The following is a 288,358-nucleotide window of genomic DNA, read 5'->3' as shown; positions in this document are numbered from 1 at the left end:
TTGCTTTTTTTAAATTGGAGTACAGTTGCTTTACGCTGCTGTGTCAGTTTCTGCCGTACAGCAAAGTGAAGCAGCCATGCTTGTCCATATATCCTCTCTTTTGGACTTACTTCCTATTTATGTCGCCACAGAGCACTGAGTGGGCTTCCCAGGTGGCCCTAGTGGTAAAGAACCCACCTGGCAATGCAGGAGACTAGAGAGACGTGGGTTCAACCCCTGGGTTGGGAAGATCCCATAGAAGAGAGCATGGCAACCCACTCCAGTATTTTGAGGAGCTCCTCTGGTGGTTCAGATGGTAAAGAATCCACCGTCAATGCAGGATACCTGGGATTAATCCCTGGGTCAGGAAGAGCCCCTGGAAAATGGAATGGCAACCCACTCCAGTATTCTTGCCTGAAGAATTCCATGGACAGAGGAGCCTGACAGGTAGAGTCCATGGGGTCGCAAAGAATCAGACGCAACTGAGAGACTAACCCACACACAGAGAGCATTGAGTAGAATTTCCTGTTGTGCTCTATAGTAGGTTCTCTTTCGGTGTCTATTTTGCAAAGGGATTTTGTGAGGTGATTACCTTAAAATTCTGGCGATGGGGAGACTATCCTGAATTATTTTGAATTGCTGAAGTCAACCCAATATAATCACAAAGGTTTCGTAAGGGGAAAAGGGAAACAGAAGAGTCAGATAGATTGGAAGATGCTCTGCTGTTAGCATCAAAGATGAAGGAAGGGGCCACAAGCCAAGGAACGCAGGTACCTCTAGAAGCTGGGAAAGGCAAGGAAATGGATTCTCCCCCTGAGGCCCCAGGAGAGCAGCCTTGCTAACACCTTGATTTTGACCTCCAGAACTATAATAAATGTATGTCATTTTAAGTCACTAAATTTGTATTAATCTGTAAAGCAGAAGTAGGAAAGCAATACAACTTTGACTAGTGTACTCTTCCTAAGCCCAGCCCCCAAACTTGTTTAAATTCTTGTTTCTTTTTCCCCTCAATTATTCGTATGGAAGATGAGTCAAAGAATGCACCTGGGTTCTGAATTCTAGTTGAATTCCAAACAAGAAGCAATTAATGGAAAAAACAGTTTCACATTTGTCAAAGTAGTTTAAAGCCTCACAACCACATGAATCTTCAAAAGCAAATTCCCCATCCTTCTTCTTGCTATCTCTCACACTCAGATGGTTTATTTGATGTAGGTTATGTTAGCAAAACATCAGGGCTTTTGGAGAAATGCAGTAGTTCTGCCTTGAGCTCCTAGTTCATGGCCATCCAGGGCCACCCATCCCAGCAGGAGCAGAAGATACCAAGAGGCGTCAGTTCTAATGTAGGTACAACAATGAATGCAATCAGCCAATGTTTCCAATTGCTAAGATTCTACCCTTGTTTTTACCCTAGTCTCCCATTAGGTCCCCACCCACACCTCAAGTGATATCGCAGGTTAGCAGAGTGCAGCTGCCCAGAGAGATGCTCTTTTGCCCACGTCTGTTCTACGGGGGCAGCCACAAACCCCTCAGACTAGAAAAAGCAGACAGCTGCGCCCGGCAGGCTCACATGTGCCGGCTCCATCTGCTAAATCATTAAAACTCAGCCTTGGCAGAGTCTGCAGAAAAACACATTTGTTTTCTCCATAAAGAGGAAGAGTAAACTTTCCTGTCTTCATAAGTTTTTGCAATTACTTTAATGTGCAAAGCGCCTTGTACAAAGGCACAAAGCTGTTCCACAGGCTAAGGTACCAAGAGGCAGGTTTTCATTAAATTATGTTATAGGTTAAATGATACATCCACCCGCTCTGTCAACTTAACCATCATTTCACAGTAATAAGGCATGTTCATGCCAAAGTTCATAGCGATGTCCAGAGGTCACAATGTGCCTCTCACACCAACACATGTCTAGGGGAAATATCCAATGTGGTGGTCCAGGAGGGGTCACTCAGAGAGAACGGACCACCTTGGGGATGGTGAGTGGTAGGATTCACACAGCCCTGGAGTCACCAGGGAAAGAGAAGTCCATGAAACCTGAAAAATAGGGTTGTCCCATCTCCTGAATCCAGAGATAAGCCTTTATGTTTATCCTTTTAATGTGTGATAGAGAATCTGTCACAAATATCAGATGTCATACACCAGTTAATCCCCAACTCACCCCACCCAACATGGAACTGACTAGAGCCACTAGGACAACCTGACTGTCCACTCTCTTGTTTGGTAAGTTTGCCACTCTGAGCTTCAACTTTCTCATCTGTTGTTGTTTAATTGCTGTGCTGTGTCCAACTTTTTTGCGACCCCATGGACTGCAGCCCGCCAGGCTCCTCTGTCCATGGGATTCCCCAGGCAAGAATACTGGGGTGGGTTGTCATTTCCTTCTTCAGGGGGTCTTCCTGACGCAGGGATTGACCCTGTGTCTCCTGCATTGGCAGGTGGATTTGGTGTCACTGAATCACCAGTGAAGTGCCTTCTCATCTGTGAAATGGGTATAAAAATAATGGCTCCATCTCAGGGCTAAGAGAGAATTGAGGGAGCAAGTGTATGTAAAGGACTTATCACTTGTGTGTCTCTTCAAAACCTATCAGCAGCAGCAGGTCTTTGTGGCCAGTGTAGAAGATACTTTTAAAGCTTACACTGTCCCTTCAAATGCAGTCCTCAGCCTCCATCCTAAACCTGGTACTGTCTGTGACACTAAAGGCAAGCTACAGCTTGTGGGCCAAATTCTCTGCTTGCCACCTGTTTTGTACACCTGTTGAACTATGTAACAGTTTTAACATTTTTTAATAGAGATAAATAGACTTTTCCCAAAGAAGACTATGATTGAGCGATATGTGGAAGCTAAAGAAAATTCAGATTTTAGGGTCCACAAATAAAGTTTTATTGAGACACTGGTGAAGGTCACAAACAAGATCCACAGGCCCACTAAAAGACAGTTTCAATCTAAAGATTATAGAGCACTCCCCTTTTCCCACTGCTGACCACTACACCAACAGGACTCCAGTATAATAGCAGGGGATTACAGTAGAAAGCGCATTACTTGATAACATGTCTGGCTTGCAACAAAAACTACAAAGCATACCAAAAGGGGAAAAAGGATTCTGAAGAGACAAAGCAAGCATCAGAACCAGACTCAGATACGACACAGATGTTGAAATCATCAGACAGGGAGTTTAAAGTAACTATGATTAATATATTAAGGATGTGCGTGGAAAAACATGCAATAGTGGTGGGTAATAAAACCAGAAAAATAAAAATTCTAAGAAATAGTCAAAAGGAAATCCTAGAGATCAAAAACATTCTAACAGAAAGGAAGAATGCCTTTGATGGGCTCATCAGCAGGTTGGATATGACTGAGGAAAGAATTAGTGAGCTTCAAGATACATCAATAGAAACATCCCAAATTGAAAAGCAAAGAGAAAAAAGAATGATGAAAACAGAACATCCAAGAAGTATGGGGTGTTCTGGCATTATTAGAATGCCAGAAGGAGGAGAAAGAGAATGGAGAAAAATATTTGAAGAAATGATGGCTGAAAACTCTCCCAAATTAATGACAGATATCAAACTACAGATCCAGAAGGCTCAGAATACCAAAAAGCTGCACTTGGGGGCATATCCCACTCAAACTACAGAAAACCAAAAATAAAGAGAAATTTTGAATGAAGCCAGAGGGGATGAAAGAACCTCACCTCTAAAGGAACAAAGATAAGAATTACAGCAGAATTCCCATCAGAAATTGTGCAACCAAGACGGGTGGAGTGAAATATTTTAAAATATTGAATCACAAAAACCATAGGACAAAAAAAAAAAAAAAAAAACAATAGGACCAACTTAGAATTCTATCTCCAGATAAATTATCCTTCAAAATAAAAGAGAAATAAAGACTTTCTCAGACAAGTAAAAACTAAGGGAAAATATTGTTTGTAGATGTGCTCTGCAAGAAATGTTGGGAAATTTTCTCAGGCAAAATGAAAAGAATAAAGGTCAAAAAAATTTTTTTTAATTTTTGATCCCTGAGGATCAAACCCAAGTCCCTCACAGTGAACGTGCAAAGTCTTAATCCCTGGACCACCATAAAAGTTCCCCCAAAATTTTAATGTATATTTTTTTAAAAGGAAAAAGCATCAGAGGAGATGTAAATGAAAATTAAATCTTCTGTTTTTCATATTTGTACTCAAACATAAAGGTAACTGTCTAAAGTAAAAACAGTTTCTTGGTTTGCTCAGACTGCCACAGCAAAATGCCACCACATGGGTACCTTAAATAACAGACATCTATTTTTGCACCACTCTGAAGTTTGGGAAGTCCAAGATCAAGGCTCTAACCAATTTGGTTTCGGGTGAGGGCCCTCTTCCTGGCTTGCAGATGGCCATTTTGTCCTCACACGGCCTTTCTTTGCTGTATTAGCACAGAGAGAGCATGAGAAGCCCTTCTGATGTCCTTTCTTACAAGAACACTAATCCTGGTGGACCTTACTATGACCTTATTTAACTTTTCTCATCTCCTTATAGGCCTCACCCCAAATACAGTCACGCCGAGTTTTAGGGCTTTAACACGTGAAGTTAGGAAGGGGAGATGCAATCCAGTACACAGAAAACAGTACCACTGTATTAGGGTATCAGAATTACAGCAACAGTGCCAACAAAGGGCCCCAGAGGTCCATGTTGGGGACCCCTCCTTATTTGAGGATAAGCTGTAGACCATCTGAGTTTAGGCAGTGGCTGCTATACTAAAAAGGTATGGGCATATGGGAGGTTGACCAGTACTGGAGATATAGTTCTGACCCTCACCATCATGAGAAGATCTTACTAACATCTCATTAACACACCTGGCTTCCAGCTGAGACATCTCACGATTCCCAAGAGTAAGAACTACACCACAGAGTAGGGCCTACTCTGGAACTTCCCTAAGGAAGCCTGTACCAAAGCCCTCACAAGGTCTACAAGGAATCTGCAGTGCTTAGAGGTTAAGTCTCAGAGGGAACTGGCAATCAGATAACCAGGGTGCAGCCAGAGATGGGTCCTTCTTGGTGTCCCCCTACTTGAGAGGGCTTCCTCTGCTTTAGCACATCCACAGTGGGCACACTCCAGAGGACCCATCTCTTCACGGTCACCCCATTTCATCATCCATACCCTGCCTGGCTGAACATACATGTCTTCAGCCTTCACATATTGCATTTCTGCATAGCCACCCCTCTCACGGGTACACCCGCCCCTTCAGTGAGTCCTCTCCTTCCCTGTGTACATGTGCACCTTGCCAGGTACACATCAGTCCAGGGCCAGTCAGTGATCAGACCTGCCCAACCTGGGTCCAATTCAAGGCCACCTCGTAAGTGTAATAATTTCCCTATGTACATGTGTACCTTGCCAGGTACACATCAGTCCAGGGCCAGTCAGTGATCACACCTGCCCAACCTGGGTCCAATTCAAGGCCACCTTGTAAGTGTAATAATTTCTAGAAGAGCTAGGGCAGATCCACCACCATGAAATGCACTCTTGGGCGTCCTTGGTGGCCCAGTGCTTAAGAATCCATCTTTCAGTGCAGGGGACACAGGTTTGATCCCTGGTCCAAGAAGATCCCACATGCCACAAAGCAGCTAAGCCCATGTGCCACAACCACTGAACCTCCATGCTGCAACTACTGAAGCACACGTGCCCCAGAGCCTGTGCTCCACAACATGAGAAGCCACCGAAATGAGAAGTCACAGCTAGAGACCACCCCACCGTGACTAGGGAAATTCCACGCAGCAACGAGACCCAAAGCAGCCAAAAGTTTTTAAAAAATTATTTTAAAGAGAAACCCATTCTTGTCTTTAAAAGCAGAAAAATCAAAGCAAGTGGGTACCCCCCAAATTCTACTCCCATGTTACAGCAGAATGGCCTCAATACTGAGTGTCTCCATCCATTGATGGAGCAGCTGCCTTGAGCCAAGGGTTGGAACCCTCTCAAAATTTTTCTTTTCCGTTTAATTGGCGGGAACAAAAAGTCATGGATTCCAATCAAAAAACACTCCACTCCACCAACCCTGTTGTCAAGACTGCTCCTCTCTCGAACTCCAGCTTCAATACTGGTGACATGTTTGGTTGACAGGCAAGCCTGTTTCCCTACAGTGTCAGGTCAAAATTACCCCAGTTGCCTCCACATTCCATCACTAGAAACACAGGGTAAGTGCAAGGGACTTTAAAAGAGACACAGATGTAGAAAATGGACATGGGACACAGTGAGGGAAGGGGAGGGTGAGATGAATTGGAGAGTAGCATTGACATATATACATGCACAGAGAGAGCATGAGAAGAGCTAGTGGGGAGCTAGTGGGAAGCTGCCGCAGAGCACAAGGAGCTCCGCTCTGTACTCTGTGATGATCTAGAGGAGTGGGGTCAGATGGTGGGAGGGAGGCAATATATGTATCCATATAGCTGATTCACTCTGTTGTACAGTAGAAACTAACACAACATTGTAAAGCAATTATACTCCAATAAAAAAATTTTTTTAACTTTTCAAAGAAAACAAAAGTGCATCTCTAAAAACAAAAAATAAAAGTACAGCTCTTCCCTTCAACCTCTCTCGAACTCAAGTTTTGACTTTCGAACTGTTAGTAAGGATTTCGGGGAGCCGAAAGTTCTGTGAGTTTTTCTGCTGCACTCGCGGGGGATCATGTGCAGACTTTAAGGTTGCCATGGAACTTCAGAAGCCGGCCAAACGTAAGTGGAGAGACTGCAGCCCACGCAGGCACGTCCACCTCTTCCCTCTCCACCCCCAGCCCCGCCCTCCCTCTCTAGCTTCATGTTGTCACGCTGCCCATTTCAGACCTGTGCCCCCAGCAGCAGAGAGCCTGTCCTCCTTGAGTTCACACTGGCACTTATCACCCAGCTGCATTCTCAAAGTGACCTATCTGTTGGCTCCTCACCTGGCACCGCCCTTGCCTCCATGACCACACCCTTCTCCTCCCCGCACCCACACACAGCTCCGTGGTGCAGACCCTGAGATCTTTGTCCTTTCACTCTGTACATCATCCATAAATGCTCCCTGGATATGTAAGCCAGTCATCTACAGGCTTGTGTATCAAATATAAATTGGCAGCCACAAATTCTGGGGCCCCAAAACTGTCAGTTTCCTTTTCTTTAAAGTAAATGAAATTCCCCTCTGAGCTCTCATCTTCAGGAAACTGGACCACCATCCTTGTAAGGAACAGCCTGAGGTCTGCAGGAGTTCATGCCAGGAAAGCTGGTCCAGGCTACTCTTTCTACAGCTCATGAGCTGTAGGGCCTCAGTCAAGAAACTTAACCTCTCTGAGCCTGAGAGCTGTGGTGTATAAAGTGCGAGTGAGTACACAAACTTGCCTGAGATCATGGGTGACAGCACTTCATAATATGAGGCAGAGAATAGATATGACCTATTAGTGGGATTCCCTGGTGGCTCAGAGGGTAAAGAATCTGCCTGCAATTCAGGAGACCTGGGTTCAACCCCTGGGTCAGGAAGATCCCCTGGAGAAGGGAATGGCTACCCACTGCAGTATTCTTGCCTGGGAAATCTCATGGACAGAGGAGCCCAGCGGGCTACAGTCCATGGTGTCACAAAGAGTTGGACACGACTGAGCAACTAGCATACACACATTAGTGCTATAATTGACAACAGAAAATCAGAGTATTTTTCACTTTCTGTTTCTCTGGAGCCCCCTCCTCAGTCACATCCTCTGAGAGGTCAATGTGTATCAATCACCAGAAGTTTCAGGCTGCTGCAGTCGTCCCAGCTCAGGAATGGCAGACCCCAGGCTCTGTTAAGGGCTATGTAGCATCACTCACTGAATCCTGCGGCCCAAATGGGAAGAGAACATAACCAGGATCCCTCCACTGATAAATAAAAGTTGAAACCCAGTGCAAGTGAGGTCTGGGGGGAGCCCCCAGGAAGCAGGAAGAATGGCTGGCATGGACTGAAACTATAAGATGCTGCATCTTATGAAAATTAAAAACAATATTTAAAATTCAGGCTTAGGGCAATTTCTGAACATTTTTGAAGGCTTTCTCAACTTTCTTCCTCTACAGCTTCATACCAGGAAGTCAAACCCTTCTGGGCTTGTCGAATAGAGTGGGTGGGTGGGTGAGTGGGCGCTGATGTCAATTCACTTTCCTCCATTTCCCTCGCCTCACCCCCAGTCTTCTCTGATCTGTCCAGTGAATGCTGAGGAATCATTTTGCTGATGGCTTTGAACTTGGCCTCTCAGGGGCAAGCCTGTACGAGCAAATGAGAACCTTGTTCAGATGGGTTTGCAGTTTTGTTCCTCTAGTGAATTCTTGCCTTATTTTCATCCTCCTTGATTCCTTCCCAACAAACTGAAGCCGTCTTATTCTCCTCCCTTCTTTGCTTTAGTTGAATTAACTTAATTAGGCCACTTGCTTTCGACAATGCTGGGAGATTTTCAGATACCGAACACTCCTCAGGAGACCAGAGGACGGTCTGATGATCAGAACATGCTCACTTGTTGTATCTATTTATATCTTGGGATGTAAACCTTCATTTCCATTTTCTTTAGTTCTGCCTTTTTATGCCCAGCAGTGAGCAAAATACCAGGGGCAGGAGATGAGGGCTGCATTTATAGAGAGCAGCTGGGAACACAGGCATTAACAAATAGTAACACAGAGAAACATGTAATTACAGGGTTGCAAAGAATGCCAGGAAGAAATAGTACTTTGGAATACTGCCTTCCCTCTGGAGTTCTTTGGAAGACAGAGCATGGGAACACACCTTTCAGACGAGAGTTAAATTCTGCCTTTTAAAAATATTCTGTTTGAAATCAACTGTTCTTCGCCATAGCCAGTGGTGGGCTCAAATATTCTTTTTATTCACAGACTGCATCCTCTGGTCCCCAGTGTCCAGCTCCGAGTCGGCCACAGGATACGCTCAGAAGTGGCATCTTTTAGGAGTTCACTTCTGAAATCCACATGAAAGCAGCAATATCTGAACTCTCTGTAATTAGGCATATTTTCCAGTTTCTCCTTGGGTCACAGATGTGCTGCTTTCTACATCAACTTGTCAAAAAGACAAACCTTTCGGTGTCAGGAAGAAAAGTACAGAGATGAAAAAGAAAAAAAAAAATCTCAAGATCAGTTTCTTCGTTCACTTCTGACTTGCCAGAACCAAATGATATCTTTTCCAGCAGTGACTGGCAACCACTTTGAAAACTTCACCAAATGATTATTCCTTCCTGTATTAAAAGCAAAAGAAAAAGAAAAGAAAGGCAAGGGTATTTAGTTGTCCTTGGCTACAACAAAATTTCTCTAAATATTTCACTGCAGCTCAGAATACCGCACAGACAAGTTCAAGTCATCAAAAGCTGCACTGGGAGATTTGAAAACGCACTGGTAAGACTATGCGAGTTTTCCTTCCATGTGAGGCCTCCTGTGAAGACACGTTCTTTGTAAGTATAAGTTGTTGTATTTGGAAAACAGAAGACTGAATTGCAGGCTGTGCTGATTTCAAGGAGCCCTGCCATCTCCTTCCACCTGGTGCCACCAAATTTGCAGTGCCTGGAGGGGACACACCCCAAAGGGAGGTCACAAGGTGACTTTGGAGGTAAAGTGGCTTCACAAAGCACAAAAACACACACTGACAAACTTATTCCTTTGGAATCCTCCTGACTGGACCAAGGACAGCCTCCACCGGGGGACCAGCCAATATTTAATACATCCCGAATGGTGCCACCACCCTTTTTAATAAAGAGTGAGCAGCTACAGCATCAAACTGGAATTTAATAACATCGGCTTATGTTACTTTTATGACTGCCTTCTACATGTGGCAAATAACACTGGCTTTCTGTGGATGGTAATGATTTAAAGTTTCCGTTTTGAATAAATGTATGTTCTCAAAAGTGTGTAAAAATTTTAAAGATTAAGTAAATAATAGCACAGATGTGGTAGGTGGGGTGCCAATGACAGGTCTGGGACAGAGTACAATCAATAAAAAGAAAATCCAACTTGAGTCTCCTGCTTTCCCATCGCTGCAGCTCCAACAAAAACTGAAATTAATTCCCTTTGCAGGGTGATGGAGGAGAAAGAGCGGCCAGAAGGAAAGTCACTACACTGTTAAAAGCGATTCCCCCTAGGGAAAGGGTATGGGGGCAGGGGAAAAACATTCATTTTTTTAAACACATGTGGGTTGTTTGGAACTTTTCTGTTGCCTAGAAATTAACCCTTTGATCTAACACCTCATTTGCAAACATTTTTTTTTTTCCAGAATGGTCATGTGGATAGTGTCTTTGTGATATCTTTGGCATGAAAAACTTGTTAATTTCATAGATTAAAAAAAATCAATCTCTTCTTTATAGCTCCTAGGTTTCCAGTCTTGGTTAAGAAGGTCTCCTCAGATCCTAGATTGTTGCATATAGTACCATAAATTTCCTGCAGTAGTATACTATTAATTTATTACTTGTATATTGTTAATCCTTCTAGAATTTATTTCTGTATGTGGTGGACAACCGGGTTCATTTTCCTTTCCTCCTACTTGTCAGTGGGTCAGTCCTGCCTCCTGACAACTGAACTATGCCATCGGCTCTCCCTGCAAACACCATCTGTGTCATAAAGGAACTTTCTGCTCCCTGCACAAAAACTGACTTGTTTGCAGGGCCTTTCAAGCACATGCTCATATCTGGAGGAGAATCATCACCTGCAAAGCAAAGAGATACAGCATTATTGATGCTGGAAGTCAGCATCTTCGAGTAGACCAAAAAAAAGAGAGACAGAATCACTCTAAGTGTTTTTGTCTCAAATCCACTATCTGTTCAACCCCTTGCCATTGCTTGCAGGGTGTGAAAACTTTCAAATGCACAGCTCAGTAATATCATCAATATTTCACCTTCATTTGTCAATGCTCAAAGTCCTCATGAGAGAACACAAATAACATAAATAAAATTTCTCAGCTGCTACTCCTTTCTTGACTTTTTAAAAGTTTGGTGTCCAAGTGACTTGACAAACCCAGACCCTAACAATGATATTTTGTGCAGAATTCTGGGATCAAAATACAACTTCAAAAATAATGTATTTTCTGACATCCCCCAAGGAAAAAAAAAATTACTGGTTTCTTTCCTCTAAAAGGATTTAGATGGAATAACATCTGTGTTGAGAATATTGTGAATATGTTAAACTGACAGGCAGTCTCTAAGGCACTCCGCTCATTAATGTTCTGTGCATAAAATTAAAACTTGAAATATATTTTTAAATCCATTTTGAATCATTTAAGCAATTCTCCCGCAAAGAAACTATTGTGCTGAAATAATATATTTGGAGCAAGGAATATGAAAGCTATTAAAATGTCTTAGACCCCCTGCCTTTCACGAGAAGAAGAGAGGAAAATGTTCTCTCTCTTTGATTTGAAACACACTCTCTATAAAATATACCCAAAAGGAAAAGAAAAAAGCAACCTACTTTAAAATTACACTAAGAGCTTGACTTAAACCCACAGGAGCCAAAGAATTCAGGTTGGGCCTTGGGACTTCTGCCCCAGTGTGCCTGGCAGAGCCAGGAGTGGCTCAGTGGGGGCATGGGGGAACCCAACAAGGTGTGCACCTTCTCTGGCCTGCAGTGCTCAGAGCTGGGCATGTGGAACCCCAAAGGAAGGAGGAAGACAGAAGGGCAAAGACAGTCTTGGTTTGCTCCTGCTTTTTCCTGATTTCTGCAAATACTCATCAACCCAGGTGGTCTTTGGAGCCAGTTGGTGTGAGTGTGTGCTAAGAACAGTGGACAGATATCCTCTTATCATCATCCCAATCATCTATTTAACAAATATTCAAAAGCCACCACCGTCCTAGAACCTGACAGTTCTGTGCTGCGTATGCTCAGTCATGTCTGACAGTTTTGCAACCCTATGGATCACCAGGCTCCTCTGTCCATGTGATTTTTCAGGCAAGAGTACTGGAGTGGGTTGCCATTTCCTACTCCAGGGGCTCTTCCCAACCCAGGGATAGAACCCACATCTCCTGCACTGCCAGGCAGATTCTTTACCACTGTGCCAGCTCAGTGTGGAGCAAAACTCAACTATAGAAACAATGAGGACAACACTATGAGAAAGGACATGAAGCTATGAAAGGGTGGGGAGGCCATCTGGCCTGGCTGAGGAGTCTTCCTGGAGTAAGTGACAGCAGAGATACGTTCTAAGGGAAGAGGAGGAGAGAGAAGGTGCTTGCCAGGCCCGGGAACAGCAAGTGCAAAGGCCCTAAAGTAGGAATTTGCCAGCAAGGGTTTCCTAGATGGAAACCAGGATGATGTGGCAGGAGCACAGGTTGTGGGGAGGAGTTGAGAGAGGGTGGAAGTGAAGGTCGAGGTAACGGGTCAGCCCAGGCAGGGCCAGTGCCCATCATGAGAAGCCTCAAACTGACCCTAAAAGCAGGGACTTTCATTGTCCTCTGCACATGCGAGGATTTTCAGGGTGGTGTTCATTCATTCCTTCCTCAGAACAGTGGTCTAGATGAGTGTTATCATGATCTCCATTCTACAAATGAAGAAAGGATCTGCTCAGTCAGTAAACAGAAGAGGATTTGAACCTGGGGAGCCTCACTCAGCAGTCCAGGCCTCACCACACTGCAGTATCACCACTGGGAATGAGGGAGCCACCAGGGTTTAACGTAGGGAGGGAAGGGGACCACAGCCAGTCTGTGAGAGTTCAGCCCACTGTGGCTGCCAGTGGAGAGGAGTGGGAGGGGCCTGCTGGGGGCTGATTAGGCGAGATCAGAGAGGGCCATGGCTGGGGGGGCCACGAACATGCCACTTCCCACCCCAGTGCTGAGTCAGTGGTTCCTCCTCCCGGTCCCCACCTGCTCGTTCCTCACATTCCTTGGTGACTCAGCCATGGTAGGATGTGCCATGACCATGCTGTGCCAGGTCCCCAGTGAAGCCCTGCACTCCTGCCCTCACTGTCCCAAGGACTGGACCCTCCCCTCTGCCATCCACCCTGCAGGCCAGGGGCTCCTGAACGCTCGGGGTTTGCTCACCACTGCCCGCCCTCGTCCACCACAGGCCTGCCCCCAAGCAGGGGTCACAGAAAGGTAGGGACCACTCAGCCTTGCCCTCCTCACCACACGCACATGGGACATTTGTAAACTTCTGTTGAGTGAATTTCCACACCAACTGAACTAAACTGGACAAACCACGTGGTCAGGAACTTTGAAGTCTTCCGAAATTGATGACAGCATGGATTTCTGTCACTTCTCTGATAAAAAGCTGAAATTCTAGGCAACTGCTTTGTCATCAGGCAACTGCTATGTCATCAGCCACCTGAGATTACCTGCCTCCCGACCCCCGCCCCAACCCCGCAACCAGGAACACATCCCCCTCTCATCTCATTGCCCAAGTCCCTGAGTGTCCAGAGTTTCAGCAAATCTTTGGCAGGGACATTTCATCTCTTGTCCCCATGCCTCTGCTGCTAACACCTTGGAAGTCCCTATCAGCACTAGCTCCGCATGAAGACAGAGATGAAATATACCCTGTGCATGACCTGGAAGGAAGCAGCAGTAGTGCCCTGTGCAAATGCAGAGTGTGGTCTGGAGGAAGGGCCAGGCACAGGGCTGAAGAGGGGCATTACCCATCTGGGCTCTTCATGCTGGATGCGTGCTCTGTTCTTACCAAACCTGGGCTCGAGGCCCTGTATTTTGCTGATTCTAAATGTACGTTATTTCACATGTTAACATCTTTGAAACTGAGTCACAACTTACATTTGATGGATGTCAGACTTAATGGGCAGAGGCAAGTGACACCCAGAGGGTGCTGGCGGTTTGATCTCTCCCTCTTTAGAGAGCTGAGCAAGAAGCTGGCCCTGCAGGTCTGAGTTTCCTTTGTGAAGAGCAGGACAATCCAGCTGCGAGGCTCTGGAGGCTGTCTGTTTCCAGCGAGGCCTCCAATAGCTGTCAGATGTTCCCTGGTCTCTACCCCTGTCCATGGGAAAAGCGTGACAAGGACAGAATCCTTCTGCCCAGGATTTAACTGAGCTATACCCCATCCATCCACGGCGAGCCAAACACACCTCCCAGGCGACACTTAGAGCTCAGGAACCGAGCACACTCAGCTACTTCTCGGCTCAGTCTCTCAGCAGCAAATTAGACTGTATGTGTGTTTATGGCACATGAAATAACAGGGCATCTAGCAATCAAAGGCATTTTAGATTTCATCACATACAGTAGTTATAAAATGTTCAGTCGCTCAGTTGTGTCCAACTCTTTGCAACCCCATGGACTGTAGCACTTCAGGCTTCCCTGTCCTTCGTTATCTCCTGGAGCTTGCTCAAACTTGCATCCATTGAGTTGGTGAGGCCATCCAACCATCTCATCCTCTGTCATGCCCATCTCCTCCTGCCCTCAATGTAACAGAGAAGAACAAATCTGACATCATATCCGGTATTCCTTTTACTTTAACCTTTACTGTGCTGTTGTTTTTGCTACAGGTTAAGACTGTTGCCTAGAGCCTGAAATATATGAGAGTCCATTCCCAAGACTCTGACCTTTAAGGGTACAGCACTTTCCCATTCATATAGAGATTAAAACTTGCAGAACAGAGAATAACGTTTGTCTGGGAGGCTTATGGGAATATTGTGACCTGACCTACATGGACAGCCACAATAACAAAGGATTCTGACGCCAAGTTTCAACAACCAATGACATCCCCTGTCCTTTTAGTATTAAAGAAGCCTGAATTCTAACTGGCTACGATGGTTCTTTGGGATATTAGCCTACCATCATCTCAGTCTGCTGGCTTTACTAATAAAGTTGCTATCCTTGTCCTGACAACTTGTCTCTTGGTTTACAGGCCTGTCATGCAGAGAACAATAGGAACTTGGACTTGGTAACAGTCAGCTGACCTGGGCTGGGAGTACAGCCACTCTGAGCCTTGGTTTTCTTATCTGCACAATGGGATAACAATATCTACCTTTCAGGATGAATGCAGAAGCTCAGTATAGTATTGTCTGTGCACAATACCAGCATATAGTAAAGTGTCTGATAAACACTGACAACCTCTTATGAAGATAATGTAGCTCTTTTATAACTTCGGAAGCGTTGATTAAAATTTGCAGTCACATCTAGAAAAAGTCAGGTTTTTTTTTTTTCCCCAGTCCTTCCCCCAAATTTTCCTGAAACCCCTGTTTCCTGGGAAAGTTCTAAAGAGGGCTAATATGTAGCCATGGTGATGATGGTGGTGCTAAGTCATGTCTGACTCTTTGCGACCCCATGGACTGTAGCCCGCCTGGTTCCTCTGTCCATGGGATTTCCCAGGCAGGAATACTGGAGTTGCCATTTCCTCCTCCAGGGGATCTTCCCGACCTAAGAATAGATTCAGAGTCTCTTGTGTCTTCTGTATTTGCAGGCAGATTCTTTACCACTAGCGCCACCTGGGAAGCCCAATGTGCAGCCATATTAAAAGTCAAATGAATTATATAACCAAGTCAGGAGAAATTTGAGATGTTTCCTGTACCCAGCTGGGCAGGTACGTGAAAACATAAACATTTCAGGCAGACATTTCAGGAAAGATCCTCAGAGCAGCCTGAAATCTCAGCATCCTGTGTGAGCTCCCCTCTCCAACAGTTCTGTGCAAGCAGCACAAGGATAGAAAAAGACCCTGCAGCCTCAGGAAAGGGCCAAAGGCACGTTGGAGCCACCCAAGCTGGGTGGGGAGTGAGCCTAACAGTTTAGCCACACAGCTGGAGCCCCCCAACTCACCTGAAGACACCCCTGAACCCAGGCTCCAACAGTCCTCCCCAACAGACCTGTTTGGAAAATGTTCTTTGTATTGGACCCAAATATATGCTTTTCCTATAACACTCATCCTGATTATCATTATTGTGATAAACCAATCATTCTTAGAGATAAAAAGCAAAATTGTATTGGTTCATCCTTTTTTCCTGAACAAAGGACAGTAAACACATTGTAGGGTGACAAGATCTTAACTGAGAGATAAAGTGGAAATGCCAGTTGAGTTACCAGCAAACAAAGTCACAGATTTATAAATCAGGGACACCTAAGTCGAGTTGAGGCAGAGGGTTGTTTTTAATAGCTTGCTTGTTTTGTTTAGTTACTAAGTCATATCTGACTCTTTTGCGACTCCATGGACCACAGCCTGCCAGGCTTCTCTATCCAGGGGATTTGCCAGGCAAGAATACTGGAGTGGGTTGCCATTTCCTTCTCCAGCGGATCTTCCTGACCCAGGGATCAGACCCGAGTCTCCTGCGTTGGCAGGTGCGTGGGTTCTTTACCACTGAGCCACCAGGGAAGTCCAGAGCCAGCGGGTTATTTTGCTTCAATTTGGTCCCAGTGTCACTGTTGTCTTTGTCACTCCCCTACCCCCTTGGTAGCGGGCTCAGTTCACGGGACCCAGCACCAGCCCCTGGTCAGCATGATGCTCAGAGTCAACTATGACGTCCACTTCCTCCCATCATCTACCGGGCCTCCACGCCCTGTGCAGGGACCATTGCCAGGATTACCTACCTGTACCTTGACCTTTTCTCCAGGAACCAACATGCCTCCCTGCCCATCCAGACGCTAAAGTAGACCTGTAGCTGCAGCCCGTTATTCATCTCATTCTGTCTGCTGGCCATGGTGATCCAGCCAGAGATGGGCAAATGCTGAGTCCAGTTAGAATGCTGAGTCTGGTGCAGGAGCCGCGGCGAAGGGAGCAGCCTCCATCTACTGGGAGCCTGGAGCTTCTGATGAACACTAGCACAAGAGCCTGCCTGAGATGAACCAGCGGGCAGATGTGCAGAGCCCAGAGGGGAGGAGACCAGGTCCTGAGGGCACCACTGTAACTCCTGGATACAGCCTTACCTGAAGCTTCTCAACTCTTCAAATACAGAAACTAAACAATCCCCCTTTTTCACTCATGCAAAAGTCCTGGCTAGTACATCCTCCTAATCTCCCCTCCTCCCACCATATCTAACTCTTTCTTCCCACCCCAAATGCCAACTCTCAGGGCTCAGGCCTCATCACCACTTGTCTAGGTATAATTATCAACCTCCCAACTGGCCCCCTGGCCTCCAAGGTTGCTATACAGTCCATTCTCCAGGCCAGGGCAACCTGAACAATATAGGGCACAGTATGCTCTTCCCTGGAGCAAAACCGAGGTCCAAGCTGATTACACGGCATGTGAGTGTCTTGTACTTGTCAGTTGGGCTTTAGGGGTCTCCAGAAGTCAGTTTCTATTTTTCCTTGGAAGCTCCAAGCTCTCTCATCCAAGGGGACCCTCAGGTTCCCCAGTGAGTCTGGGAGATTTCCGTATTTCAGAGCCTAGGATCTCCCCTCCACAATGTACAGCATCAGAAGGCCACAAAAAATTCATGAACTCCATCTTTTGTCTCCTCACCTTCTTTTGTCCTCTCTCTCTTCCTGTCCCCCAATCACAGAAAAAGAACTGAAGGATGGTGAGGCTGTCTGTAGACGGTGGCCTCCTCAGCTGTGTGCCACTGTAGATGGTGGTCTCCCTGGATCCCCATCCAAATGCTCCCTTTTAAGCCTCTTCAATGATCAGATAGATGGGCAGGAACTGGGAGCCACCGGAGCTGCTATTCTTATTAACCAGCTTTAAAAGCCCTGGCACGCACATAGCCCCTCAGTAGTCACAGTGGTAGCAAATCTCTGAAATGATAGATATTCCCAACTTAGCCTTCTGGATTTCATAGAGCCCCCAAGCCTTCATTTAAAATCCACTTTATATGAAGTTATCTGAACATGAACAATAGTCGCCTCCATGAGATGTCTCCCTAGACACCAGCGTGAAGGATGCAGAAAGAGATCAATGCACAAAATCAACTTGCCTTTTATATCAAATTTGCAAAATCCCAGTGGGTCCTGCCTCCATGTCCATGACAAGAAAGGCCTCTCCTTAACACATTTCTTAGCCTTTCGTGTTGCCGTTTCACGCCCTGGGTGAGACTTCTAACTGCGAACGGCTGGAACAGACTTCACACAACCAACAAGAGTCTGCTGAGGGCCTACTGTGTGCTGGGCCCCGCCAGTGGCTGGGTCTGGAGGGAGAAATGAGACTTAAGCCCTAACCACCCACACACGGAGCTTAGCACGTGCTGGGTTCTCCACAAATGCCCTGCAGGTGCTCATGGGGAGGGCCTCCACTCGAGCCTGGGTTGTAGAGGTAAGGGGTGTTGAGGCAGTCTGAGTGTGGGCTGGAAAAGAATTTCCAGACACAAAGCATTTCAGAAGGGAGGGAGTTTATGAAGAACAAAGAGCAGAGCTAATGTGGCACTGTGAGCACAGTGGGCCCACCTCCTGACAGACCAGGGAAAGCCGACAGTTTTCAAGAGTTAAAAGCCAATTTTTAGCCTCAAGACATAAAAAACTCCTGCTGGAAGGTTAGTGTTAGCTGGTTCGTTGGGGCGCTATAGGGTGTTCACTGGAGTGGGCCTCTTTGCTTAACTGGGAGTCAGGAAGCTTGTTAGTGACTATCAGTGGGCTTTTGGCAAGGTTACAAAGGGGCTCAGTCAGCTTCAGAGGTGGACTTGGTTTTCAGCTCCACTTCTGTGGCCTTCAGGCAGGGTCTTGCACTTGCCGCCTGGGGCAGACGCAGAAATGCGCAATGCTATTGGTTTCCTATATAGGCTTTAAGATTGTCCAGGCTATAACATGGGAAATGACATATTCCTGAAGATTATCCATCTAAGAGGCCTGAACAGGTGTTCCAGGTGATCTCTCTTCTTGCATTTGCCACACTGACGATGAAGGGCACCTAGATCTTGGCTTTCTGTCTTCACAGCTGTGTGACATGGACAAGTGACCTAACTTCTCTGATCCTTGTCTGCGTCTGCAAAATAACGAGCATCATTCCTACAGAAGGCCTGTGTGTTTAGCTGGACAGAGCTACCCAAAGGCACTCAGGACCTTTATTGGAATAAGGTCCAAACTCCCCACCCCAAGTCTGAGCCGCCACGGAAACCCCAAAGTGAAAATGTTAGTCACTCAGTCATGCCTGACTTTGCGACCCTATGGACTGTAGCCTGCCTGTAATCTGTCCATGGGATTCTCCAGGCAAGAATACTGGAGTGGGTAGCCATTCCCTTTTCCAGGGGATCTTCCTGACCCAGGGATCAAACCCAGGTCTCCTGCACCGCAGGCAGATTCTTTACCATCTGAGCCACCAGGGAAGCCTAGCACATAGAAAGGACTCTAGATATTTGTTGGTTGAATGATGAATGAGTGGTTATTCAAAGTCATCTGGCCTTAAGCTTCAACCAGTGGAGGAGGGGAGAAATTTGCCCGGAGCCACCTGGTGGGTAAATGCCTATGTTTGTAATCTTAGGGAATAGACCCTGGAAACCAGCTCCCTCCTCAGCTTCTTGCCCAGTGATCCATTTTCCCATTAAAAACCTCTGTCTGGGGACTTCCCTGGTGGTCTAGTGGCTAAGACTCCAAGCTACCAAGGGAGGGCCCCAGCTTCGATCCCTGGCCAGGGAACTAGATCCTGCATGCTGCAACTAAGACCTGGTGAAGCCAAATAACAATTTTTTTAAAAGAATGAAATTGTTAAGTAAAACAAACAAAGAAACCCCGTTTGACCCTCTGTCAACAGAACACAGGATAGCAGGTCCTCTGTGGGAGCTGAGCCTTCTGCGTGCCCAGTCCAGCTCCATAAAATACCTCTGGGACAATAGATAATTACTGTGCTTACAGTGCCATTCAAGTTCAGTTTCTGTGTCTTGAAGCTATGCCTAAACCCTTCAGAGGTGACACCCCTGTCCTCGGAGCATATGCGTCTTCAAGCTGTATTCTTGCCAAGCCCTTCATTGCAGGTGCACAGACACCTTCTCTTTCCAATCCTAAGAGCCACCAGAAGAAGGTGGGGGTCCAGGCACCTACCACCCTACATGACCCAGATCCTCCAGCCACGTTCACACCTGGAAATCAAAAGTTTCCTTTCTTTACATCCAAATTCACTTTCCTTTTCACACAGGGCTTGCGCTTTTCTCACATCATAAGAGCAGTGACAAGAGAGGCAGGGGAGAAAGAGCAGGACGCATGGAACCCTCGCCTGCTGTGGGGTCTCTAATTGGAGCAATAATTGATAATTAAGCTGGATGGCGAACAGGCTCCGGAGGGAGGCTTCTAGGGTGTTGCGGGGGTGGCAAGGGGGACTCAGCTTTTTTCTTCCACCACAAGGCACAGAGAATGACAATAATTGCTACCTTAGGTGTGTGGAGTGTAGACTATTTGTGAAGGAAGACAAGAGTTCTTTCTGCTGGGACTAAAGAGAGCATAATGGGTGTGTGAAGGCGAGAACTTTCAAGATCCTTAAGCTGAAGCTCCAGTAAGCCATCAAGTACATTCCGTGCAAATTGGCACCTTCAGTTCAAGCCTCCGCGTCTTTGTTGTACAGTCGAGATAATAATCAGCCGTGCTGAGAAAAACGGCACACTGGCTGGCAGGGACCGCTCCCTGCACAAAGCCTTTTTTGGTTTAAAAAAAAAAAAAATCATGCAATAAAAAAGAAAACTGTTTAAGCTTAAAACCCTAAAAGAAGCAGTTGGCTCCAGTTGTTGGGATGTTTTATAAAGCAACAGCAAGATGAAAAAAAATTAAAAATCAGAAATCAACCATCCTGAAATGCTGAGAGAGGGCCAAAATATTGATATACAGGAACGTGGCAAAGCCTCTGCAAGCTATAAACAGTCTCCCTTTCCCACATCTAATCAACAAATATGGCCTTTTTATCTCTCAGCTCTCCCTTCAAAATCTGTGCTGCAAAACACATTTTCCAATAAAATAAAAGCAATAGGTGAATAAATTATGTCTGTCAGAGGTCCATGAATCTTTTGTTTCAAATATCCTGAGGAGGAGATTTCAACCCCTTGAACCAGGAGAGAAGGTGGATGTGTATAAAACAAAGAAACGCAGGCCACCAGAAGTAAAAAATAAATAGAATTTCATATATGCACATGTATTTGTTTGAGTGTGGTAGGTACACTGGTGAAGAAACTCACCAAGGGTAGGGTGGTCATATAAGATATGGATGCCCAGCTATATTTAATAAATACATAATGTCTTAGTATATAGTATAGTATAGGTGTGCTCCATGAAATTATGCTGTGTTGTGTATTTCCACATGCAACCCTACCAATAGAAGGCTCTGGTGAGAATGGGCAAGACTGGCAAACTCTTATTCATCCTTCAAAACCCCACTCACTCATCACCTCCTCTGTACTTTCCTGCCTCATCTGGGGTGCTCTCCTCTTACTGGTATTTCATCTGTCAGGCTTCATTCTCACGTGGCTGCATTCACATTTGTGTGCTTACTTAGTAAAACTGGAAGACACTGTGCTTGTTTTCTCATTTCTGCACCTGGCCACATTTCCAGGGAGCCCACCAGCTGCACTGGCCTCCTCAGTGGTTTTCAAACACCCTGGGCTTGTTCTGCCTCAGGACCTTTGTCTTGCACCTCTGTCCTCCATGGAAAGGGTAAAGTGGTCTTCTGACCCCTTTGCATGGGGGCCCCCCTCCCCAGTTCTGTGCTCAGTCATCCTTTCCTCGGACAGGCCTTTCCTGACCACCCACTTAGAATAGGCCCTTCCCTGGACCTGTCACCTCAAGCCCCCTTCCCTGATTTAACTTTCTGGGCAACACACATCTCTGTCCGGGGTGACAGTACATTTGTTGATCCGTCTTCACTTGCTTCATTGTGTGTCTTCCCTCCAGACAAGTCAGCCCCAGGAGGGCAATGACTTTGGCAGCCTTGTTCCTTCCTGGATCTCTAGGCACGTGGATGCGCTCAGCAAACATTTGAAGAATGAATGAACCCTTGGTGTCTGGCATACAGACATTCAGCAAACAAATTTATTCTTAATTAATCATTGCAACAAAATCCTCTTAGAAACTTCCCAAGTGAGTAGCAGACTTTGCCCCCTATACAACAGATCCTCTTCTCTTCCTAGTATCCACCATTCACAGTTCTTCCCAGGACACCTTCTCTCCCATCGTAAGAATGGCGACCTCAGAGACAAGACCAGGCAGGAAACTCCAGGCCCACCTTCATCCCTGTCCACCTGCAGCAATCCAGCCTGTCGGGCCGGCTTGCTCAGCTGTGGCCATGGGGTGCTAACCATCAGGCTGATGAATACCCACAGCTCTGATTCCAGCCTCTGCCTGGCCCCCTCAGTACTTTAGTTGAAGCAGCAGTAGGGACCACCCAATTCTGGGCCTCCACCCAGCATTTCCAGCAGCGGAGAGGAGCATCACACAGCTGACTGTGGGGAACATCACCAAGAGGGGAAGATAGATCATCCAAACACTGTGATAAACGCTCAAATCTGTGAATACCCCAGGAGGTCAGGGTTAGGAAGGGAGGGAGACTTATCTGCCAGGGAGAATCCCCGATCTCCAGTGAGGAGATGAAAGCACTCACAGGCTCTCAGTCATCTGGAGATGATCTATAGGTCAGTGAAGCTTGCTGCCTCCTTCTCTCAGCACCGCTAGGCTCTGGACACCTGTGTACCCTGCAGCTGCTCAAGCAGAGGAACCTTCCCTTGCCCTAAGAAGTGGATGCATGTTCTGTTGTTTTAGACACATTTTCAGTCCCAGGCCAATGACAACATGGTGGGATGGAAGCTAGGGCAGGGAAGTCAATAGGTCAGTCAACAAACACCCCATGAGCATCCCAGTGATGAGGGATTAGTGTTGATGGGCATGAAAGAGAGGTTGGAGTGTGGGGTCGGAAGGCAGTATTATCTTTGAGCTGCATTTGGAGATAATTATAAAGAGTGGATGCCAAAGAAATGCATGTATAGCCACATGCATGTATAGCCAAAAGCCACGTGAGCTGAAATTCACAGAAGCATTTTCATGGAGGCCCCAAAGATTGGCCCCAGTGCCGTCCGCATGGAAGTGACCGCACCCTGGGTACCCGCGGCAATACAGATGAACCTCTCAAACGTAACACTGGAACAAGGAAGCCAGAGAAAAACGACACCAGGATGCTAAAAGAAGTCGACAAAAGAGGTGGGCTGGGGTGACCTATTTCGTAATCTAGGCGGTGGTTACAGGAGTCTCTATGACGGAATCCATTAAGCTCCGTACGCTTAGACTTGGTACACCTGGCGAGTATACTTGCGTGACAGGTCTAAAAGGAGGAGGGGGTGTAAGGTCGTGAGGTTTCCCCAAGGTTTTCCGCAGAGGAGGAGGGTTGTGACAGCCCCGGACAAAGCTGGTGGGCAGGGAGGCGCGCGAAGACCGTGACTGTGGACCGAGGAGAGGAGAGCCCGGCTGCCCCAATCCCTCCAGGTGCGGCCCTGGCTCCGCCTCCGCGTCCCTCGTTGCTCAGCAACCGGTCTCCCAGGAGACTTGAGACTCTGAGCCCGAGGCCTGAGCGCGGGGGCGTGCCAAGACCCCAGGCCGCATGGCGCAGAAACCGATCAGCACGGCTGCGGCCGAGCGCATGAACCTCGTGGCCCAGGATGAGATCTGGTAACGCCGGGGACTCAGTAACCCAGCGGGCTGGGCCGTTCCCACCCAAAGTGTGCACACCTGGCAGCCTCAGTTTTCCCACCAAGTCCTGGAAGTGGTCGACTTTTGGGCGCTAGGAGCGTGTGCTGGAGGTGGTGGTGATTCCTTGCGGAAAGGGGACATTGACGAAAGAGCCTTTCTCTTTCTCTTCTCTTTGGCGCACCGTAAAGGCGTGAAACATTTTGCATCTGGCTCTGCAGCCCTCTGCAAAGCTTTGCTTGTTGAGAGCCGACGGTTGAGTGCTTATTTTTAAGATTTACCCAATGTTTTTAAAAATCGTAATATTTGTTCTGGAACTCTCTTGCTTTTTCCATGATCCAGCGGATGTTGGCAATTTGATCTCTGGTTCCTCTGCCTTTTCTAAAACCAGCTTGAACGTCTGGAAGATCACCGTTCACATATTGCTGAAGCCTGGCTTGGAGAATTTTGAGCATTACTAGCGTGTGAAATGAGCGCAATTGTGCAGTAGTTTGAGCATTCTTTGGCATTGCCTTTCTTTGGGATTGGAATGAAAACTGACCTTTTCCAATCCTGTGGCCACTGCTGAGTTTTCCAAATTTGCTGGCATATTGAGTGGAGCACTTTCACAGCATCATCTTTCAGGATTTGAAATAGCTTGACTGGAATTCCATCACCTCCAATAGCTTTGTCCTGGTTTTAGAAAAGGCAGAGGAACCAGACATCAAATTGCCAACATCCGCTGGATCATGGGAAAAGCAAGAGAGTTCCAGAAAAACATCTATTTCTGCTTTATTGACTATGCCAAAGCCTTTGACTGTGTGGATCACAATAAACTGTGGAAAATTCTGAAAGAGATGGGCATACCAGACCACCTGACATGCCTCTTGAGAAACCTGTATGCAGGTCAGGAAACAACAGTTAGAACTGGACATGGAACAACAGACTGGTTCCAAATAGGAAAAGGAGTACATCAAGGCTGTATACTATCACCCTGCTTATTTAACTTATATGCAGAGTACATCATGAGAAACACTGGGCTAGAGGAAGCACAAGCTGGAATCAAGATTGCTGGGAGAAATATCAATAATCTCAGATATGCAGATGACACCATCCTTATGGCAGAAAGTGAAGAACAAAAGAGCCTTTTGATGAAAGTGAAAGAGGAGAGTGAAAAAGTTGGCTTAAAGCTCAACACTCAGAAAACTAAGATCATGGCATTCGGTCCCATCACTTCATGGCAGATAGATGGGGAAACAGGGGAAACAGTGGAAACAGTGACTGACTTTATTTTTCTGGGCTCCAAAATCACTGCAGATGGCTATTGCAGCATGAAATTAAAAGACGCTTACTCCTTGGAAGGAAAGTTATGACCAACCTAGACAGCATATTAAAAAGCAGAGACATTACTTTGCCAACAAATGTCCATCTAGTCAAGGCTATGGTTTTTCCAGTGGTCATGTATGGATGCGAGAGTTGGACTGTGAAGAAGGCTGAGCGCTGAAGAATTGATGCTTTTGAACTGTGGTGTTGGAGAAGACTCTTGAGAGTCCCTTGGACTGCAAGGAGATCCAACCAGTCCATCCTAAAGCAGACCAGTCCTGGGTGTTTATTGGGAGGACTGATCCTGAGGCTGAAACTCCAGTACTTTGGCCACCTCATGTGAAGAGTTGACTCATTGGAAAAGACCCTGATACTGGGAGGGATTGAGGGCAGGAGGAGAAGGAGATGACAGAGGATGAGATGGCTGGATGGCATCACCGACTCGATGCACATGAGTTTGAGTGAACTCCAGGAGTTGGTGATGGACAGGGAGGCCTGGGGTGCTGCGATTCATGGGGTTGCAGAGTCGGACACAACTGAGAGACTGAACTGAACTGAGTATTTGTTCAGTTCGAAAGAGAGCACTTTACATTTACTCTTGCTTATCCTGCTTTTTTAACAAGTAGTTTTAAAGAATTAAATCCATTTTCTAAAAGATTCATATTCAGTAAACATCTATAATGGATGTTTCTATTTGCCTTTCTGTCCCATTGCTAGGTAATATCCCATCTCTTTGAAGTTTTAACCAATATGGAAAGTTACTAATTTAGATACAAGTAAGTAAATGCAGTGTTAGTCACTCAGTAGTATCCGACTCTTTGCAACCCCATGAACTGTAATCTGCCAGGCTCCTCTGTCCACGGAATTCTCCAGGCAAGAATACTTGACTGGGTAGTCATTTCCCTTCACCAGGGGATATTTAGCAACAACAAACCATCATTGCTAACCTCTTAAACTTCAGTTATCTATTTTCATCTCTTAAGACTTTTACCATTTCCTTGAAAATTCTATAATAGTCACTTCATATTTTTCTTTAAATTAGCTTTGTTTGACCTAATGAACTTCTTTATATAGAAAACTTTTTTCTTCTTTTTTTAATACAAGTTTATTTATTTTAATTGGAGGCTAATTACTTTACAATATTATATTGGTTTTGCCATACATCAACATGAATCCACCACAGGTGTACACGTGTTCTCCATCCTGAACCTCCCTCCCACCTCCCTCCCCGTACCATCCCTCTGGGTCATCCCAGTGCACTAGCCCCAAGCATCCTGTATCATGCATTGAACCTGGACTGGCAATTCATTTCATATATATTATACATGTTTCAATGCCATTCTCCCAAATCATCCCACCCTCTCCCTCTCCCACAGAGTCCAAAAGACTGTTCTATACATCTATGTCTCTTTTGCTGTCTCACATACAGGGTCATCATTGCCATCTTTCTAAATTCCATATATATATGTGTTAGTATACTCTATTGGTGTTTTTCTTTCTGGCTTACTTCACTCTGTGTAATAGGCTCCAGTTTCATCCACCTCATTAGAACTGATTCAAATGTATTCTTTTTAATGGCTGAGTAATACTCCATTGTGTATATGTACCACAGCTTTCTTAGCCATTCATCTGCTGATGGACATCTAGGTTGCTTCCATGTCCTCGCTATTATAAACAGTGCTGCGATGAACATTGGGGTACACGTGTCTCTTTCAATTCTGGTGTCCTTGGTGTGTATGCCCAGTAGTGGGATTGCTGGGTCATAAGACAGTTCTATTTCCAGTTTTTTATAGAAAACTTTATATCACTCTTGAAAATGGAAAGCCAGTATTATTTGCAATAAATACATGCTATTATTATTTTTTTAATCTTTATTTTTATCCAAGTACCCACAGTAGGAATATTATACTACCATAGCAGGGTCTGTTTCCTCTGCTTAGAAAGCCTTTTCCTCTATTCCCCCACCAAACAAACTCTTACTATCCTTCAAGACCCAAATCAGAGGGCCCCTCCTTGGTGAACAGAGCCAGTTAAACCTTTAGACTGTTCTGTCCCATGTCACAGTGGCTATTGAGCACTGGATAGGTAACTATTCCAAATTGGAATGAGCTATAAACATAAAACACTAGATTTCAAAAACTTCATGCCCCTGAAAATTGACACCAGAATTAAATTTATCTGTTTGTTTCTGCTTTTTTTTTAAAAAAAATGTGGCTCTAGAACACTTTAAGTACATATATGGCTCATATTTTTGTCTCATGTTACACTTTCTTTGGAAATAAAGACTCAGCTTTAGGTGCTCACTGATTCCTAAAATGTCGATGTTCACTCTTGCCATCTCCTGTTTGACCACTTCTGATTTACCTTGATTCATAGACCTAACGTTCCAGGTTCCTATGCAATATTGTTCTTTATAGCATCGGACTTTACTTCCATCACCAGTCACATCCATAACTGGGCGTTGTTTTTGTTTTGGCTCCGTCTCTTCATTCTTTCTGGAGTTATTTCTCCACTCTTCTCCAGTAGCATATTGGGCACCTACTGACCTGGGGAGTTCATCTTTCAGTGTCCTATCTTTTTGCCTTTTCATACTGTTCATGGGGTTCTCAAGAATACTGAAGTGGTTTGCCATTCCTTTCTCCAGTGGACCACATTTTGTCAGAACTCCCCACTATGACCCATCCATCTTGGATGTCTCTACATGGCATGGCTCATAGTTTTATTGAGTTAGACAAAGCTGTGGTCCATGTGATCAGTTTGGTTAGTTTTCTGTGATTGTGGTTTTCATTCTGTCTTCCCTCTGAGGGATAAGGATTAGAGGCTTATGGAAGTTTCCTGATGGGAAAGACTGACTGTACGAAAAACTGGGTCTTGTTCTGATGGGCAGGGTCATGCTCCTCCAAAAAAGATGTCCTTTTCATTATAGGGGACTGAAATGCAGAAATAGGAAATCAAGAGATACCTGGAGTAACAGGCAAATTTAGCCTTGGAGTACAAAATGAAGCAGGGCAAAGGCTAACAGAGTTTTTGCCAAGAGAATTCACTGGTCATAGCAAACACCCTCTTCCAACAACATAAGAGCAGACTCTACACATGGACATCATCAGATGGTCAATACCAAAATCAGATAGATTATATTCTTTGCAGCCAAAGGAGAAGCTCTATACAGTCAGCAAAAACAAGATCCAGAACAGACTGTGGCTCAGATCATAAACTCCTTATTGCCAAATTCTGGCTTAAATTGAGAAAGTAGGGAAAACCACTAAACCATTCAGGTATGAAAAGAAAGTGAAAGTGAAGTCGCTCAGTCGTATCCACCTCTTTGTGACCCCATAGACACCAGGCTCCTCCATCCATGGGATTTTCTAGGCAAGAGTACTGGAGTGGGTTGCCATTTCCTTCTCCACAGAATCTTCCCAACCCAGGGATCGAACCAGGTGTCCCACATTGTAGACAGATGCTTTACCATGACCTAAATCAAATCCCTTATGATTATACAGTGGAAGTGACAACTAGATTCAAGGGATTGTATCTGATAGACAGAGTACCTGAAAAACTGTGGACAGAGGTTCGTGACATTGTACAGGAGGCAGTGATAAGACCATCTCCAAGAAAAAATGCAGAAAGGGAAAATGGTTGTCTGAGGAGGCCTTACAAACAGCTGAGGAAAGAAGAGAAGTGAAAGGCAAAGGAGAAAAGGAAAGATAAACCCATTTGAATGCAGAGTTCCAAAGAACAGCAGGAGAGATAAGAAAGCCTTCCTCAGTGATCTATGCAAAGAAATAAAGAAAAGCAATAGAATGGGAAAGACTAGAGATCTCTTGAAGATAATTAGAGATACCAAGGGAACATTTCACGCAAAGATGGGCACAATAAAGGATGGAAATGGTATGGACCTAACAGAAGCAGAAGATATTAAGAAGAGGTGGCAAGAATACACAGAAGAACTGTACGAAAAAGATCTTCATGACCCAGATAGCCATGATGCTGTGATCACTCACCTAGAGCCAGACATCCTAGAATGCAAAGTCAAGTGGGCCTTAGGAAGCATCACTACGAACAAAGCTAGTGGAGAGGATACAATTCCAGTTGAGCTATTTCCAATCCTGAAAGATGATGCTGTGAAAGTGTTGTACTCAATATGCCAGCAATTTTGGAAAACTCAGCTGTGGCCACAAGACTGGAAAAGGTCAGTTTTCATTCCAATATCAAAGAAAGGCAGTGCCAAAGAATGTTCAAACTACAGAACAATTGTACTCATCTCATACGTTAGCAAAGTAATGCTCAAAATTCTCCAAGCCAGGCTTCAACAGTACAAGAACCATGAACTTTCAGATTTTCAAGCTGGATTTAGAAAAGGCAGAGGATCCAGAGATCAAATTGCCAACATCCGTTGGATCATCGAAAAAGGAAGAGAGTTCCTGAAAAACATCTACTTCTGTTTCATTGACTATGCAAAAGCCTTTGACTGTGGGGATCACAACAAACTGTGGAAAATTCTGAAAGAGATGGGAATACCAGACCACCTGACCTGCCTCCTGAGAAATCTGTATGCAGGTCAAGAAGCAGCAATTAGAATTCGACATGGAACGACAGACTGGTTCCAAATTGGGAAAGGAGTATGCCAAGGCTATATATTGTCACCCTGCTTATTTAACTTATATGCAGAGTACATCATGCGAAATGCTGGGCCGGATGAAGCACAAGCTGGAAGCAAGATCGCTGGGAGAAATATCAATAACCTCCAATATGCAGATGACACCACCCTTATGGCGGAAAGCGAAGAAGAACTAAAGAGCCTCTTGATGAAAGTGAAAGAGGAGGGTGAAAAAGTTGGCTTAAAACTCAACATTCAGAAAACTAAGATCATGGCATCCAGTCCCATCACTTCATGGCAAATAGATGGGGAAACAATGGAAACAGTGAGATCAGACTTTATTTGGGGGGAGGCTCCAAAATCACTGCAGATGGTGACTGCAGCCATGAAATTAAAAGACACTTGCTCCTTGAAAGAAAAGCTATGGCCAACCTAGACAGCATATTGAAAAACAGAGACATTACTTTGCCAACAAATGTCCATCTAGTGAAAGCTATGGTTTTTCCAGTAGTCATGTATGATTGTGAGAGTCGGACCATAGAGAAAGCTGAGCACTGAAGAACTGATGCTTTTGAACTATGGTGTTGGAGAAGACTCTTGAGAATCCCTTGGACTGCAAGGAGATCAAACCAGTCAATCCTAAAGGAAATCAGTCCTGAATATTCCTTGGAAGGACTGATGCTGAAGCTGAAACTCCAATACTTTGGCCACTGATGGGAAGAACTGACTCATTAGGAAAGACCCTGATGCTGGGAAAGATTGAAGGTGGGGGGAGAAGGGGACGACAGAGGATGAGATGGTTGGACGGCATCACTAACTCGATGGACATGAGTTTGAGCAAGCTCTGGGTGTTGGTGATGGACAGGGAAGCCTGGCGTGCTGCAGTCCATGGGGTTGCAAAGAGTCAGACACGACTGAGTAGTTTAACTGATTTAGGTGCTCAGCCCCTGGGGAAATTGCTTGGGCCTCAGAAACTGTTGAGACATTAGAGGGGGCTTGGGGTGCAGACACGGGCTCCAAAATAGGAAAGAAAACTTGAAAATCAAAATGAATAAATGTCTAATCAGTTTTTTTTTTTGCAAAAGACACACCTGCACTTCAACTGAAACTCACCTCAGCTCGCGAATAGTTATGTATAAATTATATTACGTGTGCAGCAAAAGCAGGGCCAGGATTAGGGTGGAACAAATGAGGGACCTGGGGTGTAGTGTTTAAGGAGGGCTCCCTGTCAAGATCATGCAGGTTCTGGCTCTGCCCTTGCAGGAACTGGGAATGGATGCCTCCTTAAATTTTGCACCCTCGTGCCTCACGCTGCCCTGGTCCTTGGTCTGAAAACAAAGGAACTTTACTTGTACCTCCATCATGATTTAACACCCCCCCCATTACTGTAGGTCCAAGGGCCCCTAAAATAAGGGATCCAGTATCGAGATGACCCCTAGGGCAGAGGCAGCCCCAGTCTTGTCTGGTCCTTGATGTACCATCCATCCAGCATCTCTGGTTCTAAGACACGTGCCTCCCTTTCATGAGTGACAATCCCCCAGCGACAGGGCCTCCCACTCTCTCCCTGTCTTGGAATCATCACTCAGTCCAGGTGCATCAATGAAGGTCAAATTCTCCCCAGGGCACCTGTTAGGGTTTGCTATGTCAACCCTTTTCAAATGTTGTACATCACTGAAGAACTTTTTTTCCCCCCAGGAAATATCGCCTGAAGGCTGAAAATGAAGCACGGCAAAACTGGGCCCAGAACTGGGGATTCTTATCAACACCCTTCGAGGAGGTAAATGTAGAGTTGATGACCCTGGAAGTTATAGACTCAAGAATAAATGGTTATGAAGTATTTAATTCAAAGGAATCAATTTATACAGCATGTTATAGATGAAGATGGCTGACACCTGAAAGTTCCTTTGATTTACTAATTTATTGAGCTTTTACTACATGCCAGGCACGTTCTACGTGCTTCATCAGAACCAGCTCGTTGAGTTCATAAGACAACCCCTGTGCAGAGAAGGATGCTATTTGAGGCCCATTTTATACATGAGGAATTTGAGCTCAAAAAAGGACAAATTCACACAGCTAAGAAAGGCACCAAAGGGAGATGCTGGTCTGGTTGATTCCAGGGCAATTCAGCCTTGGACTTGCCATCTGTAAAATGGGGTGATAGTCTTCACTGCCTCGTTGAGTGACTGTGAGGTTCAGAGGGAAAGACAGGAGAGGCCAAGTGAGCATCTGCAGGATTATTAGGAAAATAACTCTTGGTATTTCCTACACAAGAAATGAGGGAAAGGACCAGAGATAATAAATAGGGAGTATTGGGGACATCAGCAGAGACCTCTGACCCCAGCCAGAGGCACCATCATCACCCTGCTGAGGGCTCCCAGGAAAGACAGACTCAGCTGTATTTTCTTATTGTTCAAGAGAGTCTGGAAATTCAGATGCTTTAATGAAAATGTCTGAGTCTAGAATAGTGGCTCCATTTATAAAACACCATATAAAGACCCACATATATGTGGGCTTATGTGGGCTTCACCAGGATGGTGGCCAGCGGTTTGCAACCTTCCATGAGATCCCTAGGACACAACATGAGGAAACCACATTTCTCTAGAGGGAGACAGAATCACTCAAGGGCAGCATAATTCAAAACGTACTTGATTCTAGACAGTATAAACCCCCTTTGTAATTCACCCTGTCCCACTGGCTCTGAAATTATGCCATTCTTAATGAGCTTTCTTAATACTTGGAGAGTTACACAATTTGAAATTTTATGCATAAAATGAGTCCTTATTAATATGATATGCATAAAAGAATCTGTATTAATAGTCTTCATGTGTAATTAAATCAGGATTTTGAAGAGTTCAAAATTGCTTTAAAAATTAAAAGTAGGGGGGTTGGGGGCTGTCCTCATAGTTTAAGAGGTTGGTCCTGAGCCTTGCTGGCAGGTTTTTAGTTTGAGTCCATAACCTGTAACATGTTCTCACATCAAGGGCGGGGCAGTAAATGGGCAGTCTGTGGGAGCCTGGGCCTGAGCTGGGCTGCCTGTACGTCCCCACTCTGCCCCTTTCTAACACTGACCTGAGTCCCGCCTTTGTCACACCTGTGAAGAGTCTTGTTCTGGGGGGACGGCGAAAGGAAGCTCCTGAGGTCTCAACCTGTGGGGCCCTGCCTCTGGGGATTGTGTTTCAGCTGATCAAGTGTGAAGAAGAACCAGCCACCCCAAAGCCCAAAATCGAGCTTCCTGAGCGGTTCCGCATCCGGCCAGTGACCCCAGTGGAGAACTACATCAAGGTTTGCAAAGTCTTTTTAAGTACTTGTTTTCCTAAGTAAGAAATCTCCACCCCACCGGAAAGGGTGTTGCTTCAGCTGGGCCAAGCCTTGGGCACAGCAGTGCCCAGGGCACAGGGACATGGGTTTCCAGTCCTTCCTAAGCCCACACATGGGAGACACAGCAGGTTATTGGTCCCTATATGTGCAGGACCTTGGAGTCCAGAGGAAGGAACTGGGATCTGAGCCTGATTTGCAGAGGGAAGCAGGGCCGCCGAATATTGAGAATTGCCTTCTTAAAATGTCACTCTTGTTCCTGAGTGAGTGACCAGGTCATCCAGAGGGGAGAAGACATAGACCGTATTCCCACCAAAGACCAGTCAGATGTGGACATGGGATAGATGCCTCTAGAAGTTGCTGAGCTCTGTATATCCCTGGTCGTCTCTCATGGGATAAGTGAAAGTGTTAGTGGCTTAATTGTGTCTGACTCTTTGTGACCCCATGAACTGTAGCCCACCAAGCTCCTCTGTGCATAAGATTCTCCAGTCAAGAATACTGGAGTGGGTACCCATTTTCTCCTTCAGGGGATCTTCCCAACCCAGGGATCGAACCCAGGTCTCCTGCCTTGCAGACAGATTCTTTATGGTCTGAGCCACCAGGAAAGCCCTTCTCATGCCTTCTCTGTCACTTTAATCCTGGGTTCTGCTCTCCATCCGGCTATGGAGCAGGCACTTCCGTGTCCCGATGTGGGGAAGGGGGATGAAAACTCAGGATGAAGGAGGCCAGGGATGGGTGAGTTCGATTCTAGGTTTTCTTTCTCTGACACCCTCAGGGTCAGATGGGATGGCCAGCATGTTTGAGTTAGGCGCTCAGTGGGTACGACCTATTAGCTGAATGAATGAAAGAATGCATTCCACTGAGATATTGAGAGGGTTCCTCTGCTGATTATACAGCAAAAGAGACTTGCTGATTTTTCTAGAAATGCAGCAAAATATAAATCATAAGTTAAACTATCCATATATATACACTGACCCATGGTTAACATTTTGGGGAGTTCTTCCATATGCCTTCTACACCTCCATGTACCACCAATAAATGCTAGCTCATATTCTTTTATTATTGCCCTTTAGTTGCTCCCCATACTGAGTGCTTTACATGGTTATCTTATTTCCACAACATCCCTGGAGAATGGATATAATTGCCATCAAACCCGTTTTGCAGATGAGGAAACCGAAGCTGACAAAGACTGAACAATTTTTCCAAGGTCAAGTGTGTCTGATTTCAGAGCCCTGCTCTTAAGTGCTATCCTCAGCTACTCCTTCAACACACACACACACACACACACACACACACACACACACACACACACACACTCATACGCACATGCATATATACATATTTTAAAATAAAATTCCACAGACTGCTTTGTAATCTTTTTTCATTCAACAATATATCCTATTTATCTTTCCATGCAGTTACCCATAGCATTCTGAATCATTAATATGTTAATGACTGCATTTTTCTTAATTGTACGGATCGACCATAATTTATATAACCCTTCCCTTAACCCTGGACAGGCTTCCCTGGTGGCTCAGCTGGTAACGAATCTGCCTGCAATGCAGGAGACCCAATTTCAATCCCTGGGTCAGGAAGATCCCCCGGAGAAGGAAATGGCTATCCACTCCAGTAATCTTGCCTGGGAAATCCCATTGACAGAAGAGCCTGGTGGCTCTAGTTCAAGGGGTCACAAAGAGTCGGACACAGCTGAGCAGCTAATACACACGATTTACACCATATTTTACACATTGTATACATCGTTTTTCTCTTAGCAGCTTATCTTCCAAGTCATCCCATCTCAGAACACACAGCTGCCTCCATCTTTTACACTGTTGCGTAGTTTTCCATGGTGTGGAGGGGCTGTGACTGAATGGGTCTTCAGGGGATGGACATGTGGGCTGTGTCCAGGCATCTGCTGTGACACACAGGGCTGCAGTCGGTCTCCCACAATAATCTTGGTACATGCACGTGCAGGTATTAGGATGTCTTAGGATAAATGCTGAGGGGTGGATTGTCAGGTTAAAGCATGTTTGCGTTTTCCTCTTTCATAGATAGTGGTAATGTTGCCCTTCACAGATTTTCCCTCTAGACCCACGTTGACGGTGGTGTCTTCATCTCTTTGCCAATCTGATGGGTGAAGTGTGAGCTCCCGGGGTGGATTCTGACTGCATTTCTCTTACAAGCTGGACTTGAAAGCCAGTCTGTGTGCCTGACAGCCCGTCTGGACTAGCATTGCGGAGAACTTGCTGGCTGGAGCAAACTGGCCCCACCAGCATCTGTTCATGGCCCTCCCTGCATGGGGCCTCTCAGGAGGTTAATGTTAATAGTTCATCAAGAACATATGTTAAGGGGCTTCATCCACCAGTGGCAGCTGGCCCACCAGGACTGTCCCCTCTTGCCACCACCTCATTCAAAGATCCTTTGAGCTAAGCATGAACTCATAACCCCAAGCATATTAAACCTCTTCATCTCAGTTCTTCTGCTTGAACGAATATTCCTTACTGCTGTCTTGGTTCAAATCCCCCCATAAGAGGAGAACAGAAGGTTGTTTCAAATAGAAAGGCAAACCTCGCATAAGCATTCACCCTCATTTTCCAAAAATTTTTCAAATTTCAAGGAATTGACAAATGAAATTGTGTTTTTTCATTTCAGATAGAATCCCATTTCCTTTTTGGTTTTTAATTAGAATCAGTTTTTTTCACTTCTGCGGTATCTATGGTTTGTTGTGTGTGTCAATGTTTGTGTGTGTGTCTACACACATATCATAGCCTTCTAATCATACCTGGAAGGTCTATATCTGCCAGGCTACCATCTGAAAATATTGCCATATATTTTATAAAGGGCACTGTAAACTGTAGCTTCCCTGGTGCCTCAGTGGTAGTGAACCTGCCTGCCGATGCAGGAGACACAGGAGATACAGGTTTGATCCCTGGGTCAGGAATCTCCCCTGGAGAAGGAAATGGCAACCCACTCCAGTATTCTTGCCTGGAGAATCCTATGGACAGAGGATGGCGGGTTATAGTCCCTGGGGTCACAAAGAGTCAGACACAACTTAGCAACTAAACACCACCTATGGACTATAGTATTCTATATATCTGCACCTTGCTTTTGTTTCTCTTTTTTGCTCTTTTAGTTATTTTACTGGAGGTCATGAATTAAATATGTTAAACATTATGAGATAAAAAGACATGTTTGATGATCAATCATTACTTTCAGGGAACATGTGATCTCTGAGTCCAGCGAGTTGGCGCGTACTTACATTCAGTGAAGCTTTCTTAGGGACACTGGCTCTTCTTCCTGTCTTTTCTGATTTTTTTTCTTCGTTTTATTGAGCTATAATTGACATACATTACTGAGTAAGTAGAAAATACACAGCATCAGAAGTTGACTTCCATACATCATGAAATGATTATCACACTAGGATTAGTGAAGATCCATCATCTCATACAGATACAAAATTTAAGAACTAGAAAAACATTCCTCCTTGTGATGAGAATTCTTAGGATTTATTCTCTTAATCGTAACTGTTTTTGCATATAACATAGAGCAGCATTCATTATATTTATCGTGTTGTACATTACATCCCTAGTATTTTTTATCTTATAACTCAAAGCTTGTACCTTTTGACCACCTTCATCCTGTCCCCCGCCTCTCCAGCCTTTCCTCTGGTAATCTCAAAACTGATCTCTTTTCCTATGAGTTTGTTTTAGAAGATGATTGACCTACAACACTGTTAGTTCCTGTTATACAGCAGAGTGATTCAGTGTTTCTAAACATTTCAAAATGATCACAAGTCTAGTTATGAGCTGTCACCATACAAAGATATTACATAATTACCGACTATATTCCCCACACTGTACGTTTCCTACCGTGACTCATTTATTTTGTAGCTGGAAGTCTGTACCTCTTAATCTCCACCTATTTCTCTCCTCCTCCACCTCCCCTCTGGCAACTACCTGTGTGTTCTCTGTTTCTGCGGTTCTGTTTCTGTTGTTCCTTTGTGTTTTAAGAATCCGTATGTAAGTGAAATCATGCAGTACTTGTCTTTCTCTGTCTGACTTATTTCACTGCTAAGAATTTTTCTAGGGCCACCTATGTTGTCACCAGTGGGAAGGTTTCATTCATTTTATTGCTGAGTAATATCCCGTTGTGTGTACAGACCACATCTTTATTCATTCATCTATTGATGGGCATTTAGACTGCTTCCTTATCTTGGCTATTGTAAATAATGGTTCAGTTAACATTTATTGTTGTTTAGTCGTTAAGGCGTGTCCAACTCTTTGTGACCCCATGAACTGCAGCACACCAGGCTCCTCTGTCCTCCGCTGTATCCTAGAGTTTACTCAAACTCATGTCCATTGAGTTAGTGATGCCATTCAACCATCTCATCCTCTGTCATCCCCTTCTCCTCCTGCCCTCAATCTTTCCCAGCATCAGGGTCTTTTCCAATGAATCGGCTCTTCGCATCAGGTGGCCAAAAGATTGGAGCTTTAGCTTTAGCATCAGTCCTTCCAATGAATATTCAGGACTGATCTCCTTTAGGATGGACTGGTTGGATCTCCTTGCAGTCCAAGGGACTCTCAAGAGTCTTCTCCAACATCACAGTTCAAAAGCATCAACACTTTGGCGCTCAGCCTTCTTTAACATGTTCAGTTAACATAGAATTGCATATATCTTTTTGAATTAGTGCTTTCCTTTACGTCAGATAAATATCCAGGAGTGGAATTGTTAGATCTATTTTTACTTTTCTAACAAACTGTTTTCCACAGTAACTGCACCAGTTTACATCCCACCATCATTGCCAACACGTTTCTTGTTGTCTTTTTATGATGGCCACTCTGACAGGTATGATGTTTAGTGACACTGAACATTTTTGTGTGACTATTAACTACCTGTATATCTTCCTTGGGAAAATGTCTACTCGGGTGCTCTGTCTACCTTTCAATCAAGTTGTTTGTTTCTGTGATGCTGAGTTATATGAGTTCTTTGTACATTTGGATATTAACCCTTAATTGAATACGTTTGCAAATATCTTCCCCCGTTCGGTAGGCAGTCTTTTTGTCCTATTGATAGTTTCCATTTAGTTTGATGTAGTACCCATGTGGTTATGTTTCCTTTGCCTTAGGAGACATATCCAAAAAATTATTGCTAAGACCAACATCAAAAAGTGTGCTGCCAAGGTTTTCTTCTAGAAGTTTTATGATTGCAGATCTTAGCTTAAAGCTTTAACCCATTTGAGTTAATTTCTGTGCATGATGTGAGAACGCAGATCTTAGCTTTAAGCTTTAATCCATTTGAGTTCATTTCTGTGCATGATGTGAGAATGCAGATCTTAGCTTTAAGCTTTAACCCATTTGAGTTCATTTCTGTACATGATGTGAGAAGTGGACCAGTTTGCTTCTTTCACATGTTGTTGTTTCGCCACCAAGTCACGACCGACTCCTGTGACCCCATGGGCTATAGCCCACCTGGCTCCTCTGTCCATGGGATTACCCAGGCAAGAATACTGAAGTGTGGGTTGCTGTTTCCTCCTCCAGGGGATCTTCCCCACCCAAGGATCAAACCTGTGTCTCCTGTGTCTTCTCCATTGCAGGCAGATTCTTTACCCATTGAGCCATCGAGTAGCTGTCCAGTTTTCCCAACACCATGTATCCCAGAGGATGTCTTCTCCCCATTATATATCCTGCCTCCTTTCAGGTGGATTAAGGGCCCATAGAAGTGCAAGTTCATTTCTGGGCTCTCTATTCTATTCCATTGACCGATGTGTCTGTTGGTGGCCTGTACCAGGGTTCTTTCTGTCTTTTCCACACCAGGTCTCGCACGCCGATCCTGATGCTTCTGGAGACACACCTCCTGTGGCTGTGGCCCAAGGCAACTCACCCTCTGTCTTTCTATTGCAGGTGCTGCCCTCCCCCCCAGTCCCAAAGACAACGCAGGGCTTCATCGGCTGGCGGTCCGGGGTGCCGGGCCTGAACAAGTGTCTGGAGCATGACGATGAGATCAGAAGCTGCAAAGGGGCGTATGCCAAGGAGCTAAACTGGCCGAAACAAGGCATACACTGAGTCCAGATGGAAACCCTGGCCCCTGGGGCAAGGAAGGGCAGACCGCCAGCCCCAGTGCCCGTGCCCAGGAAAGGACAAGCTCCAGGCCTCCCCCTGAGAATGGAGGCTCCCCCCAACACGTGTTCATGGGATGTTGTTGAAAAGAACACCAAACAGCCTTTAGACGTTTTCATCAGTTCTTCCTTTCTGGAACATTCTTGTAATGCATTCATTCCTGGCTAATGCAATGAATAAGGCAAAATAGACTCTGAATATTTTTTCAAACCTTGGAAATTTTAGAGGTAGCTTTAAAAGACACAATGTGATCTCGTTTTTAAATATTTGTCTAAACCCTTATTGTCGCTTTCCATCCCCTTTCTCACCATCCTTGTTAAGATGAGGTGGTTGGCCAGGTGTTTCTGTACCCCAGCACCCCTGGGCCTGCTTTGCAGGAGGAATAATGTGCTCTGAGGACCCCTCCACAGTCATTCCCCAGAATATCGGCAATATATGAACAGCTTTAAAGCAGAAACAAGCACAAAATTAGCAGCGAGCACAGATTTCCAGGAAGGATGGGTTTCCCAGTGCTCCCTAGAAACCTCATCCTGACTTGGTCCGCACCCCACCCAACCACCCACCCACCCACTACAGCAAAGACAGCAGCTGAGCTGGCCATTGTCCTTCCCCTGGGGGCCTTTGACATCCACTCTGTGGTCAGCATTTGAGTTCTCTGCCTGTCTCTGAGGCTTTGCTCCAGTTCCTACGAATGGGGGTGGACGTGGGGAGTGGGGCATCCAGTTGGTGCAAAAGGACCATGAGGAGCAACCAGCAGGCCCTTGGGCCCCACCAGCTGGACCCCAGGGAGCTGGAGAGGGGAGAGTTTGCACGTGGCCTGTGGAGGCGGGTTTGCGTTTCATTTCTGAGTAGCAAAGGATGGTGTCTCCTTCAGCCCTGAGGTGGGCAGGGGGCGGGCAGCAACGTCAGTTACCTGCCCTCCATGACGTCACGCTCCTTCCTCCTCCTGGTGGTCCCAGTGTCACTGTTCATGGGGTGGGTTCCTCCCCGTGTTTGCTTGACCGAGGTGGGCCACAGGCACTTGCACCTGGTGGAACCCACCTGCGAGGCCCACCCATCCACACCTCTCCTGCTCACCTTCCTGTCCAGGTGTGGTGGGTATGCTTTACCAGCCCAAGATTCCGTCATCCAGAACCTTTCCCTGACCCTAGCGTGCTAGGCCTCAACTAGCGCACTTCTAAAGGGGCTCTGTGGCTCTGGGGCACCCAGTGCTAAGGGGAGAGGATTCCTGCTGAGTCTGGGCCACCATCCCCTCCAAGTTCTGGGCTCAGTGTCGGAACCCCACAGGCCCTGGGGGAGAATTGCTCTTGTTTGGGGCGTGGTTCTCTATAAAGTCTGCAGGCTATTCCCTGAGGGATCGGTCTCCCTACTGTCCCGGGGGTGGGGGATGGGGCCTGGCTGCAGACAGCTGCAGAGCCAGCTGATCAGGCACTGAGAACAGAGGCACAGCACAGAGCTTCCTCCCAGGCTTCTCCTTGGTTCTCTGCCCCCTAAGGCTTGCCTCCAAACCAGAGAAGGAAACTCAGGCTCTCACGGGCTGCCTGGCCTGGAAGAGCCAGAACACAAAAGAGTCAGCCCTTCAAGACACCTCATCATTCCCTCTGAGCATGGTGCCTGCCACGTGGATCACATGGACCACGGCCACCAGGAAATCCCTCAGTCATCATGCTGCTATCCCAAGGACCACACATATAAAGGAGAGATATCACAGCTCTTCAGGTCCTGAGAAAAAGAGGACCAGGGCATCACGGGATGAACTGTGTACCCCTCAAGAAAGATCTGTCATAGTTCTAACCTCCAGCACCTGTGAATGTGGCCTGATTTAGAAACAGGGTCATTGCAGAGGGAATTAGTTAAATTAGGATGAAGTCATACTGGAGTTGGGGCGGGGAGACTTAATCCAATATGACTGGTGTCCTTGTAAGAAGAGGAGAGACACAGGGAGGAGACGGCCAGGTGGAGACACAGAGACATGGGGAAGAAGCCATGTGATAAGGCAGAAATCGGAGTGATGTGTATCCACAAGCTTCCCTGGTGGCCTGATGGTAAAGAATCTGCTTGCCAATGCAGGAGATGTAGGTTCAATCCCTAGGTCAGGAAGATTCCCTGGAGGAGGAAATGGCAACCCACTTGGGTATTCTTGCCTGGATAATCCCATGGACGGAGGAACCTGCTGGGTTAGAGTTCATGGGGTCGCAAAGAGTCAGACACGACTGAGTGATTAAACAGCAGCAATCTATAAGCCAAGGATGCTGAGAATCACCAGCAAATCACCAGAAGCCGGGAATAGACAAGGCAGAATTCCACCCTATAGGCTGCAGACGGACCACAGATTCCCCTGGGAGAGGACCAACTCCTGTTGCTTAAGTCACCTGACTTGTGGTCCTTGGTTACAGCCGTGCCAGAGCCAAGCAGAGTCTGGAGTAGATTTCACTGCCTCCTCTCCCTGCTCAGAAAACACTCTCTGCTGAGCGTTTCTCTTTCTCTGCTCTTGATCCAGGCTGTGTTCACATGAGACCAGATCACGTGGCTCATTCACCTCCAAAGATGTCTCCAATCACCCAGATGTTGAGCCTGATGTAGACTAAACACCAGGATGCTCGGCCAAGTCCTCCCCGCTTAAATCCTAATGTTTTGGCATCTCGGTCATTGCTGCAGGCAAGGCATCTACCCTTGAAGAAACCCACGTCCCTTGTTGTGATCAGATGCCGCCGCAGTCGAGCGGAGCAGCCAGACTCTTCTGTCTGCCAACTTCGTCTCAACCCCACCAGGACCACATTCCCGTCTGACTGCTGTGTGTGACACAGCACATCCCTGCAGCCCGGATGTGATTCTGATTTTTCTTTTTGTTCTAATTTCTGATCATAAAATGAATCTGAGAGCCATCTTCCATGACAGTGTGTCAACAAAAATATCTAGCAAAATGGAAGGGCTCCCTTTTGTCTGGACCCCAATTCAATATATCCTGTTTGACTCTTCTGAAACTTTTTTTTTTTTTTTTGGCTGTGCTGAGTCTTTGCTGCTTTACACAGGCTTCTCTAGCTGTGGGCTTCCCTGGTGGCTCAGACAGTAAAGAATCTACCCGCAGTGTGGGAGACCTGGGTTTGATCCCTGATTGGAAGGATCCCCTGGAGAAAGGAATGGCTACCCACTCCAGTATTCTTGCCTAGAGAATTCCATGGACAGAGGCACCTGGCAGGCAACAGTCCATAAGGTCACAGAGTCAGACGTGACTGAGCAGCTTTCACTCCTTCACTGCTCTCGAGTTGTGGCGAGCAGGGGCAGCTTTTCGTTGCAGTGTGTGGGGTTCTCATTGCAGTGGCTTCTCTTGTTTCAGTGCACAGGCTCTAAGGCACTTGGGCTTTAGTAGTTGTGGGATACGGGCTTAGCTGCCCTGCAGCATGTGAGATCCTCCCAGACCAGGGACTGAACCTGTGCCCCCTGTATTAGCAGACAGATTCTTATCCACTCTATCACCAGGGACATCCTTCTTCTAAAACTTTAATTCTCACTTTAATTCGTTGGTCTGTGTTAATCAGTAGCCAGGCTGTAGGGAGACCGGTCAGCGCTGTCAAAGGAAATGACCTGGAGGAGTAGAGCGGACCATGCCATGGCTGAACAGCTGAACCTTCAGAAAGACCAGAACTCTGGGTTCTAAAGGTTCTCAGGGCTCTCCTGGCCCCGGTGCCCACTGTGTACCAGCAGAGGAAATGGGCACATCCATACTTAGATCTGATGGACTTCAGTTCCTTGAGGGAATAAAAATTCAAGAGATTCAGATCAACCCTGTGTGCTGTTGGTGGGAATGTAAATTGACATGTTACTATAGGAAACAGTCATGAAGATTCCTCTAAAAGTTTAAAATAGAGCTGTCATATGATCCAGCAGTTCCACGTTTGGGCATTTATCTGAAGGATATGAAATCTCTATCTGGAAGAGATATCTGCGTCTCCGTGTTCACTGTAGCATTTTGCGCAGGGTCTAGGTTTGGAAACAAGCTAAGTGCCCATCAGTGGACGAACGGGTAAGAAAATGTGGTGTGTGTGTATACAATGAAATGTCATTCACCATCAACAGGGAGGAAATCCTGCATTTGCAACAACACAGATAGACAGAGAACATGATGCTAACTCAGAGAGAGAAAGACAAATGCTGTATGATTTCACTTCTATGTGCAATCTTAAAAAAAACGCAGTCTCTTAGAGACGGAGCGCAGACTGATGGTTGTCAGACGTGGGGGTGGTGAAAATGGGTGAACGAGGTCAAACATACAGACTCCAGTTATAAGGCAGATGAATCGTACGGCATGCACAGTTGTATGCAGCGTTCAGCATGGTGACCATAAACTCTAAGATTTCTTTAAAGAGAGGGAGAGACTCAAATCAAAATCTGAAGACACACATCCTCCAGACAACGAGAACACAAACACATTTAAATTTCCAGAAGACTATGTAATGCTTTTCGCTACTTAATTTAGATAATGCTTACTCCAAGTTTATGTCCATGTGTTTAACGCCCCATAAAACTACTTCTACTTAAAACATTGATGTACAGAGATTCTTTTTTACCCTTTTGTGCTGGTCAATACACAGGTAGTTAGGTTTTATAAACTAACATCTCAGAAACCTCAGTTGGTGGGATTTTTTTTTCCTGCCTCCAGTAATATATTCACCAACTAACCACATGTATGTTTTCTTTGAAAAATAAAAATGAGACAACATTTCTGCCCGTCTCACTTGACACTGCCCGGAGCCTCCCCACCCCAATCCCCTGGATTCAGACGACCTGAGTAATTTGGTTGGCACTTGTGGGCTTATAATGGAGCAGAAATGTCCAGTCAAAGGACATTTGAGAATGGGAGTGGACAGGATCGAGGAGTCCATCACCCTGGACCGTCTCAAACTTGACATTTAATCTATGGAAATCAACCTCCTCGTGGGTGTCCAAATGGCCTCATAAATGTCACCACATTTCCAAGGTCAAGACGAGGCTGGCGAACCTGGATACAAGATGCTGAAATACATCAGAGCAATGACCATCCAGACGGCCTCAGTCTAAATGAGAGACCTCGGAAATGAAGCAAAACATAATCGGGCCAAGGACTCGGAATGGATGCTGTCACAAGCACAGCTCATCCAAGACAAATTAGAAACTCTGATGCTTGAGTTTCAAGAAAATGACATGATCGAAGGAAGTAAAGCTAGTGGAAAACACATCTCTTGCTCTTACGTGTTCAAACACACCCGAGTACCCACCCAATGGACCCGGGGCTTTCAGCATCCACAGCATGGGACCAGATGTGTCTGAGAATTTAGAGCTTTGTAGATTTTAGATAGTGCATATATTATGTATTACATAACCCTTCTGCTAAGGTCTGGGGCTTCCCTGATGTCTCAGACAGTAAAGAATCCATCTGCAAAGTGGGAGACCCAAGTTTGATCCCTGGGTTGGGAAGATCCCCTGGAGAAGGAAATGACAGCCCACTCCAGTATTCTTGCCTGGAGAATAACATGGACGGAGGAGCCTGGTGGGCTATAGTCCATGGGGTCACAAAGAGTCAGACACGACTGAGCGACTAACTCTTTCACTTTCACTTTCTGGTACGATCTAGGGCAGCCCCACCAGGTCAAATCCATTCATGTTTTTGTTGTAAAATGTGTGAAGGCTCAAACTGAAAGGAATAAAGACTCTAAGGATTCTTGGTTCAGATTTTGCTACCAAATGAACTTTGCTGTCAAATGAGTATTTCTGGACCTGGAAGTGTTTTGGAGTTTGAAATTGGTAAGTCATCGTGTTGGACATAAAATATTGTCACCACTTCCCAGATGAGGTTACAACAGGCTGTGACTCCAGGCCCAGCTGCGTTCTCCTCCCCATCTCCCTCCTGTTTCTCTCTTTCTCTTTCTCTCTCTCTCTCCCCCTGATGAGCCCGGCTGCCATGTCATGAGATGCCTGGTGGAGATGCTCTCATGACAAGAAACTGAGGGAAACCACTGTCCAACAGCTCATGCGGCCTTGACCCTATGGCCCACAAGGAGCTGAGTCCTGCCAGCTATCCCATGAACAAGCCTGAACCCGATCCTTCCCTGCAGAGCCTTGCGATGGCCACAGCCTGTGAGAGACCCTGACCCAGAGGACCCAGACAGGCTGCACCCAGGCTCCTGGCCCCCAGAAGCTGGGAGGTCACAAATGGTGTTTTAAGCCACTCAGTTTGAGGGTAATTTGTTACACAGCAGCAGATAACGCCATTTGTGTGGTTTTGGGAAATAACTCATTAATAAAAACTGTTTCCTCTGCTTTAAAAAAAAAAAAAATGACTTGGTCATGTTTGTGTGTGGCAGAAACTGACACAATTATCCTTCAATTAAAAATACAGAAAAAAGTGACTTGGAGTAAAAGTGACGTAAAGCAAGAAGTTATTGAGACACACTACTACATGGAAGAACTTTAGAAACGTGATGCAAGTGAAAAGAGCCAAACACAGCTCACCTATTACGGGCTCCCATTTGTACAAAACGTCCAGATCAGGCAAATAAACAGAGACAGAAAGTAGGTCTGTGGCTACCCGGGTCTGGAGGAAGGGGGCTTGAGGATTGCCAGCTAATACGTACAGGGTTTCCTTTTGGGGCAATAAAGAAGCTTTGGAACTAGACAGAGGCAGTGATTGTACAACATTGTGAATATATGAAACAACACTGAGCTATGCTCTCTAAAAGGGTTCTTTTTATATAATGTGAATTCAGCTCAATTTTTCTTAAATGACTGAAAGTTATATTAAGTTGTCAATTCTGGGTAACGTGCATGAAATTACTCTTTCATATATATATTTTATATACCCAACATATATAACACAGAGACATATACTTCCCACTGCAGAGGGCAAGCTGAGTACAACCAGCCTTCCAGCCACCAGTTTGCCCCATCAGATCTCAGTCATTCCTGGTGGCCATGTGGTCACTGCCTCTGTTGGCCATCTCCGCCCCAGGGACCTGTTTAGTGGGATCTTTCCCAGCCTCAGGAAAACAGTTCTGGTGGGATCAGAGATAAAAATAAATCTGCAGGCTGCTGGGCCAGAGAAGCCAGATACAGACAAGAACGTGCTGTATGATTCCATTTATATAAAGTGCAAAAACAGACAAACCGGATGGATGCTGAGAGAAGCCAGCATGGGAGCATCTTTTCGGGGCTGGGACAGGCAATGGGGAGGGGGTGGTCACATTCCAGGTCTCAGTCTGGATGCCAGTGACACATCTGTTGGTGAAAACACATCAGGCTGAGCGCTTATGCATGCGTATTCCCGTCAGACTCCTCTGTCCATGGGATTCTCCAGGCAAGAATACTGGAGTGGGTATCCAATCCCTTCGCCAGGGGATCTTCCCAACCCAGGGATCAAACCCAGGTCTCCCACATTGCAGGCAGATTCTCTACCATCTGAGCCACTAGGGAAGAGTGTATTATGATAGACTTCAGTATTAAAACGTTTAAAAGTAAACAATAAGTGCATAAATCCATTGGATACATTTAATTTAATTTCCTGCCAAACTTTTGCAACACTGGCCAGGGGCTTGGCTTCAGGTGGCAAGCCCCAAGAGACGGGCAGGTTTGTGGCTCTAGTCCTCCAGGCCCTGGGATGTTGTTCAGATGCCATTTAAGGAAATCAACGCTCAGGAGGTGGATGGAAAATGCTTATTACAACTTCTCTCTTGCGCAAACAAGAGTGTGTCTTATCCCCTGCTCAGGGTCCTCTCTGCACTTGATCTTAGCCAGAAGGCCAAGAAGCTCAGGGTCCCCTCTGGAGATCAAGAGCTAAGTGCCTGCACTTTATCACTTCAGCCCCGCCCAGCACAGGAAGCAGAGGATCCAAAGCTTCTCTCACAGACCCTGAGATGTGGGCTATGAAGCGGGGAACTGGGACATTACTAGCCCAGACCAAACTATTCCTGGGCTTAGAGTTAGGAAAATAAACATGGACTCACAGAGGGCAAACACTTCTCTAATTTCCTCGGAAAGAATCCAAATGCATAGGACTGTTACTAAGTCCTTGGAGAAGCTGCTGCCCCGACCTCCCCTCCTTAGGCTTGCAGGCACACAAAAGGCTATGAAAGGCCAGTGACTGCCCCCTCTCAAAATGGCCTTTCAGATGCCCCCTGTCAACCCCAAGCGAGGCCCAGAATGCCTGACCCTGTGAGGAGATCTTACCGCTTCAGCCCAGGCCCTGTCAGCATGAGGGGTGACGTGCAGAGTGGGTGCCCTCAGGGTTGGGGGAGAGGCAGCTATCAGGTCACCCTTGGAGGCACCACGCACAAGCGCATGCACACACACACACCAGGTGGGCAGCCTCCCGCAGAGCAGGGCGGGGAGCCTGCCGATTCCTAGACTCTCCAGATGCTCGCAGCCCACGCTCTGCTCTCTTCCCCAAGGAGCACCTCAAATCCCCAACCCTGGGCTGGCAGAGTGGAGGGCACCCATTCACCCTGTTGGTGTCAGCCAGTCTGTCTCCTACTAACAGGCACTTCCTGCTTCCTGGTGACAGTGGGGGCCTGACATTTAACACTGAGGATGTCTCTGAACTGGGCCTCGACAAACAGCAGTCGCTTCTGAATCCACTCCTCTGAAAGGTCACCAGCCAGACACAGAGAAAAGCCAGCCACCACTGCTACCCATCTGGGGGCCCCCTGCCACCCATCGTCTTTCTCCACCTCCGTCTCCTCCCCCACCTGTCTGGCTTGTAGAGCCTGGCACAGGTGAGAGGGCAGCAGCCAGGGCCCCCGCCTGCCAGGATCATCACCCTCTCAACTTCTGCCCTCCCCCACAACAGCCTCTGGAGGTGGCAGCAAAAGGCGCTTGTGCCCTCTCCTGGGGGCCAGGAAGCCCTTGGGGTCAGACAGGGTGGGCTTTCCTATTAGGCTCTTTCCCTTCACCTGGAGATGCTGGGGCCCCTGAGCCAGGTGATGGTCCCACACCCTGAGGAGGAAACTGTTCATGAAAGCACAGCAACTGCAGATCCCTGCTACTTCCTCCCTTCGCCACCGAAATGGAGAACAGCTGTCACAAGCCCGGCTCCACTCAGGCAGTCTGTGAGCCTCAGTCACTTGGCCACACTGTTCAAAGCGCGGGGCCCAGGCCTGGGAGGCTGGATTGCGACCCCCACCATTCCCCTATCCGGCTTCCCCGGTGGCTCAGTCAGTAACAAATCTGCCTGCAAGAAGAATCGCATGGCCACAGGAGCCTGGCAGGCTATAGTCCATGGGGTCGTGAGAGTCAGACACAACATAGCCACTAAACCGCCGCCAACCCCTCCCCCGTGCTTCAGGGCGAGGGAGGGACAGAGGTCGTCCAAGACAAGGCGTCACAGCCAGCCCTGACCCACCAGGGGGAGGAAAGTTCTTCTCCCAGACAGACCTGTGGGCCAGGACAGCTGAATATAAGCGATCCACTGCTTTTCCTGGGGAGAGAAATCCAAAGGCCCCTTCCATGATCAGCACGCATTTTTTGTTTTCCTTCTATGAGAAAATGGAACCAAATCCTCGCTGCAGCTGGAGACTCTGCCTGCCTACACCTCAGCCACCCTGTGACACCTCCAGGCCGAGTGCTCACCGCATTTGTTTGCTCTTTCTTCACTCACCAGCACGTACTTGGCTGAGCACCTGCTCTGTGCCAGGGCTGCACTGAGCGAGGCCAGGCATCCTAGCCCCTTGGGGCTGATCGTCTCCTGAAGATGTCACCCCAACAGCCACGGATCCAGGGAGAGAACCAGCCAGTTGGGACCAGGGCCCTGAGGCACCTGAGAAGGTCACAGTGACGCTGGGAGTTTGGCCAGGAGAGAGGGACTGGGGCAGAGGGATGGGGTGGAAGTGGGGCTTGGATGGGTGCTCCAGAGAGACAGGGGCTTGCACGCCACCCCTGCCTGCACCCCTGCCAGCTCCCGTTCCCACAACTCAGAGGCTGGCAACGGAGCACTCACCTGTGGGCCCAGAGTCCACATCCAGCAGGTGCAGGAGGCCTGCCCCTTGGCAGCTGGCTCTAGGCAAGAGCTTGGCATCTCTGTGCCCCAGTTTCCTCATCCGAGGCTGCAGAGGCGGGGGTAGAGCTGCAGTGTCTCACACACCCGAGTCTGCTGACCCTGAACTCTTGCTTCGGAGGACATCATGCTCTCTCTGTGAAGCTCAAAGTCTCTGATTGGCCCACAGGGAATTTACCAACTCTGGAAATGTCTGCTTTTTGTGCTGACCATGCTGGAGAACCAATCGAGGGAGGTGTCAGGCAGCCAGAGGGGCACTTTCCCCAAGGGGTCAGGAGCTGCCTCTGGGGCCAAATTCTGGTGCTAGAATCCTGATCCACTCCTTTGTGCTGTGTGACCTTCAGCAAATTACTTAACTCCTCTGAGCCTCCATCTTGCTGAGAAATGGGAATAATAGTAATAGTAATACCTACCTTATGGGGTTACTGTGGAAAGTAAAAGGATTAATAACATGTGATCAGCACAGTATGTCAGTAACTATTGGGGGTGACTCTTGAGGGGGTGACTCTTCAGAGGGGAGCAATGCCCTCTGCCCTTTGGAGGGGACAGCGGGCAGGCACTGATCAACCAGATCCAACTCCCCAGCCATCCACTTGTCTTCATCCCAGAAACCACTTTTGACCAAGCATCCTGCTAAGAGCTCATTTTAGCTACATTTTCTCAGTTAATATATCTCTAAATGTGCTCTCATCTGAAAGTCTTGATTTTTTACGGTTTTCTTTTTAAATTATGAGAAGCAATGCCTACTCACCTATGGTTAAAAAAAAAAAAATAGTAAGTAAATGCAGAAAGATGAACAAAGGTCCCTCCACAACAGTTGGCATGGAGTAGGGATGGAATCCTCCCGCTCCAGGTGTGACTCTCAGAGCCTGGGATGCATCCCAGCTTCCCGCAGACACACCCAGTGCCTGAGACATCACGCTTCCTAGAGCCATCCAAAGTGACTGTCCTGGGAGCATCCATTCATTCTTCACACCCGGAAAAACTCCACCTGCTATCGCTTCACTCTATGGTTCATGCGGCTAGCTAAGGCCATCACACCTGGGTCTGAATCCTGTGACCCTGGGACCTGGGACCTTTCCTCATCCATAAAATGGGGCTGCTGAAGGAACAAATAAGTCAAACTCTGCAAGAGCCCTTGACACAGCTCCTGGCATACATTAAGTGCTCAGTTAACAGCACCAATAATGTTATTGCTGGTGGCCATATGATGGGACACGGGTGGTGTTATCAAGGCCAACAACCGCCAAGGGGGTCCCACTCAAGCCCCCCTAAAAACTAGGGGAAGGGCACCCAGCATCCACTGCTTATCTCACCTGCAGACAGAGAGCTTGGCGTTCATCCTCCGCTCCCACCGCCTTGGCTAGGGGCTGCTCAGGGGGGCCATGAGCTCCTCGGCACTTGGTGAGTGCTGAGAGAGAGTGGACAGGACACCCAGCTGGAGCCACAGGGAGGTATCCCAGGATACCCGGCCCCACTAAGCCCAGGCAGCCTGCACATCTCCGAAGAAGGGATTACAGTAGTGACCACCACCTGGGACTGCTGTGCAGTCAGGGAGAGAAGATCTGGCACGTAGTCAGCATTCATACTTATTTTGTCTGTCTGAACCTGTAGATTTCTTTTCAGTTCAAATCCATGGGGGAAAACGCTGTTCACCAAAACAGAACTCAAAAGAGGTTCCTCCCTTACACCATCCTTACCTGGGAGAGGGATTGTCAGCAAGGGATTAAAGAGCAGCCTTGTTGGGTGCTGTCACTGGGGACTGTTTGCACCAAGAAGGAAAAGCAGCAAAAGTGGGAAGGAAAAAAAAAAAACAAACCCAGATCTGAGGCTGGGAATGCACGTGCCCATGCCGCCCCCTTCTGGGCAGATGTGGAGTTGCAAGAGCAGAGAGCACAAAGCTGAAGGCTGCCGGGGTCCCTGAGGAATGAAGCTGCAGAGCTGGAGTCCCAAGCGCCTACCCTACGAAGCTCTGGGTCTTCTTTAGGGGCAACTAAGGCTTTAAAATCACTGCAGATGGTGATTGCAGCCATGAAATTAAAAGACGCTAACTCCTTGGAAGAAAAGTTATGACCAACCTAGATAGCATATTCAAAAGCAGAGACATTACTTTGCCAACAAAGGTCCGTCTAGTCAAGGCTATGGTTTTTCCAGTGGTCATGTATGGATGTGAGAGTTGGACTGCGAAGAAAGCTGAGTGCCGAAGAATTGATGCTTTTGAACTGTGGTGTTGGAGAAGACTCTTGAGAGTCCCTTGGACTGCAAGGAGATCCAACCAGTCCATTCTGAAGGAGATCAGCCCTGGGATTTCTTTGGAAGGAATGATGCTAAAGCTGAAACTCCAGTCCTTTGGCCACCTCATGCAAAGAGTTGACTCATTCTAAAAGACCCTGATGCTGGGAGGGATTGGGGGCAGGAGGAGAAGGGGACAACAGAGGATGAGATGGCTGGATGGCATCACGGACTTGATGAACGTGAGTCTGAGTGAACTCCGGGAGATGGTGATGGACAGGGAGGCCTGGCGTGCTGCAATTCATGGGGTCACAAAGAGTCAGACACGACTGAGCGACTGAACTGAACTGAACTGAATGCTTTAAAGAAGAGAGGGAGGGGCTGACCAGCTGGGGAGTACTGACGGAAGGGATCCTGGCAAAGGATTGCCCCAAATCAGAAACGAGTATAGGGGGTACCTGGGTTGAACAGGCCTGCCCAGTGGGTCCCTGGAAATGCCAATCTCCATCCTTTCATGGTAACTGGCCTCTGGGAGCTGCTCCCCAAAGGCCATGAGTGGGGCAAATGGGGTGCAAATTTTAATGAGATATCCCCAAAACACAGTGTTCAAGATAAACACTATTTTAAAAATTCAAAATTTCCATGATGAAAAAAAACATGGAAATTTTTAAGTGAAAACAGAATCAATATTTCTGATTTTTCCCTTTGCTTCAGGTGCCGATGTGGCTCAGCACAACCCTGTTACTTCTTCTTCTTAAAGCTTTGATATTTTGTTCATCATGGATTTTTGTATTAATTTTTGTTTTTTGCAAATTGCATGAAAATACCATATATCTTGTTTACTGTTACTGCATCTCCTTGAATTTTGCTGCAGAGGTGAATGAGGCACTTGGCTCACCCTATTCCCGGCCCTGCATGGCTCTCCCCCAACTCCTGGGCCCTGTAGCCCCTGTCCTTGGGCCTTGCAGGCAGGCAGACCTGGTGGAGTCCCATGTGGCTTCTTATCATCTGAGCCACTTGGGGTAAATGGCTCAACCTCTCTGATCCTCAGCTTTCTCATCTGCTACAGAGGATCACAGTTGTTGCTGCAACACAGGTTGTTGGGAGGATTCAATGAGCTACTCTCTGGCATGCAGCAGTGAACCTTGAGCCAGCATCTTCGCAAAGGCCTGTGACCACTTTTGTTTCTACAGTACATGATTCAGAACCCAGCGGTGATTCAGAGGGATGTATACGTACAGCCTATTAGCAGAAGGACTAACGTTCCTCTTACCAAGGATGCTTACGGAGAAGCAAAGCCCTGGGCAAAACACTGCTGCCTTTCCCAACAAGTCACTAACCATGCATCCTTTCTGAACACCTGTCCCTTCCAAATCCCCCAATACCTGGCCTCAGGGAAGCAAGAGTCCACAAACCACCCCCAGCTCCACCCTCCCTCACTGGGACTCCTGGGACAATGACATTCACCCTTGGACCCTCTGTTACCTCCTTTGTCCAATGGGAATGCTGGTCGTGTCCCCTAAGGTCCCAGGAACAAGCGTTTGAAGAGTCCTTGGCACCACAATATATACTAACTAATATTACCTTCAGTAGAAGAATCATAATTGATAGTGCTGGAAGAGAGCATGGGTCAGGGCAGACCTGTGCCCTTGGACACATGACCTCACATCTCCCAGCCTCAGTTACCTGGTCTGTGAAATGGAGTGATGACTATGACCACAAGACATGGTCATTGGTGAGATTAAGTGACGTGGTACGCGTAGAAAGTTGCACTCTCTGCCTGGCCCATAGAGGGGCTGCCCTACTGCCCCCACTGCCCACAGAAGGAGAATGACCCTAGGGGAACTGGTGGGAGAACTGAGTCCAGGCCTCTCTCCTCCTTAGTATCTCAGTCCCCTCACCACTCCCTGCACCACCAAGCACCACCGCATCGTTGAAACATGAGATTCATCCCACTATTTTTCCCATGGTCAGCTGTCATTTCATATAATTTCTAGCAACAGGAACCAACCTCATGGGACTCACATGCTCATGGTGGTTTATGATCCCTGCAGATGGAATGATAGCTTTATGATGTATAATTGGCCACATATAAGCCCACATTTTATTTTTATTTATCATTATTGCTAATTATATGAGCAAACTCTTGTCACTTAGGGGAGCATATAAATTATATCTCAATAATTTGTGCAGGGCTGATTTCCAAAGAAAAGAGAGTCAGTGGGCCCATCTAATATATAGATTTCATATATCTAAATTATACAGACACAGACACATATTTATATATACATACATGCTCACATAAATACATATACGTATGTGTGTTTGCATATATAGATACACATATTTATATTTTTCACACCACTTTCAATCTCCCAGAATTTAAGAGCACATTTTCAAAGAAAGACTGTCAAGGGCAGGCAGTTTGTTGTGTCAGCTTGGCTAGGCTACTATCCCCAGTGATTCAGTCAAGCAGTGATTTAGGTGTTGCTGATAAGGTACTTTGCAGATGTGGTATTGGCCCATAGTTAGTTGTCTTGAAGCAAGGGGGATTGTCCCAGATGACCTGGGTGGGCCTTGTCCCATAAGTTGAAAGGTCTTAAGAGCAGGACTGGGGTTCCCTGGGGAAGAGGAAATCCTGCCCGTGAACAGCAGCCTGAGTTGGTGCCTGGGAGTTCCAGCCCTTCCTGAAGACACGTCCCATGATTCCAGGCCAACCCAGCCAACCCCACAGGCACCTAAGCCAACTCCCCTCCCTGACATTCATCTGCAGCTGGTTCACTCTCTGGTTGAACCCTGACTGAGACAAGGACCTGGAGAATGACAACTCACATGGCAGGCCAGGTGCCCCTGCGCTGGCGTCGGATATAAACACGTCACATGGAAGTGTTTCTTGACACACCTGCTCAAAGAACCCAAGAGGGTATAACCTGTCACAGCCAGGCCCCAGACTGAGGCAGTGTCACGGTGATCACATCCTGCCGGTCAGAGCAGACCAGGGCCAGCCCCGGTTCAAGGAAGGGAAAGCACCTCCCCATGGATGGGAGGAGGGGTGTGTGCACAGAAGGGGTGGGCAGGAAGAGTTGTGGGCAGCTCTGGGGCTGCAGGATGGCCCCAAAGAGTGAAGCTCCTATTCCCAGAACCTGTGTCTCTGTACCCTTAGCGGACAAAAGGGATTTTGTGGGTGTGATTAAGTTAAGAATCTTAAAATGGGGAAATGATCCTGGATTATCAAGCTGGACCCTAAATGGGGAGGGGGAGGGGCCTAGGAAGGGGGAGGAGAGGGGAAGAGAGAGGAGGTAGGACTCAGAGCCCCTTGTCCAGTCCCCCTTCCCCATCTCAGCTCAGAGCTCCTGCCACCCAGATCCTCCTTGCACAACAGGGAAGCTTCCAGCCCTCCCTCTGGCTCACACTGGCCCCCAGTGACTCCACTGGGTTCCTAGGTGTTCCCAGGCAACAAGGCCACTCCCCCCTACCTGCCTCCCACAAATTTTCCACTTTGTATGCTAAACTGATGACTCTTCCCCAATTCTTGCCTGACACTCCCTCCCCTCCCAAACATAATGCCTTAGCTTTCAGTACAATTTCAGTCATGTTAATGGAAAAAAAATATCCTGAACAAATGCTTTTAATAACCAGCCATGCATTTCTGCTCACCAGCCCATAGGGGAATGAATCTTGCTCATTAGCTGTCCCCAGTGAGATCTGGGGTAATGTGTCCTGAACCTAATTCTCAGACTATAATGGTAGGGAGAACCCATTTGGGGGCCACATTTTGAGTTAATGATATATACTCATTTAGTGGATGGACAGCTAAAAGCAAAAATGCAGCAGCTAGAAGATTACTATCAAACTCTACTTTTTTTTTTTTTTTTGCTTTAGTTTTAAGTTCCATGTATCACAAGAGCTCTGAAAGTTCTCAAAGTTACATAAAATCCACACACAAAGTTTGATTTCCCAACTAGGTCAATCTAGGGAAAAAAGAGGATGTTGCCTTTGTTTAATTATCAAAGAATGTATTGAATAGAAAAATGTATTCTTTCTGCTCAACATTCTTTGTTTCAGCAAACTGCATCTCATACTCCTGCGATCTGGGAGTCCACAATCAAGTGTCAGTCATGGTACCCTACCTCCAACAGATGTACTGAGCCGTGAATCAGGCTGGCCAATGAGAAGGCTCCATTCTACTGGGCATGTGACCCAAACAGACCAATCAGGGTCTTCCCTGGGACTTTATGCTAAGGGAGGAAATTCTTACTCAAGCCATGAAGACCACATAAGCTGGAGCTTCCTGGTACCATTGTCCCCTGATGCACGGAGGAACCCAACTGCAAGAAAAGAGAGGAACATGTGAGAAAAAAAGCAGAGTTTAGTGGAGATGTGAGAGGAAGAGAGAGAACCTGGTGGGATCATTTGATCCCTGGAGCCCCTCAACCCAGTGGTTGAGCCCACTGGGTTTCATGAGCCCAACAATGTCCAACTTAGGCTATGCAGTTCAGGATGATTTTCTATCTTTTACACCCAAAAATGTCCTGAGTGATTCAGAGAATTTCTGCCATTCAGTCATTCATTCACTCACTCAACCAAACACCAAAGACACTGTCCCAGTCTTGAGAGCTGAGCAGAGACAGCAGCTGGTCCTTGAGAGAATTGTTCCCTGGCAGGGTGATGAGGGCCACCAAGGAGAAACTGGGGTTTTCAGGGCATGTGCCAAGGTGGGCCCCCCCAGTGGGGAACTTGGGTACCCTCCCCCAGAAATGACCCAGAAATGACCACAGCTCCTGAACTCTCTGCTATTGTTTCAGAGGGTTTCTTTTTTGAGTTCTAAAGTCATCACGGATACCAGATCCTCTGGGGGAAATAAACATTGTCACTCACGTCTCTGGAGGGAAGCCTCTGCTTCCTTCTGTGCAGAGATAAACACTTTCCTCGCTGCACAGAGGCCAGGGTGGAGGGGCTGCAGACAAGCCCCTGAAACAATGTGTGGAGGGAGCCACGTTCTCCTCACCCCACCCCACCCCTCAAGGCCTGACTGCTCAGCATCTCCCAGGAGGATGCATGGGAGGCTTGCAGACCGGAGGCCCAGGACCAGCGGGGTTTAAAATTCCCCCCACATTATGCAGGGTCACACACAGAAAACCTTCCTGGGAGGGTGTGTTGCCAGCCCCATTGCAGTCTCACCAGAGGTAACAAACACGGACATGTGCCCACAGACACTCACACACCCACAGGTAAACACATGTGCACATACTGACATGCACACACATGGAGACACAAATACACACACACACACGCACACAGGTGCGCACACACAGTACACTCAGACACACACAGACGCAGGCATGCACAGACACATGTGCAACCATACACATGTGCACACACAGAGACTCACAGATACACACACACACACACCCAGAGACACGTGCCTGCACATACATTCACACACAGACACACAGCAGAGGGGTGTGGAGGATGAGGAGGTATGAGGAGAAAGCAGGCTGGAGGTGAAGAGAGTGTCTGAGGGTCCCCTGGCCCAGCAAGTGCGTGAGGGGACTGGAGGCCCTGCCTGGATGGGACCAGGCTTCAGCCACTCTGGGTGTGCTAGACACACAGGGTCCAGACCCCAGCTCCTCCCCTAGCCCCTGAGCTTCCCTGTACCCATTGGAGATGGCAGTGCTGCCCTTGTCAGGGAGGAGGCATGAGCCCAGTGTGAAGTGTTGGACTAGGCGGTCATAGCCCAGCACGTGGTCCGGAGCGAGGAGGGGTCCCAAACTGCTGGAATAATGAGAAAGGAACACCATGTCTGAGTCAGAGAGAGGAGCCAGGGAGCTGTACAGTCATAGCAGAAATGGGGAGACGTGGGGCCCATCAGCACCGATGGGGACCCCCATCCCCGCCCCTGGCCCAACAGCATCCCAGGAGTCAGGGTCTTGTCCCTCCCCCGCAGCCCAGACCTGCTGGCGCCGTGGCAGCGCCCAGGGACACCAGCAGAGGGCAGTGATGAACCACAGACAGACCAGCTCAGGAGTACTTGGGTATCAACCTGGAGTCCCCTGGAAACTCGGAGGTGGAGGGCACAGGGGCTTTCCCAGGAAGATGCCTGAACGGCTGACAGTAGAATTCAATGCCCCGCAAGCAAGAGCGCTCCACAGCCGGGAAGAGTGACCCTTGCCACGCCATGGGGAAAGGCTTCAACACCCTACCCCCAGCTCCTCTCTCCGCCTCCCTCCCCAGCCTGCTTCTTCGAGTCTCTCCTTGGCCCTTTCCTCCTCACCCTCCAGGTTCCCTTCAGGATTTTCTAAGGTCCTCAAATCCCCAGGCCTTGGAGACCCCACGTGGGTGCTACCTCCCCCATGTCCTCTGGTCTGAGACTCAGCGGATCCACAAGGCCCTCGGCCCCTCACCCTCCCACACCACCCACCATGCCTGACATGCCCATCGCATCATCAGCACCCATTCACCCATCACCAGCGTCCTCCTCTTGCCTCCTCCTCCCTCCTGCCAGGTCAGCACATGAGTGAGGACAAAACCAGGCCTGGACCCCCTCTCCAGCCCATCAACTCGTTGTCCTAGATGCTCACAGATTAAGTCGACTGCTTTTCTGCAGAAGAGACTCTCTGCTTCTCTTGAACTTCACAAACTTGCATCTGTTAAATATCTGCTGGGTGCCTTAAAAATATACAGCTTCATTCAGCAGACACTAACAGTGCTGTAAAGCAACCACACTCCAAAAAAAATGTTTTTAAAAAATTTACAGCTTCATTGAGATAAATTCATATACCATGAAGCTCACCCATAGAAAGTACACAGTTTGATAATTTTGAGTCTTTGTACAGAATTACCCATCGCAACCATCATCTCATCCTAGAATATTTTCATCACCCCCAAAGGAAGCGCCATTTGGAGTCAGTCTTCATTCTTCATGGCCCTAAGCCTCCAGGACCTTGTCTTCTGTAGACTGGTCTAGGCTGGACATTTCGTGTCAGTGGACTCCTACAGAACGTGGCCCTTGGGGACCATGTTTCACTCAGCAACATATTTTTGAGCCTCTGCCTTTCAGACGGCCTACGAGGACTTGGTATTAAGCTAAATAAGCTCTGGTCTCTGCCCTCAGGCAGCTCCCCTCTGTGAAGGAGGCAGAGACAGAACGGAAATGATGGCCCAGATCATTCATTACCATGTTGATAAGGAGAGCTCAGAGGTGCTCCAAGGAATGTGAGCTCCGGGCCAGTGAGCAGGAATAGGCCAGGGACATAGCAAGGAGGCTGCCGAACAGCAGGGTGGGTGGGATTAGCCAGGCGAGCAGAGGCCAGAAAAGCACCCCGGGCCCAGGTGGCTCTAGTGGTGAAGAACCCTCCTGCCAATGCAGGAGACCTAAGAGATGCAGGTTCAATCCCTGAGTCGGGAAGATTCCCTGCAGGAGGACGTGACAACCCACTCCAGTATTCTCGCCTGGAGAATCCCCATGGATGGAGGAGCCTGGCGGACTACAGTCCATGGGGTCACAAAGAGTCGGACACGACTGAAGTGACTTAGCATGTGCAAAGGCCCTGCTCCAGGAAGGAAATAATAGAAAGCCACGTGCCTGGAGACCCACAGGAAAGAATATGGCCTACAATGAGATCCACATGAAGTCATAAGGAGTGGGGAGCCTCGAAACCTCCGGTCAGGGGCTTTAACTTTATCTGAAGGGCAATGGGGACCCATTGAAAGTTCCAAGCAGAGGAGAGACGTCATCACACTTTTGATTTGCGCGTTGGTTCTGAAGGCAGGGCTAGGTGAGGCTCTGCGGTAGAAGAGGGGGATGATTTGCCATAGACCTCAGAGGCAGGCTGGACACAGGGGTGGGAGAGAGGAAGGGGTCCCTGGGGCTCCATCCTGAGTTGGGGCAGGTGGAGCTGCAGCAACCGGTGGGGGATCCAGGGCTGGGCACCATTGGATCACTATCCCACATAATTCTTGGCCCAAGTAGCCAGTGACTTTCAGGCCCCAACCTCACTATCTAACACAGTTTGGCAATAAACTTTCATAGGCTGCTCACCAGCCCCTTTGCACTGCCAGGTAATTGAAAATGCATCCAGCCCACCCTTCCAGGCAGCAGCCACCTGGCCATTTCATGTCCTCAGCAAACGGGCACCACTGTGAAATGATGCTCTGCTCTCGGCCCATGTGTCAAACTTCCATGTTTTCCGTAGCCAGCACGTCTTGTGCCTGCTTTAATTCCCAAATGATCTTCTCCCCAAATGTATTGCCAGGGCTTGATTCAGTCAATACAGGTGGGGATCAGCCCTCAGGGGTGTTTGGTATATGCATGCAGCCACTCCTGCTCCTACACCACGATACCCCCAAACCCCAAACAGATGGGCCTGCCCCACCACAGGGCAAACCAGCATGAGCATCCAAATAACCAATGTGACATCCATCAGACCCCCAGATGCCATAGACACCCTCTCCCTGCCCAAAGGGCCCTGCAGTCCTGCTCCCTAACTGCCCTGGGCAGGCCCTGACCTCAGGACTCCCTGGGGGGGAAGTGTTTCACAAACTACGAAGGCTTTGCGTTAATCTGGGCAGAAACAGACTCTGGGAATGGGAGAGCATACGTGCTCTGCATGAATTGGGTCTTATTGAGATAGGATCAGGGTTTAAATTAGATCCTTATCTTTCGCTCTGGACATATAACAACAGGATGTTGGGGTTTCTAGTTCCCAAGGATTTAGCAAAACTTTTGCTCAAAAAAAAAATGGAAAAAGATGCCAGAAGGACTTTTTCCCTTCCGAAAGGAGGGTCATGGGGTCTGAAACCAAATATTTGAGGTCAAGTTCTCCCCTCTTGAACTTACTCTGGCAAAAGTTCAATAGAATCATATCCTCTGGTTCTAATTCTAAACTTCCTGGAGGGGGGCAACAGGAGGGCTCACTCAACCTATAGCCTTTCTCAGAATAAATCACTGGCAGGTCACGACAGCTGTACTTATTGAAATATGAAGTTATTTGACATGTTCACATTTTTCACTTCCCCTCTGTTTAAGCTGACTGGGAAAGAAACGGCTATAATCAGGGAGAAGCATTCATTTAGTACTAAATGCCTCCAGGGGCCTGGCAATCGTGTAAATGTGTGGCACTGCTAGGTGACAGAGGCAATAGGGAGTGATAGGCACCGGGGTAAAGTCAGGAAGGTGGCAGCTGCCATGCCAAGCCCATCAGTCACTGCCTGGGAATAGAAGCTGCAGACCCCAGGGTTCTTGGCCTTGCCCCACAAATAGGTATATACATCCTTCACGATTAGGCCATGGAAGGACCAAGTGTTCTAGGATCAATGACTACAATCCCACCCCTGAGAACGGCAGAACCCGTAAGACTGACCAAAGCTCAATTTACCACCAGCCCCAAAGGGACAAAGCCCTGGGTCCCAATTAAATTTGCCTAAAATCATATTTGTCCCTCTTCTTGCTCTCTCATGACCCTTTTCCCAGTGTGGGAAGCAAGCATTTGGTGCCACTTCCTTTGAGCAAGAAGGATGCTCCAGGAAACAGAGGAAAACGAAAAAAAAAAAAAAAAAAAAACTCTGCTTTTATTTCAAAAGTCTCATCCACAGAGCAGGGCAAGAACTCAGGGAGAATGAAGCTGGGAGCAGGACAAAGGAGAGAAAAGCTTCTTAGAAAACGTGCCCTCCCGCCTCATCCATCCCTGAGACAGGCAGAGTCTCTCTCCAAGGTGGTATGTGGGAGGGGGCATCTTTCCAGGAAGAGCCCCCTTGGAGTGGACAAGCTCCCCGTGAAGCTATGGCTACCTAGGGTACCCGGGTAGAGAGGACGTGCTGCTGGGGCAGAAGAAGGGACAGCAGAGGGGAGCTGGAACCCCAGGATGTCAGGGGAGTAGCAGGGTGGGCCCCCAAGTCGCCCCCAGTGCTGTGAGAGCAGCCCCCTACACCCTCTGTCCCTGGGAACAGAAGAAAGCGGCTGAGGGAGAGCAGGGGCAGGCACGACCCTGCAGACGTCACAAGGAAGGACTGGGCGGACACTGCACAGACCAGAGTCTGAGGGTCGGGCAGGACCAAGTGTCCCAGCAGGGGCCAGACGCCCAGCCCTGACACCCAGCCCTGACCCTCAGGCACGCCACAAACGCCCCAGGGCAGAAATGCGAAAGAAAGTTACTTCTCTGTCTCAGGGAGCTGGAGGGCTTGGACCAGACACCCACCCTTCTGTGCTGAGGCTTTCTGAGGGTGGGGCTACCTTGGTGCCAACATGATGGAGACCTCAAGAACATCCTGCAAACTCCCCAGGACCTCGTTAATAGGCATATGATGATCCGATAGGTGTGGAGTGGAGACCGAGTTCTGCATTCCTAGCAAACTCCAAGGCGAGGCCAATGAGGCTCGTCCAGGGACTGTGCTATCAAATAGAATAGGGAAGCTCTAGATGGTGCTACAGGGGACTTCCCTGGTGGTCCAGTGGTTAAGACTGTGCTTCCATTGCTGGGGCACCAGTTTAATCCCTGGTCCGGGAACTAAGATCACACATGCCAGGTAGTATAGCCAAAACAACAAAAAAGAAAAAGAAAAAAAAAAGTGCTTCCTAGAAGGTGCTGAAGACCCAGAATCCACTGGCCGGATCACAGGGATTTGCCCACAGGCCTGAGTGCTGGTCAGCGAGTCGAGGCCAATTCACGGGGCGCTTCCTATACATTCACCAGAATTGCACACCTTGGAATTGAAGGTACTGAAAATGCACAAAAATCGCCATGTTAAAATGTGAGTCTCCGGCCATTAAAAAGGAATGAAATAATGCTATCTGTAGCAACATGGATGGACCCAGACTAAGTGAAATAAGTCAGAAAGAGAAAGACAAATACCATATGATACCACTTACCTGTGGAGTCTAAAAGATGACTTAATGAACTTATTTAGAAGACAGAGACAGACTTAACGTAGACATCAGTTGCCAAGGGGGATGGATTAGGAGTTTGTGATCAGATGTAAACTATTACACACAGGCTGGATTCAGAACAAGGTCCTACTGTACAGCACAGAGAACTACAGGGATGAACCTTGACAACTAAGGTCACCCTAAGAAGCTAGACGCCAAGAGCCATGTACTGATTCCATGAATATGAAAGGTCCAGGACGGATAAATCCGTAGCAACAGGAAGATTAGCGGTTGTCAGGGCCTGGGGCGACCGGGGATGGGAAGTGAGTATTTCATGGACATGGAGTCTCCCTTGGGAGTGATGATGATGCTTTGGAACTACACAGAGAAGGTGGTTATATACTGAATAATAGCATACTAAAGATCGTTGAATGGTATCCTTCCTATACATGGGTGAAGTGTACAGGTTGCGAATTAAAACTCAACCTCAGTAAAGCTGCTTTTTGAAAAGGCAGCTGAGAGGACAAATTTGGGATGATTCCACTCACCTGAGAGACCTAGAGGAGTCAAGTTCATAGCAACAGGAAAAGAAATGGTGGTTGCTAGCAGCTGGGGGAGGGGAAAACGGGAGTTTCTTGGGGACAGAGTTCCAGTCTGGGAAGATGAAAAAGTTGTGGAGTTGGATGAGGCTGATGGTTACAGTGTGAATGTGCTTAATTCCACTGAACTACACATTTGAAAATAGTCCAAATGGTAACTTCCATGTTATGCTTGCTTTACCATAAAAAAAAAGGGGCGGGGGGGGGGGGGTTGGGGAGCCAGGGACTGGGTGTTCACAGGGTGAGAAGGGATCATCTCAAAATTACTTGCTAGTCCAAAGGAGGAAACGGAACTAACTTCCAGTGAGGGGCAGCCAGCAGGACCTCACCCAGGCTTCAGTCTCTCCTCCTGATGGTGGGACCAGCCTGAAGCTGACCCCTCTGGAGGTCACAGTACACAGGAAGGCAGGGGACAGGAGACAAGTGAAAAGACACCACTGAAACTGGTCTCTCCATCCCCAGACGGCTGACTGCTCAGCAGCTTCCAGCTCTCATAGCCAAGCCCTGCACCCCCTCAGCGTTCCCCTCCTCCCCCAACCCCCGAGCCCCTTCTCTCCTGATCTGCCAGACCCCCTTGACCTGAATTCTAACTACAGGCAAGCCTCAGGGCTCAGTCCCGGCGCCTCCTCTGTTCCACCCTCCCCTCCCCATACTGGCGCCCTCTCGATTCCACCTGCTTGCTGACAACTGCCAAACTCACCATGTGTCGGTTGAGTCCCTCTCCTGTGAACCCATTCCACTCAGGTGTGTGGACACCTCGAACATAACCACTGGAGAGGTGAAACGGTGCCCGCAAAAAGACGTGTCCACCTTACTGTGGGGCCTGTGAACATGACCTTACTTGGGGAAAGGGTCTCCACACCCCTTCTCCCATCCCCGCAGCTCACATCTACGCCACCATCCTGGCCATCAGCGTGGGGTCCGGCCACCAGCCAGGGCTCCGGTGATCGGATGGTCCCATTCCTGCCCCCACAGGACAAGGGCAAGGACCCTCTTCCCGCAGGCCAAGTGGACACACGGAAGGCAGGCCGGGAGGTGGGAGGGAGCGGGGTTCAGGTACAGTCTCCTCGTCCCCAAGAGCACAGAGGCCAGGGAGCAGGTTTGCCACTGCGAAAGGTCACGTGGGGGGTCCCCCAAACCCACAAGTGGCCTGGCTTCCCCCGATGGAGGGTCTTTGGGGGCCAGGGGCCATGCAGCCCTTCTCACTCCCCCGAGCATCCCGGGCCCACCCCGGAGACACAGGAACAGCTGGGCAAGTGCCAAGCCATGGGGGGCAGAATGTGGGGGCTGGAGCCCCAGGACCACCAGCCAGCCTGGGCCAGCCCTGAGCTAGGGGAGCAACAGCGGAGGAGATGGCATTTCTACTGGGGCCAGGCTGGACTTCCTAAGGTTTGCAAAAGACGGCTGAAGAATCTAGTAACTCCCTGAGGCAGGAAGAGGAAGCCAAAAGGGTGGGCGTGCAGGGCGACTGTGGGGCATCCATGAGACCGCTCCCAACAGCCCCCAGTCCGAGGAGCCGGGAGCCTGGCGGAGCTCTGTCACCTGTGAGGCCCAGTCCCAGCATCCGTGGGACGCAGGGTGGGTGGCAGCTCTGACGCCTCAGCCCATCGTCAGTACATCCGTCCATCTAAAAGTCCAGGGCTCCAAGCTTCAGGACACCCACTTATTTCTTTTCAAAGCAAGTGGCTTTGCTCCCCAAGCCTCTGTCACTGTGAGCCAGGAATAAGACATGAAGTCTTTACAAGACGCAAATAAGATACTTGATAGCGCTGGCAAATGCAGATCATATACATTTTTTTCATCATTTAAATAAAATTCCTAAACCATGCATGAGAAGAACCAGGTGTGAAATGTACTGCAGTCTGCTGAAAGGTGGAGATAAATCATGAAGTTCTTTGAAGGTGTAATTTGGTTTAAAAAAAAATAGCAATTCTGATGTGTGCTCATTTTTAATCTCAGCCCTTCTCTATGTGCTATATCAATACTTTGCTTGTGAAAAATATATAGGATCTACCTAATTTAGCAAAATTCTTTCCCTTTTTTGTTGCAGACCCTCCCAGGTGATAAGACATTAATTTAAACATTCATGAGAGTTGCAAGGAAGGTCCTAGACTTTTCCTCCCTTGGGGCGGGGGGTTTAAATAAAGTTTATTTCTAAAACTGGCTGGCTTTTATTCCTCACCCTAAGACCATTGGTGATCCCCTGGAGGAAGAATCTTTGGAAGGCCATATTTCAAGTCTTGTCCCATTAATTTTATGTGAAAAGATCCACATAAAGTTAGATAGTTTTTTAAAAAAAATAAGTATTCATCACATACTTTATTGACAATCCACAAAAACTGGCAATGTAATAATGATTATTAAGTAAATGTTGCTTATTTCTATTTTTTTATTTTACTTTACAATACTGTACTGGTTTTGCCATACATCAACATGAATCTGCCACGGGTGTACATGTGTTCCCCATCCTGAACCCCCTTCCACCTCCCCCCACCATACCATCTCTCTGGGTCATCCCTGTGCACCAACCCCAAGCATCCTGTATCCTGCATTGAACCTAGACTGGCGATTCGTTTCTTATATGATATTATACATGTTTCAATGCTATTCTCCCAAATCATCCCACCCTCTCCCTCTCCCACAGAGTCCAAAAGACTGTTCTATACATCTGTGTCTCTTTTGCTGTCTCGCAACAGGGTTATCGTTACCATCTTTCTAAATTCCATATATATGTATTATACTGTATTGGTGTTTTTCTTTTGGCTTACTTCACTCTGTATAATCGGCTCCAGTTTCATCCACCTCATTAGAACTGATTCAAATGTATTCTTTTTAATGGCTGAGTAATACTCCACTGTGTATATGTACCACAGCTTTCTTATCCATTCATCTGCTGATGGACATCTAGGTTGCTTCCATGTCCTGGCTGTTGTAAGCAGTGCTGCAATGAGCATTGGGGTACACGTGTCTCTTTCAGTTCTGGTTTCCTCGGTGTGTATGCCCAGCAGTGGGATTGCTGGGTCATAAGGCAATTCTATTTCCAGTTTTTTAAGGAATCAAAGTTAGATAGTTTAAAAGATATTCTATACTATGCAGTTCCCTCCTCCAGGGGATCTTCCTGATCAATGGATGGAACCTGGGTCTCTTACACTGCAGGCAGATTCTTTACCATCTGAGCCACCAGGGAAGCCCCTATTCTATGCAAAGATCAAAACAGCATGAAATAAAAGAATGGAAAGTCCCTGGGGGTATAACGTCTGAAGGGAGAGGAGAGGACAGCGGTGGAGACACAGACACAGGGAACAGGCTTGTGGACACAGGGTGGGGAAGGAGAGAGTGAGGCAAATTGAGAGAGTACACTGAAAATATATACCTTACCATATGCGAGACAGCCAGTGGGAATTCGCTGAACAACGCAGGGAGCTCAACCTAGTGCTCTGGGACAACCTAGACGGGTGGGATGGGGTGGGAGGTGGGAGGTGGAAGGAAGGTTCAAGAGAGAGGGGACATATACATTCATGTTGATGTATGGCAGAAACCAACACATACTGTAAATCAATTATCCACCAATTTTAAATAAATTTTAAAATAAAATGAATAAATAAAGGGAGAGGAAGAAATTAAACACAACAGGGTCTACAACCTGTACAGCTGGTTCCAGACGTCTGGAGGGACATTTTGGGTACCATTAGCCCATCTGCGGTCTCGCTGCGCCACCTGGTGGCCGCTGCGTCCACCCACCAGCGGCAACAGCGCTCAGCAGCGCCACCTGGCTGGCAACCTCGAGCTGACCCCGGGAGTCTTGGGAAGGGTCTTTTTCCTGAATTCAAGGCAGAGAGAGGAAGAAAATGCTCAGGAGCCCCGGGGGCTTGTCCTGCTATGGCTCTGATACAAGAAGGTGTCAGTGGGGTGTGATTACCTGCTCTCCATCCTGTGTTCTGCACTGCCTGGTGGTGCCCAGCCCAGGGGTCTGTCCTGTCAAGAAGGCTCTGGGTAGGCACCCCTTTGAGAGATGCTAGTATTTTATGTGTTTCACAAGCAGGGAAAGAAGCCCTCAGAGAGGTAACCGAGGTCTCACCCAGGAAGTCCTCCCAGACCGGCTGGCTCATGCCTGGAGAAGGATCATGGTCTGTGGTCAGACATAGTTGAGTACTGTCCTGTGCTTGCTAGAACCACGGTTTAGAGTCAGACATCCTCACTCTGCCATTTACATGCTGTGTGACTCTGGGCAACTTGCTGACTTCTCTGAGCTCCAGTTTCCTCAATGAAAACCAGGCCTGGATGGACTAGATCATGCTCAGTGCTGCTCAGCACCAGCATCCCTGGGAATCTGTTAGAAATCTCAATGGCACCCCACTCCAGTACTCTTGCCTGGAAAATCCCATGGACGGAGGAGCCTGGTAGGCTGTAGTCCACGGGGTCGCTGAGAGTTGGATGAGACTCAGTGACTTCACTTTCACTTTTCACTTTCATGCATTGGAGAAGGAAATGGCAACCCACTCCAGTGTTCTTGCTTGGAGAATCCCAGGGACGGCGGAGCCTGGTGGGCTGCCATCTCTGGGGTCACACAGAGTCGGACACAACTGAAGGAACTTAGCAGCAGTAGCAGCTCCTGGCATACTGAATCCAGATCTCAGGAGAGGAAGCCCAGCCATCTGTGTCTTAACAAGCCCTTCCTGGGACCAATTTGCACTCCAGGTTGAGAACCTGTGACTCTCAGCATCTCTGAAACTGCTAAATGAGACATTCAGAATGTCTGTTGGTCACTGAGTCATGTCTGACTCTTTGCAACACCGTGGACTGTAGCCTGCCAGGCTCCTCTGTTCGTGGGATTCTCCAGGCAAGCATACTGGAGTGGGTAGCCATTTCCTTCACCAGGGGATCTTCCCCACCCAGGAAGCGAACCCGGATCTCCTGCACTGAAGCCAGATTCTTTACCGTTGGCGCCACCAGGGAAGCCGTGTGGAATGTTTGGCCCAGGATAATTGCTCAATAAATGATTATTGTGATCCTCAAAGTTTGGAGAGTTCAGGTGGAAGGGGGTTCTCTTCTTTTCCTTTTTCATATTTTTTTAGTTGCAAATGTAACATATTGTGTTAAACATAGAATTACCTTATGACCCAGCAACTTCCCCTCCTGGGTATATATACTCAAAAGAAACAGATATTCAAACAAATCTTATACACCCATGTTCATAGCAGCATTATTCACAATGGTCAAAAGATGGAAACAACCCAAATGTTCATCAACTGACTAATGGCTTCATGATGGGATATTATTCAGCCACAAAAAGAATAGAGAGCACTGGTCCATGCTGCAACATGGATGAACCCTGAAAATATTTCAGAGAAGTGACTACCTAACGTCACACATTGTAGGATTCTGTTTGTGTGCAATATCCAAAAATGGGCAGATCCACAGAGCCAGAGAATGGATTAGTGTTTGTCGAGGGGTGGGGACTGTTACTGGGTCCAGGTTTTGTTGTTTTGTTTTGTTTTTTAGGGTTGATGAAAATGTTCTGGAACTGGATAGGAGTGATGGTTACGCCACACAGTGAATCCACTTATCATTAATGGCAAGTTTTATATTATGTGTCTTTCACCACCATAATAGAAGACAAGACAGGCCTGCTATGATCCTTCAGAGCTGTGCAGAGCAACCCTGCGACCCCGGAGTAAGCGATGCTAAGAGTTTAAGGACCTTTGACATCATCCTTTTTGCTCAAATAAACTTATGTCCACGTTTCTTGGCTTCACCTCCTTTTTAGCATTCTAAGTCCATGAGCTCATACACATTTCCTGGGCAACGTGCTGCTTTTCACGTAATGACACAACACAGACAACCCTCATGGCCACGCCTTGGCCTGGACATCAAATCATTTGTTGTTGTTTTGTTTTGTTTTAATAGCTGTAAAATGTGGCACCGTCCTTCCCCCATGGTGGGCACCTGGAGGGTTTCCAGGCACTCGCCACCAGAAACAGCTGCCAGGAACACTAACACACGCATCCCATCATGAACGGGGGAGCCTTGTCTATGTTGTTACTCAGTTGCTCAGTCGTGTCCAACTCTTTGTGACCCCATGGACTGCAACACACTAGGCTTCCCCGTCCTTCACCATCTCCCAGAGTTTGCTCAAACTCATCTCCATCAAGTCGGTGATGCCATCCAGCCATCTCGTTCTCTATTGCCCCCTTCTCCTACCCTCAATCTTGCCCACCATCAGGGTCTTCTCGTCTCTGTAGGGGAGATTTACCCAGTGGGGTAGATGGGCCTTCTGAATGCCTACCTTGTAATCTGGCAAGGCTGTAGGACGCTGCAAGTTCCCCTCTGCAACACTAGAGGGAGCTGTGACCAAACACTGGCGTACACGGAGGCACACGCACACAGCACCACCAGATGGAACCAGTGTTTTATCATTTTTTCCAAACTGCAAATTGACAGTGCGCACCCACCCAAGGGGTAGAAAAGACGTTGCATGGAGGTACTGATTTGACTCGACAACTGGGGCGGCTGGCCTCCCTTGTTACACGCCCAGGTTTGGGGGATCCACGGACCCCCGCTGGACACAATAAATGCTCTCAGAAAATGTGTGTTTGATGGACAATTTCAGGGGTTCAGGTCAGGCTGAGAAGCCGTCTGAAAGTCCCCGTGGCTGAGCCCCACTCTCGAGTTTCCAGTGGGGCACAGGCTGCCGCAGCTCTGACATTTCCGATGAGCACAAACAGCCGCGTTTTTCTAAATGTTAATGGGCTTCTGTGCCCTCTGCTGGGTGCTGGCATAGTCAGGACGCACTGCGGAGGCTGAGCTGAGAGGCTGGAATTTTCCTCTCGCGCTAGAGCTTTTCTTTTTTTTTTTTTCCTCTCTCTCTCTCCTGCAGAACTGGCCCTGAAGTTTTAAGTTCAGAAAGATTTTCTAGAAGTTGCTGCGGAAGCCTTGTACTTAATACTGAAATCAGCAAAGTTGGAGAGAAATGATCTCTCCCACCCTGGGAATGATTAGTTCTGGATGGAGACTCTCATGATATAGGGTTTGCTGAACATTTATGAGGCTTTCTGCATATGGGGAGTGTTTTGATTCCCCAGTGAGCAAACATTTTAAGCAAATTAAGTTGTGGTAGCAATATTAGTAACAATGGATACTATTTTTCAGGCATCTGCTCTGTGTCAGGCATTGCACCCCTCCCATGATGGCGGGGGCAGGTTTTATTTCCTGAACACTATGGAATAAGAAGCAGAGGTTCTGAGACATGCAGTTGCCTGGCCCAAGGCCACCTATCTGATGGCAGAGGGAAATCCTAAGTGGGACCTGCAGGGTAGCCGGCCCAGGCCCTTTCTGAAGACCACCCACATTGGTCATCACAACTAGGTTGGGATGGAGATGATGAGAGTCCCTGGAGAGGTGACAGTCTGCCCTGAGGTCATACACTAGTTAGGAGTGGAAATAAAAATAGAATCCCGGCCCACAGATACACTGAAAACAGACGATGTCATTAAATCCTAGCAAAACACTGCTACCTACAGAAGGTGGCCCTATTTGTATATCTTATAAAAAGGGTATTTGGGGGGTCAGCGGGGGGACCTGACCCTCTAACACCAAGGGGAGACTTTCCTCTTGTCAGAATTTAAAGGATTGAGAGCAATTTGAAAGGGGAGTAACTTTCTCACCCTGTGTTTTGATGGCACTCACTGCAGCACCAGGGCCACCTAAAGTCCCCTGAGGCGCCACCAGTGGGTGCCCTTCCGCTTCTCTGGGAAGGTCTGGTCAGTGTCTATGCTGCAGAGAACGAAGCGTTCAGACCAGAGATGGAGGGAGGACCCGGTGGGCAGAACTCAAGCATGCAGACTCTCAGCCGAGTCTTTGGAGACAGATGGCCACATGCCCGAGGCCGGGGCAGGGACCTGGCGGCCAGGGGTCCACAGGGGTGGCCAAGGTGAGCGGCCATGTGGTGGGGGCACAGCTGTGCTCAGCGTGAGCCGCCCATCTCTCCAGAGAGGCTCTCCTGGCTCCGATGGCTATTTTCCTGGCTGACATAAGGCGCCCTGGTGAGCAGGGTCCCCGAAGGCCAGGAGGTGCTGAGGGGTCAGAGGACATTGGACAGCTCTTCCATGGGCTCCTGAGCTCAGAGATCATCTGTCTCTTGCTGATCAGAACTTGAGAGCCCAAGAAAGGGCTCTAAATGGTCCTAAATGTTTCTCCTCTCTTCCCCCTCCTCAATCATCAATAATGGAGCTCACTTTGGCCAGTCTGCACCAAGCTCTCAGCTGAGAAGAGCCGGCATGTACTGAGTGCCCCCACCCAACAACCTGGGGGACCAGACACCATGACCAACCTCCATCCTCCGACACCCCAGGGCCAGAGGGCAGAGCCACCAAGATGCAACCTGGGATCCACTCTGACCCCCAGCCCTTACGTCCACGCTACCCTGGTAGCAATCCCACTCTGGCAATCGAGTTCAGTCTCACAGGAGATACAAGATACGGAGCAGGGAGATGGATATTATACCCAAACAATTGACCATAACTCCGAGGGAGCCAGTCCCTCTCCACACAGAGGTGAGGCCCACCTGGGCAAAAGCAGACCACCACTGAAGACTACCCTCAATATCTTGGGCCGAAAAGGATTTCAGGATCCTATACAAATGTTTGAGATCAACTCCTTTAAAAGAAAAAAAAATTCTGTTGGCTCCAAAGTATGACCCCACAAAACTTCAAATGTTGAATAAAATTATCTGCAAAGTGTAACACGATTGCAACCAATTGCAAATCAACTCTTCTGAGGCTGTGGACTAATTTTATTGACAAGGCAATGCAAGCTTATTTGACTAGAACAGCTTGGATGTTAAGATGGTCTGAAAGGAAAAGTCCCCAGGACCTACAGGAGTGTTCTAATGGCCCTGCCACAGACCAAGCAAAATGTCATCACAGTTTGAAACTTGCTCAGCTCCTGGCCAAGGGTTCAGCTGAACTGGGGGCGATGAAGACAGAGGGGCTTCCCTCCAAAGTTTTGGGGACAAGTGTCAGGCAAGTGACTCTCCTAACAATAAAGACAGGAAAGCAGAACTCCCGGAAAACCCATGACTGTGAGTCACACCCCTTGTTAAGTTAAAAGGGTGCCCAGGTCCCCCTGCCAACACACCTCATTAGCTAAATGAACTGACCCCACTGGGTGAGGCTATTTAATATCTGCCTATTGACTTTGGGGAACATCTGCCAAAAACAAGATCTCTGTTTTGACATAGTTGATGCCGAGCTGTATTTTCTTTTTCCCCGACTATTATTTGTCAAACAGATTGCTGAGCTGGGTCCAGTCACGTCCACCAAGCGTAAAGCCACATCATCAACACGGATCTTCCTTGCAAAGACAGCAGGAAATGCGGCCCATTGATGTAAAAGCTGAATCCAGTTCCAGTTCTTGGGATGTAAGTTGGAGAGAAGGGCAGCTGGGATGCAGTGCCATTTTCCAGCTCTTTAAAAATCAGAACTTCAGAATCAGGGTTCCTTAGGAAACGAGTAAGTTCAGGTCTGAAACCAAAAAAAAAAAGAAAAATCTGCAAAAGCACAGAACATAACTGCAACAGTAGAGGGACTGCTGCCACACAAACTGGCCCCGGAAGCTGTGTCGGGATTCAGGGCTTCAGAGAAACACGCGTGGCTGTGGGTGCGAGGGTGGACAGCACCACCCAGGAACAGCCGCGGCCATTCCCACCCTGAGGCGTCGGAGCCAGGGAACAGTCCGAGGAGTCCTAGCCTGTGTCCACCCATCTCCCACGTGAAACAAGTTAGTTTGATGACGCTTGGCAGGCCCATCCACGGCCTCGAATCTTCTCCTTTTGTACCATATGCTGCTCTTAAAATAATTCAAAAGAAAAGAAAGTGAAAGTCGCTCAGTCCTGTCCGACTCTTTGCGACCCCATGGATTATACAGTCCATGGAATTCTCTAGGCCAGGATACTGGAGTGGGTAGCCTTTCCTTTCTCCAGGGGATAATTCAAGCCAACACTTAAAAATCAGGATTTAGATTAAAAAGCTGGGTTCCTGGCTCTGGAAAGTTCTAGCTGCCTTTGGCTCACTTACTGCTGGAGCTGAGTGGCAGCATCTTCTTCAGGCAAGGTTGGGCGGGGGGGGGGTTGGTACATGTCAGTCTGCTCCAGTCCTCACCCCTCCGTCTGGTCTCCCACACCCAGCTCATCACTCACATGGCAGCTTTCATGGGCTGTCAAGCCTAGAGCCCAGCATAAACGCTGCCCCCTAGTAAGGATGCTGGAGCTCCCCCAGTTCTAGAAGGACAAGAGAAAGCTAGTGTAGGGGAGGAGAGTGCTTGGACTTTTGGGGATGGCACAAGAGGACAAAAAGAAGCTGCCAGTTCAAACTCTCTCCTTTACGAGCTGTCGTCATCTTTTGCACTGGTCTCCTTTAAATCCAATGTCAACTCACCCCCTTTCACCAAGAGTAACCATGTGCCCTTTGTGGGCAACCAAGCTCGGATGTCTTCTGGCCAGCCTAGCTTCCCACCCCAACCCTACCTCTGACTCAGACAGCAGACCCCTCCAGGAAGGCTCAGGAAAACTTCTGGAACATTGCGAGCTCAGGGAGCATTTTGTTCCATGAATTTAACAAGCTGGAATTCACAGGTGACACTGCCCACCACCCGGCGACAACTGCCCGCCCTGGTTTTGTACCATAACAACAAGAACTACTCTCATTGTGTCCATTACCCCGTTAGGCAGATGCATTAGATGGTGTCCGGACGGGAGAGGAGGTAATTGGTCCCCATCACCCCAAGCAGCGTTCCTGGGTATAATGAACAAATAGCTCGAAATTAAAGGCTGGCGTGGGAGTCTGTTAGGTCCATAATGGGTTAGGAAATGAACACAAAGTCACCCACTTCTATCAATATTCTCCCAACGTCATTTGCAAACAGGACAGATCATTTCGTGCCTGATTCAGATTAATTGCCATGTTTCCCTGAATTTCTGCTCACCACGGCCACTGTTCACCGTGGACCTGAACTCAGGAAAGTTACCTCGAGTCAGTGTCAACATGCAAACGTTCCTACACCTTGCTCTCCTTCTTGGTGCCGAACCCGGACTTGACTCTCTGAAAAGCCTTGTTCACCACAGGGTCCAGTGGGTCCTTAGTCCCCATCTTCACCAGCCAGTAGAAGAGGAACATCCGTCGCTCGCTCTGGGTACGGTTCAGGCGGCGGGCGACAGACATGGGCGTCTCCCCCTTGGCATCCTTGTCGTTGATGGAGGCCCCATAGTTGAGCAGGAGGCTGATACAGTCCAGCCGGCTCATGGCTGCAGCCACATGCAGGGGCGTCCTGCCCACGGGGGATCTTCCCTGACAGTTGGCACCTGGGAAATAAAAGAGTGGGCTCAGGGAGGGCCACCCTGCTGGCCAGAGCCAACCTTCAGAAACCTGTTCAAGAAGAGACTCACAGGGAGGGGCCGAGGTTTGGAAAGGAATAGTTGGGAGAATGAATAACTGCTCCCCACCCTGGTACCCAGTGCCATGAAGGGGTCACTCCTGTATCCCCCCTACCCAGCATCCAGCCCTGCTTCACCCTCAGGCTCCTCTTGTCACAGACAAAGACCTTTCTACAGTCCTCGCTCAAGTCCTTGGGGCGATGTTCTGGGTCTCCACTGCTCTGTCCTACCCACCTCGCCTTATCACTCCAGTATTACCCACCCCACCCCCACTCAGCAATCTTCCTCCCCCACCACCCCATGCTTCACTTACCCAGCCTTCTGGCTTTATCCTTTCAACACACCTACTCCCTTCTCTTGCCTCAGGATCTTTGCACATGCTGTTTCCTTTGCTAAAAACACTCTCATACTTTTCTCTCCCCCCCCCTTGGGGTAACTCTATGTTTCTTGAGGTTTCATTCACTTCCTCAGGAAAATGCTCCTTAGTCCTCCTCCCCCAGGACCCCCCTGTGCACAGTTTAGTCATATCTGACTCTTTGTGACGCTGCAGACTGCACCCCGCCAGGCTCCACTGTCCCTGGGATTCTGCAGGGAAGAATGCTGGAGTGGGTTGCCATGCCCTCCTCCAGGGGACCTTCCCACCCCAACAACTGAACCCACATCTCTTGCATCTACCTATGTAGGACGGTTCTTTACCCCTGAGCCGTCTGGGGAGCCCCTGCCTTTCGTTCAATAGATGTTCTGCGTCTCCAGAACATTCCGCGCACGACTGACCATGGAATTAATTATTTGTAATAATTTGCTGACTTCCCTTCATAAACTCCACATGGGCAGAAAACACGCTTGTTTTGATCATTGCTGTTTTCATCCCCGGCACGTAGCCTGGGCGATGCCTGGAGAAGACGGGCGCCTGGAAGATGTCAGAGGCTGAGCAGCCTGACTCACGGACAGACTTCACTTGGCTTGAATCCCTCACTGCCTCCCACAGATGGGTGGGCTAATGACAGGTGTCCAATATAGACGTGTTGAATTGAATCAAATTCTGGGTAACAAATACCATTGACAGAGAGAACAAGGCAATTCAATTACATGCAGCTGACATTTCGGTAGCCAGTTTTTATGAGCTATGACTGGTCAGTGAGGTAAAGTTTTAAATGGGTTCTCACAACACCCTGCATTGGCCCTGGCACCTCTTTACAGCTACTGTCTGCAAAGGACAGAAAACTTTGCCAAGCCGGCTGTAATTTTTTAACTGGTGCTTTCAAATACATCACAGTTCCATCAGAGTCAAAATGACTTTTTATGAGCTTAAAGGACTGCTGGGCCGTGAAAAGCCCATATTTCATCCTACAACAGGAGAAGTGCAGAAAGAGGGGAGGACCGTCACAAAAACCCCTACCCATCACAGACACACGGCCTGTCATCCTGCCCAAGCACTGGAGATGTTTTCCCAGGTTGGTTGGTGAAAGTGGGGGAATAGCACAGAGAGCCTGGGATCAAGGCCAAAGGCTGGGAAGAGGGGGTCCAACCTGGAGGCAAGTTGATGTGGGAGATCCTCAGATGAAGCCCCCTCCTGAGCCCCAAGTAGTGTGTGCATGCTCAGTCATGTCTGACTCCGTGCAACCCGAAGGATTGTAATCCACCAGTCTCCTCTTCCCTGGGAATCTCCAGACAAGAATACTGGAATGGGCTGTCATTCCCTTCTCCAGGGGATCTTCCAGACCCAGGGATCAAACAGGCACCTCCTGCATTGGCAGGCAGGTTCTTTTATCACTGAACCACCTGGGAAACCAGTGATCAAATACTGTGTGCTTTTTCTGGAGGAAGCTGGTGGCCTGGGATGTCTGACATGGTTTTCTCATGTTTTTGAATGGTCTGCACCTCAATCCCAGGCCTCTTTTCCCCAAAACACTCTACATCCAGGAAAGATAAAACGTACTCCCAAAGAACTCTCCAGGCAAAGCCCTTTAATTGGGAGACAAGCCAGGCTAAGGCTTCTGTGTCTGTGGACAGAGAGAGTAATTGCTCTTTGGTGGAGGAGAGATGAAAACAAGGGTGTGGGACAAATAATTCAAAGGCTTGGAGAAAGGAGACTGGCCAACTTGCCAGCCACCAAGGTAGGGAGGTCAGCATGGGGCTAGACTCCTTGGGCAGAAAAGGGACCTGAGGTGGGGAGGAAATAACAGGATGGGTTGGGAATATCCCCAGCGGGATCTGGTTGGACACTATGAACCAGGAAGCCCTGTGACTTGGTGTCCTGAAACATTCTGACTTCCTGAGCCCTGGCCAAGAGAGGCAATATAGCTTCTCTTGGCCTCAGTTAGCATGTCCTCAGCCCCCTCAGACAGTGACCGGGTGGCCCAATGGGGACCTTAATTGGTGGTTGACAAACTTAGGTCCAGGAAACCACTACTGAGCGAACCAGGAGGACAAGTCACTGTGTCCCCCTTGCCTGTAAAAGACCCCTATTCTTGAACATAATCAGTGGACATGAAGAAGAAGCTGATCCGCTCAGTCACGTCCGATTCTTTGCGACCCCATAGACTGTTGCCTACCAGGCTCCTCCGTCCATGGGATTTTCCAGGCAAGAATACTGGAGTGGGTTGCCATTTCCTTCTCCAGGGGATCTTCCCAACTCAGGGATTGAACCCAGGTCTCCCGCATTGCAGACAGACGCTTTACCGTCTGAGGTACCAGGAAAGCCCCTCAATGGACATGAGTTTGAGTTGACTCTGGGAGATGGTGAAGGACAGGGAAGCCTGGCATACTGCAGTCCATGAGGTTGCAAAGAGTCAGACATGACTTAGTGACGGAACACCAGCCATGTGAACACACCCAGCCGCTATGAGATTTACCATGTTCTAGAAGGTACTGCACAGCCTCCGAGTGACCCCTGTGTGAGGCAACATACAAGGCCACGAACGCTCTCTGGGAAATCCACTTCTTCCACTGCCTGTCGTCAAAACGCCCCGAATTTGCAGTTCGGTAGAAAGTGTCTTCAGCAACACCGAGGCAAGCCAGCTGGATGAGACACACAGTTACACGCGTGAGTCTCAGTGACTTCAGGAACACAGAGGCACCTGGCTGGTGGGTCCCAGGACACCCTGGTGGGGAAGTCAGCTCAGATGCCACATGCAGGAGGTGGATGGGACAGGCCGGGTTGGGGGGGTTGGCAGCAGCCCCTAGGGGAGGGAGAAGCTGGAAACCAGCCAGGGGTATCTCTCTCTGCACGTCCAGGAAACACAAATTTACCACCAGACAGGCTTGGGAGGCAGGAAATTCTTCCTGTCCATGTTTTGAAGAGAGAAAAATAGCTTTTCTGGGTGTCCAGAGGAAGGGGGCTGCAGCCCTGAAGGAAGACCCCCGCCAACACCGAACACTCCCTCCCCCAAGGGAGCACGCACTCCTAGGGAGAGCTGATGAACCCTGGCCTTCCGGGCTATTCTTAGGCCCATTGTCTCCGGTGACGTTTGGGACTCTGAGCTCTGCTCTCAGGTGAATAACAGCCCTGGGACATAATCTTCTCAGGGAGAATTGAAGTTCTGAGCCCCGGAGGAAGGCTACGGCTCCAACAGAGAGGAACCCAGTCCCTGGGGCAGGGGGGTGATGACAGTTCTGGCCCAAGACAAGTTGAGGGGGGACTCACCCCACATTCCAAACAAGAGTCAGAAAACCCAGAATGGACACAGCCCAGGAGGAATCCAGGGAAGGCAGAGGAGGGGGAGAAAGGCAGAGAAGGAACCAGAGAGTTAAGGCCCTTGCTCCAGGGCAGCAGGGTTGCTGGGTCGGCCCTGACTTCCTAGAACCACCGCCGCTCCCCAGAACCCCATCCCAACCACCCCCGCATCCGCATCCCGGCCAGAAGTAAACTCTCCTCCACAAGTTCCTCGCTTCTCATCTGAATTTATTTTCCACAAAGAACGTGCACTCACCCCCTGTGTCTGAGCGATTCACCTTCACTGTTGGGTAGACATTTCCTCCTCCTGTCTCACTCCCACCCCCGCCTGCCCTCCGCCCCATACCAGAGCCCTGCTCAAGGCCTGGCCAAGGGTTAGGGCTTCTGTGTTCCCAAGCCTTTCCCTGTCAGGTGGGGGCAGACCCTCGGGACTTATTTTATTTTTGCAGCGATGAACGCTCTGAACCACACAGTTCCAACTTATCTGGCATCCTCCGCTGTTAAATTAGGTTTTCAACTTTACCAAATAAACTTGTGGTGCTAGTGGTAAGGAATTCGCTTGCAATGCAGGAGACCCAGGTTCGATCCCTGGGTCGGGAAGCTCCCCTGGAGAAAAGAATGGCAACCCACTCCAGTACCCTTGCCTGGAGAATCCCATGGACAGAGGAGCCGGATGGGCTACAGTCCATGGGGTGGCAAAGAGTTGGACACGACTAAAGAGATTTAGAATGCATGCAAATATACGCATGAATAGGAAAAGGGCTGCCCTGGTTCCTTTCAGGGTACAGTGACTGGGTTACAAATCACAAGTCCATGGACAGGGAGAAACCGCAAAGGCAAACGGCAAATGGAAACACATGATTTGATCATGATAACAAGTCGTTGTTATTCTCTCTACTCTGTAACTTTCAGCAAATATTCACAGTAAAGAACAAGCAACTTCCCCCCCCACACACACACACAATCTACAGTTGCTTCATGAAGTATAATATCCATTTAAAGAAGCATGAAAACACCTTACTGGAATCCCCTTCCACAGCCGCCAAAACCAGTTCCGTCCATCCATCATAGTGCCAGATACATAATGAAATAATTCCACCAGGAATAACGTCGTGGAACTTCAGCGTAGCATCATCCATCAAAATTCCTATGGGGAATAATTTTTATCTTTATAAAGAAAAATCAGGCATTAAAGATAAATTGTTACACTGGTTTAGTTAACAGATTATCTTATTCGTGATATTTGGGTATCACAAAAATACTTTGAGACACTTCAGCACTAGTCTCATTTGAAAGAACCACATATATCTGTTTGTGGTAGCTGATATTTTTTAGAAAATTAATTTGGCTTAACTCAAAGAGAAGCCAAACCTTCCCCCACCAAAAAAAATAATAAATCATAAAATTCTGTAATTATAATTTGCGTGTGTGCAAGCCAAGTCGCTTCAGTAATGTCCGACTTTTTGCCACCCTATGGACTGTGGCCTGCCAGGCTCCTCTGTTCATGGGATTCTCCAGGCAAGAATGCTGGAGTGGATTGCCATGCCCTTCTGCAAGGGGATCTTCCCAACCCAGGGATCAAACCACACCTCTTACGTCTCTTGCATGGACAGGCAGGTTCTTAACCGCTGGCGCCACCTGGGAAGCCCAATTATAACTTGATCCATCACACAAAAATACATGAAGTGAACAAATTATTTCAGGAGGCCAACTCTAAGTAGAACTACTTGAAGTAATTGTACATTACAGACAGGTAATACAAGTGGTTATACAAGTTATATACCTTTAAACTAAAATACTAATTCTGGTTAATCTTGTCATCAGTTAGCTTAAAGAGGTAATAATGAAAATCAATTGTTGGATATTTCAAATTATAGCCTATGGCAGCAGCATTTCTCAACCTCTGCACTCGTGACCCTTGGGGCCGAATGACTATCTGCTGTGTGGTCTTCCCGGACATTGCAGGGTCTTTACAGCATTCCTGGCCTCTACCCCCAAGGTGGCAGCAGCCCGCTCAGCTAGGTGTGACCACTGAAATGTCTCTAGACATTGCCAGATGGCTTCCAGGGGGACAAAACTGCCCCAGTGGAGACCCTATGGTAATATGAGCATCTCCATGTCAACCCCCACCATAATTTGCACTTGGTGTGGAGAATATCCTGTCTATGTGCCATCACCCAAAACTGTCCCTTACTCATACTCTTGGGGGAAGATGGTCAGAATTAGTAGAAAAGGACCGTAGAACATTTTAAGAAAATGAAGTTGATTTCAGTTTACCTTTGGAAATACACACACACATCTTCCTACCTGGCCACCTGTAATCTAGCTGAAGGATTAATCTGCTTTTCCCAATAAGCAGACCTAAGAATGGAATGTCTCAACTCTGCCCAGGGTGGATTATCATTATTCCGAGTAGAATTTGTGAGCATTTTTGGTTTCATGATTGAGAGATTACTAAGTGCCAGTACTCAGCACCCACATTCTTTAATCCTCACGACAAGCCAGGTTTGGCTGGTCCATTTGCTGCAAAAGCAGATGGAGGCTCACATGGCCAGTGAACAGCAACACCAGGACTCCAACCAGCCCTGCCTCTCCTCGATGCCCTGTGCCACTCACTCTAGACTTTGTTGGCACCCTTTGGTTCCCAGCAACTCCAGTTGGTGGATGGAAACATGGAATAGCGATTAACAAATCTGTTAGTTAGGGTCTTATTTGTGGTTGTCACACTGAGGATAATCAGTAATTAGTTTAAGTAAGACAACTCGACGACTTCCTAAGAACTTTGAAAAAACTGGAGCAAGGCTGTGTTTCTCCGAGAAAGACAAGAGCACAATTCACACCAGCTAAACAGCTCTTAGAGAAAATCAGAGCACATTCTCCTTTTACAGGCAGGCAGCAACTGCCTTCGGCTTAGACAAATACTAATTATCACCACCTAAATAAATTATTAGAGTTGACAACAGACGTGGGAAGGCGACCCGCCTCCAGGAGAACGCTTCACCCCCTTTTAGAGTTAAGTCTTTCAAGGTTTTCACAAACATTATCTCATTTGATCCTCCCTGGCAACCTTTGAGGTGGGTAAAGAGGCATCAGACTGATTATTTATTGGCAGAAGCCCAAATTTCTTCCATCATCGTGGTATACCTTCTCTCTTTCTTGTTTGCCATCAACAGTAAGGATGGCAACCGCAAGAGAGGTCAAGCTTCTAACAGTTGCTAAGTGCTTGCTGACTAACAGGATTGTGACATCAGTGTTAAGCCACTTCGTCTCTTTCTTTCCCTCTTAGCTTTCTTGAATGTATCGCTCGGCATAGCTCATGGGTGAAAATAAATTAACAGGAGGGGTGTCAGACATCTGCAGTTCAGGACACATAATTCTTGAACTACTTGCTTTGGAACTCTAAGTACTTCCATAGCTCACTTCACTTTTAACACATTAAATCCAGGTACATTTCTTTCCACATAAAATCTTGAAAAGGCTCTTAAACATCTTCCAAATACTGCTCTAGCAAAGCAAATACATCCTGAAAAATGCTTAACCAATTTCCAAGAGGACAAAGGAAAGGACTTTGGTCTTCAGTGTGCATTCTGAGTTTCTGGAGTCGTTTTTGCCTAAAGGAGGAAACAGCACTGAGGATTCCGGAGCTAATGGGGCTGTGGTTTGCAAATCAGGAAACTGAGCCCCAGAAGGGCAATGTCTGGGAGCTTGGAGCTCAGGGAGACAGGCTGCTTCAAGTCTTCATCTCTATTGCTTCACAGCCCCTGCAGTATAACTGCAGTCTCTCTGCGCCACTGGCTGTTTACTTTCTCTGTGCAGCAGCCCAGAGAGTTATTTTCTACCTTTGTTTTCTTGTTTTCGCATTGATTTCAAGCAGGTGGGGAGATGGTGGAGGCTGGGGGGCTTTGATCCTGCTCTAAAATTCTAAATATCATAGGGATGGGATGGGGACAACCAGACTCATGGGATGAGGGAAGGAGACCCTAGGGGGAGAGGATATGCTCTGGACCCTCGCTCTCCACTGGATGTCTCCCATGTGGGGTTTATCTGGACAGGGGACCTTGGAGTCCTGAGTCAGTCACAGTGAGCTTTGGGTGCTGGGTTCTGATTCTGGTTGGGCTAGCTTTGAGCTCCTGACATGGACAAGGAGGCAGCTTGAGATTTAAGGTCCTGATATGGACTGGGTCAGTGCCAGTATTTGGGGTTCAAATGTGACAGGGTTTGAGATTTGGGGTTCTGATGGAGGCAAGGTTTGCGCTCTGCCTGGGGGTCCTGGTGTGGGAAGGATCTGTTCTGGGATGTAGAGTCCTTCTGTGGGAAGGATTTGTTTTGGCATTTGGGGGTCCTGGATAGCATAGGGATGAGGAATCAGACAGGTCTGCCCTGGGACTCAGGTGTCTCAGTGGCAACAGGTTCTGCTATGAGATTCGGAGTCCTAATATAGGCAGGGTTTGGTCTTGAACTTGGGGTTTAAATGTGACTGAGGCTGATGTGGGATTTGGGTTTCAAACACAAGCAGAGTTTGCTTTGTGTCTGGGGGGTCCTCATGTAGGCAAGGCTTGTTTTGTGCTTTGGCTTCCTTACACGCATATGGCTGGCTTAAACCTCTGAGTGCAAACGTGATTTCCATGGAGGTTTGGGGTTCAGATATGGGTACACTGGACTTGAGTTTTGGGGTCCTATTGTGGGCGGAATCTGTCTCATGCCTTGGAGCTCTTCTGAAGACTCTTGGCCTGGGCTTCTGGTGTGGTCACAGTGAGCTGTCAGATGTGGGCAGAGTTCATTTTGGGGTCTGACATCCTTATGTAGACAGAGATGGCTGATGGGGTGGGGTTCAGATGTGTGACTGGTTAGGCAGAGATGAGGGACTCAGATTGAGCCCATCTGCTCTGGGATTCAGGTTTCTGCTGTGAGCAGGGGGTCACTTGGGGATTGTATTTGAGGTTCAAACATGAGTATGGTTTGTGGAGAGATGTGGGTTCTGAGGCTCACAGCGTTCGTTTAAGGCTCTAGTGTCCTGGAGTCTACATGGTTGCTGGAGGATTCGGGTTTCTCACGGTCACTTGGTTAGTCTGGGGATTAGGGGGTTCAGTCTTGGGCAGATTGGTTCTTGGCTTGAGGGCCCTGAAGTGAGCAGGGCTTGTTCCAAGCTCTAGTGTCCGTGTGTGGACACTTTGCCAAAGAATCCAGGGTTCTGAAGTGGTCACGGTAACCCTGGAGATTTGGGGCAAGTTTTGGGCAGGCTTGTTCTGGGCTTGGGGTCCTTGCATGGATACAACTGGATGGCGGATTGGGGGTCCTGGTGTCCCACAGCGTAGCACAGACACTAGAGGTTCGCCTCCATTTGGGGGCCTGACATAAGCAGGTTTGTGGGGTCTGCTGAGGACAAACGTTTCAGGCTTGAGGTCTTGTGTGGTACTGCTGGCTTTGGGACTTGGGTCCCTGATGAAGAGAGACATGGCAGTCTGAGAGTCTGGGTGTCTAAGGGTCCTAGGAGGGTGGGCAGTGTCTGCTTTGGGATTGGGGGCTCTGACCTGGACCGGGTTGTCTCAGGTTGGCAGGATGGACTAGACAGCTGGCTTTGAGATTGGAGGATTTGCTACAGATCAGGGTCTTGCTGTGGACAGGGTTTGCCTGGAGATCTGAGGTCTAACATGAACCTTTCTTTTCTGGAATTGGGAAGTCCCTAGGTGGCCAGGATTGGCTTTTCCACCTGGAGTTTCATGGTGTGGGGTTTGTTTTGACCCATCTGGGGGTCCTTGTCTGGGTGGGCTTCCCTTGCCCCACTGTAGGTTCAGAGGGGACTTGGCAGCTGGGGTGGAGAGGAGTACACTTGGCCAGGAAAGGGGTCGGGCAGGGGCCACCTTGGTCCAGGTACTGCAGCCGCTGCAGGTTGAAGGGAATGCCGGCTGTTAGATCCAGCTCCTCTTTGAGCTCCCGCACCGTCATGTTGCTGCGGCAGTTTGTCACTCGGAACATCTCCCCGGAATCTTCCAGCAGCACTCGCATGGCGAAGACATCCGGGACCACGTCAGTCGCCTGGCTCACGGCCTGCAGGTCCCCGACGTGGTTCCGGCCGCGGGTGCGGACCGGGAGCTGTGGGGAGTGGGGCCGCGGGCCGGCCGAGTCCGCCCCCGGCGTGGGCGGCCAGGCCGCAGCGGGGTCAGGGCGAATGGTGCCTCCCGGCGGCGTCGCTGCCTCCGCCGCGCCCCTCCTCATGGCCCGCCGCCCGGCCCCAGCCGCTTGGGCCCGTCTTGAGCGCGTCATCCCAGCTCCACGAAGTGGCCGCGCGTCACTGGCGCCCCCACCCCTCCCCCGACAGGTGACCCCACCTCCCCGCCGTGGGCCGATGGGCTGCAGTTAACCAAAGCGGGCTTCACGTGGACCTGGTGCAGCTTCTTGAATAAGGGGAATGGGCACCGGCGCTTCTAAAACAGTGGGGAGATTTACTGAGATCAATACAGAGGCATCGCCACGAGGCATGCGCCCTCGCACCACACCCCCAGCTCCCCTTCCCAGCTGAACGTCAGGTCCTTTAAGCGGGAAAACTGTGGCCTCTTCTCCTCGTCTGTTTAAAATACACTCATTGCACAATTCGGGGCCAACTACCTGTAGGAATTATGCCTGAATAACGCTCTAAATCATCTCTGCGTGCATCGTCTATGGAGAGTTGTAAAGTGCAGTCTTTAGTCATGCTTTAAAATCGCATTTCGAGCATGAATGAAAAAGGCTACATTGCAGAAATATGACTCCTTTCAAGCAGATCTGGACCCAACCTGACAGTGAGGGGTGGGGGGAAATAAAAGATACTGGGCTACCCTGGAAGTGGGAGATGGACCTTCCCCCAAATTTGCAAATCTGCACTGAAATCCATCAGTGCTGAAAACGCTCTGGGATTCTTGGAGTGAGAAAGGGCCAAAGAAAACACAATGAGAAGGACAGTGAAGGACACGTCCACTTAGGGACGGTGTGAGACAGTTCTGTCGCTGAGATGCTTTTCAAAGCAGCCCTGTTGGTGAGAAACCAGCTTGTGCTTTTCCGTTATACTGCCAGAGGAGGCTGAGTGCCAGTCAGATCACAGACACTCAACGCTGCATCTATGAACTAACATGTAAAGACCTAAACTGTTGAGAAACCTACAGGAGAGAACAGCAAGGGAAACATGAACAATCTTAGAAAAAAATCTCAGTTGTTACAAAAGAAAAATAAAATGTGAGCTTTAAACATACTTTTTGCAGAGAAGTGACAGTCATTAAAAAAAGAAATCTTTTCACTGGAAAGGCATTCATATAAAACTATAGAAAATTTTAACATTTATAAACTGAAAATTTAAAGGTTAGGTTATTCACCAAACAGTCTTGACCAGTCTCATAGATGATTCAGCAGGCAAATCCTACCCATCACAACACGAACTGTATTTCTTTTCTTTAATGGAAAGTGAAGCTCTGCACAGAATACAAGATTCCAGCTGAATAATTCTACATTGCTGCTGGATCAACAGATTTCAACAACACGACAATCTCAATTTTTAAGCAATAAAAAAATTAAAATTTGCTTGTTACCGAAGCAAAACAACAGCTCCATATTTACTCTAACCAAGCACTGAATACGAGATAATTTTTTTTTCTCTTAATATGTAGTCGCCAATGTATTACATCACTCTTTCCTGAAGTTGCCAAAATGCTATCTCCTGGGTTATTAATACAATTTGAAATTCTCATACATGTGCCTTTTTTTCTTTGGCACGGTATAGATTCCTTCCTTACTTTTTAGAGTCAGCCCGGTGGAATTTGGGGGAAGGGAAAGTATCCTGTATACCAGGAAACTCAATATTAGCTCAAGAAATTTTATTTAATAAAAAAGAAAAGAAAGATAAGAAAAAAATCCCAGGGAAGAATGGAAATAACTCATGTGCCCTTTGCAGCCCGCTCTTGGACCCCAAACAGGCTGCTCCTTCCTACCCTCCTGTTGGCCTTTGAGAAGATAAAAATAGAAAAAAGAAAACATCAGCATACATGCATGCAAAATATAATCAGATGTTTCTAGAACCTTGAGTTATTAATTAATCAAAAACCTTCTAAATTCTAGAGCATCTTTCTCTTGGTCTAGATTTTAAAAGCACAAACTCTTAAGTCCTATGTACTCAGATTTGAAGTGATCATAACTTAAGTCCCTACATCACTGGTGTTTGTGGCCAACTATATAGATTGATCAGAACTGTGCTTTCCTATTTTTAAGATTCTAAAGCATCAGATATAAAGTTCAAATCCATGCATCCCAGTGATCAATTTCCCTCCCATCTCTTAAACAAATGATAATATAGCCATGTAAGAATGAAAATCTTTCTACTTTATGTCTCTATCAAAGGCCAATATATCTCTTTATGGAAAAGGTTCCTGCAAGAAGGGGAGGCGTGAGTGCCTGAGAAAAAGGTCAGTGTACAATTTATAACAAAAGTACAATATTAGAAAGAGTGCTATAAATCATGCTTTAGTAGATTTCTTTAACTATCACATCTTTCACAAGTAAAAATAAATGGGGCTATATTTGCAGCAACTCCAAGTAGAACATAAATTTAAATGATGTATTTGTTCTATTCACTGATAGGAGACTAATCTTACATTAATATATTTTCTTCCTGTCAAGAGTTATTTACATATGCACAATATTTCAGTTAAAAATAAAATATAAAACCATAAACTATATTTTATGGGAAAGCATGATGGAAGCCAAATACGCAAATCTATTGAAGACGTAAAAGCTTCTAGTAAAGTACTTTATTTTTGGAGAGGGGGTAACTGGGGGTCAAATAATATCATCAGTAATAGACAAAACAAACTGCTACCAGACAGTCTGATGTCACGGAGGCTCCCACACTCAGGGAGCCACCTGGTTCTACAACCTTTGCACAGACTTGCCGATCTGGCATGGAGGGGCAGCAGCACAGCGCCTGCCAATGCCTGTCCCAGGAGCAGTCCCTGTGACCGCAGATGGGAAAGGGGTCCCTGGAGGACACAATGCCAAAGTCTCAGAAACCCTTCCTCCCCAGGCAGGTATGACACCGTCAGCTCCGCTTCAAGTTACGTAAGCAGCACATGCCAAGCTCAAAGTGACCGGCTTGCAGTGATCGCAGATGGGTTAGTTCTGTTCTTGCAGCATGCCGAGGTCTGTAACATTCCCCCGCTTTGGTTCTAGGGCAGCGAAAAAGGTAAGATCTTGGTTCTGGTGGGACTGCAAAGCCAGGACAGTCTCTTCAACAACTCCAAGATGAGGGTTATCGGCATTTCTAAAATATGCTAAAGAGGAAAGACACGAAACTGAATCACAGGTGCCATGAACTGTGTTCTAAAACATATGCTGGTTTAGGCTGGGTTTTTTCCTTTTTAAAACCACATCTCAGGACAATAAACCATGTTTCATAAAGTCCTTTAAAGTGATAAAACTGCTTTAATGAAAGAGTATCTCCTACCTTGTAAACACAAACTTTTTAGAATAGGTAGGCATATTTCTAAAACTATGACTAAAAATCTTTTAATATTATCTTATCTTCCCTCCAATACAAAAGAATCGGCAACTCAGAACACAGGACGTGGGGGGGCAGGTTGCTGGCAAGCTAGGGTAGAGGATGGGAGAGAAGAGGCAAGATGGGTATATGCAGGGCAGGATTTAAGACGTTTGCCTGTACCCCTGGTGTAGAATTGAACTATCTTATGTTAGGCCCTGTTCAGGCTTAAAATAATTGACTAGGTTGAGATAAACTATTTCTGACTGATGACAAAATTAATACCATTAAAACCCAATCATAGTTAATGCTTAAATTGACTTCCTTTCATAATCTCTATGTCAGAGCTTAAAACTCATAAAAGTTTCTCTCATTTCCAGAAGACTACGTAATGTTTTGTATTTTAGCATATGTTTATTAAATATAAAATAGCTATCGAATTTTACTAGCCATTTTATAAGTAACATTTTATGCATAATGTAGGGCTTCCCTGATGGCTCAGCAGGTAAAGAATCTGCCTGCAATGCAGGAGACATAGAAAGTTTGGGTTTGATCCCTGGGTCAGGAAGATTCCCTGGAGTGGGAAACGCCCACCCACTCTAGCATTCTCACCTGGCGAGCCCCATGGACGGAGGAATCTGGCAGGCTACAGTCCATGGGGTTGCAGAGAGTGGGATATGACACATATGTATCAATTTGTATAATGAATCTGAAGGATGCCATGTCACACCATTTGCCACAGTTCCTGAAAGAGGAAAACTAGCTGCTGTCTGATGAAACTTAAAATCTGTAAGCTCAGAAAACTGGCCCCAGTACCCTTTTCCAATAGTATCTGCCTCAAAACTTTGGCAAGCAAAACCCTCACGTTTGGCACAGGATCTGATATGAGCTTAAAAGGCTGGGCAGTATGTGTTAGACAGACTGGTCCATGGGGATACACTACTTGCTCACTACTGCCTCTGATGAAAAGAAAGTCACAGCCAAAAAGTGGACATTTTTCAGTAGGGATCAGCACAGTTTTTCTAAAAACATACACTTCTGTGATTCCAAAGAAGTAATTTCAGGATCTTTTGATCTGAGAAGTATGTGTGTGAATTTTAAAATCTCAACTGCTGAATTTGGTTAGAAACAGTTACCACTTTATAATTCATTGCCAAGCACTGGGGTCCAAGCGCCATAACATCTGGTGGAGAAGGCAAAGACTTTGGAGTCAGATGGGTCCGGGTTCAGAACAAACCCAATCTGATCACTTACTGGCTTCGTGGCCATGAGTAAGTGGTTTTACCTTTCTGGGCCTCAGTTTCCTCATCTGTACAATGGAGCAGCAATGGGAATGCAGACATCCTTGTGGAGTCTAGCATGGCACCAAAGTAAGGGTGAGGAACCTTCACGCCTCAGGCTCTGAGGACAGGGGCCACGCCTGTCACATGACAGTCAAACCCCAGACCCCAATAAAGCGCCCGGCCATCTGTGCATAGGTAAGAAATGCAGCTTCTGTGATAACCACCAGCGTTCACCGCTGCTCTGCTTACAAAGAGCCTCACGTGTATGCTCCCAACTCATTCTCACAGCCAGTGGTGGAAATTAGAGCGAGCCTAGTTTTACAGGTGAGTCCACTGTGACGGTGACACCCAAAGGTTCCTGATCCATAGGCACGAGCGAGGTGGGGATTCTAAACCAGGAAAATGGGTTCTAAATCCTGAAGTTCCTCCCCCTACAGGGGAGCAATAGCAGCTGACATCTACGAGTGCCTTCCAGGTGCCTGGCACTGTGCCAGGTAACATGGGCGCATCTGCTCATCGGAGCCTCAGGACCACGCCGGGAGGCAGGCCCCTGCCACCGGAGCCCCATCTCACAGAAGGCAGAGAGGCAGCGCAGACGCAGAGAGGGGGCTTTGCCCAAGACCACTCGGCAGGGAGACAGGAGACTCGGACTTCAGACTAACTGGTTTTGACTCCAAAGGTGGCCCTGCTAACCTGCAGGTGATGCTCTTTCCCCACCTTTAAATGATAATCCACATGACCCTTGGGAGGTTCTCTTGGCTGAGTTCCCTGTCCTGTTTGTGTTACTATAGGGTTTTCTAAATCTTTAATGAAAGCACACACAAGAAAATTGATTTTTCTTAGACAAAATTAGTTGCTCCCTTTTCCCTTTATTTCACTGTGGACTGTCTAAATCTCAGAAAAAAAAGAATTTTAAGATAAAAGCGAATGTCTCTCATTTACCCTTTCTTCACAAAATAGGATTTTATCTTTTTATCTTATCTTCTTGATAAAAGTTTGCAGTGCCAGGCCTGTGGTTGGTGAATTTGGCACAAACTCTACCCCATGTTTGCCCTTCTACAAGTAAAAGGCCATGGTTCCCGTGATAACCCCTGTGGGCCTGCGGCAGCCCCTCATGAATTCTTCAGTGGGGAAGGGGTGGGGGGTGGTTCCCAGAGACAGAAAGGGGGGTCTGGCGCCAGGGTCGGGTGGAAGCCAATCCCAGCTTTTACTACACTGTTGACAAAGCTGGGTGGCAGGCACACGGAGTTCACTATGCTCCTCTCGCTCCCTCTGTGTACAGGATAAGTGCATGAGGAAAACTTAAAACTGTTAAAATAGCACTTTAGCAGAAAACAAACAAACATGCAAACAAACAAAAATCATGGTTTTATACTCCTACGTGATCCTGAGCATGTCACTTAACCTTTCTGGGCTTCAATTCCTCCAGCTAAAAACAAACTGGAGGTATATGGGCACATGGAGTGCCACACCTGGGGGACCCTCCTGTCAGCATCAGACGCATTGGCATTAGGCGTAGGATGAGAGGCCTGGCACACACAGGCGATCAAAAGTGGCAGCCATCGTCCCCAGCCAAGCACAAATCACGCCCTCATTTCTAAGATGCCATGTAGACAGGGTGGGCTTCCCACGTGGCGCAGTGGTAACGAAGCTGCCTGCCGGCGCAGGAGATGCGAGAGATGAGGGTTCCATCCCTGGGTCGGGAATATCCTCTGGAGGAGGAAATGAGAACCCACTCTAGTATTCTTGCCTGGAGAATTCCATGGGCAGAGGAGCCTAGTGGGCTACAGTCCACGGGGTCGCGAAGAATATGACATGACTGGGCCACAATTAGAGAGGGTTCCCTGGGGACCTGAACTTCACCTTAAAGAGGTGAAGCAGCCTCTGCCCTGCTGCTCTGCCCCTCACTGCCCCTATCCCCCACTTCCCCAGGAAGTAAGACTGGGCATGACCGTGGCAGGGTCTGGGCCGAGCCCCTCGCACTGGATAGCAGGTGCTGGGAGAGCACGAGGTGGTTCCTGCCCTGCCACGGCATCAGCACGCCTGGCACACAGCAGGTGCCCGGCTGCTATCCACAGAGGACTGCACAGAATGGCTGGGGGACCCTGGGCAGGTTCTTTGCCGGACCAGGCTGTGATGTGAGGGGGCCTGGTTCGCTGACCCGCAAGCTGCTGGCTAGTCCTCCAGGGCTGGGATCCTTTGCCTGGTGCTGTGCGTTGACGTCACACAGGAAACGTATGCTCGTGCTGGATGCTCCCCTGGGGCCCCTGCTAACCTGACAAATGAAAGCAAATGTTTGCCTTCCGACCCACTTAGAACAGTGCCGGAACCGTAGGATGAGTTCATGATTAAACTGAACCCCGGTGCACTTTCACTGTTTGAACAGAACTTCTGCAGAATTGCCACAACCTGTGAAAAATATTAGAAGAGCAAATTTAAAATGCTGCCATCTATTTGAATTATGAATACTACTCTACATGGAAACGAGACATTTTTATGCACTCCACTTTTAAAATGAATTTATAAGCACAGGAGAAAGTAATTTTTGTCACAGTGATCATTAGAACACAGAGGAAAAAAGATGTTTAAATATATGGCATTACACACACACACACAAAACCCTTCATAAAAAACAGAATTTAAAAAAGGGAATGGCATTAGAAAAATACGTTATTAATCTTAAGATTCCAAATCTGAGAAAATGTCCCCTTGCTAACTAAATCATTACCTTTCAGAACATGTCATTTTTATAACATTTTAACACCATCAGAGTACCTTAGTAAATCGATATTTTCAAGTGCGTTTTTGTTTTTTTTTTCCTCAGTGTTCAGCTGGTATAAGCTCACATAAAACAGGATCATCTTTTCTTCACTGGAGTCTGCTTACTAACTACTTTTTTTTATAAAACTGTGCTAGAGAATCAACCCAATCTATGTTTAAAAGAAAACACTAAGCCACTGTTTAAAGGGTGTGATACATAAAGTAATTTACCTACAATTTTCATACTCAGGCACACAGTTAAACCAAAGAGCTAACTTTATATTAATAAAACTATAATAGTTTCTAATCTCAGAATAAAAGCTGCTTTCATGAGTAAATGGACAAATTAAGCCCAGATAAAATACAGGAGTTAAAATGGAAGAAACATAAATATTCCTTTTTCTAAAAATCATAAACAGAAAAGGCCATGATTCCTGACTAATTTGAAAGAGATTCACTGAACCTCAGAAACTTTATCTGCACACAACTTTAAGGCAATATGCATTAAATAATCATAAACATCATTGGGATTATGGAGTTCCAAAATCAGTATCAACTGTCCGAAAGAAAATAAATTATGAAATGTGATAAACATTTTTTACCTTTCCTTACTCTCATTTCATCTTACAGATGAAAATAGCCGGCCGTGAGATCAACGGAAGCTGAGGGAAAATGGCTACGCAAAGAAAAGCGAAGAAAAACAAAGAAATCTTAATTCTTCATCTCTCTCACGCACACAAATCAAACCAAAAGAAAATAAGTTAGACTTTGTAAAACAGAGGTTGAGAAATTTATGAATAAGGGCTTTAATCTTTCAACTTTAGGTTACCAGTTCGAACACACATAAAACTTTTACAAATCAGATAACATAAAAATAGCCAGGACGCTGAAGTTCCCAAAGATCCGCAGATCAAGGAGAAAACAAACGAGGTTTCCCGGTCGCCGCAGCCCCCGACGCGGCAGACTAACTGCCTGTGCTCTCGGCTCGGCTCGCGCGCTCGCACGAGGTCCGCTTGGGGAGAACCGAGCCGGGCTCCGCGCTCCCGGGAAAATCCATCACCCGCCGGTGGGAGCAAGCCACCGCCAGAGAGCTCTCTCCAAGTGGGGAAGGGGAGAAGGGAACAGAAACAAACGGCATGATTTCCACCCTGGCAAAGGAAAGGAAACGAAAGAGTGATTGCGTGGAAGTTAGAACCAGAAGCCAGGGGTGCCGATGAATACTTTCATAAAAAAAAAAAAAAAGCACTGTTTTCAGAAAAATGATACCAGTATCGTGGGCACGGAACACAGAATTTATATCGGTGGGCTTCGGCTTCAATAACCACCGCACAGATGTTGGCGATAACGCCGTCGGGCGAGGCTAGTCGGCTCGGCCCGGCCCGGCCCGGCCCGGGAAAAGGGTCCTCGCAGCCGGCATCGGCACCAGCACCGGGTCCACACCGTGCCCGCCCTCAGTCCCCGGCCCCGGGAGGTGGATCAGCCGGTCCCCCGTCCCGACTCCATCGTTGGTCTCCAGCCCCCCCGTTCCCGGTTCCTGCCGGCCTCCGGCCCCAACCCCACCCGGGGTCTCGGTCCTTGCATCGCCATCGGCGCCCCCCAACTCGGGAAAGACGGTTCAGCCCAGCCCGAGGCGGACCGCGCCGAGTTCCCGCATCGGCCGCTAGAGGGCGCGATGCCTTCACGGAAAAAAACGTGGGCCTGTTTTTCTCAGAATATGCGCCGGGGACAAGGCATAATGACTGAAACCTCAATCTCTCAAATTAAGCATAATGATTAAGGATCACAGCAAAGAGAAAATCTTTTCGTTTGCCCCTGGCATCGGCCAAATCTTATCCCGAAGAGCTGCAAAATCCTGATGGATTTCTACAGGGAAGACAATTATTTGAGAGATTTCTAGTTGAGGGCAAGAAAAATGAAAACAAGAGATTACAGAAATAAATCTTGAGGAGGTGAAAACTAACACCCAAACACCACCGCCACAAACAAATCTACTCAATACTGCGGAAAGCACATTCTACACCCCAGGAAGGGGAATTATTTAAGGGGACGATCTCACTCTTCTGCAATCACTAAAACCTTGACCATTCTTCTTGCCGGCACACAATGGAGTTAAATAACTCCTTCACACACAAAATGATGTGCAGCTCTGAGCCACCTTGGGGGACGTTTTTATTCAATAATCACCTCATCTGGGTTAGACTTTCTCATCTCTCTCACTGTAGCATAATTTTCTTTAGGAGCTGAAGTGTATAAACCACGCTGTGTCCTTAAACAGAGGGTTACCCTCAGAATGTTCAAGAAAGCTTTGGCAAAAACTGCTCCGATTAATAGGAGAATATTGAAGAGCGGGTGATTCATCTTTTATTTGGTTCGAATAAATTGCCTTATAGAACAGCAGAACACTCTAATTCCAAAGTGACTCTCGCCCTGTCTGCCTCTGAAAATGAATGTCTCCCCGGAGACTGTGGTATTTGTAACTTAGAGCTTTGGAATTCAGTTTATCCCTTAATAAAAACATAATCTCTTTATCCAGAAGAAGACTCTTACTGCTACTTTAGAAATCAATTATAAGGTAGGGAAATTAAGAATTATTCCATCTAATTTGCCTTCTCATATCCCCGAACAGGTTTTACTTACTCTGCTAGTTCATATCAAAACCTCCAATTCCTGCTGTTATCGGTCACTACAATTCTTGAAGCTGATAAAGATATTCTCTCCTCTTGTCTTCATGAAGCAGCTAGTTTTTTAAAATTTACATATAAATAAGAATATATAATCCTCCAGAATGCCCCCCAATACTCTGTTTTCTGATAAACTTCAGGTTATTCATCTGTCCCTGGCCATAGCCGTATGTTTCCCTGACACCTGTGTCTCCATTACCCAGAGTGGCTGTGAATTAGCTCTGCTGTGAACACGGACAGTGCCTCCCTGACTGCTTCCAACCTTTCCCCCCTGTTTCGTGGATGTGCTTGTGCATTTCTACACGCTCTCCACTCTTCCATCTTTCACAATTTCCTGCCTGAAAAAAAACAACAACAACAACAACAACAAAAAACCCAGGCCTGTGTGTGCTCGGGAGATAATGCCACGCTGCTTCCCGGGGAGGAGGCGCTGCTCGCGAGCTCTGTGCCCACACCAGCCAAGCAGCAGGCGCCCAGCTCTGTCAAGGGCAGCTCCAGGTCGTCTGGATGCGACTAATTAGTTTCTTGAGGTCATTTTTAAACTCTCAGTTTTACACTCATCGCTCCTTTAGGAGGGGAGAAATAAAAAGGCAGGGAGGCAATCAGCACCATCTTGCAAGCTCTTCATGCAGAACTGAGATTGGATTTCAGCCGGGCTCTTCCCTTAGATGACCCCGAGCAAGGCACACGCCGCCCGGCAGCCCAGCTTCTCCTTTCCCGGAGTGTAATTCTCCATGGCATTAGAACTCTAAGGGACAGGGAGATTAGTAGGAAAGACAGAAAAATATTTACCCATCACTGAAAGAATGCCCACTTTAACACTGTGGATGATACGTTTCAACTGAAGAAACCCAGACAGCTGCTTTTTTTTTGTTGTTGTTTTTAACTGAATCTATACATACCCAGGGTTTAAAAAAATTGTATTGAAGAGGGGAGGTTTGCTTTTTTGTTTTAACCCTTCTCCCTACCTTTAGAAAGTCATACAGGTGTTTGAGGACTCCTATTCATACTTCATCCAGGTCCTTTAGAAATCCATTGAAGACGGGTAGCAGGTGGGCTGCTGTTAACTGATCCTTGAGGATCACAGCAAGCTCGTGGAAGAAGGCCAGGGTGCGCTGAACTTTCCACTGGGTGGACCGCAGAAGGCAAGCAGAACTCAGCATTATCAAGAGCGTAGGTGGCATTTCTGAAGCAAAACTGATACTGCCAGGTGCTGGCCTTTTCATCAGAGGCCAGTAAACATGTCAACTTCGGCCACAGGTCAGTGGGCCTGGCCGCAGCTTCCCCGTCTCCTAATTAGCTGTTCTGTCCCAGCCTCTGCAAAGGCTCCTTTTACCTGCACGTCGGAGGCCAGTGTCTTGTATGTATCTTTCAGGCAGTGCCAATTCTGCCGGCCCAGGGTGAGCGCCACCCCCAGGGAGGCTGCAGGCGCAGTGTTTGGCTATGTTGGTATTGACGGTCTGCGCTGAGCTAGGTCGGTCATGGACACATACTGATCTAGCAGGGGCTGTGGTTTTATGTCCTGGGAAATGGGAGAGAAAGGAAACCATCATGCTTGCAGGAGAGAGGGAGAAAATACTCATGAAAGACAAGGTGGTTGGAACTTAAATGTGAAAACAGCCAAGCAGAGACGTAAGAGGGACGAGAGGCCTGGACCGACTTCTGGTTTTGCAGGGGGGTGAGTTTTCAACCTGGAAGCAAGTTAAAGCATGGGCGTTTCCAAACTGGTCCAACACCATGTCACAGAGGACAGTCTAGAACATCCACATCTGGTTAGACTGGCCCAGGCAGCTCTGGAGAATGCAAACCCTCTCCTCTTCTCCTATAACTGCCCCAGCCTCTACGGCTTGAGGCCCTCACTCTGCTCACTGCCACCTTTTTCCAGTGGACGAAACGCTGCCTTCTTAAGACATTACCTACTAACCTTTTCTCTGGACAATGGGATTCAGTGATTAAAAACCTTTAAGAGAACTTCCATACCACAAGAAACAAGCCATGAGATAGAACAAAACCAAACATGGTTCAACAAAGGAAGCTGTCAAAAAATTTTCGGACCAAAAAAAAAAGGACTTAAATGGTTTGCATAAATAGACATTGAACATTAATGTATATGTGTCAAATTCTTTTCTCATACTTCATTTTGTTTTATTAAGATACCATTCTAGATTGTTTGGAATACTTTAAATACTACTTGAGAATTTACTTTTTTTCAGTTGGAGAGGAAATATTAGCAACAGAGATTATGAACAAAGATATGTCATCAATATTGATGGAAGAAAAACATTTGGCTCCAACAGCCATTCTTAAATTTAACTTCCAGATAATGCAAAATTTTGAGTTGCTTTTCTTGTCAAGGCACAAACCTGTAATTTAGATTTATTCTCTTCGAAGGGACTGGAGGCCCCTTACCCCACTGCCAGGTCTGCCTGGACCCTGCAGAATAGAGTGGGCAGGTTAGCAACACAGTCCAAAGGAGGAAGCCGTCCTACTGCTCCCCCTTCAAAGAACCCTCTTTCAAGGCCAGAAATGACTTCTGCAAACCAAGGCCAGAGCTCCCCCTGAAGTCAGTGGCATTTCTCTAGATGCAAAAAAATATATTTGCAAGCTTATATTTGATATCGCACAGGTCACTCACTGCAGGTGCATCTTACATTCAAGGCTGCTTGAGCCTCTTACAAAAGACAGGCTCCCATTGGTGGGTACGAACAACCTGAGTCTGCACTTACCCTTCTTTAAGCCCCAGGATCCCCGGTATAGTTAACTGACAAATGGTCACATGTTTAAAGCATAGACCACTCCAGAAGGCAGAGCAAGGTTTGCAGGAAATGGTGATCAGTACCCCCAGCGTTTCTCAGGAATGGGAGAGGGCCTCCTGGCTGGACTCCAGAGAGAGAGGGTGGACAGGGAAGGGGAGGACCCATTTCATCTGAGTGAAAAGACCCGGCTGATAAAAAGAGTATTTACTTGGGAAACTGTTCTCAATTTTCACATGTACAAATACCTCTAATGTTTGCTGATGAACCTTTACATTAGGTTAACAATTAAAATGAGCAGGACCGTCCAGCGGTGACATATTGGTCTCTGATCATTGATTAACTGAGATGGACCTGACCTTCTCCTTCAACCATAACATGGATTTTCCTACTTGCACTTGAAATGTCATACTGTCGACTAGCTTAATGGATTCTGACAAATCAGCTCAATATATGATCCAGGAAAGTCGATTAATACACCGATAGATGCTTCGCTTGCTCTGAGGCATGCTACCAGAACCTTCAGTTCCCAAGGTTTCCACTGAAATGTACCGCTCATTTTAATAGAGGGACATGATAAAACAGAAATATTTTGACGTGATGACCTAAGACCTCAATTTCTCCAAGTTAATAAATTCACAGAGATTAATAAATAATAGATCATTTCTCTTCCTCCAGGGATTAATTTTATTCCCAAGTCTTCAGAGCCATCATTACATACAGAACTTATTCCCGGAGCCAAGTTAAGGTTTAAGTAAACCACCCCAAGTCAAGGCAACCCCAGAAGGAGCTGGGAGGTCATTTCCCCAGAAAATCACCAGGCAGTCAAAAGAGACAAGTGGGAAGAACAAGACCCTCTTTCCCCCGGACAGCTCTGGATTGAGTCGGCACACAAAGATGGTAGAGTGGGAGCTGGACCAGGGTCAACACAAGGGCTGAGGGGACCAGTCTCCCAGCTTCACCACCTCTTCTGCCTCATTGCTTAGGCTCTTTGAGGTTTTTTTGTTTGTTTGTTTTTTCTCATTTTGCAACTAGAAGCATCTTGACTGATCCCTTAAGAAACTAAGAGTCAAGTTCAAGCTGTCTGACATACCTCACGATAAACCAAAAGCCCAACTATGCAGACCCTTCAAGATCCATCACTCAAGAGCACCAGCGTGGAAGCACCTGCTCTCTCTTTTCTGTTTCTGTGTCCATGTATGACAAAGAAGCCCAAAGAGCACCACGTCTCCCACCAAGGTAAACATGACCACTCCTTTCCACTGCACACAGATGGTTTTTATACTCCAGGCAAAAAGGGTAACAATGTGAGCTTTCTTGCCTATTTTTTAAAACAAATCAGCAAAATAGGATATCATCTCATCCCTTACTAGTCAAAGGCAACCTTAACGAACTCTTAAACATTTAGGATTTGGACCGTTTTCATTCGACTTTTGTTTTGCTTTACTGGAGTGAACCAATGGGGGTAAAGGGAGGTGATAAGTTGGTTTAATCATGAAAACCAAAATATAAACTGTGAGAATGGACAAACAATTGGTACTCTGGCCCTGGAGACCACAATTTTGAAGACTGCCCATCACAGCACACAAAAATGAAAGAGTGCCAACACACCATGACTTCATGAGCACAGACTCCTCGCTGATTTTAATTCGATAGGCTTACCATTACCTGGGAAGGACCCCAGCTCCATGGGGTCCGCGTGCAAGCTTAGTAGGAATTAGTAAGGCATCAGAGCCTCTAACCACAAGCAAGCTGGAAAGTTGGAGAAACTTAAGGTGAGAGATAAACGCCAAATCATATGATATCGCTTACGTGTAGAATTTAAACAAAAAGGTACAAATGAACCTCTTTACAAAACAGAAGTGAAGTCATGGATGTAGAAAACAAACATATGGCTGCCAGGAGACAAGGCAGGGGGAGGGGTAAACTGGGAGACTGCGGTTGATACAGACACACCACAATAGATAGCTAATAACAATCTGCTGTGTAACACAGGGAACTCGACTCAATACTCTCTAATGGCCTACATGGGAAAAGCGTCTGAAAACTAGTGGATACGTGGATATGTGAAACTGATTCACTTTGCTGTACATCTGAAACTAACACACTGTTCATCAACTATGTTAGCTGCTCACTCATGTCTGACTGTTTGTGACCCCCCTGGACTGTAGCCCACCAGACTCCTCTGTCCATGGAATTCTCTAGGCAAGAATACTGGAGTAGGTTGCCTTCTCCAGGGGATCTTCACAACCCAGGAATCGAACCTGGGTCTCCTACACTGCAGGCAGATTCTTTACCATCTGAGCTACCAGGGAAGCCCACAGCAACTACAGTCCAATAATTTTTTTTTTTTTTTTTTAAGAAAGAAGTGCTGGGCTTCCTCCTTGCCCTAGACGTGGAGTCCAATTCTCACTTGGGCTGGCTCCAGACTAGAGGAGAAAAAGTGCTGAGCTACTGGCTTTTCAAAATCTCTCCTCCAAGAAACAGCACCACAACTCCATCCTGAGCAGCCAGGTGTGAGAGGAGGCCCGCAGGACAGGCTGGAGGTGACACGCAGCTTGAAGGCCGCTGTCAACTTTACATTCCAGGAGTTGCATGAACTCACTTCCTCTCATCACTGAAAGATGTGAATGTCGGTCAGCGGTGAGATGGAGCCTTTAGACATTTAATTCCCCCGAAAGAAGCAGGTCTCGTCATCTCTGGGGATGGGGGGAAGGCGCTTTTTGGTCTCCCACCTCTGTTTCGTGGAGGAGAGTCAGTGTTATCAATCACCCCATTGATTGGTTGTCTAGTTATCCAACACATGACCTTAAGAATAAAATTAAATTTGCCATTTATCATCTCTGCCAGGATATATTAATAAAAGAAAATGCAGCTTTGTGATTTCTGTCACATCCTCGGTGACAGAGGGACAGGGCAGAGACTTACCATGCTTGCTAATATCCTGGCTGCGGAGAGCTCGCCCCACCGTGGTGGGGTCAGCCGGGGGCCCTGGCTGTCAGGGGCAGGGATGGGACCTGGCACGGACACTTCACTTGGCCCTTCTCTTGGCTGGTGCTGGACCTTGTTCACAGAGTTAAGCTGGGCAGCTCTCCGTGTAGCTGATAATCCCTGAACTTGAGCTGCGGGAAGAGAAGTTTTGAGAATTTTAATAACTGGATTTGGCTTTACAATAAGACAGGCTGGATGCAAACGCACTGCACAAGCACAGCACCCCCACCCTGCCCCCCGGCCCCCGCACGAGCTCTCGCCGAGATGCTGAGGTTTACAGACATCAACTTTAGTCCAGCTAAACACCAGCCGTGCACAGAGCATCAAACCTGAAGTCGAAAAGCCTCAACTGGGAAAATCAGAGTTTAACTTCATCATCTTTCACAGAAAGATAACACAGTGTCCTGAACACTGCTGTCCGGGAGGCCCAGAAGCACAGTGGGCAGGGGTCCCCCATTTATAAAGTGGACAGCTACTGGCCCTGCCACACACACAGGCACATGCAAGAGCTGAGGCGACCTTCATGGATGAGTGAAGACCTCACTCCTGAGACCCCAGGGCTACTCGCTCTTTCTGTCCATGACTTGACAACCTGAGGCTCTCCTAACAGTGAAGATGACATATTTCATATGCCTTTCTATAAAAACCAACTCATGTTTCCAAGGCCCCGGCTCCACACACACAGCACTCCCTGCATCCTGTTTCCCCCCAGTCAAATCCCAGAGAGTCACTGAAATATTTGGAGCTTGCAAAGACCACACCCTGCCGTGGCTAGGGCACAAATCCCCAACGTGGGGTTTCTTTCTGAATCTTTGGGGGTCCCAGGTCCCTTTGAGCACTGATGAAAGTTGTGGGTCCTTTCTCACAAAGAGATTACGTCCACATCTGTCCACATCTGGGACGCAGGATTTCACAAATGCTTTGAGGAAACTGGAGGAAACCTCTGAACTCATCCCTGACTTCTCAAGATGATAGAGTCCTGGCCATTGCCTAAAGCCCGCCTCACATGTCAGCTGCTCTGCCAGGTCTTCTCCCAGACCTTTCCTCTGCCTCCAGGAGGGATGGCTTCCTGGCCTGTGCACCCACCCCTGCCCCAGCCCCTGACACTCCCTATGCAGGGGATTGTTCCCACAATCCCCTCAACCAGGCCATAAGGGCCTCGTGTTTCTGTTTTGTCATCACCGGCTCAGCACCCAGTCCAGGTCCAGGCACTGAATAACTCAGCTTTAGAAATGCATTTTCCAAAAACAGACCTTTGTCTATAACTATTAGGAGCGATATGTTACATGTGCTTGATCCTTCAGCAAACGCTGAGTTAATTTCCTTTATGAATTTAAAGACACAGAATAATCACAGGGCTAACTGGATTTTCACATTTCCTTTCCCGAAAGGCTTCACAAATCTTTGCCTGGCAACAGCAGCAAGTGTTGTTTTTTTTTTTTTCCAGTTTCCCCAACTCAGGGAAGAATACAAATCTAGCCGTGTTTAGAGAAAGAAGAGGCGTGATGATGGATATGGACCGCAGGGCCTGGCTCCCAGATCAGACACTCTGTGGGAACACTAGTCACAGCATGAAAAATACCCCAGAGAAGAAGTTGTACTTTTCCTGGCTGCACAAAGGCAAACATCTTCAGCTTTAGGTGAGGGCTGAGTTAACAGGCTCTGAAAGGAGCACTGTCCTTAGCTGTTCATAAGTAGAAAGGGCATTGTCACACAGGAAGTGACAGAACCGGGTCCAAGGAGCTAATGAAATTTCCACTGCTTAGGACGTGCCTGAGAACTGCTCGATTTTACCTGAAAGCCGGCTCCAGTTTTGCACGCATGGCTGAAAAGCAAGGAGCTGAAACCCCTGCTGGGACCTGCTCAGTGGGATCCCCGGGGTGACGGCAGTGGGGAAAGACTGAGCCAGGCTCCCCCTGCACACACCCCCCCCGCCGGGGGGCGGACATAAGGGAGCGCACATACAGAGAAAGATGCTGTTTTCTCTCATCACAATGGACAACAGTTATCTTGAATGCCTGGATCGTCCATCATGTGCTCTTGCAAGCTATCCAGAACTCTCTGGATCCTGCTCCTGGCCACAAAGCCCCCGTGCATGGCCCCGGGTGAAATCCCACCTTCCTCCCGTGGCCAGCCTCACTCAGCAGCAGCTCTAAGTCCTTGCTTGTGTCAGGGAGAGGAGTTCGCCAATAAAGGAAATTATTGAAAGCATCCTCAGGACACTCTGTGTGGGGCCAGGAATCTGGTCGAGGATGGCCATGGATGGGGAGGTCGTTAACACTGGAGAGCTTCGTGGCCTCTGGGGGAAGCCTGGTCAGCTCGGCTCCAGCCAAGACAGAGTTCTCCACCAGGCCACCAGAGGAGCTACTGACACGTGGGAAGGTGCTGGTGTCTGTGGACGGGCACAGACAGAGTGCCCAGAGTTCTCTGGGCAGAGCTGGCTCTGTCTGGCCTGGCTGTGCTGAACTAGGTTAAATTGAGGGAAGCAAGTTTTTAGCGCCGTACAACAGACTGGAGATTGAGGGCATGAGGAGAAGGGGGTGACAGAGGATGAGTTGGTTGGATGGCATCATCGACTTAATGGACATGAGTTTAAGCAAGCTCCAGGAGATAGTGAGGGACAGGGAAGCCTGGTGCACTGCAGTCCATGGGGTCGAAAGAATTGGACACAACTGAGCAACTGAACAATAAACAACAACAACAGACGGGAAGGAAAATGGGAAAAGGTGAGGCCCATGTCCTCGCAAGCCAGTCCTCCCGTCTACCTGGAGACCCAACCTCTCAGTCTCCTGGGGCCAGAAGATACTAACCTCACAGGGGACGAGAGGCCCAGTCAGTACCCTCGGATCCGCTGGGGGGTACTTTGTGCACTGAAAAAGGCACAGGAAGATGCAGCCAATCCCTCCACCGTGCCCAAGTGGTGCATGAGCCCTGGCTTCGGGGTGCTGGCACCCCTTGGCATGGCAAGACTTCTTGCACGTACTGCTCATCAGTCCCTCCACCAGGGGGCAGGCATGAGAAAATAAAAGGTGCTGGACCTGGTAAGACCTGGCTACTCGCGAGCCAGTTGGAAAGTCTTGATGAGGAACATGTGGTGCCCCAGGTCTGACCTTCAACAAGAACTCACGTGAATTTTGGTGAAGAAAGGTGGAGGGGAGGATCCACCACCCTTATAGAGCATCCATACCACCTGAGATGTGAATTACCTCCTCTCACACTGCTGAGTAACATTAACACTGGAGAGATGCTAGTGAACCATCTCGAATGATCTGCTTAGGGTGTACCCGTCATCTTCAGAGGGAAGACAAAAAAAAACAAAACCCAAGATCAATCACTAGAACATACAAGAAATACAGTGTAGGGCCAACGAACAGTGGGTCAGGAACGTCACCTTCATGTGCATGTAAAATCCTATGGCACAAAAATCTATTTGGGAGACTTCACATTTTCCCTGTGTGAATTGTCCAAAGAACTTCATTAATCAAATGGTAAAAGAAAATTTTCTTTATAGGTTATTTAATCACTACTCTCAATGAATATTTTATCTAAATTTAGGAGACAGTAGCTTCATTATTTATAACCCAGTAGTCATGTTTCAAAATCATTATTGCAATTACTTTTTGCTTCTTTACATAATTAAAGCTCTAATATTCCATCTTGCCCAGAAGGTCACTGTTAGTAAAACTCCAGACGAGATAATTGCTAGAATTTTAGGTGGACGCTTGAGGTGAAGCGGAGACCCTGATAATTATCCGGCTGAAACTCACCAGGCGGAGGCTGAGTCCCCACAGCCGCCTGCATCCGGTAGCCCAGGCTGATGTCCGAGTCCAAACCCAGAGCCAGTGGTCAGATGTTGAAAGTACCATCTTCCTGAATATAAAGGCCAGCCCTGGAGGGGTTGGCAAAGGTGGAGATGAAGGGGCCCAGGGACTGGAAGGCAGCCTGGAGCACCTGCAACCAGAGAGAAGGGCTCAGTGGGTATGGGGTCTGATTCACTTGATTCCAGGTGCGACAGATGGCTGACCACCAGACAACTTGCTGTCCACCTCATCATGTCTCAGCAGTTGTATTGCTTTCTAAAAGCAGTCCCTGAGTTTCAAATAAACTATTTTTCAATAGAAAATCAGGAAAACTGTAGTACCATCATGTAGTTTGTATGCTTCCAGAATATTAAGTCCATATCAAATAATTCCAGACTTTGTAAAGCATGTGAACAGTGCTTATTAATCACTGTGGGCATGTTTATGACTGTAACAGAAAAGGTAACTTGGCAGTTACAGTTTTCTCCTCCTCATTTTCATTTCTGGAATATCTGTTTGCGACCAATGCTCCAGGCTTCTGAGATTTCAGGTGCCCTAATAATCCTCACAAAGTCTAAATAAGCTGGTCCATTACTGAAAAGACACAGGACACAGAGACAAGTCCGGAGGGCACGCCGAGGCCCCAGAGTGGCCACACTCACCCATCGGCAGGGGTCACTGATCAGTGTGATGAAAAGGGGCCAGAGTCTGGCCCTGCAGACCTCAGGGGACATGTCGTGGGCCACAGCCAGGAAGCACTCAGCACAGGCTTTCCGCATCCGCTACACGCTGTCCGTGCAGAGCTCAAAACACTTCAGGAGCTACCAAAGCAAACAGAACCGTGCTGCTCTGAGCCATCCTGAGCAAGGGCGGGCCTCACTCAGTGATGCCGTGGAGGCAGAGCCATAAGTTAAGGGTGCAGGAAAGGGAACCAGATGTGAGTCCAAAAGGAAGCATCTGAAACAAACAGAAATAATGAGAGGTAACTTCCTTTACCCCTTAATCCTAGCAAATGACCAGGTTAAATCCAACAAGATAAATACAGAAAACCTCCCAAAGGCTGAATGACTGGTATCTGTTATGTGAATTGTAGAGAAGAATTGTGGATGACTTTGAAATTCTGGATTCCCCAAGCAGCACACAGACCAAGGTAAGATGGTCTTTGGGGATGTTTTAGTCATAAGTAAAAGCGTTAGTCGCTCAGTCATGTCCAACTCCTTGCAACCCCATGGCTCCTCTGTCCATGGAATTCTACAGGCAAGAATACTGGAGTGGGTTGCCATTCCCTTCTCCAGGGGATCTTCCCCACCCAAGGATCAAACCCGAGTTTACCTCCATTGCAGGCAGATTTTTTTTTTTTTTTAATGTCTGAGCACAGTCTCCCTTTTAGTCATAGAGGGCAGACTGTTAAAACCTGATAGTAATGCAAACTGTTCCTGCTCATAGATGGCAAGCTGGGAGCCATAGAAGGCAAGCTGGGAGCGATGGAACGCAATAGGTTATCATCACCCTGGATATGGATGGGGGTGAGTCAATTTACAAGCTCACATCAGTCCTCCTCAGAGTGACTGTGAATATATGGCACTTCAGTTAAGCTAGTTGCTGGATCTTACTGGTTCCTTCACTAATCGATGCAATCAATAAATGCTCTGACCTGTGTTCATCTTATATCTGTATGGCGGTCATGATTATGACCTCTTTTTAAATTTACCCTTTAAAAATAAGACTTTGTTTTTAATATCCTTAGGTAAAATAATTAGCCAAAATGCTTCACAAATAGAAACATATGATTGTGGAAATATCCACTTACAGAAGAATTAGTATGTTGGTCACTGCTCTTTTCCTGTCTGCTATAGGAGATAACGTGGTGTGTTCGTGGCAACAGCCCACTAAAAATTATTTCAGAATTATGTTGAATGGCTACAGTTTAAATAGAACAAAATGAGCTTCTAAACTTAAATTTTAAAATCAACTTAAAGATGATACTTTTTGAGGTTAATTCAAACCATACAGGTATTACACCCTGTCACATAAAAGTGGCAAGTGCTTACTCAGCATAGTTCTCTGGGGCCCTGGTGCTCAGCGGGCAGTGGAGAAACAGACCAACATGACTAGGTGAAGGTCCCCCATCAGTAACAGTGTAAAGAGGCGTGAGAGGGACACACAAGTGTGAGGGACATATCCTGAACAGAATGCTAAGAAGGGAGAAACTAATTCTGACACAGCAGCAGGTGAGTCCAGACAGGGAAAAAGCAAACACACCTCCAAGCTGGGTGTGAACTCTGAGCAGGGTACCCCCAGGCAGGGAAGCCTCTGGAAGGAAGTGGGTAGTAATGAGCAGGGAAGTGGGGGAGCGAGGCGGTATGCAAGAGCAGAAAGCCTTGAGGCCCTGAAACGCCCCCCAGCCAAAGGGTGACATGGTTCTCCACCCTGCTGTGGCAAGAATCACCAGGGACTTTATCAAAAATACCTCCTCTTTCACCTTCCCCGTGATTCACGTGCATGACCAATGGTTAGAGCAGCAATCAGACCCAAGGGAGGTGATGGAGGTGAGACAGGAAAAGCACCTGTGAAGGTACCGGGGCAGGGAGAGAGGAAATGGGAGTCTGGATTTTAATCTGTAAACCAAGATAAGTCCCACAGGTACTGAAGCCCAGCAGTGAGGTGGTGGAACAGTGTTATAGAAAGAGCAGTCACGAGGGAACAGAGTGGGTGGCTTAGACAGCAAGAAGAGACTGGGGGAAGTGACCAGTGAGGAAGCTACAGCAGGAGCCCCCAGGAAAGAGGCGGGGGCTGCTCCGCTCAACCCTGCAACCAGCCACCCGGTGCTTAAAAGAAACCTCAGCTCCTGGAGTCAAGAAACCTGAAACTGATGAATGCAAAATTGAGCTGCCATTCCAAAGCAACAGACTCATAAAGACGAAACTTTACCACTAACTTCAAAAGTGCCCTAAGATGTGCGTCAGCAATTACAATTTGCAAAATGTCACGTAGCAAAAATTGTTCAGGGCCTCCTGGTCTGACAGCGTGACAAATATCACCAAAATTTGTAGCACACACCTTAAAGAGGCAAAACGCATGCTCATTATTCTCAGATTTCTTTTTGTCTTAACAAATTGTGAAAACCAACAAGCAGGAAGCTTGAGAGCAATTACTCTGCTGGTCAGGCAGCTAACAAGCACTTACTGAGTCCAGCGCCCACTCGGCACCACCCAGGTGCCTTTGCTGCATTGGAAACAGAAGATTTACAACTGAGCACCACATGCTAGGACGTTCTGGCTCCTAATTGTCTCAATACATAATGCATTTGGTTAGCAATAGAGCAAAAGAGACCCTTAATATTCTCTGCATGGTAAATGAGCCCTGTCTCCTTGGCTCCACATCGTGCCATGAGGAGACGCCATAGAGAAGATGAGCAGTTGCACAGAAAGGTGGAGGGGAAGGCTGCTGGGGAGGGGAAGAGGGGTAGGGAGGCAATGGCCTTCAGAAGGAAGACTCTGATGACCAAGTGACCAGCCATCAAAGGGGAGGGCAGAGCAGCCGAGTGCAGTCAGAATGGCAGCAAACCTAAGAGGGTCCTAGAGCCCCTCAGCCCAGACAGTGAGAGGCCTTGCATGCCTGGCCGGGCGTCTAAGCACAAGCCAACAGGTCTCAGCAGGTCCCTCCCTCCTGTGCCTCCCCAGATCTCCACGGCCCCGAGTGGCAGGGAAAACTGGCAGCGGTATTCACTGTGTCTTACACAGTTTACTCTGGCCACACTTTTCATCCAGACTGTGTCTACTGAGGAAGTCCAGGCACTTCAAAGGAATCGATCTTGAATGTTTTAACTTTCTGAGTTTTGAAACCACATGATCCCACGTTCCGAACTTGAAAGAGCTTCCCGTAGCCACACAGTTCACAGAATTGAGGGAACAGCAGGCATTCAACTGTGCTCTTGCTCAGCACTGACGACAGCTTGCAGATTACAAACAACAAGAAAAAACCCGGGTCACTTGAGATACCACAGCACAGATCTCACATGGATCACTAACTAGATTCTGAAAGCTAAAATTCAAAATATTGCCAGAACACCCCAGGAGTCAAAACAGAGAACACCTTCTCTTGCATTTTGCCAAGTTATAGCAATAGAATGCCAACAGTTTTCAAGTCTTACTCAGATTGTCTAAAGCCTGAGAGTTACCACTTACCAGATGCCTACTGTGTGCCCGACACATGCATGAACCACTTATGTACCTCCCCTCTTTCACGTTCCTCAAAACCTATGACATAAGTATCATTCATCTTCATTTTTCCAGATGAGGAAACTAACACTCAAAGAGGGGAAGTCCTGTTACCCAAACCAAATATTGGTGAAGTGGGATATATAGGAATAGCTGGCTTGCAGGCCATCACCAAAGACTCACCAAACAGTGGCAGGACTAAAAGGGAGCAGACCTTGGATACAAAATGCCCTGCTGCTGTCTTTCTGCCCAGGGCACCCCTCGTTCTGCACCAGCATGCAGGGTAGCTGAACTTAAAGTAAAAGCTACCATTTTATTGGCTTGAGAAGTCAGAGGACAGAGACAGAGGTGACCAGAGCAGCTGGAAAGTGAGGAAGAAATCCTGAAAGAGAGCTAGACAAGAGAAAGCCCCCACCTGCCTGAGATTAAACCTTACTCTAACTCTAACTCTAACTCTCAGTGGATCTCGGCACCATGTGGGCACTGGGGAGGGGGTAAGGTTTACAGAGTGAAGCAATAGCTGGAAGGCTTCTGGAGCTGTGTGGTTTCAGCTGCTGAGGGCTGAAGAGAGAGCAGACTCTAGAACAAAGTCAACACTCTTCAGAGGAAAAACACAGAGTCCAGAGTTTTTGCACTGTTTCGTCAAGAAGACACATTAGATAATAAAAATTCATATACATAAAAACAAATGGGGAAATGTGACTTACATTCAAGGAAAACCTCAGTCAGTAGAAACAAATCCACAGAAGATCCAGATGTTACAAGTAGTGAACTTTAAAAGGACTTTAAAGAGCTATTAACTAAAAGGAAAATACTCATAACAAATGAACAGATAGGAAATCTCATCAAAGAAATAAAAAAGAATCAAGACTTCTGACCAAGACACAGTAGCTTGGTCAGACAACAACAACAACAACAACATTCAATTAAAACTAACTAATTATGTGTTAACAGGAAAAAGTGAACCATAGTAAAGAAAGAAACAGGCAACAGAAATCAACACCAAGATGATCCAAATGTTGTAAGCACCAGACAAAGACTTTCAGGGAGCTTTTATAAATATATTCAAGGATTAAAATAAAATACAAGCATAAAGAACATACAGGGAATCTCTACATAGTAGAGATATGTCAACTACAAAAAGGTCAAAAATGGAAGCTCCAGCACTAAAAGCCATAATAACTATGGTTTAAAAAAAAAAAATGTAATGGAGAGGCCTAAGAGCAGATTGTAGGTGACAGAAAGAGTCACCGAACTTCAAGAGCAATGAAAATCACCAAATCTGAGCATCAGACAGAAAAATCACTTTAAAAAAATAAACAAAAACAAAAACTCAAACACCTAACTGGACAATATAGGGTTCCAATTTTATGTGATCCAAGTCCTAGACTGAAAGAAAAAAGAGATTTTAAAAAGCACTTAAAGGAACAATAGCCAAAAACTGACCAAATTAACTGGAGGGCATCAACACACAAATCCAAGGAGTTTCAGAAACACAAAGCAGGAAAAACACCCATTCTACAAAGACACAGAGAACAGTCTCAAGAGCTGACAGAGGAAAAAGGATATTCTACGCAGGGCTATGAGATGAACGACAGCTGGCCTCTCCAGCAGACAGCAGGATGGCATCTTTAAAGCACTGCAAGGAAAACAAGAACAAACCTCAATTCTATATCCAGTAAAACTATCATTCAAAATTGAAGGCAAAAAAAAAAAGAGACATTTTCAGGTGAAAACAGAGATTTCGTCAGCAGCCAACCAAACTAAAAACAGTACTAAAGTAAGTTCTTCAGACTGAAGGGAAATGACATCAGATGGACACTCAGACCAAGGAAAGGAAACAAAAGCATCAAAAATGGTAAAAATGTGGGTATAAATGGCTATGAATTTTTTTTCTCTTTTCTTACTTGCTCTAAAACTTCAGTTCAGTTCAGTTCAGTCGCTCAGTCGTGTCCGACTCCTTGCGACCCCATGAATCGCAGCACGCCAGACCTCCCTGTCCATCACCAACTCCCAGAGTTCTCTCAGACTCACGTCCATCGAGTCCGTGATGCCATCTCATCCTCTGTCGTCCCCTTCTCCTCCTGCCCCCAATCCCTCCCAGCATCAGGGCCTTTTCCAATGAGTCAACTCTTCACATGAGGTGGCCAAAGTACTGGAGTTTCAGCTTTAGCATCATTCCTTCCAAAGAAATCCCAGGGCTGATCTCCTTCAGAATGGACTGGTTGGATCATTCAAATAAAAAATTATAATATCTTATTACCGGGATTGTCATGTAATGTACATGTCATAATGTATGTGAAAACAATAGCACAGAGGAGGGGGCTGAGGGAACTGTGTTGCGGCAAGGTACCATATTTTTTGAAAATTTTCAAGAGAGAAATTAAAATGCAATACTATAGAAACAGTCAATTAGCCCAAGGAAGGCAGGAAAGAATTAACAGAAGAACAAACGAGACCAATGGAAAACAAAAAAAGTGGCAGAATTAAATTCAAATATATCAATAATTCCATTAAACATAAGTGCGATAAATACACCAGTTAAAAGGCAGAAACTATCAGATTGGATATAAAAGCAAGACCAAACTCTGTGCCAACGAAAGGAAGAACATTTTCAATGTAAAGACATATATAGACATATGAGTAAACAGATCTAAACTGATATACTATGATGGGCAGTAAGCACGAGAATGCTGGAGTGGTTATATTAATCATACTATCTCAGTGGACTGCAAGATACAGATTACTACCAGTGATAGAGAAAGTCACCTTTTAGTAAGAGCCAATACATGACAAAGACACTAACGTTAAACGTATAGGTTTAAACCCTTAACGTAGAAAAGAAGCCAGATTGAGAAAAATTAAGATTTATCCTTAAGAAACCGGAAAACTACAAGCAAATTGAACTCAGGTAAGTAGAAGGAAGGAAATAATGAACAGCAGAAATTACCAATATTATAAATGGAAGGGATAATACTGCAGATCTTCCCAGGGAGTAAAGGAATAAGGGAATATTGCAAGCAACTTTATCCCAATAAATTAACAACTCAGATGAAATTAAAAAGTTCCTGAAAATATACAACTTACCCAATAACATACATGAAATAACAGATGTGAACAGGCCATATCTGTGTTGAATCTGTCATCAAAAATCATCTCAGAAAACCCTACAGCCAGAAGTTTTACTGAGGGATTCTAACAAATATTTAAGGGAAATATTAAGGGAAAAATAACACCAATCTTAAACAAAATCTTTCAGAAAATAGAAGAGCAGGGAATACTTCCCAACTCATTTTTTGAAGCTGGAATAACCCTGATTCTAAAACCTGACAAAAACATAATAGGGAAAGAAAATTGCCTACAATAGTCCTTTTGAATATAGATGTGAAAATCTCAACAGAATGTTAGCAAATAATGGAGACGGGACACTTCACAGCAATGTCGGCTGGAATCATCAATGGACGCTAACAGGAGCGGGTGAAAGTTTGATGAACAACAAACTTGTGTGGCTGCAAAGTAACTCCCCTTATTATATTCAGAGGGGAACAGAAGCGCAGAGGAACTGGGCAGACACCACCTCCATCTAAGTCACCAGAGCTCACATCACCACTATCAGGTCAAACCTAAGCCCTGGGCTCCCTCATGTGACACACAAGAGCACAGCACTACATTTCCCACCAAAAATGCCGAGCTGGACTCTACAGCCACCAGGAAACGCCACACGAGCCTAAACTGGGAGACTGGTGGCTCAGATGGTAAAGAATCTGCCGGCAACGTGAGTGATGCAGGCTCAGTCCCTGGGTCAGGCAGGTTTCCTGGAGAAGGAAATGGCTACCCACTCCAGTACTCTTGCCTGGAACACCCCATGAACAAAGGAGCCCAGCGGGCTACAGTCCATAGGGCTGCAAAGAGTCAGACACGACTGAGCGACTAACACTTTCACTTTTTCTTCTTCCACTGGAAGCACTGCCCTGTCCCTTTCCCACACGTTCATGTTACAAAATTCAGAGAAAGACTCCACATCCATCCCAGGCCCAAGGAGACAAAGGACGTGCAGCCATTCAGTACCGGGGGTGATCCTGGACAAACGGCAACACTGGAACATGAACCGTGGATGACGTATTAGTATTGCATCAGGGTTAAACTGCCTGATTTTGATCGATCTACTATGAATGTTTGAGAGGAAATTTCCTTGTTTTTAGGAAACATCCACTGAAGTATTTAGGAGTAAAGGGGAAACACTGTCTCCAGTTTACTCTCAAGTGGCTCAGAAAAATATACACACATATGTGCATGTATATATGTATATATATATATATATATAGAGAGAGAGAGAGAGAGAGAGAGGTGGGGGTGTGTGCACATGTGTAAAGAAAGAGGATGTGATTAAACAAACAGAGATAAATATAAACCACGGGTGAAGTGGGACAAAGGGTATACAGCAGTTCATTCCTGCAACACTTCTACAAGTTTGAAATTAAGACAGAATGAAAAATTATTCCAAAAAATGTTTAAAGAACTCTCCCATCCTCCTCAAAATAAAAAGAAAAGAAAAGAAAAGGGGAAGAAGAAAGAAGGAAGGGCTTCCCATCACTCGTTTGCTCTGCCCACTGCACAGCACTGCCTTTATTTATTTATGTATTTTATAGCCAAGCAAGCTCCTGGTTAGCAGTTCACCAGCTATTCTATTTGGAATCTGCACCCAGCAGACAAGAGGCAAAAGAGAAGCAAATGGGGTGGGGCGGGGGAGAGGGAACTAGCCCCACAACTCAAATAAGGAGAAGGGTGTGTCTTCAGGACTTAGGAGACACGTATTGCTGATCTGGTGCTCAGCAGAGCTGCACAGAGTGACAGCCACAGAAATGAGACATGAGGCTCCGTATCCAGGGTAACGGGCAATAGGCCGGCATCTCCATCCACTCTCTCCATTGGCCACACCCACAGGACCTTATTACTGCCCGTACAAAACAAATTCACAATCATTAGAAAGTCAGCACACCGCGTGACGAGACATGACATTCCCTTGGCCCTGGGAACCACGTGTGTGGAATGACCACCTTCAGGTTTTTGCTGGGACCCAGCTATTCTTTACAGTAGGGAACCGCAACGTTCCTTTTAAATGAATGCACAAATAAAAATGAGCTTAAAAATAGGAATGACAACAAAAAATGAGGAAGCCTTAATGCAAAAACGTGTTGGGAGAGAAAAATAGGCTTCTGACAATTAGTTATAATCTCAGAATGCTAATGGCCTTCCTGCAAACAAGAGGAATTGTAATTGGTCTCCGGTGGCCTGTTTATGCTGTCGAGATATAATTACAGGATACGGCGCTTCCAGGTTTTACCAATTCATTCATTCAACAACTAACATTTATTTAGTGCTGACTCTGGGCCTGGCACTGTGCTGGGTGCTGGTGATAGAAAGCCACCTGTGTTTAAGAAGTGCACCATTTCAAAGGAGAAATAAACAAATGACGTTTGCGATTCGATTGCTAAATGACACAAGACAGATAGGAGCCCAGTCTTCCGACTGTGTGAAGGAGGGAGTAGCTAATGTCACCTGGCATATTGGACAGACTTCACGAAACAAACCACGTTTATGTGAGAAACCAGGACATAGGAAGCCACCACATAGTACACATAATCTGCACTGCATAACTCAGTTTTAAAATGCCCAGAACGCGTCCAGTTGGCGCGCTCTGATACTCCCAGTCATGTGTACACTACGGTTGCTGGCATCAGAATCAACTGATTGTAACTTCCAGAGAGAATGTAAAGTCTAATGAACAGACACACGTTTTTGTCTATGGAGGCGTGCAGGTGCCTCGGAGCAGAAGCAATCTTTTCAAAACAGCACTGTTCCAAGAGTGCATGTGTTTGTGAACACACGGATGTAGCAATATTCACACCATGTGACTGCAAAGAAAGCCCAAAACACAAGAACATTGGAGCACTGCAATTCGCTTCTTTTCTCTCCTCTCACCTCCTCACAAACACACATCGATAGCCACAGTGTTCAAGGTGTCACTCAGGCTGGCTAAATGAGAACCTGTCTTCCCCAGGGAGCTCTGCCAATCACACACTTGGTCTCTGTTCCTTGAAGAATGAAATCCACTCCTATCCTACTGTTATTTCCTCGCTAAAAAGAGAACAGCATCTCTGTGCTCCACGGCTCCAGGGTCCTAAGGAGTGAGACTGCTCCTAGACTCTTGGCCTCCAAGGAACAAGGGAGGGAGCTTCTGAGTCCAACCCAGGTATACACAGGCCAGGCAAGGCCCCCAAAGTCCTGCTCCCGTTGGGGCTCCAAGGGAAGAGAAGTGGTAGCCTTCCAGAAATCCTCTAAAATGCAGATGTGCCTCCACCTGGGCACAGGTCAAGATCATTTTTGCTTTTTGCAGCCACATTTAAAAGCCTGCACATTTCAAGTTATGAAATCGGCAACCCACTTTGAATGAAAAATACAATTTATGTGAATTGATTTGTTCTGCAAGTGACATGTGAAGAGAGCTTTTTGAAGACATTATATTTTCCAAAGATTTTCGCACAAAAAAAAAAAAAAATAGAAGAATACTGCTGACAAGAATGGAGTGGCTGGAAACAAAACAAAATAAAAATCATGCAAAAATGCCTTTAGAATTATTTGTCATGCTATTATCAGTCTTTAGGGATAAGGTATTTGGTTGTCAGTTGTAGCCTTGGAAACTCTCCTAGCCAACTTTCAAACAAAAAAACGAAGATCTAATTGGCAAAGTTCACCACTCAGCTGCCAGATATCCCAACTAAATGATATTATCTAGGTTCACTTTGCAAAATAAATTTAATTTCTTACAGGGAAACTTGAAATTTATAAAAGAACCCTGGAGAATTTGAATTTTAATAATCAATTATTCTTCAGCCTGATTCATCTTATAAACATATGGATTATGCAAAAAATTAAATTAGTTTAAAAAGCTGGACTTTTAACTCATAGTTGAGAACAACTTTTACATAAATGAAGAATGATGATTGAATGTTCTGATGCTGTATTACAAATTTTTAGCTCCACGGTGTGTAATGTTTCTGACCTAGAATTCCTTTCTTGAACATCATTCTTTTGCAACCAAGGAAACAACTGTATCTTAATGTACTCATAATTAAAGCTTAAGATTTTCTAAAATCCTTGTGCATGTCCCTCAAAATGCTGGAATAATCCTGGAGCTATTTACTTCTGTGCTGTGTGTATATGCTAAGTCACTTCAGTTGTGTCCCACTCTTTGCAACCCTATAGACTGTACCCCACTGGGGTCCAGGCAAGAGTATTGGAGTGGGTTGCCATGCTTTCCTCCAAGCGATCTTCCCAACACAGGAACTGAACCCACATCTCTTGATTCTCCTGCACTGGCAGGTGGTTTCTTTATCTCTAGCATCACCCTTGGTTCTGTGATGCCAACACAAAGGGATGGACTGTGCAGCACCACCCACCAGAGTCCCTGGGGAGGGAGCAGCAGCTACAGAATACACAGTGGCCTTGGATGACCTTCCCCCGAGCCATGAGGGATAAGCGCAGGACAAGCTGGGCTCTTAGTCCAAGGGTGGCCAGTGAAGGACAGCACTGCCTCCTCTGCAGCTCATTTGTGAATAAGGGCTCTGGAAGCAAGGAGAAAGTCCTTGCTTATATAATCACCTCATAATGGGTGTAGAATCCTACAAACCCAAGGATACCACAAACTTCGCTACTAAAAGCAGAAGACAGTCAGTGCTTATACTCATCTTTTCATTGTATACCTTTACTGGTAAAAGCACAGATATCACAGTGTTTCCCAAACTGTGATGAACAGGACACTGCCTTCTCCAGAGAGACTCTTTCTTATTTGCTGACATGCCCAGTTCAGTCTCATCTTACTTTATAAAACAGATATCCATGTCTATTCCATTTTTAAAAATTGTCCAACTAGCACCTAAAAGCATCTCCCACACCACCTCGGGTCTTCACTTTGGGAAAAGGGGCCCATGATCCCAGGTGGCTCAAGGATTTACTTAGAAACCTCAGCACCTCGCCAGCTTCCTCACCTCTGCCAGAATCACGCTAAGTCCCAAGCTTTGCCTTCGTGAAACAACTGGGTATAAGGATAATCACTTGAATCTGAACTGTGAACTTTCTCTGACCGAGTCTGCATTGCCAGCCGCCTTGTTTATGGGAACAGTGCTGGTCACCACTGTATGCACAGGACGCTCAAAGTCACACTCACGCCAAGCTCTGGGACAGTTGGCAAAGACATGGGGCTGCTGTTCCCACACAGACTAACATTCATGCCTCCTGCTTTGTACTCATTGTCACCGCTGGGGGCCCATGACACCCGCAGCACTGGGCACACTTTACTTTCAATGTCGTGCTGAAAGATGAGCTCTTGCTCCAGCAGCATCAACAGCACCTCCTGACTTGACTTTCTAACCTGGAAGAGGTGAAAAGGGGCAGCACAGTGTGAGCCCAAGCGCTTCCAGGATCAAGACTAGACTCCCTAAACCGAGTGCCGAGCCAGCCCCTTCTTGCTCCCCTGAGGCTCGCAGGTCTCCTTCTGCCCCCCATCCTCCCTGAGGCCTTAGATTAGGCTGCCAACGGCACCTGCTGGTCCTCAGCACTCAGGTCACAGGTCACAACCCCCTGTGGGTCAGGTTCCCCAGCTGTACTCTAATGGCCTAACCAGGCCCCACTCCGCCTTCACATCTCCTACACAAGAGTTCTACATGCGCACGCACACACACACACACACACACACATACACACGCACACACGCACTTTCCCTGTATGATGACACATCGATGTCTGTCTTCCCACTGCAGAGTGAACCGGGGGTGGGGGGTACCATGCAGGCATAGGGGTGGAAAGGCAGCGCCATCCCCAGACACTCTGTAAAGCATGGGCCAGGAGGATCTGCCCCCCGGGGCCGGACACAAGCATAAATGCTCCTCAGGCCAGAGAAGGGAAAGCTGGGGGTGGGGGGGGCCGGGGGGCTACCTGCCCCTTGTCCTCTGCACCAGGTGAGCAGACACCAGAGCTCAGAGGGCTCCTAAGGAGCTGGAAAGAGAATTTTTTGGAGACATGAAAGCACAGGAAGCTCCAATTTGTGGAGCAAGTAATGAAACAGGCAGCTCATCACAGTGATAGAGAGCAGGAAAACAGCAACGGGACCCAGAAATGTGCCAGGCAGAGTCGCAGGTGATTATAAGGTGGGGGTGGGGGCCAAGCCTGGGAGACTGAAGCCCCAGAGGCTGCAACATCCAAGTTCCTGAGCAGGTGTTGAAAACAGTGTTTTAGAAACATCATTCCAGCAGTGGCGGCGATGAAAGGCTGGGACAGGAAGGTCAGCAAGGCAGCCGCTGCAACAAGCCAGGGGGACTGGGTAGGGGCAGGAAGGGAAGCCCCAGCAGTATTACTCAGCACCCGTGACAGTACTCAGTATCTGACTACAGGCAGGGAAAGCCGTCAATCACTCTGAGGTGTCACACAGTTACTGAGTGTCTAGCACGTGCCAAGAGTGGGGACAGGAGAGACCACAAAGCAGAAGTGGCACATGGCAGCGGAGAGGCCAGGGGCAGCAGCCCGGCGTGGCAGGGGGAGACCCCAAGCAGGGGCAGAGCCAGACGTCAAAGGCACTGAGAAGCCTGCCAGGGTGGCAGGGCGAAGGGTGACGCCCCCAAGGTTCTGTCCCCATCAAACCTTGGAATCTCTGAAGGTGATTTGAGGAAAGGCTCTTTGTTGATGTGACTAAGCTGATGATCCCACTGTCACCCAAGGTCATCAGGGTGGGCACGTCATCACCTGTACCACAGGGGTTTCCAGAAGAGAAAGATGGGAGGAGAGAAACGCAAGAGGAGAGAGGCCGTGTGAAGATGGAGGCCAAGCCTGGAGTGACACGGCCACAAGCCAAGGAAGCCAGCAGCTGCCAGGGGCTAGAAGAGGCAGAAATGGAGCCCCTGGAGCCTCCAGAGCAGGCATGACCAGGATCTTGATTTCTGGCCTCCAGGACTGTGAGAAGATAAAGCTCTGTTGTTCTAAACCACTCAGTTTGCAACATAGTCCTCAGGTGGCCCCAGGAAACCAATACACCAAGCAAGAAGAGGGGAGAGGACAGCACACTCATGTGCAGAAATGAGCCCTGTGGAGAAGTCCCGGAGAACAGCATGGGGGTGGCAGCTGGATGGCAAAGTGAAGGCTGAATGGCCAGGGAAATCAGATGGGTAAGGTTGCCCAGGAAATGGCAACCCACTCCAGTGTTCTTGCCTGGAGAATCCCAGGGACGGGGGATCCTGGTGAGCTGCCATCTATGGGGTCACACAGAGTCGGACACGACTGAAGTGACTTAGCAGCAGCAGCAGCAGCCAGGGTCCCACTGATATTTGTGGCGGTCACTCAGGTGTGGCAGGGAGTCCAGGGAGGAAAAGCAGAGGTGTGACAAGATCCTCTCAGCCTCAGTGAAGGTGAAAGTGCTGAAACCCCAAGGATTCTAGATGCCGAGAGCAGGGGAGGGGCTCCTGGGCAGTGACGCTTCTAACTCTGACCAGGCCTGGACTCAGGGGTGGTAGACAGAGAGGAGAAGGTGCCCCTACATGCACGTGGTCCCAGAAACCCAAAGAGGACTCAGGCTCTCTGACCAAGATGGAGAAAACAGGAGAGATAAGATTGAAGATGAAAGAACATCTTTCAGGTTCTCCAGGTTTGGGCACTGGAGCATTTGAGTTCCACGTGGTGCGGGGCACGTTTAGGGAAAGACAGTCACTGAGCTTGGGAGGGGCAAGGTCAGGGACCTGCTGATAAGCAGCGTCCAGGTGCCCACATGCACTCTCTTATTCAAGGACTCTGACATGTGCGGTGCGACCATAACGCCCTGCGTGAGAGGGACACCCCAAGCCAGGGCAGTGTCTCCTACATTCGAGGGAGACCGGGGTGAAGGAGGGCCCACTGTGGTTCTCACCATATCTGTGACCTATGACAACAACAAAAAGGTCTGAAGCAAAATTCTAAAATGTTAACATTTGCTAAATATGAGCAGTGCATATATGTGTGTTTATGACATAATCCTCCGACATGATTAAAATATTTTATAACATTAAAAAAAATTAAAACTGCTTTTGAAAAGAAGTAAAAACCTTAGATTTCAGAATGAGATTTGTTGAGTCCAAGGGAAGAGACCTCTCACTGGCTTCAGCACCACCAGCCGCAGAGCAGAGCCCTGATCAGGAGCCCCCTTGGGGGTCCTGGCTGTAGCACAGATGCTTGAAGGAGTGACGGTACACCCACTCGGGAGTCAAGGCCACAAAAAGGAGGGAGCCTTAGGTATGATTATAAGCAGAAGAGAAAAGCCAGCAGGAGAGACTGAGAAGCTGTGAACAAGAGACGGGACCGAAGAGGGGAAGGAAGACATCAGGCCGGAAAGGGGGGTGGGACGTCTCTTACCCCGAGCAGAGACAAGTAGCCCAGGACAGCGACATCACCGAAGGGAGAGTTCACAGCCAACACAGTTCTGAAAACCCACCAGCTACCAGTCCCTGTGCCCAGTCACAGAGATAGAGAGAATCCAGATGCTGGTATCAGGGGCTCAGAGCCTAGGATGGGAGGGAAACTACTGGTTAGGATATCCAGCACCATGGGCGATCCCAGAGTCATCCTCCACCAGATGGGCCTCAGGAGCCCGGACTCCCAACACACATGAGCGCCCACATTGGCACCCTGGCCTCCTCACCTCTAAAGCAAAGATGAACGCCCAGCGGGCCCGTTCTCCCTGGAGTGGGTAGGAAGAGGAAACCAGACCGTGTACATCACACGGTGAGAGCTCAAGAAATTGCAGCTCTTGGCAATCGCAGCAGTCATGGTGATAATACTGCTATCATGCCCAATTTTGTGAATTTCATACCTCACAGGAGTCACTGCATGTTCAGTGGCCATGAAAAGCACCTGATGAGGAACAGAGAACCGCAGGCAGGCCCAAAATGCAGAGGCCGGATGGGAGCTGGCATGCCCCCTGCCACATGCAGCAAAACCTGCGTCTCTGCCTCCTCAGGGGCCTGTGGGCCTGCCCACAGGGTGGCTGTGGCAGGGGCCGGGGAGTAGTATCTGCTGTGGGCAGAAGAGAGGGGTGTGGAAGGAGCAGGGAGGTCAGTATGAGCAGAAGGGAGGGACTGGCTGCCTGCGGTGTCCACAGTGCGCTGGGGACGGCCGGCCCATGGAGGAGGCTGGGCTGTGCCTCAGGGCTGTAAGGAGGCTGAAGACTATTCAGTAAGTTGCATGTATAGATGTGAGAGTTGGACTGTGAAGAAGGCTGAGCACCGAAGAATTGATGCTTTTGAACTGTGGTGTCGGAGAAGACTCTTGAGAGTCCCTTGGACTTCAAGGAGATCCGACCAACCAGTCCATTCTGAAGGAGATCAACCCTGGGATTTCTTTGGAAGGAATGATGCTAAAGCTGAAGCTCCAGTACTTTGGCCACCTCATGCGAAGAGTTGACTCATTGGAAAAGACTCTGATGCTGGGAGGGATTGGGGGCAGGAGGAGAAGGGGACGACCCAGGATGAGACGGCTGGATGGCATCACGGACTCGATGGACGTGAGTCTGAGTGAACTCCGGGAGATGGTGATGGACAGGGAGGCCTGGCGTGCTGTGATTCATGGGGTCGCAAAGAGTAGGACACGACTGAGCGACTGAACTGAAACTGTGGCTGCATTTCATTTCTGTGTTCAAAGATGACAGGCGGGAGCAGAGGGGTGTCCTCACGGGGTTTTGGATTTGTCACAGAAACAAAGGAAACTTGGGTCCGACTAGACCTGGGAGGAGAGAGGAGGAAGGATGTGGACGGTCCCCAGGTGTGGTTCTGGGAGACTGAATAAAGTGGACAGTGGTTCCCTTCCTCAGGAGAGCGGATGAAGACTGCAGGCCGCTATCTTCTCTGGGAAGGGGAAGGCAAGGTCAGGGGCCAGGGGTGAGGCAGGGCGAATGGGACAGGCTTGATGGAAGTGGTGAAGGTCTGAAAGAGCTGCCACGGTGATGTGAAAAGCAGCTGAGGAGGGACAAGCAGGGCTGCGGGCAGCACCACAATTCCAGCGCCAATTGGAGCCCATACATTTGCGATGGCACCAATCAACGCACCATTGGCAACCGGGATGGAAGAAGCAACGGGCTGGGGAGGGGCGGGCAGAGCCGCGAGCCTGGGAGCAGAGCGCACAGGGTAAAAATGGAGAGTGATGGTGGAGACAGGCCGAAAGGGTGGGTGGGCTGAGAGAGGGAGCAGCTGAGGAACAACAGGAAGTAAAGGCAGGGTTGGAGGGAGTCAGGAGACAGAGGTCTCCAGGGCGGGCAAGCTCAGGGTGGTGGGAAATCCCAGCAGATGGCATCTCCATTCGAGAAGGCAGTTGCGCGGCCCCCGGGGCGGGGCGGGGCGGGGGCAGTGACCCAGGGCAGTGGGGGTGCGTGAGCAGCAGAGGCTGACAGCAAGTAGTGCTCACCCTTGGCCATGTGTCTCTCCTCAGGAGACACAGGCTGAGTGTCAGGAACCACACTCGAGCCTAGGATCAAAACCACAGTTCCTGGGCTTCCCTGGTGGGCCAGTGGTTAAGAACCCACCTGCCAATGCAGGGGACACTGGTTCGTTCCCTGGTCCGGGAAGACCCCACATGCCATGGGGTGAATAAGCCTGTGCTACTGATCCTGCGCTCTGGAATCCATGTTCTGCAACAAGAGAAAAGGCTCTGCAGCAAAAAGCCTGTACACCGCAGCTAGAAAGCAGCCCTCGCTCACCCGCACTGGAGAAGGCCCAGCACAGCCAAGAATAAATAAATAAGAAAAAAACAACCAAAACACACCACAGTCCCTGACTCCCTGCTCTGGAGTCAAATATGTGACCGTGACACAGAACAAAGGTCAACGAGACTGTCAGATCCCCCCGACCCAGCAGAACCTCACGTTTAAGAATGCATCCAAAGGGAAAACAAACCAAGAGAAAAATAAAACTGCACCTTTTATGAGGCTCATTGCATCTACAGGACAAGAAAAACGCTGAAAGAAAGCTAAGCATTCAAAACAAAATTAAAAATATGGAGATGATGAAGACATATCACGTCTGTGACACGCAGACGAGCTTCCTCGGGTAGAAAACCTGTCCTGCTCATCTCTTCATCCCCAGCACGCAGCGCCAGACTTGGCGCATAATAGGCACTCAGAAGCTGTCTGAACAAATGAACGGATGGAGGAAACCGCATCCCATTATGATTAGACCCATGCAGGAGGATAAAAAAAAAAAGTAAGCCCTTGGAGGAGAAAATGCAAAAATAATCAAAATACTGATATTAGGAGAGTGCAGGCAGGATGACTTCTTTACTTATTTAAAAACTATGCCTAATCCTAGCACATTGTCTAATAGTTAGAGGGGAGTATTTGCTCTTTAAAAAGGCTTGGATCAAGGGAAGAAATACAAGTCAAAACTGCAGAATTTCTTGGGACTTCCTTGGTGGTCCAGCAGTTAAGAATCCATGGTGCAGGGGACATGGTTTGATCCCTGGTCAGGGAACTAAGATCCCACATGCCTCAGGGCAACTAAGCACTACCCTTACAGCTAGAGAAGCCCATGGGCCGCAATGAATACCCAGCGCAGCCAGAATAAAATAAATAAAACCATTTTTTTTTTCAATGTATAATTCTTGGTGATGACAGTAACCAAAAAAAGAAAAAACTTGGCATGTAAAAAACTGCAAATACATTTAGCCTTTGTGGAAATCTATCCCCCAAATAAACTGACAGAAATAGAAATGACACAAAGTTACTTGCTGCAACAATTTTAACATGTCAAAGGGCAGGCACAGCGTCAGGTCTAGGGTAAAGCACAGTGGAGCACTCTGATGATAGAGAAAGCGTCGGGATGCCTCCTCCAGCAGACCGGGCTAACCTCAGGACCCCAGGACAATGGGGAAGGCCACGGGCAGAGTGCCAGGCACGGTACTCCACTCACGCCTGAGAAAGGAGCATGGCGGCATAGGGTATAAGGACGCACGCGCATTTGCTGTGAGCTATGTGTGTGTGTGGGGGGGGGGCTAATTTTTAACGGCAAGGATAAACCAAAACCTAATAAAAATGGCCATCTGTGGCGGCAAGAGAGAGAGAGAGGATGGTGAGGGAGGCAGGAGTGGAAATCAGATTTCTCTAAATGTACTTTCTTTTACAGTTTTGACTTTAGAATCATGTAAAAACATTTTAAATAATTACACATCTAAATTAAATCAACATGTAAAAGCTAAAGCAATCCCTAAAAATGAAAAATAAATGAAAACAAATGAGCTTAACTGTGTATCAAGATGGCAGCTTAACCACAAAAAGAAGTGTTAGTGCAAGTGACTTTAAAGCACACTGATAGTAATATGCCTGTGCCATCTCCAGCAGGAAAGAGCCTGAAAGCAAAAAGAACTGCAAAGAAATCGTAAACTATACTCAGTAATTCTACCAGGCTGTTAGTAATAATATTGCTATTTTTATTTTAGATACACATATACCAAACACACATAAATACCATTAAGAAGGCAGATTTATACTATGTAAAAAAAAATCAAATAAAAAGATACAAATATAAAATTAAGTAAGTAAAAGCCCTTATAGGGCTTCCTCGGTGGCTTAGTGGTAAAGACTCTGACTGCAATGCAGGAGATGGAGGAGACCTAGGTTCGATATTTGGGTCTAGAAGATCCCCTAGAGGAGGGTATAGCACCCCACTCCAGTATTCTTGCCTGGAGAATCCCATGGACAGAGAAGCCTGGAAGGCTTTACAGTCCATGGGGTCACAAAGAGTCGGACATGACCGAAGCAACTTAGCACACAGGTACAAAAGCCCTATAATCCTAAATTTGAGTAGGAAATATCAATATAAACTCATGAGGAATTGTTATTTTTTAAGAAAATAAATCGCTCTGTCACTAAAAGCCATGACCAGTCTTGCAACAGTGAGTACCTCTGGTATCCACGTTCTGGCTTCGTATTATCGTTTCCCTCATAAAGGAACCAGGGTTCCTTGGAGAAATGGCTGATTCCAGGTAGAAGTGAGCTAGTAGCAAAGTCTACTGGGTCACATTAAGAAGATGCAGGAGCCACCTTGAAGGGTTCCACCACTGGTCATATTAAGACAATTTGATTATCAAAAAGAATAACAATTACGGTGGATTAAGACATATCTAATATGTTAAGATACAGGAGTTCATAATAATGCTCAAAATAAAACTTCAAAACCTAATTGGTAACCTTGAAGGTTATAAGAACACCAACTAATTCTTCTAAAAACTGGCAGATAAAGGGGAAGAGTGCAGCATTTAGCTTGTCTTCCCTAGACAGTTTTTCAGGGTTACCAAATAGCTGCAGGGGAAGTTCTTTATAGAAGTATTCCAGCTATAAAATTAAGAAGGAATGATAGTAACAGATACACAGTACTATATATAAAATAGATAACCAACAAGGACCTACTGTATAGCATAGGGAACTGCACGCAACATTCTGTTATAACCTATAGGGGAAAAGAATCTGAAAAAGAGTATATATAGCATATATATATATATATATATATGCATGCACGTATAACTGAATCACTTGGCTGTACACCTGAAACTAACACAACATTGTAAATCAACTGGACTTCAATAAAAAAGAAAAAATAAATGAAGGAATGATGGCATTAAAGCATCACAATTTTGCAACCTCTAACAAAATCCTAGATCTGGGCAAGGCTCACTAGTGGCTGCTTAGAGGCCGATGAGGAACTTTATCACAAACAGCTAAGGCTGACAGAACCTAATCCAGTGACCACGTGGCTTTTGCGCTTCCTCATTTGATGCAGCAAGAAAACACAGCAACATCTAAAAAGTGTTCTCACAACACTACACAAAAATCTGAGTCTGACTGAGCCTCTAGACTTCACCAATTGGGAGGGAACACTGGGAATATAAGAACTTCTCAAATGGCACTGGAAATGCAATCAGCCAGATCCCAAATGCAGGAAACCCTATAGGACTGATAACCTAGTATATCCTAACAAATAAATAGTAGGGGAGGAAGAACTACTACAGATTAAAGGAGATTTTCATATACAACAGTACATGAAACTTTGGAGTATTCCGATTTGAACAGAATATCTGCAAAAAGCAGCTGTATGAGAAAACTGGCAAAATCTGAACAGGACTAGATATTAGATGATATTATTCAGGAACCACTAAAAATTTTTATACTTGTGATAATGGTGCTGTCATTATGGGAGTTTTTAAAGTGTCTGTATTTCTTAGGGAGTGATACTAATGCATGTATAGTTGAAATGTCTGGGGACTGCTTTTATCTGGGTAAGAAAAATGAAGGAAGATTGGTCAAATGTTAACGACAGTTGGAGCTGGGTGAAGAGTACGTGGACATTCATTTTAATACCTCTTGGACTACTGGATGTGTTTGAAATTTTCCATAATAAAAAGTTGTTTTTTTTTTTAAAGAGAAATAGCTCATGATAATAAGAATGCATGCCTTCTATTTTCCTACATGATTAAAGAAACTGGGCAAAAACAGACCTTTTGTTCTGGAGTCACTAAATCCTAAGTAGCTGTTTTCTGAATTATGAATATCAGCTAAAGTAAGACAAAAGAGAATTTGCTGCAGAGACCTTCAGGTTGTAATTTTTCACAACAATGATTGTCTGGATCTGTGAGGTACCACACCATGATGGGTTTGAGGCATTCAGAAAGCACCACTGGAAAATCTGATCTGTTTTCTTATAGAAAAATGGCAAGAGCAGGAATCTGCTCCATCAGCTCAGTCCGGACTGTGGGCTCTGCAGCAATCAAAAAAAAAAAAAGAGCAAAAGAATTATATAAGAATAAGCCAAGCATCTTATACAGTATATACTGATAGTTTCTAAGCTTTTCTTACTAAAATACTTCATCAAGGAAATTAGACAAATGCAGTTTAAAAATCATTTCCAATTTAGAGTGCTTATGCTACAGACAAGCTTAAAAAGCTAATAAGCTATAGGGCAATATAAAAACATAAAAAGAAGAGAGAATGACAACTCTATTATAACAAGCCGTATATAAATCGAGGTGGGAACAGGAGGTCTGCGTGCTGGGCCAGGGTCCAAAACCCATTACAACTAATGGCATATATGCCAGACCTATGGGTTGTGCTTATTTAAATTCTAGCCAGAATGTATACATTATAAACAATCCTTTCATAAATGTGCTCCCCCACAATCCACGCATCCCAATTACTTTGGAGGCACAGCATTAAACAAAAGAGCGGCTCTAGCTCCAATATACCACATTAAATTTAACACAAATGTATAATTGCTTCAGCACTGTAAATGGTGACTCATTTACAAAGAGAATCCATTTAAGGACTCAAAACATCCACTTGGGCCTTTTTAAAAGCATTGTGTCACATTAAAATATATGAATATTTTAAACTAATAGGAGAGCTATATGAAACGCTTATTTTTCTATTTTCTAGTAAAAGGATCAAAATCTAGAGCAAGTGTAAGATTTTGGAAACTTTCTGAAGCTGTTCACCAGACATTATCCATGCAGAGGACAAGTGGGGGTACAGAGCAGCTGTCAGTACTGGCAATAAGATGAGTGACTAGTACTCCACTAACTCATCTTACTAATCGCAACTCTGTGTGTTTGAGGTGGTGGCGGGTCGGGGGGGGGTGCCAATAGCGGGGCGGTAGATGGACAATGTCTTAGTATCTACCATAAGGTAGTGTGCTTTTCTTCCAAGACAGCAATTACGGAGAGGTACAAAGACTAAGAAAAATCAAGATTAGCCTACAAAGATCGTGAGGGAAACTAATGATTGGGATTATTCTAATCCAAAGGACTTCTTTTGACTTGGTATTTCTTAGCAACCAGTTCAGTTCAGTTCAGTTCAGTTCAGTCACTCAGTCGTATCCGACTCTTTGCGACCCCATGAATCGCAGCACGCCAGGCCTCCCTATTCATCACCATCTCCCGGAGTTCACTCAGACTCACATCCATCGAGTCAGTGATGCCATCCAGCCATCTCATCCTGGGTCGTTCCCTTCTCCTCCTGCCCCCAATCCCTCCCAGCATCAGAGTTTTTTCCAATGAGTCAACTCTTCTCATGAGGTGGCCAAAGTACTGGAGTTTCAGCTTTAGCATCAGTCCTTCCAAAGAAATCCCAGGGTTGATCTTCAGAATGGACTGGTTGGATCTCCTTGCAGTCCAAGGGACTCGAAAGAGTCTTCTCCAACACCACAGCTCAAAAGCATCAATTCTTCGGTGCTCAGCTTTCTTCACAGTCCAACTCTCACATCCATACATGACCACTGGAAAAACCATAGCCTTGACTAGATGGACCTTTGTTGGCAAAGTAATGTCTGTTTTTTACTATGCTATCTAGGTTGATCATAACTTTTCTTCCAAGGAGTTAGCATCTTTTAATTTCATGGCTGCAATCATCATCTGCAGTGATTCTGCAGCCCCCCAAAAATAAAGTCTGACACTGTTTCTACTGTTTCCCCATCTATTTCCCATTAAGTGATGGGACTGGATGCCATGATCTTCGTTTTCTGAATGTTGAGCTTTAGGCCAACTTTTTTGCTCTCCTCTTTCACTTTCATCAAGAGGCTTTTTAGTTCCTCTTCACTTTCTGCCATAAGGGTGGTGTCATCTGCATATCTGAGGTTATTGATATTTCTCCTGGCAATCTTGATTCCAGCTTGTGTTTCTTCCAGTCCAGCGTTTCTCATGATGTACTCTGCATAGAAGCTAAATAAGCAGGGTGACAATTATACAGCCTTGACATACTCCTTTTCCTATTTGGAACCAGTCTGTTGCTCCATGTCCAGTTCTAACTGTTGCTTCCTGACCTGCATACAGATTTCTCAAGAGGCAGGTCAGGTGGTCTGGTATTCCCATCTCTTTCAGAACTGTCCACAGTTTATTGTGATCCACACAGTCAAAGGCTTTGGCATAGTCAATAAAGCAGAAATAGATGTTTTTCTGGAACTCTCTTGCTTTTTCCATGATCCAGCGAATGCTGGCAATTTTATCTCTGGTTCCTCTGCCTTTTCTAAAACCAGCTTGAACATCAGGGAGGTCACGGTTCACGTATTGCTGAAGCCTGGCTTGGAGAATTTTGAGCATTACTTTACTAGCATGTGAGATGAGTGCAATTGTGCGATAGTTTGAGCATTCTTTGGCATTGCCTTTCTTTGGGATTGGAATGAAAACTGACCTTTTCCAGTCCTATGGCCACTGGTGAGTTTTCCAAATTTGCTGGCATATTGAGTGCAGCACTTTCACAGCATCATCTTTAAGGATTTGAAACACCTCAATTGGAATTCCATCACCTCCACTAGCTTTGTTCGTAGTGATGCTTTCTAAGGCCCACTTGACTTCACATTCCAAGATATCTGGTTCTAAATTAGTGATCACATCATCATGATTATCTGGGTCATGAAGATCTTTTTTGTACAGTTCTTCCGTGTATTCTGGCAAAACTCACAAAATACAAAAAGTCCTAACTGCCAGGACAAACAGCATTCAGAGTCCTTCAGTTCAGTTCAGTTCAGTCGCTCAATCGTGTCCGACTCTTTGCAACCCCATGGACTGCAGCACACCAGGCGTCCCTGTCCATCACCAATTCCCAGAGCTTACTCAAACTTAGGTCCATCGAGTCGGTGATGCCATCCAACCATCTCATCCTCTGTCGTCCCCTTCTCCTCCTGCCTTCAATCTTTCCCAGCATCAGGGTCTTTTCAAATGAGCCAGTTCTTCCCATCAGGTGGCCAAAGTACTAGAGCTTCAGCTTCAGCATCAGTTTTTCCAATGAATGTTCAGGACTGATTTCCTTTAGGATGGACTGGTTGGATCTCCTTGCAGTCTAAGGGACTCTTAAGAGTCTTCTCCAATACCACAGCTCAAAAGCATCAATTCTTCAGTGCTCAGCTTTCTTTATAGTCCAACTCTCACATCCATACATGACTACTGGAAATACCATATCTTTGACTAGACAGACCTTTGTTGGCAAAGTAATGTCTCTGCTTTTTAATATGCTGTCTAGGTTGGTCAAAGCTTTTCTTCCAAGGAGCAAGCATCTTTTAATTTCATGGCTGCAGTCACCATTTGCAGTGATTTTGGAGCCCCCCAAAAATAAAGTCTCTCACTGTTTCCACTGTTTCCCTATCTATTTACCATGAAGTGATGGGACTGGATGCCATGATCTTAGTTTTCTGAATGTTGAGTTTTAAGCCAACTTTTTCACTCTCTTCTTTCACTTTCATCAAGAGGCTCTTAAGTTCTTCTTCGCTTTCTGCCATAACGGTGTTGTCATGTCTAAGGGTCTACATGTCTGAGGTTACTGATATTTCTCCTGGCAATCTTGATTCCAGCTTGTGCTTCATCCAGCCTGGCATTTTGCATGATGTACTCTCCGCATAAGTTAAATAAGCAGGGTGACAATATACAGCCTTGACATTCTCCTTTCCTGATTTGGAACCAGTCTGTTTTTCCATGTCCTTAGTCATTCTAATTTTCTAAAAGTAAGGATAATCTGATGCCAACTAAGAGGCCATTCTTCATGACAAAAATCTACTCATGGTTAGACACTGTGTATAGTTTCCCAATGAATAAACAGGTTTTACTTTAAATTAGCTATCAAAGCTGATACACAATTTCTTGGAAAAGCACACAGTAAAAGTAGAAGCCTCCAGTCCCTGTACAAACCTGCGTCTTCTGACAATCTGACCATGATGCCCATTACTGTTAGGAAGTCTTCTTCATTGTTACTGAAGTCCAAGAAGATATCAAGGAGCCCTCGGGCCATAACTTGACAGTGGAGATGAGAAAGGGTCCACACAGTTACGTGTGCTCACTCCGGCATGTGCTCCGAGCAGGTAATGCAATCAGGGTGCACCTACATCCAGAGGGAGAAAACCCCATCAAGGGATGTCTGAAGGCGGTCATTCAACATGGGTCTACATCCTCTAGCAAGGGGACCCATATCCTCCAGGCTGGCAGTCTCTGGAGGTCAAAACTGTCCATGTGCACAAAAGAAAACCTTTTTCTCTTTCTCTGACAGATTCTTCAGGCCTAGATAGACTTGGAAAAGAGGTCCCATGACAGCGGGAGGGAATTAAGTGACCAGCAAATGCAGAAGGAAAAGGTCCAAAGGGACATCTGATGGCCACCTCAATCCCAAATGGCCTCCCCCTGAGTGTCAGTACTGCCCCCTGGCTGCCCCTCCCCAGGATGTGACCATCAGAAGTGGCTACTGTTGCTGTTGTTCACTCTCAGTCATGTCTGACTCTGCAACCCCATGAATGGCAGCACATGAGGCCTCCCTGTCCTTCACTCTCCCGGAGTTTGCTCAAACTCATGTTCATTGACTTGGTGATGCCATCCAACTATCTCATCCTCTGTTTTCCCCTTCTCCTCCTGCCCTCAGTCTTTCCCAGCATCAGCATCTAGACATTGTCAAATGCCTATCGGGGGCAAAATTCCACCCTGGTTTGAGAACCACTGTGTTAAAGGATGCTGGCTACGACGTTGACAACAATCCCATGAATCTAAACTTACTTCGCACGAAGGTTTAAAGACAAAACACAAAGACCAAAAAAGCCACAATGAGGTAACATTACTCCCTCGAGAGGAACTAAAATTATAATTATAATACCTAGTGCTGGGCAAAGATAGGGACCATAGAAACTCAGACTTTGTGGGAATGCAAAATAGCGCAGGTTATTCAGAAAACAATCTGGCAGTTTCTCAAAAAGTTAAATACACACTTATCATTCAACACAGAGATTCCCTCTTAGGTATTTACCCAAATGAAATGAAAACATATGTCCACACAAAGACTTGTACGCCAATGTTCACGTTATCAGCATTCACAATAGTCACAGAATGAAAAAATCTCCATGTCTGTCAAAACACAGAATATCCATTCAATGGAACACAACTCAGCCAAAAAAAGGAGAGAACTACTGGGGACAACAAGAAAGAATCTCAAATGCATTCTGCTAAGTGAAAGAAGCCAGACAGAGAAGACTACATACCACGTGATTCCATTTACAGGAAATTCTTAAAAAGGCAAAACCTTAGCATCAAAAATCAGATCAGTGGTTGCTTGGATCAGCGGTCGTGAGACAGCAGAGATGGATAGCAGGAACACACAAGGATACGGGGAGGATGGAAATATTCACCCTTGACCACAGGTACACATGACATGAGTGCACACATTTACCCCAAACTCACTGCAGGGGACGCTTTAAGTGAGTGGGTTCTATTGCATGAAAAGCATGCCTTGATAAAGGCATTTTAAACAAAGACACTGATGACAGAAGTCAATGCAAGCAGCAGTCACTAATGGTGGCCTGGAGGCCGAGGGATGCCTGAGAGGAGGGCCTGGACTCCCTGGGAGGTGTCTTTCAACAAATGGAAAGGAGTCTCTGCCTGCTCCTCTGGGTCTCTGACAGCCTAGAAATAATACTTGTCTCTGCTTCATTTCCGGCCATGCACTGGAGAACAGCGGAAGACAGAAACCCACCAGGATATTCAGAAAAAGATGATGGCAATGTGGAATGCAAAGAGGCAATCCAGGAGGAAATTTCACCCGACTAGGCCTGTCCAGGGAGAGGTGTACAGCACCCTCACAATTCCCCGCCCCCCGGGATGCAAGGCCAAGGTCTGGCAGCTGGGACTTTTGGGGAAGCCGAAACAGTCAGTCAAGCCCCTGATTACATTCCACTGGACCACAGTGATGGCAGCCTCCCCTGGGAAATTAAGCAGCTAAGATCGCCAATCTGCTTGTAGGGCCACCGAATGGATACCCAGCAGTGCATCCAGCCTCAAGTGGTCCCAGGGGCCCTGCCCTCTTAAGGGGAGCCAGGAAAGCAGTAAGAGAGGGCCCTGGAGCAGAGACACAGACCTTGCGGCAAATACAGAGTGTGAGGGAGTAAAGACACAAACAGGCTGGTGCTCTGGCACCAGCACTTTGGAGAACCTGGCTGCTTGATGCTGGAACGACCTAGCGAGGTCACAGTGGATGAACATAAGCCTCAAGACTTCTCACTGCTTGTTGTGCTGATGACCTGAATGAACACAGGACAATTGTGTGCCTCAGAAAAGTGTGAGGAAGCTTAAATGAAATCTTGAGATTGTGTCCATGAAGTTCAGTCTGGCTACTTGGTTCATGCTGAGCCCTCTAGCAAGTCAGCCATCAATCAGTATTATATAGGCAAAGAATTACAATCAAAGTGCCTATCAGAAGAGGGAAGCTAAAATAAATTAGGATGTAGCTATACACTGGCATACTATACAATCATTATTAAAGGTACCTATAGAAATGCACTGAGTTAGAAAGCTGCCCATGATATATAAAAAGAAAAAACAAGAAAAATAATTTTACATATAGTATGAGCCCATTTCTTAACAAAAAAATGTTTATACATCAATGTGCAATGTGTGTGTGTGTGTGTATGTATGTGTTAGTCACTCAGCCTTGTCCAACTCTTTGTGATCCCATGGACTGTAGCCTACCAGGCTCCTCTGTCCATGGGATTCTCCAGATGTACAACACGTGTACACAAAAACACTCACATACACATATGCTCATTTAGGAAACATCAGGAAGTCACAGATCCCAACATCCCTCTCAGTAACTGACAGGACAAGAAAAAAATAGATAAGGATATATAAGACCTGAATAATGTTTTCAACAAACTTTCCCAGTTGACGTTGATAGGATAACTCTACCCCAAAATCCTGCACATTCTTTGCAACCACATGTGAAGCATTCAACAAGTAAGAGTAGACACGGAGCCATAAAACAAGTCTCAACAGTTTTAAAGAAGAGAAATCACACAAAGTTTGTTCTCTGACCACAAAAGACTTACACTCAGAATCAAGTAACAGAAAGACGCCTGAAAAATTCTCAAATATTTCAAAATTAATCAACATACTTCTAAATAACTTATTGGTCAAAGGAGAAACCATTATGGAAGTTAAGAATACTTTATACTGAAAGGGAATGAAAATATTACTTATAAGAACTTGAAGACACAATTAATACAATACTGAAGTATTCATAATACTTAATACAGTACTTAATGTAAAATGCAAATGCTATAAAAGACAGACCATAAAAGCAAAATGGTAAGCGTCCCTCAGACAAAGTAAGAAAAAGAATAGCAATTAAATCCCCATCCAGAAAAAAATAAAAACCTCCAAGGAAGAAAATAATACAGATTAGAGCAAAAATTAGAAAACTAGAAAATGAACATACAACAGAGAAATTCAAAGGCAAAAGTTGATTCTTCAAAACAACTAATAAAATGGATAATCCTCTGGGAAGAATTATCTGGGAAAAGCAAAGAGAAAAGGCAACAAGAGCCAACAACAGGATGGAAAATGGGGCTATTCTATAGATTTCGTAGACAATAGAAAGAAAATTACCATTTTCCAACAGACAATGAAATAACAGATCTAAGCAATGATTATTTGTGACCATTAAAATCATTAGAAGAAAGGTTGGTGGGGAATTTTGTAATGAAAGAATCAAACACCTGTGCCCACTGCTCAATATTAACAGCTCTAAGAGTGGGACAATCAGACCCCATCTCACGATGTTTTGTGATAAGAAGTACACAAAAAAATATAAAGTATTGTTTAAAAAAAAAAAAAACTGAAGCAGAATCTAATCAAGTCTCCAGGTTTAATTTTCAGTTTACAGAAAATACAGAGAACAAAGGAACACGCTAAATTACACCATGAGAATAATGATCACAAATCCAGAATGTGAAAAATTCTGCAAGACTAATGATCCCTTCAACAAGTAAGTGATGTAGGGGGAAGATGAGAGGGAGAATCAATGAGAGAGTAAAAGAGATTTAATATCAAAAGGAAAAAAAAACTATAAACAAAAAATTAGACTTGAGAGACAACATCTATGTAATGAAATGTGTGGACTTTATTTGGATCAGGATTCAAATCAACCAACCATTAAAAGGCGTTTTGAGACAGTCAGGGGAAATTGGGATGCATTACTGTTAATTTTGTGGACTGTGATAATGATATTACAGTTAAATTTATGTCTTTAGTTGGATAAAATTATATAATATCTAAGATTTGCTTTAAAATGCACTGAAAAATTCCATGGACAGAGGAGCCTGGTAGGCTACCATACAGGGAATGCCAAGAGTCAGACACTGCTTAGTAACTAAACCACCACCACACTAGCAAAAGAACATAAAAGTTCTACAGAAAAATGATCAAAATTTTACTGGGACATTAAAGGAAACCTAAGTAAATGCAAAGATATACCATGTCTATGGATTGGAAGTCTAAATATTGTACTGTATTGAAGGCAATTCTCCCCAAATCGACATAAAGATTCAATGTGAGCCCAATCAAAACTCTAATAGGTGTTATTTTTGTTTTGCTCTATTAAAAACTGATGAGCTGATTTTGGAATTTATATGGAAATGCAAAGGACCAAGACTAACAAGTTATGTCAAAGAAGGAAGACAAGGTGAGAATTCTTTCTCTATCAAATATAAAGACTTACTACATATCTATAGTAATCAAGACGGTGTGGTTCTGGTTGCAGGGGAGACAAATGGACCACTGGGAAAGGAGACAGTCCAGACAGTCATGAACAGACATCAGATCATAACAGGCGGCACCGGGGAGAGGTCATATAAAGTGTTATTGTGACAAGTTAAGATGAACCAAAGAGCTTCTTGAGGAGAGTGAAAGAGGAGAGTGAAAAAGCTGGCTTAAAACTCAACTTTCAAAAACTAAGATCATGGCATCTGGTGCCATCACTTCATGGCAAACAGAAGGGGGAAAAGTATAAACAGTGACAGACTTTATTTTCTTGGGCTCCAGAATCACCACAGACGGTGACTGCAGCCATAAAAATAAAAGACGCTACTCATGGGAAGGAACGCTATAACAAACCTCAACAATGTATTAAAAAGCAGAGATACCACTTTGCTGACAAAAGTGTATAGTCAAAGCTATGGTTTTTCCAGTAGTCACGTACAGATATGAGAGGTGGACCAAAAAGAAGTCACAGAACAATTGATGCTTTCAAATTGTGATGCTGGAGAAGACTCTTGAGAGTCCCTTGGACAGCAAGGAGATCAAACCAGTCAATCCTAAAGGAAATCAACCCTGAGTATTCACTGGAGGGACTGATGCTGAAGCTGAAGCTCCAATACTTTGGCCACCTGATGCAAAGAGCCAACTCATTGGAAAAGACCCTGATGCTGGGGAAGATTTAAGAGAAGGGGACAACAGAAGCTGAGATGGTTGTATGGCATCACCAACTCAAAGGACATGAGTTTGAGCAAACTCTGGGAGACAGTGAAAGACAGGGAAGCCTGGAGAGCTATAGTCCAAGGGGTCACAAAAGAGTCAGACACAACTCAGCGACTGAACAACAATAAATTGTGACAATTAGGAAAATGAGACTTTCACATTTTCAGACCTAAATGTGAAAGAAAAAAAAAAAAAAACTAGAGACTTTAAAGCAATATGAAAGAACATGCTTATGATCTTCTGGTAGAGGAAGACATTTTAAGGACACTTCAAAGTGCATTAAGGATAAAAGAAAACAATAAATTTAACTACATTAAAAGGAATAACCTCTGGTCACCAACAGAACACCATAAGGAAAGCTAAAACACAAGTCACAGAATGAGAGAGGATGTCTGCCATACACAACTAAGAGAGGGTTGAAATCTAGAATACACGAAAAACTCCTTTGTCCATTCACTAGATGACAGCACTATATCAAACTTAAATTTTCTGATTTTGATAACTGTCCTGGGATTATGTAAGGGAGTGATGAATGTCCGTGTTGGAAAAATTCACACTGAAGGATCTAAAGGAGAAGCAACACAAAGTGTACAACTTACTCTTATATAGCTGAGAAACAGAAAGGAAGGCTAGAGATATGCATCAAAGGTGGCCAAGTGTTAACAGCTGACAAGTCTGGGTAAAAGTTACACAAGAATTCTTTCTACTGTTCATGAAACTTTCCTAAAAGTGTGAGGCTATCTTTGAAACTTTAAAAATAATCTCCTGGCAAAATAGGAATATAAAGAGACACAAATCAGAAATACAAATTTTCTTAAGCTGATGAAAGGCAGCTAATAAAGAAATAAAACAAGATAGGAAAGGAAGAAATAAAACCATCATTTTTTCACAAACATCACTGTAATGTGTAAAAAACCCAGAGAATCCACAGGGAAGTTCTTAAAGTTAATAAGTGAACTTAACATAATCAACGGAGACAAAATCAGAATATAAAAATCAACTCCATGTTCATAGGTCAGCAACAATTATAACTTCCAAGAAAGGATACAATTTATATTAGCATAAAAGACCAAACACCTAGAACTGAATTGAACAAGATATGAAAGATCTCTACAACAGAAAACTATGTATTATAGTTTTATAGTTGTTTATGTGGATGTGTTATACATATGTATATATACATGTATATACACACAGAGCAAGAGATTGAAGAAGAGCTTAAAAAATGGAAGGAATAGAAAACTAAGTATGGGAAAGATGCTAATTCTCTACATACTGATTTACAGATGCAATGCAATGAGATGAAATTTGCAGCGCATTTTTTGTTTTGTTTTCTAAAATTGACAAACTGGTACTAAGATACATTTGGAAATGCCAAGGGCCAAGAGCAGTCAGGATAACCTTGTCCTTCCATGAAGCACTTCCTCTACCTGATACCAAGCCTGGGACGGCACAGCTGCAGTGATGAAGGCAGAGTGCTCCTGGTGCAACCGCAGATAAACGGCCCGACGCAACTGACAAGGGAGTCCAGAAAGGGACACCTGACGGAAGGCGAAGGGGGCAAGCAGCAGGGCTCAGTGAGCAAAGCACTTTCAGTAAAGGGCACTGGATTAACCGGAGACTGTACAGGGAAACGAAACTTGGCTCCCTCCTCGCCTCAGACAGGAACAAGAAGAGCAACTAAAGGTGGACGGTGGATCCGGTGGTGAAAGGGAAACGATAAAATTTCAGGGTGAGAAAATACGCTAGTGCCTTACACAGGATGTGAAGAGCAGCAACGCTAAAAGAAAAAGCTGTTGAATCATGGACCACGTTTCAGTGAAGAGCGGCTCATCAAGGACATGGCTCAGAGTACCCTCATTTTCCCATCTGTAAAACTGGGATAATAATTGTGGCAATTGCTGCGAGCCTTCTATCATTTAATAGATGTAAAGCAGAGAATATAATTTTTTAAAGAGTAGCAGAAATAAGAAAAGACACTCAGTGAACAGAGTAGGAGCCAGTCTTGACAGAACCTGTCCTTCAGGGAAGATGCGGGAGGCCCAGGTGGACCCAGAGGATGGTTCTGAGTGAGAGAAGTGGAAGGAAAGGGCTGGTAGAAGGGTGAGAAGGAGGAGACAGGAGCCGGGGGACAGAGCTGATGCCAGGAACCTGAGCACACCCTCCTCTCTGAGGCGGGGGCAGTGCTGGCAGACGTAGGTTTCGGCGGACGGTGAACTGACAAGCCATGTCTCAGCTTTCTGATACAACAGTCAGGGTCAGCTGCTGAAGGGAAGAGGCATGGGCTGAGCCTGGGGGACAGTCCTGCCAGCACCGTGAAGAGTGACAATGGAGCGTGCAGGACAAGCAGCATGAGGGTCCCAGAAGCCTGGTGCCATCAGGACACGAGGCAGGTGAGCGGCAGGCCCACCGATGCGTCCCCCTTCCTGGTTGTTTAAACCCCATTACATTCCATCACTATCTCCTTTCCTGGCTTACCGGGTGGTCAGTAAGACAGTGACAAGAATAATCGGAAAGCCTAATAACAAGAATCCCAGCATCCAGGGAAGAGCCTGTAGCCTTCTTCCTCCACATGCTCCCATGAGCATGGCACGTGGCCAGCAGTGGCCACCTAACCGTGCGGAGGCCGGGTGCAGCTTACCAGTTGAAGATGTGACTGCTGAAAAAGCATACTTTTGCAGATGAGCGAGGGGAAGCAGGTTGTCCTGGCCTGGAATGTCCAAGAAAGCTGTCACCCCCATGCCATTGCAGTTTTTGAGGGCCATACTCCTCAAATCCATCTGGAGGGGAAGAAGGGGACCGCACTGTAAGTTCGCATGACTGGACGGGTCACACCTGGGTAAGATGTGGCCACTCGCAAGCCTTCTGCTCTCGCAGGTCTTTCCAGCTGAAGCTGCTGACAATTCGTTGGGGATGACACGGGCAGGTGTCTAACCAGAAGAAGGTGATAAGACCAGAGCCATGGCACAGGGCCGGACGCCACCCCTCTGGGCTGCGGGTCTGATGTCAAGTCACCTGTCACCACCGTGGAGGGGACCCTCCCCGCCATCTGGGATGCAGAGGATGTTCATTCACAAAGTATTCGCCCCTGTGAAAACTAGCCACGGAGCTCTACACAAACATGATGGTTTAAAACAGTCAAAAGAGAAAGAAGTCTGACACCTGAGCAAGAATCTGACGGCAAGTCCACAGCACCATATCTTCTCTCAGTCTGAAAGTCCCACCACGCAGCTTCTCCCACCCTGTGGCGTCGATCCCCATCAAGTAAGCCCTGGCCTGGCAGCCCCCAACCAGACCCCCCTACATGGATGTCAACGGTGCCTCCAGCTCACCCTGGTCAAAAAGGAGCCTATGCATGCATGCTCAGTCGCTCAGTTGTGTCTGACTCTCAGCGACCCCATAGACTGTAGCCTGACAGGTTCCTCTGTCCATGGGGATTCTCCAGGCAAGAATACTAAAGTGGGTTGCCATACCCTCCTCCAGGAGAAGCCCACTGTCACGCTGACTCTTCCTCTTCAACCCTACTCCCCCTTGTCCCCACAGCGAGGCAGGCACCCCCTCCCTCCAATGTAGCGGGGTGGCTGAGCTCAGGGGCTCTTGAACCAAACGTTCCTGGAATGGAATGAATCCGCCAACTTCTATGCATCGGCAGTGTGACCAGAGTGACAGCCTGTCTACATTCCCATGTTCTAATATGCAGGGTGGGTGTTACACCCGACCGGGCCCTGTCCGGACGCTGGAACAAGTGAGTTCATGTGTGTCAAGACGGTGAGATCTGGCCCCTCAGGGTCCAGCCTTGAGCCTGGCCACCAACCTCTACGAACCCACGCTTCAGGGGTGGAAAGGCTTCCTTCCCTTCCCCAGCACAGCAGCAGCTGAGCAAGAAGCACCATTGGAGCAGAAAAGCAGGGGATTCCTACCCAGAAGACAGAGAAACCCTTAGGCAATAACTGATCAGACTTGAGAACAAGAAATGACAAGTTTGTGCCTAGGTGCTTACTGTTCTTTGAAACATTTTTTTTCTTAAAGATTTTTATATGTGGACCATTTCCAAAGTCTTTAATTTGTTATAGTACTATTTCTGTTTTACGCTTTGGCTTTTTTGACGGGGAGGTACAGGGGATCTTAGCTCCCTTGACCGGGGATCAAACTCACACAACCTGCATTGGCAGGCAAAGTGCTAACCACTGGACCACCAGGGAAGTCCCTCTTTGAAACATTAATCACATTTTTTTCTGAACTAATTCTTTTAGGCTAGTAGTTAGAGCCTATTAAAAATTCACACTGTGTAACAGTGACCCTGAGCACTCTATTAAAGAATTACAGGTTTGGAGAAATAATGTGTGTGACACCACCAACTATGTCATTTCTCTGCAGGATCCCTGATGGGGAGGACCAGCCCCCCAACCACAGGTGCTTTGAATGAGCTTTTTTCAGTGCATTTCAGGGACCAGGAGGAACATGCCAGCCTATGTCCCACAGGCGTTTACAAAGCACTGCGGACTCGGCCTGGAGTGGGATTCAAGACACTGAGTTTAAAGCAGAAAGCTTTGGGCCCGGATGATGTTCACAGACACACACACTCTTTTCAAACACAACTTTTCATAAGGATCAAGTTTCAAAAGATTCTCTAAGGCCCAATTGTGTACTTAATGGGTTAAGAACTCCTGTTTTAAAAGTAACAAACAATATCTAGGCTTTCTTCAGAAAACTCTATTTATCAGAGAACTAGAGAACCTAGCAATTAGTTCCACAAAAGAATAGTTGTTATTAGAGAATATTAATGATTCTACTAAACTAACTATATAAAACTACACAAATTATATACATGGAAGTAAAAGCCATAAGCCATAAAATATCAGATAATAACTAAACTTTATTGGTTACTTCCTGTAAGCCAGGAACTGTGCTAAGAGGTTTCTGTAGAGCAGTAGTTCACTGAACCCTGACAATACCATATTAGTTTTGTTAAGGGAACTGAAGCTCAGCGAGGCTAAGAAAGTTGCCAAAGGTCATACAGCTAGAGAGTGACAGAGTCAGAATTTGAACTCAGTCAGACTCTAGACACTGCACTGTGTTGTACTACCAGAGAGGAAACCAAAATTTTAATTTTAATTTTCAAAGAAGTCCCTCCCTTCTCCCTATTTGGGATTCAGCTAATGAGGCGTTCCCTTAGTTCTTCAAATGCACCGAAGGCTTCATCTCAATGATTTTGTCCCATTGCCTGAGAAACTATTGCTTCTTAATCCCTACGCCCTACCCAAGCCTGGGCAGTGCTGTCCAAAAGAGCCTTTCCCCGGCCTCTAGGGGAAGGCCAGTCTCCGGCAGCAGCCCCTTCTGGAGCTGCAGCTCTCCTGTCCTGACCCCTCATCCCAAGAAAGCTGCTGCACCAGGATCTGTGACTGCTTGTGTTCATCTTCCAGCAGCTCTGACCCGCTCCAGGGAGGGGCTGTCAATCCGGCACCTAGTATGGGACCTGACAACTAACAGGTGCTCAATAAAAAGTACTGAAATGAAGAAACACCAAAAGAAACTTGAATGAAAACAAATATTAAATTAAAAAAAAAGAATGTTATAATATGGAATCATAAAGAAGCAAGAAGGGACCTTAGAACATACCTTGATAAATTCCCTCATTTAAGATTCAGGGCCCCCATTGCCAGCAGCAAAAACTGGGATTCTTAGAACCTAAATGTTTTCCATTCCAGCCCAGTGTTATTTCAAGAGATGAGCAGAAAAACCTACAGAGATGAAGGCTGACAGAACAAAGCCAAAGGGAAGGGTCACGGCTTCTGAGGCGACTGAAGCAAGGAAAGAAAAGACTTTGCTTCCAGCAGGAAGGTAAAAAGACCTGCCAGGTTAACACAAGCAGAAAGCGGGAGGGGAATCAACGAAAGGAAAGTTCTCAGGTGCTGGACAGCAAGCAGCCCAGTTTGAGGATACCTGAGAGAAGGTCTCTCTCTCTCCTAGTTTGTGCCCAGGGCGGCAGCGGCTGACCGCCTAAAGGGTTTCCAGCCACTGAGCAGGAAGTGAGAGGAGGCTGGGGAACGGAGGGAGCCACAGAGATCAGCAAAGCAGCCCCCTGGAAGATAACTATTTGTGCGTTGCTAGGAAACAACTGCTCAGCAGAAGCTGACACCCTACGGTCAACATTTAAGACCTACACACAGGTAGGTCTAAGGCAGTAGACTTCTGGGGATAAAAGAGAGGGGTGGTCAATTTGAAGCCAAGCCTCCTGTAGAAGACAGCTGTGGAAAGAGGATACAGTTAAGGTGGGAACAAGGTAAAGGACAGTCGCTCCTGAGAAATCAAAACCACAGCCTCGCACGACCCATGGGAGCAGAGACCAGACCGACACAGCCTACAGAGCATACGAGCCTCTCTCATTGAGCAATTGGGAGGCTCACTGTCCAGAATTATTCCAACACCAAGTATGTCTGCAGAAGCACCCAAGCTGTTCTAAAGAGACTTTCACAATTCAGTAAGCATGTGCCTTCATCACATGATTCTTGCTGAAGATAAATATGCAATAAAAAAAAAAACCTTCAAACTATCACCCAGAGGAAGAGAGAGCAGACACAACGAATGAGAACTTGCACCCCAAGATGAGAAATATGAGGAAAAAAAATCTGAACTAGACTATCAAAATAATTATGCATAGAATGAACAGGATTTTAAAGTAGATATCATAACGGAAAAAGAGGAGAGCGAGGGGTGGGAGGAGCAGGCGCGTTTGAAAAAGAACCAAGTGGAGATGAAAAATAGAGACAATTTAATTAAAAATTCAGTAGCTGGCTTAAATAGCAGTTTAGACACAGCTCAAGAGAGAGTTAGTGAGCTGGAAGATTGAGCTGACAAATCACCCAGAACTCTGCACAGAGAACTAAAGGCTTGGAAATCTGGGACAGCAATTAAGGCACCTGAAGAATGGAATGCTCAGGTCTAAGATAAGCCCAAGAGGAATTCCAGGAGGGATTAGTGAAAATAGGGAGAGGCAATAGTCAAAGAGATAATGGCTAACAACCTTCCAGAATGGGGGAGGGGGGAGGGGAAGTGAATATTCAATTTGAAGAACTACAGATCCTGAACTGAATGATTAATAACAAGTCCTTACTTAGAAGCCATGTAGAACACCAATGACCAAGAAAGCCATCTGAAGAAAACAGAGAAAAAATTAAAGATTAAATCCTGGGCCTCTCACATAATAGACATCAGAGGCATAACGTATGTTCAATAGGAGAATGAGTCAAAATACCTTATCTGAAACCCAGCTCTGCCTCTTAGAAGGTCCATACTCCAGATAAACAGCTTACCTCTCTGATGCACAGTTTCTCACTCTAATAAAATGTATGCCTACCAGTGATGACTATTGTAGTGTAGATTAAAAGACAGTAGTAGATAGTTAGATAGTTATATAGCATATGACATATATACACACTTTGAAAATGTCAGCTGCTATTATTATTACTAAATCACTGCATACACTATATTATTGACATTGTGTATGCTTCTACCTCCACAGTTTAGGGCAACCACAGCCACCAGAAAGTGTGTGTGTGTGTGTGTGTGTGTGGTGGGAGCTGGGGGTGGGGAGAACCAGAAAGGAAAACATCATAAAGGGGAAGTCCTCGCATTAAACTCTGGCCTGGCCCCTAAACCATGCATTTGTGTGGCAAGCTCCAGCACAGCTAAGACTAAGGGAATCGAACTGAGATTGGGGGTACTCTCCATTACTGGAGAGGCAATGGGAACAGGTGGAACTGTCAATCTGAATGCCTAATGAAATAAAACAAAACAAAGAAATCAACACTCTTTGGAGGCATACAGCAGAATCCAGGGACCTTTTTACAGTACAGGCTATTCACTATACCTAGGGTACAATCCAAAGTTACTCAATAAACAAAGAAAACATAAACTAGCTAACAGAGAAAAAAGTCAAAGCAGACTCAAAGGATCCAAATGTTGGAATTATCAATATTTTAAAACAACTATTATAAAATGCTTATGGATGTAAAAGAAAATATGCCTTTAAGGATGTCCCTCGTGGTCCAGTGGTCAAGATTCGGGCTCCCAATGCAGCAAAACCAGGTTCAGTCCCTGGTCAGGGAGCTAGATTTTGCATGCCACAACTAAAGAACGAGCCCTCATGCCACCACTAAGACTTGAAGCAGCCAAATAAATACATTTTTTTTTTAAATGAGAAGAAAATATGCCTATAATGACTGAAAAAGCAGTAAGTCTCAGCAAAGAAATGTCAACTATAAAAAGACACCAAATAAAATTCTTAAAATTGAAACAGTATCTCAAATTCAAAAATTCACTGAGCAGACTTAACAGGATAAAGATGACTAAATAATGTCCAAGAATTCCCCAAATTCAATGAAATAAATAAGTACATAAATTCAAGGATCTCAGCAACATCAAGAAGATAAATACAGTTGGCCCCTGAACACGTCGGGGTTAATCCGAATAGAACTTGAGAGTCTGTCCTCCAAATGAGGGGTTCCTCTGCATCCACAGATTCAACCAGCCACAGACCATGGAGCCCTGAAGTATTTACTACTGAGAAAAACCTGCCTATAAGTGCACCTGAACAGTTCCAATCCAAGTTCTTCGAGGGTCAACTGTACTCGGAAAACTACAGCTAGACACATCACACTCAAAATGCTGATAACCAAAGAGAATCTAGAAAGCAGCCAAGAAAAAAACAAAAAATGACGTACAAGGAGTAATGGTCGGGGTGTCTCCTGACTCCTCAACCAGAAACAGTGGAGGGAGAAGACCGTGGAAGTAAACCGCTGAGGCACCAAGAGAGAAAACATCAATCCAGAACTCGACATCCAGTGACACGGCCTTCAGGGAGGAAGATGAAACAAAGACGCCATCAGACAAGAAACTGAAAAAAGCACACACACCAAGAATTTATTTAATACATCCTCTTAAACATTGCCAGCTAATGCAGACTGCAAGAAACACTTGAGGAAGTTCTGTAGGCTGAAGAAGAACGGGATCACCTGGAAACTTTACCTTCAGAAGGTAAAGAGTGCTGGAAACGGTATATATATGGGTAAAAGTTTTAAAAACTATTCTTCTGCCTAATTTCTTCAAAATATACATAATGGTTTAAAAGCAATACGAACCAAACCTTATAACTTGGTATCGTAGAATTTATAATTTACACAATGCTATCCTTTAAATGGATAACCAACAAGGTCCTACTGTATAGCACAGGGAACTCTGCTTAATGTCATATGGCAGCCTGGATGGGAGAGGAGTTTGAGGGAGAATGGATATATGTATGGCTGAGTCCCTTTGCTGTCCACTTGAAACTATCACAACACTGTTAGTCGGCTATACTCCAATATAAAACAAAAAGCTTTCTTTTAGAAAAGAAAGAGAAATAAAGATATTATCAGACAAAAAAAAAAAAAGACTCTGCCTTAATGCAGAGGGTGCAGGTTCAATCCCTGGTCAGGAAACTAGGATTCTGTCTCACGATATGGCAAAAAACAATTTAAAAAAAGAAAAGAAAGCAAGCAAGCTTCCTTTCACACTGGTCTGTTTTAAACTGGCTCATCTTCCTTTCGAATACAGAGCAGATCTCACACTTAGATCTTTACCAGACAACTGTGTCTATCTAGAGTTTTATCATGTCATTTTACTTCTGTCTTATTACCTGATGGCTCAGTTGGTAAAGAATTACCTGCAGTGCAGGAGACGCAGGCTTGATCTCTGAGTAGGAAAGATCCCCTGGAGAAGAAACTGGCAACCCACTCCAGTATTCTTGCCTGGAAAATCCCGTGGACAGAGCCTGGCAGGCTACAGTCCATGGGGTCACAAAGAGTAGGACTCATACAAGTTTCTCAACATGTTTTTAAACAAAAGAAATTAGTTGATATAAAGACAATTACAGGTAGTATATAGATAAAGCAGAAATAAGAAAAGCGGTACATAAATGACCGACTCCTGAAAATTACTGGATTTGTGTAATCCAGGGAAAATATTCCCACTAATAGGATCACATTCGTATGCAAACAATAGTATCTTTTATTCCAAATTCCAAATGTAAGTGAACATTTTCTTTTGTGTGGATCAACATGCTGGCCCTTTTCAAAAATCCTACTTGAAACCATATCAATGAGAGTATTACTATTTACTTGTAAATAAAGTATTTAAATTGTTTAACTACTCCATAAAAGCAGCAGAGTTTACTGAGAAGAACATGCAAGGCCGATGTGGAACCCCTTCCCATAAAGGGAATGAAAAGAGCCAGCAAGTTCAGTGTCAACTCTGATGGCATTCTGACCAGACACTTCTCCCTATGACATTTTAGGGCTTCCCTGATGGCTCAGAGGGTAAAGAATCTGCCTACAATGCAGGAAACCTGGGTTTGATCCCTGGGTTGGGAAGATGCCCTGGAGAAGGGAATGGCTACCCACTCCAGCATTCTGGCCTGAAGAATTCCATGGACAGAGGAGCCTGGTGGGCTACAGTGCATGGGGTCGCAAAGAGTCAAACATGACTGAGTGACCTTCACACTATGACATTTTAATTTTTTTCTAATTAAGTCTTCAAAGACAAACAAAATCAACCAACAGCAGATGACCTATGTAATAACAGAGTAGGGTTTCTCAGCCCCTGCAGGAGTGGCATGGTCAGTCTCAGTTGTGGGGCTGCTCTGTACGTCACAGGACACCCTGCAGCTTTCCTGGCCTCAACTCACAGGTGCCCAGGAGCACCCTGTCCCCACTCTGAAAATAAGAACGTCTCCAGACATTGCCACAGGTCCCTAGTTAAGAACCACTTTGAAAAAGAAAGACGTGTCAGGTGTCGTTACCTGGGCAGCCCCTGGTTGAGTGGATGGTCCCATAAGGGAAGGGGCTTCAGGTCAGCAGGAATGCCCCCTTGGCCCTCCTTGACCTCTCAGACCTCACCTCCCACTACTCCTGCCCCCACCCCCACCCACCCTCTCCTCCAACCACGCATCTCCTCACCATTCCCCGACTCTGGTCACTTCCCTGGTGTAGGCGGGTCGTTACATGACCCGGGGCTTCCCTCTGCCCAGAGGTCTGCTTCCCAAGGTGTCCTCTTTGATAAAGTCCTTCTTCTCAGTTAAATCTCTGCTTCCTCATCTTCTCACTGAGGTCCACCCTGACCACCTGATTTTGAAACTGCACGCTTCCCGCCTATGCCCCACCCTACCCTGATCCACTTCTCTATTTTTTCAGGGACTGGATCATCTCCTGACACAGAGAACATTCTCCTCCTGCATCTGCTGCTTACGGCGGGTCCACCCCCATACCCCGGCCGCTGCACCCAGGGCAAAAATCTGTCACTGACTCTTTGACATGCCTGGCACACAGCTGGCAATCGGTAGAAGCTGCTGAATGAACGAATGGATACATGGTAAAAGAACTGTCGAGCTAGCCTGCTGTGCCTTCCTGACAGTGCCAGTAACACATAAAATGGCCCCTGCTCAGAAAGAATTTTCTAGGATGTACATTTCTAGCCACTGCCCATGGAGCAAACTGTCTGGCAACTGTTCACGGGAATAAGAAGTAAAGGTCTAATGGACACGGTGACACCAGGAGCAGCTGATTATTCTGAAGCTCCACGAGTCCAGGTCACCCAGAAACATCAGGAATCTCAAGCATTCAAGCTAGAAATGAAATATGAAGTCGGGTATGAATTTGTTCAAATTTATACTTTCTCACATTTGAAAAAAAAAAAAATACCTACCCCATTCATGAAAGCTTAAAATAGTATGGAAAAGCAAAGACTTCTTAAGAAAATAGACTCTAATAACTTCAAGGCTTCTTGGCCCCATGTAAAACATTTAAAAAACAATACTGATCATGACTGGCTTCATTTGCCATCTATGCAATGACTTTCAAGCAGCAGCTGCTAAGTTTGTGCCATGTGTTAGATTCATTGGCAAGTCTACACAGGACCACATTGACTTCTTGGGCTCTGAGTCCTGGTGGCTCAGACAGAAAAGAGTCTGCTGCAATGCAGGAGACGCAGGTTCAATCCCTGGGTCAGGAAGATCCCCTGGAGGGATTGGCAACCCGCTCCAGTATTCCTGACTGCAGAATCCCATGGACAGAGGAGCCTGGTGGGCTACAGTCCACAGGGGTTACATGGAGTTGGACACGACTGAGCGGCTAACACCTTCACCGATTTCTTACCAAAAAATGACAAATAATGACAAAGGCTGAAGAGCTAAGAAGTGGCTCTTTGCCTTGTAGGGGTGAGGGCCCCCTCCCACCACACCTTCTGCTCAGCACCCTGTCCCCCACTGCACATCTCCATGCCCACATGGTTCCTGAACTATAGGGTCCATGTTCCCATGACTCTGGTGCATATCAGGCAGTAGCTGTGGTGGCTACCTGCCCTCCAGTGGAATGGTCCAAGTTTAAAAACCCAGCTGACCAACTAAGAGATATAATGCTCATCCAACCAAAGCCAGAGTGGCTGTGGAGCAGTAGTCTTAAGCTCACAACAACCAAAGATGAGGTTGGCTTCTCTTCAGTGAGGTCCCGGTCAGTTCACGAATTATAATAGCACTATTACCCTTTGACCCTGATGCTAGGTGACTAAGTAGAAATAACAAACAAAACTCTTTTCTCATTAACTATATTTTTGAAAGTTATAAACCTGGGGGGTGGGGTGGGAAAAGGGGTTTATAGCCTCTTCTATACTAACTGGTTACTCAAGGGTCATCTACCAAAAATAATGCACACTGTCAGTATATTCATCTTCTAAAACAGGCTGGGACAAAGAATACACTGGATGAGGCTGCTCTGGCCAAAACACACAGTGGACATCTGCGTGTGCAGCAGTGCTTTTCAGAAGACACGAATCTGTCTTAAAACAGGCTGAGTATGAACTAACACTTCAAATGTAATGTTAGGTGGATATGACGTACAGGTTCAAAGTACATTAGGTACAAGCTAATAAAAAGAGGGAAAGAAAAGGAATGTTACACATCATTTCCCATCAAGAAAAGGATTAGAGGATCTAGCACAAAAAAACAGAAGGTGTGTTCACAGCAGACCCCTTGCAAGCACCCTCTTCTCTATCCACCGTGGTTGACTTCAGGAGACGACAGTAAACCATAATTCAACAGAGTACTGGAGATTCAGAGATGGCAAAGGCATGGTCCCCAGACTCCAGAGGCCCCCCAGGGAACAAAGACCTTCCCACACATAACAACACACAATCCCCCTGTGACAAGAGCCATGGAGTTCAGGTATAACTGAACAGGGAGGAGGGAGGAGCAGGGAGGAGACTGGCTCTGCTTACAGAAGGAGGTGAAAGGAAGTGTTTCTCTAGGACAGGTGGGTATTTGAGTTGGACTTTGAAGACTGAGTAGGAGTCCACCACAGAGGAAGAGAGAGGGGATCTGGGAAAGGGAAAGAGATGATTCTGGATGAGGGAAGAGCACAGCAGGGGGAAAAGAAAGGCTGTTGCTGCCTCGGAGTGGCTTGGGAAGCCAGAGACTTCCCTCGAAGCCACCAAACCCTGGCTGAGCAGCTATCCCAGAACTGGTTGGAAGCAGAAAGGTGAGAAAAAATAAACACAGTAAAACATGCCCAGAGAGATAACTTTATTGGCCCAGACATGAACAGGAGTAGAAATGGAGGCAGGATATTAGAGCATGACTTAGCCCAGTAAGTGTTTTCATTAAGCGTTCCTTCTCCAGACATGCCCAGAATTTAGGGTTCTCCATTCAACGTGCCGTCTTGTCACTATGACTCAGTGAGACAGGCCACCCTGGGCCAGCCCAATTAGCCACCCAATCTCAATTTTCCATTCTTTAACACAGCACTCGGGGACACTGGTTGAGAGAAGATGACAGATGGGCCCCCGTCTGTGTCCGTTTCAAAATGTGAGAAGACTGGTTGATGACGGCCGACAAGGAGTCTAGCCTTATTTGCAAAATGTGCACTTAAAAAAAAGGGGGGAAGAGAGTGATAAAACTGAATTAATGTAGAACTTACATAATTGATAATTCTTGCGCTTCTCATTAGCCACTCTTCAATGAACAATAACTAAGTCTCTGCAAGGCCTTAAATGATTTGGGGGGAGACAAGAGTAAACCATCCATTAATGTATTATTTAAAGTGGCTTCATCCTTCTTGCTAACAGGCTTATAAATACTAATGCGAATTCTTAAATTGGGACTATTTCTAAAAGCTAGACTAGACAAACCCAACCCATCTGAAAAAGAAAGAGCATTCTTGATTCTTCACTGGCTTTGGGGGAGGCGGGAGAAGGATTGACCCCTGAACACTGCAGGTCCTTGTTGACTTAACTAAATTTCAACAGCAAGTTGCTCAGGCAAACTTTCTCTGTATAAACGCCATTCTCTAACAAGACCCACACAGATTTATTAGCTCCTGTATGAGCAGATCCGTCTGATGCATAATATTCTCTATCACAAATCTTGGAAGGCTACTGATGGTTGTTACTACTAGCACTATGGGTTGGCTGAACAGACCAACCCAACTCACAAGACGCTGGCCTTTCTACACCTTGCATACATGGAAATTCCTCTTTGATTTGTGGCTTTAATCACAGCTTCCAAAACTTGGCCATTATTTATGAGTCTGACTTTTACACTGACGGTCAAGGGGACACACTGACTCAGGTTACCTGACAGGCAGCTGGGGCTGCCATGGGCTCCACGGTGATATTACACATCTCAATTTTCCTGCCGACCCACCTGGCTGGGGATAGAACTGGAGGAGGTGGGGGTGAGGGGGCCAGAGTCTACACAGCGTTAATGAGTGCAAGAGTGCTGCTATAAAACGCAGTGATTTCCCCCCCAGACATGAGGCAGATTCGAAAAGGAAAAAAGGTTGGAAAAGAAAACCAACAACCTCGGGGGTGAGTGTTATGGGTGGGTGCATGTGTGTGCCGAGTCAGTTCAGTCATGTCCAACTCTTTGTGACTCTATGAACTGCAGCCCGCCGGGCTCCTCTGTCCGTGGGATTCTCCAGGCAAGAACACCAGAGAGGGTTGCCATGCCCTCCCCCAGGGGATCTTCCTGATCCAGGGATCCAACCTGAGTCTCTTATGTCTCCTGCACTGGCAGGTGGAGTCTTGGCTCTATTTTCTTGCTGCTCAAGATACTTGATGCAATCAAGCAATGCAGGCCGACATTATACCACTTTCCTAACAGTCACCTTGGCCAAGTTGCCAGGAGGGTCACCTTCCTCCTTGTGGAAAGAAGCACACTCCTCTGAGGATGTGCTAGTTTGGATGCGCGTTTGGATGCACGAGTTCCATGCCCAGCTCACACGTCCTGCCCTGCCCTCACCTGCCCCGCTTGCTCTCCACCATCTTCCTCTTTGCACTGACTTCCTCCCCCCAACCCATGGCTATGCTCTCCCCTGTGCCTTTCATTAAAAAGCAATGCTTTTCAGAAAAGTGTAGAGCTAGTAAGTGATCCACATGACAAACTTTCAAACTGAATATACTCAGCTCAAGAAAGAATCCTTCCAGCTTCTCCAACCTGCCCTCCCCATCCCATTCTCCCTCCCACTTTCTGCCTTACGTGTGTTGGGGGGTGGGGGCACACTCTCCTGCCTTCTTCATCAGATCACAGAGATTGCCGTGCCATTTCTGTGCTCTGTGTAAATAGTCACGCAGTCTCTACCTTTTGTGTATGGCTTCCTTCACCGACCACTATATGATGTTCATCTGTCTTACTGAGTGGAGCTGGAGATCACTCACTCTTACAGCGGCATTGTTTCCATCGTGTGAACATAACTACACTTTATAATCCATTGTACTCAATGAGGACATGTGGGTGGGTTCTAGTTTTTAACTATTAAGAACAGTGCAACTATGACCCTGTCTTCTTTCCTTTATTGGCTGTGCTGGGTCATTTTGGCATGTAGAATCTTGTTTCAGCATGTGAACTCTTAGCTGTGGCATGTGGGATCCAGATCCCTGATTAGGGATTGAACAGGGATCCCCTGCATTGGGAAAGCGGAGTCTTAGCCATTGGACCACCAGGGAAGTTCTGACAGTGACTTTTTGAAAACATGTATTCACATTTTGTTGGGCAAATAACCAGGCATGGAACTGTTGGTTTTGTTTTTTTTTTTTAAGATTCTCAGAATAGATACAAATAACACAAATCTGTTCTGGGCTCTTCTATCTAAGAAGAAAAGCAAATGATTTCAACCTCTCTAACCTCTCCAACTGCTTCTTCTGGAAAGGGTCTGTTTTCCCTGCTAGACTGGGAGCTCTCCAAAGCAGTGACTATTCCTCAAAATGCCCAAAGGCCAGCCAGCATCTGGAATACAGTGGGTGCTCAATGCATGATCACTGAGCTACAGGACTGCAGGCCAACATTGCCTCAACCCCTGGAGCCTTCCCAACTCATTCTGGCCTGGCTTCTGCTCCTTGGCTTCATTGGGAAGCTCTCACTGAGGTCATTTGCCCATGGCCCTCCTGGGCTTGAGCCAAATTAACCGGCACCTCCCGTCTGCGCCATCGCTACTCTTGCCTGCCCTCTAGGTGGGAGCAGCTCTGGGATGGAGCCCAGGGATACTTCATCCCTCTTCCCCCAGCACCTCCCACAGGCTGGTGCCTGGGAGGCGCCGGAGGAACTCTATTACCCAGATGATTTTCCACACAGGGAAAGTGAGCACCTGCCCTCATCTCTAACTTTTTTTTTTCCCAATCAGGTTAAGGCTAAGTGATGTTCTGAAGCTCAGAATTGCTTCCTCTTTCATTAGCTAGACTTTGTTGCAGAAATTTCTGCTTTAAAAAAAATCTTAATTTGTGGTGTAGAAAGCCATATAAAACTCTCTTTTTAAACAGAGACGATTGCAGGGAATCTCTGGGGTTCATCTGTTTTTCTCACAGGAAATGGAAAATACAGAACAACTGGAGTAAAATGCATTACGATTATCAGACAGGAAGCAAGGCTGACTCGGCTCCCACCACACTGACTCTTACAATAGCCTATGACGGGAAAGAATCTGAAAAAGAATATCTATAAGATAAATATATAAAAGATTTATATACATACATAATATATATATAACTGAATCACTTTGCTGTACACCTGAACCTAACGCAACATTGTAAATTACACTTCAATTAAACCACCCCCTCAAAAAAGGGGGGTGAAAATAGAATCAAGTTTGATTTAGAGCAGAAGGCCAAATCCAGCCCACTGCCTGTGTTTGTAAATAAAACTTTATTAGCAAACAACTATGTCCTTTACTGAACTGAACTGTGGGTGCTACTTGGAGAAGGAAATAGCAACCCACTCCAGTATTCTTGCCTAGAGAACCCCATGGAAGGAGGAGCTTGGTAGGCTGCTGTCCATAGGGTCGCACAGAGTCAGACACGACTGAAGTGACTTAGAAGCAGCAGCAGTGGGTGCTACTAGACTACAATGGCAGACTTGAGTGATTGCATTAGGACTTCAGGTCAGCAAAGTCTAAAATGTTTACTGTCTGATCCTTTATGGGAAAAAAAATGCCCATCTCTGATTTAGAGAACAATCTAATGCCTGGATTTCATTCTATTTCCCAACTGTTAATACACTCGAGTTCCTATTCAAACTAGTTCACTCAACAGGGAGGTTTTTACTTAAAAAATTTTTTGACAATCTTTTATTCAAGTTTATGTAATAGTTCGAGAAAAAGTTCAGTGGTTTGGTTTGGGGCTCAAATTAATATAGTTTCTCCGCCTGGTTGTGGTCCTTGAGCACAACGTTGTTACAAACCTGACCAAAGTGGGCAGGTGAAACAGAACGCTTCCTTCCTGCTCTAGAGGGTGTCTTTTATTCAAGCTTGAACATACTCCACTCCTTCTATTCCAAGAGTCTACCTGTATTCCTCAAACTTAGCTAATCCTATTTCCAACAAAGAAACACACACCATTTGTTGGCATCTAGTTTTCTTCATCAATAGGAGTATACCTTTTTCCAACTTCTTTCACAGCTACCTCTTAAAACCTGAACATTTGGAAAGAAATACACTGTCCCGCAAATACTAATACATTTTCCAAGTCTGTCTTTTGAAGCTAAATATATCTTACAATAACATGGCAGGTGACTTCAGAACTGAAATCCAGCATTAAACTCTTCATATAGATGTTTGATCATATATGAAACTTTCACCTAATTTTTTAAAACTTTTTATTAAGAAAGTTTTCAAACATATGCAAAAATATACTGATATAATAAATCCCCACACCCTTAACCAGCCAGTTTCAACAAGATAGTCTGCCTATTTTTCCCACTCATCTTTCTTTCCAACTTGTTGATTATTTATTGTTTGCTGCAGTATTTTAAAGCAGACCTCACAGATCATATTGTTTTACCCACAAATGCCTATTTGCTTCTGTTAAATAAGGTCTTTCTCCTTCAAACAAAACTATGACACCACTATCACATCTGACAAGATTAATAATAATTCTTAATATAACCTAATACCTGGGTCAAGTTTAATTTTCCCCACTGTCTCAATAATGTCTTTGTATAGCTCATTTGTTCGACTAAGGATCCAAATATGACCATATATTATATTTTATTGATAGGTCTCTTTATATCTACAATAGAGTCCCCTCACTTTTTTTCACCCACCACCAGTACACATTTAAATTCTAATTGGTCGAGCAAGCCTTACCTGGAGTGACACCTCTTTAGTCCCCACATGCTTTAATCAACCTAGCCGCTGACAGGCTATAAGCCCTTGAGGGAGAGATGCGTCCAGCTCCACCTTCCACGTGCAATCTACCACCAGGACCACTGTGTCTGGCCATCTCACACATTTTTTGCTCTCAAGAGAAGGAATTTGGGTTGCTTCAGCAGGCTAATTCATTAAAATTAAGTCTTTTTTGTGCTCCAATGGCCCGGAGACTGAATGATTTTGAAAAAACATGGCAACCTTTCCTGATGGCTTCTTTTTGAAGTGAGCCAATTTAATCAAGAAATCACAAAGTAAATCAGACAAGCCTTGTAATCCATCTTGGTTACCAGTAATGACATTAATTGAACGCCTAGATCATGGAGGACACTAGGTTATAAAAAGGATGAGCAGTGTCCCTGCCCAAGGAGACTTACAGCCTAGATGGAACGGCTATCCCATCATTTAGACCAAAAAGAGTCCAAGGAGGACAACAGATGCAGAACCCACCCAAACCAACAAACTGTGCCCTACCATTAGCTTAAGAATATTTGTGAGATTGATCTCTGTGATGGAATAGAAAAAGGAAGAGTCAGGAGTAGTCAAACCAGTCTGATTGCTAGTTTTGCTAGTTCTATCATTTATGACCTATGCTGTACTGAATAAGTTACTTAATCTCTCTGATTCTGTTTCATCATTTATAAAACAGGAACAATCCCGCCTACCACACAGTAGCAACCCTTAACACAGGAACAGAAAATCTTACATGAATGCCTAGCAGTAATGATGACAGTTATAATAATAACAGTAATAATCACTGAATGTAATACTCTATGCCAGGCACAGGGCTGTCTTTTTTTTTAATACTTTATTAATTAATTATCTGCTGGGTCTTAGTTGCAGCTCTTGGGATCTTCAATCTTCGAGGCATGTGTGATTTTTTTAGGTGCAGCATACAAACTCTTAGTTGGGTAATGTGAGACCTAGTTCCCTGACCAAGGATGGAACCCAGGCCCCCTGCTTTGGCGGTGTGAGTCTTAGCCACTGGACCACCAAGGAAGTCCCTAAAACATTTTGTGTCTTCTGTTTCATCTAATCCTCGTATCAGTCCTATGAAGCATCTCCAGTTGTCAGGTCTTCCAGACAAAGAAAGTGAACAAAGGTGAGTGATCGGCTTATGCTGACTCAGCTAAAGACAGGAATGGGTCACTGGACCTCAGGGTTTTTGCCGTAATCACAGTGTAATAATGCCTACCTACTGCCACCACAGTAAAGTGTAAAGGTGGGACCTAGGGCAGCGTAAGTTACTGGGGGGAAAAGGCCCTCTTATTACGGCTATTAATTAGACCAATTATATTGTAATTTCATAGATACAGCATCCTGAAGCCTCCACCTCTGCGCAATAAGGAAGCCTCGGGAGGCGCCCCGAGTGGCCCTACCCATGGGCTGGGTGTGTTCAGAGCCATGATGCTGGTTTCCTTCCTTACCAGGACAAGTCTTCAGCAGTCTCCTAAACAGTACTGAATTCATTCTTTATTACAAGTGTCACCTAAGATATGTACAAACAGCCAAAATCAGAATTATTTTCCTATATAATCTCTTAATTCCTTTCTGTACACATATACAGAAAAGACAAAAGGAAGTTAGCTGCCAGAAGAGATCCAATTGCCTGCCACCATCACCCTTTGGGCTGGAAGAAGCACAAGCTGGAATCAAGATTGCTGGGAGAAATATCAATAACCTCAGATATGCAGATGACACCACCCTTATGGCAGAAAGTGAAGAGGAACTAAAAAGCCTCTTGATGAATGTGAAAGAGGAGAGTGAAAAAGTTGGCTTAAAGCTCAACATTCAGAAAACGAAGATCATGGCATCTGGTCCCATCACTTCATGGGAAATAGATGGGGAAACAGTGTCAGACTTTATTTTTTGGGCTCCAAAATCACTGTAGATGGTGAATGCAGCCATGAAATTAAAAGACGCTTACTCCTTGGAGGAAAAGTTATGACCAACCTAGATAGCACATTGAAAAGCAGAGACATTACTTTGCCAAAAGGTCCATCTAGTCAAGGCTATGGTTTTTCCAGTGGTCACGTATGGATGTGAGAGTTGGACTATGAAGAAAGCTGAGCACCGAAGAATTGATGCTTTTGAGCTGTGGTGTTGGAGAAGACTCTTGAGAGTCCCTTGGACTGCAAGGTGATCTAACCAGTCCATTCTGAAGGAGATCAGCCCTGGGTGTTCTTTGGAAGGAATGATGCTAAAGCTGAAATTCCAGTACTTCAGCCACCTCATGCAAAGAATTGACTCCTTGGAAAAGACTCTGATGCTGGGAGGGATTGGGGGCAGGAGGAAAAGGGGACGACAGAGGATGAGATGGCTGGATGGCATCACCGACTCGATGGATGTGAGTTTGAGTGAACCCCGGGAGTTGGTGATGGACAGGGAGGCCTGGCGTGCTGCAATTCATGAGGTCACAAAGAGTCCGACACGACTGAGCAACTGAACTGAACTGAACTGAACCGAACCACCCTTTGAAAGTCCAAGCTAGCCAAGTGGAAGAAGCAACTGTGGGACTGAGGCCCCGATCTACAGTTCCAGCAGATATCCTTGCCAACAGCCAGGTGAGGAAAGCCATTTTGAACCCTCCCATCTCCCCAGAGTTCCAGAGAACACATGAGGCTTCTGTATCACCCAGTCAATGCACAGAATTGTTATGCTGTTGATTTAAACCACTAAGTGTTCAGGTAGTTTGTTAGATAACTGAAATAGCCTAAAACCAGCTTTTCCAGCCAGGCCAAATGTTAAATCTGTGAATGAGAGGTGCCTCAATAGCACCTTCTGTTGCTTATCAAGAGCAATGCTACATTCCTTTCATTCAAAGACACCCATTGGCTGAAACATTTTGTAAACCCACAGCCCACATTGTACCTGTCTCCACAGTAGTCAATAATTATGAATAATGATCACATCAATAATAATGGCAGGTAATATTTACTGTTTCTTATGTACAAGACTTCCTGCTAAACCTTTTATTTTTTATGTATTTATTTGGCTGTGCCAGATCTTAGCTGCAGCACACAGGACCTCTGATCTTCAAGGCGTGCAGGACCCTGTAATTGTAGTATGCAGGATCTTGAGTTACGGCATGCACTCTCAGTTGTGGCATGTGAGATCTAGTTCCCCCACCAGGGACTGAACCTGGGCCTCCTGCATTAGAAGCACAGAGTCTTAGCCTCTGGACCACCAAAGAAGTTCCTAAACCTTTTATTAGTTAACCTCTACTAAAGCCCTCTGAGGTGGACCATTATTACGCCCATTCTACAGATGAAGCCAGTGAAGCTCAGAGAGGTACAGTAACTTGGCCAGGAACACACAGCCCGTAAAGAGTGGCTCAGGACTTCACCCTCTGGCCATCTGACTCCAGAACCCACAACCACTGGCCCCTTCAAGGGTCATTTTAATAAAGTTGCCTCCTTCTGAAAGAAATGATGTGTATAAATTACACGTTTCTGAAAGAATAAAATACACAGAAATATGTGTATAAATAAATGTGCCTGACCTATGGTATTTTCCGTAAACCCCAGTTCTTATTAGTAGGAAACTTGCAGATGCAGAAGGAAAGAGCACAGTAAGCCCCATTGATGTTGGTTACTGTGATGGTCTGTACAAGCTTCCTTCATCAGCAAGCACCCAGGGTTTGGTAATTATCTGTTTACAAGTTGGCTCTCTCCCTGGCCTGTGAGAGCCGTCATAGTCTCAGGTTCATCTTTGTAGCTTCTGGGATCGGCACATGGCCTGGCCCACAAACAGGAGGTCCTCAAGAAAAGTTTGCTGAATAGAAAAGAAATGCTTCATTCACCACCAGTGCGAACTTGCCTTAACAGGTACATCTTCTCCACCCATCAGTCCTTAAAGTGAGTCTAAAGGAGAGGGCAGGAAGGTGTAGGAGGGAGACCCATCTGAGAAAGGCGGGTACCAGTGGGCTCCTCAGGATGAAACAGGGCTGGGCTTGTGGCCAAGACACTGGAGAAGTCTGTGCGAGTCTGTGGCCGGCCACATGGAGAGCCGGACCTCCCAAACTCCCTGGCATTCTGAAAAGTCCTGGGGGACAACTGGAGACCCTGGCTGGAAGCCCCCCGACCCCGGAGGGGACCACGCCTCCTCCCGCCGGGAATCACCAGGATGAACGAAGGACTAGCTCTCCCGGGCCACAGCAGGAGGAGGAGGAGGAAGAGAAACAAAGTAACAGGAAGTCAGAAGTTTTCCAACAACAAAAATCCTCCCCACGGCGGGGAGGGCTCCCCGTCCTCGGCCGCCTCGCCCAGTGAGGAGGGACCGCCACAAGTGATCAAGGCAATTGGGGGTCCCCCTAGTCTGGTTCCAACACGAAGAGCCCAGCCTGTAGATCCCACACCCGGCTTCTGAGCACCCCTAATTCTGCGAGAAGTTCCCAGGGAGGGGCGGGATGCCCCAACTGTTACTTACAATCGTCTAAGTCATCCTGCAAGTCCACAAAGTACAGGGGCATCTCTGAAAACCAAGAGACACACAAGGAGTTACGAGGGGGCTGCGGCAGGTGGGCTCAGGGACGGGCGGGGGGGTGGTCCTCGGGCCTCCTGGGGTGGTTCCGGCTGAAGGGGAGGGGGCTGCCCCAGGAGCTGGACCCCATTCACCCGCCATCTTGGGATGACCTGGAGGCGGGGCCGGCGCCAGAGGGGCGGGGCCTGAGGGGATAAGGGCGGGGCATATGGCATAGTGTCCCGCCCCCTCACTGCCAGCCCCGCCCCCGAGCCCGGGCCTCCCCGCGAGCCTCGCGGCGCCGGCCGGCCCCGCCCTCTCGGCGAAGGTGGCTGCCGAAGTGGGCGGGGAGGTCAGGTGACCCGGCCGGCGTCCCAAGATGGCGGCTGCGGTGGCGCCTGGGAACCCGCGGCACCGTCCGGGCTGCTAAGACGGGCCCCGCGCGGCTGGAGACGGACGGCCCGGGCCGAGGGCCAGCGAACGGGCGGCCGCCGCCTCTGCGCGCCCCGCGGCCGGGGCTAGGCCGTGTGGCGGCGGCGCCGGGGGATGCTCGTGCTGGGCCGGGCCTCTCCCTTCTCAACTTAGGGCGGCGGCGGGCCCGCGCCCCTGGCTCCCAGGCCATGGCGCTTAGGGAGCTCAAAGTGTGTCTGCTGGGGGTGAGTGGCGGCGGGCCGACCGGGAGGGCCGCGGGAGGCCGGGCGGGCCGCAGACCCGGGCGTGCCCATGTCCCCTGCGCCCCTTCCCCCAGACTGGGTGCGGGACACCGCCTACCTGCCCAGACCCTCGCTTCGGTCCCCTGGGCCGTCCCGCCCACCTGGCCGCACCCTCCTGAAGGATTTGCTGTCGGTAGGGTTCACCCTTGTCCCTTCCTGGTGCCCAGGGACTCTTCCTGCCCCCCAAAGGGTGAAGAGTCCTCCCTGCCCTTCCATTGCTTCTGGGTTAAGAGCAGTCTTAAATAGTTTCCCCAGGTACTGGTTAGGAGTTGGCCAAGGCTTGCAGAGTAAGGCTAGGAACAGGTCTTTATGTTTTACAAGCAGCATTAGTCTGCTTTCCTGTCTGCTTGGCGTTTTTGAACTTGTGGAATATCCCTGATACTTCACGCAGATTGACCTTTCTGGGGTGCGAGTGGGGACATTCAAATCAGAAAGCCCCCCAAACTGGTTTGAAGCTTCAGCTTCCTAACTTGTCAAGGCAACTTTGCGATTTCAGAGCATACTTTCTGAAGTTGATGCTCTCTTACCAGAGTTGCTGCTTTAAAGACTGAGAAAGATTTCAATAACTAGTCTTACCCCTTCCCAGATTGGGTGGGGCTGGGATGTATCAGGAATTGCTCAGAAGTAGTTCAAGAGTTCATTCTTAACATAGACTTGTTAGAGAGCAATTGAGTTTGTCACTTTGCACACTACGCAGAAACTTGGGGTCTTTCAGAAGATCCTCACATCTTTTGTAAACTCAGATATCCTCTTCTACAATACATTTTGAAATCTTTATCATTACTCCACTGAGTTTTTATGAAAACCTCCTTTACGTTTCTTTAAAATTCACCTATCCAGGATGATGCTTCCAAAATCCTGAACTTAGAGCACAAGGCAGGTTTTGGTAAGTGCCAGCAAGTAACTTTTTCTTCTTCACCTCTCTCATTGTATTTCAGGATACAGGTGTGGGTAAATCAAGTATTGTGTGGCGGTTCGTGGAAGACAGTTTTGATCCGAACATCAACCCAACAATAGGGTAAGAGATTATGTTTACTGAATATGCATCTAAAGGTGTACTGAAAAGTCCTTTCAAACGAAGATGTGTTACAAGGTTAGGCGTCCCCATTCTAAAAGCTAGTGAATTTGGAGACAGTGATTACCATCATCTCTTGAAGAACTTGAAACAGTAGAGCAAGGATTGATGTGTTTTAGGAAAATCGTCTTTTAACTTGTGAGGAGTGAAAACTTGAAAGTGAAAGTATGGAATTAAAGTTTTACATACTAGAATATACATAGAGCCTTCGATCTGTGAATAGGAACAGCAAATTTCACCTTAAAGTAAGGCAGAAGAAAAGAGGTCTTAATGCTTTTTTTCCCCTGGCATGTCAACTAAAAAATACTTTAGATGGCTTTAGCTCTTCCTGAAAAATAGTTTGGAGTCTGAACCCTTCTCACACGTTTCAGCACTATGGCTGCACATTCCAGTAGCAGTGATGAATTAACAGAGTAATATCAAAATGTAAGCCTTTTGGAGGTGTCTGGTTCATAGGAAAAGTGAAACTGACTGGCTATAGATTTTTGACTCTAAACTTTTCAGGCTGTTTAAATATGGTACTGTTAATACTTCCTCTGTGAGAAGTTGTGTTTTGTGTCTTTTAATACTCTTGTTAAGCTTATAAAACTAGGTAGCTGCTATGCAAAGCCTCACCCAATTGGTTGTTTCCACTTAAAGAAAAATTCTGTTCTGCCTAATTGGGAAATAATTCACAGCGTGCACGTCCACATTTGAAGGCGTCAAGATGAAACAACCACTGACTCTCTGAAATTCAAGTGACTTTGAATGTTCTTCAGGAAAGGACTGGGCGTGTCTGCACGTGTAATATGTGAACTCATCCTCCTCTAGGCCTGCCTGTCACTACCTGCGTGGGAAAGTGAAGGGACAGGAAGTGACAGGCCTTGCTGATGCCTCAGGGAGTGACACACCTCACGCTAGTCAGTGCCCCAGACCCTACCGCCAGCTTGGTTAGAGGTGCTGCCTCACCAGAGAAGAGGGGGTGCTGAGGGTCTCTCTGGTGCTCACACGGAGGTCCGTGGCCCTGTTCTGGGCAGCCAGTCCTCCCCATTTGACCGCGCACCCAGTCCCCAAGCCCAGCTGTCTTCCCCGTTTAGTCTGGGTGAATGTCTCACAGGCAAGAGTGATGTGAGGCTTTCCCATCATCTCCTCTACCCTTCCCTGTTTCTCTGTCCTTGGCATGTGTCTTCCTCCTTCACGATCAACCCCACGCACACCTGAGCTCAGGAGCAACCCCCGACTCCTTCCCCAGCCCTGCCTACAGACCTGCTCACCTGAGACAGGGCCATTCCCCAGGCCTGCTAGGCAAATTGGGGGCTCTGAAACAAGAGCTTACTGCTTCTTCTGCCCTCTGCCAACCATCCCACCCCCCTGCTCTGCTGAAGTCACCTTCCCTCAGGACCTGCTTCTGTCTCACTGACAAAGCCAAGAGCTGTTTCCTTTCATTATTGCTCATCCAGTGCCGGCTGTATGCCAGATGCTAGCCTGGGTGCTGGCGATTCGGAGCAGGGCTCAGCAGACCCTGGCCTTTTGGCCCACTTCTCGATTCAAAGATAAAGGCTTACTGAGACACAGCATACCTGTTCATTTATATGTGGTCTCCACTGCTTTTTGGCTCCAGGGCAGAGTTGAATAGCTGTGACTGAGACCCCATGGTCCACAAAGCCCAGAGTATTTTTTATTTAGAGCTTTTCAGGAAAAGTTGACCAGCCCCTCCTGCCCTCAGGTACCTGCCAAGAAGGAGAGAGACATACTGTGTAACCAAAGCACCGGAAGTGAGTTCTTTGGCCATTTTCTGTGCTCTGAAGGAGGAATGTGGAGGCCCGGCATGTAGCCAGGGCCTGACCCTGGCCCAGGGCTCTGCCAGTTCCCAAGGTGCCTTGCGGTGAAAGTATGAAGCACTTAGAAGCCCTGACGTCTCAATATTGATAAATGAGTAGGTTATATTTCAGAAGATAGTTTAGAGACAAAAGTTTCTGAAGAGTGGAAGGTAGCTGTTGGTGGTGTTGAGGGCGGTGAGTAGCATGGGGGACAGGGCATGTTGGACGGGCGGCCCAGAGGCTGGACAGGCTGCAGGCCCAGGCCGCAGGTGTTCTTTCTCTCCCTGTGTGCTCGCGTGCTCTTCAGTCTTCTGCCTGCCCCTCCTCCTCTGCTGAGTTCACACCTGTAGGTCTTCCTCACGCATCCTGCCTGACTCCTCTGTGCCTTTCCCAAACATGTAGGGGCTCTGCATATGCGTGACTAAGCTCAGGAGCTCCCCATCAGAGGCCTGGCCCTCTGCACCTCTTTCAGTGGACCTTGTGGTAGAGAAAAGGACCAACATGTCCTCAGGTACTCAAGCCAGAACCCTGGGCATCCTTTCTAGATCCCCTCCTACTGTCGCTTCTCCTCCCTGAGAGAGGGACAGTATATGCGTGTTAACTTGCATATACTGCTAATTCTTGATCCCTTCTCTTCTCTCCTACCCCATCCCCCAATTTTAGGCATTTTCTAGTGCTTGTTTTCTTGGGAGATGGAAACTTAGTAATCCTGCTTCTCTTACCTCTCCTGCTTCATTTGCCCTCCTCCTTCTGTGTTTCCATTAAAACTCTAGCACTGCGCCGCGACTCCCTGAAGCCAGCATGAGTCACTTGCTCCTGTCCAGGACTCTTGAATATCCTTTCATCCCTGTTACTTTGTTGACTTCTAGACCTTCATCTTCCCTGATGGTGGTCCAGACATGGACACTGCCACCTACCAGCTGGTTAACTCTGAATCTGTTTCCCCATGAGCAAAATCGTAGTAATAACTGACACCAACTCTGTATGAGATACTTCTTTTCAAATGTTCAGCTAAGTGCCAGGGATACTGGGGCTCAATACATGATAGCGTTGTTTTTAAAATATTTAGATCTTCTTAAAACCTTTCAAAATTACTTTTACCAAAGTAATGTGTGTGTGGTTTTTTTCTGTAATAGCGAGGCTTATAAGTTAAGTATTAACAGTTCCCTGGTCCACTCTGACTCACTCCCTGGAGGCATCTACTTTTGTGATGGTTTTAGCTGTTTTTTTATGATCTTTTCTCCAGATTTTTTCGTTAACGTGCATATACTGCTAATTCTTGATCCCTTCTCTTCTCTCCTACCCCATCCCCGTTTTATGCATTTTCTAGTGCTTGTTTTCTTGGGAGATGGAAACTTAGTAATCCTGCTTCTCTTACCTCTCCTGCTTCATTTGCCCTCCTCCTTCCGTGTTTCCATTACAGCTCTAGCTCTGAGCGGCAGTGTAGAGCCTGCAAGGTCTCCAGCTGGTCTAGCTGCCTTCACATCCCAGGTCTAACACATAGTTGCTCTGTGGCCTTGAGCAAAGTATTTAACCTCTTTGTGACTAAATTTGCACATTGGGGATAATTAGTTGCCTCTAATTATAGAGTTGTGAAAATCAAGTTAAAATAGGTAAAAATTGCTTAGAATGGTACTTTCATATGGTAAGCATTTGTTATTTCTTAGCAACTGATATTTTTTGATAAACTTCTAACACTCCAGTACTCTTGCCTGGAAAATCCCATGGACAGAGAAGCATGGTAGGCTGCAGTCCATGGGGTCGCTAAGAGTCGGACACGACTGAGCAACTTCACTTTCACTTTTAACTTTCATGCATTGGAGAAGGAAATGGCAACCCACTCCAGTGTTCTTGCCTGGAGAATCCCAGGGACGGGGGAGCCTGGTGGGCTGCCATCTCTGGGGTTGCACAGAGTCGGACACGACTGAAGCGACTTAGCAGCAGCAGCAGCAACTGATATTTTTTAATAAACTTCTAACACTATAGTTTTTTTTAAACTGTATTTAAATGGAATTAGTAGATATTGTTTTGTATCTGCTTGTTTTATTCATACTTTGTAAGGTTCATCTGTGTCGTTTCATGTAATGATACTTTATTGTTTTTCATCTCTGTACAGTAAGTATCCCATTGGATAAATACACTAAATGCACCAGTTCATTCTACTGTCAGAATTGTGGTTGTTTCTAGTCAGGGTTTGGGAATTGGTGGGGGAATTCCGGGCTCAGAAGGAATGTGTATCTTAACTCTAGTAGATGTCTTCTGAAGTATTGTGTCAGTTTATGTTCCTGCCAGCAGTGTTTGGGAGTTCCGGTTGCTTCATGTCCCCTACAACATTAGCTGTCATCAGTCTCAATTTAGCTGTGTTGGAGGATTGGTGGTACTGCCTAATTCTGGTTTTAATTCCTGTTTCCCATAAGACTACAGCTACTGAATACTTTTTCATGTCTTCATTGGTCACCTGGATACGTTGCCTGTTTGAGAATCTTGTTCATTTTTCTGTTGAGTTGTTAGTCATTCTCATTGACTTATGGGTGTGATGTATTCTGGATATTGTAGATTCTGTGGTCATTTGTTGCATCTGACTGTTGTAGATACTTTCTCGCACTCTGTGACTATCCTTTTCACCCTCTGCATCTTTTAATGAAGGGTTGTTACTTTTAATATATCCATTTGATCAGTCTTTCAGTGAAAGATATTATGTTAGTGCTTTTTATGTCCTTTTAATAAACTTTGATTTACCAAAGTCATGAAAATACACTCCTGTTATCCTATAGAAATTTTGTTTTGCTTCTCAGATTTAGATTTAATTTTTACCTAGGATTAATTTCTGTATGAGATGTAAAATTAGGTTGTGGGGGATTGTCTTTTTTTTTTTCTTTTAATTCTAGCAGAGATTTACATCTCCCCTTTTCTTTTAAAGATTATCCATAATTCACTGTTGTGTATTGAGAGCTGTGATTGTCGTAAATTGATCATCTGTATTTCTAGTGCACTTTTTATGGATTTTTTTTATTGTATCCCATTGATCTGTGTTTTAGTTTTTTTTGTAATTTTATTTATTTGTTTTTATTTCTGACTATGCTGGATCTTGGTTGCCGCCTGGGCTTTTCTCTAGTTCCGGCAGGCAAGGACTGCTCTCCAGTTGCGATGCCCAGGCTCTCGTTGCAGTGGCTTCTCTTGTTGTGGAGCACAGGCTCTGGGGTGTGTGGGCTTCAGTAGTTGCAGTGCATGGGCTCATTAGTTGCAGTTCCCTGGCTGTAGAGCACAGGCTCAGTAGTTGTGGTGCACGGGCTTAGTGGCTCTGCAGCATGTGGGATCTTCCCTGACCAGGGATTGAACTCTTATCTCCTGCATTGGCTGGCAGAGTCTTAGCTGCTGAGCCACCAGGTAAGCCCTGATCTGTGTTTTTAATTGACTTAATCAAGTATAGTTTACATACAATAAAATGCACCCATTTTTAGTGAACATTTTGATGAATTCTGACAAATTGGGGAAGGAAATGGCAACCCACTCCAGTATTCTTGCCTGGAAAATCCCATGGACGGAGGAGCCTGGTAGGCTGCAGTCCATGGGATCGCTGAGAGTCAGACACGACTGAGCAACTTCACTTTCACTTTTCACTTTCATGCATTGGAGAAGGAAATGGCAACCCACTCCAGTGTTCTTGCCTGGAAAATCCCATGGACAGAGGAGCCTGGTGGGCTGCAGTCCATGGGATCGCTAAGAGTCGGACATGACTGAGCGACTTCACTTTCAGTTCCTTTAATAGTTATGGGCCTATTCATTTCTTCCTGAGTAAGTTTTGGTATTAATAGTTTGTGTTTTGCAAAGAATTTGTTTTGGTCTTTTAATTTATTGGCGTAAAGTTGTTCATAATATTCCTCTACTATCATTTTAATGTCATTAGAATCTGTCTAGCTATTTTAATGGTTTTCTCAAAGAACCAGTTTTTTATTATATTAATGTTTCACAGTTTTTTCCCACTTTTCTTTTTCATTGATCTTTACTTTTATCTTCATTTTTTCCCTTCCTTTTCTTATTTTGATTTAATCTCTTCTTTTTTAGTTTTTTCAAGTGGAAGCTTAGAATATTGACTTTTAAGGCTTTTTACATGTATGCAGTTAGAACTATAAATTTGTCTGTAAGTACTGGGTGAAATATCATAGATTTTGATGATTGTGTTTTCATTTTCATTTAGTTCAAAGTATTTCTTTCCCTTGTGACTTTTTAGTTGTTTGGAAGTATGTTTTCTAACTTCCAATTATTTGGGGATTTTCCATAAATTTTCAACTACTATGATTTGTGGTTTAAATCCACTGGATCAGAGGACGTAACTCATTAATTTATTTCACACCTTTTTACATTTAACGCTTATTTTATGGCCTAGCATATGATCTTCATGAATGTTCCATGTTTAGCAGAAAAGAATATGTTCTGTTGCTGTAAATGTGTTCTGTAAATGTTAAACAATCAGCTTGACTAATAGCACTGTTCCTTTCCTCTGTATACTTAACTCATTCTTTTCCCCCTCATTTGCAGGGAAAGGAGTGTTTAAAATCCAACCCTAACTGAAGATTTGTCTAGTTCTGGTTTTAGTTTAATCAGTTTTGGTTGACATGTTTTGAAGCTTTTACTATTGAGCATATCTATTAATACATTTTATTTATTATTTTTTTAATTTTTAATTTTACTTTATTTTGCTTTACAATTCTGTATTGGTCTTGTCGCAAACATTTTATTGTTTTTATTCTTGATAGCGTGACCCTTTTGCTATCATGAAATGTCCCTCTTTTTCCCTGGCAACAGTCCTGAGTCTGAATTCTTCTCCGTCTTACATGAATACACACTCTTCAGCTCTGTGTTGATTAGTGTTTGCATATCTTTTCCCATCCATTTACATTCAGCCTATTTCTATCTTTGTATCTAAAGTGAGTTTTTGCAGATAGACAGCATTATGGGTCTCACGTTTTAATTGGAGTAGTTGCACCAGCCGTCTAATAGAGTTGTAGGTAGCTGCATGTGACTATCTGAACTTAAGTAAAAATTTTAACTTGAGTTCCTTGGTCACACTAGCTACCATTCAGGTTCTCCTTGTGGAAGGCTCTGTTGTACAGTACTGGTTTAGACCATTTTTTTTTTTTTTTTTTTTTTTTAGCTATCAATATGGCTTGTCTTAAATCTGCCATCTTGCTGTATTTTTCTACTTGCCCCTTATTAATGGTTCCATTTTCTCTCTGCTACTGGCTTTTTAGCCCTACCTCTTCTGTTGTTTTAGCGGTTGTGCTTTGATTTGCAGTATACTTCTTTATCATTCTTCCTTCAAATAATAGACAGTTTCATATACAGTATAGGAACCTTACAGGAGTATGCTTTCATTTCTCCTTGCTGATCCGTAGTGTTTTTATTGTCATATATTTTGCTTCTGCATCTTATAAAATCCACAGTACAGTTGTTTTGTTTTGGGGGTTTTTTTGCCTTAGTCAGTGGTCTTTGAAAGAAACTATTAGTCCTTTTTTTTGGTCCTTGTCCCAGTGTCACAGTTTCTTAATTCCTCTATCTGTGTAATAAGTCTCTCTGTCCAGTGGAGTGAGTACTTCTGTGTTGTTCTTCAATAATTTCTTGGCTATTCTTGGCCTGTTACATTTCCATGTGAACAGAAGTGTTCTCTTTTTTCATACCAACACACTAATTCCCATTGTGTTTTTGATTGACATTTCATTGAATTTATAGATTGGTTTGGAGAGAAATGACATCTATATGATATTGCATCTCTAATATATGAAATGTATTCTTCCATTTGTTAGGCTTTTTTAATTTTTCCTGAGCATTTTTTCTGCTTTTCTGTTTAGTGGCCTGGTACATCTTTCGTCAGATTTTATCCAACTGGTTTGCTGTTTCAATGTAGTTTTCTGCTGTTTTTGTGCTAAGTGGTATTGCTTTGAAGTCTTTATTTCTAATCCTTAAACTTTTTGTATGTTTTAATGAGTTGAGTAGGATCTCTAGTTCAGTTTTGAATAGAAATGATCATACTGGATATTCTAATCTTAGTAGGTAAGCTTTCACTGTTATGCCACTAAATATGTTTGCTGTAGGGTTTTTATACACACACCTTAGCATATTACAGAGTGTCTTTTTTTAATTATATGCTGGAGTTTTTTTTTTTTTTTAAGTGTGAAGTGTGGATGGAGATTTTTATTCATTTATTGGCTTGATTGTGTAATTACTTTTTTATGCTATTAATGTGGTAAATTGTTGAATTTTCATGGAATAAATCCACTTATATTGTGATATATTATTCTTTTTACATATCACTGGCTTTAATTTACTCTCTTTTAGAGCTTCCATGTATGTTTATGAGTAAGATTGTCATGAAGTATCCCTTTCTGTAATGTACATGTCAGGTTTGGTATGAAAGTTTTGCTTCCCTGATGAAACTATTAATAGTTGAGAAGCTCTTTTATGAAAGAGTTTGTAAAAAAAAAAAAAAATGCTGCTGTGACTTTTAAATGATTAGCAAAATGCATGTGGGCTTTGAGTTGTCCTTGTGTAATAGGGTTTAAGAAGTCAATTTCGTTCATAGTTGTAAGGTTGTTCATTTTCAGGTTTTCTATTTCTTGCTTTGATTTTGATAGATTGTGGTTTGTTTGTTTAAGGATTTTGACTATTTTCATATACTTCTCTCAATTTATTGGCAAAAAGATGTTAACGTTTTATTCTGTTTACATTTTACACATATCCCTTTTACATTTCTGATACTGGTTTTGCCTTTGATGAGCTCTACAGTCTTTCTTCTTTATTTCATTAATCCATGCTCCTATTCTTTATAGTTTCTGTCCTGTTCAACATGCTAATTTTTTCTAAATTCTTGAGATAGATAGTTATATAATTGATTTTCACTCCTTATTTTCAGTTGCATTCCTTGTTTTAAAACTGTAGTCATCGCTTTTACCAGATCAGACTAGTTTTTATAAAATATCATCTCAGTCATTCATTTCGGAATATTTTCAAGTTTCTATTATGATTTCATCTTTGATCCAAACATCATTTAGATGTGTTTGTTGAATCCCAAATATAGGGAAATTTTCTAGTTAATATTTTTAGTGATTACTGCATGATTGCATTGAAATTAGCGAACATATTTAAATCCTTTATTACTGATATAATTTGCAATTTGCCTGGCATATGTTGATTTTGGTAAGTGTTTCATATGTGTTTGAAAAGATGGCATACTTTATCGGTTTTGCAGCTGCATTAAGTACTTAACAAATCTAGAATCCTATATCTTACTACAATACAAACCTTCTACCATCTGAGCTGTTCTCTTTAGCTCTGGCAATGCACTTTGCCTTGAGGTCTAATTGTGACTGTTAATATAACAGCACTATTTCCTGTGGTCAGTATTTGCATGGCGCATCTTTGTCTCTTTTTTGTTTTTTAACCTTTCTGTATCTTTTTACTTAAGGTGGGTTTCTTGTAAGCAGCTTCTGATTTGAATTTTATAATATTATATATATTCCATATAACCACACCTAATCAAGATCCAGAGATTTCCATCATCTCAGAAGTTTGTTTCTGTGAGTCCCACTCCCCATAAGTGGCATCTGTGCTGACTTCAGTCACTGTGGATTAATTTGGCTGTTCTTGAATTTTACGTAAGTGAAATAATACAGAATGCACTCTTTGGTGTCCTATTTCTTCCCCATAAAACAATGTTTCAGAGATTCAACCATATCGTTGTATGTATCATAATCTTTTTTTTAAATTGGTGACTGATACTCTCCTATGTGAATAGGTAACTGTTTGTTTACCCATTTTCCTGGTTATGGACATCCAGGTTGTTTTCAGTTTGGGGCTGTTATGAATATAGTACTGTGATCATTCTTTTACAACGCGTTTTGTAGTCATAGGTTTTCATTTCCTTTGGGTAAATAACTAAGAGTAGAATTTCTAGTTCATAGGAAAGGTGCATTTATAGAACTTAGTATGAAGTTGTCAACTTGGATGTATCATTTTACCCTCCCACCTGCAGTGTACAGAAGTCCAGTTGCGCTACATCCTCACCAGTTATCTTTTTAACTTCAGTTTTTCTAGTGGATTTAAAATGGTATCTCATTGTGCTTTTAATCTGCATTTCCCAGATGACTAGTAATATTAAGCATCTTTGCATGTGTTTCTTTGTCATTCACTATGAAGTCACTACTCGAGTCTTTTGCCCATTTTTTCTTACTTTTTGCCTTATCTCTTACAGACGTGTAGAAATTCTTTACATATTGCAAATAGAACTCTTGTCAGATATATTTATTGTGAATATTTTCCTGCATTCCGTGGCTTGCCTTTTCATTTTCTTAATGATGTCTTCTAATGAGGAGTTTTAATTTTAATGAAGTCCATATTAGCAATTGGTCTTCCTGGGTTCATGCTTTTTTTGGTCCTCTAAACAAACACTGCTTGCCCTAAGTTCTCAAAGATGTTCTCCTATGTTTCATCATAGTTTTAGCTTTACTTTTAGTTGTTTTAGCTTTAGTTTTAGTTCTTTGATCCATCTCAGATTAATTTTTCTGTATTCTGTGAAGTAGAGGTAAGATTCATTATTTTCTGATGTAATTATCCAGTTGTCCCAGCATCATTTGTTGAAAGCCTTTCTATCCCCATTGAGTAGCCTTGGCATCTTAATAAATCATAATATTGAGTCTTCTGATCCGTGAACATGGTGTCTTTCTCCATTTACTTAGGTCTCCTTTAGTTTGTCTCTGCATCATTTTGTATTCAATGCAGGAGTCTTAAAAAAGTGTTTTTGTTGAAAAATCTTGCCTAAGTATTAATGTTTTTTAAACTACTGTAAATGGAATTGTAGTATTTTTATCTGCAGTTTTTTGTAGAAACACCATTGAATTTCACATGTTTACCTTGTATACTTTAATACTGTTAAATTCACCTTTCTTTGATAACTGTTTTGTAGAGTCCTTATAATTTTTTACATCCATGATTATGTTGTCTGAGAATAAAGTCAGTTTGCCTTCTTTTCCTTTTAATTTTTTCAATACCATGCTGCATTGTCTAGAACAACCATATTGAATAAAACTAGTGAACAATATCCTTGCCTTTTCCCAGTCTTAGTGGGAGAGCATTTAACATTGTACCCTTAAGTATGATGTCCACTGTAGGGTGCTCATTGTTAAGAAAATTTCTTCTTTTTCTGGTTTGCTGAAAGTTTCTTTTTTTTTTTTAAATCAAGAATGGGTCTTAAATTTTGTCTTAATACTTTTATGCATCTTTTTAGATGATACTATGGCTTCTTGCCACCATTTTTCTGTGAATGTGGTGGATGACTGTGGTCATTATCAATTGCTAAGTAACTAATTATCCCAATACTTAGATTATCCCAATACTTAGCCACTTGAAACAACAAACTTTATTCCACATTTTCTGTGGATCAGGAATCAGAGTGGCTTATCTGGCATGGTTCTGACTCAGGGCCTTTTGTGGTGGTGCAGTCAACATGTCCCAGTCAAATCAGAGCTGCAGTCATTTGAAAGCTTGGCTGGGGTTCAGGATCTGCTTCCAAGATGGCGCACTCACATGGCTGTTGGCTGGAGGCCTCAGTTTCTGAAATCTTCACCATGTAGGCCTCTCCAGTGGGCTGCATGAGTGTCTTCACAACAGGGTAGCCAGCTTTCCCCAGGACAAGTGACCCAGGAGAGAGCAAAGAAGAATCTGAAGTATTTTTATGACCCCTTGGAAGGAAGTTACTAATAAGCCCATTCCAGACTCACAGGGTACGGAATTAAGCTCCAGTCTAGAAGGAGTATCAAAAGGCAAAAAATGAACCTACTTTATTATAACTAACAGAATCACATTAATTCGATTTACATTAATTTAATAATTATTACTGTATAATCATATCATGTGTAAACATTAGACAAACTCAGATTGAGAAACTGTTCACAAAATGACAGGTGTATAATCCTCAAAAGTCTCAAAGTTTAAAAAGCCAAGGAAAGACTGAAAAGCGGACCCAGACTGAAGGAGCCTCAAGAGTCATGACAACTAAATACAGCCTGTGTTTTGAACCACAAAGGATATTATTGGAACAGTTGGTAAAACTCAAATGGGCTCTGAGGACTAGATGGTAGTAATGTGCTGGTGTTAATTTCACAGTTTTGATTATCTTATTCTGCTTATGTTTGTAGGAAAGATAATCTTGTTTGTAGGAAATGTCCACTAATGTTCAGAGGTAATGAGGCAACTTACTCTCAAATGGCTCAAGATAAGTAAATTCTGTATTTGTAACTTTTCTCTAAATTAGAGACTGTTTCAGTGTTTTTTAATGATGGCTATTTTACTGTAAATAAAGGCATTAAGAGACAACCAACTGTTATCTCCCTAGTGTCATGAAAAGACAACTGATTGCTCGGTATGAAAGAGTGTAACGTTGAGCTGCTGATGCCCTCATGCCGGCTCCATGAGCCTGGGCCACCCCAGCCCTTGGCCACATACCTCCCTGCTTGGCCCACCTTACAGGGACTCTGAGATTGAGTAATTATTCAGGGTAGGGAAAAGAAGGAAATGCAAAACTCTTTTCATTTTATTTGACACACATGTTACCTGTGTCCATGTCCCTTCATTCCTTCCTAGAGTTGACTTTTCATCTGAGGTCATTTCCCTTCTGCCTAAAGAACTGTTTCAGCATTTCATGTATTCTCAGGGATACTGGTAATAGATCCCTCAGTTTTTGTTGCTCTAAAAAAGTCTGTATTGCATCCTCACTTTTAAAGGATATTTTTGCTAGGTAAAGATTTCTGGAATGTTCCCCCTTTTTGTATTTTGTTTTGTACAGCATAATGATTTGATAGTGGAAGGTATTGTGAAATGGTAACATAATAACTTTAGTTTAAACATCCAGTCACCACACATTGTTAGAAATTTTTTTCTTGGGATGAGAACATTCAGGATTTACTCAGCAACTTTCAGATACACAGTATGGTATTATTAGCTGTAGTCACCATGCTGTATGTTACGTGGGTGAAGTGAGTGAAGGTGTCAGAGGTACCTACTTCCAGTTATACGGTAAATAGGTCCTGGAGGTATAATGTACAGGTTTTTTTCTTCTAGCATTTTGAAAATGGTATTCTGCTGTGTTATGGCCTCCATGGTTTGTGTGGAGTGGCTTGTCACCATCCTTAGCATCATTCCTCTGTATGTAACATCTTTTTATTACCTGGCTGCTTTAAGATCTCTGTTTTTTTAATTAACTTTTGGTGCAGTGTAGTTGATTTATAATGTGTTACTTTCTGCTCTACAGCAAAATGAATCAGTTATACGTATGCATATATCCACTCTTCTAGGTTCTTTTCCCATGTAGGTCACAGGAGAGTGTTGAACAGAGTCCTCTGTGCTCTACAGCGGATCTTTATATGTTCTAGGATCTCATTGTCTTTTGTCTTCCGTTGTTTACTGTTGTGTACTAGGTGCTTGTTGTCCTCTGGGGTGACTGAGTTGCTTGGATTAGAAATACGATGGCTTGGGACATTTTCAACCATCATTTCTTTAGATATTTTGTCTACCCCATTCTCTTGCTCTGCCTGTAGGATTCCAGTTATTCGTGTGTTAAACCATTCAGTATTATTCAAGCAGGTGACTGAGCCCTAGGTTTTGTTTCACTTTGTTCCTCCACCTTTTTCTCTCTATTCTTAGGATCACATTGTTTCTGTTGATCTGTCTTTAAGTTCAGTTGATCCTTCTACTGCCTTTTAAGCACATCCTGTATCTTTTTTTCACTTCAGATACTGTCTTTAATTCTAGAATCTTTATTTGGTGGTTTTTAAATATTTTGTAAGCTTCTCCGTTCACTCACTATGACTCCTTTTCTTTAAATCCTGATTATAACAGCTTTTAGAGCATTTGTCTGCTAGTGCCAACATCTGGATCAGCTCATGATCTGTTGGTGTTTACTCTTTTTTTTCCTTTTGACCTTGGATCACATTTCTTTGCAATTGTAGTAGTTTTTCTTTAATTATTGTTGTATGCTGACTGCTGCAGAAGATATATTGTTATGGGGATTTTATATTATCTTTTGCTAAGGAGTGCTGAGTATCCCTTTGAACTTGTTCAGGTTTGGTTTTACACTCTGTTAGGATGGTTCCATTGGAGTATTTAGCCTCATGGCACATCCTTATTCTGGGGGCATGGTCTTTACTTCTGAAATGTCGCCTATCTGGGTTTTGATCCTTGGCAGGATCAAAACTGCCAACTCTTCCTGTCCTGCAGTTGGCAGCCACTGAAATCTCTGCCTGGCTTTTACAGTATTCCAGTCTTGCTGTCCTTGCAGCCCACCCCTCCCTCCCAACACCCCCAACCCCCCCCGCCGCCCCACCCCCCCCAACCGCCATGTGTGAGTGGTTTAAAGTGACTCTGGATTTGAGCGGATTTGATGTGTGCATCTGAGGCTTCCTCTGCAGCATCTTCCTCCCAGGGCACCCCCTCTCCCTCTCCAGCACAATGGTAGCCCCAGACCCCGTTGTCTAGCCGGCAGTTTTCTGCTTGATCAGTTGGGGAGGGTCCTCCTCATGCAGGTACCACCACCAGTCTGGACTCCAGAGCTCTCAACTTTGACTTTTCATTTGAATCTTTAATTAATTTTGCTTTTAAGATAATTACTGGTGTATTATGTTTAAATACAGCAGTTTTACACTTTGCTTCTTATTTACCTGGTCCTGTGTCCTTTGGACTGAATTTTGTTTTGGTTTTAATGCCATGTTTCTGAACCCTTAGTTATCTCGGTACTTACACATTCTTCTTGGTCAGTCTCTCAGTCATGTCTGACTCTTTGCAACCACATGGACTGTAGCGCACCAGACTTCCCTGTCTTTCATGGTCTCCGAGTTTTCTCAGACTCATGTCCATTGAGTCAGTGATGCTATTAAATGGTGATGCCATTTAGTTGTTAAAGAACAACTAAATAATTCATTAGTTGTTCTTTAACTCTTTACTCTCACCATCATCTTATGTGTCCTAGCCTTATTCCAGTCTAAGTTGCTTTCACCACATTCCAAAAACACAAGAATCTCAAATCTAATTTCTCTACCTCTTGGATTGTATGCTCTTACCTTGTATTGTAATTCCAGACCGCACAGGACCTTTATTATTGCTACACAGTCACCAGTCCTGTCCCTTTTTTCCACATGTTACTTTTACTGTTGCTTTACATTCCTGCCTGCATTTCTGTCCTTCCATCTGGGTTATTTACTTCATTCTGAAGAAATACCATTTCATATCTCCTTTACTGTACTCTTCTGGTGCTGGGTTTTTTTGTTTGAAAATGTCTTTATGTCATCTTTTTTAAATTGAGCTTTTATTTACATACAATAAAATGTATAATTTACCTAGTCTTTATGTTGTGCTTAAGTGCCACCAAGCTATAGGACATTTCTATTACCCCAGAAAGCTCCCTTCCTGCTGTATCCACCTTTGCCTCGCCAACCTAACCGCCACCTGACTTCTATCACGGTAGAGTAAATATATGTTTTTAAACTTTATATAAGTGGAATCTTACTATATGTACTCATTTGTGCTGCCTTCTTTTGCTCACAATACTGTTTTTGAGAGTCATCCATGTTTTTGCATGTATCAGAAGTTTGTTCCTTTTTATTGCTCAGTAATGTTGTATGAATATACCACAATTTGTTTATCCAGTCTCTTGATGGGCATTTAAATGGAGTCCAGTTTTAAGCTCTTATAAATAAAGATGCTTTGAATAATTGTATACATTTTTGTGTGTGGAGTAAACTCCCGGAGTTTACTCAAACTCTTGTCCCTTTTCCTCCCACCTTCAATCTTTCCCAGCAGCAGGGTCTTTTCAAATGAGTCAGTTCTTTCCATCAGGTGGCCAAAGTAGTGGAGTTTCCGCTTCAGCATCAGTCCTTCCAATGAATATTCAGGACTGATTTCCTTTAGGATGGACTGGTTGGATCTCCTTGCAGTCCAAGGGATGCTCAAGAGTCTTCTCCAGCACCACAGTTCAAAAGTTATCAATTCTTTGGTGCTCATCTTTCTCTATAGTCCAACTCTCACATCCATACGTGACTACTGGAAAAACCATAGCTTTGACTAGACGGACCTTTGTTGGCAAAGTAATGTCTCTGTTTTTTAATATGCTGTCTAGGTTGGTTGTAACTTTCCTTCCAAGGAGAAAGCATCTTTTAATTTCATGGCTGCAGTCACCATTTGCAGTGATTTTGGAGCCCCCCAAAATAAAGTCTCTCACTGTTTCCACTGTTCCCATCTATTTGCCATGAAGTGAAGGGACCAGATGCCATGATCTTAGTTTTCTGAATGTTGAGCTTTAAGCCAACTTTTTCACTCTCCTCTTTCACTTTCATCAAGAGGCTCTGTAGTTCTTTTTCGCTTTCTGCCATAAGGATGGTGTCATCTACATATCTGAGGTGATTGATATTTCTCCCAACAATCTTGATTCCAGCTTGTGCTTCATCCAGCCTAGCGTTTGTCATGATGTATTCTGCATCATGACAGAGTACATAAGTTAAATAAGCAGGGTGACAATATACAGCCTTGATGTACTCCTTTTCCTATTTGGAACAAGTCTGTTGTTCCATGTTCAGTTCTAACTGTTGCTTCCTGACCTGCATACAGATTTCTCAAGAGGCACGTCAGGTGGTCTGGTATTCCCATCTCTTTCAGAATTTTCCAGCATTTGTTGTGATCCATACAAAGGCTTTGGCATAGTCATTAAAGCAGAAGTAGATGTTTTTCTGGAACTCTCTTGCTTTTTTGATGATCCAGTAGATGTTGGCAATTTGATCTCTGGTTCCTCTGCCTTTTCTAAATCCAGCTTGAACATCTGGAAGTTCATGATTTACGTATTGTTGAAGCCTGACTTGGAGAATATTGAGCATTACTTTGCTAACATGTGAGATGAGTGCAATTGTGTGGTAGTTTGAACATTCTTTGGCATTACCTTTCTATGGGATTGGAATGAAAACTGACCTTTTCCAGTGCTGTGGCCACTGCTGAGTTTTCCAAATTTGCTGGCATATTGAGTATAGCACTTTCACAGCATCATCATTCAGGATTTGAAATAGCTCAACTGAAGTTCCAACACTTCCACTAGCTTTGTATGTAGTGATGCTTCCTAAGGCCCACTTGACTTCGTATTCAAGGATGTCTGGCTCTAGGTGAGTGATCACACCATCGTGATTATCTTGGTCGTGAAGATCTTTTTTGTACAGTTTTTCCTTGTATTCTTGCACCTCTTCTTAATATCTTCTGCTTCTGTTAGGTCCATACCACTTCCTTCCTTTATTGTGCCCATCTTTGCATGAAATGTTCCCTTGGTATCTCTGATTTTCTTGAAGAGATCTCTAGTCTTTCCCATTCTGTTGTTTTCCTCTATTGCTTTGCATTGTAGATGTTACTTTTGAGCATATACCTGAGAAGTGTATACTTTTGAGCATATTTTTTATCATTGTATAACAGATTAACCTAAGCTTAGCAGCTTAAAACAACAATGAATATGTATTGTCTCACAGATTTTGAAGGTTAGAAATCAGGAGCAGCTTAGCTGGCTATTCTGCTGACCCCTCTATAGGGCTGCCTGAGTGTCCTCCCAACACCAGAGCCCGAGATGGAAGCCACAATGTCTGTGTGACCTCACCTTCATTTCCGTGATATCCTCCTGGTTATACGGGACAGCTTCACTCACTGTGGGTGGGGACTACACAAGGACATCCATACCACGAATACCCTTAGGGCCGTCTTGAATGCTGGCACCACAGTAGGTTTTAAGGCATGTTTATAAGAACTTGCTGTTTTCCAAAGTGCTTGCATACTCTTCTCCGTTCCTACCGACACTACATGAAAAGTCCGTTTGCTCCACATTTTCATCAGTTGTTTTTAATTTTAGCTATTTTGGCAGGTTGCAATCATTTTTTGAGGCCTGTTTTCATTAGATACAAAGTTCTCAGTTTTCAGTTATTGCCTCTCAGGCCTTTGACTATAATGTATCCCATTTTCATATGACTTCATCTCTCTTGATTGAAGTCAGGTGTTAGTCTTGTTGCTGTCTCAATATTAATGTGTCATTTTCTTCTGGGAGCCTTTGAGATTTCCTCTTTGTCTTTAGGTTCCAGCAGTCTATCTTAGATATGCTTAGGTGAGATTTTTGGTTTATTCATTCTGCTTGGCTTCATAGGATGTCTTGAGCCTGTGGTTTGATGCCTTTCAAGTTGGAAAATTCTCAACCATTATCTCTTCAGTATTGCTCCATTTTCTCTCCTCACGTTCTCAGGCTGCTATTACAGATAGTTTAGAATTTGTGTGTGCGCCTCTTCCACTCTTCTATATTTTCCTTTTTTTCCCCTCCATGCCTTAGACTAGGTATTTTCTCCTAGCCCTTCATCCAGTTTATTAATCACTTTTTCAACTAATTCTAATCTCATTTTAAACCTATCTATGAAGTTCTTCATTTCAGTTATTATTTTTCTAAAGTTCTAGAATACTGTTGATTTTTTTTAGCATACCTTTTGTTTGTTTGTTTGTTTTTGCTGAAATTACCGTACTAATCACTGTTATGATACAATCTTTTGTTATCTTCTTAGTAAATATTGAAAACTATAGTCATTTTCTATTTATTTACTTACTTTTTGTCTGACCCCACCACTCCATAGTTCTGTGAGAAGGGGAACCTTATCCAAAATAACCACTAATGTATCCTCAGTGCCTAGCCCTTAGTTATTTGCTCAGTAAAAAAAAATTTTCTTTAATTGAAAGATTTTTATAGTTGAATACAGCCATTATTTCTCTTTACCAATCTGATTCATTTCAGATCCTCCTCTTATCATCTTCTGCCCTGTTATTTCACTGAAACCACTGTTTCAGAGTTTAACATCAACTCATGAATGGCCATTTGATTGTATTTGTCCTCTCTAGAAGTATCTGATATTCTTTTTTCCCTGCAGAGCCTCTTGTTACCTGGCATACAGTTTTGATTCTCCTCCTTCCTACCTCATGGGATGGTCCTCTTTTTTCTGTTTCTTGGCCTTGGCATCCACTCCTAAAATGTGGAAGCAGGGAGGGTTTCTGCCATGGTCCTGGGTCTTCCAGGTGACTTCATTCACACTCACAGCCTTAAGAAGATCCCCTTTCTCCAGTGACTCTGTATGCCTGCTGTGTCGCTACAGACACACTCTGGACACCACATGTCCGCCTCTGACCTCCTCTCCCCACCCTCTCATCCCAGAGGCCTCAGCCTGCCTTGTCAGTGAGTCCACCACAGAGTGGAAATTGGTACAAGCACTCCATGCTGCAAGTAATAGTGATAATGTTCATCATATTCCATTCTTCAAATGTGGTCACTTAACCCTTAAAACAGCCCTGTGCACTCACAGTTCAGATATAAGAAGTCAGAAGATTCTCGTCCAAAAAATAAGCAAAATTAATTTTTAAAAGCCCACTAGACATCTGAGCTCACAAGGAAACCTAAATGAACGCAACTTCAGACAGTGACAAGCCACTCAAAAGAGAGAAGTGACCCCTGGCTGCTGCCCATCTCTACAGAGACAGGAGTTGGGGGAGCTGCTGGAGAGGGGCCCATGGGCTCTCAGCTATGGAGGCTTGAGGCCACGGGCAAATCCAGAGAAACCTCTCTGAGGGAGTCCCCATCTTCGCTGGACATTGGGTGACTGGAGCCAGGGCACAGACATCCAGGCGGGGGACTGGAGCGCCAAGATAACTCCTCAGAATTGTGATCGCATTTACTGATCCTTCCTCCACTGCATCCAGTTAGCCATTAAGCTCATCTAGTGAAATTTATATTTAAAGTCAGGTCAGGAGAGGACTTCCCTGGTGGTCCATTTATAGGAAACCAAAGGCCAATCAAAACTCATCTATGAAGTAGAGGTCAAAAATGGTTTGCCTAAGGTAGGTATGAGACTTAGCTAGAAATGGGCATAAGGAAACTTTCTGGGCTTAGGGAAATGTTCTGTATCTTGTTTCAGAGAGTAATTACACACAGAGTGGGTAGTCTGTCTAAAAAGCCTGCATGTTTAGTGAGAATGCTGTTGCCTCATATCCTTGCCCAGAAATTCTACTTCTAGGACTTTATCTTTCAGATAAACTTAGTCACATAAGTTTTAGACAACAAGGGCAGTGACTGTCCAAGGTTAGTAATTGCAGCACTGTTGATTAGCAGGGATCTGATTATATAATTTATAGTATAATCACTCGATAAAATGTGATGCAGGGGGAAAGGCCAGCTTGAGAAAACTTCCTGTGCTTACATTGGATGACCTCCTAGGTTGTAGCACAGGGTGAAAGAATCAAACGTGTGTTTTATGTTCTACCATCTGTGTTAATAAAGAAGGTTGCAGGGGAAACTGCATGTACGTATACTGTGTAAACCATGGGTGTATTGGAAAGGCGACCTGAGAAGCAGATGAGATAGTTTCCAGGGCGAGGAGTTGAGTGGAGAGGGGGGTGTGCGGGAGAGTTCAGTCCAGTGCACCTGCTCTGTGCGCTGTGGGTCATGAAGCCCGTGAGCATGTTGCCTGTTCTGAAAATCAAGGTGCAGAGTACAGTTTGGAAGTACCTGAATAGCTCATCTCACACACTGCTGCCTGAGCCAGCAGAAGCCTGCCTCAGACTTCTTAGAACTGTCCCTCTCAGCAGCCCACACCTTGTGGCTTTGGGGGGTCAGCCTCATGGTGTCCCTTCACACCCATCAAGCCAACCCCATCTTTCTGCAGGACCCTCTCATGGCCTCGGAGCTCACCTCCTTTTCCCTCCGTCTTGTTTGAGCACTCAGCAATACTCAGTTTCCCTGGGTTTTGCCTAGAATTCCATCTCCACTTCTGCCCCATAAGGTCCTTAAAAATCGCCATCCATCTCACTCACCCATGGATTATTAAGGGCTTGGTATCTGGCTGAAGGACCAGAGGCCTATTGTGCGCGTCCAGAATTCAGCTTTCAAATAGATCTGATGACACCATCCCTTCCTCCCCTTGGGGCTCCTCGCACTCTCAGCTGTCTCTCCCAGAACGTCACCCTTCAGATAACTCCACACAGTACACAGGTGGAAGTTTTAAATTTATACTGTGAAGTATTTCATTGTGTATTAGAAAATACAAAACTAGTCCCTGAGTCCTGTGGGATTTTAATTTTACCGGTATTAATGCTCAGACAAGTTTAAGTTAAAAAAAAATAGAAGAATGAACTTTCTTACACCATTCAGCAGTAAGTAATAGCACAGGAGCACGAGTGTGGCAGAAATGGTGATGGTGACGCCCTGGCCTTTGGGAGATCCTGATGAACAGGAAACAGGGCCTCACAGAGCCGAGGCTCATCAGTGTGAAGTGCAGCGTCTTGCCGACCTTCACCCCACATCTGCCCCCACCCTTCCCAGAGCCTTTCATGTGGTTACCACCCCAGCCCTGCCTCACCAGGCTCACTCTGCAGAACCACTGGCATTCTTCTTGCACATTTTCATCATTCTCTGCTTCTCTTCCTGCTTTTTCTCTTGTAGAATGTGTCCCCACCCCCTCTCAGGTCTTGTTGCTGGGCAGACACCCCCCTTAAACTTCTGGCTTCATGAAGTCCTCCCTGGTGTAGTAGTTTCCATTTACTGCTGTCACAAAATATAGCAAATTTATCATCTTATAGTTCTGGAAGTCCAAAATCAGTTTCTCTGGCTAAAGCCGGGGTCTTGACAGAGCTGGTTACCCTGAGGCTGTGAGGAGGGAACTGGCTTCCTTGACCTCCAACTTCCAGGGGCGTCCTATCGTCCAGCCTCTGTCTGCATGGGCAGTGTTTATTGTTAGGTGTTAAGAGTTCAGAATAGTAACAGATCAGAAGGCTGGGGGAAGAAGCAGGGCATGGCTCTCCTCCCCCCATGCCAGGGCCCTGAAACCAGGCCAGGTGCTGGGCCCCTGGTCACTTCAGGCCCAGCACCCTCTGAAGAACAAGCTCCAGTGCAGGAGAGCTCCTCACAACACAGGGGAAGGGAGCAGCACCCCGGAAGATGCCCTTCACCCATCTTCAGGGCACACAGCCCTGCTCTCTACTCCATGTTACATTACCATCTCTGGCTCCAACTTCTGGTCTCCTTCTAAGGACTGTTGTGATTATGTTGGACCGTCTGATTAATCCAGGATCCTTACCCCAACATGAGATTTTTAACCTAATTGTATCTGTAAGGGCCCTTTTGCAGTGGGAAGTAACATATTCACAGGTTCTAGGGTTGGAATGTGGCCATTCTCTAGGGTGGGAGTGGGGGGTGGGGCAGGGCGGTCATCCAGCCTCCCACACCTGGAGTCGCCGCTCCCCTAGGGACTCAGGTGTGGCTTTACCTGTGAGCCTTACCTGTGAGCCTCTTGGGGATGGGGGTGAGGTCGCACTCACTCTGCCTGCCTGGAGTTCCTGCTCAACAAGAGGAGGCATGTGTTTGAGGGAGTCACCCCCCTCTCCCCCAGCGCACTACAGTCCTGTGGTGCTGTGGTACCAAGACCAGGCTCAAGGTCTTGCCTGATGAGGGTCCTAGCTGCACTGCTGTCCTCCTGCATCCCCTCCACGCCTTGTCTGCAAACTGGTGCTGATGAATCAGATCCACCTCAGAGGCTCACACGAAGGACTCAGTGGGGCCACATGTATGATGGATGAGAAGAACACTCACCATGATGACCACTCAAACGGGGCAGCTCATTCCTTCCCTGTTACTGTTGATTTTACTGTGTATGATTGAAACAGTTTTCCTATTGGGTTAAGTTATTCTTAACAAACTTAGGAAAAGAGATGCTAAACTCTTCATTATTAAATTTAATTATCTTAAGGTTTAGAGTAATATCTTCATTGAGTTTAAATATTTTCACAAACAGTCGTAGAATGACAACAATGTAGAAGGTCCTGGAGAATTTGCTCAGGGTGACCCATGAATGAGCCTGCAGATTCAGCCATCTCATGTGCACCCACAGCTCTGGTGCAGGTGGGCAGAACCGCCTAGGAGGGGGCCCTCTGCAGGGTGGTACGAAATGGCACATCAGCCCTTAGATCTCATGAGTCTGAGAAATGGTAGAGTTTAAAGGTACATGAGATTCTGGAACCTGCATACAGAGCTGAGGTTATGGACACGCATTAAAAGGCACCACGTACCGTTATGAGGGGGTTTCCCTGGTGGCTTAGCTAGTAAAGAATCCACCTGTAATGCAGGAGACCTGAGTTCAATCCCTGGGTTGGGAAGATCCCCTAGAGAAGGGAACAGCTACCCACTCCAGTATTCTGGCCTGGAGAATCTCATGGACTGTAGAGTCCATAGAGTCGTAAAGAGTGGCACACGTCTGAGCACCTTTCACTTTCACCATTATGAGGACGACAGCATCTGTGTATCATTCCAAGAAAGGGCTCAGAGGTACTGGACTGTGAGGCAGGGCACACCTGTGTTTTGAAGGAGCCCAACGAGTCCACTGCAGGTAAAGGAAAGGTGTTTTTAAAACCCCTTGTAGCAAGTACTTCCATTGGGAACTCATGCTCCCACCAAAGATTGTGGTGACGTGGAACGTCTGGAAAAATGGAGAAGTTTATGAAAGGCAGCCTAGCTTTAGGAAATAATGCTAGTAGGGATTTTAGATTAAAGAGGTAATAAGATCTGCCTAGGCAGAGTGAAGAGAGATGGTTTAGTAGTGAAAAATAAGGGTATCATACAAGTAAATGGCAGGCTGGAAAATAAACATGTGTCATTTGGATGGCAGGAAGCCATTGCCTGTTTTTCAGGATGCCAGATATGAGCTTATCCTACCATCCGTGTCATTTAACTTGAACATTAAAGGAATGATCCTGGGATGGAGTGATGCTGGGAGGGAGAAATTGTGATCCCGCTTGAAGATGAGGGTCCAATTTATGAATTTACCTCAGGGACTGAAGTTCAAGTGTAGATTAAATATGAAGTGGAGAGCCAGACAGTTCTCTCAGAGTGGATGGAAGTAACAAAGAAGAGCTGCAGACCACCGTTTGCATGGAAGGCCGACACCACGTTCTGATTGAGAACTCAGAACTGGAGGCAGACTGCGGTGAGGGTGGAGTAGAATTAAGCCCTGTCTTCACTGCCTTTAGTGTGGGGACAGGGATGAAGTGTCCCGACGGTGGAGCAGAGCTGCAGTCAGTCAGATTCAGGAGAGCACGTCCTCCACAGATGAAACCCTGAAGCGGGGGCCATGCAGGAGGCCTTCTGCCTAGTGCGTCCCTGCACCCCATGCCCACCCTGAGCCCCAGCGTCATCACTCTAGATCAGTCCAGCCAAATCCAAGTGCCAACAGGGAGGAAGTGGTCCTTACTGGTGTGACAGGCCAAGACCTCTGGTTCTCAGAAATCCACAGAGATGCCTGTTGGAGTGAGAGGCTTCGGGGGCACGGGGAGGAGGGGTGTGGTCATCCCATCACCACCACCTGCGCTGGGCCCCGACCAGCATCGCAGCTGCTTCCTTAGCAGGGTTCCAGGAACCCATCTCTGGCAAGATGCCTGGCTGATGCCTAGCAGTTGGCCTAACAGCTGAGCGGGAGCAGGTCGTGAGGACGTCCCTGGGCGTGGTCAGCCCTGCTGGTGGCACCCCACCCCACCCTCTAGAGGCCACACTCCTGGCTCAAGAGCCCCCCGAGTCACCTCTAATCTCAGCTCTCTCTGCGCTTCAAAAGTACTTCTCACTGTGTGCTCTGGGGAGCGCTTGGCTGAGACTCCCTGAAACTGGACATCATGGAAGGCCAGGTGGCTTATAGCAACATAGTAGATATTTTGTCAGAATTCCAGGGTAGCCAGTGGGGAGGTGAGGAAGATGCCCCTGTTACAGAGGAAGATGTGAACCGCAAGCTCCATACTTCCTGGCACTGAACAGATAAATTTAAAAATAGACAAATAAGCCAGGCAGACATTGTACAGGCCTTGTGGCAGACACTCTGAGGACAAAATGGAATGGTGTGTGTTGCAGGGTGAAGTTGAGATGCAAAGCCACCTGGCTTAGGTGGACCACACACATTTCTGTGACTGTTGGCAGTTGAGCTCAGACCTAAAGCCTGAGGAGCGTTTGGCCAGAGGGAAAAGCATTCATGGAAAAGGAACCATCATCGTGAAGTCAGAAGCAGGAACAATTAGAAGGATTCAAGTCTGGGGGAAGGAGACCGGCTTGATGTCTGCAGTGGCCTAGGCAGGTTGTGCTGGGCTCATGGTCAGGGCAGAGGTGATAGGTGAATAAAGACAAGCAGAATCAGAAAAGTGGGGATTACAGCTGGTGTGAATGAAATGAATGCATGGTCAAGTGGGAGGGTTGACTGGGGACCATGTTGGGGAGCTTGGGCATATAACCTCTGTCTTCTCTGAGAAGGAAAAAACAAGCTGCTGCCTGGGAACAAGGGTGACAGGCAGTGACCGGGGGCTGGAAAACAGTCAGTCATAGGGTTGTGGGGTTGTTGCTGGGTGGAGTGAGAGGCCTGGGATAGGCCCAGCTAACGTAGGATCATCCCTACACCGGTCCTCATGGCTTGGGGACTTTCCTCCAGAGAGACAGCCACTCCATCTGTGTGCAGAATAACCAGGGAGAGAGGCTGTCCTGGGTGGTTGAGACAGAAGGACAGATAAGACCCCTAAAAATTGGCAGTTTGGCCAGTGACACTGGCAGTGCAAGGACAAGAGACCAATAGATGTGGAGGCATAAGAAGGAGTTGTAAAGGAGTTGTGTTCAGAGCATCCACAGGAGAGAAGGGGATGGATGGTCTAAGGTCACAGACCGGAAGTTGGGTTTAATCCCATAACATCCTTACATTACATAGCAGCTGCTATTTTGTCTGTCTTCTCTTGTCTGAGTCATGAATCTATACTCTCAGTAAAAGGGAGATGGTTGGCAGGTAGTTTGGACCTCAGTGAATTCTGATCCCAGTAGTGAAACACTACCTTTTAACATTGCGTGTAACTTTCTCAGCTTTTCTCTCCTTGAAGCATATTTCTCCTCTTGTCCTTTGAGCAGTTAGTTTGGGCATGTTGGATGCTCTGGCTCCGTTTAAAGGCCCGGTGCCTGTTGTACTTCTGATAGCACAGCCATAATTGATGGAGGACTGAGTTGCAGCCTCTTAGGACTAATATAGCAAAGTCTAAACTAAGACATTTCCTGGTGCTGCCTTTAAATAGTAATAATAACAATAATAATACCTTGTTTAGAGACACTACTTTATAATTTGCATAGCATTTTCAGTATATCATATCATTTCATCTTCACAATAACTAAGGCTTTCTGAAGGCTTCAGTTCAGTTCAGGCGCTCAGTCGTGTCTGACTCTTTGTGACCCCATGAATCGCAGCACGCCAGGCCTCCCTGTCCATAATCAACTCCCGGAGTTTACTCAAACTCATGTCGATCGAGTCAGTGATGCCATCCAGTCATCTCATCCTCTGTCATCCCCCTCTCCTCCTGCCCCCAATCTCTCCCAGCATCAGTCTTTTCCAATGAGTCAACTCTTAGCATGAGGTAGCCAAAGTATTGGAGTTTCAGCTTTAGCATCAGTCCTTCCAGTGAACACCCAGGACTGATCTCCTTTAGAATGGACTGGTTGGATCTCCTTGCAGTCCAAGGGACTCTCAAGAGTCTTCTCCAACACCACAGCTCAAAAGCATCAATTCTTTGGCGCTCAGCTTTCTTCACAGTCCAACTCTCACATCCATACATGACCACTGGAAAAACCATAGCCTTGACTAGATGGACCTTTGCTGGCAAAGTAATGTCTCTGTTTTTTAATGTGCTATCTAGGTTGGTTATAACTTTTCTTCCAAGGAGTAAGCGTCTTTTAATTTCATGGCTGCAGTCACCATCTACAGTGATTTTGGAGCCCCCAAAAATAAAGTCTGACACTGTTTCCACTGTTTCCCCATCTATTTCTCATGAAGTGATGGGACTGGATGCCATGATCTTCGTTTTCTGAATGTTGAGCTTTAAGCCAACTTTTTCACTCTCCTCTTTCACTTTCATCAAGAGGCTTTTTGCTTCACTTTCTGCCATAAGGGTGGTGTCATCTGCATATCTGAGGTTATTGATATTTCTCCCAGCAATCTTGATTCCAGCTTGTGTTTCTTCCAGCCCTGCATTTCTCATGATGTACTCTGCATATAAGTTAAATAAGCAGGATGACAATATACAGCCTTGACATACTCCTTTTCCTATTTGGAACCAGTCTGTTGCTCCAGTTCAGTTCTAACTGTTGCTTCCTGACCTGTTTCTCAAGAGGCAGGTCAGGTGGTCTCGTATTCCCATCTCTTCCAGAGTTTTCCACAATTTATTGTGATCCACACAGTCAAAGGCTTTGGCATAGTCAAAGCAGAAATAGATGTTTTTCTGGAACTCTCTTGCTTTTTCCATGATCCAGTGGATGTTGGCAATTTGATCTCTGGTTCCTCTGCCTTTTCTAAATCCAACTTAAACATCTGGAAGTTCACAGTTCACGTATTGTTGAAGCCTGACTTGGAGAATTTTGAGCATTACTTTACTAGCATGTGAGATGAGTGCAATTGTGCAGTAGTTTGAACATCCTTTGGCATTGCCTTTCTTTGAGACTGGAATGAAAACTGACCTTTTCCAGTCCTGTGGCCACTGCTGAGTTTTCCAAATTTGCTGGCATATTGAGTATAGCACTTTCACAGCACCATCTTTCAGGATTTGAAATAGCTCAACTGGAATTCCATCACCTCCACTAGCTTTGTTTGTAGTGATGCTTCCTAAGGCCCACTTGACTTCACATTCCAGGATGTCTGGCTCTAGGTGAGTGATCACACCATCGTGATTATCTGGGTCATGAAGATCTTTTTTGTACAGTTCTTCCGTGTATTCTTGCCACCTCTTCTTAATATCTTCTGCTTCTGTTAGGTCCATACCATTTCTGTCCTTTATCGAGCCCATCTTTGCATGAAATGTTCCACTGGTGTCTCTAATTTTCTTGAAGAGATCTCTAGTCTTTTCCATTCTGTTGTTTTCCTCTATTTCTTTGCATTGATCGCTGAAGAAGGCTTTCTTATCTCTTCTTGCTGTTCTTTGGAACTCTGCATTCAGATGCTTATATCTTTCCTTTTCTCCTTTGCTTTTCGCTTCTCTTCTTTTCACAGCTATTTGTAAAGCCTGCCCAGACAGCCATTTAGCTTTTTTGCATTTCTTTTCCATGGGGATGGTCTTGATCCCTGTCTCCTGTACAGTGTCACGAACCTCAGTCCAAAGTTCATCAGGCACTCTATCTATCAGATCTAGGCCCTTAAATCTATTTCTCACTTCCACTGTATAATCATAAGGGATTTGATTTAGGTCATACCTGAATGGTCTAGTGGTTTTCCCTACTTTCTTCAATTTAAGTCTGAATTTGGCCATAAGGAGTTCATGATCTGACCCACAGTCAGCTCCCAGTTTTATTTTTGCTGATTGTATAGAGCTTCTCCATCTTTGGCTGCAAAGAATATAATCAGTCTGATTTCGGTGTTGACCATCTGATGATGTCCATGTGTAGAGTCTTCTCTTGTGTTGTTGGAAGAGGGTGTTTGCTATGACCAGTGCGTTCTCTTGGCAAAACCCTATTAGCCTTTGCCCTGCTTCGTTCTGTATTCCAAGGCCATATTTGCCTGTTACCCTAGGTGTTTCTTGACTTCCTACTTTTGCATTCCAGTCCCCTCTAATGAAAAGGACATCTTTTTGGGGTGTTAGTTCTAAAAGGTCTTGTACGTCTTCATAGAACCATTCACCTTCAGCTTCTTCAGCGTTACTGGTTGGGGCATAGACTTGGATTACTGTGATATTGAATGGTTTGCCTTGGAAACAAACAGAGATCATTCTGTCATTTTTTAGATTGCATCCAAGTACTGCATTTCGGACTCTTTTGTTGACCATGATGGCTACTCCATTTCTTCTAAGGGATTCCTGCCCACAGTAGTAGATATAATGGTCATCTGAGTTAAATTCACCTATTCCAGTCCATTTTAGTTTGCTGATTCCTAGAATGTCAGCGTCCACTCTTGCCATCTCCTGTTTGACCACTTCCAATTTGCCTTGATTCATGGACCTCACATTCCAGGTTCCTATGCAATATTGCTCTTTACAGCATTGGACCTTGCTTCTATCACCAGTCACATCCACAACTGGGTATTGTTTTTGCTTTGGCTCCATCCCTTCATTCTTTCTTGAGTTATTTCTCCACTGGTCTCGAATAGCATATTGGGCACCTACCGACCTGGGGAGTTCCTCTTTCAGTATCCTATCATTTTGCCTTTTTATACTGTTCATGGGGTTCTCAAGGCAAGAATACTGATGTGGTTTGCCTTTCCCTTCTCCAGTGGACCACATTCTGTCAGACCTTTCCACCATGACCCGCCTGTCTAGGGTGGCCCCACAGTGCATGCCTTAGTTTCATTGAGTTAGACAAGGCTGTGGTCCGTGTGAAGGCTTAGATCTTCCTTAAAGTGAGAAGTCCTGGTGCACATTCTGATTTAACCATGGCAAGTGTAAAAAGTTTTTAAAAGTAAGGATTCTGATACTTATGTAAGCTCAGTAATGCTTCAGAAAGTCATTCTATCAATTTCAGCTTGCACTTTCTTGAAAATTATGTAACTGCTACTTGAATGTCTTCAAAAATATTTCAGATTTAGAATATGTGAAAATGTCTAGCCATTGAGTTCATTGTCCTGATTAGGATGATGAGGGTGTGATTCCAAGAGCACAGCTTGACCCTCAGCCCCAGAAGGTTTATTCAGTGGGAAAGAAGACATAATCATCTCTGGGTTCTTTAGCCAGACTGGGATGCCCGGAGGAGGCTGGGAGACAAAGGACTTCCCAGCAGGGAGCTTTCTGGTGGGTTGGGAGGGTAAAAGATAGCATTGGAGCTAGTGCTAGCCTGGGACAGGCCTCTAGAATCTTCGGCCAGGAGCCTCCAGAGGGTCTAGGCATGTGTTCCACAGCTCCTCACAGGTTCTCCCAAAAGCACAAGCCCCTGGCCCTGCCTTCAGAAGCTCCTGCATGGAGCAGTCCCTCACAGAGAGCAGGAAGACCTGCACAGGGGCATTCCTTCTCCACCCAGGACTGGGGTGGCCCCAAGGCCCTATGTGGCCCAGCAGGACAACAGTGGGGGGCCAATCTGTTACTGAAACACAGAAGTGGTGATTGGGATTCTTCCTGCTTCTTGTGGCAGTTTAGTTTTATTAACCCTGGTCTAACTCTAGCTCTTCACGTGATCCTTTGGTTTAGGAATGGGCTGAGGACAAAGCCAAGTGACCTCCTGCTCATTACTAGTGCACTCATTTCCTGGACACACAGGTTTGCACGAAAGTTTTCCCATGGTGCCATCTTTCTAAAGAACAGCTTGAATATATTACAAGGGAGGCTAATGTCTGGATTATCAAATTATCTCATGGTTCTTTTGATATGAAGGTTAGGCAGCCACAAGCCAAAGAACCCTTCTGTCTTAGAGCATGCAGCCAGCATCTGAGTGTCTCATCAGTACTCCCAAGCGAACCACAGTCAGAATGTAGTGTGGAGCAGCAATGTGAGAATTGTGGAGTCTAAGCGATGTTTCCAGCTGGGGCTGGTGACATCCTTTAAATAACTGTGTTCTGATCGTTTAGGTCTCTCTTTGTAGGGCATCTTTTATGACCAAGACTGTCCAGTACCAAAATGAACTACATAAATTCCTCATCTGGGACACAGCTGGACAAGAACGAGTAAGTCACTCTTTACATTACTATGTTTTTTTCTGAGGCCCAGATGAAAGCACCAGTGCAACTGCTGGGTCCCATCACTTCACGTCACTCACTTCCCTTCTCTGCACCAGAGACACACACATTCCCATTTGCGCGGCCAGCCCTTTCCTTCTCAGTTGGAACCACGAAGTCCACGGATGGAGAAAGTGCTCATGGTCACTGAGGGCGTTTTTATACATTTTAGTGTCTTCAAGTAAATTCTGACTAACAGGCCTGATGAAACCCCGCTCAGAGCATGGTGTGTAATTTTGGGGCTCCATCCTCGAGCAGAGATATAAAAGAATTAGTGGTAGGAAGCGAGAGTGAAGCACATCTCATAGCCGCCTTTTAAGAGCTAAAGAGGGAACTTTAACAGCATATAAAGTTTGAGACTAAGTGAAATGGATGAGCTAACACAGTGCCATGCAATAGTGCTTAATAAACGCCTAATGATAAAGGTGTCCTGGATGGCTGTCTGCCTCGGGAGGGCCTGGGCCAGAAGTGGGGCGAGGGCCATGGGTACTGCGGTACAGAAGATTTGACAAAGCCCACCCAAATGGGACAGGACGGGAAGGGAAGGTGGGGAAGGGTCTGGCTGCTGCTGCTGCCCCATTCTTCCCTGTGTTGAGTTCCCTGTTGAGGTGTGTCTGGCAGCTGCCCTATTACTCAGCTCCTGTTTAATTTTGTTTTCAAACAGTGTTATCAAAACAGAACATGTGATGGATGCACTGTGCTATCTTAAAGCTCTTAAAAGTATAGCGGAAGTAATCAGGAGAAATAGTCTGTCCTCACAGTCTTATCTGAGACAGCGTAGATGCTTCGAATGGTGTAAAACCTGACAAGCATCATCACAGACAAATGGAGGAAAACACAACAAGCCGTTACTGTTGTCCTGGATGTAGACATCGCACATTTGTACAGATTTCATGTCTCAAGTTCGCTCTGTTTGGTTTCTTTTGTTTTGTGTTATTTTGTTAAACCACTGGATGTCACACCTTGTGTCCACTTCCTCATCTGAGATGTGTCTGCTTGGTCTCCAGTCCCCACTGCTCCTGCGTTGTCTGGGCCATGTGTTCTGAGGTGGCTGGGCCTTGGCCAACCATCACTCGCCCATCTTTCAGAAGGACCGCCTCCCACAGAGCCTCCCTGAGTATGTCCGCAGACATAGCCCTGGCATCCAGCCTGTTAGACACAAACTCATGGCTTTTCATGCCAGTAATATATGTACCCTTTCAGTGAATCCCACATCTCAGTTACCCCTCCCATATATTTAATGAGACAGCAAAGCCCTCATCATAAAGCATCCTACTATAATATGGATTCCATTTTGCCTTGAATCAGAGCCTGTCCTCATAGACACAGTGACGTATAACATCTCTTTTTTTTCTCAGAACGTAAAAAAAGAATAACACGAGGGTTTATGCGTCTCTCTTGCTGTTGCCATGATAGCAGGATTCTGTTAAGTTTTGTAATTAGCTGGTCTGCCTGCCTCTTGTTTCCCCACCTCTAATTGATTCTGCACCAGGAGTCATTGCTCTGAGATGCAAATGTCCCTCACCCCTACCTGGAGCTCGATCACTGAGCCAGCCAAGGGCTCACGCTGGGAATACAGATGAGGCAGCCAGGCCCGGGAGGCCTGCCCAGCAGAGCCCCGTGCCGTGGAGACTGTCAGGAGAGGGACGCTGGCCGTGCGCCGCCGCTCCAGCTGGTCGTTGCCAAATCATAGGGTTTAAGAAGAGCTCAACATCAACAGCGAATCAGAGACTGTTTGAAATGCAATGAAAATCCTCTAGGGCGCCTCTGTGAGCCTTTCCTGCTTGTTTGTCCCAGACAACAGCCTTTTGGGCCTGGATGGTGCCAGCCTCCGCCAGACTCTCCATCGTCACCTCCTCCCACCAGTTCATCCTCCAAGACCAACCAAACCTTTCAGATCTGCCGTCACCAGGCCAGCGCCTGCTTTCACACCCACGTCCCGTCATTCCCTCTGCTTGGACCACCCTCCCTCCCGGTGTTAGCCTGGAGAACGCATGTTCAGCCTTGAAAACTCTCATCCCATGTCGCCTTGAGGGGGCTTTCCCCACCACCCCTGCCTTCCTCAGTTTGCCACAGGCCCTCCTCATTCACGCGTGAGTCTGGAGGTGCTCCCTCCCCGTTAGCTGTCCTGACAGCTGCAGCTTCTGAGTCTACTCACTTCTCTCTGTGCCCACTGTCAGCAGCCTGCCGCCTCTCACTCTCACCCAAGAGCCCTCTCTCCTGCTCACTGCTCTCCCTGCCTTCCCTCCTCCCAGCCCCGTCACCCTGTGTCCGTTCTCCTCACAGGACTAGGGTTCCCTTGTGAAAACCTGAATCAGACCCTGTTACCCTCCTGCTCACCTCCTCAGGAACTGCTGGCTGCCCCTGTCCAGGGGTGTGCAGAGCCCTCAGGGCCTCCGGTCCAGCCTCCTGTCACCTGCTGAGTTCCAGCCCAGGGCCTCCATTCACTTCCTCAGACGCACCAAAGTCGGCCTTCACATATAGTATTCCTTGCACCAGAAGGCTGTCCCCCTTCACGCAGAGCATGGCTGGCTGGCTCCTTAGCAGCCTCTCCGTCCCAGCTTCAGTGCCACACCCTCCCGGTTCCCCTCATCCCTCGGCCCCTCAGCACCACCCCAGCTCCTCGTACATCACTGTGCTCTATTCATTTCCCTCAGGACCCTCATTCCAAGTTGTAAGTAGATGCTTGTCCACAGCCTCTTCCGACAGGCTCTCCCCACAGATGAGAAACTGAGAACCGGGCCCACGGGGTTATGTTCCCAGGGCCCAGCATGGGGCCTGACCTGGTGCTCTGGTATCAGGTAGACCAGTTAGCAGGTAGACTGTTCAGAGTATTTCTTTCTATCCTGAACCATCTTGTGATTGCCTACAACCCCCAGGTTGTACCCCCCATCCCCTTGCCTGTTTATCTTCTGTTAACTCCTTGGGGGCAGGGCCTGTCCTCACATCTGTGTGCTCAGCCCCTGATGCTCAGCACTGATACCCATGGATTTATGTCATTTAATTGCGAGCCCTACTCTGGCACAGCGAAACAGGCCCAGATCCTCCCCCTACTTTTGTCATGTGAGTAGCACATGCCTCAAATTAGGCATTTCTGATATCTATGTGTTTGTTATTCAGTTCTCTGTAATGAAATTTATCATGGAATCAGAAGTCATCCTAAGATGCAGCCATTCATGATGAACTGACCATTCGGACATCCTTCCCATTTGACCCTCACGTCTTCACAGATGGATTATCCTTGATGGTCCAGTCACAACTGATTGCAAAGTAATTTCATTAAGTCAGTGAAAGTGATTTGGAGAATTCCGCAGATGTTATACAAAGCCATTGATGGTAGGGAGCTTGTTAAATTAAGTGAAGAGAAAGCTACTGATCAAAATGATGGCATAAGTGCCCCAGAAGATAATGATTTGTGTATCAGAAGGCCTAGAGAAAACCGATGGGAGTCCTCACATACTTTGTAAAAGTTCCCTTCCTATGACAGGACTAGGAAAGGCAAACACAAAATGAAAAATAGATACCATATGGTTCAGGGGAGCTTGGTGTGCTGCAGTTCATGGGGTTGCAGAGAGTCAGACGTGACTTAGTGACTGAACAAGAACAACATGGTTCTATCAGAAGAATCATGGTCCAGTTATCAGTCAACTTGGACTCAGTGTTCATTCAAGAAACTGGTTGCAATAATAAACCAAAGTTTTTTCTAATATCAGATAAAATGAAACTTGTTTTCATAATTTTTTTCCTCAAGACAGAGCCTTTTCAGACCTTTTCATCCCTAAATGAATCCATTTTAAATGATCTTTTCCCACCAACCTTCCTTCACCAACAAGGTCTCCTCCAGAAGCATAGCGACAGACCTAGCTGCTGCGCATACACCTCACATCCATGTCAGAAGTGCTCCATAATTGTAGCAGCAGTAGTTCAAATACTTGCCATTTGCGTGTGATCATGTAAAAAAAAGCTTCTTAACCGAAGTCTAATAGACACTGCAGCCAGTCTTGAAGATTTATATCCTGAATCTTAATGTGGTTTCTCCTGACGACCATTTCTAAAGGTCAGAGCGCCAGGAAGACTTGGAGTCATTTGTTGTCACAGGAGTCACATAAGGGATAGACTCAAGTGTGAAATCAGGAAAATGTGTACACATCGCTTAACATCTATGACCAAGGTCCACACTGTAGCTCTCAGGCCAGATCCAGCTTACTTCCTGTTTTTTCAGAGCACAGCTGTGCTTATTGGTTAACTTGCTGTCTGTGGCTGCTCTCTTGCTTCCATGGTAGAGTTGAGGAGTTATGGCAGAGATCACGTGATCCACAAAGCCTAACGTGTTTACCACTGGCCTCTTCCAGAAAAAGCTGGCCAGCCCCTGATCTAGGGCCTGATTGGGAGCAGAACTATGCGCACATCCTTTGAGTCTCTTTGTAAGCTGCTGCCTTCTTTTTTTATACCACAAGTACAGTATATAGAAAGTTTCAATGTCAGTCATGGAGGAGTAGCTTGTAACAGGCTAACCCTCACACAGAAAACAGTTACGTACAAACACTGGGCAAAGCATTAAAAAACAACTCTTTGAAGGTCCTGTGGAGCCGCCAGATACAGTCAGGGACTAAAAGGGGAATGACATCAAATGAGACTCATGTTTTCATGGCTTTTCCCCCAGAGGGCACACCCACAACCATGCAGCACAGGGTAGCTAGAACTCAAGTGGGGCGCTGTCTTTGTATTTGAGGGCAGAGGTTAAGGTTGCTAGAGCAGCTGGGAAAAGAGGAGGCACATCCCAGAAAAGATGAATCCCGCAAGGCAGGAAGCCCTGAAAATCAGCTTATAAATCCCTTTCCTGGCTTTGCTCAACCCTCAAATTGTGAAAGCATGGGAGGGACAGTAAGGGACTCAACAGAAACCAACAGCTGGAGAGGCGACAGGACTGAGCAGAGATCCTGCTGCTGCTTGTGAGAGTAAGCAGGGTTTAGAGTCCAGTCCTGCCTGTTATGTAAGGCTTAATCAATACCCTAAGGTCCCCCAGAAACTGCCAGAGGGCCATGTCTTAGGAGTAGAGACCCACATAGACCCACCCTAACCACGTGTAAAACCATCTTAGTGTGATAAGCCAGTGTTTTAACACTTCAGAGAAGATAACGGAAACCAGATATTTTAAATATGTAACTACAGATGGGGAGTCTCCCACAAAATGGCAACTGATAATTGAAAATGCTAAAACTGAAAACTGTAACATCTAAAATGAAAAATCCACCAGATAAGTGACAAATTAACCAATCAGAAGAACAGAGAGTAGAAATATAAGAACATGGTACCCTAGGGACAAATTCAAATGATCAAACATATGTGTGACTGGAGACCCAGAGTTGGTAAAAAGAAAAAAAAAGTGGGGGGACAGAAGGAAAAGATGTTTCGAGAAACAGTGGCTAAAATTTTTCCATATTTTGGTGGAATTAACTCACAAATCCAAAAGTTTAACAGACTCATAGATATCAAGAAATCTATGTCTATCATAGTCAAATTGCTAAAAATCAAAGTTAAAGAGGAAAACCTTAAAAGCAGCCAGAGGTGATAGCATAGGCACATGCAGGACACACTAAGAAAGAGGACTAGCCTTCCACCGTCAGTGGAGGCCAGAAGGCAGTGGAGCCATTTTAGAGAGTCAGAATCATCCACTTACCAAAATTATCTTTCAGATAGGAAGTCAAAGTCATGACATATTTAGAAGAAGAAAAGCAGAGAGGATTTAGCAGCAGTGGCCTCAGAAAGGTTCTTAGGCTAGAGGGGATGCACCACCTCTAGCCTAAGTAATCGAGATCCAAGGAAGGAACAAGAAGCACTCGGAATGGTTAATATAAAAATCTGGGGATTTTTCTTTTTATTAAAAAGAAATTATTGGTAATTTAATGTAAAAATTATAATATTGAATTATGTGTGTTATCATATAGATTTAAAATATTTGACAGCAGCACAAAGGACAGTGGGATAAGAAATCTTGCATGGTTCTGATCTTTCACATAAGGTGGTGCATTTTAAAATCTAAGTCAGCTGTGGGAGACATATATTGTAGTTACGAGAGCAACCACTTAAAAGAGTAATACAGGGAGGTATAACTAAAAAACCAATGGACTAATTAAATACGTTAAAAGTAAATAGTAAAAAATAGTTAATGCAAAAGAAGGGAGGAAAGGAAGAACAGGGCTTTATTTTGTTTTAATGTAACAAAATTTAAAGCAAATAGCGAAATGGTAGTCCTAATATCAGTAAAAAACAAATATATCAGGAAGTACATTAAGTGTAAAGGAACTAAATATTCCACTTAAAAGACAAAGGTTTTCAGATTGGATCAAAAGTCAAAATCAAACAATATGCTGGTTATAGAAGGGATTACCTTACATAGAAACCTAGACATCACATGAAAATAAAGAGAATGGAAGTGGATATTTGTGCAGACCATAAGCAAGAGAAAACTGTAGTTTTTATATCAATAAATAGACTTGAAGAGAAAGGTTACCATCGAGAACAAAGAAGGGGTGTAAATAGAGTAGCATTGGGGAACTTTTTGTGTTGATAAAGACATTTTCTATCTTGGGATGGGACAGGATGAACGTATACATACACACTTGTCATTTTATCAAAATTAAGACCTTTTATCAGCCTTAAAGTCTTTATACTTCTCTAAATGAATCTTACTTTACAAATTTAAATACCACACACACAAAATCCAACAACCTTGTAAAGGAAGTTGCTGGGATAATGCATCACAAGTGAAAGCTAGTACCATAGCCTTTGCGCCATCTGTGTGCTTCTCTGACTGTCATCCCAGGGAGGGCAATTCAGTCTTTCCTACCTAATCATCTGGTTTCCTTAGTTTCTTACAAGTTTTATTGTGTTTTTCTCTCTCTCAAACTGAACATTGGAAGTTTTCCGACTCTGACCCCAGAGGCAGGGATCTTTCCCCCTGAGACTAGTAACACTTAACCTGGATGGTATTACCAACTCGATGGACATGGGTTTGGGTAGATTCCGGGAGTTGGTGATGGACAGGGAGGCCTGGCATACTGTGGTTCATGGGGTCACAAAGAGTCGGACACAACTGAGCGACTGAACTGAACTGAACCTGGATGGATGTTTGAGGCTGGCATTTATTTTGACATTGCCCTGCACCTAAACAGTTCTTAGGTACTCACTTCTGATAACGGTGTCTTCCTTTGTTTTGGAGGGAAGCCACAGAACAGAGAGCAGGAGGGGAATCCCGTAGTACCTCTCACATCACGTGTAGGGGTCAGGTTTCAAAGTCAGGGGATACGACAAAGATCAAGCGCAAGTCAGTGTCTTGTCTCGTACACTGACCTCACATTCACTGAGCGGGAGGCTTGACCAACACACACACATGCCCAGAAACCAGGGTTGACTGGGGTGGGCACATCCCATTTTCCATCTCACACCCTATCAAAACAAATGGCCCGCTAAATCAGCCTCACTATTTAGATTGTCCTTCCTTCTCTTCCCTATTGTGTTGGGGGGAGGGGGAGAGCTGGAGGGTGATTGGTGGGAAGAAGCCCTGTACACAGAGTTAAATGCATGTAAATGGAATGAGATATGTACCCACTTTGGGGAATTGCCACGTATGTGGACGATATCAAAAAAGCGAGTTACAAGCTCATCCAGGTCATGAATGTAAATGTATACTCATTTCTGTAGCACAATCAGCATTTAGATTGCAGGTTATCTTTATGACACCCAAATGCAGGCACTTCTCTGGAGAACTATTTACAGCATTATTTTTATCTCCTTGTTAGTTTGGGGAGCCAAAGTTTAAAGGACTACTGAACAAATAAATTTGGAAATTATAACATTGAGTTCAATTAGCCTTTTCAGCTGAAACAATTGTTTATAGCACGTATTTAATTCCCATAAAACTGTATTCTAAACTACCTTCTGAGCGGCATTTCAGTGTTAGATTTGAAGTTTTTGCCTTTGGTAATTACTGGTTCATTTGCTTTAAAGCACCATGTCATCTTTCTTGGCTTAAGAGAAAGATTACCTTTTGTGTGGGGATAATGGGCTTCAAAGTCTAGTAAGAAGCATATTTAACCAGTTTTCCCGATTTTGTTGTTTATTTTTCCCTCTTCTCTGCAGTTTCGTGCCTTAGCGCCAATGTACTACCGAGGCTCTGCTGCAGCTATAATTGTTTACGACATCACGAAAGAAGTAAGGCCTGACATACCATCTTCTTGAGACTATTCTGAAAACTCTGTTTAGGTCGCTTCAGTCTCCAGTTGCTTTCCTCCTTTGTGTTACAGGAGACATTTTCAACATTAAAGAATTGGGTAAAAGAGCTTCGGCAGCACGGCCCACCCAATATTGTAGTTGCCATTGCAGGAAATAAGTGTGATCTTATTGATGTAAGGTAAGTTATTAGTGCAGGAGATACCAGTGCTGATTGTGTGTTCTTCTGACAGAGCACTATCCAGTAGAAGAATCTAGTTTCTGTTTTATCTCTAATATTGAAAAATTCCTTTTTGTTGTTTGGTTGGGGTCCTGAAGTTTCAAACTAAAATTAAGAGTTCAGACACTTGGAGCTCATTAGATTATGTATCAAGACAGGTGTGTAATTTATTTAAACGTCAGTTGCAGCACACTTGAACATGATCTGAGATTGATGTAGCCTCAGCTCCCGTAGCACAGGGTACTCGAATGGGGAAAGGATATTTTAAGGAAAGCACGTCGATTGGCAGTTTCTCTGGACCACTTCCGTGATCTTCCAAGCAAGGGCTCTAGTGGGGGAGGGGGGAGGGGAGAAACCATGGTGATTCTCTGACTGTTCCATTAGACGCATTGATAGTGGTTCCAGGTTCCGTTCTGATCATTATAAATCTGGTTAATTACTGGGTAGATGGGGATCACATTAAGCTCCTGACAGGTAGAGTTTGTGATCTACAGTTTATTGTTTTCCAGAGAGGTCATGGAGAGAGATGCCAAGGACTATGCCGACTCCATCCATGCTGTCTTTGTAGAGACAAGTGCGAAGAATGCAATAAACATAAATGAACTCTTTATAGAAATTAGTGAGTATCCCTACCTCATGCATTTCTTCTGTGCGGAGCAACTTAATGCAGCTTTATCTGGTCAGGAGGAGTTTCCTCCCTACACAGAGCAGTCTAGCCTGGTGGTGGTCTCAGTGGAATGAGATTTGAGAATTGAAGAGTGACGACGGGTTTTCATGTTGGGCCGTAATTGCTGGAGAGCTGCTGCCTGACGACTGGCCCTGCTTTCTAGGAGGAGTGTTGCTCCTGAATCAGTAATGTGCAAGGCCTTGGGGTCCTGGAAGCTGTCATCGTCCTCTCTCTCTTTAAATGTGTTTCAGTTAGTCATCCAAAGTCATGGAGCGTGAATAAGATAAAAAAAGGGACATGGACTGTGTGTGTAATTCCCCCGTAAGAAAGTCCTCAGAAATTAATATGAGGCTCTTGTCAGTGAGAGGTTGAGACACTCTTCCCCTCCTCTCCTCTTTCCCTTTTCAGAAATGTTACAGTGATGACACTCAGTGGGAGAGTCTGCCACATACCTCTGGGACCATCCATGGATCGTATCTGTTCATTTCATTCCAATTCATCAGAATGTTCACTGAGACCTGTTTCAGACTCGGGGGAGACAGCAGCAAGCGTGACGGGGCAGCCTCTGCAGTCCACTGGGGGAGAGACAGCACACAGGGAAGCGAGACCCTTTCTGATGATGAGCAGGAATACAAAGTACATAAGATAGACTGAAAGGAAAGAGTTTCTGCAGATGGTCAGGGAAGGCTTCTCTGAGGAGGCACTATTGGAGCCAGACCCTGACACAGCAAATGTGCAGAGCCCTAAGGTTCATGTTAACTGAACAGGTCAGACTTGCACAAGAAGGATAGGAGAAAGCCACACTGAGATCCATCCTTTGGGGAGATCTGAAAGTGGAAGGGCGCTTGGCCAGTATGTAGAGGAAGGGCCAGCAGGGCCAGGCTGGGACGGCCCCCAGGGAAGCAGACCTAGGGGCACCAGGACCTGGGGGCTGCAGGAAGCCCTGGTGACCCTGACAGCTGGCCAGGGCAGGCCCGGCTCCGGCAAGTGGACAACAGTGGCAGGTAGGCCCCTGGCTACCTGGCCACCCCATTACTGGGGTTACTTTTGGTTTTATTTTTAATTTTTGATGTTTTTAGTTTGTTCAGAGATCTGAAATTTATGTAACATGTCACACTTTTTTAATCTGGCCACTTACTGAAATATTTTCAGAGTACCATGCAGGCCTGCTGGGCCCATCTGCCACCTGGAACAGCTGGTAGACACTGGTGTGTGAGCTCTAGTCCAGCCCCTTCCTTCCAACATTAAACAGCAACAATATTTATCGTCTTCCTAGATTGTAAATAGCAGTTACTCAGATGCATTCCTAAAAGGCAGTGTGTAAAGGTAGTCGGGAATTTGTCACAGTTTAGTTCAAGCTAAAATATCTAGGTATGTGGTATCATAATTATCACTGTTTTTGTAAAGTGTTCTATAGCAATATTAAGAATAGGAAGGTAGTGAAGCCTACCAACAGTGAAAATTCCTATATAAAAACTAGCCTGTACATACTGATTTTAACTGTGAAGAATTAAAAAAAAAAAAATGTTTGTTCCAAAAGATTAGAAAAACTTAGATGTAAATTGAGTTTATTATTTACTGGGCATTGTAAAATCGAGTTAGCATGGGGCCTGGGTTTGCTGGCTTTTTATCGGAGTCTAATATACATGCTGCAGAGTGCTCCCATCAGAAGTATAATGCTCCATGTGAACCTCACTCCTCCCCCTCCCACAGGGAACCCCCATCCTGACCACCAGCTCTTCTTGTTTTACCTGTTTTTAGACTTTATGCTTTTTAAAACGAACTGGGTTTGCTTACATGTGTGTTTGACTCTACATCACATCTGGTAGATAGGTCCCCATGAGCATGTGACTCATTGTCATCACTGTGGAGTGTGTGTCAGGGCAGGCCACCTCCACAGGGCAGTTACCCGCCATGTGGATAGGCATCTGGTAGTTGTCCCCAGTTTCAAGCTATGATAAGTAGAACCTCTGTGAGCATTCTGCTTCATGTCCAGGGTGTGCACGACGTGGACACTTTTTGTTAGGGGTCTGTTTACACCCAGGAGAAGATTTGCCGAGTCATCAGGTATGCGCACATTGAGTACAGGTTTACTGCCCAGCAGCCTTCAGGGTGGTCACACCCGTCAACGTGGACATCAGTGGGATCTGAGAACCCCAGTCACTCCATGTAGGGCCGGCAGGGTCGTGACCCACCACTTTGGACAGTGAATGAAGTCAAGCACCTTTCTGGCATTTGTTTACATTTTTATGATATTTAGATAGCCTCTTCTGTGTAGTTTTGCCTGTATTCCTGTTGGATTTATCTGCCTTTGTCTTAATGTTTATAGTTTAATTTGGCTGTGAGTCCATTGTTGATTATGTCTATTGGAAAGCTCTACTCTGCGCCTTGACTTCCATTTTTGGATCAATTCCTTCCGTGAACTGGAGCTTTAAATCTTAATTGTATCCACTTTGTCCTTACTTTCGCTTGCAGTTAGCTCCTGCTTAAGAAATCCTTCCCTGTTCCCAGGTCACGAAGGTGTTCTCCTCTGCTTTCTTCTAAAAGTATTTCAGAGATGGCTCTGTAATACCAGCTGTGTTTTCAGCATTCATTTATTGAGAAATAAATGATGACAAGAGTCGGTAGAACTTTTAAATAAATTTATGTTGTGGTCATAACAGTGCATGCAGGCATTTGAAAGTGCTTGTAGGACTTACTAGGGGTGCTTCCTCGCCTCGTAGGCACCATGCTATGTACTGCCCTCCCCCCCACCCCGCCCCCCAGTTTGGAGGCTGCTGGACATGCTGGAGGCTCCAGTCTAGGCACCTGAGGACCTGGGAGTTGGCAGATTGCTGCTCTGCCTCGTTAATGCCAAACGTGGGTGTCAGTTCGTCCCATGGTTTCAAAGTACCTTAGCACCAGGTGGTGTGCTGAATGGACACTGGGAACATAGAGCCAGAGGCATGCTGCTTTCCTCCAAGAGCATGGGGCCCCATTCAAGGGGTGAGGAGATCGCTGCCTGAGCAAACGCCGGGATAATGGGCTTCTGGCTCCTAATGTGAGCGTCCAAGGTGCTAGACAGAGTTAGGAACTGCTCCTTGTACCGGGAGCAGCCCTGAAGTTATCAGGGAGGGTGGGTGACTGGGTGATTTAAGGCTTCTCTCGAACACACTATGCTTCACAGAGCAGTAAAGTGAAACCCGTTCATTCTCATGCACTGTTGGTAGGAGAATAAAGTGGTGCAGCCTCTTCAGAGAGCAATTTGGCAGCATCTGTCAAAATTTACATTGCACGTCCTTCCTGCATTTGTGCTGGATAGACCCTGGGAGTGCAGTATCTGTATCAGACGAACACCCAGGAGTGGAACTGCGTGACCCAGCTCTTCCCAGCCAGTCCATTTATCCTATACCAAGATAGTCTTTGCATTGCTGTTAAAGACATGAGAATACTGGAAACAAGCTAACTATCTGTGAATTGGGGATCAATGGCAGAACATCCACAGACTCAGCATCACAGAGCCTTGTAGATGAACTCTGCTTGAGCACTGCCCAGATGCATGACATGAGAAGAGTCTGTGCTCCTGCCTGGGTTTTAAGAACAGGGATGGGTGCATGTGTGTTCCATGCACGTCTGCACACACCTCTCTCTGGAAGGTGGCCTCTGCTACAAGACAGGACAGGAACGTTCTGATGCAGTTTTTTTTTAACATGGTAAATCTTTTTTACACATTTAAAAAATGTGTACTAAATGCCAGGTGATACTCCTCTTTGGACCCTGGGACCAAAAAAAATGACAGGATATTAGTGGGAAAACTGATGGCAACAGAAAGTCTGGAGTTGGGTGAATAGTGATGTTCCAGTGTTAAGTTCTTCCTTTTTGCCGAATCCCACGGTCATCCCATGAAGTCCCAAAACCGGGGGAGGCTGGGTGAGGGGACCCAGCAGTGTTGCATGTCACCTTTGCAGCTCTTCTGTACATGTAAACACCTTCCAAAGTTAGAGATTTGTTACCTTTTTTTAATTTTAGTGAGACCTGTCAAACTGCAGGTGTAGAATGGTCATGTATGAGAATGAAGCCTGAGAAAGTGAATGCTCACTGCCCTCCCTCCTGTCCTCTCGGTTTAGGTCGAAGAATTCCATCCACTGACGCTAGCCCACCTTCTGGCGGAAAGGGCTTCAAACTCCGCAGACAGCCTTCGGAGCCAAAGCGGAGCTGCTGCTAACCGGGCCTCGGCCCCCCGGGCTTCCTGATGAAGTAGGTGGTCCTGACAGGTCTCGGGAGGGCTGGGCCCCGCCTCCGGGGGTCACCTGCCAGTCTTGGATCTTCTTCGGGCAACAAGGATTCACAGGAATTGACCGGTTTCGTCTCCTCTTGGGAGACTGCAGCAATAATACGTCAGTCTGTGGACTTCCGTCCTGTAAAGAATCTCTGTACACAGGGACTGCATCGTTGGCTCCTGATCTTGCTGAGAAGGAATGTACAGTTGTGTGGATGGTAGAATGAGATCATTGAGTAGCTTTGTAGTCAAGATTCTATGTCACATTTGTAAAGGGAAAATTAGCACTTTCGTGGTTCTTGAGGGAAAAAAAAACGGCCTTGTGGAGACATTCCTTCCCTTGGTTTCCCATTGCCACTGTTAGAGGGAGTGGTAGCATTTAGAATGTGTGCAGTTACCACCGTGGAGAGATGGCAGTTACGATCGTCTGAAGCTAACGTGGGTGGTTTCCGGGGCTGATGGAGAGGCACCCACTCCTGCCGTCTCTGACGCACTTTCCACTGGGCGCAGCAGCCCAGGACCCTGTCGCATGCGTGTCCCCAGGCACGTCACTGGCACCTTTTTAGGTAAGCTCTGATGATTAAGATGGTGGTGGTAGAGAGGCTGCCTGGAACATGTTGAATTGCAGATTCAGTTTAAACTGACTAGCCATGTTTTCCAAAGGAAGAGAGGAAGCCCAGAAAGTGGAATAAATGCTGTCCGTTTTTTATTTAACCGAGTTGTCTTGGTGGGGGAAACAGTTATCTGCCGCTTGCTCAGCACATGTAAAGTTGTAGTCATATATTTATGAGACCACTGCTTACAGATTATAAATTATGTAAATACATTAATAAATTCTATGTTTCGTTTGCCACTCCATTCACTCTTGCACCGGCCTGGCGCGCCCCCCATTTCTCAGTTCGTGCACGGGAAGTCCTTTGAGGCACATTTTATGTGGTGCAGAAGCATAGAGCATGTGGCTCTAGGTTATCACGGGTTTCTCTGCCTTCCCTCCTGCCACCCCTCCCCTGCAGTCCCATCTGGAAGCCACCATGCAGACAGATGCCACTCGGAGAAGCCTGACGAGTCCCTCCTAGCCTCGGGGTACAAGACCAAGCTCCTGCGCCCATGTCATTTGCCTGGTCTTGGAAATAAAGCTGCTGCTAGCTTTCACAGCAGCCTCAGACCAGCTGTTTGAAGAGCGCTTCTTCTCTTGTTAACAATTTCGCGTCTCTTTCCCTTATTTTCCCCTGCCTCTCTTAGTGGTTAACACTCTTTTCCCTCAGGGAGCCTAATGAGCTTTTTAATATAATCTAAAAATGAAGCACTGAAGTGAAGTTGGTGAAAATTTGTTCCTGGTCTAATCTGGCACCCTTCCAACCTGAGTATTGTAAGGGAAGGAAATTTACAAGATTAAATAGGAAATGAAACAGCTTGAATTTCAAACCAAATTGTGTTTTCAGAGCTATCCTTAAACTGAACAGTCAAAACTTTTAAAAATAATGGTTATTTCTTCATGCCCCCCACTTGATACAGTTAGATTTTAATGGGAAAATTATAACTCAGATTAAGTGAAAAACAATTCCCTTCGCCATAGTGTACATATCTTGAGCATTTGGAATTGTTTATTCTCTTACTGAAATCGTATAGAAGGAACGTAGGTAGTGAACACTCTTCATGTTGCTTTGTTTAAAGTGCGCGTGGACTCTCTCCTCCCCTGGCATCTAGCTTTCTTCCCCAGCGTGAGATTAGCAAGGTTTGGACAGCATGCGTGATTCCAGGGCCAGGCACTTCACACCTGAGGGTGGTTAGGCTTTACTTCACATACATCCAAATGGACTGGCCATCAGGCCACTGCCCTGGTTGGTCCCTGACGTTCCCCCCACTGGGCCTCTGTCTCCATGACAACAAAATAAAAACACTCGACTTACCAAGAGGTGAGGCGTGTGTGGCCCTTTCTTATTTCACCAAAAGATGACACGGCTCTGATCTATGACCTTCACAGTTTTTCCACCGCAGCTGTCCATCAGCATGGCTGGTTTCATGGTGTCTGGGTGCACAGGGAAGGGCGGGCAGAGCGCTTCCATGCCCCTCTGGTGGGTGAGGCCTCCCCTCCAAGCGTCTCTCACCTCATTGTGACGTAGGCTGCACAGAGCCCAGCACAGTCCATCCTTCAGCCCCTGTAGCCGCCTTCTCCTAATCCTCGTGGTCCTCTCCACATGCTCCCCACACAGTTCGGGGCCCTCTCTTGCCCTCATTTTCCTCAATCTGTCTCAGAAATCAATGTGGCTCTGTACCTCAAATGATGTTTTCTTAATATTCAACAGTAACAACTGCACCTTGCTCTCTCAGAGTCCATAATCCATACTCGATGAGAACAGGGGAAAGGATGTTTTCCGTTACCTTGTTTGCTTCTAAAGCACAAAGATGGATATTAACGTCAGAAGCAGTGTTTTATTTTGAGCCCACTTTGGATTATTCACCTGAGTAAACAGTGATTTAATACATGTTTCATACATCCTTTATTCTTAGTTCTTATCATGAGAAAAAGCTAGCTTGTGAAGCAATTGAGACACAGCCCATCTATAAAAATCTGCTTTCGGTTCTCTTATGACGCAGGGCCATCTTTAAGAACTTGGGGGACTGAAAAGAGAAAAGCCATTCATTAGCTATGAATGTCTGTTGATTCCTCTCAGAGAAATGAAAATCAGGTCTTTGCTGGCGTCCAGTCCTAGGAACCAGTGATCTCCAGAACTCTCCTTTCACACAAGTGTTTTTCTGATTCTGTAATAACTCATTAATTAACATTTGGTGATTAAAAGAACATAAAGGGGGAGTATGATTAAGTGTCCTTCATCTTAAACTCCTTTTAAGAAGTGATTAGGGAGAAGTACCTACTGCATGTCCTTCTGGTTCTAAATGAAACCTCCATCACCTGCTCTTCAGCCACAGTCAGGCCCCAGTGCTACACGTTGCAACAGAAAGGTTCCTTTACGATAACTCACTTCCTTGTCGCCCGTGTATGATTTTGTGGGAAGTGCCTGCCCCCCATTATATACACACTTCCTGGGTGCCTCCTCGCATCTGAGAGGACTGGACCCTTTGTGCCAGAGGCTCCATGTCTTAAGTGGGCCAGTGTCCTTGAGGCTATCAGGTTTTGTTATTTCTAAATGTGTAGAAAGGTAAAGAAAACCATATTTACTTCCAGAACTTCTCTTTACGTTTTTGTATTTATTTCTTTTCTGTTCTCAAGAAGGAACATAGGTCTGCAAGACCTTCTAAATTAAACCCTGACAAGAGTAATGAAAACATCCTCAGATGACATTCCATGGCTTTCCTGGAGACGTCAGACCAGTATATCCAAACTTCTACGGCATCACATTAAAATGGGGAAGTTTAATTGAGATAGCAGTACACTAATTGGCATGTCAGCCTCAGAGCTTGAAAAGGCATTTGTTCACTGTTAAATGCATCCTTTATGGTCTGAGAGTATGTTTCAAAAGAGGTTATATAAATTCTTATAAGCATCTTTTCACTGTTGTTGGTTGGTTTTTTGTTTGTTTGTTTGTTTCAGAACACGCTGAGAACATGATTCATGGCCCCTTAGTGTATAAGAAATAACGTGTGCAGCTTGTTACATATGTGACAGATGAGACCCCCACCCCATACATTCAGATGTCTCTGCAAGAACCTGTATAAGCAGTGAGGAAACTTTTCCCTTCTAGGGAAAAGTGACTGGAATTCCTTTCACTCTCATCTATACCAGGGACCCGCTGTAGAACATCTGGGGGTAATGACAGCCCACAGACTCAGGCTGCCTTTCCTCTCTCAACTCATTAGGCTGCAAATGTTCTCCCCCATCTCCGTAATGAAAGTTAAACGACAGTGATAAGCTGGAGAGTGGAAACCTGTGAAAATCCTTCCTTATTTAAATTTGTTGTAAGGGGGCCAGCAGCATGACTTGTTTGTCTGCAGGAGATCGTCTCCCTCTTTAAAGTTAGTATTTTTTAAAAGAAGAAACAGAATGTACCTTCAGGAGTCGGGCAGTAACTATAGACCTGCTCTCACTTAACATGTGGTCCATCAAAAATGTTTCAGTGATTCAGAATATTTAGGAGATGTGTTCTAACTCCTGTGGTACTGTAATTAAAAAACAGTCCAAGCAACAGAATTATCCAGGAGATAAACATGATGCTGTATGGTTTTAGCAGAGGGAAGTGGGGGTAGAATTTGGCTGGCCTTGGACTAAAAGAAATAACCTCTGCCCATTTCTCTTGACGGTAAGGTTACTTGTCTCAACTTCTAGTAATAGAAACCCAGGCAATGTGATCATCCGATTTGCAAGAAACATTAGTGAAATTCTGGGGCATTTGTCCTGTTTTATGTGCAAATGAAAGTTCAAAAAAAAATTAGGAAGGTGTTACATTTTTCAGGAGCCTCCACTTTTTCAGTCCAAGAGAATGATAAGTGAGCGAACTGTTACGATGAAGTTTCATTAGACATAATGAAGAAAGGGAATAAATAGAACCAAGACTCTCCTTATTTCTCAGTTTGTCCTTTAGGATTCTCATAGCATATAAGGAAAATGATTTACCCTCCAAATCTAGAAGGACTTCCAGTGTCATAGATCAACTTTAATTTTTGGTCTGTACCATCAGAAATAACTAATGTCTGTGTTCTTTCCTCTTAGAGCATAATCAATTCCAGATAGGTTAGAATATGTGTGGCTTCCAAACAAAAGGATTCAGAAGTTTAATGAAAAGAAAAATATGGAATCTTCCATCTTTTCCTTTTATTACCTTCAACATTTTAGTTAGATAGTAAGATTAGAATCTATCATCAGTAGATAGTAGAGTTAAAACCATGGAATCTTAACAAATTTAACCGAATTTTTTTTTTAATTCATTGTCAGTTCATTTTCAGATCAGTGTGGATGGTCCTGGCGTCCAGTGCCTCATCAAAATGCTTCATAATGGAAACAAAATTCTGGGTAGCTTTCCATGAGCAGGAATTCAAGTGCCAAGAATTCAGCTAATTAATGGAAAATCCTCAGATAGTACTGATTGCTTTTTGAAAGCGCCTTCTCTAAATTGGCAGTTTTAAAGTGTAGACCCTAATCATCTGGTTAATCCCGCAAAAGAAACAAAACACACTGGTTTGATGCAACTTCTTGATTTGGGAACGTCTTCATGTTTCCGGAAGTGAATGGTTTAATGCAATACTGAAGAAGAAATCCATCTTTAAAACAGCATTTCACACACAGAGCCAGTAATCTTCACTCAGGATTGAAATTGTTCAGGAAGCACCCACCTTTCAGGTCACAGAGACAAGCCCACCACCCCTTCTTCCACAAGGCAAGGCCAGAGGCCACACTGAGCACCCAGCTGCCGTGGGGCAGGCCGGGGCTGCAGGCAACACGCCCCCTCCCACTTCAGAAATAGCACCCAGCAGCCCATGATTTCACATTGGAGCTTAACGCTTAATTAATTGTTACTAATTTTTTCATGAAATTTATACTTGAATTGTCAGTTTGACACACACACACACACACATACCCACCCACTGGAAAAACCTTGAAAGCAGGGCTTAAATTTGTGTACCTCCGCTTACTTTGCCTATGAGGTTATTCCACAGTTTAGGATACTTTTTCTTAATATGGATTATGCACCTAATGTCAGGTCAATCCAGCATGGGGAGAGTTACCAGCATCTGGTTGGTCAGAGCCACCGATGGGTGCCTCTGCTTTTAAACCATTTGTTGTGTCGTGTAGACAGTTTTATGGCCCTGGAAAAGATTTCTTTCTTTGACTCTCCTCCAGCAGCTCAGTCTCTCCATCATCCCACGTTACGAGTCACTCACACAATGGTCCATCACGCCTCTGACCTTCTTAAGAGTTGACATCTTGACTTCCTTGTGATCGAGGCCGTGATTCTTGCCTTATTTCTCCTTCGCTTTTTGCTGCGGGCTCTCCCTTAAAGACGCAGGGCACCCGCCACCACCTCAGTGTGTGCGACGTGCCTTCTTGTACTGCCTTACTTGGTCACAGCAATGAGATTTGCCCACCTCGGCCCATGGCGGGGGAAAAAAGCAAGAGGCAACCAGTGATGTCAGACAACACACAGACTAATTTAGGGGAAGAAGCCCAGTATTTCCAGAGAGGAGATGGGCGGTACTGCTTTACAGTGGCAATATGAGCGCGTCACAAAATGTTTTTGACCACTGGCAACAAGGCAGGTTAAGTGTCAGAACTTTCACTTAGTTTGTACTAGAACATTTGTTAAACTTTGGAAAACCCTAAGCCTGAAGTCTTGAAAAGAGATACGGAGGTAGATGAGCCTAGACATTAAAAAAAATTAAGCTAAAGCCGATGTACCAGCAATTCTTATTTCTCCTAAGAATGTCATGCCTTTTCAAGACCTGATGCAAGGAGTAAGATATTTGTGCCTTTTTCTAATAGTGTCTATTATGGAAAAAAAAAACAACAAATCAAGTTGCTTACAGTTTAGACCGCCTTGTTGCACTATAAGCAGCCCAGATTCTTAGCCGTGGCTCCCCTGCATGATGCGTTGCTTGACTACCTGTGATGAAATATTGTAATGATGGTTTGCCAAGCTTGTATGAATGTTTGAAGACTTTATTTTTGCAGTCATAACCTTGGGCTGGACCTAAGTCTATATATAAACCATATGGTGTCTGTATTGTTTGTAGATGCTGACGAAAGAAAACTTGATCTTTTGATTTTTGTTGTAAGATTTTTCTTTTTATGTTTAGGCTGGTAATAGATCATTTGCAAATGGTGGTTGATTTGGCATACTTCTAAACTGTATTGTTTCAGCTTGAATATTCTATACTAAACTTTTATAGAGTATAACATGCTAAGTCACTACAAAATTTGTTGTATTGTAAGGCGAGTGTAAACATTTTGTTAATAAAGTGCTATGTTTACAGATAACATATTGTCCTTCAGCTGGTTTCTCTTTGTGATAGTCTTCATCACATTTTTCTTTTTCCTTTTTTTTTGACTGTGTCTTGGGCCATGTGTGATTTTAGTTCCCCAGCCAGGGATCGCCCCCACTGTGGAAGCACAGAGTCTTAACCGCTGAACCACCAGGGAAGTCCTTCAGTTCAGTTCAGTTCAGTTCAGTCGCTCAGTCGTGTCCGACTCTTCGCGACCCCATGAATCACAGCACGCCAGGCCTCCCTGTCCATCACCAACTCCCGGAGTTCACTCAAACTCACATCCATCAAGTCGGTGATGCCATCAAGCCATCTCATCCTCTGTCGTCCCCTTTTCCTCCTGCCCACAATCCCTCCCAGCATCAGAGTCTTCCAAGGAGTCAACTCTTTGCATGAGGTGGCCAAGTACTGGAGTTTCAGCTTTAGCATCATTCCAGTCCTTCATCATGTGTTTTTCTTAGCTGAATCTCCTGAAGTCATTTTAAAATGATTTTTGAAAACTGAAATGCCAGAACTTTGGTGGCTGTGGTGTCTGGTGAGCAGCATGGTATTTGTATCCATCAACCCAGCTCCCAGCATCTCTCCCTTAGTCACCTCCTCCTTCCTGTCCCATGTCCTTCCCAGGGTTCAGATGGGGAACCCTCCTGGAGACAGACCCGCAAAGCCTCCAGCAAGCATTCTGAGGGAACACTGTTTTCTCACTAACTCAGGTTCATGAGCAAAAGGTTTTATACCATCTTCTGATATCTGGTTGGTTTCATCAAAGATGCCAGCATTGCCATTCAGAGTGGACTTCAGCTTGGATGTCCTCAGTGCCATGCAGCGCCCACAGAAGCACGGCTTCACACACTGGTTTTCTCTTTGACCTCCCTCTGATATAGAAGCACGGTTGTCTTCATGCCGTGTTTGTGTTGACAGCCGGTGTGTTCACCTGAGGGAACCTGAGAGAGCAGAGAAGCCTGCAGATGGACAGACTGGAGTTTGTGCTTCAGCTTAGCCCTTCCTGGGCTATGTGGCCTTAGACAAAGTTCTTACCCTCTCTGAGTTTTGTGGCCTGCATCTGTAAAATGAGAAGGTGAAAGAGAGCCAAGCACACTTGACTGGTGGGGGGAGATGCTCGTATAACTGCCATTCAGCACAGTGTTAACAAAGAGTACGTCCTCGCATATAATTTGTTTGAAAATTCATCTCCCTGATAGTCTTCATCTGTTTCAGTTAAAATAGTTGTTTGTCATTAGTTTGGGTTTTTTCATTTCTTCCAATTTTTTGAGACATACAGGAAGCTCCAGTTGCTCAGCATCCTTGCCAACACTTGGTATGTTCTTTTCCACTTCAGCCATTCTGGCAGGGGGGTAGTGATATCTTACAGTGGAATTTGCATTTTCCCGTTCGATGTGGGTTCTTTAGTCCACATCCTCCAGTGTTACAAGTGATACGACACCCACAGCTAGAGCTGCATGTGTGGGGAGCCCCAGACCCAGGCTCGACTCACAGGTCCTTAGTCTGTTCAGATACACCAGAACAGACAATAGATGGAGTTGAAAGGGGAACCAGAACCTGGTGGGGGAATACTTGCTGCATATATGAGAGAATGAATTACTATCTATAGTGAACAAAGAGTGTCCAGGATGCAGAAAGAACCACCCTCAAAAAGGGAAATGAAAGGACCCATAACATGAGAAAACAATTCACAAAAAAATACAAGTAGCAAATTAACAAATTACAGAGGATTAAACTACACTAATGCACATCCAAACTGGTGAACTAGTGTTTGGCCTGTTGGTGAAAAGGAAGCACAACCCAACCTCTTAGAGGAGAACACCCCACCCTCAGTCCTCATCTAAAGGCACCACCCCCTGGAGATCCTGTGGAAGAATTTACACAAACAGAATAGTCTTTGCAGCCTTGTACATAGTTTCTAGAAAAGGAGCAGAAAGGAATAAAATGTCAGATACAAATTAATGTGGAAAGGTGTGCCCAGTGTATTGCTGAGTGAAAAATAGCAGGATGTATAGAGTATGAGTATATAAAACAAATTACATACGTGTACACGTTTATACCCTATGGTCTGTAGCCCACCAGGCTCCTTTGTCCATGGGATTTTCCAGGCAAGAATACTGGAATGGATTGCCATTTCCTCCTCCAGGGGATCTTCCCAATCTAGGGATCAAACCCACATCTCATGTCTCCTGCGTTAGGAGGCAGGTTCTTTACCACTAGCACCACCTGGGAAGCCCGCATATTAGGCTGTTAACCTGTCAAAATAGTACCCAAGCCAGTCTTATTTAGAGATGCCAAGAAAGAGAAGACTCCGTGCCAAAGGGGAAGCAGCAAATGAGCGCCCACCCGAAACAAGGATGTTTTGAACACATGCACAAAACAACTGTGCTTTATTTTTCCACAAGCAACTGGCTATTGCCTTAGAACAAATAGGAACTAAATCATGGACCCAGGTTTCTAAGCAATTTTAATGTTTATTGCAGATTTTTCTTTTCCCACTAAAACTTTAGAACTACATTTCTATTAAGATGGTAAATTATAAATCTAAAATGCAAAAGCTTTAAAACTTTTCAGTTGTTTGGCTTATAATAACACTAGCCAAAAACATGATTCTCCACTGAAAATGTCAGTGTTGGTTGAAAAGTAAAGCATCACCAGGCTTCTAGAATTTACCAGGAATATTAAACAACCACTTCTTTTTATTCTGTTTCTGAGACACCACTGCTGGAGCTTGAAAGGGAGTGAAGTGAAAGTCACTCAGTCGTGTCCGATTCTTTGCCACCTGATGGACTATACAGTCCGTAGAATTCTCCAGGCCAGAATACTGGAGTGGGTAGCCTTTCCCTTCTCCAGGGGATCTTCCCAACCCAGGGATTGAACCCAGGTCTCCCACATTGCAGACGGATTCTTTACCAGCTGAGCCAAAAGGGAAGCCCAAGAATACTGAAGTGGGTAGCCTATCCCTTCTCCAGCGGATCTTCCTGACCCAGGAATCCAACTGGGGTCTCCTGCATTGCAGGCAGACCTAAGCTACCAGGGAAGCCCTTATAAGGGAGAAGAAGGGGAAAAAAGAAAGACTTTACAGCCAACACCTTGTCAAAATGAATCACTGTGTTAATAATTTTAATCAGACCTCTGGTCACTCAGGTTTTTTATTTTCAGTATAACCTCTCAGCATCTTCCAGAAAACAATGTAAGAATGCAGAGATCACCTTTTAAGATGTGTGCGTCATGCTAACACAACCACAGGTATCACTGTTAAAGAGGTGGGAAACAGGACAAGAGGGTCAGAATTCTCTTTATTAAGACTCAGTGTACTCAGTATTATTACCTTCAGGCCTCTGTTAAATAAAATATATGGAAAACATAACAGGAAAGCTACCAAGGCTCCACTCCATTAGAGAAAGGTCGCTTTTAAGAAGAAAATTGTAGGGTCGTGGATAAAAATGTGAGGATAATGCTCGGTATTTGGGCACAAAATCTGTGCCCACGATATACCATCATCAACACTGGAATTTCAATCACCCACTCCAGCAACCAGGTCAGGTCACCTCTTTGTTTGCATATAAATGAGAACACATCGTAATTTTTTGGGAAAATGGCAAAGGAAAAAATGAGCAGACATGATAGCAATGACCTGGGTGCTGTTTACCAGCAAGGCAATAGAAGGCCTGCCTGAATTACCAGTTATGAGTACCTGGAGCCATCAAATCATAAAAGATCCCACTAAGGAGACTCTTGAGAGTTCCTGAGACAGCAAGGAGATCAAACCAGTCAATCCTAAAGGAAATCCACACTGAAGATTCACTGGAAGGACTGATGCTGAAGCTGAAGCTCTAATCCTTTCACCACCTGATGCAAAGAGCTGACTCATTGGAAAAGACCCTGATGCTGGGAAAGATTGAGGGCAGAAGGAGAAGGGGGTGACAGAGGATGAGATGGTTGGATGGCATTGCTGATTCAATGGACGTGAACTTGGGTTAACTCCAGGAGATGGTGAAGGACAGGGAGGCCTGGAGTGCTATAGCCCATGGGGTTACAAAGAGTCGGACATGACTTGGTGGCTGAACAATGAGGGTATTTGAATTTTTTTAATTTTATTTTTATATTTGATATTTCCACTGTGATAGCCCCATATTAAAGAAGTAGAGTCTCTGTGGGTTTTCTTTTCCCTGGTCTTAAATTACTCCTTGCCAGACAAATCTGCTTCTGAATGTAACAGGAGATGGGAACATGGGCGGCCAAGTGGCAGTTTTTATAGATGGCCTGTTAATGACCTCACGGTGCTGAAAGGACAGCCTCTTATGATACGAATATGGTGATGATTATTGTGTGTATCAAGTTATCCCCCCCCACAAAAAAAAAGAAACCTCAGGCCACCTTGAAGGGAAGACCAACCTGGAAAGACTCTTTGGCATTAACTGGATTAAAATGATGTGCAGGCTTCAGTGATCCAGTAATCTTGAAGAGAGCATTTCAAGACATGGAATAAGATTACGTTTCCTTGAGCTGTTCTCTGAGATGAATGACTCAGGGCTCGTTTTTCGAAGGGGGTTCCAAGGCCAACCCGAAGACATTTAGTATTTTGCCAACTCAGTGACTGCTTCAACTCTGGCTACCTCCTCTGTGAGGCAGCGTGTGATTTTATTTGCTAAATGATAGCGATGCCAACTTCATGGGGCTACTGTGAATAGCTAATGATGGCAAGCACTCAAGCTCCATAAATCAATATTATTAATTGCATCAATAATAAACATACAAATTCTATTATTAGCTCTGGCATCTGATAGCCTGTTACAAAACCACACAGGGTCAGTGCCTGCTTTTATTCCACCATGGCCCCTTTAGGGACTCTTTGCTTGTTTCTATATTACAGCCTAAAAAATATAAAAGTTTGTCTTTGTTTTTCATAATGCTGTAGTTTAAATAAAAATACACACCCACACATGCCTCTGAGTACACACGCTAACACAAAATGAAGCAAAGGCAATGACTTAAATGGCAAAGTAAAATGAAGAAAAAAGAAGCAGTATTATAGCCCCAGTCTCAGGAGAACGGCACAGAATGAGAAGGGTTTGGACCGGAGAACTTTGAGGCTATGAGGGGGAAGCACAGAGGAGATGGAAGTGGACAAGAACAGCTGAAGTGATGAAGTGCCTGGGCCCAAAGGCACTGATGCCCACGGCCACAGCAAGATAAATGCCACTCCCTGCCTTCCCAGGTACCAGCTTTCAGAGGCTGATCCATCATCATTTGTTACTAATATCGTCCAATGTTAAAACTTTCCTGCCACTGCAAAGCCCTACATCTTGGACAGGGAGGAATAACTGGATGAAAAATCAAGGTTTTATGACCCCTATCACACACCATGCGTTATCACAACACAAATACCTGAGGACCCCATGAGGGAATTAATCTTCTAAGAGATAAAGCTGGTTCTTTCTGATACCTTTCCCATGGGAGGAAATAACAGAAGGCATTTACTACATGCCCCCTTTTCTAATTGCTACGAATGAAGAATAGCTTGCTTGTGTTGAATAAAAGATAGGTGGATAGGGGATGTCTTCACCAAGTTACACACTGATTGTGAAGAGCCTGTTTTTCATGCTGTTTCCTGGATATGCTGTACTTAGAGTGAGACATATTTGCTTATTTCCTTTACCAATTACCAAAAAACAAACCCGCCCTGAAATAACTAAAATCTCCAGGAACAGCACTGCTCCCAACCCCACACAGCATACAAGCCTCCCAGATGTAACTCAAGGGACCAGTCTCAGGAGAACGGCACAGCTCTTTGAAATGCCACCCTCATGGTCATAGATACACTTCACTGAGGATTTACCATGTGCCCAGAATAGGGCACTAAGGACTTTCCTGGCACTGACCAATTCATTGCATCCTCCCCAAACCTTAGCAAGAGAAACTAACTATATCCCACCTTACAGGTTGGCTCAGATGGTAAAGAATCCACCTGCAATGCAGAAGGCCCTGTGTTCAAATCAACGCAGATTTGATTCCTGTGTCAGGAAGATCCCCTGGAGAAAGGAATGGCAACCCACTCCAGAATTCTTGCCTGAAGAATTCCATGAACAGAGGAGCCTGGCAGGCTCAAAAAGAGTCAGACATGACTGAGGGACTGATCAACTGATCATGCACACACCTTACAGACGGGGCATGGACAGGGAAGGAAAAGCCACTCGTGGTGGCCAGGAACTGGCCAGGCACTCACAGTGGGTCCTGATGCTCTCTCTTATTGAGCAGAATTTCACAGGACACCAGCATCACACAGGCCACTGCATGACCAGAGAGAGTCCAGACAATAACAAGAATCTACTCCAGTCATCATTCTGAGCCCAGACAAGAAAACTGTCTAACCCCACCCAAATTGACCTCTCCCAGCTAACCTGAGTGGTGGGCAGGCTGCTGCTTTGCCAGTTGCTCACACTTCGAGGCTGGCTCTGGTCTGCCCCCTCTGGATCCCCATCGGATCACGGAATCACCCCTTCCTGGCAGCATCTTTTCTGTTGTTCAGTCACTCAGTTGCATCTGACTCTGCAATCCCATGGACTGTAGCATGCCACGTGGCATCTAACCCCGAGCGAAACCCTACTTCGTCAAGTCCTTCAGGTGTTCTGCAAGCTCTCTCCTCCCTGCCACGGTGAGTAATAACCCCACCTCATTCCTCTAGAGGGGCCTCCCAGGTGCCTCAGCAGTGAAGAGTCTGCCTATAATGCAGGAAACTCAGGAGACACAGGTTCAACCTCTGGGTCAGGAACCTTCCCTGCAGGAGGAAATGGCAAGCCATTCCAGTATTCTTGCCTGGAAGATTCAATGGACAGAGGAGCCTGGTGGGCTACAGTCCATGGGGTCACAAAGGGTTAGTCATGACTGAGCACTCAGGCGTGCATTGCTTTACAGCTGTGTTCTTGGAGCATCGGCTGGAGGGAATTGCCCAGAGCCTAGGAGCCTGCCAGAGGTCACACACCTAGCACCTCTCAGTTCAGTTCCGTCGCTCAGTCGTGTCCAACTCTTTGTGACCCCATGAATCACAGCACGCCAGGCCTCCCTGTCCATCACCAACTCCCAGAGTTCACCCAAACTCTTGTCCATAGAGTCAGTGATGCCATCCAGCCATCTCATCCTCTGTCCTCCCCTTCTCCTCCTGCCCCCAATCCCTCCCAGCATCAGAGTCTTTTCCAATGAGTCAACTCTTCGCATGAGGTGGCCAAAGGACTGGAGTTTCAGCTTTAGCATCATTCCTTCCAAAGAAATCCCAGGGCTGATCTCCTTCAGAATGGACTAGTTGGATCTCCTTGCAGTCCAAGGGACTCTCAAGAGTCTTCTCCAACACCACAGTTCAAAAGCATCAATTCTTCGGTGCTCAGCTTTCTTCACAGTCCAACTCTCACATCCATACATGACCACAGGAAAAACCATAGCCTTGACTAGATGGTCCTTAATCTCTCTTTTGAATATGCTATCTAGGTTGGTTACAACTTTTCTTCCAAGGAGTAAGCGTATTTTAATTTCATGGCTGCAATCATCATCTGCAGTGATTTTGGAGCCCCAAAAAATAAAGTCTGGCACTGTTTCCACTGTCTCCCCATCTATTTGCCATGAAGTGATGGGACTGGATGCCATGATCTTTGTTTTCTGAATGTTGAGCTTTAAGCCAACTTTTTCACTCTCCTCTTTCACTTTCATCAAGAGGCTTTTGAGTTCCTCTTCACTTTCTGCCATAAGGATGGTGTCATCTGCATATCTGAGGTTATTGATATTTCTCCCGGAAATCTTGATTCCAGCTTGTGTTTCTTCCAACCCAGCGTTTCTCATGATGTACTCTGCATAGAAGTTAAATAAGCAGGGTGACAATATACAGCCTTGATGTACTCCTTTTCCTATTTGGAACCAGTCTGTTGCTCCATGTCCAGTTCTAACTGTTGCTTCCTGACCTGCATACAGATTTCTCAAGAGGCAGGTCAGGTGGTCTGGTATTCCCATCTCTTTCAGAATTGTCCACAGTTTATTGTGATCCACACAGTCAAAGTCTTTGGCATAGTCAATAAAGCAGAAATAGATGTTTTTCTGGAACTCTCTTGCTTTTTCCATGATCCAGTAGATGTTGGCAATTTGATCTCTGGTTCCTCTGCCTTTTCGAAAACCAACTTGAACATCAGGAAGTTCGTGGTTCACATATTGCTGAAGCCTGGCTTGGAAAATTTTGAGCATTACTTTACTAGCATGTGAGATGAGAGCAATTGTGCGGCAGCTTGAGCATTCTTTGGCATTGCCTTTCTTTGGGATTGGAATGAACACTGACCTTTTCCAGTCCTGTGGCCACTGCTGAGTTTTCCAAACTTGCTGGCATATTGAGTGCAGTGCTTTCACTGCATCATCTTTCAGGATTTGAAATAGCTCAACTGGAATTCCATCACCTCCACTAGCTTTGTTTGTAGTGATGCTTCCTAAGGCCCACTTGACTTCACATTCCAGGATGTCTGGTTCTAGATGAGTGATCACACCATTGTGATTATCCAGGTCGAGAGCTGCTCAGTTGGGGTTTGGCCTAGGTAGCAGGCTCCACTGCCCCACATAGGATCACACCTTTCCCAGCGTGAAATGATGGTGTTTATGGCAACCATTCAAATTTCCTGAGAACACTGCATTTGCTTTACATATTGAGATTACTTGTTTTGTTTTTTCCCCCAGATAAAAACGCAGAGTCGTGACAGTATTGAGAATCCATGGCGCTAAGGATTCATGGGAGCTATCGCAGGAACATGAAAATGGAGAAGCCAAACATTAAACACCTCCACCCCATCACCTCTGCCTCCCTCCACCCACCCCTTGGGGCCCCTGCTCCACTGGCTTTGCCACCACGTTCTGGGGGGGGTCAGGCTATAGGGGCTCATCCTCCTCTTCTGAGCCTGGCGTCCGGGGCTGCGGCACAGTTTCTGTTCTCAGAGGGCCCTGGGGAGTGGCCAATGGCTCAGCAAGACAGTAGAGGTGGGGGACTCGAAGCTGCATTCAGAGAGCAAGCAGAGTTTTTAATCAGATCAGTGAAAACTGTCAAATTTTCTATTGATGACTTCCTTCGCTAGTTGCTTTTTTTTTCTTAATGTACTAATGTTATTTATTTGGGGTGTCGGGGAAAGGCCCATAGAGATGATGAGGGAGGTCTAACACCCCCAGCCCCCTGCCACCCCCTGGCGAGGACTCTGGAGGGAAAGCTGCATATACAGTGAAAAATCACTGGGGCTTAGAGACTAGCGAGCTTTGCACATTTTAAGCGCGCGCACACACACACACACAGACAAGAACTGCACACATACAAGTGGATGCACCGTCTTCCCCCTGCCACAGAACCCCATACACACTGGAAATTGTCTGTGGGGCGGCTATCGCCTCTCCCCACAAGGAGACCAGGCTTACCCCTGACCTCATCAAACATTTATCAGGTAGCTCCTCTCCTTGCACGGCCCGGGGGGAGCAGCGAGGTAAATATGCCTTCCTAACCCCTAAGGAGCTTAGAATCTAATTATCTTCTAGAAATCCTTTGGGGATCTGTTAATAAATCAATACGAATGATTTGTAATTAGAATATCAATTATTTGTATGCAAATGTGGCCTTCTGGGTGCTTGGGGACACGGCCTAAGGATGGAAAAGACTTTCTCTCCCACTTCCCTTCAAATTTTTAATTACATTATTTTATTCATTCATCAAACATGTAACGAGCACCTTTTATGTGCCAGGCACAGAGATGGGGACCATGAATCCATCTCCTCTCTGATTGCTCCCAGCTAGGAATTAGAGACCAAGGGGGTTCGGGGTGGCAGGGCGAGTTTGCTTACGGGGGCAAAGGGAGAAAAACACTGGTTTCCTTCCTCTGCACCTCCCAACAACCACCCCATTCCCTGAGCAGACAGCCCCTCCTGAGTCCTCCTGCCTGAGCCTGGAGGGCCCACTTCTTTGGATAAGGGTTAGGCCTTTGCACATCCCTGTGTGCAAAGATGTGGGGCAGCTCTGAGTATGACCCCCACCTCCATCCAGGCCTGCTTGGAGGTGCTCAGTCTGCATGAGTTTTAACAAGTCCTACGTATGAGCTGGGCTTCCCTGGTGGGTCAGTGGTAAAGAACCCGCCTACCAATGCAGGAGACATGGGTTCAATCCCTGGGTCAGGAAGATCCCCTGGAGAAGGAAATGACAACTTACTCCAGTATTCTTGCATGGGAAATCCCATGGACAGAGGAACCTGGTGGGCTACAGTCCATGGGGTTGCAAAAGATTTGGACATGACTTAGCAACTAAACAACAATGCTGTATGAGCTAGTTCTGAAACTTCAACGCCTGGTGACCCTGGATCTTCCTCTCTCTCTCCCTTTCGCCCTGCCTTCCTCCATTCCTTCCTTCTTTCCTCCACTCATCCCTCTACGGATTGCTTCAGGCCTTTGCTAGAAGCTCAAATCAGGGATGGATCATTCATGAATCTCGTGTCTCAGTGGGGAGACTGCTGCTAAGTCACTTCAGTCATGTCCGACTCTGTGCAACCCCATAGACGGCAGCCCACCAGGCTTCCCCGTCCGTGGGCTTCTCCAGGCAAGAACACTGGAGTGGGTTGCCATTTCCTTCTCCAATCCATGAAACTGAAAAGTGAAAGTGAAGTCGCTCAGTCGTGTCTGACTCTTCGAGACCCCATGGACTGCAGCCTACCAAGCTCCTCCGTCCATGGGACTTTCCAGGCAAGAGTACTGGAGTAGGGTGCCATTGCCTTCTCCGAGTGGGGAGACAGGCCACAGATAAATAAGCGATTGCACGTCACCAAAGTGCTGGGAAGGAAAAGCCTGCCTGACGAGCTGGCATCCCAGAAGCCTCATGGAACAGCTTTCTAGCCATGTTTTCTTCATACCACCCCCCCGGAGGTTCTTTTTCACCTGTATGCACCTGTCTCCACGTGTGCCCAGGACTGAGCAAGGTGCCTGACATACAGCAGGTGGTCAGGAAGTGATTGGATGACAGTGGCAATGTCAGGTGGCCATGGGAAGACCATTGCAGGAGCAGGAACAGCCACTGCAGGGGCCTGGGGAAGGGCCACTGGAATTCTGTGGTCACCCCCAACCCTCACCGTAACCCCCGCTTCTGAGACATGCACCCCTCCCCAACCCCGTGGTCCCTTTCATCCAGGTCTTCATCCTCCATCTCCGATTTCTCACTCCTCTTGGGTGAGTGTCTGAACCTCCCTGTGCCTCGGTTTTCTCAGCCTCAAGCCGGAGGAATTGATGTCACCTATCATCGTTGTGAGAGCAGAGAGAAACACACATGCTTCTCAGGGTGGTGCCAGGCACGTGGCACTTGGTTCTCAGAGGCTACGATTGTTGTTGACGTCAATCTGTCCCCCAGTCAGCTTCCAGGGCATCTCTGTGGAAAGCAAACTGATTAAATGCAATGTGGTATCCTGGACTGGATCCAGGAAAAGAAAAAGGACATTTGTGGAAACACTGGTGACATCCACAAACAGTCTGGAGTTTACAATGATAATGTTCCAAAGTTGCCACCGTAGTTGTGTAAAATGATAACATGGGGAAAACTGGGTAAGAAGTAGAAGAAACCCTCTAGACCACTTGTGTAACCCCTCTGTAAGTCTAAAATGGTTGCAAGATTAAGAGTTTATTTTAAAATAATACATTTTATTTTTTGTTTTAAACATTTTATTTATTTTTAAGGCTTCCTGACTATTGGAATAGTCAGATTGAAAGCAGGAGAAGATGAGATGGTTGGATGGCATCACCAACTTGATAGCCATGAGTTTGAGCAAGTTCCAGGAGTTGGCGATGGATAGGGAAGCCTGGCGTGCTGCAGTCCATGGAGTTGCAAAGAGTCATACATGACTGAGGGAGTGAACTGACTGAACTGACTATTGGAATGGTTTTGTTTATTTCTTTATTTTGTTTTTTATTGAACTATAGTAGACTTGCAATGTTGTATTACTTTCAGATGTACAGAAAAGGGATTCAGTTATATATATATATGTATACATATATATATGTGTATGTATACATAAATATATTCTTTTTCAGATTCTTTTCCCTCATAGGTTATTACAGAGTATAGTTCCCTGTGTTATACAGTAGGTCTTTATTAGTTATCTATTTTATGTATAGTAATCAATAACCTCATATATGCAGATGACACCACCCTTATGGCAGAAACTGAAGAATAACTAAAGAGTCTCGATGAAAGTGAGAGGAAAGTGAAAAAGTTGGCTCAAAGCTCAAAGTGAAAAAGTTGGCTTAAATCTCAAAGATCATGGCATCCAGTCCCATCACTTCAGGGCAAATAGAGAAACAGTGGAAAGAGTGGCAGACTTTATTTTGAGGGGCTCCAAAATCGCTGCAGATGGTGATTGCAGCCATGAAATTAAAAGATGCTTACTCCTTGGAAGAAAAGTTATGACCAACCTAGATAGCATATTGAAAAGCAGAGACATTACTTTGCCAACAAAGGTCCATCTAGTCAAGGCTATGGTTTTTCCAGTGGTCATGTATGGATGTGAGAGTTGGACTATGAAGAAAGCTGAGCGCCAAAGAATTGATGCTTTTGAACTGTGGTGTTGGAGAAGACTCTTGAGAGTCCCTTGGACTGCAAGGAGATCCAACCGGTCCATCCTAAAAGAAATCAGTCCTGAGTATTCATTGGAAGGACTGACATTGAAGCTGAAACTCCAATACTTTGGCTACCTGATGTGAAGAGCTGACTCATTGGAAAAGACCCTGATACTGGGAAAGATTGAAGGCAAGAGGAGAAGGGGATGACAGAGGATAAAATGGTTGGATGGCCTCACCGACTCAATGGGCATGAGTTTGAGTAAACTCCTGGAGTTGGTGATGGACAGGGAGGCCTGGCGTACTGCAGTCCATGGGGTTGCAAAGAGGCAGACACGACTGAACAACTGAACTAAACTGAACGTCTATATGTTGGGGCTTCCCTGGTGACTCAGTGGTAAAGAATGTGCTTGTCAGTGCAGGAGATTTGGGTTCAGTCCTTGAGTTGGGAAGGTCCCCTGTGGAAGGAAATAACAACCCACTCCAGTATTCTTGCCTGGGAAATCCGATGGACAGAGGAACCGGGCAGGCTACAGTCCATGGGGTCAGCAAAAATTGGACACAATTTAGCAACTAAACAACAACAATGTGTATATGTTAATCCCAAACTCCTAATTTATCCCTCCCTCCTTGCCCCTTTGGTAACCATACATTTGTTTTCTATGTCTGTGGATCTATTTCTGAAAAACAATACATTCGATATGTATAACTGAATCACTTTGCTGTACACCTAAAACATTGTAAATCAACTATCCTTCAACTTAAAAATAAGTAAACACAATACATTTTAAAAAACAAAAATTAAAAAGTTTAACAATGCAAACTAACAGAACACACACACAAAGAACCACTGCGTTTGATGATGTAACTCATCTGGATAGAATGTCCTCTGGGACAACCAAGGGCATCCAACCACGACAGCTAGACTGCATAGCACAAGAGAAGACCCATCACCCCTGGGCCATCCTGGTACACTTCTCAGGGCCTTGGTCTCCTCGTCTGTAACGTGGGGATAAATGATCCTCTTGACATGGGAGGATTACACCAGATAACATAAACAAAGCCCTTGGTGCAGTATCTGGCCCACAGTTATCCACTTGACATGATGGAATTAGAGGTCCAAGGGAGATTAAGATTGAAGATGCTATATTGCCAGCTTTGTAGATGAAGGAAGGGGCATGAAGCCAAGGTCTCTGGCCAAGCTCCAGGAGCTAGAAAAGGCAAGGAGCCTGCAGACCATGGAATGCAGATGGATTTTAGCCTCTTAAGAGCCAATTTCGGACTTTCAACCTCCAGAACTTTTGTGGGTCATTTTAAAGCACCATAGGAAATGAAAACATATGCTAATCTACTGCCTGACACAGAGCAGGAGCTAAATAAATGTGAGAAAATATTATAAGTTTCAAAATTTTTACTTACTTATTTTTTGGCTGTGCTGTGTGGTGTTGGATCTTAGCTTCCCGACCAGGAACTGAAACCATGTTCCTTGCTTTGGAAGCATAGCATCTTAACCACTGGATCTCCAGAGAGGTCCCCTGAGAAAGTATTATTCCTCCTTGCCTTTCCTCCAGATCAGCCCCAGCAGGCATGTACCCCAGGGGCTTTGCATCTGCTTTCCCTCCACTTGGAGGACTCTTCCTTCTCTTTTCTGTCTGGCGAGATCTTTCTTACCATTTTTCCAAGATTATTCTCTAATACTATATGAGCTTTTAAGTTTTCTTCCAGCCCCCAGAGTAAAGTTCATTGTGTCTTGGTAGCTTTCTTTTTAAAATATTTATTTATTTGTTTGTCTGTGCCAGGTCTTATTTGGCAGCATGCAAGCTCTTCGTTGCTGCATATAGAATCCTAGTTCCCTGATCAGAGATTGAACCAGGGCTCTCTGCATTGGGAGTGCAGAGTCTTAGCCATTAGACCATTGGGGAAGTCTCTCTTAGTAGCTTTCTTCTCATCTATTTTAGTGTTTATCACAGATTGTAACAATTTTGGTGCTTTTTTGTTGTTTTTTTTTAACTCCCCTTAGCAGACGTAAAGTCCTTTGGAGCCAGGGTTAAATCCACCCACTGAAGTAGCAGGTCCTTAGGAAATGCCACTTGGATGAGTGAATGAATGAGAGAGAGAATGAATGAGTGAGTGAGTGACCGCAGGGAGGATGGGTGGGACTTGGACAACCAGGAGCATTTCTGAAGCAAGGGGTGAGACACCAGTTCCACAAAGCCACCCATTTTTTCTTTTTTTTTAATTTTAATTTAAAAAAATTTATTTTAACTGGAGGCTAATTACTTTACAATATTGTAGTGTTTTTTGCCATACATTGACATGAATCAGCCATGGGTGTACATGCATTCCCCATCCCGACCCTCCCTCCCACCTCCCTCCCCATCCCACCCCTCAGGGTCATCCCAGTGCACCAGCCCTGAGCACCCTGTCTTATGCGTCGAACCTGGACTGGCAATCTATTTCACGTATGATAATATACATGTTTCAGTGCTATTCTATCAAATCATCCCACCCTCACCTTCTCCCACAGAGTCCAAAAGTCCGTTCTTTACATCTATGTCTCTTTTGCTGTCTCACATATAGGGTCATCGTTACCATCTTTCTAAATTCCATATATATATATGCGTTAATATACTGTATTGGTGTTTTTCTTTCTGACTTACTTCGCTCTGTATAATAGGCTCCAGTTTCATCCACCTCATTAGAACTGATTCAAATGCATTCTTTTTAATAGCTGAGTAATATTCCATTGTGTATATGTACCACAGCTTTCTTATCCGTTCAATGTGGTTCACCCCCTGCCTGCATCCTGGTTATCACAGAATTTGAATGCCAGAGAGTAACAATAACTGATTGCGCTGCAGAGAATGCCAATTTAGAAGGATGAGAATCCAATAAAAATATTTGAAATAGACTTTTAAATTTAAAATAGATCTGGAGTTACAAAAAAGTTGCAAGGAGGAGGGTGGTGATCCTCTGCGAACACTGTTACACACTGAACTTGAAGACTGATATACCCCAACTCCACAGGGAGAGGGTGATGGGAGCTCCGTGTTTAGAATCGTCTTCCCCGTGTGCTTCTTCCCTTGTCTGGTGTGAATCTGTGTCCTTTGCCTGTAATAAACCATAACCATGAGTATAGCGATTCCATGAATTCTGTGAGTCCTCTTTTTGAATTGTCACACTGGAGGGTGGTTTTAGGCGCGCCACTTCTTATCTGAGTTCCCTGATCAGAGATTGAACCAGGGCCCTCTGCATTGGGAGAGCAGAGACTTAGCTGTTGATGTTGGAAATTAGGGTGCCCTCAGGGGCTGGGGGCACCTAAACTCCCTGCCCAGCTCTAGCCACTCTCCTCCTGTTGCCCCACAACAGCCCAGGCAACCCCAATGCCCTTGAGGGAGACCGACAATGTGAATTGTTGATGTCTGAAGCACCAAACTTTGGAGTGACTAGCTAGTGGTGATAGGTGATGGCAACACCAGGCCTCAAAGAATTCCCCTAAATAGGTTGAAAGATCATAAAACACACAAGGAAACAGGACGCCCTGAGTCAGCAGGAACTGTAATTCGAAATGGCACACACTTCAGCAACAGGAGGCTAGAAACAGAAGTGTGTCTTCAGTGTTTAAAGAAGTCAAAGAGGGTGTGGGCATTAGGAATCCGTTTCCCCTGGTCTCTAAATCAACCCTCTGCTGTCTGCTCTGAGGTGCGGGGGCTGAGGTTCCCTCTATTCTTTCTCCTCAGGTACTTTCCTCAGTTGAGGCAACTGAGGGAGACCCGAGGACTGAGAAGGGGGTCTTGCTCCTCCCGTCTGCTCTCAGTGTCATCTGAGCAGCCACCCTTCACCTTGGCAGCTATCTGCAGCTTTTGAGGGGGTTAGCCCAGAGGCACTGGGCACTGGCCAGTCTGTACCCCTTCCTCAGAAATCTGCTCCCATCTGGGACATCTGTGGCGGTCCAATGGCTGAGACTCTGAACTCCCAGGCAGGGGCGGCCTGGGTTTGATCCCTGGTCAGGCAACTAGATCCCACACGCAGCATTTAAGATTTCATGTGCTGCAACTAAGACCCAGCATGGCCAAATAAGTAAGTATTAAAAAAGAGGAAGAAGAATTCTGCTCCTACCTGAATGAAGTCCCTCTTCTGAGCTTCTGGGTCCTAATGACCCAATATCTTGCCTGTGTCTCTTGGCTCCCCTGCTCTCCTACCCATAAGACACCTTGGTGTCTTCATCTTCTTGCTTTTACAGTTCCCCATTACCCCACTAACCATTTGTTCAAGCTAAGTTATCTTTGTCAAAATAACTGGTGTAACTTCTGCTTTCCTGGCTGGACCTGGACTGGTAGAAGACTTAGTACCAAGAGTGGTCCCAGGAGATGGACCCTCAGACAGGATGCAGAGTCTGACTAGTCCACATCCTCATGCCTGACTGAGGTGTCCACAGGGCGTGGAATAGAGGCAGGGGTGTGCTGGGCTCAGACTAGCTTGCAGGAGCCAATGGTGCACTCCTCTTTTAATTCTGTGTTCAGCAATGACCTCCAGGTTGCTTAAAATTAGTCATGGTGTGAGCGTTTGCACCACAGAAATCTGCAAAAACTATAGCTCAGAGTTACTTTTACCCCGGAGAGTCAGTTTAGCATTGAGCACGGGTTACAAGTAATCTGCAAGTATATGCAGTGGCAGCCCTACTACTTGCCTTCACATCATGAGGGTGACTAGCACCCACAACCACAAGGGCCCGGGAGAGTCCAGCGGCCGCTGCCCTGATGTCGCCGTGATGATCCCGGGACTGTGGGTAGTAGCTATGTCTGAGTTCCCTGGAGCTATTATGGAAAGAAAGTGACAAGCTCTCTAAACATTCAGTTAAGTCCCAGTGGGAAAGCCAGAGGGATTCCATGGAGCCCTAAAATAATCCTTTATTTCTTGCAACTATAGGTTTCTGACCTTGCTGAAAACCATACCCCAAATTGGTTCTTCCCAGGTGGCACAAGTGTTAAAGAACTGCCTGTCAGTGCAGGAGATATAAGACACTCATGTTTGATCCCTGGGTTGGGAAGATCCTCTGGAGGAAGGCATGGCAACCCACTCCAGTATTCTTGCCTGGAGTATCCCATGGACAGAGGAGCCTGGCAGGCTACAGTCCATGGGGTCACAAAGAGTTGGACACAACTGAAGTGACTTAGCATGCACACTTACCCAAAACTTAATTGGCTAGGTTGCAGAATTACAACATAAAGAGGATCCATTGATTTTCCAGAATCTCAAGATGTCCATTCAGATGTTTATCTGGCTGAGAGACGACCAGAAGCACAGATGTACACTGACCCGTTGGTAGTGGGCAGCTAGGAACAGATACAGCAGAACTGAAGTTCATGAGAAGGAGGTGTGGGAAGGGGTTATGGGGATGCCTCCTGGGATGGGCACAATCTGAAGGTGTTCACAGTGTCCCTTGTGAATGCCCACCAAGGGCATCCGTGACTCAGTAATAATCCAGTGGACAGGGTGAGTCATTCTGGGCCCCTCAGCCATTGCTTACATGCTGAGTTTATTTTAAAGTGCCCGTGGAGGCAGGTGTAGAGCTCTGCATGGGCCCAAGAATATGGACTTACCCCCATCAAGATGACCTGGCCATTGCCGCTGCCTAAAGTGACCATAGTGGAGACTAACACCAAAACCCCTCAATGGGGTGGGGCGTGGCTGGAACCGATGTTAGAGACCTGCCTGTTTGATCCTTAGTTGTGTAAAGGAACTGAGCAACCAGGGAAGCCGAAATAGAGCATAGAGGCTTAAAAAAAAACTGAAATGAAAAACTCCTGGAATAGGTTTATCTGCAGCCTCAGGAACAATTATGGACTGAAAGATCTGAAGACACACCCACAATATGGGATACAGAGATGAGAGACGAAGCCCTGACAGAGAGGCAAGGAGACAGGGAGAATGGTGTGAGAAGGTCTAATGAATGGGTTTTATTTGTAACTCACTACAGAAGAGTTGACTCATTGGAAAAGACTCTGATGCTGGGAGGGATTGGGGGCAGGAGGGGAAGGGGACAACAGAGGATGAGATGGCTGGATGGCATCACTGACTCGATGGACGTGAGTCTGAGTGAACTCCAGGAGTTGGTGGTCGACAGGGAGGCCTGGCGTGCTGCGATTCATGGGGTCGCAAAGAATCGGACACGACTGAGAGACTGAACTGAACTGACAGTTTTATGTATTGGTATGTTGTTAATAAACACAATGAAACAAAATTTTCATGAAAATATATAATGCAGTCTGATATTTTCTGTTCATTTTCTCTCTCAGTGCTGGTAACAACCTACTGAATTGATTTTATAAGTCACCTTTGGGAAACAATCTACAGCTTGAAAAATCTAGGTTGAATAAACTACTAGTCAGATATCTAGGAGAAAAGAGTGAGAGGATGGAGCTAAGGTAACATGTAAAAGAGATAACTATTCAGACTTCTCTGATGATCCAGTGGCTAAGACTCCATGGGAGCAGGGGACCTGGGTTTGATCCCTGGTCAGGGAACTAGATTCCACATGTGTGCTGTAACTAAGCCCCAATGCAGCCAAATAAATAAATTTTCTTTTTTAATAAAGAGAGGGTGTTATTTATCGGATATGGAGTTGCAATATGAAAGAGTTCTGGAGATGGATAGTGGTCATGGTTGCACAACAGTGTAAGTGTATTCAATATTATTGAACTGTACACTTAAAATGATTAAGATGGTAAATCATATGTGTATTTTACAACAATTTTAAAAAAATTTTAAAATGCTGAGAATTTTCCAGAATGATGAAAAATTCCAGTCAACAAATTCAGGAACTCTTGAGTATTCAAACAGGATGAATGCTACAGACTGAGCATTTGTATCCTCCCCAAAATTCATACGCAAAATGCGATTCCTGAAAGACAGTGTTAGGACATGGGGTCTTTGGGGGTGATAAGGTCACGTGCGGGGAAACCTCACGAATAGTGTTAGTGCCCTTATAAAAATGACTCCAGAAAGCAAGAAAACAGCTGACTATGAACCAGAAAGTGGGCTCTCGCCTGGCACAGAATGTGCTGGTGCTTCAGTCTTGAAATTTCAGACCACCTAACCTCCCTCTTGAGAAATCTGTATGCAGGTCAGGAAGCAGCAGTTAGAACTGGACATGGAGCAACAGACTGGTTCCAAATAGGAAAAGGAGTATGTCAAGGCTGTATATTGTCACCCTGCTTATTTAACTTCTATGCAGAGTATATCATGAGAAACGCTGGACTGGAAGAAACACAAGCTGGAATCAAGATTGCCAGGAGAAATATCAATAACCTCAGATATGCAGATGACACCACCCTTATGGCAGAAAGTGAAGAAGAGCTAAAAAGCCTCTTGATGAAAGTGAAAGAGGAGAGTGAAAAAGTTGGCTTAAAGCTCAACATTCAGAAAACAAAGATCATGGCATCTGGTCCCATCACTTCATGGGAAATAGATGGGGAAACAGTAGAAACAGTGTCAGACTTTATTTTTTTGGGCTCCAAAATCACTGCAGATGGTGACTGCAGCCATGAAATTAAAAGATGCTTACTCCTTGGAAGAAAAGTTATGACCAACCTAGATAGTATATTCAAAAGCAGAGACATTACTTTGCCGACTAAGGTCTGTCTAGCCAAGGCTATGGTTTTTCCAGTGGTCATGTATGGATGTGAGAGTTGGACTGTGAAGAAGGCTGAGCGCCGAAGAATTGATGCTTTTGAACTGTGGTGTTGGAGAAGATTCTTGAGAGTCCCTTGGACTGCAAGGAGATCCAACCAGTCCATTCTGAAGGAGATCAACCCTGGGATTTCTTTGGAAGGAATGATGCTAAAGCTGAAGCTCCAGTACTTTGGCCACCTCATGTGAAGAGTTGACTCATTGGAAAAGACTCTGATGCTGGGAGGGATTGGGGGCAGGAGGAGAAGGGGACGACCCAGAATGAGATGGCTGGATGGCATCACGGACGTGAGTCTGAGTGAACTCTGAGAGATGGTGATGGACACGGAGGCCTGGCGTGCTGCGATTCATGGGGTAGCAAAGAGTCGGACACGACTGAGCGACTGAACTGAACTGAACTGAACTGTGAGAAATAAATGTTGTTATCTAAGCCATCCAGTCTATATGGTATTTTGCTAAAGCAGCTTGAATGAGCTAAGACAAATAAATTAGAAGATACATTGTGATAAAACTGCAGAACCCCAGGACAATGGGAAGAAACAGGACATTTCTGAAGGAATGATGAGGAGACTGTCATTTGAAACCTCAGCAGTAACAATGGGAGCTGGACGTCAGTGGTAGCTTCCAACAGCTCTCAGAGAAAACCATTGTCCCTCTAGTAAACCAGCCAAAATATCTTGTAAAAACAGGAGAAAAATAAAATCAATTTTAGAAGAACAAAATCCAACAGCATTTGCTCCAACAAACTTCCTGAAACAGAATTTAAAGATTCAGGCATGAGGAAAGTGATCCTGATTGTAAATTCTGAGATGCAGGAAGAAAAGATGAGCAAAGAAATTGGCAACTGTGTGGTTGAGTCCAAATCAATATTGACTGTATAAAATAACTTAGTAATGGCTCACAGGGTGAAAAAGGAAAAGATTAAACTTAAAATATAGTATAATTAAGGCATATAATTTAGAGGATGGGCTATTAAAGTACACTTAAGTCCTTTTATTTTCAGGGAGACAAGTAAAGAGTAATCATTGAAACAGCATAGAGTATATAAGAGGAGGAGAAGTGGAATGAGAAAAAAAATAGCTCTAAAAATGCAAAAAGGAAAGGAAAAAGAAAAAAACAAATGTGACCAATGGAAGGCACAAAATAAGATGGTAGAAATATATTCATATATATCATAAATATAATAAGTATAAATGGACCAAATGCTGTAGTTAAAAGACAAAGATTATCTATTAAAAAAACCCCTTTTTTAAAAATTACAAAAAATTTCAAATTGGAAAGTGCAAAGAACAGTACAAAGAATACCTCTATGTCTGTCATGTAGAGTCAATGTTAGCTATTTGCTATTTTCATTTATATATGAAAAGGAAAATATTAATAACACATATTTCAGGTAGTACACACTACATAATGAAGTAAAGTTTAAATGTCAATAATGAGATAATGAGGTAGAGTGTTCACTTTAAAACCAAACAGATATAGGTTCTCAGTAATTTTTAAAAGTGTATTTGTTTGAGTGGGTGGTTATTTATTCAAAGGCTGTCTCATCTATGGCCCCTAGTGAGAAGCAGGAACCAGGTCATTTTTTCTGATCACTGTTATTTCTAAATATTTGTTGCATTTAGCAGTACAGGATTCAGCACAGTGCTTGTTACATAGTAAACATTTAAAGTAGAGTAGCTTTTATTTATTATAATCGATGCTGTTGTTATGTGAAGCGTTCAGCAGAGTGGCACAAAATAAGCAAGCAATAATTGGTAGCTTACTAAATTTATATTTATTGCTTACCACAAGTCACCGTGTCTAACACACATCATTCACTCACAAACATCATGTTTATAATAAGAATAAATCGTACTTTCATTATTATTCAAAATCTCTAAGTGCCTCGCACATTAGCAAGGAGAAGTGGAAGTTCATTTTTATTAATTATTGACTAAAGCACTTAACACAAAATCTGCCTCCCATGCGCCCTGCCTAAATAAATAATCTTCAGGATGATGGTCCTCAATTCTGGGTGTCCCGGACCCGCCCCTCCCCCGGACTTGCGCGACGCCCCGCCCCCTGCCTCCCGGCAGCCCCGCCCTCACGGCCACCGCCGCGCCTGCGCACTGCTCGGCAGGGGCTCGCGCGCTCTGCTCCCCGCCGTTCCCGAGCGCGCGCCGGGTTAAGGCGGCCGGCCTGCTGCGTGTGTGCGTGCGTGCGTCGGCGCGTCCGTGCGTGCGTGCGTGTCGTACGCTCGCTGGGCACCGCGGCCTCACCCTCGCCCTCCGCCCCTGCGCCTGCACCGCGTAGGCCGTCACCCCCCCCCCCCGCGCGCAACCCATAGGCGACCCCCGCCCGCGCCCCGGCAGGCCCCCCCTTTCCAAATTTAAAGGGGGCGCAGCATTCACGCGTCCCGCCCCAGGTGACCTCTCAGGGGTCTCCCCGCCCGAGCTGCCCCGCCGCCGAGGAACATGGCGAAGGTGGAGCAGGTCCTGAGCCTCGAGCCGCAGCACGAGCTCAAATTCCGAGGTAAGCCCGGAGGCCCGCCATCTTCGGCCGCGGGCCGGGCCCGCCGCCCCGCGCTCCCTCCCGCGCTCCGGAGGGCCCGGCGGCGCGGTGGTGACGTCGGCCCCCCGGCCGCGGCCCCCGCCCCGCCCCCGTCCGACGGCGAGTCCGCCTGCGCCCCCTCCCCGGCCCCGAGGGTCGGGTGCGGGGGTCCAGGGCCTGCTCCTCCACAGCCTCCCGCGCCTCGCCCTCCAGACACTCGCACAGTTGCCGCTGTGACCCTTCTCTCCGGTCTGCGGCCTCCGCCCAGGGTGTGGGCCCCGGCGACCGCCTGTCCCCGGAAGGCTCAGGTCCTAGGTCAGAGGTCGCCTCCCCGGGAGGCCCGCGCCGACCCGCCACCCCGCCCGGGACACCTGCGGCCGCCCCTGTAGCATCACTCCTGGCAGCTCGGCAACTTAGTCCTGCGTGCGAGGACCACTTTACACACTTGAGTACTGTGTCTCCTCCACATTGGGAGGGAAGCTCCATGAGGACAGGACCTGGTCAAGTCTCCGCTTTATCCCCCGCACACCTTAGGTCCCTGATAAGCACCTGTTGAGTAAGTGAATGATAGAAACCTCCTCAGAAGTTTCAACGGGACTGGACTCAACTTTCCTTCTTCTGCCTTTCTTGTGCCTGTGGCTCACAGCTGTGCAGCCGTGGGAAGGGGGTGGGGGAAGGGCTGTCAGATCTTCCCCCTCCCCACCCAGAAGAGCCTGGAACTGGAGTCCGAGGAAGCCCAGGGGGCCACCTATATGTTTGTGGCGAGCCCAAGCCCCTTGTAATGTGTGCCTTCATCTTTAGTTATCATTCCCTACTTTCTTCACCAAAACACAGTGCTAGGGGACAAGAAGGTCTTCATCTGATTTGACCATTCCTTCTTTCCAAATGTACTGAGTGACTGTGTGGCAGACATTTGATTGGCACTTGAGAGGGGTGAGTGGACAAGACAGACAAGACCCTTGCTTTCTTAAAGATTAGCTTCTAGTGAAGGTTGGCAAGCCTGTACTCCAGAGTATTTCAGGAGGGACTAACACAGGCTGGCATGATGCAAGCATGGTTTCCATTGAACAGCCAGGTCACTGCAGTGTCACCAACACTTGGCTCAGAGTAGCTCCTCAGTAGATGTTTGGGGCATTGCTATGCCTGCTGGCTACACACACCCCACTTTAAGGCAGGAGGTAGTGTGGGTGATTTACCCAGAGTCACCCAGTTGGCAAATGGCACATTGGGACCCAGATTCCAGAGCTCATGCTCTTTTAACAGTTATGCTTTCTTGATCCCTGGGCATTCTTCCACTGTGGTGGCTGTCATTTTGCCTCCCAGGTTAACAATCTCAGGTTGTCACATTTGGAAGTGATTCCAAATGTATAAACAGTGGAAGGTTTTCCAGTTCAAACAAACACAGACAACAAAACCGTGACGTGGATTATAATTCCATGGCAGTACTTTAAGGTCAGGCCTTCTAGAGGAGCCAGGCTGAGAGAGGAATCTGGTAACTCAAGTGAATGTGGAAGGTGATGGTTTCCACTTGAGTTGTCTGAAATTCTCTACCCTGGAAGCCTGGCTTAACTCCTCCCGGAAGTTGGCAGGTCCATTCTGTGAGTCCACAGGCATTTACCCATTGCCTGCTCCCTGTGACAGGTAACAGGAAAAGATGAATCACATCACATAGATGCCCCCATTCTCCCTCAACGCCCCACACCAGAGCTTAGGTCTTGGCAAGATAGCTAACAACAGAATCAGCCAGAACAGTGCTGTGATACAAGGCAATCCAGATTGCTCCAAGATCAACACCCAAAGAAGGTATCATTTGACCTGAGTTCAAAGGTCAGATGGAAGTGGGTGAAAGGGAGAAAGGAGTGGGGAGTGTCAGTTGGAGGAAGTTGCAGGTACAGAGGCACAAAGGCTGAGACTTGGGCTCCTTTGGGATGCCATTAGTATATCTGAATGACTAGGGCACAGAGCCTCTGTTGGGGTCACGAGGCAACAGTCTGTGAGGCTGGCTGGTTGACAGGAGTCATATCTTCCAAGGCCTTTGTGAACAGATACAGCCTGTGTCCAAGTGCAGATTGTGTTGTGTCTCCTCAGCTAGTTCTCCCTGATTAACCCCACCTCTCCCTGCAGCCTTAACCCCACTCTTGTACATACACTCTCCTCAGTTCTTGTTCCAGTTCTTTTACTTAATGATGTTTGAGCTTAGGCTGACCACTTTGCTCTCCAAAACCTAGGATTACTCTTTTCTCCATGGGAGTGGCGCTCATATCTACCTTGCTTCCTGTAGAAAGTTTGGTTGAGATTATGGCTGTTCAGCTGCTTCGTAAATCTGCAGTATTGTACAGAGATTGGTTATATTTTACACAACTGGTTTCATCGTTTCAATTTCTTTACCTGAACGGTGTGGCTGAGGAGTGATCTCTCAGCCTAGGGTTGGCCAGAGTAATGATGGCCAAAGTCGCTGGATATGTTGGCTGGGGACGTGATCCAGGAAAGTCCTGGTATCAGATTGTTGAGGGCTGTTGCTTGTGGCTTCAGAAGAGGCATATGCAGTCTTCAGTAAAGCACTTTCAGTATTTGTTTGTGGGTTTGTTTTAAACTGAGCACTAAAATCATGAAATGAGGTTCAATACCCTGTTTTGCTATATAGAGAGCATTCGTTTCAGGATGAGAACTGGCTCATTTAACTAGTATCTTCCAGATTACTTGGAATGATGATTCTGACTTCGGACAGTTCACTTAGATGAATTAAACTTCTAAGCTAACTTTACATAAGAAGATATAATTTAAATGTCTGTCATCTAGAGGAAAAGAACTAGTCATCTTTTAAGCGTAGCCTAAGATGGTATAGCAGAGAAGGCAATGGCACCCCACTCCAGTACTCTTGCCTGGAAAATCCCATGGATGGAGGAGCCTGGTAGGCTGCAGTCCATGGGGTCGCTAGGAGTCAGACACAACTGGGAGACTTCATTTTCACTTGTCGCTTTCATGGATTGGAGAAGGAAATGGCAACCCACTCCAGTGTTCTTGCCTGGAGAATCCCAGGGACCAGGGAGCCTGGTGGGCTGCCATCTATGGGGTCTCACAGAGTCAGACACGACTGAAGCGACTTAGCAGCAGCGGCAAGATGGTATAGAGTTGTATATTTTTCATCTTGGAAATTTTGTGTGATTATGTTGAAGTTAAGAATGTTACAGAAGAAAAGAGGACACAGCCTTTCAGGACCTTGTTCAGTCTTAAAGAAAGTGCTGATCTGCATTGTGATTAAGTGTCAGAAGGAGAAGGCCTCCTGGCCTCCCAAAAGAAGCATGGTGCCGTGATACTTGCCATGGTGGAACAGTAGGATCTCTTTGGATTGGAGTCACCCTTCTGAAAAGAGTTAAAGGCTTTTAAAACCTGTGAAAAGTGTGCTTTGCATTGTTATTCTTTTCTGTTGTTCTTTCAAGGCCAAATCCTTTACTTTCTCTCTCTGAGGTTCCAGTTGTTGCCCAGCTCAATGAGAGTTTTCTGAAAGAGTCAACTTTAAGGGCATTTCATATCTCTTTTCTTTCTCCTCTCCCTCCTCTTTCATTGATTCATCCACAGTTAAGTAGTATGTTGTGTATTTTCTTGGTCATTGCCCAGGACTCTTCCTCTTTCTTCATACCCTAGTGTCCTCCTCCATCTCATGATACTGTCATGTGAGAATGGTCTGTTGACTGTCCTCAGGAGCTGGTTAGTTAAGGTTTAAACCCACTGTGGACCCATTTACCTTTGCTTGATTCTGCGACTGAACCAGTGACCTTCAGGAAACCTCAGGTAGTCCTGTTGGTCAGTATGGATAACAGGTGGGGTAGCACCACTGGATTGTTGTGATTGATTACCACTTTGCGGAGGAAAGAGGAGCTTGGGTCAGTGGGTTAGGGACCTCTCTTTGTCTGAGGAAAGTGCTTAGAATCTTTAGTTCACCCTCTTTAGTTAACTTGTAGCTGAAGATTGTTTAGGAAGCTAAAAAATAGAAAACCTTGTAGATATAGTCTGTTCTATGCAGTAATTATCTTTCAGATGCTAATTACAGCATTAATTCTTTAGTTTTAGCATAGCCCTGATTTCCTTAACATTTCATGATCACATAGAACAGACTGTGTTTTACAGCACAACAAAATGTCAGCAGTGTGCTTAAGATTCTTTATGGTTGTGGTTTAAATCCATCCTGAATAGATTATGTTCATTTATTTAATTATTAACCAGCTTGCTCATCAGAAGCAAGTGGCATTAAACTTACCAACCTTTAGTCAAACTTAAGTCTTCATAGATTGTGTTAGTAACTCCTAAATTTTTGTTGCTGGGAGAAGAATGTGAACTAGACATTAACTTATTTTTACTCACTTATTCTTTTCTTTACAGTTAACTCCTTGAGGAAAAAATGGATAGTTCTTGGCTGTGTGCTTATATTTGGAAAATGGTGATAGTTCCTTGTTGTGTGCGCTTGTAATGTGAACACGATTATCTTGATAATTACCTGGTAGGTCTGCATGCAAGTGTAGATTTGTTAAAATAATTAGTCTGAATTGATGCTTATTAAAGAAATGAACTCTTAAACATTATTAACACTTTTATTTATTAAAATTATATAGCATCTTTCCTTCCAGTGCTGAAGGCAAAATATGAGAACTTTGACCCAGCAATATTACCACTAAGTAGCTGAAAATTAGGGGAGGAATCAGGGGAATAAACTATATTGGTTATGCTCACACATGGCCCTTAGGCTTGATTTTTAGAACCTGAAACTTGAGTTTTTACATAAGGCATTATTTCCGAGATTACTTCATAGATCTCCCATTTGTATTTGAAGAATTTGCCGTCTGAAGGATGACCACGATTTGAAACAAATGAGCACAGCTTTCAGCATAAGAAAGAGGAACAAAAAGAGTGCTGACTTCCATTAGTCAAGACAAGGTTGCCATCGAATGTCTTTAGTAAAATAAAAGTCTTCTGCAGTTATTTTGCACTGGGATTGTGTTAGAAACAAAGTTGCGTTATGGTTTGCGGGCTTGTGCCCTCATTTTCTGTCGTTTAGGCCCCTCTCAGGCTGTCATCGGCATAGCATATCCAGGATTGCTTTGGCCCTTGCCTGCTGGATCGGCTCATTCTTTGAAGTTTTTACCTGACAGACTTAGGCTGTTGGCTTTCCAAAAACATGAGTTGTTTAAAGAGCTTCATTATGCAAGCGAAATTACTGAACTCAACAGTCAATTTAAGATTATTTTTTAAAATGCCAGTGTGTCAAAATAGTATCTCTAGAATATCTGTTTTTTCAAAATGTTTAACTGTTGTTTTAACAAAAGCTGTTGATGTCTAGAAACAATGCCTTAATGTGCTTTTGGATCCCCCCTCTCCCCGCCTCTGGCCCCCTGCCCCTGGCATGGGGAAAAAAAAAATCCTTGAGAAAATGGCATCATCCCATGGGGAAAATCTTGTAGTGCTTTCTTTTAATAATATTTTAGCATTGATGGCACAAAACTCTAAAGGTATAGAAATACTTTCCTAGAGGTTTCCTTTATCCTTTCAGAAGGGTTATTATTACTTTCTGACGAGTAGGTTAGCAGTTCTTTTCATCTGTCAAGTAGTGTCTTAATCAGGCTTCTTCTGGTTGTGTGTGTGTGTTTGTGCCTATGCGTTTGTGTGCAGGCCCATGTGGGCACACCTTCACGCAGATAGCTGATGTGCTTGAATTAGTGTACAGTTGGCATTTCAATGAGGTCCTTCAGCCCTAACCTGTCTGGGAGGGGGTTGGGGAAATATATGTTTTGGAGGAGAGTGAGGTTGAGGCTGTTGTGTGTTTTGGATTGTGCTTTCTGTGTGTTAGTTGCTCAGTTGTTTCTGACTCTTTGTCCGACCCCATGGACTGTTGCCCACCAGGCTCCTCCTGTCCATGGAGTTCTCCAGGCAAGAATACTGCAGTGGGTAGCAGTTCCTTTCTCCAAGGGAACTTTCCCACTCAGGGTTTGAACCCAGGTCTCCTGCATTGCAGGCAGATTCTTTGCCATCTGAACCACTTTAAGACAGTATAATGGCCCCCTGGGCCATTTATCTAGGTTTGAATTGCTTATAACCTTTAGGAACCAAATTCCTTGGGCTGTCTTTAAAGGATGCTCAGAGAGTGGAGAGAAGCAGAAAACTGGCTGAGCTCGGAACAGAGGGCATATTTGTAAGGGGTTAAGTGCTAGACTGACACCACCACTCCCCCGCAGTTACTTGGGTCTGGAATTTAAAGCAGTGGCCGTAGTGATGCTTCCACCCGTTATGCAATATGAAAGGAAAGGGAAGGGAAGAATGAATGTTTCTAGAAGAGAAACAATTGATTTCCAGAAGGTGGTCCACAAAGCCTGGGGACAATGGTAAAGGCTTTAGGTTCTTCATCTTGTTGTTTAATCTGTAGCACAGTGCTGTGATATGAGTTACTCAGTGGTCAGGAGGCCTGCCCCTGGATGGGGCCACTGGGTAAAAAGTGGTGCAGGGATTTAGCCCACGTGTGTAGCGGCAAAGCCCATTTCTTTCACATCATCTCTGGAAGGAACTCATGAACAAGGTTTCATTTTGCGGGGAAGGAAGGCAAAGAATTTTTAACCATTATGGATGTCTTAGTAGCTGTCAGGATAATTTCTTAAGAATATTAGTTAATTAAGAGTTACTATTTGTGGAATTTTTAGAAGGAATTTCTTACTTCTTTTAAAAAGTCTTACAGATGACTCCAAAGCATTCTTTGATTTACCTTGTGAATTTTATTTTTTTCTTTTTTGTAACAGAAACGTTGGTGTTTAATGATTCTGTATGTTTAGAACACACTAACTTTCAAGTAATCTGCAAATCTGTTCTGGAGTCTTTGGAAGATAGGATGAAACTTGTGTGAGGTAGAGATATCACAGGTTTTTGAAGATCTGTAAAGTGGGAATTTAGAGTTCAAAAGGGTGTTTATTAGGAATAGGAATGTCACTGGAGGGGGATGTGGCAACCCACTCTGGTATTCTTGCCTGGGAAATCCCATGGACAGAGGAGCTTGGCAGGCTGCAGTCCACGGAGTTGCAAGAGTCGGACACGACTTAGTGACTAACAACATGAAAGATTTATGTTTTACTATACTATAATACTATATATGATATTATGCACATAATAAAAAGAGATAAGAATGTCTGAAATATGACCTTCATTGGTGCTACCGTAAAGCTTACAGGTGGGGCTAAGATGACTAGCGATTTCTCAAACGCTGCAAGAGACTGACTCACAGTGAATATTAGAAGGTGCTCTTCCATTCTGTAGGGGGTATACTTTGGGAAGTCTTCCTTCCTTCAATGATGACAGCCGCTCATAGGAATCATGAGATGTGCAGGGGTGTGGTGATTGTGTGCATGGTAGACGATTGTCCAGTTGGGAGTGTTTGGAGTTTCTTCTTTTTCCACAGCCCAGGCTTTGAGGTGTTCTTCACGGACAGAGGGCCCCCTCTTGTCTGATGGAGTATAACGTGGTTGGGATTCAGGGTTGGTCTGGTTGCCACATCCCAAAAGCTTCCTGTGGGCCAGGCCCTGGGGTGAGGGCTGAGAGGCGTCCTGGCCCTAAAGTGTCCAGCCTCTTATAAGTAAGTGCTCTTTTGTTCTTAAAAAGGACTAGGAAGTAGATAGTTACGATTCTCAGGTTTGTAACCTGAATTAGATGTGGATTTGAAGCAAGATCTTTCTGACTGCAGAGCCCCTGTTCTTTATCATTACATTGACTATGTTGCTCCTCTTAAAAAGTTAGTGGGCGTGCGACCCAGGAGGAAGGCCCAGGACTTTATCTTATTTATTACGTTGTTAGGAAGATGAAAAGAGGACTGGAAATGGGACACGGGGAATTGAGAAAGAGCACTGAAAGACAAATGAAATATAAAAATGAAGGAAAAGTGCTTAATTGTCATTGTAATCTAGTAATGGCTTCCTTGTCACTGCTTCCATGAAGTGCAGTGTTGTTCTGGAGTGTTAGAGTGACTGATTAAAAAAAATAATTGTACCAATTCTGTTTCCCCTAAGAACTTTTCATCCTAACTCAGTGACTTCTGATTGTGTCATTTTTGTATTAATGTTGAAAATTATGTGCTGATATTACCACTATACTTTCCCTTCTACCATCATTCCTCACGTGTCCTGTTGCCTCAGTGCTTGTCATCACAAACAATGCAGGCTGATTGGGTACTGTTTTACCATTTAATTACATCACTCAACATTTATAGTATAATGGGGGAAAGGGATAGAAAGGAAGGGTACCTGGGTCAGTTTTCTGTGCTTCTGCACAGTCTGAGCACTCTCCAGCCTTTAGAGTCCTAAATGTTCCAAGCCCCATCACCAGCACTTCAGATCTAGGAAAACAGCCAGGATTATCATCCTCTGCGTTTCAGAGATGAGAGGAACTGGACTGGCACTTGGCGGAATGCAGAACTTGCACCTCCGGCTTTCAGCCCCTGAAGCTTGTGTGCTTTGTATTACAAAGGGCGGCTTGTGTTCCTGCCCTCCCTGTCACTCCCTGCCCAGCTTTGATCCCTTTTCCTGTTGGATGAGGAAGCTTGACCCCAAGACCGCTTGGAGTTCTTTCCAGCTCCAGTCTTGAGAACCTGCTATTGAAATTTGTTTTAGTTGAAGAAGAAAGATGGAAAGCCCCCTGAGGGCAGAAACTGGGGTTTGTATTTCTCTTAGTACAGACCAGTGCTTTGCACTAGTGGGCTGTCAGATCTTTAATTAATGAGCCCTCTTGTTCCTGTTGAAAAGCTCGCTGTATTCTAGTAACTTTTCCTGAGCATTCTTGGGTACTCTTATCCAGCTCCAGTGTTTTCTGCATCACCTCAAACTGTACAAACCGGGCACCGTGTGCGTGTTTATGGCCCCTGCTCCGTGTGCTTCATTTATGGTGGCTTCCGTGCTGTAGACTGCAGGCCCCATAGGTTTTGTTTCTGTAGTTTTCCCCGGTGGTAACTATGGGGTATGTTCTTGTCTTCTGCTATTTAATAGCAACCGCAAAGAAGGGATACAGTCCTGGACTAGGTCATCTTGTCAGTGTTTTGCTTGACCATTTGAAATAGACACATACGTAAAGAATAAAAGAAGGATTTGCTGAAAAACCAAAGGTTTGTCCTTGTGGAGGCTTATTTGAATTCTCATTCTCTTGGTTGAATTGATTTGTTGGCATATTAATGTATCTTGATGGACTGCTCTGAAAATCCAAATTCATGCTTTTTGACCTTTTAAAAGTCAGACACTGCTTTACTAATTGAACGAAGCAAAGTCCTGAATCACTCCTTGGAGAATCCAGTCATTCAGAACTTCTCATGTAGTTTGGGTGCAGGGAGGTGACAGTTTACTGTGCCTGCCTGGTTAACCTCCCATCTTGCCCAGAGAATGACAGAAATGAACAAGATGGGAGAGGTCATCTGGAGCAGTCCAGAGAAAACTCAGTCAGTTTACCTGGGTCTCTTTATTTTATTCCTTAAAAAAAATTTTTTTTTTAAATGAGTTATGCTTTCAGTGCCCTTCATAATAAGATTTTTTTTTTTGCTTTTACATGCCTAACTCTAGGCATACATGCCCAACTTTGGCAGTTAGTCCTCTTCAGTAAACATCTGAATATTTCCCTGTCCACTTTCAGACAAGAGTTAACTGCGTTCTCAGGTCCGCGGGCGGGGTGGGGGGGGGGGCTTGCTCTCCTCACTCCTTCCTTCCAGATGGAGCGTATATGCTAGCAAGCTTCACTCCTGAGCCATGACCTGGGAACTTCACTGCCTTGTTACTACATCTGTTATTTTATATTATTTACCTCACATGTACAGTACTCTCTGGAGCATTTGGCATCTGTGACGGCGTGGGACCCAACGCTCTCCCCTTCACCTCCTCCCGCACCAGCACCACCTTTCGGCTGTCTCCCCCTCCTTTGGCCGTTTCGGCCTGCTCCTTAAGGAGCCCTGAGGATGGTGCTGAGGGGCACAGGTTTCCCTTCCCGGCTCTTGTTCCTCTTCTCTCCTTCTCTCAGCCCCCGCCCAGTCTCCCTGTCTCCTCTGCCAGTTCCCTTGGGTTCTTCTAGCATTTAGAATGATCCTAGGACTGACTCAAGCTCAGATGTGGGCTACAGGCACTTTACGTGCCGCACGCCCCAAAATGTCTTCTTCCCCACTCCCTTTCCCTTTTTCCTTTGGACCTCTTTTTCTGACACACACCTTCTGGAATGGTGCCCACATGCACACAGTTAAGCAGCTCACACTCTGAAAGCCCGGTGTTCAGGTCTGCCCTTTCTTTCTTGTCCCCTCCGTGACTGCCTCCTTTTCCCGTGGATGACTGTAATTGTTTCTTACCTGGTCTTCCTGTCCCAGTCCTTATGCTTGTCTCTGTACTGATGGCACTTTGAGATGGGCCAATCTCAGCTTCTCTCTTGTTTTCTTAAAAATCTTAAATTTTTGTATGCCCATTGCCAAAAGAATAAAATTTGCATTCTCTAATGACACCTGGGAAGTCGTTTGTGCCCTCGATCTCCCTGGCGTCAACTGCCTGGTGCTTGCGTTTTGGCCTTTGGTTCCCCCAGTCCCAGAGCTGCGTCCACCTCTCCTCCTGTCCCACTGCTCCCTCCTCCGCGTCTTTGCCCCACGCACCATGCCTGTGCCCCTGCACTTGGCACAGTCAGCTGTGTTTGGTTACTTGCTTTCCTTCCCCACTAACCAGCAATGCCTTTGCCCTTTTGGATGGTTTTCTTTACCCCTGATCCCAGTGCTCAGCATGATGCACGGTGCTTGGCACGTTCCAGGGAGTCGGTGTCCAGGTCTGAGAGTGTCGAGAAAGGTAAAGAGGGAAAACAAAAGACAGCTTTCTGTGGAAAGGAATGGTGGAACCCATCAACAAGGCCTGCTGTGTGCAGCTGGCATTCAGTATTAAGATATTCTACCTAGGGTTGGTCACTTCTTTCTCTTCTACAAATGTATGTTTCCACCATCCTCCCCTCCTGTTTCAGAGACTCAGCACCACCTCTCATGTAGTGTGCTTTGCTCCATTCCTTTTCCATCCCTGTGGTGTCTTGCTCCATTAGTCAGCCTCCTCCCGGTGCCTCAGATTTCTGTTCTACTTGATGCTTTCCCAGGGCCTACAAACATGCTTAAGTTTCCTCTTCCTGAAAAGAAACGACCTTCCTCCAGATCTTCCCCCGCTTAAGCAGATGCCCAGTCTTACGTCACAACTAATTTTTGGAAGCAGTGAATCTCAGTGAGTGGTTTACATCTAGTTTCCTTTCAGTTCTCATACCTTACATTCCACTGAAGCCCTTTTCAATTCACCCATTTTCTCTTTGCGACTTTACCCTTTGACTTTTCTGGTGAACTCCCTAGCCCTTGATCATGGTTACTGGATGTTGACATTTCCCAAGCTTCTGTTCTCCATCTTCTCCATTTAAGCATTCTTTGTGTGTTATCGCATTCACAGTCCTTTCAACTCTCACTGCTACACAGAAAACTTCCAAATCTGTATCTCCAAGCATATCTTGGTCTCGAGGCTTTCTGCCTGCTGGACATTCCTGCCTGTTGGTTGTCATGAAAGTACATCAGGACTCGCTGTATTCCACGCTGCGTTCCTGACTTACACTCTCAAATGTGCCTTCCCTGTCTTGGGAGTGGCCCCTCAACCCACGTAGGTAAGCCAGGAATCCTAAACCAGTCTTTCACTGCCCCCTCTTCCCATCCCACTCCCATCTCATCAGTCACTGTCATCAGCAGTGTCTCCTGTACCCCTTTGCTTCCGCTTCTCCTCACTGCCATATCCTGAGTGTAGGATTATTGCCCCATGTGCCACTCTGGCTCTCATATACTCTCTCCTTCCCTGCCCCTTCAGGCCACCCTGCGTACACTTGTCAGAGTTATTTTTCTAAACTTGAAAACGTTTGTTGGCTCCCTCAACCCTACAGGTTAGTGTTGAGAATTCTTAGGCCAGCATCACAGGCTTTCAAACTGGGCCATGCTTTTTTTATTTTTAAAACAGTCTTAGCTTTTATTCTCCATTTTAAACACCTGAAATGTTCAAACACTCAGACACACACAGACTTGTGTGAGTACGTCTCCTCTTACTTACGTCTGGGTTCCCCCAGAGGCTGGCAGAGGCAGTGGACACTGTTTAGAGTCCATGAAGAGAAGAGGGAAGCCCGTTTTCCTTCATCACAGCTGCATTCCTAGAGACACTTTTGATTTTCTTCCTTTCATTTTCTCCTGTAGAGCCCATTGCCAGACTTGCGTAGGTATGAAGTTTTACAGCTTATTTTGAAACTGTAAGGTGTTAAAAGCACAGCAGATGGGATTGCCCCTCGCCCCATTTCTCCTTTCACTCCCTTCGCTCAGACCCCTTCTGCTGTAGCCATGTGGCCTCCTTTCTCAAGGCCCCCATGTGCTTTGATCACACCACACCGTACTCACACCAACACTTTTACTTCAACTCAGAAAGTGTGTTCCTTCATCTTTCCAAACTCTGGGATTTCCCCTTGGTGTTCACCTCCCCGCCCTCCACACCCTCCTGTGTTTACACAACACTTTATGTGTTAACTTCCACATGGTCTTCTGTGCAGTGAGAGGTCGAGTACAACACAGCAGTTGAGAGTGTGCATTCTGGGGCCAGACTGCCTGGATGTGACTGCTGGATCTGCCACCTGAAAATCTAGGATAAAATGTTTAATGTCTCCATGCCTCGAATTCTTCACTTCTGGGTATGTTAGAAGGATTAAGTGAGTTGGTGCATATGAAGTGCTTAGAATAGACCTGTTAAGTGTTAACTAACGTCACTGTTGTTTGATTTTTTCTTTTTTCAAGATATATCATTCCGGAGCCTCAGTCCCAGAGATTCCTGTTCGTTAGCTCTGGTTGGGTCCTGGGACGGCTGTCCAAGTGTATTGGCTCGGCCTCTTCGGGGTTCTGGGCAGGAGAGCAGTGTTGCCGCTGAGCTTGAGGGCCTAGCATAGTACCTGGCCTGTGCAGTCCTCAGCTACTTATTGAATGCCTGCACTGTGCTGAATATTGTTCTGGATGCTTGAGAGACTGAGATGAAAGAACTGACAAGACCTTTGCCTTATGGAGCTCATCTTCTAGTGGGGGAGATGGGCACTAAATAAGAAAATGGGAAATATGTAGAATATACTTTGAGATAATGGTAGGTGCTAAATGAGGTTGAGAGGGGATGAAGTTTAAAGGGGTTTGGAAGTGGGTTCTGTTATAAAGAGGGCAATTGGAGAAGGCCAAGTTTCTGAGAAGGCGATACAGTATTGGAACCAAGACCTGTGTAAAATGAGTCTGCAAGCTGTGCACACATTTGGGGGGAAGAACGTTCAAGAGAGAAGAAAGGACAAGTGCAAGGCCCTAGGGTGGCGATAAGCTTGATATGTTCAAGGAGCAGCAGAGATACTATGCCTGCAGAGGAGCTCAGAGGGGAAGGAGACACCTTCCCGGTAGACAGGCTGGCCATGGGAGGGACTTTGGATTTTGTTCTGAGCTGGAAAACCATGGAGGATTCTGAGCAGGAGTCTTTTTAAAAGACCATGGCTGGTGTGGGGAAAGTAGGCTATTTAGATGTGTGGTTGGTGGTGTGTGTGGAAGCCATGAGGCTGCTACACTTACCCATTATCCATCCGCCCATCCACCCTCCACACAGTTACCTGATAATCTGTCCACGCATGCATCATCCATAAGTTATCCCTAACCCAGGCCAACAGACTGTGGCTTGGACCAGCACGGTGGCAATGAAGAGAATGGGATGAGAAGTGCTCAGATTCCAAATCTCTTTTGAAGGTAGAGCTGGCTGAAGGATTAAATGTGGAAAGGGAGGGGAAGTAAGGTAACTGCTTTTGGCCCAAGCTTTTTGGTGAATGGTGGTTTCTTTTTCCTGAGATGGGAAGCAGTGTGTTTGGGTGAAGGGAATGGGGCTCTGCTGTTTGGCCATGATAAACTTAAGATGCTTATTACAGCCACAAGTGGACACCAGAGGAGAGGGTCAGGATATAAATTTGGTCATCATCAGCTTATTGTTAGAACACAGTATAGGAAGGAATAATTTTTCCAACTGAGAGATTAGGTAAGCCTTTTCAAAAGAGAACGCATTTGAGCAAAACTTTGAAGAATGAATATGATTTCCAAAGGCAGAGGAGGAAAATAGAAGATATTTTTCATCTAAGTCTCATAGCCTTTTTCCCTGGTCTCTTGTTGAATTTGTTTAAGAAGCTGCTGACCTGGTTGATAATCTCTTTTCACTGGTAGAGCCACTTAGATTCTCTGTTGAAAAGGAAACCAAAGCAGATTACATACTAACTGATAAACCGAATTCTGCTGTTTCTCATTGTTCACAAATTGAAAATTCACGTTGGACCATAGAGGTGCAGAATGCTAAGTGTGTGTTTGCTTCTTTCCTCTGTGTGTCTGCTGTGAATTGGGATGTGTTGATTTTGGTGTGGCGGCTGTTTGTATGCTGTCTCTCATCTCCATTAAAGGTTGAACATTTTGGGGAAATTTTTACTTCTGCTGATACTGACTCTCAGCACTTGACTTGAGCTGTTAATTTATAACTCAGTCAAGTTAACAGCCACAGCCATGACCGGGAGAAATTGGGACCCCTTGCTCTCTAATCACGCATGTCTCTCTCATTTGGGCATAATTCTGTCTTGATTTCTTCCTGCTTTGTGTGAAAAAAATGTCATGTTTTGCCCCTCATATTTAAGTAGAGTTTTAATTCGGTAGAGTATTGCTTACCTTTTTGTTTATTTTCCTGATCTCTCTAAATCACAAATTTTGATCTTCTAAATAGAGAAAAATTACTAGATGTTTTGTTAGTGGGACAAAAGATTCTGCATTGAAAAAAAATTGAGTCTAAGATCTTTTTAGAACTGATGTAAAATTCACACTAGACAGGTGTGCCATCACCTTAAAATAATCTTCACTGGTGTACCATAATCTGTCTTAGTGCTGTGTATTGATGGAATGTACAAAACTTCAGCTCTTATATAAACATTCTGCCATTTTTCTGTTTAAAAAAGAGGTGTTGCATTAACGAAAGTAGTCATAGAATTTATCTCTAGGTGTGTAAAGGCTTCTAGTCTTACTTCTAGGTGTGTAAAGGCTTATTATAGTCTTGGTTTTCACAATAGATTTTGTAAGAATTTGGGGTTTGGGTTTTTGTCTTGAATTGAGACCACTGCTACTCTAAAAATGTTTTGAATAATTACTTTGATTTTTATAAAAATAAGAATGGCTATTGATGTGTATGTCTGGGTGTGTGTGTGTATAGGTTTTCAAGAAACTCCACAATTCAGGATTCTAGTATTTTTATATATACAGAGTATTCCAGGCAAGAAGAAAATTCTCTCAGAACATTGTCTGAATCTTACATAAACTATAGCTCTTTTCATGTGGAAAAAATACAATTACAGAAAAATACAGATCATGTAATAAACATCTAAATACAAAATAACTAAATGTTAATAATTTTTAGACTTGTTTTGAAGTTTTTCTTTAATGAATAAACTTCACCAAGAATTTGAAGACATGTCTGCCCTCCGCCTCTGCCCTTTCATGCTCCTCTCTTCTTTACTTTTCAGAGGAATTTAGTGTGAAATATTTCGTTGTTGTTGTTTTTTTCTTGTTTTACCTAATGTGGTATTATGCTGTTTGTATCACTTAACGTGTTTTTAAGACCATCTGTTGTTAAAATACAGATCTACTTCATTCTTTTCAGTTGTTGTGTAGAGTTCCTTCATAAGAATTTGACACATTTGTTCTTAATAAGAGTTCTTTATATGTTCTGAATAATTGCTTGTCTGTTAACGTAAGCTCCAAATATCCTTCCACTTGTTAGGCGGTTGTCCCTTGCTGTCCAGCTTTTTATTTTTCGCAGGGAGCTTTCCTGAGTTTGTTCTTGAGCTTCCATAGTACTTTGATCCACTGAGTTCTTCCACTACAGTAGGGCGCCTTATGGTGTAGTTTCCCACCCATGGAGTTGATGGGAGACTGAATTTTATTTCCTCTTGCTCCAGAGGAGCTAGGAAACTAGTGAGTTGAATAAGCGGCCTTAGAGGCTGGTATAGTCTTTTTCAGTCAAGCCAGCGTCTAGTGTGCCTTTGATGTAATCACTAGTGAATATTCTTGGGTTTTGATTTCTCTTGCTATAAAAATGGGTGTGATGCTTCTCAATAGCTGGCTGTCTCCCAGGAATATCAGGTGGGTTGGTTGCTCTATTAATTTAGAACACTTTGCATTCTAAGATTTCTTTAGGAAAGTTTTTTGTGTGTGTCAGGTTCTTTTTATTTGTGGTATTTTCAGAATCAGAGATATATAATAAGGCTTTCTGCTGAAATGTTGGAATCCAGTGTCTGCCAGTAAAGGCACATTAATTGCAAAGCTTTACTTTTGTTTGTAAAACATTGAATTAATGTGTGAGCTAAGAATTATATCAAGAAAATAGATTAAAAAAAAATCTCCCAGTGTTGTTATTCTTGAATTCATGGTTATTTAAGAGTTTACCCTCTTTGAATATCTGTTACTATGAAATCTGTTTTTCATTTTTTAGAGGGACAACTTTAAACAAAATTATCATGGAATAATAGTGACGAAAGCCTTATTGACACAAGTAAACGTTTTTATTCGTAGTCCCTTCAACCTGTGTATGGTCTGTGCAAATATATCATGATTTCAGAGCGAAGTTATGGATGAGGCATTCTTTTACAGGAAACGTGTCGGAATCAGAGTTGGGTTGCCTCTGAGGAAGCCTGGCATTCATTCAGACTGCACACGCTTAGTGAGCCCTTTACTATGCGTGTTGTACGCGCGGTTCTAGGCTTTGGACGTCCGGTGCTGAGTTGTGTGGAGGTTCACTCCAGGTGGGAAGCGATCAGGAAAGGAACACGTGAACTGTCCGTTGATTCTGTGCAGAAGATGAAAAGGGGACTCATCATGCAGCGGGAGCAGTAGCTAGCTTAGTGTTGATTCACCCGGAGCCTAGTGGTGCCTCCAGGAGGGAGGGTGCAGGAAGAGTGAAAGCCTTGTATGGCAAAACCAACACACTATTGTAAAGTAAAAATAAATAAATAAAATAATAAAATAAAATAGATGGAAGGGTGGCATGGCCATTCACTCGTTTTCCAGGACATTTATTGAGCATCCATGCTACGTCTGGAAACCTGTGATCACAAGTGAACAAGAAAAGTCTTTCTGTTCAGGCAATTTACATTCTGAAAGCGGAAGCCTAACATGAACAAGAATAAAGAGAAGGCTGTTGTACTGCAGGTAGCTTGGGAAGGCAGGAAGCATTAGGACACCTTTAATGAAAACAGACTGTCAAAGGATCAGTTTTGAAGACATCTGTAAGATATCCAGCCAGTTTTTACTTTAGAGTGGCCATTTCCCCCATTTTAATATATTTTCCCATACACAGGGTCTGTTGTATTGAAACCTCAAGCATAATTGCATTGTCTTAACAAAATCCATCATGAGTCCTAGGCTTCTGGAGACAGATTATTACCTTCCCAGAAGGTAATCTGTTCAGAGTTGAAGTGAAATATGGTAACATGTCTTTTGGAAGGGTTGAAGAAAAGAGAGATGATGTACCTCAATTGTGTTTGCAAGAGTATAAAATAATATAGCTCTTTTTATGCAGTGTGAAAAAAACTGGTGTGGAACTAATAACTCTAAGTTTATATCTGGAAAGCTGAGACCTGATAGATAATATATCAGATTGGTATATAACTTCTTGGTAACACACAGTTTGAGTTTCAAAGTATTGTAGCTACATCAGGAGACATATTACATAGGGAGAATATTTATTTGCAACACCAGAATTTTTCATGAACTCCAGAAAAGGAAAAGCAAAACACAGCATCTTTGTTCATTTATCTTTATCCAGTTATATCTACATTATGTCTGTTAAAAATCAGTGGTACTTAATATCTGAGATGTTGAGGGTGCTTCTTTTTTTTTGGCAGGGTGGAAAGCTTTATTTTTTAAGATCAGTTTTAGGTTCACAGCAAACTTGAGCACAGAGTTGTGCCTGGCCCCTGCATGCACAGCCTTCTCTGCTGTCAGCATCCAGCCACCAGAGTGGTGCATTTGTTACAGCTGATACACCTGCACTGACATGTCCTTGTCACCCAAAGTCCACGGTCTAAGTCCGGGTTCAGCCTTGCTGTTGTACATCCTGTGGGCTCTGACAGATGTGTAATAACACTTATCCACCATTGTAGTATCATACAGAATAGTTTCACTGCCCTGACAACCCTCTGTACTCAGACTGTTTATCCCTCCATTCCTTCATAAGCCCTGGAAACTGCTCTCTCCATAGTTTTGCCTTTTCCAGAATGTTATATAATTGAAGTTATGTAGGGTATAGTCTTTTCAGATTGGCTTCTTTAACTGAGTAATGTGCATTTAAGACTCACCTGCGTCTGAATTTTTGTGGTCTGATAGCTCATCTTAGCGTGAAATGATACTCCATGGTCTGTATGTCCCACAGCTTATTCACCTACTGAAGGACATCTTGGTGCTCTCAGGTTTGGGCAGTATAAATAAAGTTGCTGTCAACATCTGTGTGCATGTTTTTGTGTGCATGTGGGTTTTCTGCTCCCATGGGTGAATACCAAGGAGTGTGATTGCTGGATTGTGTAGTAAGAGAGTATATTGAGTATGTGTGTGTGTGTGTGTATGTGTGTGTGTGTGTTAAATAGTTAGACTGTCTTCCAGAGGTTTGAATTTGTAGCAGTGAGGAATGAGAACTGTTGCTGTACATCCTTGCCAGCCTTTGATGCTGTAAGGGTTTTAAATTGTGGCCACTGAGAAGTGTGTATTCGTATCTCATGTGTTGTCTTAATTGGTAATTTCCTAATGACATATGTTGAGCATCTTTTCATTTGTATATTTTTTTCTCTCTGTAGATCTTATTTTCCTCCTGTATATCTTCTTTCCTGAGGTGTCCAGATCTTTTGCCCATTTTTTAAAAAGATTGGTGGTTCATTTTCTTATTGTTGAATGTTAAGAGTTCTTTATATATTTTGGGTGACAATTCTTCATTAAATATGTCTTTTGCAGATATTTTCTCCTAGTATTTGGCTTGTTTGTCTTCTCATTCTCCTTAACAGTATCCATTGCAGAACAAATCTTTTTAATTTTAATGAGGTCCAGCTTACTAACTATTTCTTTCATGGATTGTGCCTTCCATGTTGTATCTTTTGGAAAGTCATGTCAAACCCAAGGTATCTAGATTTTCTTATGTTATCTTCTAGGGGGTTTATAGTTGTATGTGTGTGTATGTATCTTTATTTTCTAGTTGAGTTGCTAAGTAAGAGTAATACCGCTTAAACTATGTCCTGCGCTTTACGTGCGGGGTGATATGATCTGCTAGAGTTACAAAGATAAGTAAGGTCAAGATTCAGTTTTGAGTTCACTTGGCGTTTCCACTGTTACCTTTTAAAAAGTCATTGGGACCTGAATGCTTAGGTCATTCTTTCATGAAAATGGTTGTTTCCTCTTTCTGAAAGGAAGAGTTTTGTTATAGTCTTTTCTCTCATGGATCTTGGAGTGAATGGTCACAGAAAGGAAGTACTTAAACCATGCATATATTGGTAAAATCTTTCAAGATTTAATGGAATACTTTTTCCACAAAATGCTCTTGTGTTTCTTGATTGATAAGTTTATCCTGCCATTTTTTTATGAAATTGCCACTACCTGAAATCTGATGTCATGTTGTTGAGAAGTTTGCTGGCTTGTGACTTTGTTTCCTTGACCTTTAAAACCAGAGCTTTATAATTATGAGACTCCATTTCTGTAAGTAAGACTGAAAGATTCACTGTTTCTGCTTTTACTTTTAATGCTATGCATATTTCTGCTGACATTCTATTATTTACTTTCTAAGACAGGACAATTCTAGATCTTCTTTGTATCTTAAAATATACACTTTCAAATGACAATAAGGTGAACCTGAGTGAGGAAATGGTTTATACTGTGCTTAGTTTTATCTTAATACATTCTAAAGCATGTTACGGAATTTGAATTCAAGTTAGTTAATGCTATTCATGAGCATCTATCAAACTCACAAGCATTTTCACAGATGAATATGCATAATGTAGGGCATAAGGAACATTATTCAAATGGCTGAAAAGAAAAAAATTAGGACTTTAAGGAATATTCCTAATTTCTCTCAAACTCATGTTGTTTCATTTTGGGGGCCCTCCTGTTTCACATTTTAGATGTTCTTAAAATATCTGCATAACTGTTGAAAGGCTAGAAGATTAGAAAGAAAACTGATTAAATGAATGTGCTGCAGTTCTAGAGATAACAAATCATTTTTTCATCTCTTCAAAGAAGAAAGTCTAGTTTTTGAATATTTCATTTATAAAATTGACTCTACTACGTAAGCAGTGTTTATGTTCATTGGAGATAAACACCCATGTTGGTATAGTAAAATCCCATTTTTACATAATGCTTTAATGGAAATGGCAGTTTTATGAAAGGAAAGTAACTAGTAAAAATCTGAATGATGCTCACAAGCTCTTACATCATTTTTATTGGGATTTTTGTGTATTCTAATTCATTAATACAGGAGAAAAGGAGAACACTAACATAGTTTATTTCTTGTAATTACTGAAATCAAATAGAATTTGTTTTCAATAAAATTCTTGAATTGTCCGGAGTGTGGATTGAAGGGTTGGCCTGTTTTTACACAATGTCTTGATTTTTTCACATTAGACTTTGCTGTTTTATCAGTGATGATGTTCACTTGCATATATTTTTAGTATTGTTTCCTCTAGATTTAAAAAAAAAAGCTCTACGTAAGCCCAATGAGTCTCTAATACTTAAAGGTTTAGGACTGAGTGTTGAGGGAGAAATCTGGGATATTTATTCTGCTTATTTATTACAAATAATGTTTGTTTTTTAATAGTTTAAACTACCTTGTAAGTGAATCATATAGGTTAAAATATTATTTAAATTGCTGTGTAATAGGTTAACCAGTGGAGTTTCCAGAAGCAGGTTAGTGTCCGCAGTTAAATTTGCTTTATTTTTGTGGACTACCTAGAAGAAAAGGTCATTGCAAAGGGTAAATGCACTTAAACTTATCCGTGACTCCGATTTATGAGGCAGCAGGAGGAGGAAGGGACAGGAGAAACTGAGTTGGAAATGAGTATTCTTAATTTCATCACAGTGAAATCTCGCCAAATCAGTTTTCTGCTTAGTACACTTCAAACCACCTTAGAAAATGCTGGTTTTTGGCGGGGTGGGGTGGTGGATGTGGATTTGTGGGCGCTTATGAATTCTTGGCATTCTTATCTGAAGATGCTTCCATGTTCTTGAAGCAGAATTTTGTTGAACAGATTTCACCTTGTATCTAGAAAACTTTAAGGCCTGGTGGATTATGAATCAGATTCAGATCATCAGTGAGAGTACTGTTCCCCCATAGGCTTTGTATTTGAAAGCTCACCTTTTTTCAGATGTCTACATTTTAAAAATCTGTTTTCTTCTCCTTTCCCCCCAAGTAATGTGGCGCCTTTGGAGCTGGAGCTATGGTTATGTGGAGTTCTTGTAGTGGGCCCTTTTTATATGAGGGACAGAGAATGCATGTACATGGTGATCGTGTCCATGTAGGTCTGAGCTATGTTTGTGTGCTTGTTTAATCTCTTTCTTTGACTCCAGGAAACCAGAGTTGTGTTTTTTTTTTTCTTTTTTTAACCATTGCTGAAGTGATACCATTTCAAGCAAAGAGACTTACTGGGAGAAAACTTCCTCCATCTTCGTTCTGAGCCAGGCTGTGTGTGTTGGGGATTAGAAAGGGGTGGGGCCCTGAATAGTCGAGCATAAAGGTGCTGCCTTCAGCACCAAGTGTCCTGTTTCTCCCTCCCAACAACTTCATACAAGGATGAAGCGTGGTCGGCATCTGGCTTTCCCTCACTGTAGCTGCAAATCCCCTGGAGCCACAGGGTGCCCACCCTCAGTAAGGGGGTGACGTAGCTTGTAGGGAGAGGCTTTGTGTGGTGGAGTCAGTAGGGGAGACAACACCCCACATCTAGCCACAATTGGACCTGGAGAATGCCCTGCTCTTGTGGCTTCCAGTTTGGCTGCCAGAGGGTCAAAGGCAGGGCTTATGGGAAAGGTAAGCAAATGGAGAAATTGTTATTAGGCATTTCACTTTTTTTTTTTTTTTAACTTGCCACGTGGCTTGTAGGGTCTTAGTTCCCCAACCAGGGATTGAACTATCACCCTCGGCAGTGAAAGTCTGGAGTCTTAACCACTGAACCACTGGGAAATTCCCTAGCCATTTCATTCTTGAAGGTGTCATTGCTCAAAGAATGAAAGTAGCTTTTGGTATAAGTAACTACAAAACTATAGATAATCCAGTAGTATGGTAGTTCCTGCTATAATATGATATACGCATTCCTAAAAATCGCCATCCTATACAAAAATAGCACAAAAGACTAAGACTTAAGAGGAAGGAACAAGGTTAGGTGCGTAACACTCAAAAGCTTTGTTGGTCAGAGACATAAAAATGGGAGCCTAATATAAGCAGAAGCACAGTTTAGCACACATTAAATGGCTCAGAAATAGATAAATACTGCAATAAATATGATACTTTACCATGAAAAACTGACATTTGCCTATGGAAGTGGTCGTTGGAAGAGTTACAGTTTGTGAGGGCCACAGGGTGAGCCTGCTTAGCTGGTGGTGATGGAGATGTGTGAAGCTGTGTTTTCTGTATCTCTGTGCCATTCAGTTCAGCTGGATGTTGTTTTCTGTGATCACTTAGCGTTACTTGCAGACAAAATCACACATAAGCAAATGTGAAATTCATTTTATGCTCAGATTGTCCCTCTAATATGCACATCAATCACATTGAAACAGATTCACATTTTCAAAATAAGCTTTCTAGCAGAACTGGCTGTCGTTTATTTTATTTTGGAATTGAGTCTCTTTTCCTTTCTTTCTTTTCACCGTTATTGATTTCTTAATTTATATTTGTTAAGCCCATATCAGATTGATTTTTCATACCCAGAGTACCTCCAGAGGCGAGAAAGCAGCCTGAGATTTTAATTTTGCTGGTGGTAATCCACGAGGCGGTTTCCTCCTTGGTGAAGGACTCTCAGTCAGTCAATCTCGATCTCTCACCCCCTGCCCGCCTCCCTTTACTAGATCCCAGGCACTGTGTTGGAGATGTGAAAACTGGTACGGTATCATTCTTCTCCTCAGAAGCTCAGAGTCTCATTGAAAAATGTTTGAGGCACAGATGTAAATATCTTTGTTGAGGATCTTCTTATGGAGCAGATGAACCAACTGTATGTATTTCCTAGTTTGTGAGCACAGGGCCACATATACCTCCCCACCCTATCTCTGAATTCCCTGTGAACAAAAAGATAGGAGTAAAGAGCTTGCCTGGAAGATGCACAAAGACACCGTTGCTGTACACAATGAAAAGATGTAAATTTGAAAAGGGGTTGAAAAGGACCTAAGAGGCATTATAGTTCAACCCTCCCACCTGACTCCTTTGTAAACCTTACAGGTCAGGTTTCAGGGAAGTTTCAGAGTACTGTGAGTAGTATGATCTCATTTTTGTTACCACCCCCCCCCCCGACAAACACACACACACACACTCACACACTCCTGTATGTATGTACAGTTTGTGTAAGCATAGATGATGCGGATGGATCTCCCACAGTGTTAATATTAGTTACCTCAAGGGACAGGGGAAAGCTTATTAACTTCCTCTTTATACATCTTTTATTGTTTGGCTTGTTTTAAGAAGCATGTTTTACTTTTTTAATTAAAAAAATCTAATAAAGTAGAAAATGAATAAATAATAATAAAAAATACCCTTAGGGCACTGAGCTTTGTTTCAATCTTCCAATACCCTGGGTAGTTAAAAGTGAACGCGCTGTTTTAGGTGTGGGCTGCCCTGCAGGACTCTGACCTTGCTGTAGCATCACTGTATTGTGTGTTGGGGGGTTATGTTTACAGACCACTAACACCTCGAAGTCTTTCTTGAATCTGCTGCCTTTGGCACGCTGCCTTTGATCATCATTTTGGACCCAAGTCTAGTCCTTTACCTTCTCTGTGTTAGATTTCATCTGGTTACTGTGGGAATCAGTGTTCAGCATAGGTTAAGAGCTGGCCTTGGACTCAGGCTGCCTGGTTGCAGACCCTCGCTACCACTAACTACCATGAAAATTTTAGGTACGTGGTATGTTCTCCCAAGCCTCAGTGTTTTGTCTGGCAGTAAAGTTGTGAGCTATCAGGGAGACCCTGTCTGCTGGAATGCTCACTAGGCCAGGTGCCTGGTGGTATGACGAGACCGTGGTGGATTTTAGCTGTCACTGTTAGTGTGTTGGCCTCAGCCCATCTCTCCCGTGTGTCATGATGAAATGATCATGAGTCAACCAGGTTCCACATCCGTCCTGACCCCATACCATAAATCAGTCTTTCCTCCGCGTGGTCCTCATGGGATCCCCAACCAGTCCCTGTCTCATTCTGCAGGTCCTTTCACCGATGTTGTCACCACCAACCTGAAGCTTGGCAACCCGACAGATCGAAATGTGTGTTTTAAAGTGAAGACCACAGCACCACGTAGGTACTGCGTGAGGCCCAACAGTGGGATCATTGATGCAGGGGCCTCGATTAACGTATCTGGTAAGTTCTGAGAATGAAGGCCTGAAGGGTGGGCTGAAAAGGCTCCCTAGACTCAGTGGGATCTCTTCAAGCTTGTGTTTACAGTATAGCAAAGGAAGATGGTAGGCATCTCCCCCCAGCTCCCTACCCTCTGATTAAAAAGCTCAGTGGGTCCCACTCACCTATTGTTTTTCCATAATTAATGCCTCTTTAGTTTAATGCTTACAGCCTTTGTGCCTCAATAGTTAGAGCAAAATTAAAGTGGTAACATCAGACTTTACTTGAGAATGAGTTGGGTTTTCACTCCCTTGAAATTAAATCTGCCCTTTGGCAATAAATAAAAAAAAGGCTAAACAAACTTAATTTTACTTTGTGGGAGAAAGCTAAATGGAGTTATTTTCTTATTTAAGCTAAATGATTTCTGACATTAAGCTCATGTCATTTCCAATGATTGGTAACTGCACTTTACTGATTGTGAAAAGCTAAGGGAGATGAAGGCTGAGGAAATTGGAATGTATTCAAGGGTGCAAGTTTTGTGCATGTCTGATGGGTTTTTTCCCCCCTTCTGTCTGAGAGTGCATTTATTTTCCAGAGTCCAACTTTTGAAAAGATGCTGGTAGAGTGCCCAAACTGAGAATTGAATTTCAGAATTAAGGAGATGTAAGCGATGGGTTTGAGTTTAAATGTATTTTAGAAATGAAATAAACTTTGAGCTCATTACGACTTCTGGATCCAGCAGTGCCTTTTGTATTTCTGGAGGAGGTGTGGGGGAGTGTGTGTTAATCCTTCAAGTATCAGGAGACTGTCACCAAGGCCTCTGAGGCATCATTAGAAGCTACTCCTCATTTGAAATGGGTATCTGGCTGACTTTTTTCCTGACGAATTTTGATTGTGATACATTTGGCTATTCATTTGACACCTGAAAGAAAATGACTCACCTCTTTGGAAAGATATAAGGTGTTTCATTATCTCATGATTTCTGCAGACTCTTGTTCCCTGCATCCTCTGGGTTCTCTCATTAGGGTGCACCCACACTCGCTGTCCCCCTGTGTATTTCTCTCTGAGGCTGCAAGACCTGATTCGGACTCTCGAATCAAGTTATTATCCAGGAGGAATCAGGAGGGTGGGAGCCAACATTTGTTGAGGATCTCTGTGCTGGGTCTGCACTCGTATTATCTCAAGTAATTTCTGTTATCTGCCCAGCGTGGAATGCATTGTTGTTACCCCGTTGTACCAGAATGACTCCGGTGGCCACAGGCTCACGAAGCTGGCCAGTGACAAAACCAAGATGTAGATCCTGCTTGTCTGGCTCTGGTCCCCAAACCTTCTGCACTGTAGCTCACTGGTCAGGGAGGGGGACCCAGGATATTGGCATTTCAGCATTCCTTGGATTCATATGGTTTGCGTTTTTCTGTTGAAATCAAGGGCAATTGATGTTTTTTATTCCCTTTTTAAAGTTGACTTCTTTTTTACCTCTTGATTTCGTTGCCCATGACATATTTAAGCACGGTTGTCAGTAGATGAGACTTACCCACTTTTCACAATAAATTTGGGGCAGCAGCATCATTTTCTGAGTATAAAATAGTCTCAACAGGCAGATGTACAGTGTAGGTGTGCCTTCTGATATTAAATATGAATGGATGAGCAGAAGTGTATGTCTTTCAGAAAGACTCACCCCTCCCCCATCAGAGGAGTGGTTTTTAAAGTAATAACTAACCCTGGGCATTTGTTTTGATTTATGATTGTCTGCTAAGGAAGACCAAGATTTTGTAGTTGTGGCCTGCCTTTTGCAGATAAGGAAAGGTTCAGGGGGTGGGGGGGTGGGGTAATCAGAGGCATGTGATGATGATGGCAGAGCTGGTAGTGGAAGCCAGGTGTCTGTCCTGATCCAGTGGCTCTTTGGTGACACCAACTGCCTCAGCAAGGAGGTCACACCAGTCAATCTTAAAGGAAATTGACCCTGAATATTCGCTAGAAGGACTGATGCTGCAACTCCCATACTTTGGCCACCTGATGTGAAGAGCTGACTCACTGGAAAAGACCCTGATGCTGGGAAAGATTGAGAGCAGGAGGAGAAGGGGACGACAGAGGACGAGATGGTCGGATGGCATCAGTGAACATGAATTTGAGCAAATTCCAGGAGATGGTGAAGGACAGGGAAGCCTGGCGTGCTGCAGTTCATGGGGTTGCAGAGTCGGGTATGACTTAGTGACTGAACAACAACAACTGCCTCAGCAGTGTCAGGGGATGGCCCCGCTTACAAATAAATATAGAACAAAATACCTTGGCTCTCAGAGTATCATGTACTTGGGGGAAAAAGCAGTTGAATAACAAAATGTCCTGTGTTTGCAGGCCTTCCTTCTAATGAGACAAGATGATGCTTACACGTGAGAAAGGGCTCCTTTGTTTTTATTTGGTGTGCATTGGCCTCAGTGCTTGAGGTGCACCTGGGTGAAGCCTGATTTCGTTGCCTTTCCGGGGCAGCTTCACCTGTCAGCAAAGGAGGCCAGCCTCTGCTTGCTGGGGTTTTCTGTGCTGAGGTGCCACTGTATTGTTTATTAGACAGCTTTGTCTTGGGGCAGAAAGCGTTGTACTTTTTCAAGGGTTCTCTTACAATACAGCCAGGTGATGCCGTCTAGGTGAAAACGTGGAGTTCCGGGTTCCTTGAGCTGAGAGCCTCTCCTCAGGAAGAGGAGGAGGATGCCAGCGGGGGGCAGTGCAGAGGGTTCAGGCCAGCTTCCCCTCTGTGGGCACGCATGGCTGAGCTGGATTGCACCCACTCTACTCAGAGATGAGTAGACCTGGGTGCAGAAACCTGAGAGGAAACCCAAGCCCTGCTGTTGAGCCTGCTGGCTGGTCTTTGGCCAAAACTAACCTCTGAAGATCTAGTTTTCTCATTTGCAACATGGAGGGAATAGTATTCATGTCAGAAAGTGTTTTACTAGTGCTGCAGAATTTTAACTGGAAGTGTGGTACAAGAGTGGGGTTGCATTTTCTTTGACTAACTTTGACAAAGACTGGCTGGTTTCTGTTGTAGGTGGGTTGTACATATATCTGAATTGCATTTTTAGAAATAACATCAGTTTGATGTATTTAACTAATTTATGGAATTTTTCTAATTCTAATTCAAAAAATTTTTCTTTTTCTTCTTTATGCGATAAGTCACTAGTAGATTTTCAAATATGAAAAGGAGGTCATCAGGTCAACCAAAAATACCTAGCAGTGTTGCCCTGTCTACACAGACTGTCGCAACATACTGTACAGGGAAGTTGTTCTTTCCCCATTTCTGAAAACCCTAATAGCTATTAGGAAAGGTTATAAATCATTCTTAGAGAAGGGGAGCAAGCAGGGAGAGAAAGAGGAGGAAGAGGATGGTATCTGGAGCTGGCCAGAGAGACTGCGGTTTTGAAGGCTTGCAGGTTGGGTTTTTATGGGGGACTGAGACGTTCTAGCTGTCTGATGTCTTTCAAGATGTACCCTGTGAACCTTTTCTCCACTGTCAGCTTAGTTTGATACTCGGGACCTTGCATTCTGCGTCAAAAATCTCGGCTCTGACCTGTTTTATTTTCTTCAGAAAGTGGCACTTTCTGTCTCGTACTGGGGTCCTTAAATGGAACAAATCCCCGTGTTATAAACTCAGATGGTGAAGTTACAATTGGAAACCGGTATGAACTGAGCTTTAAGTGCCATAGCTGGAAACTTATGCATTTCCCAGCGGGCTGTTGTGGGTGGGGTCTAGTCACCCGAGTCTCTGAGTGAGTCCTTCTCTTTGCCCTTTAGATGAGGATAGGTCCTCCTTTCATCTCTTTCTGATTGCCCCGTCAGGGTCTTGTCTGCTGGATGAGGCAGTGCAGTGGGTGGGAGGGTGCTGCGTGCTTTGTGTTTGCATTAATTGGCCCAGAATGCCATGGTTTTGGCCCCTTGCTCTTTGATACACACCATCTACTAGAGGTGGTTTTGAATTATTCAAATCTGGACCTCAGCAAAATAGGCACACTTAAATGGAGATTGAAGAAGAGGAGATTGGATTTTTTTCCCCCAGAGATTTTAAATGCAAGGAAAATAGAACTTTTTGAATTAATGAATTGTTTGAAGCGGTGGGGGGTCTCTCCATTTGTTCTAGCTTTACAAAATTAAATCTGTTTTCTGAACTGTCTGGTGGGGAAATATTTTTAAGGTAGATAATTTCTGAAAATGTCTTTGTGGTAAGCTGTTAGTGGTTGTAGGTTTTTTTTTTTAATACTGCTGTTTAATAACGAGGGAGTTTTCCATTAATATTCCAAACCATGTTTGCCAGCAGATACAGCAGGTGAAGTGGTAAAATTATGGGCCCATCAAAAATACTTACGCTTCCTGTAATATGATATTAAGTTTAATATTTTTATAACCTTCACTGAATTCTAATTTCACTAAAGTAGCAAGCGCGCTTCCATTTGCAGTTCAATTATGCACATTGGTTGCCTATGTACCAAGCAAATTAGAAATGCAAAATATCTGTTTGGCGGGTTGGGCCTTGGAAAGAGTTGTTAAAGATACCAGTATGTAGGTACAGATACACTTTACTAAGTGTACCCTGGGAATCAAAAGTGGATTAAAGACAAATAGACACAAATCTTCTGGTGTCTGAATCTGTATTTTAAATTCAAAGAATTCAGGAACAATGTTCATTCCTGACATATAGCCCCTTTCAGCACTCACTTCAATCACATTTAAAGCACAGAGTTCTTCCAGTAAAATCCTGAGGACAGAGAATGAATATCAGCAGCTCTTTTTGGATGGAATCACTGGTCAATTAATGTAATTGGGTAGGATCGCAATTGATAATTAATCCTCCTAAGATTTTGCTGACTCAGTTTAGTGGAGCAGCCTGCTTGCCCTGGACCAGCCAACCTTGGGCAACAGCTTTTATGTGATTAGCACCAGAGTCTAAGCCCACTGCCCTTAGAGAAGGAAGTCAGGCATCCGTCTGTTAAGTGCTGATAGCGGGAGCTGTATTTGGGGGCTTCGGGCATCTTAACAGCATCATTCTTCGTGTGATTGTCTGTTTTGGAAGTCTCTGATAAGCGAAACCTTGTTATAGATGGTTTTCATGAATCAGGCTTACTACTCTCAGATAAGAACAACTCAGAGTCATACTTACAAGATGTCTTTAATCTTTTTCCCCAGTTGAGATTCTGGTTTTTTTAAAAAAAGGGGGGTAGATTACCAATAAAAATTTAGCTTAATCGTGCTTTCAATGGTTTCTTTAAAAGATTACTATAATTTTTAAGTTTCTTAAGAAGAATCCCATGTTTCACTTTTTATGAGTTTAACACAGTTTACTTAGTCTTTCCATTTTAAAAGATCATGGTCAAGAGGGTTTATCCAAGTACATTCAGTCCACCTCACTTAGACGAAAGTAATGTCAGCTGTTACAGTGTGGCCAAGGAGAGAAACCAAGCACAACTTGGGAGCAGCCAAAAGTCATGTTCCTTCGTTGATGGTAGCTCCCTGCACATTGATACACCTGGGCTTCTAACCTTAACTCTCCTGTATGTACTCTTACTTTAGACTCTCTATTAACCTGTTGCGATGTCCAGCCCATCACAAGCCAGAATGAAAGGGAAGAGCTGTGAGAGGTGGCCACAGTGAAGGCCTGGACAGGAACACTCCAGAGGACAAGTATGGGAGAGATAACAGGGGTCTGAAATTAACCCCAACCTCAGGACAAACCTTTCTCCCTGCACAGTGGCCCTGGCATGTGGTTCATATTAAGACAGATGTAATGTGAGTTGATAATCAGAACATGAGAGGACTCAGGAAAGGCTATGTGGGATTCTACAACAAAGCATTAATGGAGATAGGAAAGTGTGTTGGAATTTTGAAAATAGATGTGCATTTTAAAAGATATTTATGAAAGAGAGTGAGTGAGCCATGTTCTTAGGCGTGTATATGATGCACCTCATTTCTAGCAGTATTGGGGTACATTTGTGCTATGAACACTGCACGAATAATCAGACTCTGAGGAGTTTGTTATCTAAGGTGATCTATGCTGAACTGGAAGATCCTTTAGAGAATGCAAGGACAATTCCACGTCAACTAATTTATAAGTAGATAAGATTAATTACCCACTAGACTCATAGTTCCATCCATGGGTCCCTGAATAGGCAGAAGTCCAGGAAATTAGTCTTGTTTTCAACATTTTGAGTATCCTGAAGGAAACAATAAATTTATTCCTGATAAGGGCACCTAGTCTAACTAAAATGTCTGAGTCCTTTGCTTTAGGCTAGAATTCTGTCACCTCATTGTGGTAACACTGGTTATTCTAAGCTGTTGGCAGAGTTCTGGTTTGTCTCTGATCAGTTTCCCAAGAAGTGGAACAGTGACTTCATTATGATGTTGTAAATGCAGTTTGGTAGAGGACAGTTTGACAGAGGCATAAAGTTAAGAGATTGTGAGAGGACAGTGGTGATAAGAAGTTTAGAAACCACTGTCTTAAACCACGAGATGAAGAGTGAGTGTGGGAAAGGTGAGCCTGTGGGAGAGCTCTGTATGGGTGGTGTCCGCTGACAGAGTAAATCCCCAGGAAGGACGAGAGGGTGAGATGGCCTTCAGGGGGTGCTTTCAGCCCACCTTCTCTGGGCGTGGTTCCTAGACCAGCAACAGCTGGGAACAGGTCACCCCACCCCAGACCTGTGCAATCAGAAACTGGAGGTGGGACCCTGCCAGCTGCGTTTTAACGCGCATTCCAGGTACGTCTGCTGCAAGCTGAAGTTGGAGACCCCCTAATGACAGAGTCAGACCAGTAGAAGGTTCAGAATCAGAGAAAGCCCGAGAAGGTGTGGCGTACTGGGATGGGAGTAGGGCCCGTGGACTGTGGGGGGCGCCAGCCGCCCAAGGCCAACGTGGTGGGAGGAGCTGTGGAGAGCACCGGGGGTGTGGGCGTGGCCGGCGCCCTGTGCACGCCTGTTGGGCCAGCAGTGCGACCAGTTGTTGGATAACATCAGGACACTGCGAGAGCGAGACTATGGGCGTGGACTGATGACCTCTTACTTGGGAAGGGGGTTTTTTCGTTTGAGGACTGTCGAGCTGGAGAGCCGGGTGCTTGGGGGAGATGGAATACGTGGGTTATGGGGGCTCTGCAGAGAACTTGTCTGAGAGAAACTGGGAGGAGGTAGGAGGTCTGGGAGGAGAAACTTGGATGTTGGAGGAGGCCTGCACTGAGATGGTCCTGTGAACAGGAGAGAGGCACGTCAAAGATAAAATTCTGAGATGAAAAAATAATAATAAAGCAGTTGCCAAGGTGCCTGTTAAGCTTTTGTTCATTTGCTCTGTTGCCATTATAATGGAGATGAAAGTGATCTGTGACTTGCCCGGGTTCTCAAAAGCTTTTATGCAGCATTTAATCAAGTCACTTCTCCGAGGTGTGTGCGCTTATGTGTGTTAAGTAGTGTATATTCTGCATATCTTCTGAAGAAAGTCTGATCTTATTGATCCAGTGTTTTATGAAAGGCCCTTTTCTATCAGGATCCCACTTTTACAACTGCATTCAGCTGACAATGTGTCACAAAGCATTAATGCTGGTGAGTGGTGACCTGGTCTCCAGGCCGTCTCCTGGTAACGGGCTTCTTTTTAATGTAGTATCAGCGATACATTTTAAAGAGTAGGATAGATGGTTCATTTAAGAGGGTTTTATCATCAGTGTCTCTGGAATTCAAGTGAAATAAGTTAATGCGAAGCTCTTTTATAGCCTGTCATGGAAAAAAGTACATAATTTCTGTCACAATTTGCATGTATGGAGCTGAGAGAACAAACGATTAACAACATTTATTCTGTCATGTTCTCGTAAAGTTCCAGCTAATAGGGTATAGCAAATTGAACTTGACATGAGATGATAGCAGCTGAGAAATACAGCCTTTTGGGCATGAGTTGGGGGCAATACGATGCAGATGCTGAAGCCCAGGAGCCTTCATGAAGTTTCAGGAAGTCTGGGTGCCACCTGCCCTCCTCACTCTTGCTCGCTGATCGGGGAGCCCACAGAAAAGGAGAGCTGGTAGGTGGCAGATGCCTTGTTTCCCACCTGCTGGTCTAGGCAGAGGGAGCGTTGGCTGCAGAGAGGGAGGGGCCAAGCACCCGTCTCACACCCTGTGCTTCCTGAAGGTCACCAGTGGTCACCGTTTTCACTCAGTTGGAAGCTCTCTCCTCCCCAGCCTTAAGGGTGCACTGGGCATCTGTGCTTCTGTGTTTTGAGTCCCTGCCTTTTACAGAGGTATTTGACCACCCCCCTCCCCGCCCCCGCCGCTGTCTCCAGTGCTCCTGTGAGGTGGGTTAGTTGCCACTGGTACCCACTTCTTTGTGTGCTTGCGTTCTTGTGAGCTTGGAGGTCTCTGTGTAAGTTCTTGTCTTCTTGAGGTCCTTCTAACTCTGCACGTGGCGACTTGGCAGGCAGTGCAGTCTAGGCCTGGAATTGGGCTGATGACATCTGTGAGTTCTGAGAGTGGCAGGGGTATCAGACGGCAGCACCTGCAGAGGGGAGCAGGCTGTGGCAAGGTGGTTTGGTTAGCCGAGCACGGGGTGCCCCAGTCTCCTCCTCTCAGGGACAGGTGTGTGCACATGGGGCTTGAAACTTGGTTTGTGTGAACTGCTTTTTCTTTTAAATGGCACATTCTCCCAAGAGGGGACTGTAGGAAGCCACCAGTGCCTTCACTTGAATTAGCAACCAGATAATTTTCCTCCTAGAGGGGCCTGCAAGGCACCCTGATGTAGAATAATGGTACTCAGACCTTTTGGTCTCAGGGCCGCTTTTGTATATGCTTAGAAATTAAAGACCAAAAAAGCTTTTTTTTTTTTGGTTTGTGGGTTGTCTCAATATTTGTCGTATTGCAAATTAAACTGAGAAATTTTTAAAGTATTAATTCTTTCATAACTTTAATAAATACAATTCACACATTTTTAGTGAAAGATAACTTCAAAAAATGGCATTATTTGATACGTTTTGCAAATTTCCTTAATTTCTGGCTTGATAGAAGATAGGCTGGATTCTCTGTTGCTTTTGCATTTCGGTCTGTTACAGTGTGTTGTTTCGGTGAATGTATATGAAGTAAAACCACCTTTACCACTGATATGTATTGTAATTGTAGGTATTCTTCTTTGATACTATGCCAGAACTTGCCGAGCAACACTTTTCTTCAAGTTCGTCAGTACAGTGTAGACTTTGACACCATATTAGTAAACCATTTGGACTTTGTTTCACCAAGATGCATTGCACTTTCCCTTGCACTTGATGGCTTTGTTAATATTATGCCAGCTGAGTCACACAGACCTTCCAGCTGTCGACAGATTTCATTATCCAGTATCAAAAACGTACATTTGTTACTCTCCTTACTGATCTCACTGGGGAGACTGAAGCACTTGGTGGCTGAGAGAGGTTTTCCAAGATTCTAAGTTTTTTGAAAGCCTGGATTTTATCACCAACAACAGCTACAAGTTGTTTTCCTTACAGTGACCGGTTCACTTCATTCATTTTTAGGAAAATATCTGCCATATACCCGGGTGTGAATGACCATAGTTTTTCTGTCAGTGGTTCCATGAGAAAGTGTCCAGTTTAGCTCATAACCCAGCAGCAGAGATGCTTGATGTGTGTTTTCATAGAGCAGAGTGCCAAGATGCACTGTCCAAGGTAGGGATTTAGTGAAGTGAGTGATGTTTATTGCTTCATCAAGAATATTCTTAAGTGAGATGGGCTTTTAAACACACTGCACGTGAGTGGCAGTGCCTGCCATCCGGTGTCCACGCTTAGGCACCAGCAGGTTCACCCACTGTTGCTTTTGTGCCCACTGTTGCTGGGGGTAGCAGTGCAGTGGAAAAGACATGTAATGTTTTGGTGTCATCAGGACCAGCTTTGACTTTATGGCCCACCTGACGTGAGGGTGGGAGTGTCTCGGGGTCTGCGAGTAATGCTTTGAGAACCTGTGCCCTGGAAGTCAGAACCAGTGTGGAGTTCTGGTCCATCAGTTAATATTGGCCGTGGGGCCCAAGAAGACTGCTTAGCCCTTCTAAGCCCTGTCTTCTCATCTAGAAAAGGAAGACATGACCATCTTTCTGGTTGTTGTGAAGACTGATGGGAGAACTAAGGAAAATATGCCTTCGTTGGTGCCTGGTCCATACTAGGTGCCAGTAAGAATTATTTTCTTTTGCTCTCGGGACATTGTGAAGGCACTGGGGACAGGAGCATGGTACAAGATGGAGAGATGAAAAGGAAGGGTCAGTTTACTGTAGGACGGGCCTGCAACTCACAGGCCCTTCTTTCTGGCTTGCACCTCTGGAGGAAAGGGGAAAAGAGTGGGAGGAAACAGCTCTTTACGTGGGGTTGTCTTAGGGTCTCTGGATGCAGCCGTTCTTTGTGTGTGACCCAGTGTCGTTGAAGCTAAAGAGCCAACTTCTCTGAGAATTAGCAGTGTCTTCTGATGGCTCTCATCTCCTGGGCATCTTTACAGATAATCCTGGCTCAGCCTTAGAGGCCTCCATGGTGGAGGACTGGAACCCATTCACAGCCGGGAAAGCAGAGCCTCAAGGATGAGACAGTGTTTCTGCTAGACCTGTGCTCTACTGAAATCTAAATGCAGTCTAAGACTAAGTTCTTTCCCATTCTAAAAAATACTAGAGCGTGATTTTGTCATAGCTAGGTGAGATCTGAAATTCTCAAAACCTAATTCACTTTAATTTTTTAAAATAAACATTAATCTGATAGTAGCTGGAAGACTGTGACCCAACTCCAGTAAAGCTGACATTCCCTGTCCAGGCAGGATCACAGTGCATGTGAAGATAGTGGCTTCTTTATCACATACATCTTCCTTACTGCAATCTTAGAGGTGGAAAAAATGCAATGGAAATTCAGCTTTCAGAATAAAAGTCTGTGATGTTGACCTGCTAGTCTGGCCATTTGTCCCTGGGGTTCAATGTCAAACCCCAGTGTGTAGCGATGCTCCAGGAGAGCTCCTACTAGCTCAGTGAGGCCAGCAGCAGACTTGTCTCCATCCCAGGTCCCAGGCCACCAGCAAGGACTGCTTTTCCAGGATAGAGCCTTGCCTTTACACCTGCAAGAATAAAATTTCAAGTGGAGTAGCCCTGTGCCTGTTTTAAATGACCTTTTGTTCTCTCTGCTGATGGTTTCACTTTGAATATCAGATCCTCAGATTGAACGTATTATTTTATTGATAGACTTTCTCTGTCCCCAAGAGAGAAAGGACCCGTGCACCTCCAAGACAGAGAGGGATGTTTGTGTTCCTCCTCCTCATCACGTGTAAGATCCGTGATGGGGGATCTGGGGATGTGACCCCACCTATCTCAGAGTATCCAGTGTGGCAGAAGGGGTGCTGAACTGCATGTTTTGCTGCTTCCCAGAGTGGTGACCTTGAGCAGGTCCCTCACTTTGTCTGGTCCCGGATTCCTTTATAAACCAGGCTTAGGGCAGGGCCAGTTGTCTGCTGCAGGGGTGGATGACTGTGAGGCTTTAAGAACCCAGGTAGTTCTCAGTGAGCTCAAAGGCAGGAAAACACTGGTGAGTGGCCAGCACAGGAGGTGCTGGTGGGGATGGACAGAGATTCAGCCCTCTTGTGGCCCTGAATATTGACCCTCTAGTCAGGCCACTCCGTCATGGTATTGGGCAAGTTAGCTAACCTTTTTCTGCTTCAGTTTTTCCATCTGCAAGTAAGCGTCAGAATACCTTCCACAACACTCCCTGCCTCTGAAGGATTAACTAAAGTGATGGTAAAGCTGAAGGGCAGAGTCCAGCTTCTGGTGCCAGGGGGACGCTCAGTCCCGGGGAGCTCGTCACTCATCAGGGCTACAGCAGGCTTTCCCTGCGTGTGAACAAGTTAGGTTTCAGGGAGCTCAACGAGATGTGTGGTTTCTCAGAGCCTTGTAGGAAACCTCGTGTTGTAAAGCAGCTGTCATTTAGCAGGGTAGGGTGGTAGGTCCTGGGGAGGCTGGCCAGAATAGGACAGCCCCTCCTTCTGTGGATGTGCTCGGTCTGGGGAGCCTGCAAGGGAGAGTCCTCTAGGTTCTTGGGAGAAAGGTTGTGGAAGCTGATGGGGTCTTCTCCATGCTGTGAGGGTGTGGGTTGTGAAAATTCTCTAACATCCTTAGCAAAATTGTATTTGAAGCGTGACCATGACGATCTTGACATGGAGAATAGCACAGAGAGAAGCCTGAACCACTCCTCAGATGTCGTGGACCGTCCTTAGTTCTTGAGGAGATCCTTGGTGGGTGCTTCCCTGAGCAGAACAGGCACAGGTGTCTGTATCTGGTTGACCTGACCTGGGTGGAAGGCCTGTGGCAGGTGTTTGGTCAGGTGTGCTGTGGTGGCAGATCAGGGGCTGCACGTCTGAAGACCTGGGTCCTAAGCCCCGGTCCTGGCTCTGCCACTGCCTGCTGTTTGACCTCGGGCAGGTCCCTTCACGTCCGTGACCTCAGGTCTGACACCCGCAGGGTGGGGAAGAGGCTGCTCATCTCAAAGTGCTCACTTCACCAGGGGCTTCATGAGGCTCAGAGAAGAGCATCCTGGTGAACTGCTTTACCACCAAAGTGCAAGTATTAACGTAACAAATGGTTGCCGGTAACCGAGCTCTGACCCTCCTAATGAAATATTTTCTTTCTCAGTGATGTTACAGCCTTTCGATTATGATCCCAATGAGAAAAGTAAACACAAGTTTATGGTTCAGTCTATGTTTGCTCCAACTGACACTTCTGATATGGAAGCAGTAGTAAGTACTGAATGCTTTTTTTTTCCCCAAGTAATTAAAAGAAAAAAATGAGTCGGTGCAGAATTGTGGGTGCATGCATTTCAAAGTATGTCAAAATTGTTTTTAAAGGGGAATGGTGCTTTTCAGGAGGTTTGTACTTTGACTGCCTTTATGGGTTTCTAGAACTTTGATTTTAACATTTTATGTAACTTTCAGAACACTCTTCTGACTTTTCTACCTGGTTTCCTTCAGCAGTTCCTTGTTCTGGTGGGTTGTGTCTTGAATGGTCTGAGGGTTCTCTACCTTCACCCCCTTCCCTCCCCTACAGAAAAGGGCAATTTTTATTCTAGAAAACGCTTTCTGCCTCTTCTTCCCGATCCCCCAGAATCTAGAGGGATGGGGGAGAGTTGAATATTAAGTATCCTTCAACCCTTTAGGCTTTTTTCCCCCTGCTTGGTTCTAGTAAGTGCCATTCTTTGTGTTTTTGTTGTTGTATCCCTGCCCCTCCAGATTCCTTCGATTTTTCTACACCCTCCCCTTAAATACATGTTCAACTGCATCTTTTAATTTTGGTAAAAATAAGCTGACTTCATTTCCATAAAATAAGCAATTGATACGTTATGGTTGGGCCTCCGTTTCTCTGGGTTCTGCTCTGTGGGTGTGAAGTGCGAGCAGCAGCAGCATCTTATATGAAGGACTTGAGCGTCCACGGACTTTGGTCGCCATGGGGACAGAGCACCACAGCCAGTCCCCTGTATTGATTTTTCTAGAAGATGATGATAATGGCAGTTCTACCCCCAGCCTTTTACACGCGTGAATAAATCAGCAGGCATCCTGGTGCTGTGAGCAAGAGTCACAGGATACTGATAGACCCCTAATATCCACAGCCCAGGAAGGACAGACTGTCTAGTCCTCACAATTTGGAAAAGAAGGGCAGGACTGCCTCAACATATTCACCACTTTCCAGATCATCAGCTGAAACTTAGAGACTGGAGTTGTCCGAGGAATGCCTACAAATTCGAGTTAGCTAGGATTCACACTAGGTTTTTTTTTTCTCTTTCGAAGTTTTATTTGAAGTACTGTTTCATGCACAACCTACCTTCAGGCCCCTGTGTGACCACACAGCCATTTCTTTCAGTCTTAGAAAAGCATAGCTGACCGCCTTCATGCTTATGTAACACGTGGGCAGGAGGTGAGCGGTAAAGGAGACATTTGAGGTTTCACAGAGAAGTTTCACAGACAAGAAGTTTCACAGACAAGTGAGGTTTCACAGAGACTAGCAGTCTTAGGCTTTGTGTCCACATTCCTTCTCATAGAAATAATTACTGATATAGTCCCTACCTTCACTTCCGGGAACATGGTGTGTCGCTTCATGTTACTTTGTGTGAGCAAAAGAATGTATGGCAGATGCACAGCGTGGACTCCGGAATGTGTCCTGTTTGGCTTTGCTGCATGGCTTGGTGCAAGAGCATGGCCTTGGGTGTCTTGGGTGTGAAGCTGACTCTGCCTTTTGCTAACATTGTGGCCTTGGGCAGTTTTCATTAACTCTCTTGAGGGTTTGGTCATGTGTAAAATGGGGGAAAAAACCTAGTTCCCAGGGCTGTTGTGGGATTAAATGTGCTATGTGTAGAGCACGAGGCAGAGTGTCTGGCAGCTGTCTTATCTGAGTGCTGCTGTAGGCCAGGCCTCAGGGTACAATAAAAGTGAATTTTACTTTCTTTCATGGTAATGTTCATAACAATTAAAAAATGAAATGTACTTTGTTGGAAATCTGGGATATATACAAACAAGCAAAAATAAAACTATGTGACCTGTAGTCACATAGTTTTTTATACTAGACCCAACCACTGTTAGTGAGAGCCTGGTGGTTTTTCTTTACTTTAAAATATTATTCTTCATATTTTTGATGTACTGAAAGTTGAAAAAACAGTAGTGCCTACTCGTCTAACCTTTACTAAGATTCACCTTTCAACAGTTTGCCACGTTTGCTTCTTTTCTGTCCTAAACCTTGTTTTTTGCTGAGTTCCCTGACTGTTCATGAAACTTCACCATCCCTGAATGCATTGTAACAAGGGCAGGTTCTTTCATAGACTCAGCTCTGTTAAGTAGCCTGTCACTCATGGCTAAGAGGCTTAACGTTAATTCAGTAATGTGCTTAAAAGAGAAACTCATATTAGCATTTCCCAGTTCAAGAAATGGCCTTTTGTTGTTGTTCTACTGGTGCACACTCATCCTGTTTACAGTCCAGACCAGGTGCCTCGGAGAATGTCCCACATTCTGGATTTATCAAATTATCCCCTCATGACTAAATTCAGGTTCGGTATTTTTGGTTTTTTTTGCAAGGCAGTGTCCTGTGGGCATCATGTCCCTCCTTTGGTGACATCAGGTCTGATTACTGGGTTACGGGTGGTGACTGCCACCTCTGTCCAGTGCAGAGCACATCTGCCCCGCGGTTAAGGGGTGACCTCTGACACTCAGAGCAGTCAGATCCTCGAAGATCACTGAACTTCCTGCCTGCCAGCAGTCTTTCACTTGGTGACTTTTAACATGCTGAGATGGTCCTTGCCTGAAGTTCTTATGATACGCGCACAGGCACATGTATCTGTGCACACATGTGTGTGTGTGTACAGAGGAACAGACTTAAAATACTGCTTGCAGTTTCTTCATTTATATCCTGTGAATTTTCCCCATGTAATTAAACAGTCTTCGGTATCCCTTGAATGGCATGCTGTTCCATGACTGTGCCCACCATGGCTTACTTTGGCGTTCCTGTTTTGCTTGACACAGAGATTATTTCCCGTTTTTGACTTTTGGTACCTGTTGCTCTCTCTGCCTCTTGCATGGTTCTGGGGCCAGGGTGGGGGGATTTGTTCCTTTTGCTGTATCACCTTCTTGCTGTGCTGGTTTATTCTATAATTCTCAGAACATCTGGGATTCCTGTTCTCCTCTGCCAAAACGAGTAGCAGTAAGCCAGGAGTGCCTCCTCCCAGAACATGGATTTAGTCAGGAACGTGTTCCTCCCAGCAGGCTGAGGGAGTGGGGTTCAGCCCAGACAGTAGGGGTCACAGAGAGTGGCCTTCCCATTCCCATGCCCTGCTGGTAGCTGGCAGTGTTCTAAAATCACCTCCAAGTAGTACGGGCTTCCGCTTAGAAAGACATGCCCTGCTAAGTAAGCTGTATTTTCTTAAGGAGAGCCCAGATGTCCTTAGGCCATCCAGATGCAGGCTAGAAGACTCCTCTGGGTCCAGTGGTGGTCTTCTCTGTCCTGTGTGCTTTTCGCAGCCTGGTGACAGGAGCTCTGGTGGACACAGAGGAGTCAGGCAGCACGACTGGGGCTGGCGAAGAATAATCAATATTCAGGGGAGCTGGTGTATTTAATCTTGTCACGTTAAAAATATTGAAATCTCAGCAGACTTAAGTTCTTTATTTGATGTACATCAGGGCTTTCTCATTAAGCGTATTTTTCTGAAATTGTCAGTTATAGGAAGAAAATCATTCTTCTAGCAGCTTTATAATATCCTGATTATTGAATTTAAATTGTTTTAGTGGAAGGAGGCAAAACCGGAAGACCTTATGGATTCAAAACTTAGATGTGTGTTTGAATTGCCAGCAGAAAATGATAAACCAGTAAGTATGTTTATAGTTAACAATAATTGAATGTTGCAAGCTGATACTTATTTGCATACCATCTCCTGCAAAACCAAGATTTAAGTTGGCAAATTATTTTCCTTCTTCTGATGTATGAAGAGAAAAATGAGCTGAAGTCAACAAATAAGTGGGCCTTTGTGAAATCTGCCTTTGAAAGATTCACAGAAAGAACTCATTGAAATTTTTTTTGCCTTTGAAAAGCACAACCTGTTGACTGTTGAAATGTCATAAATTCCGAAGAGCTTCTTTGACTTGGGCAAAGTTCTAGGTTGCTATTATATTTAACAGTGGGAAAGACGGTGAGCGCTCAGCTCCTCTTGTACAGTGCTGTCTGCAGGCTTCCCTGTCTGCATTTCTCCTGAGCACCAACTCTCCACCTCTTGAACCCCAGATTCTCTTCACTCAAAATGTGCTTTTAGATGAGGATTTCTCACCCTTAGCCCTGCTGACTTTCGGGCCAGGAGTCCTTCGCTGTGGGGCTGTCCTGTGCCTTGCAGGGTGTGTTGTGGCACCCTTGACCTCACCCCAGTAGCATCCCTGGTCGTGACGACCTGAAGCGTCTCTGGATGTTGCCCGGTATGCCCTTCCCGAGGCAGAGTCAGTTCCCGTTGAGAATCACCCTCTTTGCTGCCTGAGCACTGAGGGTAAGGAGTGACTCCCTCCCAGCTGCTGGCTCACTTTTCTCTGTGTGAAACCAAAGCATGAGCCCAGTTGGCAATGAACCTCCCTTCACCCTAGTCAAAAAACTTAAACTGTGTAACACAGTTTAAAACCCATGCAGAGTATTAAACCACCCTGGCTGTTAATAGCTGGTGGTGGGAATAGAAATGTTCAAACTTTCAAGTTATCCATAACAATCTCCAGGGATGCTGATGCTTTGTGTCAAAACTACTTAGCATTTTTTTTCTGCTCGCTAATTGACCAGCGTCACTATCCCATTTCTTCGAATGATTGGTGGTCTTCGTTCCTTTTTTCCCTTCCCTCTTCCCACAGCATGTTCTGTCAGTTGTGGATAGTTGAGGACTGTATTCTGGCCCCAGCTGTGCACTTGGAGGTTAGCTCTGTGTGTTGAGGTCTTGCTTGCCAGGGCCTCACTCCTCTCCCCTGGGAGACTAAGGGTAGAGCTCGCTGTTCTCCATTTGCCGCATGGACCCCCAAGGGCTTCCGTGCTTCCCCGGCCCCCACGTACTCACTCATTCCCAGTAGGTCTTCAGAGGGGATCACAGCGCAGTCGTGGCTGGGGAAGTGAGGAACACATTGCCTCCCCAGGATGAAATACCATAGACACTGAATTTGTTGCACCTTCATCCCATCGCTGCAGTTGTCTTAAGTTCAGGAGACAAATCACCCTCTGGGTTACGTCCCCTCTGGCCTTCTGCCCCCGCCCAGCCAGTTTGGGGGATGTTCACGTCTTTGTAGTGATGGTAATTTGTGGCTGATGATTCCTGAGCTTGTGCAGCTATGCTCTGCTGATTTTTCATGGCAGGAATTTGATAGTGCAGTGCGCACAGCCCCTTTTCTCTTTCTTTGAAGTATTAGTCTCAGCCGGACTTCATTATTTGCCCTCATCCATAATTTCTGGAGCCCATTTTTAGATTATGAAGATACTAGGTGATAAAGTGATCTGTTTTAAAAGTAAATGTGACATTGTACAGTTTGGATGAAACACTACCTTGGGTGGTGTCTGCTGAGACCTGCTTTACTTTGCATGAAGAAGTCCCATTTAATACGTGGTTGGTGACACTTGGGCTTTCATTTATTTCTGAACAGCATGATGTAGAAATAAATAAAATTATACCCACAACTACATCAAAGACAGAAACACCAACGGTGTCTAAAGCTCTGAGTTCCTCCTTGGATGACACTGAAGTTAAGAAGGTGATGGAAGAGTGTAAGAGGCTGCAGAGCGAAGTCCAGAGGCTGCGGGAAGAGAACAAGCAGTTCAAGGTAATGGCATTTTGTTTCCTGATCGTCTCTAGGGAATGGGGGCTTTGCTACTATGGTCTTGGGTGAGGAGGTTGATGCAATTTGTGGAGTTGTCTTGTATTTGCACGTTTTTCCTCCAGGCTGAAGTTTCCTAAGGTTCTCAAAACAATCCTTGGACACATGCCTACGTGCATCCCAAAGTAAGAACCAGTGTCCCTTGAGCAGTAGTTTTTCAACTATTTAAACTCCTGTCCCCTCATAAAATGACAACAGACAAATAAAAAATCCATTAGTGTAAATTGAAATTAAAAAAACAACAATGGTTATCTTGAGTTCACATTTTCAAGCCCCTTTTCCATCCCCATTGGATGAGAATCCTTTTGAAGAGAGTAAAGACTGACGTGTATTCTGTTTTAAGGCGATCATCATTCTGATTTTTGAATATCCTAAATAGGTCTAGCAGTGGGGTCTCATCCTCTATCAGTATGGTCCGGAGACTGGAGCTGGGATGCTGTCACATCCATGGGGGAGATTACAGGGAACCAGGGGCTCCAGCTTGTGGCCCTGGACCTGGCGAGTGGCCTGGCGCTGGGGGGTGAGGTTGCACTGGTGCTGGAGCGAGGCAGGTGTGCTCCTCTTGGCTTTGGAGGCCTGCGGTAGTGTGGAAATGACCAGCCAAACTTGGACTCACTGTGTGACTTTGTCCATCACAGCGGCTTCTGGCCTGTTTGCAAGACCCTGGTAAGGCCCCTTCCAGTGTTGAAAGTATGCCTTTCATACACAGGGTTAAAGAGAGTGTTTCTGAACATCTGATTGAGGATCTTTTTGTTGCAGCTTAAGTCTTGAGGCTGATCTGTTCTTTTCATCTTGATCATGTCCCCAGCCACCATAGACTGTCACTCTCTGACTGCGTAGCACCAGGTACACACCATAAATTCACTGCAGGTGACTCTTCCTTCTCTTACTCTGATGAGGTAGGAGACACAGGGGGCCAACGGGGTTTAGAAAGTGGCATCCTTGTCTTTCTCTGCGGTAATCATGCTTTGCCTCATTCAGTGACTGCTGTTGGTATGGAGTAAATTATGAGGCTGACACTCTACTTTTGGCTAAAAGTCTAAGATACGCCTAGAGCTTCTTCTTGAATGTATTTCTCTTCTGTGCCATTTAAAGTGATAAATAGGTGGAAATAGCTTCTATATAAACCCAATAAAATAAATGCTGTATTTTGCTGTGCCCATTTTTTTTTGAAGTTAATCGAATAGCACCAGTCATTTATCAGCATGCAGCAATATTGGCCATGCCCCTCAAGCAAAGTGTCGTTAAAATATTATCAGACCAGTCTTGACATTAGAAGATTCTTTATCTTGCCAAACAAGGATTTCTTGTTTTGTGTTGTTTCATACTTTCATTTGGCCACACATTTCCTAAGACCCTCCTGTGTGCCCAGCAGATACAGACATGGGTGGTCCCTGCCCTTAAAATAAGCCCCAGGGCAGCCGGGGAGACACAAATACTGAACCAGTCCCACAGAGGTGGCCATGAGTGTTGTCGGGGGTGGGCTTAAGGTGCTGGCTGCCTCTTGTCGTCAGATCTATCAGACGCTTGGTTAGTGTGAACGAACTGAAGGAGAAGAAAAGGAAGTGCAGCTGTTGTGGAGGGTGTCGGGGTGGATTGAGGGTAATTAGAACAGGAAGGCCTCGATGCATGCCCTATTTGGGCTTGTGAAGAAAGGAAAAGTGTCGATTCTCACAGGTCTGTGTAGGTGGGGAAAATGTCCAAGTTATCTTCATGGGTATGAAAAAGATTGTTTCTTCTTTGGTAGAAATTCCATGCATTAAGTAGAAAATATTTGAGACGTGTATATCCAGTTCAGTTATACTTTGATATTACAGACATCCCATTTTCAGTCCAGCAGTCTCCGTGTAACTCACCAAGTATCACCCATGGACAGAGCTCTACATTTAAAAGCATCCAGGTCCCCTACTCGGTCATTTCTTGGGATTCTTTTCTGTGAAGAACTTTTTTCTATAAATCTCAGAGAAACACATTAGTGCCCTGCTCAAACAAAGGGACCAGCAGCACTGTGGTGGATGCTTGGAAGAAGAGGGGCCTCAAGCCAGTCTCTTCTGTAGGCTGTTTCTCCATTTGCAAAATGAGGAGGTGGGGACCATTTCGTGTGATGGAGTCAGGGCATAACTCCCTGCCCACCTCCCCACCACCCCCGCCACCCCCCGCCAAACCGCGGCTAAGATGTACAGCTGCCTTCCACTTCTGGTGCTTTGGACTGTCTTTGAAACATGTGTTTGCTCCCCTAGGAGGAAGATGGACTTCGGATGAGGAAGACAGTGCAGAGCAACAGCCCCGCTCCCGCGTCAGCTGCGGCTGGGAAGGAGGAGGGCCTGAGCACCCGGCTGCTGGCGCTCGTCGTCCTCTTCTTTATCGTTGGTGTGATCATAGGGAAGATCGCCTTGTAGAGGCAGCATGCGAGACGGGGATTGGATTGATGGGTCCGCCATAGTGTGGGATTTAAATTTATCATAACCATGTGTAAAGAGAAATTAATGTATGATGACATCTCACAGGTCTTGCCTTTAAATTACCCCTCCCCGCTTGTGTGCACCTGCGTGCACACATGCACACACACACACACAAATAGAACATAATATAACAATCTTTTAGAAAGTTTAAAATGCATAGTAAATGATTGGGGCAAAGAGTGAACCTTATTAATGACAAGGGAAACCATGATTAAATGGTAATGGCATGTTGTAAATGTCATTTTAAGCGTCTGTAGCCTTGGTCCACGTTGCTGGATTTCCTCTCTGCAAACATGACACTCTTCCCTGTCTGTTGGTGCTGGCCTCTGGGAAGCTGGAGCCTACCCTGTCGATGTCCTTCCCCGCGCCACTCACTCACTGCAGGCAGCCTCTCCATGTCCACCCTGGCTGCCAGTTGCTGGGGACTGATGAACAGGGCCTGAAGGCACCAAGAACGGCGCTGTGCTCATCAGCAGTGGGGAGTGTGTGTTGCTGATTGACCCAATGCTCTGGAAGTCAAAGTCATTGAATGCTGTTCTCTTCAAGGGACCAAGCTAGATAACTATTGGTTCATGTAGTGAGATTGAATAATTATTCAGAGATGTTTAATGCACATTTAACTTATATAATGTATTTCATCTCATGTCTTCTGTCACAAGATTATAATTAATTCTGTGGCCTAAAACCCACCTGTGCTACCTAACAGCATGGAGTGAAGCTGGCATTGCTGCCGAAGGTTCAGGGCTGTGTGCATGTGCACACACACACACGGAGGGGTGCTCATGGGAACGTTGGAGAACAACTGCCAGGAAATGTTTTCTGTGTCGATAAGTAACAGGCGCCATGGGGAGAGGACTCAGTAGCGGCAGTCAGCTCCAGGTCACTGTCTAGGGGAAAGAGTAGCCAGTTCCTGTGCTGTCTTTCTCTGCTGCTCACCACCACCCACACTTCAGCACCCGTGCCCCAGTGTAGTCCTGGCTTTCCCAGGCAGCCCTGACTTGGAATCAGGGCGAGAGAGGCAGGCAGCAGAGGGGCCAGGGAGAGGGAGCCAGCTAGGCAGGGCCGGGGCGTGGGGGTGGTGCGGGAGGGGCTTTGAGAGGAACTTTGGATGAGCCGTCAAGTAGTGATGGAGAGCTTGACTGTGAATTAATTTTATGCCGTAAAAGACCAATCCAGTTCTGTTTGACTATGTAGCATCTTAAAAAGAAAAAAAAAATAAAATAAAGCCCCCAAATTAAGAAATCTTTTGTCATTTTGTCACTTTTGCTAAGTGGGTGGGGGTACTTACTATTTTTATCAGTATTATTCTGTCATTGAAAGCTTGATTTAAAAATGACCCCTATTTAAAAATAAAAATGACCCAATGTATGAGAAATACATATGTTTACATGCTGAGCACTCTCGGTAAACATTGAAGAGACCTAGTTCCCAATCACAGACCCATCGCGTGAAGCTGTGGAAGCCCGGCCAGCAGTTATGAGTTAGTCTCCAGTGTCTGTTCTGTGTGGATCCAGGTACTGAAGAAAAGGGGTGAGAAGACTGGGCAGGGAAGTGTGTGCGTTCTGCCAGTTTCTGTTAAGTGTAGCCGTTGCAGCAGGTTAATCTTTATGTGATAAACCTGCTGCAGCTCCTGGCCTCGAAAGGGCAGTGATGAGGAGGGCCTCACATCATGCCTGGGACTTCCCAGGTGTCTCAGTGGTAGAGAACCTGCCTGCCAGTGCAGGAGGATGGGTTTGATCCTTGGGTCAGGGAGATCCCCTGGAGGAGGAAATGGCTCCCCACTCCAGTTTCTTGCCTGGAGAATCCCATGGACACGGGAGCCTGGCTGGCTACAGTCCATGGGGTCTCGGATATGACTGAGCACGCACAAATAGTGCCTGTGGATGTAGCGCAGTCCCATTTCCTTAGAGCAGGAGTCCGAAGACTTTTCCTTCAAGGAGGTTGCCGTGTGTGCCAATAAAACTTTATTCACAAGAACAGCTGCTGGGATCTGGCCCGTGAGACAGTTTTGCTGGTGCCTGTATCAAGTGTCTTAAGTTCTCAAAAAGAGTGCCCTGGGGCGCCTGTGTTTCAGGTGTTTGAAAATTGCTTAGTATTTTGTGCACATCTAGAAAAAAGAAATCCGTGTCTCAGAGGATGTGGGCTATTTGTGTGTAGCTAAAAATCAAAATTTAAAATCCAAGGTTGTCTTTTCAAACTATTCATCTCATTAAACCTCTTGCCGTTTTAGGGGTTAGGACTTGGTGAACACCTGTTAGTTTGTTGAACTTTCTGATTGAGTGGAAGAAGGGGACCCCCGCCAGGGAGAGAAGGGTAGTGATGCGAAGACCGGACCTCATGTCACTGACCCTGGTCAGGGAAGAGCATGTCAGGAGAGGAAAACGTGTGTGGAGCAGCTGCTGCTTTGGTTCATGATTTTAAGAGCCAGGGACACTCAAGATCTTGAACCTGGAAGAGTGTGCACATTTGGGGTTTCTTTTCTGGAAATTGAGAGTGAGGCAGGTAGATGGTGGTCCTGCCCATAGACTATTCTGTCCTGAGCTGGTGAGTCAAGTCACTGGAATAAACTGGGTCGGAATAGGCTAGGTTGAAGCTGGTTAGAGTGTCGACTGGGAAGGGAGGCTAGGCAGGCACGGTCAGGTGGCTCTGGTGCCTGCAGCCCTAGTCACTGCTCATAGCACCTGTGAGGGCAGTGCCCTCCCTGGTTTAGAAATACCCACCCCTGAGCTCACAGATACAAAAGAGACTGCAAGCAGCAACAGAGTCCTATAAATTTTTATTGACTGATAATTGATAATTTAGGCTCCCTTGGCACCATACGGAACACCTCTTAAAGACCAGCAGGCTGTGTTATTTGTAGGCATGAGGACCTGGCTTTCATTTTTTTTTTCTCCTCCTCGTTTGCATGTTTTCCTTCTCTCTGGTCTTCTAAACTGCTGGCAGCAGCGGTAATAAATACTGATAAAATCAAAATTGATTTTTACCAGTGGACAGTTTATGTCTAGAGAGACAGCTTATACCTACATGACACAGAAGGGGGAAAAAAATGAAGAACCTCCAGTGATCTGTGAAAACCTAAACGCTTTCAAACAAATCCCAGGAAAAGAATTGCTATTGGAAAGTATCGCTACTGGACTTGCAGGCTGTGTTGAGTCAGATATAACTGAATGCAGTGATAGCTCACAGCTAAATAACCTTTCAAATTAATTTGCAAACAAGCTGTGTGTGTGTGTGGCATATATACCATATGTAAGTAGCTTAACATTTTTCAAATGGTGTCTGTCTTTTTTTTGCACACAAAAATATATTTGCAAACTCAGAATCCACGCCAATATAGAATGCCGGTTATCATTTTCAGTTCCTTCTCTAAAGAACTGGCTCATTTACAAGTTTTTGTTTACAGTTTGTGAAATCGTTGATAAAAAGAAAAAAATACCGAGAGAGGTGGATGTGGACTTGAAAGTCACCTTGAACACTTGAGTAACATCAGCATTGGCAGGTGGAGAGGCCCCTGCACCCCCTGTTGGTGATGGCAGTTCACTGACACATGTCTCACTGGGGCCCTGGGGCAGGAGCGGCTTGTCTCCTGGCCCCTTCCTGTTGAGGCTGTGGGGCTGGAGCAGGAGGAGCCCTAAGTAATACATTAACTCACCAGAGTTCCCTCTCGGGAGACCTTGCGCAGTGAACCTTGGGTGGCAGTCGCCAGTGCTGAGATGTGAGCAGGAATGGGGTTGTGTTCAGGAGGTCCGCCACGCTGCTTAAGACGGATAACTCCAGCTGGGCGAGCAGGTCCCACAAGACCAGAAAAGGCACTCGGGACCCCCTGTGCCCCATGAGAAGCGGGGTCCCTCAGAGTTCCCAGCCTGGTTGGATTTGGAGAAAACTCTCTTTTTTAAAAGCCTTCTTCCAGAGCTTCTCTGATAGTAACCTTGCAAGGAAAGTCGCTGTTGTTAGGATGCCCTCCCCACCCTGTGCAGAGCATTTCCTCTATGCTCATTCATTGACTCAATCCTCATGACAACTGTGATATATTGGGGAGCAAGGGTTCTGTTCTGCACAAGAGGAAATGAAGCCTTCAGGAGGTTAAACAGGGCAACTTCTTAGAACCTCTAGTTTGGAACAAATTTAGTCTGGGAAGCCTCCTGCGAGGGCCTAAATCTCTAAGACGCTGTTTCAGCTTCAGAAACCCCTCAGAGGGGCGGTAAGAAAGGCCTCGGTGAGTTAGCGGGGGCCCATCTCCACAATGCGGGCCCTTTATGCACCTTGTCTGTGTTTGCCTTCATCCCTTCTGCGGTTGGTTTTACATACAAAGTAGACAGAGTCAGGACTCTCATTCAGATGCTGCTTTATTTTTCTTTTGGAAACTAAACACACTTCAGACAGTGAAGAAACATGCATTTTCCATTTTCTCATTGCCTGAAGATCTCTGCGTGACGCTCCTGGGGAATGAATTTGGGGGCTTGAGAGAGAAAATAACTAGTCTGTCTCACAAGGTGATGATGAGGCTTTCCGTGGAGGCTTTACATAACTTGTAAGTGAAATGTGAAGCAAAAAACCAGCATTATAAACTGGCATCACAGAAGGGGCCTGCTGGGGATTACAGCAGCACAGCCACTGGTCCCAGACCCTTCCGGGAAATCACTGAAGGGGGGGGCCCACCACAGCAGACCCCACTAAAGCGCGTCAGCTGACAGGCAGGCTGAGGAGGCTGTGGAAGTGCATCCCCAGCAAGATAAATTCACTAACTCACTTCCTCCTGCGTCTGAATCTTCGTCAGCCACATACCTGGTACACATGAGACTCGGCCTCCAGGAACGTCAGGGTGCACAAGGTCCCCCACCCCCGAGTCGGCAGACCCGACCTCCCCCTGTTCACTGTAACCCCACCGTGAAAAGTAAAGATTTCACTTTTATCATCATTAGAGAGGTATTTTGAAAAACTTAGAGAAGACATGAACACACATAAACAGTTGTGTATAATAGTTAAAAGTGAAGCTGGTAGAGGTGGGTGAGCAGTTGTCTCAATGACTATAATGATTTTAGGTATTCTTAATGGAAATAACTCATTAGAAAACGTCTGCACCCAATCAGTAGGGAGGAAAGAAAGAACTCGCAACAGAAATAAAGCTATTATCATCTAACTTGCCATAAATACTTGCAATTATAATACCTGGGAATGTTGCCATGATATGGATTGCTTTGATTAAAAGATGTCAGTTGAATAAAACAGTATGGTGGGGTAATATGAATAGTCTGCTGCTGCTGAATAAATACTGATGTTTATTTTTAGACCAGAAAACATCGATCCTCTGACAATGCCCTGTTACAGTTACTCTATTATACCACAGGGTGGATGTGTTTAATCCTCGGGCTCAGGGATGTGGGGGCAAGACAGGTGCTGGCTTCCTGTCCTGCCCACCTCTGCATCCTGAGCCAAGGGAGCTTGGCCCTGGCTTCCTCAGGTGCGGCTCTAGCCCCAGAGGGTTTTGTTTCACTGACGCCCAACAAGTCTGGCCAGAACAGAAAAGGTTACATTATTTGTTCATTGCCCTTCAGCAACTGCCGACTAAGGGAGACAAATCAGATATCTTAACACGATTTCATTAAGGCTTAGTGCTAACAAGAATGCATAGTTTTTGTGATTTAAGATAATAAATTAGCGTGCGTGTTTCCCACATTGACTCGACATTTTTCCACGTAATACGGAAAGGTCTGGTTCTTTCTATGAACTGGGCGCCTGCATTGCCATCTTTCCTTTGTATTTTAGAAGTAAACTGAATTCATCTGTGAGCCTCTAGTGCAGCATTCATTTAAAAATACCTTTTTTTCCATTGATAATTTTCTTTGGATTCAAAGGTCAGAGTTTATTGTCTGTCCTACTGACACTGTGTGCACAAGAACTGCTGCTTGCTTTTCACCACCCCCTCATTCAGCAAACATCGGTCAGTTTGCCTTCTCAGTGTCAGAGCCTGAATGAGATGCTGAGAAACTACTCAACAGGAATGATTGTCTTTTTGTGTTTTTCATTCGTAAGCAGCCTCAGTGAACTGACTCACTCTTCTACGTACAGAGAAAAACGCAAAATGCATTTGGTTCTTATTTCTCTTACTAGCGTTTCCTTTTTTAAAAAACACAATTTATAAGCTGCTGCTATTTGGAACTTCTTAGAAGAAACTCAAAATGATCTATTTTTATTTAAATGTTCCCTTCACCTCCTCTCTTTGAGAAAAGTAGTAGTTTCAGTAACACATGCTGTTCTTTCCATAGTTTATATCTCATTCCCTGTCTTGAAAAAAAAGATCTCTGCAGTTTGTGATGAGGGTTTTTATTCTGACTTCAATATATGTTAACATTTTGGGCATTGAATATTCTAAGACATGTCTTAGAATGCTTTCATTTTCATCGTTTTTTTTTTTAATGTATTTTAAGTTGTATGACCTGTTTTGACGTGGAGTGCATTTAAAAAGTTGATGTAGGAGAGGACTCTTTACCATGGTACATGTTGGTTATCTGATATGTAATAAATTCATGGTTTCATGGCTGATTTTCCACCTTCCAGAGGGAAGTGGGGGCGGGGGCTTCTGCAGTGTCCAGATCAGAGGAGCCATTCACAGCATGTTCTCACATGTTCCATGTTAGCCTGATGAAACCTGCCCTGCCAAGGCATGAACTTTCCATACTAGCCGTCTCCGTGTTATGTTCAATAAATTCTGTGCTCTGAATGTATTTGAAGGATGCTTCAGTGTAAAATTATTTGGAATGGATGGCCTAAGAACATTTAGCCGTGCTTTAGACCAGATACTAGAGCCCATCACTAGCTCTCTTACTGTTCCTTGGGAACACAAAATTGGTTTAAATGAACAATCAGATATTTTGTGCCCGAAATCAGCCTTACGGAACGGCTTAGGTCAACCTGCTTATTCTACTGATGAGGAGACTTTTGCCCAGAGAGCTTCAGCATGGGAACCAGGCCTGCATCCCTGTGTTTTCCTGTCAGGGGAGGTGTTTGTTGTTGACTTACTGATTACTCACTGGTGTAAACTTCCTCCAAGCCCACACACTGGGGTGGCGTTGGTCTTTTAAGCCATGGCAGATAGTCTCCATCTTCCAGTGTTTTCATGTTAAAACATTAATGAAAACATTTTGACCTCTTTGGAGGAAGTTACACATGCCAACTGGAAGGCTTCATGCAAAAGCGAAGGGTAGACAGGTGCTCTTCAGTGTCCTCCAGTCCCAAACGCACTTTCCTTCTCCCCAGGCTCCCCACACCCCATTTCCTGTTCAGCTCTCCCCAGAGATGCCCTCTGTGTGCTGCTGTGTGTGCAGAGCCCTTGTGTTTTCTTACACACAAGCAGCAGCACACACTCCCCTCCCTGTCCTGAGCGCTACTTTATAGTGCATCTTAGAGATCATTTCGTGGCCACACACATCTGAATGGCTCCGTGGGTCTCCCCTGGGTGATTTTTCTCAACCAGCCTTCTGAGAGGTGCACCTAAGTCATTTCTAGTCTCGCTGCTGCAAACACAGCTGCAGCAAATGCTCCTGTAAGTGAGCTGGAATATCAGGAGAGAGTTCCTGAAAGAGACTTGGGAAAGGGCATTGTGTGCTTGCATAGTCACTTGGTTGTATCCAACTCTGTGACCCCATGGACTGTAGCCTGCCAAGCTCCTTTGTCCATGGGATTCTCCAGGGAAGAATACTGGAGTAGGCTGCCATTTCCTCCTCCAGGAAATCTTCCTGACCCAGGAATAGAACCCGCATCTCCAGCATCTCATGCATTGGCAGGCAGATTCTTTTACCTCTGTGCCACTTGGGAAGCCCCACAGGAAAGGATGCCTGCGTGTAAAATTTGACCCCGTGACTCCACATCTTACAGAGGACATGGGGGCATGTGGCCCCAGAACTGCCTCCTTTCCTCCTGTTTCTTCACCAGCCTCTTGCCTCGCTCACCTTTTTGATCTTTGCTCATCGGAAGCATGCACTTGGTTTCCCAGTTTTAATCTGGGATTTCTGTGTGTGAGGTTGAGCAGCTTTTCATGGGGTAAAGGATCAGCAGTGACATTGAAAGGCGTACCACACAAGGGGCTGATGACAGAATGACAAAAATGAAGATGCTAAGGACACATTTATGAATGTGCAAATAGGAATCTACGTGATTTCACTAACAGGAAAATCACATGCTGAAAAGAGTACAGAAGTGGACTGGGTGGGAGAGGAAATCACGCTGTGTGGCCAGCAAACTGAGCTCGGACTGTTGACCCAAATCAGCAGCCTCACTACTGCACTGGGGTCTGAACATCACACATCACATTCCTGGGGTCATTTGACTGTGGCTCTAAGAGGATGTGTTTCAGCCTCCTAGTCCGTGGCAAAGCTTCCTCATATAAAAGGTACTGAAAATGGTAGTAATCTGTACAGGGTTAAAATCCCAGCTGTGAAATGGAAGCTTTTTTTTTTTTTTTTTAAAGCTTTTCATTTTGTATTGGAGTGTAGCCAATTAACAATGTGGTGATAGCTTCAGGTGCACAGGAAAGTGACTCAGGCGTACATATACGGCTATGCATTCTCCCCTAAACTCCGCTCCCATCCAGCCTGTCACAACACGGAGCAGAGTTCCCTGCGCTGTACTGTAGGCCCTTGTTGGTTATCCGTTTTAAATATAGCAGTGTGTACACGTGCATCCCAAATTCCCTAACTATCCCTTCCCCCCTGGCAACTATCAGTTCCTTCTCTAAGTCTGTGAGTCTCTTTCTGTTTTGTAAATAAGTTCATTTGTATCATTTCTTTTGAGATGCCACATATAAGGGATGTCATATTTCTCCTCTGAGTTACTTCACCTCAGTATGACTGTCTCTGCTGCGGCTGCTGCTAAGTCGCTTCAGTCATGTCCAACTCTGTGCAACCCCAGAGACGGCAGCCCATCAGGCTCCTCCTTCCATGGGATTTTCCAAGCAAGAGTTTTGGAGTGGGGTGCCATTGCCTTCTCTGATGACAATCTCTAGGTGAGGCCTTTTTAAACAAGAAAAGGTGCTGTACTGAAGAAGTAACCACACCAATTTGCCATTATCTTTCGTCAGTGCATTAGAAGACAAATCTGCTCCTTAAGAACCTGCCGGGTCCTAAATGGGAGTGACGCACTGCATCAGACACAGAATGCCCTCGGAAATCATACTCAGAGTCTTGACTTCCTTTTTTTTTTTTAAGTTGAACTTCTGTTTTCTGAGCAATATTTGACCACTAAGGTCACTTCAAAGAAGCAAAGAAATGGCAAAACTTCGGAGAAACACAAAACGAGTGTTATGGACTTCTGGAAAAAAGTACC

At 45.4% G+C, this 288,358-nt stretch overlaps 5 protein-coding genes across 16 annotated transcripts; 3 read left to right on the top strand and 2 right to left on the bottom strand.

Moving 5' to 3' along the window:
* C13H20orf85 (chromosome 13 C20orf85 homolog) lies at nt 23,283-38,938 on the top strand. The gene is made up of 4 exons (XM_005688312.1): nt 23,283-23,403; nt 31,016-31,097; nt 32,501-32,602; nt 38,536-38,938. Exons 1-4 carry the CDS (start codon nt 23,336-23,338, stop codon nt 38,695-38,697), a joined length of 414 nt encoding a protein of 137 aa, XP_005688369.1. The 5' UTR covers nt 23,283-23,335; the 3' UTR covers nt 38,698-38,938.
* Nucleotides 73,519-83,835, bottom strand: ANKRD60 (ankyrin repeat domain 60). Its single transcript, XM_018056864.1, has 4 exons — nt 83,433-83,835; nt 78,588-78,718; nt 76,751-76,916; nt 73,519-73,823 (listed from the first exon to the last, which is right to left on the bottom strand). The coding sequence occupies exons 1-4, from the start codon at nt 83,833-83,835 to the stop codon at nt 73,519-73,521; spliced, it is 1,005 nt and encodes a 334-aa protein (XP_017912353.1).
* LOC102191534 lies at nt 86,328-158,242 on the bottom strand. Of its 12 annotated transcripts, none has more exons than XR_001919043.1 (10): nt 158,033-158,242; nt 137,527-137,665; nt 104,001-104,295; nt 103,306-103,489; nt 102,745-102,829; nt 99,476-99,669; nt 93,751-95,316; nt 91,716-91,789; nt 90,629-90,762; nt 86,328-86,864 (listed from the first exon to the last, which is right to left on the bottom strand). XR_001919043.1 is itself a non-coding variant. In XM_013968772.2 (7 exons), the coding sequence occupies exons 3-7, from the start codon at nt 103,337-103,339 to the stop codon at nt 86,760-86,762; spliced, it is 600 nt and encodes a 199-aa protein (XP_013824226.2). In that variant the 5' UTR covers nt 103,340-103,489; nt 104,001-104,295; nt 158,033-158,242; the 3' UTR covers nt 86,328-86,759. The 12 variants fall into 12 exon arrangements, 5 of the variants coding, with proteins under 5 accessions (XP_013824226.2, XP_013824228.2, XP_013824227.2 ...); XR_001919042.1 differs by having other exon boundaries at nt 94,763-95,316; XR_001919041.1 differs by lacking the exon at nt 137,527-137,665 and adding exons at nt 125,207-125,374; nt 129,288-129,477 and having other exon boundaries at nt 91,716-95,316; nt 104,001-104,159.
* Nucleotides 158,423-210,740, top strand: RAB22A (RAB22A, member RAS oncogene family). The gene is made up of 7 exons (XM_018057623.1): nt 158,423-158,721; nt 159,717-159,796; nt 190,298-190,379; nt 198,573-198,644; nt 198,737-198,843; nt 199,392-199,501; nt 203,656-210,740. The coding sequence occupies exons 1-7, from the start codon at nt 158,686-158,688 to the stop codon at nt 203,751-203,753; spliced, it is 585 nt and encodes a 194-aa protein (XP_017913112.1). The 5' UTR covers nt 158,423-158,685; the 3' UTR covers nt 203,754-210,740.
* On the top strand, nt 233,170-280,280 carry VAPB (VAMP associated protein B and C). The gene is made up of 6 exons (XM_018057622.1): nt 233,170-233,549; nt 258,073-258,225; nt 270,844-270,947; nt 274,473-274,553; nt 276,345-276,521; nt 278,816-280,280. The coding sequence occupies exons 1-6, from the start codon at nt 233,492-233,494 to the stop codon at nt 278,972-278,974; spliced, it is 732 nt and encodes a 243-aa protein (XP_017913111.1). The 5' UTR covers nt 233,170-233,491; the 3' UTR covers nt 278,975-280,280.

The sequence above is a fragment of the Capra hircus genome, chromosome 13, assembly GCF_001704415.2.
Source record: "Capra hircus breed San Clemente chromosome 13, ASM170441v1, whole genome shotgun sequence".
Classification (NCBI taxonomy): Eukaryota; Metazoa; Chordata; class Mammalia; order Artiodactyla; family Bovidae; genus Capra; species Capra hircus.
Note: the sequence above shows the minus strand (reverse complement) of the source record. Positions and strands in the feature narration are given on the sequence as shown.

Coding starts and splice junctions, on each gene's coding strand:
- C13H20orf85 (XM_005688312.1), top strand. CDS start 23,336: ATGGCGCAGAAACCGATCAGCACGGCTGCGGCCGAGCGCATGAACCTC. Junction 23,404..31,015: donor GTGGCCCAGGATGAGATCTG/GTAACGCCGGGG, acceptor TTTTCCCCCCAG/GAAATATCGCCTGAAGGCTG. Junction 32,603..38,535: donor CAGTGGAGAACTACATCAAG/GTTTGCAAAGTC, acceptor TTTCTATTGCAG/GTGCTGCCCTCCCCCCCAGT.
- ANKRD60 (XM_018056864.1), bottom strand. CDS start 83,835: ATGACGCGCTCAAGACGGGCCCAAGCGGCTGGGGCCGGGCGGCGGGCC. Junction 78,719..83,432: donor GCTGCAGTACCTGGACCAAG/GTGGCCCCTGCC, acceptor TATTCCCCATAG/GAATTTTGATGGATGATGCT. Junction 76,917..78,587: donor TGGAAGGGGATTCCAGTAAG/GTGTTTTCATGC, acceptor TGTCTCATCCAG/CTGGCTTGCCTCGGTGTTGC.
- LOC102191534 (XM_013968771.2), bottom strand. CDS start 137,665: ATGGATTTGAGGAGTATGGCCCTCAAAAACTGCAATGGCATGGGGGTG. Junction 90,763..99,475: donor CCAGGATATTAGCAAGCATG/GTAAGTCTCTGC, acceptor TATTTTTCACAG/GTTGTGGCAATTCTGCAGAA. Junction 86,865..87,682: donor CCGTCCATGGGGCTCGCCAG/GTGAGAATGCTA, acceptor TTTCCTCTTTAG/CATATTTTAGAAATGCCGAT.
- RAB22A (XM_018057623.1), top strand. CDS start 158,686: ATGGCGCTTAGGGAGCTCAAAGTGTGTCTGCTGGGG. Junction 198,844..199,391: donor TGTGATCTTATTGATGTAAG/GTAAGTTATTAG, acceptor ATTGTTTTCCAG/AGAGGTCATGGAGAGAGATG. Junction 199,502..203,655: donor TGAACTCTTTATAGAAATTA/GTGAGTATCCCT, acceptor CTCTCGGTTTAG/GTCGAAGAATTCCATCCACT.
- VAPB (XM_018057622.1), top strand. CDS start 233,492: ATGGCGAAGGTGGAGCAGGTCCTGAGCCTCGAGCCGCAGCACGAGCTC. Junction 258,226..270,843: donor GGCCTCGATTAACGTATCTG/GTAAGTTCTGAG, acceptor TTTCTTTCTCAG/TGATGTTACAGCCTTTCGAT. Junction 270,948..274,472: donor CTTCTGATATGGAAGCAGTA/GTAAGTACTGAA, acceptor AAATTGTTTTAG/TGGAAGGAGGCAAAACCGGA.